The 288,358-nt window shown below is 42.6% G+C and overlaps 2 protein-coding genes across 2 annotated transcripts; both read left to right on the forward strand.

Moving 5' to 3' along the window:
- The first annotated feature begins 44,357 nt into the window (after positions 1-44,357).
- Positions 44,358-185,880, forward strand: LOC135524036 (tumor protein p53-inducible protein 11-like). Its single transcript, XM_064951172.1, has 6 exons — positions 44,358-44,446; positions 97,773-97,912; positions 151,766-151,873; positions 156,118-156,214; positions 178,763-178,864; positions 179,277-185,880. The coding sequence occupies exons 2-6, from the start codon at positions 97,784-97,786 to the stop codon at positions 179,411-179,413; spliced, it is 573 nt and encodes a 190-aa protein (XP_064807244.1). The 5' UTR covers positions 44,358-44,446; positions 97,773-97,783; the 3' UTR covers positions 179,414-185,880.
- A 25,613-nt stretch (positions 185,881-211,493) lies between these two features.
- LOC135524038 (CD82 antigen-like) lies at positions 211,494-262,684 on the forward strand. The gene is made up of 9 exons (XM_064951173.1): positions 211,494-211,648; positions 230,235-230,313; positions 232,347-232,419; positions 245,645-245,769; positions 249,886-249,960; positions 251,769-251,867; positions 256,028-256,201; positions 259,876-259,959; positions 260,301-262,684. The coding sequence occupies exons 2-9, from the start codon at positions 230,251-230,253 to the stop codon at positions 260,376-260,378; spliced, it is 771 nt and encodes a 256-aa protein (XP_064807245.1). The 5' UTR covers positions 211,494-211,648; positions 230,235-230,250; the 3' UTR covers positions 260,379-262,684.
- Positions 262,685-288,358: the final 25,674 nt, after the last annotated feature.

Below are 288,358 nucleotides of genomic sequence, written 5' to 3' on the forward strand. Positions count from 1 at the left end.
ACGACAACAAGACAACAGTCCCTTGCAGCCCTTTTTCCTCCCAGCCCAGAGCACAGACTGGTGACAGTGAGAACCCACGACTTCCTCGTCTTCGGCCTATCGGAACCGGTCATCTGACGTGGGTTCGTCCAGTGAGGAGATGGCACCAGAACCATTCTCATTAGCAACAAAACTGTCTAGTAACATGTCCGCCGTCACCAAAGGTCCGGAACTAACATGTGATAGGTCTATGTCCCCTGGGAAAGACACACCCATTGAGCAGGATACACTCTCTGCTGCAAGATAACCTCTTACAAGAGAACCCTGGAATGAACCTAGAAAATCACCTGAACCGGCAGCAGGTAACGTGTAGCATCAACACACATCGTCATGAAGAGTCACCTTCATTGAACTGGACCCACTGCCTCCGCCTGCAAGAGAACCCAACACACCCACCAAGAAACCTGCTGAAACAGCCCCCCAAATGTTTGTTTTTTTACATTTGGTGACCCAGAGGACCCAAACAGAGGAGGCCACTTCCAGAGATCCCCAAAAGATCCCCTGGTCGAATCAGCTCACCCACTTCTCCTGCCTGTGCTGCCAACAACCAGACATCTGGTCCCAGCCATCAGACCTCCAGGGAAACCCCCTGCCCTGCCACTACAGCCCCAATCATGGCTCTCTCTCTGCTGTGAAGACCTGCTTGGAGTGTGGGGCCTCCAAGTCCTCCAAACACCTTGCCACCACCTGGAGTCACCTGTGTTCCAGAGCTCCACCCTGGTGCCCCCCGTGGAGGATATATAACCCTGGAGGTAAAGTTTCAGTGTTATTTTGTATATTTCTGTTGTTTTGTAAACTTGTACCATGTGTACTGTCTCTGTGGAATTTACAGGCTATGCAAATTCAAGTATGTTTTTTATGAGCTGCACAAAGTCAAACACCTTTGGTTAGCATGGCAATAAAAAAATGCATCTTGATTCTTGTAATAATTTGTAGTGAATAATTTAATGATAAATTGTGCTTGTAATTCAGCTTGTTGCTGACAGTTGTATAAAGATTTTTCAAAAAAAAACAACCCACTATTATCATCATCAGGTGCCTTGAAAACCAGGAGATGAACCAGATCTACTGTCGCCAATGTAGCATATGTGTGTGTACTGTGTGTACCGTGTGTACTGTGATAGAGTTGCACCGAGCATAGCTGCATCAGTATCCGAGAGGGCCAGGAGGGAGCTGAGGGTGAGAGAGGAGGGGACAAAACACACCAAAATTATTGGGACAGTGACATTGTTTTTTTTGTTCTGTTCTCCAGTACATTGGATTTGAAATCATACAATTACTATGAGGGTAATGTGCAGACTGTCAGCTTTAATTTGAGTTTTTTTTTAAATCGTATCGTTTAGAAATTACACAACTTTTGTACTGAGTATAGAAAACATTAAGAGCACCTGCTCTTTCTATGAAATAGACTGACCAGGTGAAAGCTACAGTATGATCGCTTATTGATGTCCCTTGTTAAATCCACTTCAATTCGTATAGATGAAGGAGAGGAGACAGGTTAAATAATCATTTTTAAGCCTTGAGACAATTGAGGCATGGATTGTGTATGTGTGCCATTCAGAGGGTGAACGGGCAAGACAAAAAAATGGAAGTGCCTTTAAACGGGGTATGTTAGTAGATGCCCGTGCATCGTTTTGTCTCAAGAACTGCAATGCTTCTGGATTTTTCATGCTAAACAGTTTCCTGTGTGTGTCAAGTACGGTCTACCACCCAAAGGACATCCAGCCAATTTGACACAACTGTGGGAAGCATTGGAGTCAACATGGGCCAGCATCCCTGTGGAATACTTTCGACAGGATGTGGGGGGGTCCAGCTCAATATTAGGAAAGTGTTCCTAATGAATGTTTGGTATACAGTGTATTTGGAAAGTATTCAGACCCCTTGACTTTTTCCACATTTTGTTACGTTACAGCCTTATTCTAAAATGGATTAAATCTGTTTTTTCCCCTCATCAATCTACAGACAACACCACATAATGACAAAGCAAAAGCAGGTTTTTAGAAATGTTTGCAAATGTAATAAAAATAAACAACTACTAGATTTACATAATTATTCAGACCCTTTACTCAGTACTTTGTTGAAGCACTTTTAGCAGCGATTACAGCCTCAAGTCTTCTTGGGTATGACGCTGCAAGCTTGGCACACATGTATTTGGGGAGTTTCTCCTGTTCTTCTCTGCAGATCCTCTCAAGCTCTGTCTGGTTGGATGGGGAGCGTCGCTGCACAGCTGTTGTCAGGTCTCTCCCGCGATGCTTGATCGGGTTCAAGTCTGGGCTCTGGCTGGGCCACTGACAGAACAGAAAAATGACAAGATTTTGTTATAATACTGTTATTGCATCAAATGGTTGTTTAATGCAACATAATATTTTTTTAGAACACTCATCTGTGTGTATGGGCCTCTGGGAGATTTATCACTGACAGTGGATTTACAATGGATAGGTGATAAGACAACATTCCATGATTAGTGTCTGTGTGCCTGTCTGTCGGTCACAGGGAGAATCAATCTTCAGTTTCTTTAAAGAAAGGATTTAGTATTCTAGGTTGCATTAGTATTTTTGTACAAGAAAGCTGTAAATGAAAAAGAGACAGATATTTGGTGCCATGTAAATCTTGATGTCTGTTGCATGAGAGCAAAATCTGTCTGTATAAAGATCTCATCTGTGATTTGTCATGCACATCCAGGAGGATGGACTTTGCTATAAAATGCTGTGGCTTAATCCTGCTGGTTGGGCTCTCAACAAATCACCTACAGGGGGCTCATTGACAAGCTTCATTACTGCACTAATTAAATAATAAAGGTTACTTGTGTTTTGAAAAATGTAAAAGTCTCTCCTTTTGATTACAATAATACCAAAACACCACTCAAGGACATTCAGAGACTTGTCCCAAAGTCACTCCTGCATTGCCTTGGCTGTGTGCTTAGGATCGTTGTCCTGTTGGAAGGTGAACCTTCGCCGCAGTCTGAGCATTCTGGAGCAGGTTTTCATCAAAGAGCTCTCTGTACTTTGCTTCGTTCATCTTTCCCTCGATCCTGACTAGTCTCCCAGTAACTGCTGCTGAAAAACATCCCCACAATATGATTCTGCCACCACCATGCTTCCCTGTAGAGACGGTCCCAGGTTTCCTCCAGATGTGACACTTGGCATTCAGGTCAAAGAGTTCAAGTTCAAAAGTCTTTTTGAATTCACAAGCTCCGGTATTTGAGAAATATATGAACCAATATTTCCATGGCACCAGCCATACTCCCAAGTACTTGTATGAGGTAACTACCTCAAGATCTAAACCCTCAGAGGTTGTAATCTCACCTGTGGGGAGAGGGGCATTCTTCTTACCAAACCACATGACCTTTGTTTTGGAGGTGTTCAGAACAAGGTTAAGGGCAGAGAAAGCTTGTTGGACACTAAGAAAGTTTTGTTGTAGAGCATTTAACACATAATCCGGGGAGGGGCCAGCTGAGTATAAGACTATCATCTGCATACAAATGGATGAGAGAGCTTCCTAATGCCTGAGCTATGATGTAAATTGAGAAGAGTGTGGGGCAAAGAATAAAGCCTTGGGGTACACCCTTGGTGACAGGCCGTGGCTGAGACAGCAGGTGTTCTGACATTATACACTGCACTCTTTGAGATTGGCCTGGTTTGCAAACTACCCCTCAGAGACACCAATACTCCTTAGCCGGCACACAATAATGGAATGGTCTACCGTATCAAACGCTTCAGCCAAGTCAATAAACATAGCAGCACAACATTGCTTAGAATCAAGGGCAATGGTGACATCATTGAGGACCTTTAAGGTTGCAGTGACACATCCATAATCTGAGCGGAAACCAGATTGCATACCAGAGAGAATACTATAGACATCAAGAAAGACAGTCAGTTGATTATTGACAAGTTTTTCTAACACTTTTGTTAAACAGGGGGAAAAGAAATAGGCCTATAACAGTTAGGATAAGCTTGATCTCCGTTGCTGCCTTCCAAGCACTGGAAACCTCCCCAGAGAGAAGAGACAGGTTAGAAGGTCAGAGATAGGCATGGTGATTATAGGGGCAACAACCTTATTAATGAAGAAAGGGTCTAAACCATCTGACCCAGATGTTTTTTAGGGGTCAAGTTTAAGGATCTCTTTTTGCACCTCAGACTCAGTGACCACCTGCAGGGACAAACTTTGTAGCGGGCACGGGAAAAAGAGGGAGGAGCATTAGAAGGGGTGGTAGATGAAATGTTGGACGGGCAAGGAGGCATGGCTAGGTCAAATAGGAATCCTGACTTAATGAAGTGCTGATTAAAAAGCTCAACCTTGTGCATCTTGTAACAACCACATCATAAACTTTAAGGGACCATTTAACCGTTTTCCAGAACTTCTTGAGGTTGGACCCACAGAGAGAGAAATTAAAGTAACTGTGGCCTTCAAGATAGCCTGAGTGCAGCCTGAGTATGTGTGTGCCGAGCCTGTCGCCAAATACAATTCTTGAGGTGGAGTAACTCTGCAAAATCACGGTCGAACCAGGGGCTGAACCTGTTTTTAATTTTAATTTTCTTTATGGGGGCGTATTTGTTAACAATATCACTGAAGATTAGAGTTCGACCGATTAATCGGAATGGCCGATTAATTAGGGCCGATTTCAAGTTCTCATAACATTCGGAAATCACTATTTTTGGACACCGATTTGGCCAATTATTTTTTTTAATATTTTTTTACACCTCTATTTAATCCTTATAGGCAAGTCAGTTAAGAACACATTCTTATTTTCAATGACGGCCTAGGTACGGTGGGTTAACTGCCTCGTTCAGGGGCAGAATGACAGATTTTTACCTTGTCAGCTCGGGGGATTCAATTTTGCAACCTTACAGTGAACTAGTCCAACGCTCTAACCACCTGATTACATTGCACCTCACGAGGAGACTGCCTGTTATGCGGATGCAGTAAGCCAAGGTAAGTTGCTAGCTAGCATTAAACGTATCTTAGAAAAAACAATCAATCAATCAATCATAATCACTAGTTAACTACACATGGTTGATGATATTACTAGTTTATCTAGCGTGTCCTGCATTGCCTATAATCAATGCGGTGTGTATCGTTGCTCCAATGTGTACATAACCATAAACATCAATGCCTTTCTTAACTTCTCCGATATAGGGGGCGCTCTTTTAATTTTTGGATAAAAAAACGTTCCCGTTTTAAACAAGATATTTTGTCACGAAAATATGCTCGACTATGCATATAATTGACAGCTTTGGAAAGAAAACACTCTGACGTTTCCAAAACTGCAAAGATATTATCTGTGAGTGCCTCAGAACTTATGCTACAGGCGAAACCAAGATGAAATTTCAAACAGAAAATGGCCCAGATTCTGAAGGCGCTGTGTTCCAATGTCTCCTTATATGGCTGTGAATGCGCCAGGAATGAGCCTACACTTTCTGTCGTTTCCCCAAGGTGTCTGCAGCATTGTGACGTATTTGTAGGCATATCATTGGAAGATTGACCATAAGAGACGACATTTACCAGGTGCCCGCTTGGTGTCCTCCGTCAAAATTATTGCGTAATCTCCAGCTGCATGCATGTTTCCATTTTCTTCAGAGGAGAAACACAACTGCTACGAATGATTTATCATCGAATAGATATGTTAAAAACACCTTGAGGATTGATTCTAAACAACGTTTGCCATATTTCTGTCGATATTATGGAGTTAATTTGGAAAAAAGTTTGCCGTTGTAATGACTGAATTTTCGTTTTTTTTTCTTAGCCAAACGTGATGAACAAAGCGGAGCGATTTCTCCGACACAAATAATATTTTTGGAAAAACTGAACATTTGCTATCTGAGTCTCCTCATTGAAAACATCCGAAGATCTTCAAAGGTAAATTATTTTGAATGCTTTTCTTGTTTTTGTGAAAATGCTGCCTGCTGAATGCTAGGCTAATGCTATGCTAGCTATCAATACCTCTTACACAAATGCTTGTGTAGCGATGGTTGAAAAGCATATTTAGAAAATCTGAGATGACAGTGTTGTTAACAAAAGGCTAAGCTTGTGAGTGAATATATTTCTTTCATTTCATTTGCAATTTTCATGAATAGTTAACGTTGCGTTATGCTAATGAGCTTGAGGCTATGATTACGCTCCCGGATACGGGATTGCTCGACGCTAGAGGTTAAAATCAATACACAGAAGTATATATTTTTAAACCTGCATATTTAGCTAAAAGAAATCCAGGTTAGCAGGCAATATTAACCAGGTGAAATTGTGTCACTTCTCTTGCGTTCATTGCATGCAGAGTCAGTGTATCTGCAACAGTTCGGGATGCCTAATTTGCCACAATTTTACGTAATTATGACATAACATTAAATGTTGTGCAATGTAACAGGAATATTTAGACTTATGGATGCCACCCGTTAGATAAAATACGTAATGGTTCCGTATTTCACTGAAAGATTAAACGTCTTGTTTTCAGCTTACCTTTTCCACGTTTTCCCCAAGGTGTCTGCAGCATTGTGGCGTATTTGTAGGCATATCATTGGAAGATTGACCATAAGAGACTACATTTACCAGGTGGTCGCTTGGTGTCCTCCGTCGCAATTATTGCGTAATCTCCAGCTGCAGTATTTTTCCGTTTTCTTCTGATGAGAAGCCAGCTGCCACCACTGATAGATTATCGAATAGATATGTGAAAAACACCTTGAGGATTGATTCTAAACAACGTTTGCCATGTTTCTGTCAATATTATGTAGCTAATTTGGAAAAAAGTTCAGCGTTGTAAGTGACTGCATTTTCGTTTTTTTTTCTTAGCCAAACGTGATGAATAAAACAGAGCTATTTCTCTTACACAAATAATCTTTTTGGGGAAAATGAACATTTGCTAACTAACTGAGAGCCTCGTCATTGAAAACATCCGAAGTTCTTCAAAGGTAAATGATTTTATTTGAATGCTTTTCTTGTTTTTGTGAAAATGTTGCCTGCTGAATGCTAGGCTTAATGCTATGCTAGGCTATCAATACTCTTACACAAATACGTGTGTAGCTTTGGTTAAAGCATATTTTGAAAATCTGAGATGACAGTGGTGTTAACAAAAGGCTAAGCTTGTGTTTCAATATATTTATTTCATTTGCAATTTTCATGAATAGGAAACGTTGCGTTATGGTAATGAGCTTTTGAGGCTATGATTATGCTCCCGGACACGGGATTGCTCGACGCTAGAGGTTAAGCAGTTCTATCTTGGCAGAAAATGTTGTAGTTGGGGATGGAAATCTCAGGATTTTTGGTGGCCTTCCTAAGCCAGGATTCAGACACGGCAAGGACATCAGGGTTGGCGGAGTGTGCTAAAGCAGTCGGTTAAACCAACTTCGGGAGGAGGCTTCTGATGTTATCATGCATGAAACCAAGGCATTTATGGTTACAGAAGTCAACAAAAGATAGCGCTTGGGGACACACAGGGCCTGGGTTAATCTCTACATCATCCGAGGAACAGAGAAGGAGTAGGATGATGGTACGGCTAAAGGCTATCAATACTAGTCGTCTAGTGTGTTGGGGGCAGAGAATAAAAGGAGCAGATTTCTGGGCGTGGTAGAATAGATTCAGGGCATAATGTACAGACAGGGGTATTGTAGGGTGCGGGTACAGTGGAGGTAAACCTAGGCATTGGGTGACGATAAGTGAGGTTGCATTTCTGGAGGCACTAGTTATGCTAGGTGAGGTCACCGCATGTGTGGGAGGTGGGACAAAAGAGGTATCTGAGGCACGTTGAGTGGGGCTAGGGGATCCGCAGTAAAATAAAACAATAGTATTCAAAGCATATTGACATGAGAGAGAGACATAAAGCAAGGCATAAAGCAATCACAGGTATTGTGCTAGCGAAGACAACAACGGCTAAGACAACAACAGCTAATCAGCTAAGACAACAACAGGTAAAATTGCGATGAATGGGTAGAGAGGGTCAGTTAACTACACACAGGGCCTGAGTTTGAGGCTGAGGCCGACAGATAAACAAAATAAACCAAAATGTAGTACCGTGATTAATGAACAGTCCAGCAGACATCAGCTATGTTGCCACGCTAGTAAGCGGAGGACACGGTGTTCCTAAAGTTAGCATGCCGGGGCTAGCAGAAGCGTCTTCACCAACGTCTGACAAAGGCCGGCTGAGGGCACATCGGACGGGATTACGTCGGCAGACCAGTCGTGATGGATCGGCGGGGCTTCATATCGACAAAGGATCCAGGCCAATTGACAAAAGAGGTATTGTAGCTGAAGTAATTTAGTTTGCTAGCCGGGAGATGCGCCTGGCTCGAGGCTAACTGGTGCTAGCTTCGGGACAAGGGCGTTAGCCACTATAGCCACTCGGTAGCAGCTAGCTAGCTGCAATGATCCGATGCAAAGGTCCAGAGCTTACGGCAGGAATCCGGTGAGGTAGTGGCTTCTAGTCGTGTTAGTGAAGAGTCCGGGAGTCTGTGTTGCCGAGTGATCATAGCGTCCACTGAGCAGGTTGGGAGATGGGCCTGTCTCAAGGCTAGCCTCGGGGCTGGGCCACTCTGGAATAATGGTCCAGAGCTTACGGGAGGAATCTGATGAAGTAGTGGAGAAAAGCAGTCCAATAAGCTCAGGGCTGAAGGAGACTAGTTCAGAGGAGACTAGTTTAAAAAGGCCATGGTTGAATTGCTGAAAATAAACCACTAGTAAAGGACACCAATAAGAAGAGACTTGCTTGGGCCAATAAAAACGAGCAATGGACATTAGACCGGTGGAAATCTGTCCTTTGGTCTGATGAGTGCAAATTTTAGATTTTTGTTTCCAACTGCTGTGTATTTGTGAGACACAGAGTCGCTAAAAGGATGATCTCCACATTTGTGATTCCCACGATGAAGCAATGGAAGTGGATGTGTAATGGTGTGGGGATGCCTTGCTGGTTACACTGTCAGTGATTTATTTAGAATTGAAGACACACTTAACCAGCATGGCTACCACATCATTCTGCATTGATATGCCATCCCATCTGGTTTAAGATTATTGGGACTATCCTTGGTTTTTCAACAGGACAATGACCCAACACACCTCCAGGCTGTGTAAGGGCTATTTGACCAAGCATGAGAGTGATGGAGTGCTGTATCAGATGACCTGGCCTCGACAATCACCAGACCTTGAGTTGGTTTGGGATGAGTTGGACCTAAGAGTGAAGGAAAAACAGCCAACAAGAGCTCAGCATACGTGGGAACTCCTTTCAAGACTGTTGGGAAAGCACTCCAGGTGAAGGTGAGAGAACGCCAAGATTGTGCAAAGTTTTAATCAAGGCAAAGGATGGCTACTTTGAAGAATCTAAAATCTAAAATATATTTTGATTTGTTTAATACTGTTTTGGTTACTATGCATCATGCCATGTGTTATTTTATCATTTTGATGTCTTCACTAATACTCTACAATGCAAAATAAAGTGAAAAATTAAGAAAGCCCCTTGAATGATTAGGTGTGTCGAATCTTTTGACGGGTACTGTATATACAGTGCCTTCAGAAAGTATTGACTTGACTTATTCCACATTTTGTTGTGTTACAGCCTGAATTCAAAATGGAGTAAATCCCCCAAAAGTCTCGGCTTTCTACACACAATACCCCATAATGACAATGAGAGAAAAAAAATTAAACGTTTTTGCACATTTATTGAAAATGAAATACACAAATTTACATAAGTATTCACATTCCTGATTCCTTACGTTAGAATCACCTTTGGCAGCGATTACAGCTGTTGTGTCTTTAAGCCCGAGTGGATAACCCATGACATTCCGTGCCAAGATTGACAGATTCTGTAATCACCACCAAAAAACTCTTCCCAACATCCTGCCATGACTTGGAATGATCTGCTAAAGGTCAGGAGATAATTATCAGACCTTTTCATCAGAGGCCTTTTGGTGAAACTGCTATGTTCCAACAAAGGAATCCTTCTCGCCCCTTTCTCTCAGCAACAAAGAGGAAATGGCCTAGAGAGAAAAATGACATTTTAAACACAATGTCTTCACAATATAAAAAAAGTTGGAATAGTCTTTGTCTTTTATTGGACTTTGTCTTTTATTTTTCTGTATTACCAGTGTATTACATGTTTTACTGTAATATGAAACAGCACAAATATGACCATGATAAAACCTGTATATGTATTTCACTCTAGAGATTCTTTTCTTATTCAAAACACAATTTGATCATGCTGTGAGCACTTATGAGAAAATCTCCTGAAAATCTACAGATAGTGGCATGACCTATGATAAACACAAAGGAGTGACTGGGTCATCTTCACTTCTCTGCTGAGCCCTCCCCCACTACGGGGAGGAAGATTCTGACTAAAAGGCGCTGCTGTAACGATTGTCGTTGGGAGAAGGAGAAGAGGACCAAAGTGCAGCGTGGTACGTATTCATAATACATTTAATAAAGCTGAATATTCGAACAAAAACAACAAGCCGACAAACGAACAGTCCTGCAAGGTGCAACAAAAACACTAAACAGAAAATAACTACCAACACCCATAGTGGGAAAACAGGCTGCCTAAGTATGGTTCTCAATCAGAGACAACGATTGCCAGCTGCCTCTGATTGGGAACCATACCAGGCCAAACACATAGAATTAGAAAACATAGAACACAAAACATAGTTGGGGTGGGCATTCTCACTCCTGACCAAACTAAAATAGAGACATAAAAAAAGAACTAAGGCAGCTCCTGGCTGACGGGCGGCTCTGGCAGCTCCTGACTGACGGGCGACTCTGGCAGCTCCTGACTGACGGGCGACTCTGGCAGCTCCTGACTGACGGGCGACTCTGGCAGCTCCTGACTGACGGGCGACTCTGGCAGCTCCTGACTGACGGGCGACTCTGGCAGCTCCTGACTGACGGGCGACTCTGGCAGCTCCTGACTGACGGGCGACTCTGGCAGCTCCTGACTGACGGGCGACTCTGGCAGCTCCTGACTGACGGGCGACTCTGGCAGCTCCTGACTGACGGGCGACTCTGGCAGCTCCTGACTGGAGGGAGACTCTGGAAGCGCCGGACAGGCAGGAGAACCTGGAGGGAGGAGACGGAGAGATAGCCTGGTCCTCAGGGGAGGCATAAGATAGACCGGGCCGTGTAGGCGCACTGGAAGTCTCGAACTAAGAGCCTGGCTGGATGGTGATTTTACCCCGGCACGTGCGGGGCACAGGCACAGGACGCACTGGGCTGTGCAGACACACGGGAGACACAGTGCACAGAGCCGACGCAGGATATCCTGGCCCGAGGAGACGCACTGGCTGTCTGGAGAGCAGGGCTGGCACCATCCGCCCTGGCTGGATCCTCACCCGAGCCCGGCAGATGCGGGGAGCTGGGATGTAGCGCACCGGGCTAAGAACGCGTACTGGGGACACCGTGCGCTCCACCGCATAACACGGTGCCTGACCAGTATGACGCCTGCCACGGTAAGCACGGGGAGTTGGCTCAGGTCTCCTACCTGACTCTGCCACACTCCCCGTGTTCCCCCCCCATTTTTGGGATGCCTCTTGGGCTTCCTTGCCAGCTGTGTTCCCTCATATCGCCGGGTCCCTTTTCCCGCTGCCTCCGCTCTCTTGGCTGCCTCCACCTGTTCCCATGGGAGGCGATCCCTTCCAGCCAGGATCTCCCATGTGTAGGATCCCTTGCCATCTAGAATGTCCTCCCATGTCCAGTCCTCTTTTCCATGCTGTTTGGTCCTTTGGTGGTGGTTAGTTCTGTAACGATTGTCATTGGGAGAAGGAGAAGAGGACCAAAGTGCAGCATGGTACGTATTCAATAATACTTTTAATAAAGCTGAATGCTCGAACAAAAAAAAAACATTATGCAAGGTGCAACAAAAACACTAAACAGAAAATAACTACCCACACCCATAGTGGGAAAACAGGCTGCCTAAGTATGGTTATCAATCAGAGACAACGATTGCCAGCTGTCTCTGATTGGGAACCATACCAGGCCAAACACATAGAAATAGAAAACATAGAACACAAAACATAGAATGCCCACCCCATCTCACGCCCTGACCAAACTAAAATAGAGAAAGCAGTAGTTATATTGGATGAGTCACGACTAGAATACAGAATATACATATAAAGTTGGTAAGACAGTTTTGTAAACATTATTAGTGACCAGTATTCAATGAGTCGATGTAGATTATTATGTATCATTGCTTTAAAAAATATATATGTTTGTAACAAAGATTATGTTGTCTATATCCGTAAGTCCACCAATGTGATTTTAGAATAACTGTGTACTTAAACATTCCACGTTTCTCAACATTCCAAACCCTGGTCACATATTTTTTCCTCAAATAAGGTTTTACCGGGTCGTTTCACATTTTTGTGACTATAATGTTTGTATTTTTTCTTCACACATACACACACAAGATAACTAACTTCGATGGTGTTATTTTTGATACTGTACACTCCGAACAATAAAATATATTGTTGTATAATGTGCACTGAAAACATTTATGACCATCTGAATGGTTGTCAGAAAAGTCTTAAGTAATTAAAGGCTGACATTTTACAGCCAGTGAACACAAGAAATTAACGAGGGAATGGGTAGGTCAAGTTTTTCCGTCCTTGTTTTAACTCTAAAGCAATTCTGATTAGTGGACACATCCCCTTTTGCGTAAGCAACACCATGCCTGATCCCTCAGGCTGGTTTGTTTTGGTGCAGGGGCATATTTATTCAGAGTTTTGTACCCTATTGAATATTTATGCTCCTAACTTTAATGACCATATGTTTATTCAGAATGTCTTCCTTCAGGTTGCTCAAGCACCAACAGAATGGCTACTGGCTGGAGGAGATTGAAATGTTTGTTTAGATACAGTTCTTGACAGGCCCTCTGATAAACCCTCCCCTCTTACCAAAGCCGGCAAGCTCACCATGTCATTCATGAAAGATCTCAATTTACTAGACATCTGGAGACAGATCCATCCACAGTATAGGGACTACTCTTTTTATTCACACTCACACAACAAACACACACACATAGATAACGTTTTGCTATCAACCCAACTGTTTTGGATACTGAGTGTTAGATACTGATTATCTCCCCAGATTGCTGAGTGACCATTCTCCTCTGTTATTATTCCTACCAAGGTAAATGGAGCATATAGATGAAGGCTAAATTATACACTCCTGAAGCAACCTGAATTTTGTGCATTCATCAAAGTGCAGATCAATATTTTTACTTTGACAAACAAACCCTCTGCTCCTGACAGTTTCATTCTTTGAGACACATTGAAAGCCTATCTGAGGGGACAGATCCTTTCCTATACTTAAGGGTTGAAAAGAAAACACGGTGCTGAACTGAATATACTGAACTCTGAAATCTCTGAGCTAGAGAAAACCTACCAAACAGGCCAGACTAAAGATCTATACAGGCTTATGGTACATAAAAATCTGAAATATAATACTCTGAACACGTATCAAGCTGAGAGGGCCATCACTAAATCAAAACAGCCTTACTATGATCTTGGAGAGAAAGCACACAAAGTATTGGCATGGCAACTGAAAGCAGAAGATATTAATTGTCCTCGTATTTATATAGAAACTCTTACTAACTAGATATTTGATCCTACTGAAATTAAAGATGCTTTTAAGAAGTACTACGGGGTCCACTATACTTCCGAATCAAGCGATGATCCGTCAGAGATTGACTCTTTTCTCTCAATCTCCTATGCCTGTCAGAGGAAGACAGAGAGAGCCTGAGTGAGCAGTGCTCAGTCATGGGGATTTCTCAGTTGGAGGCCATTAAATCTTTACCTTCTAATAAATATCCTGGGAAGGATGGCTTCCCTCCAGAGTTCTTTAAAGAATTAAAGGAGCTGTTGGTCCCCTACCTTATGGAGCTACTTAAAAAATCCGGGGAGGACAACTACTTTCCAGAATCTTTCTCTCAAGTGGCGATTACAGTAATCCACAAGAAAGGGAAAAAACCTGCTAAAGTGTGCCACCTATAGGCCAATCTCTCTCCTTAACACTCCTTAACACAGATTGTAAACTGGTCACCAAGATGCTATCTAAGAGACTGGAGTCATGCCTCCCCCTGTTGGTCAACCCATATCAGACTGGCTTCATAATTTAATTGATTGTCCACTATCATAATCTCAGAAGGTTCTTTGATATATTTCACCATGCTAACAAAAACAAAATACCTAGTGTCGCAGTCTCCCTCGACGCCAAAAAGGCCTTTGATAGGGTTGAATGACCATATCTCTTTCACATTTCAGAAATGTTTGGTTTAGGCACCGTGCTTGTAAATTTTATAAAATCACCAAACAAATCGCGACCAATGGGATAAGTATGTGTAGTTGCACACTGAACACTAGATGGCAGTGTAAATCAATACATTAACCAATGGGAAACAGTCAGTTTGGAACACAACATATAGTAATTGTGTCTATCAAGCTTTGATCTATAGTCTTTTGGCATGTTTTATTATATATCCATCTTATGTTCAGTAACATGACTTAGAATTGATATACTTCTGTATTCTTCTAAAAACAATTGTATGGCTAAAGGGCAAGCTGGTTATCTAAGTGGGTGGCTCTGTGGTAGACAGATTTATCAGAGAGCAGTACGTGGTGCCATGTGTTCCCTCAGGGTGACCAGGACAAGAAGGGCCATGCCTCCACCTCAACAGCTGTTCAGAGGACAAAGGCAGAACTAGGGCTTTGTATTAAATAATGTTTATATTGACATATTGCAAATGAATAAAAGTAGTTCCCCATGAAAAAGAACCAGGGCTCTGGGGAGATTCAGACTCATTACCCCCATCTTTTTTTGTAAACAAATGTTTTTCTCAGGTCATCATGGCCTGAGAATTTTACAATATTTGAAACGAAAAAATAACATTTTCCTCATTTAAGACAGCAGAATATTGAAACCAAGCAAGTGTACCGGCCTGCCATGGCAACAATTTCACACTCACAGTCATGCATTTTAGAGTTGCTGGACAGCGAGCTATCTGTGTCTAAGTGGATCTCTCTCTCTCCAGATGCTGTTGTCTAGTCTGCCATGTCATTTGAAGTCCAGCTGCCAGTCAGACCCAAGGAGAGAGGGGATAATTAAACCTCTATCCCTCTGTCCGTCTACTAATCACTCAGCCCCTCTACCAGCTCCACAGACAGGCTCCATCTCCAGCCCCAGCTATAGGTCACTCAGAACCAGCCTTCAGCTAAACAGCCAGGTCCAGCCATTGGATCCTGCTGCTAGCTCTGCAGATCCGGATGGAATGGGGGTGCTCTCTCTCCCTCTCCCAAATGTTCCCCTCCCTCCCTCCCTTCACTTCCTTCACTTCCTTCCTTCACTTCCTTCCTTCACTTCCTTTTGAAATGTTTTGGCAAAGTTTACAGGTAACTTTTGAGATATTTTGTAGTCACGTTGAGCAAGTTTGATCCGGTGTTTTTCTGAATCAAACAAGCCAAATAAATTGACATTTTGGATATATATTGACGGAATTAATCGAACGAAAGGACTATTTGTGATGTTTATGGGACATATTGGAGTGCCAACAAAAGAAGCACGTTAAAGGTAAGGCTTGAATTATATTTTTATTTCTGCGTTGTGTCGCACCTGCAGGGTTGAAATATGGTTTCTCTCTTTGTTTATGGAGGTGCTATCCTCAGATAATAGCATCGTTTGCTTTCGACGAAAAGCCTTTTTTGAAATCTGACATGTTGGCTGGATTCACAACAAGTGTAGCTTTAATTTGCTATCTTGCATGTGTGATTTAATGAAAGTTAGATTTTTACAGTAATTTATTTGAATTTGGCGCTCTGCATTTTCCCCGGCTTTTGGCAATATCCCAGAGAGGTTTTTCAACTAATTCCCTATTATGTGAGTGTTAACACTAGTGATTCATTTGTCCCAGAGTCTAATACACTTTCAAAAGCACTAAACTAAATCATTTGAAAGGCTTCTCTGTCCTATAGTACACTTCTTTCTCTTTCTTCATTTTTTCTTATTTACAATTTCACAATGAATTCCCTTATCAAATCAAATGCTATTGGATGCGTACACACATATATATATATACATTCTACTCAGCAAACTGGATGTAGTCTATCGCAGTGCCATCCGTTTTGTCACCAAAGCCCCATATACCACCCACCACTGTGACCTGTATGTTCTCGTCGGCTGGCCCTCGCTACATATTCGCTGCCAGACCAACTGGCTCCAGGTCATCTATAAGTCTTTCTTAGGTAAAGCTTCGCCTTATATCAGCTCACTGGTCACCATAACAACACCCACCCATAGCACGCGCTACAGCAGGTAAATCTCACTGCTCATCCCCAAAGCCAACACCGACTTTGTCCGCCTTTCCTTCCAGTTCTCTGCTGCCAATGACTGGAACGAATTGCAAAAATCGCTGAAGTTGGAGACTTATATCTCCCTCACTAACTTCAAGTGTCAGCTATCTGAGCAGCTTACCGATCGCTGCAGCTGTACAATAGCCCATCCAACTACCTACCTCACCCCCATATTGTTTTAATTGACTTTTTTGCACACCAGTGTTTCTACTTGCACATCATCATCTGCACATCTATCACTCCAGTGTTAATTTGCTCAATTGTAATTACTTCGCTACTATGGCCTATCCCCAAAATTGAAAGCTCCTATCCCGGAGGAGTGATGCACAATGCATCAGACAATCCAATGAATACTCTAACCATCAGTGTCAGTGTTGCACAGAGTTAGTAATAATTTGCACAAATGCACTATTGATATTATCCCATTCAGCTCTTACAATTTACAGTTATTGATGTTTCTTACATATACACACACATCTGTGCATCTTTCTCCCATGAGAGGTTGTGTGTGTATATGCGCGCTCATGCGCGCCCATGGCATTCTGCCCTTGAGCAAGGCAGGTAACACCCAACAACAACAACTGCTCCCTGGTCACCGATGACGTGGTTGTTGATTGAGGCAGCCCCCCGCACCCCTCTGATTCAGAGGGTTTGGGTTAAAGACATTTTAGCTGAATGCCTCGTTGTCCTTGTGTGTGTGTGTGTGTGTGTGTGTGTGTGTGTGTGTGTGTGTGTGTGTGTGTGATCTCTGCTCATTAAAGACAGTGTGGCCATTAGCTGCCTGGTGTCTTCAGCTGGGGGCAGGACCCTGTTTACAGTCCAGTGTTCCGTGTTGTCAGGGAGGATGTGGCATCATAGCAGCCTACTAAGCGTGCCAAGGTCCTGCTGTTCTACCTCTGTACACTAACTACAGCACTGTGTAATATGTCGAATCCTGCTCTTTTTCTTTGACAGATATCTCTGTCCCGAAGAATTTCGAGGGTCATATCTACCCAAGTAATGCTGTTCACTATACTGCTCTTTCCTCCTACCCGTCTCCCTGTCTCTGTTAGAGTGATTCATTACTGTCCTCTGGCAGAGCATAGGTTGATGGCTGCTCTATCTTTCCCTCTCCACCACACCCCTGTCATTTGTATTTGTATTTATTATGGATCCCCATTAGCTGCTGCCAAGGCAGCAGCTACTCTTCCTGGGGTCCAGCAAATTTAAGGCAGTTTATAAAATGTTGAATACATTACAATACATTCACAGGCTGTGTGCCCTCAGGCCCCTACTCCACCACTACCACAAAAATACAGTACAAAATCCATGTGTATGTATAGTGCGTATGTTATTGTGTGTGTGTGTGTGTGTGTGTGTGTGTGTGTGTGTGTGTGTGTGTGTGTGTGTGTGTGTGTGTGTGTGTGTGTGTGTGTGTGTGTGTGTGTGTGTGTGTGTGTGTGTGTGTGTGTGTATGCATGCGTCTGTGCCTATGTTTATGTTGCTTCACAGTCCCAGCTGTTCCATAAGGTGTTCTTTATATCTAATTTTACTGCTTACATGAGTTACTTGATGTGGAATAGAGTTCCATGTAGTCATGGCTCTATGTAGTACTGTGCTCCTTCCATAGTCTGTTCTGGACTTGAGGACTGTGAAGAGATCTCTTGTGGCATGTCTTGTGGGGTATGCATGGGTCTCCAAGCTGTGTTCAAACAGACAGCTTCGTGCATTCAACATGTCAATACCTCTCATATATACAAGCTGTGATGAAGTCAGTATCTCCCCAACTTAGCAAAGAGAGATTGACATGCATATCATTAATATTAGGTCTCTGTGTACATCCAAGGGCCAGCCGTGCTGCCCTGTTCTGAACCAATTGCAATTTTCCTAAGTCCTTTTTTGTGGCACCTGACCACATGACTGAACAGTAGTCCAGGTGTGACAAAACTAGGGCCAGTAGGACCTGCCTTGTTGACAGTGCTGTCAAGAAGGTAGAGCAGTGCCTTATCATGGACATAATTCTCCCCATCTTAACTATTGTATCAATGTGTTTTGACCATGACCGTTTACAATCCAGAGTATCTCCAAGCAGTTTAGTCACCAACACTTGCTCAATTTCCACATTATTTATCACAAGATATAGTTTAGTAAATTATTTGTCCCAAATACCATGCTTTTAGTTTTAGAAATATTTAGGACTAACAAATTCTTTGCCACCCACTCCTCAAAGCCAGTGGCAATTCATTAGCAAAGATTGACAAAAGTAATGCGCCTAGACAGCTACCATGGGGAATTCCTGATTCTACCTGGATTATGTTGGAGAGGCGTCCATTAACTTCTTACGGGCAGGTGGGACGGTAGCGTCCCACCTGGCCAACATCCGGTGAAATTGCAGAGCCCGAAATTCAAACTACAGAATTATAAATATTTAACTTTCATAAAATCATAATATATAATACATCAAATTAAAGCGTAACTTCTTGTTAATCCAGCCGCTGTGTCAGATTTCAAAAAGGCTTTATGGCGAAAGCACACCATGCGATTATCTGAGGACAGCGCCCCGCATACAAAAGCATGAAAAACACATTTCAACCAGGCAGGTGAGCCACGAAAGTCAGAAATAGCGGCATGCCTTACCTTTGATGATATTCTTCTGTTGGCACTCCAAAAGGTCCCAGTTACATGACAAATGGTATTTTTGTTCGATAAAGTCCTTCTTTATGTACATAAAAACTCAGTTTAGCTGGCGCGCTTCAGTCAATAATCCACCCAGTGTCCCGCCATCAAAATGCATACAAAATTCATCCCAAACGTTACTAATAAACTTTTACAAACATGTCAAACAACATTTATAATCAAACCTTAGGTACCCTAATACGTAAATAAACTATACAATTTAAGACGGAGTATCATTATTGCCTTTACCGGAGAAAAATACCAAAGAACGCGTTCTCTTCCGTGCACTTGGAAACACTATAGCCAAAATGGGAGCCACCTAGAAAAACTACATTTTCTGGCTAATTTTCCAAAAAACAAGCCTGAAACTCTTTCTAAAGACTGACATCTAGTGGAAGCCCTAGGAACTGCAATCTGGGAGGATTTTGCCTTATAATAAAAGTGACAGCCTTTGAAAACAGTCGTAGGCTGATTTTTTTTTGGGGGGGTGGTTTGTCCTCGAGGTTTGGCCTGCCATATACCACAAACCAGTACAAACACCACAAACCAGCCTTTCACAATAAATGTTAATTATCCATTCATACTCAGGCCCAAAGTGTGCTGATCTTTTCACTGATTACATTGAACTACTCTGTGATGTTAACCATCAGGTTAACACACCCTCTTTGTTCTGTTAGACAGGTAACTCTTTATCCACAATATAGCAAGGGATGTAAAGCCACAATGCATATACGTATGTCAAAAGCTGCACTAAAGTCTAACAAAACAGCCCCTACAATCTTTTTATCATCAATTTCTCTCAGCCAATCATCAGACATTTGTGTAAGTGCTGTGCTTTTTGAATGTACTTCTCTATAAGCATGCTGACATTTTTGTTGGCTTTACTATTCTTAGGTAGCGGAATGACTTATGCTACCCTCCAGGCCTGGGAGCACACACATTCTAGTAGGCTCAAATTGAAAAACCGGAAAATGGGAGTAGCAATATCGTCAGCTATTATCCTCAGTAATTTTCCATCAAAGTTGTCAGACCCCGGTGGCTTGTCATTGCTAATAGACAACAATCATTTTTTCAACATTGCTTAGTTAGGATGAAAATAATAATTATTGACCGCACCAAGACATACTGTACATCTCGATGACATTTAGGGTGTGCATGTGTGTGTGCGTCCCAAACTACCTTATGTTGGTATGACAACGGCAGCTGACGAGTAGAGCTCAGGTGAGCATCTGGTGTCTGACTGACCCGGTCACTGGTGACATATTAATAAACATATTAATAAAACTGGTCACTTGTGGAACAGTGTCAAAAGAAATCTCTCAGAAGAAGATGAGGATGTGATCATGCTAAAGCTGGGTAACGTGCCTATTAATTTCTACACTCGTTCTCCCCTCACACACACAGAGGGGTATTACAATACTTGTGAGGACTTTTTGAGGAACAACAATTGATTCACATTCAAAATCCTATTTTCCCTAACCCTAAAATAATTACATTTTAGGCATTTAGCAGATGCTCTTATCCAGAGCGACTTACAGTATTGAGCCCATAAATGTTTCATACTGGTCCCCCTTGTGAATCCAAATCACAACCATGGCATTGCAAGAGCTATGCTCTAACAACTAGCTGACATTTGTATTAAATACAAAAATGCATAATAAAAGGTCAAATCCATTTAAAATATTCCATGCACCAAAACTGCTGAATACAGCACTGAAATAAAATATGTTCCTGAATAGGGGAGTGTGTATTTACTTTTTGCCATGTGTGCTCCTGGGAATAGGGGAGTGTGTATTTACGTTTTGCCCTGCGTGCTCTTGTACTTTTGTACTTTTTAGGATGATATTAACATTCTGAATTCATGTGGTTACTAGCTAACTCGGGTATTGTATGTGTGAACGATGACTAGCTCCTCGACTGATCCCAGTCATTTGTATTGTGCGTCTATTATGTAGAAAAATGCAACATTTGGCAGAACATATGTGCTCTACAAATGTTTTCTTAAAAAACAACCTGATCTCCAAAGTCCACGTCTATCGCCTAAATCACACACAACACAGAGTTACAGCGGTGCAGTGCACATGAGGACTGGCAAAATCGCCATGACGACTTCTGGTATAGCACTGAAAGCACACACACAACTCCCTATTCCTTATTTCTCCCTTATTCCCCATGCTGCTGAATCAATCTGCTGTGTGTACATTGACACAGGGCAAGCCCTATTGACTTTCATGACAGAATATCTCATCCATCCCTTTTTCCTGTATGAAAGCAAGGTCTTCATATTGTGTAATTGAAAAGACGTTGTCTGAGTTGAATGGAGGTGATGACTTAATGACTTTGAATCCAAACATTTCACACTAATGCTGCATTGCCTTGTGACAGGTGGCGTCACCATTTCCTGTATGAAATTTCATCTTGGTTTCGCCTGTAGCATTAGTTCTGTGGCACTCACAGACAATATCTTTGCAGTTTTGGAAACGTCAGAGTGTTTTCTTTCCAAAGCTGTCAATTATATGCATAGTCGAGCATCTTTTCGCCCCCCTATATCGAAGAAGTTAAGACTACACAAGGGATAAGTAACAAGCAACACACTGTTTATCAGTGCAGTGTCCAACATCCTTAGCAAGCTAGCTAGAATTTCATCCCTGTGTTTATCAGTGAAGCTAGCTTGCAGCAGGCAAGCTACAACAAGCTTAACCCATAGACCCTTTATCAAGTGTATTCGGAAAGTATTCAGACCCCTTCCCTGTTTCCACATTATGTTACAGCCTTATTCTAAAATTGAGGACATTTTTTTCATCCATCTACACACAATACCCCATAATGACAAAGCGAAAGCAGGATTTTTGAAATGTTGGCAAATATATACACATATATATATATATATATAAAATATTCAGACCCTTTGCTATGAGACTCAATTGAGCTCAGGTGCATCCTGTTTCCATAGATCATCCTTGAAATGTTTCTACAACTTAATTGGAGTCCACCTGTGGTAAATTCAATTGATTGGACATGATTTGATAAAGCACACACCTGTCTTAACCTCTAGCGTCGAGCAATCCCGTATCCGGGAGCGTAATCATAGCCTCAAGCTCATTAGCATAACGCAACGTTAACTATTCATGAAAATCGCAAATTAAATTAAATGAATATATTGGCTCACAAGCTTAGCCTTTCGTTAACAACACTGTCATCTCAGATTTTCAAAATATGCTTTTCAACCATCGCTACACAAGCATTTGTGTAAGAGTATTGATAGCTAGCATAGCATTAAGCCTAGCATTTAGCAGGCAACATTTTCACAAAAACAAGAAAAGCATTTAAATAAAATAATTTACCTTTGAAGAATTTCGGATGTTTTCAATGAGGAGACTCTCAGTTATCAAATGTTCAGTTTTTCCAAAAAGATTATTTGTGTAGGAGAAATCGCTCCATTTTGTTCATCACGTTTGGCTAAGAAAAAAAACGAAAATTCAGTCATTACAACGCCAAACTTTTTTCCAAATGAACTCCATAATATTGACAGAAACATGGCAAACGTTGTTTAGAATCAATCCTCAAGGTGTTTTTCACATATCTATTCGATGATAAATCATTCGTGGCAGTTGCCTTTCTCCTCTGAACCAAATGGAAAAGTGCACGCAGCTGGAGATTGCGCAATAATTTCGACAGAAGACACCAAGCGGACACCTGGTAAATGTAGTTTTGTTAAAGGTACTGCATGGGTGTAAACACTTTTTTTTAGCAAGAGATGGCACTTGTATAGCCTAAGAAAGTAGCAGAATTGTGCAGAAAGTAGTTTTGAATGCATTTTACTGAAGGGAAACAATAAGTCTTGAACTTTCTTTGCAACATAGTGATATATTCTTATATACAGTACAATGAGGAATTCAAATAGAAAATATTAGTCTTCTCCCATCTTTTTTAAACCATTGCCACCACACACACAAGGTCTATAAACTACAACAATAAATAAGAATAAAACAAGATAATAGATACAAAACAAAAATGTGAAGAACATAAATGAATCAACTTTAATTAGCACATGTAGGACAGTATGCAAGTGTTTGCAGATGTATTTCTCACAGATGTATTTCTCACATGTGAAATATGTGAGAAATACCGGCCGCACTCTTACCCACTCTCCAGGTTCATCTGGTCACTTGCTCAGCCTTTCTAAGTTCAGCCAACAAGTTTGAGTTTCTTGACATGGGTTATCAACTGATGGAGAGACTGAAGAAGATTGTCAAACTTCCACACAGACTGAGACCAGCTCAGAGTAGCAAGGTAAGCAATTTCTTCTTAGCTAGCTACATAGCCGTCTTTGTATCAACGACAATTCCATATTATCGTATTTCGTCGTCCTAACGTATCTGCCCAGCAGCTAGCTAAGCAGCTAGCTAACATCCACTGTCCACTAGCACTGTAGAAACTATTACACTCAACTGAACGACTCGATTAGCGTAGTGTCAGCTAGCTACATAGTTGTCTTCGCTGTCTTCGTATCCAAGATAATTGTGCAGTTTAGAGTGTGTAGACTTAGAGTGATTATCTTAATTTACCGAGGTTAGCTAGCCAGCTATTTGTCGTCCTTAACGTAGGAAATGCTGCTAGCTAGCTAGCCAACAGCTAGCCAACCTCTACCGAATTGAACTCCAACTACCCGGTCAACATTCCGCGCGCTCCACAGGTAGTATCACATTTTTCATTTCACTTCATTACAGTACAACGGTTTGATTTGTTTGATCGTAGCTAGCCAGCTACATAGCCGTCTTTGTATCTAAGACAATTGTGTAGTCTAGAGCGATTTTCTAGGTTAGCTGGCCAGCTATTGTCGGTCTTTCAACGTAGCTAGCCAGCTAGCCCCCGAATAGCAGCACTGTAGTAACTATTACAGTACAACGGTTTGTTTTGTTTGATCGTAGCTAGCTAGCTACATAGCCGTCTTTGTATCTAAGTCAATTGTTTAGCCTAGAGCGATTTTCTAGGTTAGCTACATCGCAGCCACTACCAGCTAGCCTACTCCAGCAGTACTGTATCATTTCAATCATTTTAGTCTATAAGATTCTTGCTACGTAAGCTTAACTTTCTGAACATTCGAGACGTGTAGTCCACTTGTCATTCCAATCTCCTTTGCATTAGCGTAGCCTCTTCTGTACCCTGTCAACTATGTGTCTATCTATCCCTGTTCTCTCCTCTCTGCACAGACCATACAAACGCTCCACACCGCGTGGCCGCGGCCACCCTAATCTGGTGGTCCCAGCGCGCACGACCCACGTGGAGTTCCTGGTCTCCGGTAGCCTCTGGAACTGCCGATCTGCGGCCAACAAGGCAGAGTTCATCTCAGCCTATGCCTCCCTCCAGTCCCTCGACTTCCTGGCACTGACGGAAACATGGATCACCACAGATAACACTGCTACTCCTACTGCTCTCTCTTCGTCCGCCCACGTGTTCTCGCACACCCCGAGAGCTTCTGGTCAGCGGGGTGGTGGCACCGGGATCCTCATCTCTCCCAAGTGGTCATTCTCTCTCTCCCCTTACCCATCTATCTATCGCCTCCTTTGAATTCCATGCTGTCACAGTTACCAGCCCTTTCAAGCTTAACATCCTTATCATTTATCGCCCTCCAGGTTCCTCGGAGAGTTCATCAATGAGCTTGATGCCTTGATAAGCTCCTTTCCTGAGGACGGCTCACCTCTCACAGTCCTGGGCGACTTTAACCTCCCCACGTCTACCTTTGACTCATTCCTCTCTGCCTCCTTCTTTCCACTCCTCTCCTCTTTGACCTCACCCTCTCACCTTCCCCCTACTCACAAGGCAGGCAATACGCTCGACCTCATCTTTACTAGATGCTGTTCTTCCACTAACCTCATTGCAACTCCCCTCCAAGTCTCCGACCACTACCTTGTATCCTTTTCCCTCTCGCTCTCATCCAACACTTCCCACACTGCCCCTACTCGGATGGTATCGCGCCGTCCCAACCTTCGCTCTCTCTCCCCCGCTACTCTCTCCTCTTCCATCCTATCATCTCTTCCCTCTGCTCATACCTTCTCCAACCTTCTCCTGAGTCTGCCTCCTCAACCCTCCTCTCTTCCCTTTCTGCATCCTTTGACTCTCTATGTCCCCCTCCTCCAGGCCGGCTCGGTCCTCCCCTCCCGCTCCGTGGCTCGATGACTCATTGCGAGCTCACAGAACAGAGCTCCGGGCAGCCGAGCGGAAATGGAGGAAAACTCGCCTCCCTGCGGACCTGGCATCCTTTCACTCCCTCCTCTCTACATTTTCCTCCTCTGTCTCTGCTGCTAAAGCCACTTTCTACCACTCTAAATTCCAAGCATCTGCCTCTAACCCTAGGAAGCTCTTTGCCACCTTCTCCTCCCTCCTGAATCCTCCTCCCCCTCCCCCCCTCCTCCCTCTCTGCAGATGACTTCGTCAACCATTTTGAAAAGAAGGTCGACGACATCCGATCCTCGTTTGCTAAGTCAAACGACACCGCTGGTTCTGCTCACACTGCCCTACCCTGTGCTCTGACCTCTTTCTCCCCTCTCTCTCCAGATGAAATCTCGCTTCTTGTGACGGCCGGCCGCCCAACAACCTGCCCGCTTGACCCTATCCCCTCCTCTCTTCTCCAGACCATTTCCGGGGACCTTCTCCCTTACCTCACCTCGCTCATCAACTCATCCCTGACCGCTGGCTACGTCCCTTCCGTCTTCAAGAGAGCGAGAGTTGCACCCTTCTGAAAAAACCTACACTCGATCCCTCCGATGTCAACAACTACAGACCAGTATCCCTTCTTTCTTTTCTCTCCAAAACTCTTGAACGTGCCGTCCTTGGCCAGCTCTCCCACTATCTCTCTCAGAATGACCTTCTTGATCCAAATCAGTCAGGTTTCAAGACTAGTCATTCAACTGAGACTGCTCTTCTCTGTATCACGGAGGCGCTCCGCACTGCTAAAGCTAACTCTCTCCTCTCTCTCATCCTTCTAGACCTATCGGCTGCCTTCGATACTGTGAACCATCAGATCCTCCTCTCCACCCTCTCCGAGTTGGGCATCTCCGGCGCGGCCCACGCTGGATTGCGTCCTACCTGACAGGTCGCTCCTACCAGGTGGCGTGGCGAGAATCTGTCTCCTCGCCACGCGCTCTCACCACTGGTGTCCCCCAGGGCTCTGTTCTAGGCCCTCTCCTATTCTCGCTATACACCAAGTCACTTGGCTCTGTCATAACCTCACATGGTCTCTCCTATCATTGCTATGCAGACGACACACAATTAATCTTCTCCTTTCCCCTTCTGATGACCAGGTGGCGATCGCATCTCTGCATGTCTGGCAGACATATCAGTGTGGATGACGGATCACCACCTCAAGCTGAACCTCGGCAAGACGGAGCTGCTCTTCCTCCCGGGGAAGGACTGCCCGCTCCATGATCTCGCCATCACGGTTGACAACTCCATTGTGTCCTCCTCCCAGAGCGCTAAGAACCTTGGCGTGATCCTGGACAACACCCTGTCGTTCTCAACCAACATCATGGCGGTGGCCCGTTCCTGTAGGTTCATGCTCTACAACATCCGCAGAGTACGACCCTGCCTCACACAGGAAGCGGCGCAGGTCCTAATCCAGGCACTTGTCATCTCCCGTCTGGATTACTGCAACTCGCTGTTGGCTGGGCTCCCTGCCTGTGCCATTAAACCCCTACAACTCATCCAGAACGCCGCAGCCCGTCTGGTGTTCAACCTTCCCAAGTTCTCTCACGTCACCCCGCTCCTCCGCTCTCTCCACTGGCTTCCAGTTGAAGCTCGCATCCGCTACAAGACCATGGTGCTTGCCTACGGAGCTGTGAGGGGAACGGCACCGCAGTACCTCCAGGCTCTGATCAGGCCCTACACCCAAGCAAGGGCACTGCGTTCATCCACCTCTGGCCTGCTCGCCTCCCTACCATTGAGGAAGTACAGTTCCCGCTCAGCCCAGTCAAAACTGTTCGCTGCTCTGGCCCCCCAATGGTGGAACAAACTCCTCACGACGCCAGGACAGCGGAGTCAATCACCACCTTCCGGAGACACCTGAAACCCCACCTCTTCAAGGAATACCTAGGATAAGATAAGTAATCCTTCTCACCACCCCCCCTTAATGATTTAGATGCACTATTGTAAAGTGGCTGTTCCACTGGATGTCAGAAGGTGAATTCACTAATTTGTAAGTCGCTCTGGATAAGAGCGTCTGCTAAATGACTTAAATGTAAATGTAAATGTAAATGTGAGAAATATACTAAACTCCTTTACTAAATGTAAAATTGTGCGACTAATACCTTCTATAAATGAAGCTTGATATCTTGATTTATTTAGACTTTTCTTGGGGTAACCTAGTAGTGACTTTTGTTGCTATGTGACATAATAAAATTCATGGTAAGAAGTTGCTGCCAAGGGCGCCAAGTAGGCATGCACACTCGACGAAGGGGCGCAGTGGATCCCTCGGACTCGACAACTAGCATTTGAGATTGACTCGTGAACAAGCATATCGAGTGCTCAAAGTGTTTGGTTTGAGATTCCTCAGGATAGAGGATGATACAGCTGGCTAATTACTATGGTAACACTTACTATGAAAAACCTTTTTATAATGCATTGTAACCATATAACACCTCATGAGCTATGCATTAGGCATTATAAACACATGTAAATTGACTTAGGTTTTCATAGGTACCGCTCCCAAATTGTCATTAATTCTGCCTTGTGTCTGGATTATCAACAAGAGACTTTTAACGCTCCTGAGTCTAAGCCTTCTACTAAGATAACATATGGGATGTTTTAAGATGCTCATACCATGGATTATTTAGTTATTTGACAATTGTAGGACCCCTGTAGATATACAAAAAATATATTTAAAATATATTTGATAAAATATTGAATTTTGCCTTACTTATTATCCCATAGAAAGGCATTGAATAATACATTCATACATGGCAAAACAGATCAAAAGGAACTTTGTTTTGAAGTGTATGTCCTATATCTTAGAGATAAGAAATCTTAGAATAAAAGGGAAAGTAATGGACCCATATTTAACCCCTTTAATATTGTCACATTATACCCCCTATTAAATTCCATTTATTTTTAACTCCCGGTAACGGGTTACATTCAGACGAGTCCCATGAAGCTTGTGGCCGGCATAGAGCAAAACAGACAATGTGGTTGTGTTTGTAAGAGTTTCAGCTTTCAGTATAGTTTCTAGCTGTTTAAATCGTTTTTAGCCCGTTCAGAGGTACAGACATTTTCGTGAGAAAGAAGGAAAACATTTTTTGGCAAACGGAAGGGGCAGACTTGGGACGAGTCCCATGAAGCTTGTGGTCCATAGACCAAAATAAAGCATATTTTGAAAATGAGGTTCAAATAGTTTGTAGCTCAAACTGTTCAGACAATTTTGTGAAAAGTAACTTTCAATATCCTCTCAAGTCTGACAAACACGGGCACTGACAAGAGGGATGGCAGTGCAGGAGCAGTTAATAACAACACCAGACCAGATGTAGAGAGGAGAATGAAGAAGAAAATCGAGAAGTAGAGAGGGCTGCCAAAGATCTGTTTTATAGCCACACCAGACCAGATACAAAGAGTAGTGGGAAGAAGAGAGAGGGAAGCCAAGGACCAGTGTTATAGCAATGCTTGACCTTTGTCTCTGCTCACTTTAGAGCAACTGGCTGATCTGCTGAAAGACAGCCAGCGGGCAGCAGCCCTCTGGTGTTCAAGTGTCTGAGTCTGTCTGGTGCTGGGTTTGCTGACAGTAGCTGTTCCTCAGGAGAGAGGAGCTTCTATTGTCGCAGGAGAGAGTGAGTGCTTTAACATGTATGTGAACAGCGGATCCTACTGTACCGAGACGAGAGCCTCGGTAGAAGAAGCAGCCAGCTGCCCTTCAGGTAACCAACACAATCTCTCGGAGTCTGTCTTACTGCCTGGTCCTGGGTTTCCTGACATCAGCTGTTCGTAAAGAGACAGAACGACAGCTCTCACTACCATACTGTGGTGAACTCTAAACATTAACAACACTATCACCAGGTCCATTATTTGTTTATATCTGATAACAGCCTCTGTGACATCAATGACAGTCAGTGCAGATGAAGGATTTTTAAGCATTTGAAATATAGCTCAGAACTAGAGTGGGGGAGATGTGCCTTTAATGGCTGACTTACTAACTCAATGAGAACATGGCAGAAAGGGTGGAACTCCTCTCCAAGTCCAATCCATTTCCACTTGCTGCTCTGTTCACCCCTTCTCTTCTTCCCCTCTTTCCAGAAATCACTTCTCTCCTCCCTTGCTTCTTTTCACTGGTGCATTATCCATGACCAATCAGCTAGCATTGCTAGCCCTGCTCACTGATGCCTGGAAGTAAGTGAGTGCCTCCGTTTGTCTTTCTCTGCTTCTCTCGCTCCCTGTCAGAGAGACAGAGAGACTCCCTCTCAATCTCAAATTCAGATTCAGATAAGCTCTATCAGCATGAATGACAAGTCCACTGTTGCTAATGCTAAGTAAAATAATGACATCAACAATCACATTTTTTTAAATAATAGAATAATACATTAAATATAATACTGATAATAGTTTGTTTGTTTGTTGAAAAAGCAAAGTGATTGTCTAAAAAGCATTTTGCTTTGATAATTGAACAAAAATAAGATATACTCTATATCGGTGCTATGAGATTATGCAGTGCATACGTTCAGAAAGCAGCAGGTAGCTTAGTGGTTAGAGCATTGGACCAGTAACCAAAGGTTTCTAGATCGAATCTACGAGCTGACAAGGTAAAAATCTGTCGTTCTGCCCCTGAACAAGGCAGTTAACCCACTGTTCCTAGGCTGTCATTGTAAATAAGAATTTGTTCTTAACTGACTTGTCTAGTTAAATAAAGGTTCAATAAAAAACTATATGTCTACATCATTTAATGGAAACCATGAGATACAATGAGATCATCTATGGAACGTAGGTGTGCATGCAGGTGTTTGTGTGTCTCTCTCTCTATTTCAGATTAAGTCTCTATCTCTATCACATATCCCTCTTCCAACTCTCTCCCTCATATATATATATATATATATCCTTTCTATTTCTGTCCCTGATGTGTTCCTTTATATAGTCTTTCTGTTAGGACATCTCTTTCCTTTGCCCATGGGACAACAGACCAACTCCAGTTAAAATCTATTCAGAAAATCCTCCTACAGCAATCTTTCTATCCCCCCTTTCTCTATTCCCTCCCTCCCTCTCATTATCTTCTCCCCACACTTACACGTTCTTTCTCTCTCTCTATCTTTATCTTTCTCCCATTCGCTCTGTGTTGACACTATATATTCAAAAGTATGTGAATACCCCTTCAAATTTGTGGATTTGGCAATTTCAGCCACACCCGTTGCCGACAGGTGTATAAAATCGTCATAGGATGCCACCTTTCCAACAAGTCAGGAAGTGAAATTTCTGCCTTGCTAGAGCTGCACCGGTCAACTGCGAGTGCTGTTGTGAAGTGGAAATGTTTAGGAGCAACAATGGCTCCGCCGCGAACTGGTAGGCCACACAAGCTAACAGAACAGGTCCACCGAGTGCTGAATTGCGTAGAGTGTATAAATCAACACTCAATACAGAGTTCTAAACTGTCTCTGGAAACAACGTCAGCACAAGAAATGTTCGTCGGGATCTTCATGAAATAGGTTTCCATGGCCGAGCAGCCGCACACAAGCCTAAGATCACGATGCGCAATGCCATCTGGCAGTCTGGGTTTGGCAGATGCCAGGAGAACACTACCTGCCCCAGTACATAGGGCCGACTTTAAAGTTTGGAGGAGGAGGAATAATGGTCTGGGGCTCTTTGTCATGGTTCAGGCTAGGCCCCTTAGTTCCACTGAAGGGAAATCTTAACACTACAGTATACGATTACATTCTAGACGATTATGTGCTTCCAACCTTTTATTTACTTATTTGATTTAACTTTTAACTGGGCAAGTCAGTTAAGAACAAATTATTATTTACAATGAGCACCTCTCCCTGGCTTGCTGTTACGCCCTGACCATAGTAAGTTGTTTATTCTCTATGTTGGTTGGGGCATGATAGTGACAAGGTTGGGTCATCTAGGTTTTTTGTATGTCTATGTTGGCCTGATACGGTTCCCAATCAGAGACAGCTGTTTATCATTGTCTCTGATTGGGGATCATATTTAGGTAGCCATTTCCTCATTTATGTTTGTGGGATCTTGTCTACATTGAGTTGCCTGAGTGCACACCTGTAGCGTCATGTTTCGGGTATACTTTATTGTTTTGTTTAGGTGAGTTTCAGTTTATTAAAAATATGTGCAACTCTATTCACGCTGTGCTTTGGTCGACTCATTTCAACGAGCGTGACACCTACCCCCACAACAACAATATCTGGTGTATTTGGCACATAGGAAAAAACACATCATCAAACCAGCTTCCCCTTACACAAGAATGTTTATGCATGTGTGATGTTGGTGACAACCCTTGTTTCAACTCGCTGGCTATCAGGTCAACAAGGCGGTCATGTCAAGCAATGTACAAATCATTGTATGAACAGCAACCATTCACAACATGGGCAACGGACTCCATTACCTTTGCCTCTTGTAGAATACAAAATGGGTCATGGTTTGCAGGGTTCCAGAGCCAGATTATACAGTATTTTGTTGGTAGAACTTGCCTTAATAGTAAATAGTAATAGTAAAGGTGAGCATGTCCTCACCAACCATTTTGGTACGTGGAATGGGAAACAGAGTGATCAGCACATTCCAGAGCAATAATGAATCTGTCACTGTGCCCATGTACTTTAATATGCTGAAATGGAATATTTGGCTCCAAAAGCCTGATTGGTTGCTGTGGGTAGATTAATGGGCCTGGGTGACAGCTCTGTGCGGGTTGAGATGAAACACAAAGGCTTCATCTCAAATGTTATTGTATTCCATATTTAGTGCACAATAAATGGAATAGGGTGCCATTTCGAATGCATACATATAAATGAAGAGGTAGGTGCACAGGCACCGAACACCCTATCGCTCTGATGCAATACAGTTTAGATAGCAAGCTGCCTTTATCAGGGTTCTTCTGAAAATAAAGTACACTCTCTTCCCACATAACAAACACCCACACAATCCCTAACCCACATTTCTTGTGTATCACTAAAACCAAATAACAAGTTAAATACTATGGGAGATGCTCATGCAGCTGGCAGTGTGTTCTGTAAATCTCTTTGTATGCAAACATACTAACTACACAGACATGAAGACTCACAGCATGAAACACACAGACAGTCACTCATTTGAAAATGTAATTTCTAATGAAATAATAGGCTACTGTTGAGTATAACATTTTGAACATTGAGATATTAAATAAATGATAGAGAAGAAGCATAGAATAAAATGAGAAAGTTAAGTGTTCTCTGTAGAAAGCCAGAAGGCTTTGGAATGTGTTTGATGGAGGAGAGGAGAGTGACGTGTTGATATAGGGAAGGCAGATGGATATCTGTGGACAAGGTGAAGGAGGGGTTGAGGTCAGCAAATGAGGGGCGAGGTCAGTTCCCCTTAAGGGAGTAATCAGGGTTTATTATCTGATTACCTTCTTCCTGTTGGGCATAAACTGTAAGGATTTGGAGAGAGGGAGTGTCTTAAGTGGGATATAAATATCTGGATGGGACAAATGTTGAGTTGTCTGATTACAGCTGGACAGAACCTTTGGGAAGAATTAAACTTGGTTAAAGCTTCGAGTGTCCGTGGGTTATTTACTCTGAAAAATAAGAACCTAACAGATGGTGAGCTAGCCAGGAGTTCACCACGATTTGTAGTCAAACCAAAGAGTCAAGATCAGTGGAGCAGAGCTGGCAACGAAGAAGGTAGGCTAGATCCTATATCTGTTTCCACTCATTTTGACACCTTGGGGAGATGAGAATCGTTGGCTGAACTAATTATGGGATACGGACCTGGAGAGCCTAAGATTAATTCTATAGGCCCATTGTGTTAACGACCAGTCGTAAATATATGGTGAAGGGTAGGTTCTATAAGGATAGGTCCCAGTGGAGGTTTTCCTCTGCGAGATCCAGTTAAAAATATAAGAGCAAGGCTAACATAAGTGAAGGGTAGGTTCCATAAGGATAGGTCCCAGTGGAGGTTTTTTTCTGCAAGATCCAGATAAAAATAGAAGAGCCAGGCTAACATAAGTGAAGGGCAGGTTCCTTTTAAGGATAGTTCCCAAGTGAAGGTTTTTCTCTGCGAGAACTGTAAAAAGTCCCCTTTGCAGTGAGTTTTAAGACGAGAGTTCTAGAAGATTGTGAGTTTAAAAAAAATATATATATATAGGATATTCGAACACTGTTTGATTTACGTGTAGTAGCAGTATCAATATGGAGAGAGGTTGGTTTATGTCCTATGAGGAGAGGGCGCAGTGAGAGATGATGTGGGTTATAAATAATACTGATATTTGAGGAAGTATTGGAAAAGGACATAAAGTTCTGTCCGTATTCTCCAGCAATAAATTTGCAGACGCTAAGGTATTCTTTCTAATAAAAAGTATTAAGTGCCGTGACCAATTAATTATTATCCGGGGAAGTGTGTAGTGCTATCTTAGAAAATAGTTAATAGAAGGTAGACAGGAATGAAGAAATCTAAGACACCCTGAACACCGTCGGGAGTGTTTAGGGAAAAACAACTAGTGATATGGCGACAAACGGACACATTTCTCCCTGTAATGTAGAGATAGCGGAATTTAACAAAGCCATGGAGGAGCTAAAGAAAGCGCATGAGCATTCTACCGATTCGGCTGGAATATGGGAATTTTTTTGCAAATAAGACAAAAATGGACACCATTTTCCTGCTGACGGTTAATTCAAATGAAATCAAGAATTCAGGGAGGCAACAAAGACATGAAACCAGAATCAAAAGCTCAATATATCAGCGTTTTGATGTCAGCATTCTCTCAACAGAAAATGCATAAGGATAAACCCAGAAAGTGTTACACCAGAACATTACTACAGAAGAACTCGGAACGGGAGTGTATTGATAAAATGTGCACTTCTGCTTTTGATGACGGTATTGCATGGCTGCAAACTTTCTACTTTTAAACTCGGACAAAACAGAGATGCTTGTTCTAGGTCCCAAGAAACAAACATATCTTCTGTTGAATCTGACAATTAATCTTAATGGTTGTACAGTCGTCTCAAATAAAACTGTGAAGGACCTCGGCGTTACTCTGGACCCTGATCTCTCTTTTGAAGAACATATCAAGACTGTTTCAAGGACAGCTTTTTTCCAACTATGTAACATTGCAAAAATCAGAAACTTTGTCCAAAAATGATGCAGAAAAATGTATCCATGCTTTTGTCACTTCTCGGTTAGACTACTGCAATGCTCTACTTTCCGGCTTCCCGGAGAAAGCACTAAATAAATCCTGACTAGAACCCAATTACTCCAGTGCTAGCCTCCCTACACTGGCTTCCTGTTAAGGCAAGGGCAGATTTCAAGGTTTTACTGCTAACCTACAAAGCATTATGTGGGCTTGCTCCTATCTATCTCTCTGATTTGGTCCTGCCGTACATACCTACACATACGCTACGGTCACAAGACGCAGGCCTCCTAATTGTCCCTAGAATTTCTAAGCAAACAGCTGGAGGCAGGGCTTTTCCTATAGAGCTCCATTTTTATGGAATGGTCTGCCTACCCATGTGAGAGACGCAAACGCTGTCTCAACCTTTAAGTCTTTACTGAAGACTCATCTCTTCAGTGGGTCATATGATTGAGTGTAGTCTGGCCCAGGAGTGTGAAGGTGAACGGAAAGGCTCTGGAGCAATGAACCGCCGTTGCTGTCTCTGCCTGGCCGGTTCCCCTCCTTCCACTGGGATTCTCTGCCTCTAACCCTATTACAGGGGCTGAGTCACTGGCTTACTAGGGCTCTTTCATACCGTCCCTTGGAGGGGTGCGTCACTTGAGTGGGTTGAGTCACTGATGTGATCTTCCTGTCTGGGTTGGCGCCCCCCCCTTGGGTTGTGCCATGGCGGAGATCTTTGTGGGCTATACTCGGCTTTCTCTCAGGATGGTAAATTGGTGGTTGAAGATATCCCTCTAGTGGTGTGGGGGCTGTGCTTTGGCAAAGTGGAGGGGGTTATATCCTTCCTGTTTGGCCCTGTCCGGGGGTGTCATCGGATGGGGCCACAGTGTCTCCTGACCCCTCCTGTCTCAGCCTCCAGTATTTATGCTGCAGTAGTTGATGTGTCGGGGGGCTAGGGTCAGTTTGTTATGTCTGGAGTACTTCTCCTGTCCTATCCGGTGTCCTGTGTGAATTTAACTTCTTCAATATAGGGGGCGTTCTTTTAATTTTTGGATAAAAAAACGATCCCATTTTAAACAAGATATTTTGTCATGTAAAGATGCTCGACTATGCATATAATTGACAGCTTTGGAAAGAAAACACTCTGACATTTCCAAAACCGCAAAGATATTATCTGTGAGTGCCTCAGAACTTATGCTACAGGCGAAACCAAGATGAAATTTCAAACAGGAAATGGCCCAGATTCTGAAGGCGCTGTGTTCCATATATGGCTGTGAATGCGTCAGGAATGAGCCTACACTTTATGTTGTTTCCCCAAGGTGTCTGCAGCATTGTGACGTATTTGTAGGCATATCATTGGAAGATTGACCATAAGAGACTACATTTACCAGGTGCCCGCTTGGTGTCCTCCATCAAAATTATTGCGTAATCTCCAGCTGCGTGCATGTTTCCATTTTCTTCAGAGGAGAAACACAACTGCCACGAATGATTTATCATCGAATAGATATGTGAAAAACACCTTGAGGATTGATTCTAAACAACGTTTGCCATGTTTCTGTCGATATCATGGAGTTAATTTGGAAAAAAGTTTGGCGTTGTAATGACTGAATTTTCGGGGGGTTTTCTTAGCCAAATGTGATGAACAAAACAGAGCGATTTCTCCTACACAAATAATCTTTTTGGAAAAACTGAACATTTGCTATCTAACTGAGAGACTCCTCATTGAAAACATCCGAAGTTCTTCAAAGGTAAATGATTTTATTTGAATGCTTTTCTTGTTTTTGTGACAATGTTGCCTGCTGAATGCTAGGCTAATGCTATGCTAGCTATCAATACCGCTTACACAAATGCTTGTGTGGCGATGGTTGAAAAGCATATTTTGAAAATCTGAGATGACAGTGTTGTTAACAAAAGGCTAAGCTTGTGAGTGAATATATTTCTTTAATTTCATTTGCGATTTTCATGAATAGTTAACGTTGCATTATGCTAATGAGCTTGAGGCTATGATTACGCTCCCGGATACGGGATTGCTCGACGCTTGAGGTTAAGTATGCTCTCTCTAATTCTCTCTTTCTTTCTCTCTCTCAGAGGACCTGAGCCCTAGGACCATGCCTCAGGACTACCTGACATGATGACTCCTTGCTGTCCCCAGTCCACCTGGCCGTGCTGCTGTTCCAGTCTCAACTGTTCTGCCTGTGATTATTATTATTTGATCATGCTGGTCATTTCTGAACATTTGAACATCTTGGCCATGTTCTGTTATAATCTCCACCCGGCACAGCCAGAAGAGGACTGGCCACCCCACATAGCCTGGTTCCTCTCTAGGTTTCTTCCTAGGTTTTGGCCTTTCTAGGGAGTTTTTCCTAGCCACCGTGCTTCTACACCTGCATTGCTTTCTGTTTGGGGTTTTAGGCTGTGTTTCTGTACAGCACTTTGAGATATCAGCTGATGTACGAAGGGCTATATATTATTAATTTGATTTGATCTTGATTTGGTTGAACCTTGTGATCAAAACGATCATTGCGGGAGTAGTAGATTTAATTCGAGAAAATGTTGAGAGTGGAATGTGACTCCGCTCGCCTTGCAGATGTGAAGGGTTAGTAGAGCCATAGAGGAAATCACTAACTATAGTTTCAATGGCCAGGATAAAACTAAGAAACGTAGCGGAAAAAACATCAAAACGTAAGGAGATACTCCCCCATCTAAAACAGGGAGCCATCAGGCATTGGAAGAATGAGTGTGAGGTGATACTGGAACCTAGTGCATTAGCAGGAAATGCAGCTATAGAAGAGTTTGCATCTTTTTCAAAGGAGATAATCGTTTTGAGGTTAGCAAGAATGGAACTTTCACCTAGCGGTGTATAGTTTCTGGTCAATCGATAAGTGGTTAGAGATGACAGTTTCTATGTGATAAAAGATGACGTTAGATGACGTTTTACCTAACTTTTAGTAGAGTACCAATGCGATTTACAAATAGTCCCACGTGGTATAATTTTGCATTGAAACAATCTTTAAAAGGGTGTCATTTGTAGGTTCTGTGTTGGTACAATAAGTAGAGGATTTGTTATTAGCGTCCGGACAACAGGCCCTCTGATTTGACACACTGAACTCTATCTGAGAAGTAGTTGGTGAACCAGGCGAGGCAGTCATTTGAGAAACCAAGGCTGTTGAGTCTGCCGATAAGAATGCGGTGATTGACAGAGTCGGAAGCCTTGGCCAGGTCGATGAATAAGGCTGCACAGTATTGTCTTCTATCTATGGCGGTTATGATATCTTTTAGGTTTTTGAGTGTGGCTGATGTGCACCCATGACCAGCTTGGAAGCCAGATTGCATCGTAGAGAAGGTACAGTGGGATTTGAAATGGATGGTGAAGTGTTTAATAACTTGGCTTTCGAAGAACTAGGTCTGTAACAGTTGGGGTCTAGAGTGTCTCCCCATTTGAAGAGGGGGATGACCGCTGCAGCTTTCCCATCTTTGGGGATCTCAGATGATACGAAAGAGAGTTTGAACAGGCTAGTAATTGCGGTGGACAATTTTAGAAAGACAGGGTCCAGATTGTCTTGCCCAGCTGATTTGTAGGGGCCAAGATTTTGCAGCCCTTTCAGAACATCAGCTATATGGATTTGGGTGAAGGAGAAATGGGGGAGGCTTGGGCAAGTTGCTGTGGGGGGTGCAGAGCTGTTGACCAGGGTAGAGGTAGCCAGGTGGAAAGCATGGCCAGCCATAGAAAAATGCTTTCTTGATTATCGTAGATCTATTGGTGGTGACAGTGTTTCCTAACCTCAGTGCAGTGGGCAGTTGGGAGGAGGTGCTCTTATTCTCCATGGACTTTACAGTGACCCAGAACCTTTTGGAGTTTGTGCCTTTGCTTTCCTAACTGCCTGTGTATACTGGTTCCTAACTTCCCTTAAAAGTTGCATATCGTGTGGGCTATTCGATGCTAATTTAGTACACCACAGGATGTTTTTGTGCTGGTCAAGGGCAGTCCGGGCTGGAGTGAACCAAGGGCTATATCTTTTCTTAGTTCTAAATTTTTTTGAATGCATTATGCTTATTTAAGATGGTTAGGAAAGCACTTTTAAAGAATAACCAGCCATCCTCTACTGACGGAATGAGGTCAATATCCTTCCAGGATACCCGAGCCAGGTCGATTAGAAAGGCCTGCTCGCTGAAGTGTTTTAGGGAGCGTTTGACAGTGATGAGGGGCGGTCGTTTGACTGCGGACCCATTACAGACACAGGCAATGAGGCAGTGATATTTGAGATCCTGGTTGAAGACAGCAGAGGTGTATTTGGACAGGATAATATCTATGAGGGTGCCCGTGTTTACGGATTTAGGGTTGTACCTGGTGGGTTCCATGATAAGGGCTGAGGGGGGTCTATAATAAGTGGCAACAGTGAGAGACTTGTTTCTGGAGAGGCAGATTTTTAAAAGTAGAAGTTCAAACTTTTTGGGCATAGATCTGGACAGCATGACAGAACTCTGCAGGCTGTCTCTGCTGTAGATTGCAACTCCACCCCCTTTGGCAGTTCTATCTTTACGGAAAATGTTGTAATTGGGGATGGAAATTTCATCATTTTTGGTGGCCTTCCTAAGCCAGGATTCAGACACAGCTAGGACATCATTTTTGGCGGAGTGTGCTAAAGCAATGAAAAAAACAAACTTAGGGAAGAGGCTTCTGATATTATCATGCATGAAACCAAGGCGTTTCCAGTAACAGAAGTCAACAAATGATAGCTCCTGGGGAATAGGAGTGGAACTGGGGGATGCAGGGCCTGCTTTAACCACCACCAGAGGAGGAGTAGGATGAGGGTAAAGGCTATAAGAACTGGTTGTCTAGTGCGTTTGGGACAAAGAATAAAAGGAGCAGATTTCTGGGCGTGGTAGAATAGATTCAAGGCATAATATACAGACAAGGGTATGGTAGGATGTGAGTACAGTGGAGATAAACTTATGCGTTGAGTGACGATGAGAGAGGATTCGTCTCTGGAGGCATCAGTTAACCTAGGTGAGGTCTCCGTATGTGTGTGGGGTGGAGCGAAAGAGCTATCTAAGACATTTTGAGCGGGACTGAGGGCTCTACAGTGAAATAAAACAATAAAAACTAGCCAAGACAGCAGTAGACAAGGCATATCGACATTAGAGAGAGGCATAAAGCAATCACGTGTTGATCAGGAGAGCTAAGACAACAACGGGTAAATGGGGATGAATGGGCAGAGCGTGTCAGTTAGGTACATACAGGACCTGAGTTCGAGGCTGGGGCCGACATGTAAACAAAATCAGGTACCGTGTTATTGAAACATCAGCTGTGTAGTCGAGGGATCATAGGGTCAAAAGAGCAGCAATAGGTGAGTCAGGGTGCTGTTCGATAGTCACTACTATGCTAGGCGAGCAGGGGACACAGTGTTCAGAAATGCCAGTGGGCCGGGGATTGTAGATGGTTCTTCGGTGATATCCCAACAGAATAGCCTGTTGAGACCACATCGAGCGATCACATCGGCAGTCCAGTCGTGATGGATCGGCGGGGCTCCATGTCGACAATAAAGGGTCCGGGCCAAAAGGAGGTATTGAAGCACTATAATTAGCTGGTATATGGGCCTAGCTCGAGACTAGCTCAAGGCTAGCTGGTGCTTGCTTCGGGACAGAGGCGTTAGCTAACAGTAGCCACTTGTTTGCAGCTAACTAGCTGCAATGATCCGGTGTAATGATCCAGAGCGGCAGGAATCCGGTGATATGGTAGAGAGAAGCAGTCTGATATGCTCTGGGTTGATATCGCGCTGTGCAGATTGGCAGGTGTTGTCTGAGCTTAGGCTGGCTGATGCCGGGGGGAAAAAAGGTGAGAACCGTTAGCCATGGCTAACAAAGATTAGCAGCTAGTTAGCTGGCTAGCTCCTGATGGAAGTACCAGTTATAAGGAATAAAAATAGCAGATCCGTACCACATTGGGTGAGGCGTGTTGCAGGAAAGTATATTCAGTTTGTATATAGAAAGTAACGTGACGATATATACGAAAAAAAGCCTGTCTATTTACATGGGATAAGACAAAGACAGATATACATGTGCATCTATCTTTCCGATGCACGGAAAACCCAGCCAGCTGTATTTGATCGATGTCGTCGTTCACCCACACCTCCGGGAAACATAAGATTTTACAGTTTTTAATGTCCCGTTTGTAAAATGATTTCACGTCGGCTAATATGACTGATGGTAGAGGCGTGTCACCCACTCGCCGTCGGATCCTTACAAGGCACTCCGACCTACATCCCCGATATCTCCGACTCATCTTCATGCGAATGACAGGGTTTTGGGCATTGTACGGTGTCTGAAATAAATCCTTGCGTCCTACTTGTTAGAAAAAAATCTTCATCCAGTACAAGGTGAGTAATCGCTGTCCTGATATGCAGAAGCTCTTTTTTTGTCATAACAGATGCTGGGAGAAACAGTATGTACAAAATAAGTTACAAATAACACACACAGTAGCACAATTGGTTTGGAGTCCTTAAAACGGCAGCCATCTCCTCCAGCGCCATTGAAACCAGGTCTTGTCTCGGTGTCGGATACATTTGTACTCTGTCATGACTCAGTCTCTGACAGTGAGGACTCGCCAGCGGGTAAAGAACTCTGAATTATCATTTTACATTCAGTCAGCACATTAAACCGCTTTGCCCGGCCAAACATATACTTCTCTCAAGAAACAATGTGTTAACAGCCTTATCTATTATAGACATGTTTGCGCAGTTGCGAACCTATAGGCCTTCCAGATTCTGAAAGGACAGCAACTGTAATACCAGAGCACTCATGTAGGAGAGTGAACATTTTGTAGAACACAAAGGGCCAGTGGTGTAGTAGAGGGTATACACAGTGATAAGCCATACACCCATTTTTTTCCACCGTTGGGCATTGAGTATACTCACTACTTAATCTCTACAGATGAGGATCAAAGTAGTGGAGGTATACGATTATCAATTATGTAGTACAATAGTAACCTAGCACATAGTAACCTACACAATCGCAAAGCACGTGAAATATATTCACATGCGCACTGCACACACAGCCTAGTTTAAGCAGAATATAATTTGCAGGCAGCAAGAGTGCAGCTCTCAACTGGTTTTGTCATGGAGCAGCTCAGAGAAGAATGACATTGGTAGCCGGTATGGTAGGAAAGACGTTTAAACGTATGGTATCTACCAGTAAATGCTAATTAAGGCAACAATCGATATGTAAACCAGGTATTGAAAAAGTACAGTCCGAAGTGTTGGTTAGTAGGCTATTTGATGCACAATTGTCATCATGATCTGGTTGCATTAGGGCCGAAGACATGGATGGGCCTGGGTGGAGAGAGGCCCACCCACTGGGGAGCCAGGCCCTGACAGGCCCACCCAATCAGATTGATGTGATTTAAGCATTGTTGTGGATTTAGACCATCACATTTTTTATTTATTTTTTTATATTTAAAAAAAAGTGTTTTCAGATTTTCACTCTCACAATCAATCTATAGGAAATATGATTTTTCACAAAGAGTTTCCTTTCCTTCGCTAGGCTGGGAACATTTGGGCAAAATTTGAGTATATTCACTTCTCCAGGCATCACTACACCACTGCATAGGGCCGATGGAAAGACAGCAGTCACATACAGAATGATGTTATAGGATAAGCAGTCCATAAACTTGGACATAATATGCCAGTAGTTCCCAATCGTAAGAATACAAAAACATAACCATTAAGTATTCCCCAATCGAAATGTACAACTATTACTTTCCATTGCAAAAAAGTATTTAATGTTTAGCACACAAAGTAACCAGTGACCTAAAGTTTAAAGTGTAACTGACAGTGTTTTAGCTACTTTGCAGATATGAGACAAACGGCTAATAGGCTAGCGTATCTATTTATGTAGCAACCTAAAAATACAGAGTCAAATGTTAGCTGGATAGATGGCTACTGTAGCTACTTGGAGGATGGCATGCCATTGGTGGAGTGGGTGAGGGATCGTTTTGCACTGGCTATACACAGATAAAGATGCAGGTGTCATTTGGTTATCTAGCAAGAACTTTAACGACTGTCATCCAGTTACCATATCTCTTGCATTCGCAAATTCACTCAATCTACTCCGATTTCCGAGTGCTCTCATCTGAGTGTGCCAGAGCGTTTACAAAACACACAACACATGTTGAATATGACCGGTGTCAGTAAACATAGACAAAAAAGTCATAGTTGTAAGAACGCTCTGTAAACATGTAAACAGCCTAACCAGCTCTGCTACGACGAGTAAAATGGTCAGAGGTGTTCTCCCATTTGTGTCTGGAAGTAGCTAGCTAATAAGCTAGCCAACCTTAACCGTTTAGCTTCGGTGATTGATTGGGACAGGCAGGCAAGCTGCAGAAGGATGAGGAGGCTACAATTCCCCATCATTTATCAGTGCAATTTTGACGGCCAACTAGCTGAAAAAGTTGAGAGGGTTTATCTGCTAGATTTTTGCTCATCTTGCTCTAGCTAGCATTAGTTTTTGATCTTGTTGTTTAAGTGCGGCAGGTAGCCTAGTGGTTAGAGCGACCAAGGTAAAGACCGTTTCAGGTTGGATTTTCAACAGATATTTGTGCTTTTAAACCTCAATAGCTTTCAAAACACTTGAATTAGTAAGGGACTTTTTTTGTTACTTTTTTTACATTCAAATTTCAATAGCTCCTTGGTTGTTCATGTGACCTACTGACCTCAAACAAGGTTCAGAGTGTACACTCAGTAGGCCTACACATTGCACACCTTTTGTTTGTCCATTTTCAGCTCACACATTTTTACATTGAATTTTTCAAACTTTCTAATTTCAATAGCTCCTTGGTCGTGTGACCTACTGGACTCAAACAAGGATCAGAATGTACACTGACGACCCTTCTGTATACACACCCTTTTGTTGGTCAATTTTCATCTCACACGATTGTACACACAGTTTTCAAACTTTCAATAGCTCCTTGGTCATAAGACCTACTGACCTCAAACAAGGTTCAGAATGTACACTCAGTGGACCTACACATATAGAGTTTTCACATGCCATACTATGCCTAATTCCCAAACATTCTAAGAATTTATGAAAACGTGAAAATTACCATATCATGTCAGAAAATGTAAAAAAATAAAATTGCCATATTATTCCTGGGGGGTGTTTATGAACAGATTTTAACATGTCATGTTGCTAAGATACTGTCTGTTCCACTTGAAATGCAACAATCTTTCACACACAAGTTATTTTCAAAGAGATGGCTAACAATAGCAATGTGATTGGTTGATTCCAGGCCAAACTTCTGCCCAAATACAGTTGAATGTCAAATGCCTTTATCTAGCTTCTGGATATTTTGAACTCTTATTATGGTGGTGATTTGACAACTTTACAATCATGGTCTTGAATTGGACTCACATTTTTCTGGTCTTGACTCTGTCTCGGACACCCTCTGGCCTTGGTCTTGACTTGGACTCCATTTGCTCCGGTCTTGGTCTTGAATCGGTCTGGCTTTAGGTGTTCTCGAACACAACACTGGCTACACACATGTCAAATTGATTCCCTAATAAATAACAGAGCAATATGTTTGTATGGCGATTTATGATTTCCCCCTCCCCCCCTCAAAATACCAGAGGGCCAATGATTAAAAACTCTAATCGACAAAGAGTACTTTAAATTTTACCGTGATATCAGTGCTCTGTTGAAGCGTACTTTGCATTACGTTAGAGCATAGATCAGTCTGACCTGTGAGAAGAAAGCCACAATAAGGATTAGCCACAATAGTGGAATTTTTGTTTTGCCTGTAAAATAAAAGGACCCATTGACTGTGACAAAAATGGATATAAACAAAGGAATCTGTTTACAATTAATATACTGTAAGTATGCCCCCAATGCAATTCTAAAGTCTGATAGTATTTTGTTAAATGTATATAACAACTTTCCGATTCCAGATATGGAAGGATTCCATTATTTGTATAAGTTTGAATGACTTTCAATGCGGTACCTTTATTTTGAAGGCAAACCGAAAATACTTATTGTGGCTAGCTTCACACGTCTCATTCTCCACTCCATTGCAAACCCGAGCAGTACTGTCGCGATTTGAATATCGTGCTGCTTTTCAAATTCAAGTGAAAGGACAGCTACTCTTCGGATTGTGGTCGCTTTTACACTGCCTGTAAGTAGCCAAACACATGAATTGTATTTTTTTATATATATATTTTATTATACTCAATATTTCTTTGCGTTTTGTTTTTTCGGTTTTGAAGAGAAGTAATTTTGTGCGTTGGCATGTGGCTTATTTTGTATTTATTATTATGCTGGAACTTCTGTGGACAAATAGCCAATACATTAATAAATTGAGAAAAGTTAATCATGCCTAGCGTGTGGTAGAACTATTTGAATTTAGCCAATGTTTGATACTCATAGAATTTAAAGATCCAGGCATATATAAGTTCAACAGCGCCGCGCTCCACAACAAAAACAGCGCGTGCCCATTTGACGCTTCTATGTAATGTTTATTCCTTGATGCAGCGTTTTCACATCTGGGCGGATGAGTCAACTGTAGCCTAGGCTAATTTTATTGCGTATACTGTGAAACTTTGCCCAAACAAACTGCTTTAGGTCTAAAGGATAATCGCAACATTGCGAATGGTTCTGTTCATCCTTCATATCTCCTTCAATTTGTTGTCTGGGGCGCTTGCAGCCCACCCAGTTCTACTATACGGGTAGCCTAAAACTATTTCATGGATGGACAAGACATATTAATTATACTTTTGATTAATCCAGTTGATTAGAGTGGTAATTGTTTTTTATTTCTGTTATTTTCTGTGCATCTCCGATGCTGTGTGCCCCATGGTGTTGTGTTGAATGTGTTGCTGTTTTACATGCTAAAGCACATTTCTCTACTAGATATTTTCTCTCAATGAATGTCTGTCATTCCTCTTCATGCTTCAATATGAACTGTGAGTGTGTGAACTGCAGATGACCAACCATATGTAGAAGGATGAACCACCTTTTTCACAGATAAGATGCATTGAATGCCTTTTTAAATATCAAAAATAAACATGAATCGGTGTAATCCACTATAGGGACAAACTATCATATCTGTTCAATTAAAATAATCACTTTGAAATGTTTTAAAAGAGCTGGATCCACTCAAATGCACTTAACTTTTGACAGATTTGAGAATACAGGGATTAATGGCCCTTTCAGGTAGAGAGAGAGGGGGGGGGGACTGAATGAGAAAAGGATAGAATTATCCTTTTGGCCATGTAGTGTATGTGGACTCCCCATCAAATTAGTGGATTTGACTATTTCAGCCACACCCGTTGCTGACAGGTGTAGAAAATTGAGCACACAGCCATACACTCTCCATAGACAAACATTGGCAGTAGAATGGCCCTTACTGAAGAGCTCTGACTTTCAATGTGGCACTGTAATAGGATGCCACCTTTCCAACAAGTCAGTTTGTCAAATTTCTGCCCTACTAAAGCTGCCCTGGTCAACGGTAAGTGCTGTTATTGGAAATGTGACTGACCGACCCAAATCGATCTTATGTAGCAAAATTCTTGAAAATGTCCGCTGACTGAATGCAGAGATTATGCTGTGGATCAAACAGTAGACTCCTGAAATATAACACCGTCCTTGACCTTTCTTCACCTATGACAACCATTCAAACACTAAAAAAAAATTGTTCTCCATCTAAAAAAAAAAAAAAAAAAAGGTGCACACAAGGGGCTGGTTTCCCGTAGTCAGCCAAACTAAATAGCACTTTCAATTTTATTTTACTCCAGGCCTGATGTGTTTAGTGATTGGTCGATGTATCAGCCAATCACGTCCCAGCTGCTAGGCTTCATTGGTTTCTCAAATTATCAGTATGGATAATTGTACAGTTTGATGAAAAGACAGTCTTTTCCCCGCCTTATTGCCTGAACTTGTGATCGACTGCATGTTGCTTTTTTATAATTAAGGCATAATGTTCTTAGCCTTGGAACGGCATTAACAAAGAAATGTTTCGAGACCTTTCCTAATTTGCCATGCGTAGCTTTGAGTTGCTTGCTTAGGTTTTTTTCTTAAGGCATAATTCCATAGCTGCAGTGTGGCATACAGGGATGGAGGGGGTATTTCTTTCTTTTTCATTCTTCCTTTCTCGGCTCCCATAGACATAAAGATGCATCTTGAGAAAACTATGTAGAAAAGCTTTGGCTGACCCCAATTAGCAAACTGATTGGTCGATGGTTGACCAATAATTAAAACATTTTTTTTTTTTTGCAGTAGCATATACAGTCTAATTCGGAAGTTTACATGTGCCTTCGCCAAATACATTTAAATTCAGTTTTTCACAATTCCAAAATTCCCTGTTTTAGGTCCGTTAGGATCACCACTTTATTTTAAGAATGTGAAATGTCAGAATAATAGTAGAGATTTATTTAAGCTTTTATTTCTTTCATCACATTCCCAGTGAGTCAGAAGTTCACAATACACTCAATTAGTATTTGGTAGCATTGTCTTTAAATTATTTAAATTGGGTCAAATGTTTCGGTTGGCTTCCACAAGCTTCCCACAATACGTTGGGTGAATTTTGGCCCATTCCTCCTGACTGATCTGGTGTAACAGAGTCAGGTTTGTAGGCCTCCTTGCTTGCACACGCCTTTTCAATTCTGCCCACAAAGGATGTGCAAGTAGAAATACTGGTGCGCAATAGAGCAGAAAAACAAAACAAATATGGTGGATGAGGTAGGTAGTTGGATGTGCTATATACAGATGGGCTGTTCACAGCTGCAGAGATCGTCCTTTGCTGTTGTTGTGGGATTGATTTGTACTTTTCACACAAGTATGTTTATTTCTAGGAGACAGAACGCGTCTCCTTCCTGAGCAGTATGACTGCTGTGTGGTCCCATGGTGTTTATACTTGCGTACTATTGTTTGTACAGATGAACGTGGTACCTTCAGGCATTTGGAAATTGCTCCCAAGAATGAACCAGACTTGTGGAGGTCTAAAATTGTTTAGCTGATATCTTTTGATTTTCACATTATGTCAAGCAAAGAGGCACTGAGTTTGAAGGTAGGCCTTGAAATGCATCCACAGGTACACCTCCAATTGACTCAAATTATGTCAATTAGCCTTTCAGAAGCTTCTAAAGCCATGACAACATTTTCTGGAATTGTCCAAGCTGTTTAAAGGCACAGTCAACTTAGTGTATTTTATCTTTTGACCCACTGAAATTGTGATACCAGTGAATAAGTGAAATAATCTGTAAACAATTGTTGTAAAAATTACTTGTCATTAGATGCCCTAACCGACTTTCCAAAACTATAGTTGGTTAACATAAAATGTGTCAAGTGGTTGAAACACTGAGGTTGGAGTCATTAAAACTAGTTTATGTAAACTTCTGACTTCAACTGTACCATTACATACGGTAAAGTAAAAACCCAAACAGGTCTGTGCATCAACACCGGTATATTTAATCATTAAAGCCGAGGGCGTGTTGTATATGGCAAATATACCATGGCTTAGGGCTGTTCTTAACTACGACGCAACGCGAAGTGCCTGGATACAGCCCTTAGCCATGGTATATTGGCCTTATACCACAAACCCCCGAGGTGCCTTATTGCTATTATAAACTGGTTACCAACGTAATTAGTAAAAAAATAAATGTTTAGTCATCCCCTGGTGTATGGTCTGATATACAATGCCTGTCAGCAAATCGGCATTCAGGGCTCCAGCCACCCAGGTCATGAAGTTAAATAAGCTATACGGCCCACCCCTAATATCATAGTGTAACATTTACCCCCAAGGAGATGAGGACATTATTGTTCCTCCAATAAAGATATCCTTAGGTGTGTTTTTATTTTACCTTTATTTAACCAGGCAAGTCAGTTAAGAACAAATTATATTTTCAATGACTGCCTAGGAACAGTGAGTTAACTGCCTGTTCAGGGGGAGAACGACAGATTTGTACCTTGTCAGCTCGGGGATTTGAACTTGCAACCTTCCGGTTACTAGCCCAACGCTCTAACCACTAGGCTACCCTGCCGTGTCAACGTTTGACTGGTACAGTGTGTGATATATATATCTGATATATATCAACAAAAAAAGAAACGTCCCTTTTTCAGCACCGTCGTTCAACGATAATTTGTAAAAATCCAAATAACTTCACAGATCTTCATTGTAAAGGGTTTAAACTCTGTTTCCCATGCTTGTTCAATGAACCTTAAACAATTAACAATTAAACAATATGCACCTGTCAAAGGGACATTAAAACTCTAATAGCTTACAGACTAGGCAATTATGAAAACATAGGACACTAAAGAGGCTTTATTACTGACTCTGAAAAACACCAAGAGAAAGATGCCAGGGGTCACTGCTCATCTGCGTGAATGTGCCTTAGGCATGCTGCAAGGAGGCATGAGGACTGCAGATGTTGCCAGGGCAATAAATTGCAATGTCTGTACTGTGAGACGCCTTAGCTCGACAGGACGGACAGCTGATTGTCCTCGCAGTGGCAGACCACGTGTAACAACACATGCACAGGATCGGTACACCTGAAAATCATACCTGCGGGACAGGTACAGAATGGCAACAACAACTGCCCGAGTTACACCAGGAATGCAAAATTCCTCCATCAGTGCTCAGACTGTCCGCGATAGTCCAGCCTCTCTCATCCTGAGTGCTTGTAGGCCTGTAGTCAGGCAGGTCCTCACCAGACATTACTGGCAACAATGTCGCCTATGGGCACAAACCCACCGTCGCCAGACCAGACAGGACTGACATAGTGCTCTTCACTGGCGAGTCACGGTTTTGTCTCACCAGGGGTGATTGTCGGATTCGTGTTTTATCGTAGAGGGAATGAGCATTACACCGAGGCCTGTATTCTAGAGCGGGGGTGATTTGGGGGTGGAGGGTCTGTCATGGTCTGAGGCGGTGTATCACAGCATCATTGGACTGAGCTTGTTGTCATTGCCTGCAATCTCAATGCTGTGCGTTGCAGGGAAGAGATCCTCCTCCCTCATGTGGTTCCCTCACGTGGTACCCTTCCTGCAGGCTCATCCTGACATGACCCTCCAGCATAACAATGCCACCAGCCATACTGCTCGTTCTGTGCATGATTTCCTGCAAGACAGGAATGTCAGTGTTATGCCATGGCCAGCGAAGAGCGTTTGAGCACGTCTGGGACCTGTTGGCTCGGAGGGTGAGGGCTAGTGCCATTCCCCACCCCCTTTACAGAAATGTCCGTGAACTTGCAGGTGCCTTTGTGGAAACATCTCACAAAAAGAACTGGCAAATCCGGTGCAGTCCATGAGGAGGAGATGCACAGCAGTACATCCTCTTGGGGATAGTGATACGCTAGCGTCTCAAGTGGCCAATTGCAGAGCACCAAATTCAAATAAAATGCTTTAAAACTCAAACTTTCATTAAATCACACATGCATGATACTCAATTAAAGCCACACGTTGTGAATCCAGTCAACATGTCAGATTTTAAAAATGCTTTTCAGCGAAAGCATGAGAAGCTATTATCTGATAGTATCCACCCACCTGAACCAGTTGTAAACAAAAGAACTAGCGTAGCAGGCGCTACACAAAACGCTGAAATAAAATATAAAACATGCATTACCTTTGACGAGCTTCTTTGTTGGCACTCCAGTATGTCCCATAAACATCACAATTGGTCCTTTCATCCATGTATACCCAAAATGTCCATTTATAAAGCAGGTTTGATCCGGAAAAAAACAGCTTGCAAAAAAACGTCACTACAAAACATTTCAAAAGTTGCCTATAAAAACTTTGCCAAAATATTTCAAACTACTTTTGCAATACAACTTTAGGTATATTTAAACGTTAATAATTGATCAAATTGTAGACATCTGTATTCAATAGAGCAAGTAAACAAAACATGCACCATTTCTCCTCTTGCATAACTCTCAACATTGTAACGTTGTTCCAGGATGTGCTTCTCTTCGTTGCACCAATGATTAACTTCAACCCAATTCCAAAGACTGGTGACATCCTGTGGAAGTCGTAGGAACTGTAAAATGGTCGCTATCAAATATCCCTTGGCAAAGACAACTGAGGGAACGTCAGAGGCAAAAAAAATAAAAAATAATTCTGAACAGTTTTTCCTCAGGGTTTTGCCTGTTACATAAGTTCTGTTATAGTCACAGACATGATTGAATCAGTTTTAGAAACTTCAGAGTGTTTTCTATCCACATATGCATATAATATATTCCTGGCATGAGTAGCAGGAAGTTGAAATTGTGCATGCTATTTATCCAAAAGTGGAAATGCTGCCCCCTAACCCGAAGTTTTAAGAAGCAGAGCGGGCTTGGCGGGTCATGTTTCACAGGACACGAGACCGTCGCCTCTCCCGAGCCCGTTGCACCAATGAGACAATATCATAGTTGGATCGGGGAGGAAAAAGGGGGTAAAGAAAATCTGGCTTATCTTAATTTATTCCCACAATTGTCAAAAATATGCACAGTAATATAAGCACTTGTTACCTATAAGGATTGTCACCTATAACAGTGGCAGTAGAAAAAAAAACAAATCTACATTTTTGTCAACAGAACTGGAATGCATACACTCACCCCACACAATCAAAAGCGAAAATATTCAATAGTTATTCCATCCCCGAGCCCAACTTGAGAGAATACTGAATCCGTTTACAGTTTGGTTGTTTAGGGAGGCATGCCAAATTTAGCAGGAATGGGAAGATTTGTTTAACCAATATCTAGTCCTAGCTGATGGAGCTTGGATTTCCCCCAAAACACATAAGCTGGTCTCCCGCTGTAACCTATCTTGCCAAGCACCTCTGTGCAGTCAGACCTATTGATTATTCTGTGCTGCCTACGGCCACAATAATATCATCCCCATTGTTGCCCATGCCTTAAATGCTAAATGTAACCCATTAGATAGATTGTTATGAGCTCGAAGGACAACCACTTTAAGCACAAGTGTCTAATTAGTAATTACTGGGTTGGTTGAGGTGGCTGGATCGTGCTTTCAGAGACAGAAGCACTCAGGATAAGAGGGACACAATGAATGCCATTAAGGCCATGGTTACCTCATTCATACAAGAAGGTAGTGCATAAAACGCATCCTATTGTGACACATTGTTAACCTTGTCTACCAAGCTGAAACAGAGACGAGGACAGCAATTCTTAGGATATATAACTTATCATAGGTGCCACTTAGGGGAGTAAGCACATTGAATCACATTCCAATTGTAGCATGATTGACTCCTTGGTAGGCATTGTTATCAAAGACATCATTGGTCCTCAACACAAGCCATCATTAGGCCATGGTTATGGCTGAATGACAGGGGGAGGGGATTGCTGTGTGTGGTGGTAAATGGCATGTAAGAAGGAGAGAGAGATGACTCAAGGGAGTAAACTAGAAAAAGACGTTACACTCAGCGGAGTGGCGAATCACATTTAATAAACCAAATATTGAAATACAGTTGAAGTCGGAAGTTTACATCCACATTAGCCAAATACATTTAAACTCAGTTTCACAATTGCTGACATTTAATCCTATTAAAAATTCCCTGTTTTATGTAACTTAGGATAACCACTTTATTTTAAAGAATGTGAAATGTCAGAATAATAGTAAGTTACACTCCATTTCAGCTTTTATTTATTTCTTCACATTCCCAGTGGCTCAGAAGGTTACATACATTCAATTACTATTTGGTAGCATTGCCTTTACATTTTTTTTACTTGGGTCAAACATTGTGGGTAACCTTCCACAAGCTTCCCATAATAAGTTGGATGAATTTTGGCCCATTCCTCCTGACAGAGCTGGTGTAACTAAGTCAGGTTTGTAGGCCTTACTTTTTTAGCCTACAAGTTTTTTATAGGATGGAGGTCAGGGCTTTGTGATGGCCACTCCAATACCTTGACTTTGTGGTCCTTAAGCCATTTTGCCACAACTTTGGAAGTCTGCTTGGGGTCATTGTTCATTTGGAAGACCCATTTGCGACCAAGCTTTAACTGATGTCTTGAGATGTTGCTTCAATATCTCCACATAACTTTCCTCCCTCATGACGCCATCTATTTTGTGAAGTGCACCAGTCAATCCCGCAGCAAAGCACCCCCACAACATGATGCTGCCACCCTCGCACATTACGGCTGTTGTTCTTCGGCTTGCAAGCCTCCCCCTTTTTCCTCCAAACATACTGAAGGTCATTATGGCCAACAGTTATATTTTTGTTTCATCAGACCAGAGGACATTTTTTCAAAAAGTACGATCTTTGTACCCATGTGCAGTTGCAAACCGTAGTCTGGCTTTTTTTAATGGTGGTTTTGGCGCAGTGGCTTCTTCCTTGCTGAGTGGCCTTTCAGGTTATGTTGATATAGGACTCAATTTACTGTGGATATAGACACTTTTGTGCCCATTTCCTCCTGGATCTTCACAAGGTCCTTTGCTGTTGTTCTGGGAATGACTTGCACTTTTTGCACCAAAGTACGTTCATCTCTAGTAGAAAAAAAAGGCATCTCTTTCCTGAGCGGTATGATGGCTCCATGGTGTTTATACTTGCATACTATTGTTTGCACAGATGAACGTAGTACCGTCAGGCATTTGTAAATTGCTCCCAGGGATGAACCAGACTTGGAGGTCTTGGCTGATTTTATTTTGCATGATGTCAAGCAAAGAGGCACTGAGTCTGAAGGTAGGACTTGAAATACATCCACAGATACACCTCCAATTGACTCAAACGATGTCAATTGGCTTTAGAAACTTCTGATAGGCTGAGTTATAAGTTAAATAATCTGTAAACAAATGTTGGAAAAATTAAGTAGATGTCCTATCCTACTTGCCAAAACTATAGTTTGTTCACAAGAAATTTGTGGAGTGGTTGAAAAACCAGTGTTAATGACTCCAACCTAAGTGTATATAAACTTCCGACTTCAACACTATACATCTATCTCAGCAAAAAAAAAGACGCCCTCTAACAGTCAACTGCATTAAATTTTCAGCAAAATTAATATGTAAATATTTGTATGAACATATTTACTGAGACATGAACTGAACAAGTTCCAGACATGTGACTAACAGAAATTGAATAAGTTGCTCCCTGAAGAAAGGGGTGGTCAAAATAAGTTAGTATCTGGTGTGGCCACCAGCTGCTTTAAATCTGTTTAAATGTGGTTGGCTAAGGTGTATATAAACTTCCGACTTCAACTATATTTGTGGAAAAACCTCCCTGATTAATTCTTTAGTCATATTCCAGTTTCCCAATTTACTCATGGCCAAGTTTACAGTGAACGCTGAGGCTGTACCCTTAGTTTTAGACGGTAGCCACAAGGCTATTGTGGCTATTTGGTCTGTAACACCATGGGCCAAATAAGTCACTGTAAATTGTGTTGAATGATGCAGGAAATTTGAAAATGTAGGCTACCCGTCTGCCTACTGGATTATTTGTATATTCAAGCCCTTTTAAGACCTAATATTTTTACCGGACTGGCTTTTCAAAGACAACTTGAAATATAGCCTACATGGTTTGTCCTCCTGTAGGATTCAGTAACTCCCCATTGCTGGCCTATACTTAGCCCAGTTATAGATAACAACTACCGAAGAATGTCAACAAATGTGTACAGGCGCGGATCTGAAAAGTGCAATTACTTGTGGGTAATTGAAAGACCACTTGTGGGCTACCCCTGACAATAGAATTCTACTCCATTGCGCTCTAGGCTCTACCTACAACAAAATCAATCTTGCAAAGTTAGATTTGTTTTGTCATTGAAAAGGAGCTAATACAATGTTGATTCAATCACAGAAAAAACATTGATCTAAATGCAAACTGGCTCATCAAGCTGCTCACTCAAAAAAACGAATGACTGTAACCAGTGCCTGCAACCTGGTTCAGGTTGTCAGTCAACCTTCCAGGGTAGTTACAAACAGCACAGGAATGTAATCATTAACATGTATTGATCATATCTTTACTAATGCTGCAGAAATGTACTTTTAAAGAAGTATCCAAATCCACAGGATGTATTGATCACAATAATAGTAGCCATATCTAGGAAAACCAAAGGCTGGGCCTAATATAGTGTATGAGATTATACAAGACGTTTGGTAGTGATTCATATGTTGACGTAAATAGTATTTGCTGGTCTGTGGTATGTAATGAGGAGCAACCAGATGCTGCACTTAATTGCTTATTTGAGTTACTAATAAGCACGCGCATATTAAGAAAATTACTTAAACTCTTAAATCCCCTTGGATTGATGAGGAATTTAAAAATGAATGAGGCAAAAGGTATGGCAAATAAGTCTGGCAGCCCAACTGATTGTCAAACCTACTGAAAATGGAATTTAAAAATAAAAACAATTAATAACAAAAATATATATAAATTAAAAAAAAACTAATACTATGAAACAAAAATAAATTATATAAAGAATGATGGTAAAAAGCTTTGGAGCATCTTAAATGAAGTTTAGGGGAAAAAAGGCTAACTGCTCCATCGGTCATTGAATCAGATGGCTCATTCATCACAAAACCCACTGATATTGCCAACTACTTTAATTACTTTTTCATTGGCAAGATAACCAAACTTTGGTATGACATGCCAGCAACAAACGCTGACACAACACATCCAAATACACTACAGGTCAAGCGTTTCATACTCATTCATTGTAGTCTTGATGTCTTCAATTATTCTATGAAATAACACATGGAATCATGTCGTAATCAAAAAGTGTTAAACAAATCAAAATATATTTGAGATTCTTCAAACCCTTTGCCTTGACAGCTTTGCACACCATTGGCATTCTCTCAACCAGCTTCACCTGGAATGCTTTTACAACATTCTTAAAGGAGTTCCCATGTATTCTGAGCACTTGTTGGCTGCTTTTCCTTCACTCTGCAGTCTGACTCATCCCTAATCATCTCAATTTGGTTGAGGTCTGGGGATTGTGGAAGCCAGGTCATATGATGCAACACTCCTTCTTTGTAAAATAGCCATTACGCAGCCTGGGAATTTCCAATTCTAATAATATTACTAAACAAATCATAGCATGCCGGCAAGATGACGTTCACTAGCTGGTGAACAGGACACTTTAACTTGCAATGAAAACAACTTTCTGACAAAATTAGAAACGTATAATATCTGAAAATGTAACTAGACTATTACCTGTATACATGGATGCAACCTTCACAGCAAAGGTAACCACCAAGGTAACTGAGCTAAATGACTATTGCCCCATAGCATTCACCCGCATCATCGTGAAATGCTTTGAGAGACTAGTAAAGGATCATATCACCTCCACCCTACCTGACACTCTAGACCCACTCCAATTTGCTTATCGCCCCAATAGGACAACAGATGACGCAATCGCAATCAACTGTTCCGCCCACAACCGTAAAGCTCTCCAGAGGGTAGTGAGGTCTGCACACCGCATCACCGGGGGCAAACTATCTGCCCTCATGACACCTACACCACCCGATGTCACAGGAAGGCCAAAAAGATCATCAAGGACAATACCCACCCGAGCCACTGCCTGTTAACCCCCGCTATCATCCAGAAGGCGAGGTCAGTACAGGTGCATCAAAGCTGGGACCGAGAGACTGAAAAACAGCTTCTATCTCAAGGCCATCAGACTGTTAAACAGCAACCACTAACATTGAGTGGCTGCTGCCAACATACAGACGACTCCACTCCAGCCACTTTAATAATAGAAAAATTGATGTATCACTAGCCACTTTAAACAATGACACTTCATATAATGTTTACATACCCTACATTACTTATCTCATATGTATATACTGTACTCTTTTACAGGCGGCAGGGTAGCCTAGTGGTTAGATTAGGAACCGAAAGGTTTCAAGTTTATATCCCCGAGCTGACAAGGTACAAATCTGTCATTCTGCCCCTGAACAGGCAGTTAACCCACTGTTCCTAGAACATCATTGAAAATAAGAATTTGTTCTTAACTGACTTGCCTAGTTAAATGAAGGTATAATAAAATACCATCTACTGCATCTTGTCATCTTGCTGTAATGTATCACTAGCCACTTAAACAATGCCACTTTTATGTTTACATACCCTACATTACTCATCTCATATGTATACATTGTACTCTATACCATCCACTGCATCTTGCCTATGCCGTTCTATACCATCACTCAGTCATATAATTTTTATGTACATATCTTATTCATTCCTATGTATGTGTATATGTGTATATATGTGTGTGTGTGTGAAATTGTTAGGTTTGATTACTCGTTGGATATTACTGCAGTGTCGGAACTAGAAGAACAAGCATTTCGCTACACTCGCATTAACATCTGCTAATCATATGTGACATGTGATTTAATGGGAAGGTTCCTTATTTTTTCTTGGGCTAAAACAACTAGGTTCTAAATAAATCATGTGTATTTACAGACAGAATAAAAGTTTGAGGCACATGAAAGTTCACATATTCCAGAAGGCATTTCTGCAAAAAAAATAATGTTTTCATAAAATAAAGACGTTCAAGTCCCCCTGTGAAGTTCAACAGTGAATCCCTGCTGTATCTGTCACATTCCAACAAACTTCAGTGTTTCCTTTCAAATGTTGTCAAGAATATTCATATCCTTGCTTCAGGTCCTGAGCTACAGGCAGTTAGATTCGGATATGTCTTTTTAGGCAGAAATTGAAAAAAATAAGGTAATGGTAAAGAAAGCTGGTAGCTCTCACAAAATGAATAAACGCTAATCCAGTTATACTTTTAACAGATCCAAATGGGGTAATTTGAAATAATGTGATGCATTTAAAATTAATATAAATCAGAAGTAAACAACAGTTAGACATATTCTATAGCCTTCTTAGACTCAACAACCCTGAAGCAATTATCAGCACAATTATCTTTTTTATTAAAAATTGATTTTCCCAAATTGTTTCGGTTACTTTTAAAACATTTGTGCATATAAAAGCACCAGGAATGGATGGCTTTTCCATATAATTTATTCAACATTGAGACACATGAGTGCCCCTATTCACACAAATGAGAACACACATGTCATTCAATGCAGTACTTCCCAATGCCATGTATCAAACCATTATATTAAAACAAGGAAAATAATATCCCCTACTTATTATAGACCCATAAGTTGACTAAATTGTGACAAAATAACAAGAAGGCTTATAAGTAATAGGATGGCAAGTATTACCGGACTTGATACACACAAATCAAATGGGATTTATTAAAAATAGAAATGTACAAACAAATACAAGAACATGTTTCAGTTTAATACAATATGCAAACAGACAATATTGATCCATTTAAAAAAAATGTGTGTGTATATATATATAACCAGGTGGGCCAGTTGAGAACAAGTTCTCATTTACAACTGCGACCTGGCCAAGATAAAGTAAAGCGACAACAGTTACACACTAACAAATGTTCAGTCAACACAATAGGAAAGAAAAATCTATGTACAGTGTGAAATATAGGGAGGTAGGCAATAAATAGGCCACAGAGGCGAAATAATTACAATTTAGCATTAATACTGGAGTGCAAGTAAGTAGATGTGCAAGTAGAGATACTGGGGTGCAAGTGGGTAAGTAGTAATATGGGGATGAGGCAGTTGGGTGTGCTATTTACAGATTGGCTGTGTACAGTGATCGGTAAGCTGCTCTGACAGCTGATGCTTAAATTTAGAGAGGGAGATGTAAGACTCCAGCTTCAGAGATTTTTAAAAATGTTCAATTCGTTCCAGTCATTGGTAGCAGAGAACTGGAAGGAAAGGCGGCCAAAGGAAGTGTTGGCTTTGGGGATGACCAGTGCAATTTACTTGCTGGAGCGCGTGTTATGTGTGGGTGTTGCTATGGTTACCAGTGAGCTGAGAAGGCGGTGGTTTACCTAGCAAAGACTTCTAGATGACCTGGAGCCAGTGGATTTGGCAACAGATATATAGTGAGGGCCAGCTAACGAGAGCAAACAGGTCAGTGGTTGGTAGTATATGGGGCTTTGGTGACAAAACGGATGGCACTGTGATAGATTACATCCAGTTTGCTGAGTAGAGTGTTGGGGGCTATTTTGTAAATTACATTGCCAAAGTTAAGGATTGGTAGGATAGTCAGTTTTACTAGGGTATGTTTGGCAGCGTGAGTGAAGGAGGCTTTGTTGTGAAATAGGACGCCGATTCTAGATTTAATTTTGGATATACAGTGGGGCAAAAAAGTATTTAGTCAGCCACCAATTCTACATCTAAGCGGGTGAATTCAAGTCGAACCACCTAGCCTCCATCTCCCATCGAATCGTGGTATCTAAAGGGTTTCATTCCTATGCTGTGAGCTCTGAGCTACAGAGCGGTCTGTCCTCAGAAGAGCCCTTCCAGAGAAAGGAATGAGGTAAGACTCCTAAGCCACAAAGGACACAGACACTGGGAGGACGAGCAACGAGGTGTGCAGGAGAAGTGAGTCATCGAACAATGGAACGGTCCACGCAGAGAATTTGTTGTGGGTAACACACGCCATAGTGTTACCCACTCTAGCCTATAATGTGTTTTGTCTACGTGTATCTTTTTATCATCTTTTTAGTAAATAACTATTCAATTAAGATTGGTGTGGTACGAATTCATTAGTGGGATCCGGGTCCGTGCAGATGCAAGGGCTATACGACGATCAGATTATGAGACTGATAATTAGCCAACTGGTTAATTAGTGGCTGTTGTAAAATCGATATTCTGATATTCTTTGCGTTAATTTGGGAAATAGAAACTCAATAAAAACTAGTTTTCCCATGGTGCCCCAGGTTAATAATAGCTTGATTCAGTTAATCACTTAATTAAAACGTGTAATCATTCGATGAGCAACAGTCGCCACATTAACTAATACTACGTCACGACAGGTGTGAGCTGAAAAACAAAATTCTGGATGGATTGACCTCGGGTTTTCGCCTGCCATATCGGTTTTGTTATAGTGACAGACATTACTTTAATAGTTTCTGTATCTTTTAGTGATTTCTATCCAATACTACCAATCATATGCATATCCTAGCTTCTGGGCCTGAGTAACAGGCAGTTTACTTTGGGCACCACATTCATCCAAACTTCCGAATACTGCCCCATATCCCTAAGAAAAAAATACAAAAACTTTTAAAAATGCCAGTGCAAACAGGAGCGGGGAGATGGGATATCCCTGTCTTGTAACCTTTCTAAAGCAATTTCCTCAGATAATGTATTTGCACATATTTTTGCTTTAGGACATTTATTAATATTTTTTATCAAATTTATTATTTCAGCTGAAAAGTTTGGAATAGAAGCGGAAATTGGTCGAAGGCCTTTTCTGCATCAACCGCCATTAGGGTTCAATTGTCGGGCCGACTCTTTTTTTCTCTGTATATATCAATGTCATCGCTCTTGCTGCTGGTGATTCTCTGATCCACCTCTACACAGACGACACCATTCTGTATACATCTGGCCCTTCTTTGGGCAGTGTGCTCCAAACCTCCAAACGAGCTTCAACGCCATACAACACTCCTTCCGTGGCCTCCAACTGCTTTTAAATGCTATTAAAACTAAGTGCATGCTCTTCAACCAATTGCTGCCTGCACCCGCTGCCTGACTAGCATCACTACTCTGGATGGTTCTGACTGAGATTATGTGGACAACTACAAATATCTAAGAATCTGGTTAGACTGTAAACTCTCCTTCCAGACTCACATTAAGCTTCTCCAATCCAAAATGAATTCCCATATAAAATGTTATTGGTTGCGTACATACAGTGGGGCAAAAAAGTGTTTAGTCAGCCACCAATTGTGCAAGTTCTCCCACTTAAAGATGAGGCCTGTAATTTTCATCATAGGTACACTTCAACCAGAAAATCACATGGTAGAATTTTTAATGAATTTATTTGCAAATTATGGTGGAAAATAAGTATTTTTGTCAATAACAAAAGTTTCTCAATACTTTGTTATATACCCTTTGTTGGCAATGAGAGGTCAAACGTTTTCTGTAAGTCTTCAAGGTTTTCACACACTGTTGCTGGTATTTTGGCCCATTCCTCCATGCAGATCTCCTCTAGAGCAGTGATGTTTTGGGGCTGTTGCTGGGCAACACGGACTTTCAACTCCCTCCAAAGATTGTCTATGGGGTTGAGATCTGGAGACTGGCTAGGCCACTCCAGGACCTTGAAATGCTTCTTACGAAGCCACTCCTTTGTTGCCCTGGCGGTGTGTTTGGAATCATTGTCATGCTGAAAGACCCAGCCATGTTTCATCTTCAATGCCCTTGCTGATGGAAGGAGGTTTTCACTCAATCTCATGATACATGGCCCATTCTTTCCTTTACACGGATCAGTCGCCAAAGCATGATATTTCCACCCCCATGCTTCACAGTAGGTATGGTGTTCTTTGGATGCAACTCATCATTCATTGTTCTCCAAACACAACGAGTTGAGTTTTTACCAAAAAGTCATATGGTCAGATGAAACCAGAATATAACATTCTCCCAATCTTCTGCTGGATCTTCCAAATGCTCTCTAGCAAACTTCAGACGGGCCTGGACATGTACTGGCTTAAGCAGGGGGACACTTATGGCACTGAAGGATTTGAGTCCCTGGCGGCGTAATGTGTTACTGATGGTAGGCGTTATTACTTTGGTCCCAGCTCTCTGCAGGTCATTCACTAGGTCCCCCCGTGTGGTTCTGGGATTTTTGCTCACCGTTCTTGTGATCATTTTGACCCACGGGGTGAGATCTTGCGTGGAGCCCCAGATCGAGGGAGATTATCAGTGGACTTGTATGTCTTCCATTTCCTAATAATTTCTCCCATAGTTGATTTCCTCAAAACAAGCTGCCTACCTATTGCAGATTCAGTCTTCCTAGCCTGGGGCAGGTCTACAATTTTGTTTCTGGTGTCCTTTGACAGCTCTTTGGTGGTGTTGTCTTATCGATCCCAGTAGCAGGATCTGAGCCGTATGAGGTTTAACAACGCAAGTCAGTTAATTAAGAACAAAGTATTTTTTACAATGACGGCCTACCTTTGCCAATCCCTAACCCAAACAACATTGGGCCAATTGTGCCCCACCCTATGGGACTCCCAATCACTGCCAGTTGTGATGCAGGCTGGAATTGAACTAGTCTGTAGCACTGAAATGCAGGGCCTTAGACCACTGCCCCACTCGAACACAATTAAACCACTTGCAGACAAGATTTGATAGGATCCAAACATGAAGTCCAGGATCCAGTTGCAGAGGGAGGTGTTCAGTCCCAAGGACCTGAGTTTAGTGATGAGCTTGGAGGGGACTATGGTGTGGAATGCTCAGCTGTAGTCAATGAACAGCACTCTCCCATAGGTGTTCCTCTTGTCCAGGTGGGAGAGAGCATTTTGGAGTACAGTAGAAATTGCGTGATCTGTTGAAGCGGTATTGGAGTGGGTCCTTGGTGTCTGGGATGATGGTGTTGATGTGAGCCATGACCAGCCTTTCAAAGCATGTTATGGCTACAGATGTGAGGGCAATGGCACATTAGTCATTTAGACAGGTTATGTTGGTGTTCTTGGGCACAGGGACTATGCTGATCTGCTTGGAACAGACTGAGTCAGGGAGAGGTTGAAAATGTCAGTGAAGACACTTGCCAGCAGTGAGTGCATGGTCTGAGTACACTTCCTGTGAACTTGTTATGGCTGCAATCCCGATCGATATGACAACTACCAGTGAAAATAGAGGGCGCCAAATTCAAACCACAAATCTCATAATTACAATTCCTAAAACATACATGCGTTTTATATCATTTTAAATCTATTTTCGTTGTTAATCCCACCAAAGTGTCCGATTTCAAAAAGGCTTTTCAGCGAAAGCACTACAAATGATTATGTTAGGTCTCCACCAAACCACAATAAGCACAGCCATTTTCCAGCGAGATATAGCATTCACAAAAAGCATAAATAAAGAAAATGAATCACTAACTTTGAATTATCTTCATCAGATGACACTCATAGGACTTCATGTTACACAATACATGCATGTTTTGTTTGATAAAGTTCATATTTATATAAAAAAAATCTGAGTTTACATTGGTGCGTTAGATTCACTAGTTCCAAAAACATCAAGTGATTTTGCATAGCCACATCTTTTCAACAGAAATACTCATCATAAATGTAGGTGATGATAATACAAGTTATGCACATGGAGTTATAGATATACCTCTCCTTAATGCAACCGCTGTGTCAGATTTCACTTTTTTTTTAACGGAAAAAGCAACCCATGCAAATCTGAGACGGAGCTCAGAACATTAGCCAAATTAGCCTCCATGTTGGAGTCAACAGAAACCAGAAAATACATGATACATGTTTCCTTACCTTTGAAATTCATCAGAATGCAGTCCTAGAAATCGCAGGTCCAAAATAAATGCTTGATTTTTTCGAAAATGTCCGTTATTTATGTCCAATTAGCTACTTTGGTTAGCGCGTTTCGTAAACAATTCCAAAGTCACAAAGTTCGTCCACTATAACGTGACAAATGTCCAAAAGTTCCGTAACAGTCAGTAGAAACATGTCAAACGATGTACTAAATCAATCTTGAGAATGTTGTTTACATATATCTTTAATAACGTTCCAACCGGAGAATTAGAATTACTTCAGATGAGCGGTGGAACGCAAATCCTTCCCCTGTGAACGTGCCTGGTGAAAGCATGGTCCACTCATGGCTGTGGTGACTATTTCCTGTGTCAATCGACCCCCCCCCCCCTCCCCCCTTTCACATTAGTCATCAGACAAAATTGACTGCTGACATCTAGTGGAATGCGTAGGAAGTGAAAATTCATCCATATCTCGCTGTAACCAATGAGACCTTGGTTGAAAATCTGCCACCTCCAGAAAAAAAACAGGAAGTGGAATTTCTCAGGTTTTTGCCTGCAATATGAGTTCTGTTATACTCAGACATAATTCAAACAATTTTAGAAACTTCAGAGTTTTATATCCAATACTAATAATAATATGCAAATATTAGCAACTATGACTGAGGAGCAGGCCGTTTGATATGGGCACTTTTCATCCAAGCTACTCAATACTGCCCCTGCAGCCATAATAAGTTAATCAGCCCCACGGCCTTGTGGTTTAAAGGTCTTACTCACATTGGCTACAGAGAGCTAGATCACGCAGTCATATTTTTTTCAAAACAACGGGTTAGATTTTAGGCACTCATTCTGAATGGTTAAGGTTTTGGATAGGATTGACCATAATTTGGATAGGATTACGCCCATCCACCACCTCTCATCCCCAATTCCCAAGCAAAACCAAGCCTACTTGATGGTAATAGCTCAATGTAGCCTCTAGTGGCCTTGAAAGCAGCAGCTCTAGCCTTTAACTCAGTGTGGAAGTTACCTGTAATCCATGGCTTCTGGTTGTGATATGTACGTACAATCACTGTGGGGACGATGTCGTTGATGCACTTATTATTGAAGCCGGTAACTGATGTGTTAAACTCCTCAATGACATCAGATTAATCCCAGAACATATAAATCCCAGTCCTGTAGTTTAGCATCTGCTTTATGGGACCACTAACGTTTGAGCTTTTCACTTAGTTTCTGATAAAAAATAAAAAGTTTTGCTTTGAGTACTGTGTGTGTGTTCTAAATGATTTCAATTGGTCTTTCTCCATTCGGATTGTTTTATACTGTTCAATTCAACTTTAACTTCAAATAATTTCCTGCATTTGAGAATATTTCCACACTGCCAAGATATGGGAAAAAATACTAGGCCTTATTTTTAACCAACTGTTGCAATTGCGATTTAGATCAAAACCCAGAGTCCCTGCTCATCTGCGTGAATGTGCCTTACATGCTGACCTGACCGGACACGTTGCATGTGCGAGCGTGGCAAAATAAATTGAGAAATCCATGTTATTCAATTATTGCGCCCACACTGCTCACGCGCCAATGAGCATCTGTGTTGCCAAGGGCTAAAATAGAAGTTATTTCTGACGCAGATCGCGCTGCAAGTCCTGCCCCTCATCTCCTCATTGGTTTATAGAAGCAGGTACCCACGTGCCATTTCCTCATTGGTTATACCGACATGGGTGATTGAAAGACAATGTTTTGCCAGTCATCATGGTAATACTATGAAAGTGTAGATGCCAATCACCATATAAGTTCAAAGATGAAAAAGCCTTTGCACTAATGAATTTTCAGTGAAAGATAACTATCGCTGCACATCTCTCATCACACTATTGAAGCAAAAAAAACACTGTCTTTTCAATATAAAACATGACCCTTGTCAATACACAGCTGGACTCACCTGCTCCCACTTTCTCTTGTTATGCAATTTACAAACAAACATGTGACTGGCTCAACTGTGCTGGGGAACTAAGTAAGCTTAATGTAAAATAATAGGTGAAATAAGAACAAGTTGACTGCAGCTATTTACTTAAATATAGCTATAAATACTTAAACATGTTTGTATTTGTAGCCATTTAAATGTTATTGAAGGTATTGAAAAACCTATTTCCAAATACCCCAGTATAGGGCCCAAGCCTAATGATGGGCAATGTTGACTCCAATACTTCCCATAGTTGTGTCAAGTTTGCTGGATGTTCTTTGGGTGGTGGACCATTCGTGATACACAAGTTGAGCATGAAAAACCCAGCAGCATTGCAATTCTTGACACAAATGTATGCCTGACATGTACTACCATACCCTGTTGAAAGGCACTTCAATATTTTGTCTCGCCCATTCACCATCTAAATGGCACACATACATGCACAATCCATGTCTCATGTCTCTAGGCTTAAAAATCATTCTTTAACCTGTCTCCTGCCTTTCATTTGACATCAATATGGGATCATAGCTGTCATCTGGATTCACCTGGTCAGTCTTTCATGGACAGCGCAGGTGTTCTTAATGTTTTGTTTACTCAGTTTATGTCCCTAAATTAAAGAGAACTAAAAATAGACTAATTTGACACCCAATTTGAAATGCTCCTATGTTGGTGCTCATTTTACATGGAAATGATCATATACTATAGTGTTGCACGGTATACCGAAACTCCGGTATTTTTTTTAGAACATTTTTTTTTTGTTCTTTCTGTACTTCTTTCAAGTGTGTCACGTTGTCTACTGACAGAGGATCAGCGTAGACCATGTCCCCTTACAGCGCGAGTGCACCATGCCTGCGCCACTTACTCATTGCTAGCTCAAGTCGAGGGGTGTCACAAACTCAATCGGCGCAAGGGCCATATAGAAAAAAATACATTGATTTCACAGGCCTGACATAGCTTTTTACGTGCATACAACTGCGACCCAAACTGGCCATTTTGTATGTATTTTTATAATGTCCACTCGTACATAGAATGCTGTATATATAATTTTAACATATTAAAACAAAAGTCAATAATATTTGTACAGGCTTTGCTGCTATGCTTGTAGAATCAGATGTGCATACAGTGCCGGTTCTGGATGTTCTGCTGCCCTAAGTAAGACACATATGCCTAACAGCAGCCCAATTAATAGGCCTGTGCTACAAATTAAACACAATTTAACACATCAGGTTAGTAGGCTATATAATCAGTTCAATCTGATTTACATTAATAAAATCACCAATGCCCTGGAACAGCAACAGATGTGCTTCCCTAAAAGCTGCCTGGGTTTAAATCAACATCTCTTTTCAGAAAGAGAAAGCTCAAATAGGCACAGAATAGCAAAGTCAAAAAAAAAAAAAATCTCCTCCAATATTATAGGCTGCACTTTGGCTTCAGATTGTCATAGAGGAATCAAAATATCCCCATATGCATCAGAGGAATCAAAATATCCCCATATGCATCGGAGTCACATCTTTCGCGGGCATTTTAGAGCTTGTTTCTACCACAAGGCGTCAGAGTTAAGCATTGATATAGAATGCTTGATTTAATCTGGATACCTTTTGTTTATTTCAAAATCAAATGTTATTTTTCACGTACACATGGTGAGCAGATGCTAATTCTTGTGCTTCAAGTTCCAACAGTGCAGTAATATCTAACAAGTAATCTAAAAATTCCCCCAACAACTACCTAATACACATCTGAATGGATGAATGAGAATATGTACATCTAAGTATATGGATGAGCGATAAACGAGCGGCATAGGCAAGGTGCAATAATGGTACAAAATATTTACATGTGATATGAGTAATGTAAGATATGCAAACATTATTAAAGTGGCATTATTTAGAGTACATTGTATAAAGTGACTAGTGATCCATGTATTAAAATGGCCAGTGATTGAGTCTGTGTAGGCAGCAGCCTCTGAGTTATTGATTGCTGTTTAGCAGTCTGATGGCCTTGAAATATAAGCTGTTTTTCAGTCTCTCGGTCCCTGCTTTGATGCACCTGTACTGACCTCGCCTTCTGGATGATAGTGGGGTGAACAGGCAGTGGCTCAGGTGGTTGATGTCCTTGGGGGAGGCAGGGAGAGGGGGATGGGGCTTGCTATACCCAAAGAGGTCAACGTCATGACACCTGGTTTGCTAACTTTCTAAATGTTTGGGTTTGTTTCTAGCTTGTTAGCTAGCTAATGTTAACCTTTTTTTCACACATGAGTTCCAAATATCTCTAATGGTCACCCCAGTGTGTTTTTTTTTATTTTTATGCACGTGATCTCAGAATGCACTCACTGTCAGCTAATTATCTATAGGCCATGTTTCAACTTGTCAATTTCAAATTCTTTCAAACAAGTTTCATTTTCTAACAACAGTTTGAATTGAGTTGTGTTCCACCACCTCATTAATTCACATAGAAGTAGCCCATTTCAGCCTTACAGACAATTTATGTTTGAGGCTATACTGAGCAGGACAAACTTTCCTCTTCGAGTACAGCCCAAGCACTTCACCAATGTTTCCACAAATCAAGTATGCAGACATTTGTGGAGTCTTGCATGAATTTGCACATTTTCTGGCTGGTGCTCGCATTGCCCTGTTGCTTTCCTTACAAATAATTAACTATTGGACGTGTGCGTTCCTATCAAAGTAAGTGGCTTTTTTTCTGTATCGTGTTGTCGTTTCTACTGTAGCATACATAATAATTTATTTAGTTTTTTTATTCACGTTTTCAAGTTCTGATGACAAATAATGCAATCCAATTATTGCATAGATTGTAATGGACACCTATGATGTGTGTAAAATAAATACTTGGAAGGTTGTACTGATAATAATGAGCTAATGCTAAGCTATTTACCAGATGTGTGTGGCACCATGTTTGTTGACATTATATAATGCATTCTGGTTGTCACGTAAAAGTCTGTCAGACCAAAGATGTTGTTATGAGGTGAAGGGTCAACTTCTGGAAGTGAAACGAAGAGACGTGAATGATTGTAGACGACATATAAATAGTAATTGCTGTTTTCTAATTCATATTATGGTTTCTTACAGCCGAGAGTTATCTAAATATGACCGCTTTTGCTACGTCAATATTTCCTCAGTTAGTGCTAGGACTAATATAGCCTAGATTTTCCGGTTTGGATGATTGTGTATGCTGTCGCTACTTCTGTGAATGTCTGAACATTGCATCCAAAAATGAACTGGTCACATTCTGGACATAACTTTGTAAGGACTGTGTATGTGCAAAATGTTTCTGTGAAGAAAAAAAATGTGTCTAGCTTAAATGCTGACTGTTGCGTCAATCGAAACTGGACGTTGTAGGTGTTCTAATTCGGGTTTAATCACACTGTAGAATGGTTTTTGAATGTAGAGCATGGCGTTGCAGGGACCACATATGTAAAAGTAGTGGCCCCAGCCAATGATGGACAGCGTCACTAAATGTTTGTTGGTACGTGTGAAAAGGTTAAATTAGCTGGTTAGCCAGGTCAAATAATGACCATATCATATAGTTGACGTCTTCACTTTAGCTCATTTGACTTCATTATTACAGGAAAATAAACTCACAAGATCATTATTTACAAGTTAATGGCGAGCCAATTACAGAAAACAGTTTACGGTTGTGAGTGTGACGAAATAAATGCAGGGCATTCTACTGGAGAATTTATGAGCTTGGAAAAACTCTCATTGGCCTAACGTTATCCTAATTTGACTTTGGTGCAGGTCATGTTCTTCACAGTTCTGTCTCCGGTAAACACATACTATATCAAATAAAATCAATGTTTATTTGTCACATGTACAGGACACAGAAGGTGTAGTGAAACCGTTACTTGCCTAGTGGAGTCTTCTTTGTTTAGAGTTGTAGCTATCTAGCTAAGCAATGAACCATAATCCCAACTCATAACATTACTTATATGCAGGTAGCTAACCTACCATGTTCAATGTTAGCTAGCTAGCTAACATTAGGATATAACAAGCAATGCAAATGGCTCTCAGATACAAATAATATTACTACACAGATCATACAAATAATGTTAGCTGGCTGGCTGGCTCGCTAGCTAACGTTAGCTAGCTAACAATGCGCTTTAACTTCAAATGAAAACGACCTTCTGACAAAATTTCTAACTTATACATCTTATACATGGATGGACGCTTCTCCCTCTCTGTCACAGATGCCATGGTTGCCCTTAGTTTGAGACCAGTGTTTTATACAACAGGATTCAGTGTGTTCTCTTTCCAACTCTCTCTGCATGTTTGCTAGCAAATGCCAGAATTTTCTCCATCTCTTCTTAGCTATCATACTCCAATTCCACAGGGCATAACACTGATTTCAAAACTCAGTCCTCCAGAAAGTGGAGAGCAACACGTTTGCAGTTCTACTACGTGATATCTTTAAAAAAAAGCACCGTTAGAAATGCTACATGGCAGACCAATCCGAAATCATCACCCGGCATGTCCAGCCCTTCCATTATTGCAGCCATTCATGGCTAGCGGGAAGGTTCCTGACTTTTTCGATGGCTAAACCAACTAGGCTTGTATTTGAACAATTGTATTTACAAATACAGACATCATTCTGGGCCCTCGCGTTTCCTGCGCCAGTGAGTTCCAGAGACAGCTGTAGGCTATTATAAGGGATAATAAGTAATCAGGTAGGCCTTTTTATTGACATTTCCACCAGATCTGAGCATTACATTTTTTTCCCTTCAATGCTGAGTGGTTATTGAAAGGGAGAGAGTTGCAAAGATTTTTCAAATGGGCTACGTTGAGGAACTATAGTCATTCTCAATGGATATAAAAATACTTTTTACTTGCTCTGGGGCAAAGAAAAAAATACTTTGAATTGATGGTGAGTTAAGACTCGGCAATAGTATCAGATACTGTTGCTGAGTAACGTTTCCTTACTCACGTTTGACAGGAAAGCTCCAAATAAGACAATGAATACATTGACAACTCGTAAATGGACTGAAATAAACCCAAATATTTCTCGCAAATGTAGCCTTGGTTTTGTGCTAAAAAAAACGTGTCCACTCCTACAATGACAATGGTAAGACTTGTAGTAGTAGTAGTAGTAGTAATAATAATAATAATAATAATAATAATATACTGATCGCGTTAACATAAATTACCGTATCCAAACAAAAATTGTACATGACAAATGATGGTAATTAATGGTAAATGTACTACTGGTGTGCCATCCCCATGGCCTCCGAAATTGATTAGTCCACTGAGACTGGCTTGACTCAGACAGAATATTAAGTTGACTGACTCAGAATATGTGGCACTTCTCGTCTAAAAGATGTTGGTCGAATCGACCAGTCGACTAAATGGAGTCAGCCCTAGTAATGACCCTATGGATTTTCATGTGATGTTCCCACCATTGATTTGCTTTCTACCAGTGCCTATATTATTTGTTCTCTGTACTTAGTGGAGAATGGTTGAGAAACCAATCAGAGAGACTGAATTGGAACGATGTGTGTGTGTTGTTTTTTTGTTGGTGTGTGTGTGTGTGATGCCTTCTGTAGACTAGATTCTGCCCGGTGACGGCCAATGACTTGAACAACTAATGACCGCCTCGGGCAACATGAAAACAACAACAATGACACGCTGATGAGATGAATTCTAGGAATGAGGTGCCATAATAGCTGCAAAGGAGTCTAACAAACTGCCTTGCAAGGAAGCCATTTAAATTGCTTGACTGAAAGTTGTTTGAAAGAAAGCAGTAAAGTTGGTGTTGCCGGAAGAAAGATAGCCGAGTGAAACCGGAAACCTGGGTCATGTTCATCAGGTCACACAACGGAAACGTTGTGAAACATTTGGTCCTTGTTCCATCATTTGGTGCCTAATAAACACTATCCTTGCATTTCCTTGCATTATTTTTTACTATTTTCTATATTGTAGAACAATAGTGAAGACATCACAACTATGAAATAACACATATTGAATCATGTAAGTAACCAAAAAAGTGTCAAATCAAATCTTCATATAGCCACCTGTTACCTTGCTGACAGCTTTGCACATTCTTGGCATTCTCTCAACCAGCTTCATGAGGTAGTCACCTGGAATGCATTTCAATTAACCGGTTTGCCTTGTTAATTTGTGGAATTCATTTCCTTATTGCATCTGAGCCCACCAATTGTGTTGTGACAAGGTAGGGAGGTATACAGAAGATGGCCCTATTTGGTAAAAGACCAAGTCCATATCAGTTCAAATAAGCAAAGAAATTACAGTCCATCATTACTTTAAGACATGAAGGTCAGTCAATACGGATTTTTTTAAAGTGCAGTCGCAAATGCCATCAAGCGCTATGATGAAACTGGCTCTCATGAGGACTGCCACAGGAAAGGAAGAACCAGAATTGCCTCTGCTACGTAGGATAAGTTCATCAGCCTCAGAAATTGCAGCCAAGATAAATGCTTCAGAGTTCAAGTAACAGACATCTCCATGTCAACTGTTCAGAGGCGACTGTGAATAAGGCCTTCACGGTCAAATTGCTGCAAAGGAACCACTAATGAAGGACACCAAAGAGACGTTGGGCTTGGACCAAGAAACACGATTAGACTGAAATGTGTCCTTTGGTCTGGAGTCCAAATTGGAGATTTTTGGTTCCAACTGCTGTGTCTTTGTCAGATGCGGTGTGGGTGAGCGGATGATCTCCACATGTGTGTTACCCATTGTAAAGCATGGAGGAGGTGGTGTTATGGTGGGGGGGTACTTTGCTGGTGACTTATTTAGAATTCAAGGTACTTAATCTACATAGCTACCACAACATTCTGCAGCGATACGCCATTCCATCTGGTTTGGGATTAGTCCCACTATTATTTGTTTTTCGACAACATAGACCAAACACGCCTCCCGGCTGTGTAAGGGCAATTTTACCGAGAAGGAGAGTGATGGAGTGCTGCATCAGATGACCTGGCCTCCGTAATCCCCCGACCTCAAACAAATTGAGATGGGATGAGTCGAACCACAGAGTGATCATGAGCACAGATTATTTTATTTTTTAATATTTGTATTTATTTAACCAATGAAGTCGCACTGAAATGGGCATTTTTTTTCTCATTTTGTCTGTTATAGTTGAAGTGTACCTATGATGAAAATTACAGACCTCATCTTTTTAAGTGGGAGAACTTGCACAATTGGTGGCTGACTAAATACTTTTTTGCCCCACCGTATATGTATATAAAAATTCTGAAAACAATAGCAAAATGCAATAAGACTGAAAGATATAATACTAAATAATGTAATATGATTTAGAAATATTTACCGTGCCTTCAGAAAGTTTTCACACCCCTTGACCACATTTTGATGTTACTGCCTGGATTTAAAATTGATGAAATTGAGATTGTGGCACTGACCTACACACAATACCACATAATGTTAAAGAATATATATTTTTTTCAAATTAATTCGAAATTTAAAGCTGAAATGCCTTGAATCAATAAGTATTCAACCCCTTTTGTTATGGCAATCCTAAATACGTTCAGGAAGGAACATTTGCTTAACAAGTCACAAATTTCATGTACTCTGTGTGCAATAATAGTGTTATAAGATGAATGACTACCTCATATCTGTACACCACACATAAAATTATGTGGGGGGTGGGGGAAGCTGACATTGGATATCCCTTTGCGCATGGTGACATTATTAATTACACTTTGGATGGTGTATTAATACATTAGATACAAAGATGCAGGCATCCTTCCTAACTCAGTTGCTGGAGAGGAAGGAAAACGCTCAGGTATTTCACAATGAGGCCAATGGTGACTTTAAAAAGGTTACAGAGTTTAATAGCTGTGATTGGAGAACAATGAGGATTTATCAATATTGTGTACTCCACAATACTAACCTAAATGGCCGAGTGAAATTAAGGAAGCCTGTATTGAATACAAATATTATGAAACATGCATTCTGTTTGCAATAAGGCAATAACATATAGCTGCAAAGAATGTGGTAAAGAAATTAACTTTTTGTCCTGAATACAAAGCATTCTGTTTGGGGCAAATCCAATACAACACATACTGTGTACCACTCTCCATATTTTAAAGCATGGTGGTGGCTGCATAATGTTATGGTTATGCTTGTAATCATTAAGGACTGGGTCATTTTTCAGGATAAAAAAGAAACTAAATGTAGCTAAGCACAGGCAAAATCCTAGAGGAAAACCTGGTTGTCTGCTTTCCACCAGACACTGGGAGATTAATTCACCTTTTTACACAAGTTGCTTATCCAGAAGAGAATGTTCCTGTTTTGACTTGAAAATATATGTCAAGACCTGTATATGGTTGTCTAACAATGATCAACAACCAATTTTGACAGAGCTTGAAGAATCATGGGCAAATGTTGCACAATCCAGGTATGGAAAGTGCTTAGACTTACCCAGAAAGACTTATCTGTAATTGCTGCCAAAGGTTATTCTAATGTGTAGTGACTCATGGGTGTGAATACTAATGTGAATTAGATATTTATGTATTTAATTTTCAATAAATTATTCAATATTTCTAAAAATATGTTTTCACTTTGTCATTGTGTATAATGTGGTGGCATATTTCTGCTTTACCATACTACACACCAGTCAGAGTTATACTTAAACTACACCTTTAATAAGATTTGCAATAGCATTTGACTTTCAACAATTCACGATCTATAATGAACCATTGAGAGTGACTGCAGAAAAATATATTTTATAACCAAGATACACCCCTCAACTTACATGACGAACCACAGATATTAGGATCTCTTCACAAAGGGACTTGAGAAAGGAGTATCTCTTAGCCAGATAGCATTCACTATAAATTATCGCTCAATTTGCTCTCTAAAATGAGGTTCTAAACTCGTTCCTGGTACTTCATAGTACAAAAATTATAACTCAATTGTCAACTCTAGATACTCCCATCTCAAGTAAACCTCTTGACCCCACTCCTGGACAAGCTCACTGAGGGGAGTGAGCCTCTAGGTCATACACTGTCCCAGGATAAGTGTAAGATGAGAGAGGACATGCAATGTTTTCAGGCACTGCCATCCCCCCTCCCCCTGGTGCACAGACATTGTGGAGACAAGTAATTGGTTCCCCATTAATCATGCCATCCCTTCTCATGGTTTAAGAATAGGTAAAGACACATTCACATATGAAGACAATGTTCCATTCTGTTCTCTTCCCTTTCTGATATGCTGCATAGCACCAGGGACATGTGAAAGATGAGCCCGACCTCTCCCCTCTCTGGGCCCCAAGTGACTGAGCCCTAGCTGAGGGAAAAGTGCAACTGCCAACACTATAGTCCAAAAAGATACATTCTAATGACAAGTATCTCACATAAGCATATTATGCAAATAAAACATCTTAACCTGTTGAAACTCCCCATCCGGGATCGTGACTAAAGCCTCAGGCTCATTAGCATAACGCAACGTTAACGATTTCTGAAAATCGCAAATAAAATGAAAATAATGCGCCTGCTCTCAAGCTTAGCCTTTTCTTAACAACACTGTCATCTCAGATTTTCAAAATATGCTTTTGAACCATAGCAATTGACTAATTTGTGTAAGAGTATGCTAAGCTAGCTTAGCATTTTGAGTAGCATTTAGCACGCAACATTTTCACAAAAACCAGATAACCAAATAAATAAAATCATTTACCTTTGAAGAGCTTCGGATGTTTTCAATGAGGAGACTCTCAGTTACATACCAAATGCGCAGTTTTTCCTGAAAGCGTCTGTGTGTAGGAGAAATCGCTCCGTTTTGTACATCACATTTGGCTACCGAAACGAACCAAAAATTCAGTCACCTACAACGTCAAACTTTTTCCGAATTAACTCCATAATATGGACCGAAACATGGCAAACGTTGTTTGGAATCAATCCTCAAGGTGTTTTTTCACATATCTCTTCATTGATATATCGTTCGTGGAAGCCTGCGTTCTTCTCTAAATTCCATGGAAAAATACTTGCAGCTGACTTTTGCGCACCAATTTCGGCGCAGGACACCGGGTGGACACCTGGTAAATGTGGTCTCTTATGGTCAATCTTCCAATGATATGCCTACAAATACGTCACAATGCTGCAGACACCTTGGGGAAACGACAGAAAGGGCAGACTTACTCCTCTCGCATTCACAGCCATATAAGGAGACAATGGAAAACAGAGCCTCATAAATCCTGCTCATTTCCTGGATGCCGTCTCATCTTGGTTTTGCCTGAAGCTCACGTTCTAGGGCACGCACAGAAAATATCTTTGCAGTTCTGGAAACGTCAGTGTTTTCTTTCCAAAGCTACCAATTATATGCATAGTCGAGCATCTTTTTGTGACAAAATATCTTGTTTAAAACGGGAACGTTTTTCATCCAAAAATGAAATTGCTCACCTAGAGTTTCAACAGGTTAATTATGTTACCCAACTAATTCTGATTAATCTGCCAGAATAGACAGGTGTGAAAAATATATTTAATCTATTTTGAATGCAGGCTATATCACAAGAAAATATGGAATAAGCGAGGCATATGAATATTTTCTGAAGGCACTGTATGTGACCGACCGGCTCGGAAGCCTCTACAATGTCTGGTTCAATGAAAAGTTTTTTTTTTTTACCTAAATCAGTGATTTCCTTATCACCTGATTCATTTTCACAGTCCGAGAGAGTCCGCATGGCACAATCGTCCTCCAGTAAGTAGTAACATCACAACTTTTTCTCACTGATATTTGTCGATACAATTGCACCTGTTTAAATTCAGGACAGCACTTTTGCAGTTCTTCATGATACAGTATCTTTAAAAAAACACATACTGAGCAGCTCATGTTATAGACCGAAGCATGCTACATGGCAAACTCATCTCTCAGCATGCCCAGACATTATCGCAGCCAATCATGGCTATTGGGAAGATTCCTTTCTTTTTCCGTTGTTACACCAACTAGGCTTGTGATTTAAATTGTATTTGTATTGTTAGGTAAAAAGTGACAGACAACTCTAAAAGCTCAAACCAAGTTTATTCACTTAAAGGGTCAGACATCTGATCAGACCAAGACATATTCACCTATGGCAAGTCTCCTCCTTACACCTCTGTATCTAGACAGAACTTTAGGAATATATGTTCTTCTTCACTTCATCTGACCTGACCTCTGCCCAAATTCCTCACTCCTCCCCAACTCATGGCTGTCATGTTGGCTTGAACCAGACTGTGGCCCTAATCCTTCCCATAGGATCCCTGATGTCTAACAATATCATATTCTAACAGAATGTAAATGTTCTACATTTCCCCCTCTCCCTCAGTGACATAAGGATATTTCAGTCAGAACCCATCAGTCCCCCATTTTGAACATGACATCCATACTGTTCAATGTTATATCAACTTGGAAATGATTTATCAATTAACAAATAATGATAATAAAACATGAACAAAAAAAGAAAACATGATTTAACATTCACAGTTGATTATTATGTTTACAAATCCAAGAATTATGGCCTCTGTTCTATAATCACACTTTGCACACTCTTATTTCCATTTCTCGCTGGACAGAAGAATTACATTTCAGCTGGAGCTTTTGGCTTCTTCCATTTCAGCTTCTGGTTTGTAAAGAGTACAAGACTTGAAAAGCAAAAATAAATACAAAACATAACAGTATTAATGTGCTTAAACTATGCATAATTATATGCAAACACAACCAAAGTTTGATAACATAACAATTCCCACTCTCTCTTTGCCAGACTCTATGCCTTCAGGATACTTTTGTACTGGGTTCCACAGAAATGAAGGACCTAAACCTACTCATGCTTTCAGCCAGTCTTCCCCGTTCAGACCACAGGCGCCAAGAGGTGTTCCCAGGCCAGGTCATTTTCATTTTACTCCCCATCTCCTTCCTCCATAGCCACCCGATATGCGGTGGCCTTAATCAACTTGACCTCATCTTGAGGTAACTCAGCATTGTATATACCTTTCAGCATCAATGCATTAGTCTGCTTCCAGGGAGTGGCCCTATAAAGTCTATCTGTAATGATGTAAATCATCCATCCGGCAGGGGTTGCTGTCGGGCAGGGGTAGGCATTGTAGGTGCAATATTGTGTTGAGCACATCACACAACCCAGTCCCAAAATGTTCCTAACACCCCTTGTCCCCATCATGTCGCCTTGAACTGAGAGTACATGTTCACAGCCGATTTGATGATGGCCTGTGAAAACATTTCAGAAAGAGTAACAATGTATCACTACTTGGTGCCACAGTCCTCCCAGTGGTAGTATTATACCACATCCCCTCAGTGTCAACTTGGCACCCATGTTCTAACCACTCCCACATTTCTTTTGTTGTTAGTTTGCTGCTGTAAATCTCAGACTTAGAATCCCAGCCTTGGTATTCACAATATTTACATGTGGTTCCTTAAAACCTCTTAGAGATCGGGCTACTTTTTTCAACATTCTGTTAAAAATCGCGCAACATTTCAACGTCCTGCTACTCATGCCAGGAATATAGTATATGCATATGATTAGTATGTGTGCATAGAAAACACTCTGAAGTTTCTAGAACTGGTTCAATGGTGTCTGTGACTATAACAGAACGAGTTCCGTGGTCAAAATCGCCAGAAAACCTGGTCACTAAATCGACGAAGAAAAAATCAATCCGCCAGCCCATTTATTGTCTATTGGAAGGAAAAATAGTTAAGGCTGAGAATACAGTTAATGTCGCCAGTGTTGTGATTTCGATTCAACGTTGGTCATCTGAGTAATAGCCACATCCGGTTGTCAAGTCCACAGCTGTAAACAATGGAACCGGAAAAGTTAGTTATGTTTCCCAAACTCGTGCTTATTGAATACAGATCGCTCCGTCATCATTTTGATAATTTATTACAGTTTAGTAATACCTAAAGTTGGATTGCAGAAGTAGTTTGAAGTGTTTTGTCAAAGTTTATAGGCAACTTTTTTAATTTTAAAAAATAACGTTGCGTTTAAAAAAAATTGTTTTTACTGGATCTGACGGTGTTCATAAATTGACATTTTGGGTACACAAGGACCGATTTAATAAAAAAAAGACCCAATTGTGATGTTTATGGGACATGTAGGAGTGCCAAAAAAGAATCTCGTCAAAGGTAATGAATGTTTTTTTATATTTTATTTCTGCGTTTTGTGTAGCGCCAGCTACGCTAATTCCTTTGTTTTACGTCCCCTTCTGGTATTTCGGCGTGTTGCCTGCTATCAGATAATAGCTACTCATGCTTTCGCCGAAAAGCATTTCACAAATCTGACTCGTTGGCTTGATTCACAATGAGTGTAGCTTGAATTGACTACCTTGCATGTGAATTTTAATGAATGTTTGAGTTTTAAACGAGTGCTACTAGCATTTGGCGTAGCGCATTTGCATTTATTGTTGGCAGGGGGTGCGGTTGCGTCCCGGGTGGGCCAGAGAGGTTAACACCTTCTTTGACGAAGGCTGCCACCTTCGCCGTTTCGTCTGCTCGGTGAATCCCTATGTCTATTTTATCTGTACAACTAGTATGAGCTTCACATTTCACCACTGCTAATTTACAGGGTAGCTGACACACTTCTAAAAATGCATCTACCTCCTATTTATTATTGGTGTTCCTGTCACTGTTAACATGCCCTACTGGGACCATAATGTACTGAAATCATGCACTGCCCCAAATGCATATCGAGGATCAGGGTATATTGTTACATTCTCCGCTTCATAAAACCTACAGGCTTTGGCTTATGCATATAACTCCGCTCCCGAGGCTGACAGAGGCTAGCAGTGGGTCAGCCTTCACCACACACCTGTCATCACAGTGTACCTGTTGCAGGAATTTAATTCCTCTGTTTTAATACCCAATTAAAATTAAACACTGTCAATTCATAAGAATTTGTAAGACCCTTATTTTATAGAAATGGACAGAGCCCGGTCTTAAAGTCAAATAGCAGCCTTTATTCATGAGAGTACTGAACACGATACAGTTTACCACAGGTTGTAAACTGAAAGTGACGTCATTAGTTCCAGTACCAACCCGTCTCTTCTCCCACCCTGGTACAAAGGCCGTATCTCAAGCCTTCCCACATCGTCTCCCTACCAATTTAATATAATTTATGAGCCAAGGTCTTCTTGAGTAGATAAGCATTCTAGCCAGTCTGAAGATATCATTCATTCATTTCTACCAAGGAACAGACCGTCATTGTTCTAATTCTTGATTATATTTACACACATTATATTCAGTACTAGGATTAAGAAAATAAATTCATACATATGCAGTAACATAGTATTCTGATTAGTACATCCTGATTGAAATGTATACATAATTAGTCATTATAGATAAAAATTCCCTTAACAGTACCCCATTACTCTCTTCCCTTTTTCTGGTCATGTAACAAGAGCCAACTGTATACAATACTTGTCCTAATTCCAATGCTGTCTCTTCCAAACCCGGCCTAGGCTTTGGCATAATTTGATCTGGGTAACTTATGTGATTCACCCTCCCCAGGCAACGATATAAATGACTCAGGATTCAAAGCACCAACCTTATGGAATTGTTGACTTTCCACATTTTAACATGAACTCCCATTTTGTCCATCTTGCACTAGTAACATGTTGTACTTTCGTGCTGTTAACAATGTTTGCTACTGCGCGTGGAACATACAAATCCACTTTTTCCCCTGTTGTAATCAATACCGTGTCATGCAACACCATTTCTGTCGCTTGTACCACTCTCACGCATGGTGGCATTCCTCTCGCAACCGAGTCTAACCATTTACTCCAGTACATTACTGGGCTCTCTCTTCCCCCATGATTTTGTGTAACCACCATGCTACAATGTCCTTCATGTTCATGAAAAACATTTTATAAGGTAATTTTAGGTTTGGAAACCAATGCTGACAAAGACTCAGACTCCAGCCAACCGAGTCATAGACTGTTCTCTCTGATACTGCATGGCAAGCAGTACCAGAGCGCCAAGTCTAGGTCCAAGAGGCTTCTAAACAGCTTCTACCCCCGGGCCATAAGAATCCTGAACATCTAATCAAATGGCTACCCAGACTATTTGCAGTGCCCCCCCCCAACCTTCGCTGCTGTTACTCTCTGTTATTATACAGTATATGCATAGGCACTTTAATAACTCTACCTATATGTACATATTACCTTAGTTAACTTGACACCGGTGCCCCGCACATTGACTCTTCACCGGTACCCCCGGTATATAGCCCCGCTATTGTTCTTTACTGCTGCTCTTTTATTATTATTATTTTTATTTTGGGGGTATTTTCTTAAGAGGGGGGTATAATGGTGGCCCACCAGATGTGAACTGTGTCACTTTATAGCATTTGGCAAATGGCGGAGGAGTGGCAATTGAATATACTCCTCCACACGTATTCTGATACTGTTGAAACATAACTCTGAGTTTAACCTCACTAGGGTATGTGGGACAATAGCATCCCACCTCGTCAACAGCCAGTGACACTGCAGCGCGTCAAATTCAAAACAACAGAAATCCCATAATTAAAATTTCTCAAACATACAAGTATTTTGCACCATTTTAAATATGCATTTGTTGTAAATCCAGCCAGTGTCCGATTCCAAAAACGCTTTACGACGAAAGCACACCAAACATTTGTTAGGTCAGAGCCAAGTCACAGAAAAACACAGCCATTTTTCCAGCCAAATACAGTGGGGCAAAAAAGTATTTAGTCAGCCACCAATTGTGAAAGTTCTCCTACTTAAAAAGATGAGAGGCCTGTAATTTCCATCATAGGTACACTTCAACTATGACAGACAAAATGAGAAAAAAGTCCAGAAAATCACATTGTAGGATTTTTTATGAATTTATTTGCAAATTATGGTGGAAAATAAGTATTTGGGCACCTACAAACAAGCAAGATTTCTGGCTCTCACAGACCTGTAACTTCTTCTTTAAGAGGCTCCTCTGTCCTCCACTCGTTACCTGTATTAATGGCACCTGTTTGAACTTGTTATCAGTATAAAAGACTCCTGTCCACAACCTCAAACAGTCACACTCCAAACTCCGCTATTGCCAAGACCAAAGAGCTGTCAAAGGACACCAGAAACAAAATTGTAGACCTGCACCAGGCTGGGAAGACTGAATCTGCATAGGTAAGCAGCTTGGTTTGAATAAATCAACTGTGGGAACAATAATTAGGAAATGGAAGACCACTGATAATCTCCCTCGATCTGGGGCGCCACGCAAGATTTCACCCCGTGGGGTCAGAATGATCACAAGAACGGTGAGCAAAAATCCCAGAACCGCACGGGGGACCTAGTGAATGACCTGCAGAGAGCTGGGACCAAAGTAACAAAGCCTACCATCAGCAAGGGCATTGAAGATGAAACGTGGTTGGATCTTTCAGCATGACAATGATCCCAAACACACTGCCCGGGCAACGAAGGAGTAGCTTCGTAAGAAGCATTTCAAGGTCCTGGAGTGGCCTAGCCAGTCTCCAGATTTCAACCCCATAGAAAATCTTTGGAGGGAGTTGAAAGTCGTGTTGCCCAGCAACAGCCCCAAAACATCACTGCTCTAGAGGAGATCAGCATGGAGGAATGGGCCAAAATACCAGCAACTGTGTGAAAACCTTGTGAAGACTTACAGAAAACGTTTGACCTCTGTCATTGCCAACAAAAGGGTATATAACAAAGGATTGAGAAACTTTTGTTATTGACCAAATACTTATTTTCCACCATAATTTGCAAATAAATAAATAAAAAAATCCTACAATGATATTTTCTGGATTTTTTTCTCCTCGTTTTGTCTCATAGTTGAAGTGTTCCTATGATGAAAATTACAGGCCTCATCTTTTTAAGTGGGAGAACTTGCACAATTGGTGGCTGACTAAATACTTTTTTGCCCCACTGTAGAGGAGTCACAAAAAAATTTAATTAATCACTAACCTTTATTCTTCATCAGATGACACTCCCTGGACATGTTACACAATACATGTATGTTTTGTTTGGTAAAGTTCATATTTATATCCAAAAATCTCAGTTTACCATTGGCGCGTTATGTTCAGTAGTTCCAAAACATCCAATGATTTTGCAGTTACAATTTACAGAAATACTCATAATAAACATTGCTAAAAGATACAGCTGTTATGCATGGAATTTTAGATCCACTTCTCCTTAATGCGGGGCGGCAGTGTAGCCTAGTGGTTAGAGCATTGGACTAGTAACCGCAAGGTTGAAAGTTCAAAAAAAAAAAGGCTTTGTTACTTTGGTCCCAGCTCTCTGCAGGTCATTCACTAGGTCCCCCGTGCGGTTCTGGGATTTTTGCTCACCGTTCTTGTGACAAGGTACAAAATCTGTCGTTCTGCCCCTGAACAGGCAGTTAACCCACTGTTCCCAGGCCGTCATTGAAAATAAGAATTTGTTCTTAACTGACTTGCCTGGTTAAATAAAGGTAAAAAAAATGCAACTGCTCTGTCAGATTTGTAAAAACTTTACGGAAAAAGCACACCATGCAATAATCTGAGTACAGTGCTCAGAGACCAACACAACCCAAACAGATATCCGCCATGTTGTGTCAACAGAAGTCAGAAATAGCATTGTAAATATTAACTTACCTTAGAGAGGAACTCTGCCTAGAAGTCCAGCATCCCGGAGTCGCCTATTCACTGTTGACGTTGAGACCGGTGTTTCGCAGGTACGGTTTAATGAATTTGCCAGTTGAGTACTTGTGAGGCATCTGTTTCTCAAACGAGACACTCTAATGTACTTGTCCTCTTAATCAGTTGTGCACCGGGGCCTCCCACTCATCTTTCTATTCTGGTTAGAGACAGTTTGTGCTGTTCTGTGAATTTCTCGCATGGAAGAGCCTTCATGCTAATTAATTACTTTAAAAAATCATACAATTTTTCTGGTTTTTGCTTTAGATTCCGTCTCTCACAGTGGAAGTGTACCTATGATAAAAATTACAGACCTCTACATGCTTTGTAAGTGGGAAACACTGCCGATATTGCAGGTCATCAAATACTTGTTCTCCCCACTGTATGTAGATATTCCATAAAAGTTTGCCATTTCAGCTATAATAGTCATTTACAACATTAACAATGTCTTCACTGTATTTTTGATGAATTTGATATTTTAATGGCCAAAAAAATGCTTTTCTTCCAAAAACAAGGAAATTTATAAGTAACCCCAAACGTTTGTATGTTTACACACACACACTATAAACAGTGTATTCAGACCCTTTCACTTTTTCCACCTTTTTGTTACATTACAGCCTTATTTGAACGTTTAACATTTTCCTCATCCACACCATAATGACAAAGCGGGTTTCAGACATTTTTTCAAATGTATAAAAAGTAAATAACAAGTACTTTATTTACATAAGCATTCAGTCTCTTTGCTATGAAACCTGAAATTGAGCTCCGGTACATGCTGTTGCCATTGATCATCCTTGAGATGTTTCTACCACTTGATTGGAGTCCACCTGTGTTAAATTCAATTGATTAGCCATGCTTTGGAAAGGCACACACCTGTCTATATAAGGTCCCACAGTCGAAAGTGCATGTCAGAGCAAAAACCAAGCCATGAGGTCGGAGGAGAACCATCCAGAAGGACAACCATCTCTGCAGCACTCCGCCAATCAGGCCTTTATGGTAGAGTGGATGAAGCCACTCCTCAGTAAAAGGCACCTAAAGGACTTTGACCATGAGCAACAAGATTCTCTGGTCTTTTGAAACCAAGATTGAACTCTTGAAATCCACTGTATATTTATTAAGGAAAGCGAATCGATATAAATCCCAAAATCAGCTGAAACTGTCAATAGTAAAACAAAGCTTAAATACAGTTTAAGTGAACCCTGAATTCAGAAAATGAATGGCGAAATCACTTCCGGACATGGTAGACAACTCTTCCTCACCACTCTTGGGATTGAGCCCTGGTTTTGGCTTTATGTAGACTGAAACTGAGCCTTGCTGCTCTGTGGGTTTTGAACAGTGGTTCAGTCATGTTATAATGTAGGTTTAGTTAACAGGAGGTGTCTTCTGTCTGCTCATTGTGGCACCCTATTCCCAGAGCCTGGTCAAAAGTAGTGCACTATATAAGGAATAGGATGCCATTTTGGATGTACTGAACTGTCTGCTCTGGGTTTAGTAACTGTGTGTCTCCTGCAGTGAGATGATTCACACACAGTGTGGGCAGAGAGGGAAAGTGTCAGCTCTGTTTTCCTCATCCTGTTCCTGCTGCTCCTGTATAATAACTCCCACTGAGCCATAGACCGATCTGACCACATAGACATCACGCTGAACCCCCCCCCCCCCCATACCAGTACAAACCATTCCCCACCCCAGTACCTGGACAGTAGTCAGTCAGTGTGCTAGTCATTCACCACTTACTGCCATGTGACTGAAGTTTTGTGAAGAGAGAGTGTGCAGGTTGCTATGGTACAAAGTGTATGTGTGTGGTACACACACACAGTGAGCCACTACAAAACAGTGACTGCTTGAAGGAACATTTTGCCTCCCTGTAAATATAATATTCACTGTGTACAAAACATTAAGGACACCTGCTCTTTCTGTGACAAACTGACCAAGTGACAGCTATGATCCCTTATTGATGTCACCTGTTAAATCCACTTCAATCGGTGTAGAAGGGGAGGAGACAAGTTAAAGAAGGATTAGACTAAAGTGCCTTTGACCAGGGTAGGGTAGTAGGTGCCATGCACACCGGTTTGTGTCAAGAACTACAATGCTGCAGGGTTTTTCACGCTTAACAGTTTCCTGTGTGTCAAGAATGGTCCACCACCCAAAGGACATTCAGCCAACTTGACAACTGTGCCCCACAAAAAAATTGAGGGGAAAGGGGCGAAGTCACTTCCGGACACAGTAGACGACTCTTCCTCTACAGTGTTCCTGTCTCAGTGTTGTGTGTAGAGCATGGTTGCCAGGGCTCGTACCTGTGAGCTGCAATGTGCTGTAGCCTGGTCAGACTGAGGGAATCCTCTGCCTTCCCCTTTGTCCTTTGTTGATAAGGAGCTGTCATAGCACTGAGCATTGTGTGTCGGTTTTCTACTGTTTTCACTGCCCTTCTGCCCCCGCCAGCCTCTACCGTTGTTTCCATTACGTCAGTGGAGACTAAGTGTCAGACATAAAAGGACTGTTGAGGGGAATGGTGGAGCTTCAACACTAAACTGTCTGTAAAGAGGTAGCCTGTTCTGTTTGTGCTGTATAGCCAACTCCTATGACAAGACAGCACAGACTGGCCGACAGATATAAAAGGGCTGTTGATGGTGGTGAGAGGAGCCGGGGAGCTTGAGGAAACCCTGATAGAGGCAGCTTGCAGTCAAAATGTTGCTGTCCAAATAAATTAATGTATTGCATTAGTGCGGCTTGTCGGCGACTTTATTTTTATTCATGTTTTATTCTGCTGGCTGATTTTAGATTTGTTTTGGTCACTTTTGAATGCTGGCGGTGCTTTCACTCTGGTGGTAGCATGAGACTGAGTCTACAACCCACACAAGTGGCTCAGGTAGTGCAGCTCATCCAGGATGGCACATCAATGTGAGCTGTGGCAAGAAGGTTTGCTGTGTCTGTCAGCGTAGTGTCCAGAGCGTGGAGGCGCTATCAGGAGACGTGGAGGAGGCCGTAGCAGGGCAACAACCCAGCAGCAGGACCGCTACCTCTGCCTTTGTGCAAGGAGGAGCAGGAGGAGCACTGCCAGAGCCCTGCAAAATGACCTTCAGCAGGCCACAAATGTGCATGCGTCTGCTCAAACGGTCAGAAACGGACTCCATGAGGTCCCGACGTCCACAGGTGGGGGTTGTGCTTACAGCCCAACACCGTGCAGGACGTTTGGCATTTGCCAGAGAACACCAAGATTGGCAAATTCGCCATTGGCTCCCTGTGCTCTTCACAGATGAAAACAGGTTCACACTGAGCACGCGACAGTCTGGAGACGCCGTGGAGAACGTTCTGCTGCCTGCAACATCCTCCAGCATGACCGGTTTGGCGGTGGGTCGGTGTGGGGTGGCGTTTCTTTGGGGGGCCGCACAGCCCTCCATGTGCTCGCCAGAGGTAGCCTGACTGCCATTAGGTACCGAGATGAGATCCTCAGACCCCTTGTGAGACCATATGCTGGTGCGGTTGGCCCTGGGTTCCTCCTAACGCAAGACAATGCTAGACCTTATGTGGCTGGAGTGTCAGCAGTTCTTGCAAGAGGAAGGCCTGAATCCAATTGAGCACATCTGGGACGTCATGTCTCGCTCCATCCATCAACGCCACGTTGCACCACAGACTGTCCAGGAGTTGGCGGATGCTTTAGTCCAGGTTTGGGAGGAGATGCCTCAGGAGACCATCTGCCACCTCATCAGGAGCATGCCCAGGCATTGTTGGGAGATCATACAGGCACGTGGAGGCCACACACTACTGAGCCTCATTTTGACTTGTTTTAACGACATTAGATCAACGTTGGATCAGCCTGTAGTGTGGTTTTCCACTTTAATTTTGAGTGTGACTCCAAATCCAGACCTCCATGGGTTGATAATTTTGATTTCCATTTATACATTTTTGTGTGATTTTGTTGTCAGCACATTCAACTATGTACAGAAAAAAACATTTAATAAGAATATTTCATTCATTCAGATCTAGGATGTTATTTTAGTGTTCTCTTTATTTTTTTGAGCAGTGTATAATGATAATTAGTGTATTATTTTCAATCATGTTCTGATTTTAATCTCTTCAGTTTTTGTTGGAAAGGGTTAAAACTGAAGAGAGAGAATCTGGATTTTTCTTTGCCTCTCTCTGGGGAGATACATCTAGCTAGCTAAGTCAGACATTGGCTAGTCCATCAGAAGGTAAATCAAGGCATCTGCCATTCAACATTTTGACTTCATGGATGGGGCCGTTTTTTACAAAAACTCATGGAATCTTCTGCCTTCTTGAAGGTGAACAGGTCACTGCACAATAGCAGGCAGCAGTTTTCCCCCAGGTCTAGCTAGCTAGCTTTTGTTGTCGGCTAGTTTGCTGTGGATGCAGCAGGTGTTATCAAAGAGGCTGTTGTTAATTTGAAAGAGTAATGTCTCATACTGGAGTGCTGGTAGTTTGCCCCTAATGATGCACTGCCCTCTGGAGAGCCTCGCGGTTGAGTGTCGTCTAGTGTCGTCTAGTGTCACTAGTGTCGTCTACAAACTGATGATTGACTTGGATGATGATTGACTTGGAGGCGTGCATGACCACGCAGTCATGGGTGAACAGGGAGTACAGGAGAGGGCTCAGAACGCACCCTTCTGGTGCCCCAGTGTTGAGGATCTGCTGAGTGGAGATGTTGTTTCCTACCTTCACCACCTGGGGGCGGCCCGTCAAAGTCCAGGACCCAGTTGCACAGGGCGGGGTTGAGACTCAGGGTCTCGAGATTAATGATGAGTTTGGAAGGTATTGTTGGATTCGACATTTTGAACATTGAGATATTAAAGACATGGTAGATCACTCATAGTATATTAACGAGTGAAAGACTGGGTCTCTGTAGAAAGACAGCTGTGGAATGTGTTGGGTGATGAGGAGAGCAACGTGTTGATACAGGGGAGAGAGATGGACATCTGTTGATTAGATGGAGGGGTTGAGGTCAGTAGGTGAGGACAGATTCTCATCTGGGAGTAATAAAGGTTTGCTGTATCCTGTTACCCTCTTTATTCTCTTCCTGTCAAACCATAAGATGTAACCATTGGAGAGGAGGAGGAGGGTCTTAAGTGGGATATATATATCTGAATGGGACAAATGTTGGGATGTCTGAATTAAAGCTGTACAGAACCTTTGGGAAGAATTCAACTTGGTTAAAGCTTCTCTAGTGTCCGTGAGTTATTTACTCTGAAAAATAAGAACCTAACAGTACTATGGTGGTAAATGCTGAGCTGTAATCAATAAACAGCATTCTTACATAGGTATTCCTCTTGTCCAGATGGTATTGTGCAGTGTGATGGCGATTGCATTGTCAGTGGACCTATTGGGGAGGTAAGCAAATTGTGGGTCTAGGGTATCAGGTCAGGTGGACGTTATATGATCCTTGACTAGTTTCTCAAAACACTTCATGATGACAGAAGTGAGTGCAATGGGGTGATAGTCATTTAGTTCAGTTACCTTAGCCTCCTTGGGAACAGAAACGATGGTGGCCATCTTGAAGCATGTGGGGACAACAGACTGGGATAGGGATTGGTTGAATATGTCCGTAAACACACCAGCCAGCTGGTGTCCAATCGTTCTTTCCAGCTGTATTTAATAACACTTGGGATTTTCTCGGCTAACAATGTAAGAAATAATACATAATAAACAAATTACTGCATAGTTTAAGAATCTGAAGCGAGGCGACCATCTCTGTCGTGCCATCCGTGTGCGTGCTTGCTGATGTTAGTATCTTTGAAAATAACTTTTGCGTCTGAAACATTGTTGCGTTTAAAGTGGAACTGACAGCATTTGAGCATCATTAAATCTGATTCAAATCTGTTCATATATACCCCCAGGAAGAATGACACTGTTTCAAACCTTTTCTGACAAGCGACCACTTAGATATGGTCACTTTCTCGTTTTCATGAATCCCTAGAATATTTGGGAATTAGGCATTTCTGAAAATTCTATAGAATTATAGTGGGAAAGCGGCCATGCATTTGGACAATTAATAGACACTGCAGCAAATAAAACCAAATAAAAACATCTGTCTTGTTCAGGACTGGCCTCTACACAGACGCGCTATAGCCAATCATAGTTTCAGTAGGCCTTTATACGAACAAGCCTTTTGCCACATGGGCATGCCATCATTCACTGTGAACTGGATTTGTGTTTACCTGCAGTTGCAACAGCATGACTTTAGATCATTAGAACACATTTGCCAAAAGCCACCAAAATACACCTGAATGGATTTCTAAAAATATGTAAATACCACGGGAGTCCTCTCACATTAGAGAACGTTGCATTCCTATTGATCAAACAACCATGAAAAGGTAGGCTTTCCCTCCCTAAGTTATGCACCTCAACAACTGTTTACCAGAGCAAGATGAGCAAAAATCTAATGAAGGAACATTAGATTAAGACTCAACTTTTTTCAGCTAGTTGGCCATCAACACTGATAAACGATGCGGAATTGTAGCCTCCTCATCCTTCTGCAGCTTGCCTGCCAATGCATGCTTGTCCCAACAAAGCACCCAAGCTAACTGGTTAAAGTTGGCTTACTAATTACTTCCAGGCACAAATGAGAGAACACTTCACTCTGACCATTTTACTCGCCGTTGCAGAGCAGGTTAGGCTTTTTACATGTTATCGAGAGCATTCCTGACTAAATATAGCTTTTTTTGGTCTACGTTTATTGACACCGGTCATTCAGCGGGCGTTGTGCGTTCATAAATTCACTCTGGCACACTCACTCTGGGTAGATAGCCAGCCCGATAGCAAATAAATTGAACTACCAAGAAATGTATTGGTGAATTATATTAATTATGCATTGATCTGCATCCATCTATTCTGCCAACAATGACTTAGTTGTAGTCATGGAATGTTGAGTCAAATTTAACATATTTTGAAAGTTGGTTATGTAGCATAATCTGGGAATTGTATATTTTTGACTGATATTATGATGGTCTGTTTGTTTTATATCTGCAATGAAGTTAAAATGCTGTCAGTTCCACTTTAAACTAGGTCACTGGTTACTTTGTGTGCTTAACGTAAAATATTTAGATTGGGAAATGCTTAATGGCTGTGTTTATGTATTCTTAAGATTTGGAACCTACTGTCTTATGTCTGAGTTTATAGACTGCTTATCCTTTAACACCCTTTAACATTTTGCCAAGCAGTTCCCAAATGGCCCACCCAGAGAAGGAAAGACACCCTGTGTTTTTTCGTTGTTTTTTTTCACAAGTTTTCCTATAGATGTTCCTTTTTCACTCTCAACAATGCTTAAAACACTTCAATCTGATTGGGTGGGCCTGTCAGGGCACCTCAGTGGGTAGGCCTTAGTCCACCCAGGCCAATCCATGTCTACGCCCCTAATGCAAACTGCACATGATGACCTATTTCACATCACAAATGGCCTACTAACCAACACTTTAAAGTTTTTCAACACCTGGTTTGCATACCCATTGTTGCCTTAGTTAGCATTTACAGGTAGATATCATGAATTGAAATGTCTCCTACGCTTCCGGGTACCAATATCATTTTCAGTGAGCTGCTCCATACCAAAAACAATTTGTATTTGTATTTATTATGGATCCCCCATTAGCTGCTGCTTTGGCAGCTACTCTTCCTGGGGTCCAGCATAATTAAGGCAGCTTATACAATTTAAAAAACATTAAAACACATTCACAGATTTCACAGCACATTGTGTGCCCTCACCACTACCACAAATCCATGTGTATGTATAGTGCGTATGTTATCGTGTTTGTGTGTGTGTGTATGCATGTGTCCGTGCCAATGTTTGTTGCTTCACAGTCCCCGCTGTTCCATAAGGTGTTTTTTAAATCTAATTTTACTGCTTGCATCATGTAGTCATGGCTCTAAATAGTACTGTGTGCTTCCTATAGTCTGTTCTGAACATGGACTGTGAAGAGGCCTCCTGTGGCATGTCTTGTGGGGTATGCATGGGTATCCGAGCTGCATGCCAGTAGTTTAGACAGACAGCTCGGTGCATTCAACATGTCAATACCTCTCATAAATAAAAGTAGTGATGAAGTCAATCTCTTCCACTTTCAGCCAGGATTAATTGACATGCATATTATTAATATTAGCTCTCTGTCCATCCAAGGTCCAGCCGTGCTGCCCTGTTCTGAGCCAATAGTCAAGTTGCGACAAAACTAGGGCCTGTAGGACCTGGCTTATTGATAGTGTTGTTAAGAAGGCAGAGCGTCACTTTATTATAGGCAGACTTCTCCCCATCTTAGCTACTACTGCATCATGACAAAGTATCCAAGATGGCGTAGCAGTCAGACGTCTTTGTCCTGTCGTGTCCCTTGTATATATCGTTTTACATCTTTTTCGTCGCATATCCTTTAAAATATTTTGCTAAACCTCAACATCCTAAATACTCTCCTGCAACCTGCCTCACCCAATGTGGTGTGGATCTGCTTTTTTTCCCCTAAAGTATTTATATTTACTTCGGATCTGGAATCCCTCAACTGAAGCTAGCCAGCTAACTACCAGCTATCAGTCAGCAAACCATTGCCAGCGGTCATCAGCTAACCTTCAGCTGGGAAAGCTCTCATCAGTTCGAACATCCTGCCTCTAACCAGAGCATAATGGACCTGTTATTTTTATTTGCGGATTCCTACCGCAAACTGAACATTTTCATCTGGATCTTCACAACTAGCTCACTGCAATCCCGGATGACTACTTATGGCTAGTGTTTCCATCCCAGAGCAAGTACAAATTAGCTTGAAGCTAGCCCGGCCAGGGCTCCTGTGCTACCACCGAAGTATACTCCTGGGCTACAATATCCGGACCCTTTCTACAGCCAATACGGGGCATGGAACCCCGCATATCCCCTACGACTGGAATACCGACATAATCTGCCTGAGGACTCCCAACAGGCCCCTCAGGCGCGACGCTACCTAGAGCTACTTGGAACCCTACTAATACCATGACTGGTCTATCGATGTCACCGCACGAAGAGGCAAAAACAGACTTACCCCATTGCGACGTCCCCCAAAGGCTAACTTTCTAGCCCCTGATATCTGCTTGCTTGCTAACCCGGTCGGCTAACTGCTTGCTTGCCTGCCCGGTCTGCTAACTGCTAGCCCCTGCTAACTGCTTGCTTGCTAACCCGGCCTGCTAACTGCTAGCTTGCTCCGGTCTACTAGCTGCTAGCTTGTTAGCATCGGCCTGCTAACTGTCTGAATCGCTGTGTCCCCAGCCAGCCCAACCACTCACTGGACCCATATGTTCACTTGGCTACGCTCTCTCTAATATCAATATGCCTTGTCCATTACTGTCCTGGTTAGTGATTACTGTCTTATTTCACTGTAGAGCCTCTAGCGCTGCTCAATATGCCTTAACCAACATTTTAGTTTTAGTTTTTTATGCATAATACAAAAATCACCTTAAATCACCTTACATTGCTACATTAAACATGTCTAGCAAACCAAACACACTTTTCATTAACAATGCTCAAACATTGTTTCAGAGCCCTGCAAAATGACCTCCAGCAGGCCACAAATGTGCATGTGTCTGCTCAAACGGTCAGAAATAGACTCCATGAGGGTGGTATGAGGCCCCGACGTCCACAGGTGGGGGTTGTGCTTCCAGCCCAACACCGTGCAGGACGTTTGGCATTTGACAAAGAACACCAAGATTGGCAAATTCGCCACTGGCTCCCTGTGCTCTTCACAGATGAAAGCAGGTTCACACTGAGTACACGTGACAGAGTCTGGAGACGCCGTGGAGAACGTTCTGCTGCCTGCAACATCCTCCAGCATGACCGGTTTGGTGGTGGGTCAGTTATGGTGTGGGGTGGCATTTCTTTGGGGGGGGCCGCACAGCCCTCCATGTGCTCGCTAGAGGTAGCCTGACTGCCATTAGGTACCGAGATGAGATCCTCAGACCCCTTGTGAGACCATATGCTGGTGCGGTTGGCCCTGGGTTCCTCATAACGCAAGACAATGCTCGACCTCATGTGGCTGGAGTGTGTCAGCAGTTCCTGCAAGAGGAAGGCATTGATGCTATGGACTGGTCCGCCCGTTCTCCAGACCTGAATCCAATTGAGCACATCTGGGACATCATGTGCTAAATGACTTAAATGTAAATGTAAATGTCTCGCCCCATCCATCAACGCCACGTTGCACCACAGACTGTCCAGGAGTTGGCGGATGCTGTTGTCCAGGTGAACTCCGTACGGGAGTTCCAGCAGAACACTCAATGTTCTTGATGTCTGTTTAACTCCTTGACGCTACACATCCCTTTAGTGGGATCATTTTCGTCAGCAACCGCTGAATAGCATAGCACAACAGTCAAATAATATTACAAAAAATATTAATATTTATGAAATCACAAGTGCAATATTGCAAAACACAGTTTAACCTTTTGTTAATCCACCTGTCGTCTCAGATTATGAAATTATGCTTTACAGCGAAAGCAATCCAAGCGTTTAAGTTTATCGATAACATAACATTATGTACACTAAGCATTAAGTAGCTAGGTCACGAAAATCAGAAAAGCAATCAAATTAATCGTTTACCTTTGATCTTCAGATCTTTTCACTCACGAGACTCCCAGTTACACAACAAATGTTCATTTTGTTCCATAAAGATTATTTTTATACCCAAAATACCTCAGTTTATTTGTCGCGTTATGTTCAGAAATCTACAGGAAAGAGCGGTCACGACAACGCAGAATAATATCCATTATGTCCACAGAAACATGTCAAATGTTTTTTATAATCCATCCTCAGGTTGTTTTTAAAAATATATAGTCGATAATATATCAAACGGGTGTGTAGGTTTTTCAAAAAACACTGGGAGAAACAATGGCCGCTTTACTCTGTAGCGTAAAATTCACTGAGAGCCCCCACCTATTCACTTACGCAATGTGATCTTTCACGCTCAATTTTCAAAATAAAAGCCTGAAACTATGTCTAAAGACTGAAACCTTTTAGGGAAGCCATAGAAAAAGGAATCTGGTTGATATCCCTTTAAAAATGGAGGATAGGCATGCATAGGAACAGAGGTTTCAAAATAAGAGGCACTTCCTGATTGGATTTTCCTCAGGTTTTCACCTGCAATATCAGTTCTGTTATACTCACAGACAATATTTTTACAGTTTTGGAAACTTTAGTGTTTTCTATCCTAATCTGACAATTATATGCATATTCTAGTTTCTGTTGCTGAGAAATAGGCAGTTTCAAATGGGTATGTTTTTTAGCCAAAAATGAAAATACTGCCCTCTACACGCAGAAGGGTTAACAGTCTGATGGCCTTGAGATAGAAGCTATTTTTCAGTCTCTCGGTCCCAGTTTTGATGCACCTGTACTGACCTCGCCTTCTGGATTATAGCGTGGTGAACAGGCAGTGACTTGATGATCTGAGCAGGAATCAGAGTTATGGTCAGATTTTCCAAATCTCTCAAGGTAGATCATGTGGTCTACAGCTTATCATGAGATACTCTACCTTAGGTGAGCAAAACCTTGAGACTTCCTTAGATATCATGCATCAGCTGTCACATAAATGCATAGGCCACCGCCCCGTGTCTTACCAGAGGCTGCTGTCCCTCTTGCACTCTTTCGTTTCTCTCCCTGTAATAAACCCCAGCTGGGCAAATTTGGCTTATGAATGAATCAAAAGGTTTTTTTTGCTTACACTTACGGATATTTGTGTGTGTCTAACTGTATTGATACACTTTCAATTGGACAAATGAAGCCCCTCTGTATCACTCACAATGCTTTGCTTTATATGTTCTTCAATAACAAATGGATCCTCTTCATGTGCCAAGCCAAGAGTTAGTTTTTTTTTGCAGTTTCCTGTCGGGAAATCATTACTTTAAGAGGAAGAGAACATTCATTTCCCTCTCTTGTTGTTCATTTTCTTTGTCTGTCTGAAACGATTTGTTCTTATAGACAAATGGCAGCAGGGAGTCCCAGATTGCTTGTCTGGAGGGTGACAACGTTGTCTCTGTCACAACGTTGGTTTGGAGGGTCACACTTGTCTCTGTCATCCCAAAGCGTTGGTCTGGAGGGTGAGTCTGATCCCCCTTCATTACTCTGTTCTGATAATAGCCTGGTTCCATTCGGGCCTCAGTTGGACCTCTAGCTCTATTCATTAGCCCTGATCAATAGGATCCCTACAGCATGTCCTGTTCCTCTTATCAATGGTCCTTATGGATAGACGACTGACAAGGAGGCAGGCAGACAAACAGCCAGCCAGCCATCCATAGTCCTTATTCTCTGCATCAAGGGGTCCTCATAATGGACAGATATCCAGACAGGTAGGCAGAAGTGCCGAGCCTTTGTTGCTGCCGGCACAATGTGGATGAGTGAGTGAGGTGTGATATGATACAGATTATAAAAGGTGATTTATGGATCACCAATTGATTTATTTAGTTCGCCAATGTGTTGAACAAGAGTCATGTTCATGTAAGAATGATGTGAATCTCACCTTTTACCTATATTTCACGCTAATCCACATTAGGACTCTCTCTGAACTAGGAATGGGCATGAGTAATCGAATGGACGTCAACTTTCTTTAACCAGAGATAAAAATGTCTTGAAGACCAGGTTCATTTGCTTGGACTCATGTTCCATTTGTACATGTGCATTTGAAGGGCACAACAAAAAAGAATCCAAGCCAACCATCACAGTTCTCCCTAAATTCCCTTTCCTGTCCATGTCTCACTCACTCAATTGCGTTCCAACCGCTCCCTCTGCACATGCGTGCTGAGTTTGCACACAAGCTCCCGTTAGGCCTACAGAAATAAATTCCTATAAAAATGTATCGAACTGACGGGATACACAAGCTACATAGTTTTATCGCAAATTCAAAATGGAATGGTTGACTGAAGTAGGAAAATGTGTTCCAACAATGAGCTGCAGTTTTGGAATAAATGCGTCCTGTCTATTTTTCGCTTAGGGTACCTTGTGAACTGCTTTTGCCATTTAGAATTGGTTAGACAAGGCAAAAAATCCCCAAAAACAAAGACAGTGAAATTATGCAAATACTTTAGTTTGATAAAGACAAGGTTATTTTCATCAGAATCATTCAGCCTAGGCCTACTCACCAAATGTGTTGTGGCAGTAATTCATCCCCATATAGTATTCAATGTGGAGTTGTTAATCCCATCACTTCTGATGTTGACAGTGGAACCTACTTGATCTAGACAGAGACACTTCTGCCTCCAGAGAGAATGACAGACGGCTCCACTTCAAGGTGTGTGTGTGTGTTCAAATACTTCCTGACGAGTCGCCACCAGCTAAGGTAGGCAACAGCACATGCTGATCCTCAACACTGTGGCCCCTCACTGCGGCCCCTCAGGGGTGCGTGCTTAGTTCCCTCCTGTACTCTCTGTTCACCCACGATTGCGTGGCCAAGCACGACTCCAACACCATCATTACATTTGCTGACGACGCAACAGTAGTGGAGCGGTCGAGTTTCAAGTTCCTTGGTATCCACATCCCCAACAAACTATCATGGTCCAAACACACCAAGACAGTCGTGAAGAGGGCATAACAACACCCCTCAGGAGACTGAAAAGATTTGGCATGGGTCCCCAGATCCTCAATGTTCTACAGCTGCACCATCGAGAGCATCCTGACCGGTTGCATCGCCGCCTGGTAGCGTCAAGTCTAATTCCAAAGGCTCCTCAACAGCTTCCACCCCCAAGCCATAAGACTGCTGAACAATTAATCAAATGCCACCCCCCCCTGTTTTTACACTGCTGCTACTCTTCATTTATTATCTATGCATAGTCCCTTTACCCCTACCTACATGTACAAATACTTTACCCTACCTATGTACCTCAACTAACCTGTACCCCTGCACATTAACTCGGTACCGGTACCCTTGTATATTTTTTATTTTTTTATTTCGCCTTTATTTAACCAGGTAGGCTAGTTGAGAACAAGTTCTCATTTGCAACTGCGACCTGGCCAAGATGAAGCATAGCAGTGTGAACAGACAACACAGAGTTACACATGGAGTAAACAATTAACAAGTCAATAACACAGTAGAAAAAAAGGGGAGTCTATATACATTGTGTGCAAAAGGCATGAGGAGGTAGGCGAATAATTACAATTTTGCAGATTAACACTGGAGTGATAAATGATCAGATGGTCATGTACAGGTAGAGATATTGGTGTGCAAAAGAGCAGAAAAGTAAATAAATAAAAACAGTATGGGGATGAGGTAGGTGAAAATGGGTGGGCTATTTACCAATAGACTATGTACAGCTGCAGCGATCGGTTAGCTGCTCAGATAGCAGATGTTTGAAGTTGGTGAGGGAGATAAGTCTCTAACTTCAGGGATTTTTGCAATTCGTTCCAGTCACAGGCAGCAGAGTACGGGAACGAAAGGCGCCCAAATGAGGTGTTGACTTTAGGGATGATCAGTGAGAGACACCTGCTGGAGCGCGTGCTACGGATGGGTGTTGCAATCGTGACCAGTGAACTGAGATAAGGCGGAGCTTTACCTAGCATGGACTTGTAGATGACCTGGAGCCAGTGGGTCTGGCGACGAATATGTAGCGAGGGCCAGCCGACTAGAGCATACAAGTCGCAGTGGTGGGTGGTATAAGGTGCTTTAGTGACAAAACGGATGGCACTGTGATAAACTGCATCCAGTTTGCTGAGTAGAGTGTTGGAAGCAATTTTGTAGATGACATCGCCGAAGTCGAGGATCGGTAGGATAGTCAGTTTTACTAGGGTAAGTTTGGCGGCGTGAGTGAAGGAGGCTTTGTTGCGGAATAGAAAACCGACTCTTGATTTGATTTTTGATTGGAGATGTTTGATATGAGTCTGGAAGGAGAGTTTACAGTTTAGCCAGACACCTAGGTGCTTATAGATGACCACGTATTCAAGGTTGGAACCATCCAGCCTCGTTATTGTTATTCTGTGTTGATTTTATGACATTTTTTTGCTTTAGTGTATTTAGTAAATATTTTCTTAGCTCTATTTCTTGAACTGCAATGTTTGTTAAGGGCTTGTACTGTATGTAATTTCACATTAAGGTCTGCACCTGTTGTATACAGTGCATGTGACGAATAACATTTTGATTTAATTGAGCTTGCCTGTTGCAAAGGAATCAATATAATAGTCACAAAAAGTCCAAACCCCATCCATCTGGCACTCCAGGCAGGGTAAGGCAAATGCACAACCTATTTGAAAGACTTCAAAGACTATTTGTCATCGATACAGTGTTGAGTACTACCTGTATCTGCAGTATAGAGATACTGCATTGTATGGGCTCTACTGTAGGTTACCCTATGGTTGCTTGTCCTCATCTGTCCTATCTTACATAATGCTGGTGTTGCATAAGATACTTTACTCTCCCCCTAGTATTATTGGTACAGTATGGTTGTATTTTTGTCTGTGATATCTAAAGGCAGGGGAATGACATTACAAGGTTTTCTGAACACTCTCACTCTCTCTTCGTCTCTCTCTATCCCTCTTTCCTCTCTCTGCCCTCATCTCTCTCTTCCGCTTCTCTCTCTGCTTCATCTGTGGACCCCTTCACACTCTCTCCCCAAAATTTCTCACTCTTGCCCCTCTTTCTTGTTGATCTTTTTCATGATTGTTCTGAATCGAAGGACCATGCAAGCTCTGTATTATCCCCTTAAGTGCTAAAATGTGTGTTAACTCTCTCCCAACCTACCCAGGTTAGTGTACCATGGCTTCTAAGCCCCATCCTCCTTTGATGAAGAAACACAGTCAGTCAGACCTGGTGAGCCGGCTGAAGACCAGGAAGATACTTGGGGTTGGAGGAGAGGATGACGATGGAGAGGTGCATAGGTCAAAGGTCAGTTTAATTGTACAGTCTAATAATACAGTGTGCACAAGCTCCTTCTCCATCACGGGTGGATCAATCGTTGACATTGTGCAAGCATTGACTAGAGGGAGATTCTACCATGATTTAATTCCTAAAAAGTAGTGTGGACAGAATAGAGATCTCTTAACCAGTTGGATTTAGGGGGCGCTATTTTAATTTTTGGATGAAAAACGTTCCCGTTTTAAAAAAGATATTTTGTCACGAAAAGATGCTCGACTATGCATATAATTGTCAGCTTTGGAAAGAAGACACTCTGATATTTCCAAAACTGCAAAGATATTGTCTGTGCCACAGAACTGATGTTACAGGCGAAACCCAGATAAAAATCCAACCAGGAAGTGCCGCATTTTTTGAAACCGCCTCATGCCAATGACTCCTTATATGGCTGTGAATGAGCTACGAATGAGCTTACGTTTTCCACATATTCCCCAAGGTGTCTACAGCATTGTGACGTCTTTTTAGGCATTTCCCTTGAAGAATGGCTGTAAGGGACCATATATGGCAAGTGGTCACATGGTGTCTCCCGCAGAAAACCTTGCGTAAAATACTGAGGTAACCATTTTTCCAATCGCTTCTTATGAGAAACCAACTGCCTCGACGGATATATTATCGAATATATTTGTTAAAAACACCTTGAGGATGGATCCTAAACAACATTTGCCGTGTTTCTGTCGATATTATGTAGCTAATTTTGAAAAAAGTTTGGCGTTATAGTTGTAGCATTTTTCGGTCGATTTCTCAGCCAAGCATGGTGAAGAAACGGGAGCTTTTTCGCCTACAAAAAGAATATTTTGGGAAAAAAGGAACATTTGCTATCTAACTGGGTATCTCCTGAGTGAAAGCATCTGAAGTTCTTCAAAGGTAAATTATTTAGTTTGGTTGCTTTTCTTATTTTTGTGAAAATGTTGCCTGCTGCCAGCAGAGCGTAGCATAGCATTATGCCATGATAAACTTACACAAATGCTTGTCTAGCGTTGGCTGTAACGCATATTTTGAAAATCTGAGATGACAGTGTTGTTAACAAAAGGCTAAGCTTGTGTTTGAATATATTTATTTAATTTCATTTGCGATTTTCATGAATAGGAAAAGTTTCTAGGGGTATTTATGTCCGTTGCGTTATGCTAATGCATTTGAGGCTATAATTACGCTCCCGGATACGGGTTTGCTCGTCGCAACTAGTTAATTGCATCAGTTGATGTATTACTCATGCAACATGACAGCACATTCAAACTGACACACATTGCTGTAAAAGTAACAATTATTCATGACGCATTTGTTAAAGGTCCCGAATAGTCAAAATCATGTTTTTCATCAAATTGGATGATATTTTGATCTAAGCAGTTCAAAGTAGGGTGACCCAAGTATGAACATTGACTGAAGCTGGTACATTGATAAAGTTTGATCATAAAGTTACTGGTCCCCTCTGCCCGTGAACACTTGGATTCAGGAGGCAGGCATTACCAAAGATTTACTTCTGACTTTATGCAACGTAATTAAAGTGTCTTTACTAATTTAACTATATACCACTTGCTTGTCGACCTTTACATTCCAAAATCATAGGCATTAATATGGAGTTGGTCCCCCCTTTGCTGCTATAACAGCCACCAATCTTCTGGCAAGTCTTTCCACTAGATGTTGGAACATTGCTGCGGGGACTTGCTTCCATTCAGCCACAAGAGCATTAATGAGGTTGGACACTGATGTTGGCCGATTAGGCATGGCTCGCAGTTGGCGTTCCAATTCATCCCAAAGTTATTCAATGGGGTTGGGGTCAGGGCTCTGTCAAATTTTCCACAGAGATCTCAACAAACCATTTCTGTATGGACCTTGTTATTGCATCGGAGCATTGTCATGCTCTAACAGGAAAGGCCTTTCCCCAAACTGTTGCCACAAAGTTGGAAGCACAGAATCATCTAGAATGTCATTGTATGCTGTAGTGTTAAGATTTCCCTTCACTGGAACTAAAGGACCTCGACCGAACCATGAAAAACAGCTCCATACCATTATTCCGCCTCCACCAAACTTTACAGTTGGCACTATGCATTCGGGCAGGTTGCATTCTGCTGGCATCCGCCAAACTCAGATTCTTCCTTTCGGCTGCCAGAATGTGAAGCATGATTCATCACTCCAGAGAATGAGTGGCCACTGCTCCAAAGTCCAATGGTGGCAAGCTTTACACCACTCTGCCATGCGCAATTCCAAGAGTTGGCTGATCTTAGGCTTGTGTGCGGCAGCTCATCCAAGGAAACCCATTTCATGAAGCTCCTGACAAACAGTTATTGTGCTGACTTTGCTTCCAGAGGCAGTTTGGAACTCGGTAGCGAGTTTTGCAACTGAGGACAGACTTTTTACGCGCCTAGGCACTCAGCACTCCCGTTCTGTGAGCTTGTGTGGCCTTCCACTTCGCAGCTGAGCCACTGTTGCTCCTAAGTGTATCCACTTCACGATAACAGCACTTACATTTGACCAGGGAAGCTCTAGCAGGGCAGAACTTTGACTTACTGACTTGTTGGAAAGGTGGCATCCTATGACGTTGCCAAGTTGAAAGTCATGGAGCTCTTCAGTAAGGCCATTCTACTGCCAATGTTTGTCTATGGAGATTGTGTGTGAATGTATATTAGTGTAGCTAGCTCAAGGAGAACATACAACCAAAGATAGTGGTAGACTTTCATCTGTGTGACTGTTGTGACTGGATGCCATAGTGTAAATTGAACGCTACACTGTTTTCCGTAGAATGAAAATATCCGACAGCAGTGGCTGCTTTTCATTTCGGGTGGACAGGCTGAACCGGAAATTACGATCATGTCACATTTGCAATGCACATTTTTAGCGTAGTTTCTCGATCAGTTGGGGAGAACATTCGATGGGTCTTACCAGGAAGCTAATCCTGAAGACGGATGCTGTACCATCGTTGACAGTGGATCTTGCAAGTGCTGACCATAACGTAAGTATCAGAGTTGGATACTGCATTTGAGAGATCGGGGTGCTAACGTTAGATAATCTGGCGGTTGCTGCTTGGACGCTATAGTTTCTGTGACACACCTGATAGCCACTTTTTTTTGTTCCATCCCTAAACCCCCTACATTGAGTCGGAGAACTGGCAACACACAGCTGGCATGAAGGAATATTGTCCACAAAAGGAGTTGTTTTTTGTAATTTACCCCTGAAAATCATGTTGCCATTCCATTGTGTAGGTTGCTGTTTTACAGTTGATGTAGCTTGTCATTGGGGCTAATCATGATGATTATGAGGGGGGTTATTATTTGGTCTTTCTCCAGCAGTAATGATAGTAGATGTTGAATTTCCGAAAATGTCTCTGTCTGCACAGCTTCCCAGGCTACCACCGCAGCAAGAATGCTGTGAGACAAAATCAGCTTTCCCGAAGGCAAAGAAGGGGGAATATGCTGTGAAGACAGACCTAAGATGCTGTAAATCATAGTTAGTTATTCATTTAAAATCTGCATCAATTGAGCATTTCAGGCACACAAACATTTCCAAATACGAACATTGAAAAGTTTCACAAAGTGCCCCACCAAATATTGCATATTTCAAATTGAGTACTTCACAAACACAAGAAAACACATTGTAGAATTAGTAGATCACTAAATCAATGAATTGATAGCGTCATAACAATAAACACTGAACAAAAATATAAATGCAACATGCAACAATTTCAAAGATTTTACTGAGTTACAGTTCATATAAGATAATCAGTACATTGAAATAAATAAATTAGGCCCGGTCTATGGATTTCATGACTGGAAAAACATATCCATCTGTTTGTAAGAGACATCTTAAAAAAAAGTATTCAGTATCTGGTGTGACCACCAATTCACATTTCCTTTGCATAGAGTTGATCAGGCTGTTGATTGTGGAATGTTGTCCCACTTCTCTTCAATGGCTATGTGAAGTTGCTGGATATTGGGGAGAACTGGAACACGCTGTCATACATGTTGATCCAGAACATCCCAAACACGCTCAATGGGTGACATGTCTGGGGAGTATGCAGGCCATGGAAGAACTAGGACATTTTCAATTAAGGCATTGTGTACAGATCTTTGCGATATGGGACCGTGCATTATTATACTGATACATGAGGCGATGGCAGCGGATAAATGGCACGACAATAGACAATAATGGATCTCGTCAAGGTATCTCTGTGGGAAAATGCAATTGTGTTCATTGTCTGTAGCTTATACCTGCCCATACCATAACCCCACCATCACCATGGGGCAGTCTGTTCACAACGTTGACATCAGCCAACCGTTTGCCCACATGACGCCATACAGCCGGCACAGTTGAAACCAGAATTTAGACGGTTTCACTTCTCCTGCGTGCCAGTGGTCATCATAGGTGAGCATTTGCCCACTGAAGTCAGTTACGACACCGAACAAGTCAAGACCATGGTGAGGACAACAAGCAATCAGATGAGCTCCCTGAAACAGTTTGACAATTTGTGCAGAAATTATTTGGTCGTGTAAACCCACATTTCATTGGATGGCTGGTCTCAGACGATCCCTCAGGTGAAGAAGCCGGTGTAGAGTTTCTGGGCTGGCGTGGTTACATGTGGTCTGCGGTTGTGAGGCTGGTTGGATATACTCCCAAATTCTCTAAAACAATGGGAGGTGGCTTATGGTAGAGAAATTAATATTAAATTATCTGGCAACCACTCTGGAGGACATTCCAGCAGGCAGCATGCCAATTGCACACTCCTTCAACTTGAGACATTGTGTTGTGTGAAAAACAAATTTTAGAGTGGCCTTTTATTGTTCCCAGCACAAGGTGCACCTGTGTAATGACCATGCTGTTTAATCCGCTTGTTGATATGCTATACCTGTCAGGTGGATGGATTGTCTTGGCACAGGATAAATGCTTACTAACAGGGATGTAAACAAATTGGTGCACAACATTTTAGAGAAATAAGCTTGCAACATTTCTGGGACATCTTATTTCAGGTCATGAAACATGGGACCAGCATTTTATATGTTGAGATTATATATATTTTTTCAGTGTAAAGTTAATTAAATTCACAACCCATTTAACAAACATTTTCCTTTTCTTACCCCTTTTTTTCTCCTCAATTGGTAGTATTTCGTCTCATCGCTGCAACTCCCGTACGGACTCGGGAGAAGCGAAGGTCAAGAGCCATGCGTCCTCCAAAACCCAACCTAGCCGCACTGCTTCTTGACACAATGCACATCCAACCCGGAAGCCAGCCGAACCAATATGTCGGAGGAAACACCGTAAACCTGGTCACTGCACCCGGCCCGCCACAGGAGTCGCTAGTGCGCGATGAGACCAGGATATCCCTGCCGGCCAAACCCTCCCTAACCCGGACGACGCTGGGCCAATTGTGCGCTGCCCCATGGGCTTCCAGGTCGCGGCCGGCTACGACAGAGCCTGGGCTCGAACCCAGAATCTCTGGTGGCGCAGTTTGCACTGCGATGCAGTGCCTTAGACCACTGCACCCACCTGGGGGTAAAACATTTCCCCTTTCAATAACATTACAGGCTACTTAGACAGGATTCTGGATCTCCTCTTCAATGAGGTCACCCTTTATCCAGTACTATGAGGGAAAGCTGTGCTTGCTCTCCATCCCAGGACTCCTGTCTGCCCAGTGTGAGAGCCTAACAAGGAGGCCATAGCTGTATTTGTTTCCCGCTTCAATCTTGGGGGTGACTGAAGCCAACTGGGTGACTGAGGCCTGCATGATTAAAGCTGGGTACATGGGTCTCCCTCCTTTCCCGCTCCCCTCCCCATCAATCTCTGTAGTTGTTTGCATTTCTTAAAGCCAATCTATTTAACTTTTACATTGATATTTTGTTACTTTGTATTGTTTTTTTCAAGCATTCGGACGGGAGATGAGTGTTAAATGTATGAATCAATGGGTCCTGTGCACGGCTTATGGCTCTAATTATTGTTTATTTTATGTTTACCATGATTTCTCACGAGCATTCATGTTGATCGATATTTTGGCTATGCTGACCTATTCTAAAAGATCAAATAAGTGCCTGATCAATACATACCATTATGAACATAGTCATTTATAATGCTAATGCAGAGGCACTAATAAATTGTCCAGTACACTTATTGTATGCTGTTTCCATGTACATTCCCTTATGTTTAGGGTGACTCGGGTTTTACTCATTATTGTGAAGAAGTGTATCAGTGAACTGTATTCTGTAATTAGTTACAAAACAATTGTGTATTGCTGCTGTTTGTCTGAAATCCAACAGTCCATAATCAACTCTGTTGACCATGAGTGCAATTTTCAGAGAAAATGGGTTGAGTCATTTTATTTAGGCTTGGCTTAGTTTATTTTGGACATGCTGTCCACCTTGTCATCAATGACATGTGGCCATTGTTTACCTTGTTACCTGGCAATGACCACAAGGGTGTTTCAAAGAGCTCTCACTCAAGGCGAGTTATGAATATAAGCTTCCCTCCCACTCAGCCTGTTCTTTCAGGCTTCCTGAAAGTTAGAGATGAGAGAAGGTACAATTTCTTAAATCCTGATAATTTTAATAGTGTAAAAAGATTGGATGATGTTTTGGTCATTCAAAGGTTATTTTTACATGGAAATAGGATGACTGTGCAGGACCTTTTTAAAATGAACTAATAGTTCCATGCAGGGGTTGGAACTGGTTCAGGAAACAGAACAGGAAACTAGGCCAACCAGGCAGGATATAACCCCACCCACTTTGCCAAAACACAGCCCACACCACTAAAGGGATATCAACAGACCACCAAATTACTACCCTGAGACGAGGCTGAGTATAGCCCATGAAGATCTCCTCCACCGCACGAGCCTGACGGGGCGCAAAACCAGACGGGAAAATCACATCAGTGACTCACCCCTCCTCGGGAAGGCATGGAAGAGCATTAGTAAGCCATAATATGGTCATAGGCAGAGATTCCCAGTGGAGAGAGGGGAGCCGGCCAGGCAGAGACCGCACGGGCCAGACTACACTCAATCATAGGACCTACTGAAGAGATGAGTCTTCAGTAAAGACTTAAAGAAGCCACTGTAGCGATGTAAAATTAGTAGTTTCTTTTCTGCATCATTTTTGGACAAGCTTCTGATTTTTGCAATGTTATGAAGAAGGAAAAAAGCTGTCCTTGAAATATTCTTGATACGTTTGTCAAAAGAGAGATCAAGGTCCAGAGTAACACCGAGGTTCTTTACAGTTTTACTTGAGACTGTACAACCATCAAGATGAATTGTCAGATCAAACATCTCTTTTTTTCTTGGTACTTAGAACTACCATCTCTGTTTTTGTCTGAGTGTTTTGTCTCTGTTTTTAAAAGTAAACATTTGCCGCCATCCACTGTGTCTGAAACGCAGGCTTGCAGGTTAGGCAATTTTGGGGCTTTGCCGTGTTTCATCTAAATGTACAGCTGTGTGTCATCTGCATAGCAACGAAGTTGACATTGTGTTTCCGAATGACATCACCAAAAGGTAGAATATATAATGAAAACAATATTGGTCCTAAAATGGAGCCTTGAGGAACACCGAAACATACAATTGATTTGTCAGAGTACAAACCCTCCAGAGACAACCCGATATCTTTCTGACACATAAGATCTAAAATAGGCAAGAACTTGTCCGTGTAGGCCAATTAGGGTTTTCGATCTCGCCAAAAAGAATGTGGTAATCGATGATGTCAATAGCACCACTAAGGTCTAGGAGCACGAGGACAGAGACTTTTGTCTGATGCATTAAAAAGGTAATTTACCACCTTCATGAGTGCATTCTCGGTACTATGATGGGGTCTAAAACCAGACTAAATCATTTCATATACATCATTTGTATTCCGGAATGCAGTGAGTTGCTACGCAACAGCTTTTTCCCCAAAAAATTGAGAGGAATTTTTTATTTTTATTTTTTGGGGTTTGGCTTTTTCAGTAGAGGCTTTATTACTGCCACTTTTAGTGCATTTGGTACACATCCGGAGGATAGAGATACGTTTATTATGTTCAACATAGGAGGGCCAAGCACAGGAAGTAGATCATTCAGTAGTTTAGTTGGAATAGGGTCCAGTATGCAGTTGAAAGGTTTAGAGGCCATGACTGTTTTCATGAGTGTGTCATGGCATACAGGATTCAACAACTTGTCTCCATTGATCCTAGGTCCTGGAAGTTATGTGCAGACTCAGGACAACAGCTTTGGAGAAATGCACAGATTCAAAGAGAAGTCTGTAATTTGCTTTCTAATGATCATAATATTTATAAAGTGTATGAATTTATCACTGCTGAAGTGAAAGCCATCCTCTTGGGGAATGCTGCTTTTTATTCAGCTTTGCGACAGTATCACATTTTTGGGGGATTCTTCTAATTCTCCTCAATTAGGTTAGAAAAATATGTTGATCGAGCAGCAGTGAGGGCTCTTCGATGTTGCATGGTACCGTCTGCAAGGTAATCGGAAAACTTCCAGTTTGGTGGATCGCCATTTCCGTCCCAATTTCTTGGAAGCTTGCTTCAGGGCTCAGGTACTTTCTGTATACCCTGGAGCAATTTTTTTGTGACGGTGTTTTGGTTTTTAGGGGTGTGACAGAATTTAGTGTATTACGCAAGGTTAAATTTAGTTCCTCGATTTTTGTACTCCGACGTCCTTGGGTCGGTGGAGGGAGTCTTGAAGAGCATCGAATCTTTGTTATCTAAAAATGTATAGCACAGCTTTTGATAATCCTTGGTTGGGGTCGGAGCAGATTAATTGTTGCGATTGCAAATGTAAAATGGTGTTCCGATTTAGTCCTGGATTATGAGGAAAAACAGATCCACAATATTTATTCTACGGGACAAAACGATCTAGGGTATGACTGTGGCAATGCGTAGGTCCGGGGACGTGTTTGACAAAACTCACTTTGTCGATGATGGCTCTGAAAGCCTTTTTGGAGTGAGTCTGTGGACTTTTCCATGTGAAATATTAAAGTAATCAAAAATTTGAATTATCTGCTATGACTAGAAGGTCCGATAGGAATTTAGGGAACTCAGTGAGCAAGACTGTATACTGCTCAGGATGTCTGTAAACAGTAGCTATACAAAGTGATTGAGTAGGCTGCATCAAGATCCTGACTAGAAGCTCAAAAGTTTTTTTTTTTTTACTATTGTAATTTGCTGTTGTAAATGTTAGCAGCACCTCTAGTCACTATTTTAAACAGGAGGAGAGGCATCGTTTACCACAGTAAATGAATCCGGCTTGAGCAATGTTTCAGTCAGGCCACTCACATCAAGGTTATGAACCGTGGCTCACGGTTTGTTTGTTTGTTCATCACTTGTTGAGGCATCTGTTCTTGCAGTGACAGTCATTTGTCCTCGTGTTTTTTGTTGTTTTAAAGTTGCAATCTACCTCAACCAAGTTTTTAGTGGTATTAAATTGGACAGATAATGAGGCAAAGCTGTTAGTTTTAATCAGTATTTGTGTAAAACACACCAAACAAGCTGTCGACCTAACCTTCAATGGATACAGCGAGCCACAACTGCAGATATCATACACAAGCGATGTCCTGCTCAATCTCTGACCCTTTGCTGCAAGTCTACACTGCAATGGAATATCACCATCAATACAATGAACAATGAACATGTTCCCAAGGAAAGGCTTCTAAACCAAGGAAACGTGGCAATAGAAGATGAATTCAGAATTCGGATTAAAAAACAGCCCTTCAGAACACCTCATCTATTATACATGGTGATGTACAAAGTATAAGGAATAAGACTGATGAGCTATGTGCTTGTTCCCAATACCTCGGAGTACCAACAATCCTGCTTGATCTGTCTGAGACCTGGCATACGGAACAATAAATCAAGTCCGACTACTGTTTACATAGCCCCCTCCGCTGACACCAAAATAGCTGCCGACTTAATTTATGACCTTGTATCCAAGGCTGAGACAGTCACCTGAAGCAGTAAAGCTGATCATGGGAGAAATTAACATGTGCAATCTCTGAACATTTAGAGAGAAGGATAAAAAGGTGGAGATTTTCATGACTGTTTTGAGTCCACTGACTGGGCGACACTGACGGACAGCGCGGATGACCTGGAAGAGGCAGCGGATATCGTCTCTGAGTCACTGTTTCTGTGAGGATCTCATTATTCCCAAAAAGAAATTCAACATCTTCCCCAATATTAAACCATGGGGAACTCGTGAATTAAGAGCTTCTCAAACAGAAAAATATTGTTTTTAAATCATGTGGCAGTAAAGAGGGAAAGAAAAATATTCAGAGGCGACTTTAAAGCAAAATCATGAAGTGCAAGGCAGCATACAAAGACACATTAGAAAACCCCTAAGGACAGTAGTAAAGCCTGGCAAGGGCTACAAACCATCACAGGCTACAAACCAGAGACATTGTATGACTGTCTAATGACCTTGCTTTTGCAAGTGATTTGAACAGTTTCTATTCTAGGTTTGAAGTGTGATTTTACATCGCAGCAGAAAGTGGCCTTGGACAGTATATAGACAGCATACCAGCTGTTGATATACAGATCTCTGTGAATGACTTCAAGCAAAACATTCAACATGTCAACCCACGAAAATCATATGGTCCAGATGGCGTCAGCAGCAAGGCACTTCAGGCATGCTCAGACTAGCTCACATTACCGTTCCAGAAGCTGTTCCAGCTGTCACTGAACAGTGGGATGATTCCAGACTTATGGAAGAAGTTGCTAATTGTCGCAATCCCTAAAAACAGGCCAAAAGAAATTATTTATGCCCTGTAGCCATGACATCTATAACTAATGCAGTGTTTTGAAAAAATAATTCAAAATCAACTTCTCTCTGGTCTCTCATCCCAATTAGACTCAAACCAATTTTCCTGCTGTGCCTGGGTGGTGGGTGATGCGTTACTTGTGCATAAACTGGTCAACTTGTGTGTTAACTCTACTGATCAAGTGGATTAATAGTTTATTTATGAACCGTACTCAACAAGTGAAGTTTAACTCTGCCATCTCCACATCTAGAATGGTGAATACGGGAGCCACAAAAAAAAAATGGCGTTCGGCATGGTGGCAGCACTTTTACTTTGTTTGTTTTGAATGTTACTGGAAATAATTGCATCTGCTATTTACATGACAGAATAGAAACTTCCCAGTCATGCAAACACTTTTGATGGCATCCAGCACTTTGGATTTGGAAGGAATGTTATATACCAAACTTTCATAGCACCTTGGCACAAACCAAAACTGGGGAGGGGTGCTCCATGGCGACAGAGGCCACCAGAGGCAGGGAAGTGGGAAGATGGCAGCGCAGGGGGAGGCGAGTTACAAGTGGATTGGGAATTCAATGAGGCCTTTGGGAAGAAAGGCTTACATTTTGTGCACCTAAACGTCCGAAGCCTACTACCGAAGATCGATGAGATACGCCTGTTTGTTTGCAAATTAGAGGTGGGTGTCTTATGTTTTACTGAGACATGGTTGGATTCATCTGTTTGTGACTCAGAAATTGAGTTAGGTAATTACTCTGTCAGGAAGGATTGTAATCGGAACAGTGGGGGAATGTGTGCGTTTGTAAGATCAGACATTGCTTTTAAAGTCAGATCGGATTTAAACGCTGATCTGGAGATTGTCTGGCTGGATATCTGCCTTCTCATGGATGGATGAAGCTAAGAGGGGTTACTTTGCTGAGAAAATAATTGAAAACAAAAATGACCTTAAAAAGCTTTGAAAATCATTTAAGGAAATAGGCTGTAGTAGTACTACCGAAAACAAACTAAACAGTATTGGACTGAACATCAAAGGGGAGATGGTATATGAAAAAGCAGAGGTTGCCAGTGAATTCAACTCTTTTTTTTCTTTTTTTTTTCTTTTTACTTCTGTTGCCAGCAAGCTGCTCAGCAAGCTGCCCATCAGTTCTGGATTGTATGAAAGCAAACAAGTCAAGAAGTATTATGTAGAGTTAGGAGTTCCTCCAAACTATTTTTCTTTTGCAAAGGTAGCAACAGCCAAAATAGTCAGTATGCTGGCAAAGCTTAAATGCTCCAAAGCCACAGGCCTGGATAATATTCCTCCAAGGTTTCTTATAGATTCTGCTGAGCAAATTGGCCCTGTATTATGCTTATTGTTAATCTCTCTTGAACAAGGCACCTTTCCCAGGGACATGGAACAAGCTAAAGTTATATCTCTGCATAAGAAGGGGATAAAGTCTGACCCTGGGAGTTATAGGCCTGTATCTATCGTAGGCTTGTATCTATCGCCTGTGTAACATCAAAGATCCTGGAGAGAATTGTACATGAGCAAATGTATGAATATTACATTTTACATTTAAGTCATTTAGCAGACGCTCTTATCCAGAGCGACTTACAAATTGGTGAATTCACCTTCTGACAAACAGGGTCTAATGTATGATTTTCAGTCGGGTTTTAGAAAAACATACTCCACTGATTCATGTCTACTTTACTTGACTGACTTCATCAGGAAAAAGATTGAGGGAAATCTGTGTGGAATGGTACTGCTTGACCTACCGAAGGCCTTTGATACAGTTAACCACTATCTCCTAATTTCCAAACTGGAGGCACTGGGGATAAGCAGTATCCCTCTAGGCTGGGTAAAGTCCTATTTATCAGGAAGGGAGCAAGTAGTAGAGGTTAATGGGTCACTGTCTCAGTCAAAACCAATGAGTTGTGGCGTTCTGCAGAGGAGCGTGCTTGGGCCTCTGCTGTTTTTATTGTATATTATGTGGCAAACCTCTTCAAGGTTAGGAGCATTTGTCACAAACTAAGTGGTAAACTGTCACCAAATCACCCAAGAATGAGAGTTCTTTCGAACAGGACAGTACCTGTGTGTTTGTTTCTTCGTCCTGGTCCACCCAGGCCGTAGGCGAGGTCAAGGATAGCAGGGTTCGGTACACGAATCGAGTTCTCGGTAGGCCGTTTATTAGTTCTGCTCTCACATATCTGCCATTTACCACTCGACCCCCTTCTTTGCCACACATCTCTCCCCCTAGATTCGACCCCCTAGGTCGTGCTACCGCAGCAAAATATGCGTGCATGCGTGATAACCCATCCACGTTTCCCATTTCCTTCCCTGCTCTGTGTTTCAAGTCAAAATGAAACGGTTGGAGACTGAAAAACCACCGCATCACCCGAGCGTTCTTCTCTTTAGCCCTATGCATCCAAGTGAGTGGGGCATGGTCACTGATGATTATATGAAAGATGCTTATTCTTGCCATCTTTTTCTTTATGTGGATGACTCTACACTTCTGGTGTCTCACAAAAATAAAACTATATTGAAGAGCATACTTCGCACAGAGCTTACTAACATTAGCAAATGGCTTGGAGATAAGCTATCTCTGCACTTAGGGAAAACTGAAACAATTATTTTAGGATCCAGACCTAAATTGTGTAGGTTGTCTGAAATCAGAGTGGAGGTACGGGGTGTGGTGCTGACTACTAAAACCTCTGTTAGCTACTTGGGATGTATCCTTGATGGAAGCTTGGGGAGATGGGGGCATGGCCAATAAGTTGCAAGGGAAGGTTAATGCCAGGACTAAGTTTTTGGGTCTTGTGTTCGATCTTGTATAGCCATCTTGTCTCAAGAGGATCACAATGGAAATAAGTCCCAGACTGTGTTATCCTCTGATTTTATTAATGTGCATGTATGGCTTTTAAGTTGTGTGCTTGTTTTTTTAAATGGTCGAGTTGATAAACTAAACTAAAAAGTTGCATACTTTCACCGATACTGTACACAAACAATTGTCAAGCCTCTGATGCAAATTCTTTAAATATGCAAATGACACTGCAGATAACGTTCTTGAAAAAAACCGTAAGAAAACAAAATTGATTTCAGAAGGAACATATTTTACCTTCACTTTAAATGTGTAGCTATAGCACTTTGAATTAAATCTATTGTGTAGTTTGTTATGTACTGTATATTTAAACATAACCAAATTAATTTCCCCCTGGTGGGTAAATAAAGTTGATCTGAATCTGAAGTTCACTACCGATCAAAAGTGTAAGAATACCTACTCATTGCACACGCTTGGCATTCTCTCAACCAGCTTCATGAGGTAGTCACCTGGAATGCATTTAAATTAACAGGTGTGCCTTTAAAAGTGAATTTGTGAAATGTCTTTCCTTAATGTGTTTGAGCCGGGGGGGGGGGGGGGACCAGGAAAAGCGGCTGAGCTGGACCCAAGGAAAGAAACTATAAAACATCCAAAACCACCCCTAAGCTAAACTAGCCTATTTCAACAACAGCTACCTAACCAAAAATACAGTCAAATCAAATTTTATTTGTCACATACACATGGTTAGCAGATGTTAATGCGAGTGTAGCGAAATTCTTGTGCTTCTAGTTCCGACAATGCAGTAATAACCAACAAGTAATCTAACTAACAATTCCTAATCTACTGTCTTATACACAGTGTAAGGGGATAAAGAATATATACTTAAGGATATATGAATGAGTGATGGTACAGAGCAGCATAGGCAAGATACAGTAGATGGTATCGAGTACAGTATATACATGTGAGATGAGTATGTAAACAAAGTGGCATAGTTAAAGTGGCTAGTGATACTTGTATTACATAAGGATGCAGTCGATGATATAGAGTACAGTATATAGGTATGCATATGAGATGAATAATGTAGGGTAAGTAACATTATATAAGGTAGCATTGTTTAAAGTGGCTAGTGATGTATTTACAACATTTCCCATCAATTCCCATTATTAAAGTGGCTGAAGTTGAGTCAGTGTCAGTGTGTAGGCAGCAGCCACTCAATGTTAGTGGTGGCTGTTTAACAGTCTGATGGCCTTGAGATAGAAGCTGTTTTTCAGTCTCTCGGTCCCAGCTTTGATGCACCTGTACTGACCTCGCCTTCTGGATGATAGCGGGGTGAACAGGCAGTGGCTCGGGTGGTAGATGTCCTTGATGATCTTTATGGCCTTCCTGTAACATCGGGTGGTGTAGGTGTCCTGGAGGGCAGGTAGATTGCCCCCGATGATGCGTTGTGCAGAACTCACTACCCTCTGGAGAGCCTTGCGGTTGAGGGCGGAGCAGTTGCCGTACCAGGCGGTGATACAGCCCGCCAGGATGCTCTCGATTGTGCCTCTGTAGAAGTTTGTGAGTGCTTTTGGTGACAAGCCGAATTTCTTCAGCCTCCTGAGGTTGAAGAGGTGCTGCTGCGCCTTCTTCACGATGCTGTCTGTGTGAGTGGACCAATTCAGTTTGTCTGTGATGTGTATGCCGAGGAACTTAAAACTTGCTACTCTCTCCACTACTGTTCCATCGATGTGGATAGGGGGGTGTTCCCTCTGCTGTTTCCTGAAGTCCACAATCATCTCCTTAGTTTTGTTGACGTTGAGTGTGAGGTTATTTTCCTGACACCACACTCCGAGGGCCCTCACCTCCTCCCTGTAGGCCGTCTCGTCGTTGTTGGTAATCAAGCCTACCACTGTTGTGTCGTCCGCAAACTTGATGATTGAGTTGGAGGCGTGCGTGGCCACGCAGTCGTGGGTGAGCAGGGAGTACAGGAGAGGGCTCAGAACGCACCCTTGTGGGGCCCCAGTGTTGAGGATCAGCGGGGAGGAGATGTTGTTACCTACACTCACCACCTGGGGGCGGCCCGTCAGGAAGTCCAGTACCCAGTTGCACAGGGTGGGGTCGAGACCCAGGGTCTCGAGCTTGATGACGAGCTTGGAGGGTACTATGGTGTTGAATGCCGAGCTGTAGTCGATGAACAGCATTCTCACATAGGTATTCCTCTTGTCCAGATGGGTTAGGGCAGTGTGCAGTGTGGTTGAGATTGCATCGTCTGTGGACCTATTTGAGCGGTAAGCAAATTGGAGTGGGTCTAGGGAGTCAGGTAGGGTGGAGGTGATATGGTCCTTGACTAGTCTCTCAAAGCACTTCATGATGACGGAGGTGAGTGCTACGGGGCGGTAGTCGTTTAGCTCAGTTACCTTAGCTTTCTTGGGAACAGGAACGATGGTGGCCCTCTTGAAGCATGTGGGAACAGCAGACTGGTATAGGGATTGATTGAATATGTCCGTAAACACACCAGCCAGCTGGTCTGCGCATGCTCTGAGGGCGCGGCTGGGGATGCCGTCTGGGCCTGCAGCCTTGCGAGGGTTAACTCATTTAAATGTTTTACTCACCTCGGCTGCAGTGAAGGAGAGACCGCATTTTTCCGTTGCAGGCAGTGTCAGTGGCACTGTATTGTCCTCAAAGCGGTCAAAAAAGTTATTTAGTCTGCCTGGGAGCAAGACATCCTGGTCCGTGACTGGGCTGGATTTCTTCCTGTAGTCCGTGATTGACTGAGCTGTCCGGCGCCGACAGAGATGGCCGCCTCGCTTCGCGTTCCTAGGAAACTATGCAGTTTTTTGTTTTTTTACGTGTTATTTCTTACATTAGTACCTCAGGTCATCTTAGGTTTCATTACATACAGCCGAGACGAACTACTGTATATAAGATCAGCGTCAACTCACCATCAGTACGACCAAGAATATGTTGTTTTTCGTGACGCGGATCCTGTGTTCTGCCTTACAAACAGGACAACGGAATGGATCGCATGCAGCGACCCCAAAAAACGACTCCGAAAAAGAGGGAAACGTAGCGGTCTTCTGGTCAGACTACGGAGACGGGCACATCGTGCCCCACTTCCTAGCATTCTTCTTGCCAATGTCCAATCTCTTGACAACAAGGTTGATGAAATCCGAGCAAGGGTAGCATTCCAGAGGGACATCAGAGACTGTAACGTTCTGTGCTTCACGGAAACATGGCTCACTGGAGAGACGCTATCCGATGCGGTTCAGCCAACGGGTTTCTCCACGCATCGCGCCGACAGAAACAAACACCTTTCTGGTAAGAAGAGGGGTGGGGGTGTATGCCTTATGGCTAACGAGGCATGGTGCGATGAAAGAAACATACAGGAACTCAAATCCTTCTGTTCACCTGATTTAGAATTCCTCACAATCAAATGTAGACCGCATTACCTACCAAGAGAATTCTCTTCGATTATAATCACAGCCGTATATATCCCCCCCAAGCAGACACATCGATGGCTCTGAACGAACTTTATTTAACTCTTTGCAAACTGGAAACCATTTATCCGGAGGCTGCATTCATCGTTGTTGGGGATTTTAACAAGGCTAATCTGAAAACAAGACTCCCTAAATTTTATCAGCATATCGATTGCAGGAGTAGTAGGAGAGCGTGAACCAGAGAGATCTACAAACATATGGCATTTACAGAGAGATTGAGCTCCAGAGCAAACAACTGACAGGGTTTTTAAACCAAGGGAAATTAACTGTGATTGGGTAGGAAACAGGAGGAGGTGTGTCTTCTGATTGATTGGTGACTGACTGGGGACTGATTGGGGAGTGACTATTTCCACCTCTGAGGGGAGAAGGAGAGAAAAGAATATCACACACACAGGATACTCACACAGGATACCTGTATCCGTAACATCCATATTATGGCAAGAACAGCTCAAATAAGCAAAGAGAAACGACAATCCATAATTACTTTAAGACATGAAGGTCAGTCAATACGTAATATTTCAAGAACTTAAGTTTATTCAAGTGCAGTCACAAAAAGCATCAAGAACTATGATACTGGGTCTCATGAGGACCACCACAGAAAAGGAAGACCCAGAGTTACCTCTGCTGCAGAGGATACGTTCATTAGCGTATTAGCGTATGCTAGCTTTGCATACTCTTACACAAATTAGTCAATTTCTATGGTTCAAAAGCATATTTTGAAAATCTGAGATGACAGTGTTGTTAAGAAAAGGCTAAGCTTGAGAGCAAACGCATTATTTTAATTTTATTTGCGATTTTCAGAAATCGTTAACGTTGCGTTATGCTAATGAGCCTGAGGCTTTAGTCACGATCCCGGATCCGGGATGGGGAGTTTCAAGAAGTTAACGTTGCGTTATGGTAATGAGCTTGAGGCTATAATTACGCTCCCGGATACGGGATTGCTCGTCGCAAGAGGTTTTAAGATGTCAGCTGCTGATTTTCAGATTTCCACCACATAAACACAGCCATTTTCACTGGACTATATGTTGCTGCCAAATCTTGATTTCCCTGGGGGTTAGCCTTGTAATTGCCCTCTATATATTTAAATGTTTCAGGTACACTCCGATAGGTGTCTGCTTCACATACAGTACCTTCTATTGACATTATATTCTCAAATCAAATTTTATTGGTCACATACACATGGTTAGCAAAGGTTAATGAGAGTGTCGTGAAATGCTTGTGCTTCTATGCAGTAATATCTAAAAAGTATTCAAAAATTCACAACTACCTAATACACACAAATATAAAGGGATGAAGAGAATATGTACATATACAGTTGGAAGTTTACATACACCTAGGTTGGAGTCATTAAAACTCATTTTTCACCCACTCCACAAATTTCACAAATGTAGTTTTGGCAAGTTGGTTAGGACATCTTTGTGCATGACAAAGCACTTCATGATGACAGAAATGAGTGCAATGGGGTGATAGTCATTTAGTTCAGTTACCTTCACTTTCTTGGGAACAGGAACAATGGTGGTCATCTTGAAGCATGTGGGGACAACAGACTGTGGGAGGGTTTGATTGATATGTCCGTAAACACACCAGCCAGCTGGTCTGCGCATGCTCTGTGGATATGGCTAGGGTTGCCATCTGGGCCGGTAGCCTTGCAAGGGTTAACACATTTAAATGTTCTCCTCACTTTGGCCACGTTGGCTTTGGTAGCAGGCTGTGTCAGTGACACTGTATTGTCCCCAAAGCGAGCAAAGAAGTTGTTTAATTTGTCTGGGAGCAAGACGTCGATGTCCGCGACGGGGCTGGTTTTGTCTGTTTTTCAGCATAAAGTGCTCTTTAGCCACTTAGTGTGTGTGTGGTCTCACCTGGTGTCCACACTATCAGTCTCTCCTTCACTTCATACCTCTCCCCCTTCTCCCTAAATCCTATAGGTTATATCTGCTGTTTTGTAGAACCCCTCATGCATCTGAACTGGCTGACACAGATGGCATAGCATGATCATAGGTGAGAGGACACTTGGTCGGGTCACCAGGAAGTGTTATTAAATATATGCTTTACATTGAAATACAGATAGAGATGTAGTAGTTCCAGAGTTAATGATCCAAAGTTAGTTTTGAATTTCACCTGATGATTATGATGACTGACCGTGTTAGAATAGAAAAAACAAGGCTTAATCATAATCTCTCTATCCATCTGTCTTTCGTCTGCAGGTATGTTTTGATGTGAGAGAGGAAGCCTGTCCCATCATCGCCACCTCACACGCTCTTAAGATTTGGGCCCGAAGGTTAGGAGACACCGTGATTGTGATGAACTGAGAGAATATTAGGGTAGCACTGTAATTCATTAATCGGATGCTGGTCTTACCCCTTTCCCTTTGTCTTCCACACCTCTCTCCCCACCTCGTCTTTCTTCCTTGTTTAATAATGCACACCATATGTTCATTGAAGTACAGTGAAGTACAGTGTCCTCAGATTAATGCAGATGAAGGAGTTAGATATGCATTGTTTTTTTTCTGTATATATGAATTACAAATCATGTTTCTAGTCTATTGCATAGTTACAATGTGTAATCATTGATGTCCCAGGAGCAGGAGTAGTAAACACTGTTGAAGTGTATAATTGTAATACATACATGCAGACACAGCATCATTCAAATAATGGAGTTTGATATGCCTGAAAAGAATGTCTCAGATTCATACCTGAACCGCACCTTTATTTGCCAAGGGAGAGTTCATGATCAGTGAATATATTCAATGTACAGGCTACAATGTGGGGATCTCACGTGTGGTAATAACTGCAGTACATGTATATAGGACTTCCATGGCACAGTAAAGTTATTATATTCTACTCTATCCATAGGCTTCATTAATTCCATTCAGACTTGAAGTTGATACAACAACTATGATAGCTGATTTGCTGGTTTTCTCAGGAGTCCCTAAATCATTAAACACAAATTACAAATGCATTGTCCTGTCATAACACTAGCTAGCTAGCTGGCTAATGTTAGCTAGTCAGGTAACTTGCTAAATAACGATTTCTGTAAATTAACTTTATGACAAAAAAATATACACAAACGTTTCTCTACACTAGCTAACATATTCCTCTCAATTGTACATTTTTTGCTTGACTCGTTATGATGTTATAACTACTTACATTTTGTTCCACTGTAATGTTTTGTCAGCCATGTTTGTTGAAGAAAGCCACCAGGAACGGGTGACTCGCGTCAAATTCGTAATTGGAACCACTCGATATGATTGGTCATATAAAAACCTTGGGACTCAAATGCATAATGAGTTTTCTAACTCCCCCTTGTGGTGGTCTGAAGCCGTGACGCTGGGTACCTCTAAGTCCCACGGTGCAAGCTCGCAACTTTTAAAGGAGGAACCACTGTAGGTATAATTCTACGAACCTAATTCATACGAACCTAAGAACACCTACTCCTTCCATGACATGGACTGACCAGGTGAAAGCTATGATCTCTTATTGATGTCACTTGTTAAATCCACTTCAATCAGTGTAAAAGGGGATTTTTAAGCCTTGAGAGAATTAAGAAATGGATTGTGTTTGTGAATGGACAAGACAAAAGATTTAAGTCCCTTTGAAAGGGGTATGGTAGGAGGTGCCAGGCGCAAAGTTTTTTGTCAGAACTGCAACGCTGCTGGATTTCACGTTCAACAGTTTCCTGTGTGTATCAAGAATGGTCCACCACCCAAAGGACATCCAGACAGCTTTTGACATCTTGTAGAGTCCATGCCTGACGAATTGAGGCCGTTCTGAGGGCAAAAGGGGGTGGGGGTGTATACCTAGTGTATAATGCATGGCATTGTAAGCCTCCTCTTCAACTCTCTCGCTCTCTGCCACCTCAACATTTCTGTGGCATCTTGCGCCATAGGCTACACTTGTCTGTCCATCATGCATGTAAAACAAACTAGCTTGCCTGCTCTATCTGCACTGAATGGTGACGTAATTTAATGAGCTAAATTTAAAAAAACATTTTTCATAAGTTAAAAAAGGAACAGAAAGTAACTATATAAATAGGTAATTTTTGGGGGATTCAAACCAGTTCAGAACTTTAGTTTGCTGGTCGGAAACAGTGGAACGAAACAAAAAGTGGTTCTGTTCAGAATGAAACGGTTGGAAAATAATTTCTGTTCCACGCCTTGAGTCAGTATTGGTTTCTTAATTTACATGCTTATTGCGGCGCAATGCACTGAATGATTGCATTTTCTTCATGTTGGCGTGGTATTGGGTCCATTTCTCTAGATTTGTTCAATTGCGTTTATATCCCCCATCACATCTGGATCACTTAGTCATACCATGGTAGATATTGTATCGGATGCTGAGACTCTCCGCTGCATAATTCCTCTGAGATCTTCTCTCTCCTTGCTCACTGCTCATTCTGCACTTCCCTAATGTTCCCTCACCTACAATGGATGCACGCATGCATTCTCACATGTGAGCTTACACACACATGCACCAATGAAGACAGGCACTGATGTAAATGCATACATAGATCCTCACATAAAGAGACATGCACACATTTGTTGTACTCATAACTACAGGATTATCTTTGTATTTCATCAAATGGCATTACACACAGACCACAGTCTGATCAGAGCTGAAATATTAATCAGAAAGCAGGAGACCGTCATATATGGGGAAGGTTGGCTTGTGATGAAACGTCAGTCTGCATCCCCGTCTTTCTCTTCCTCCAGTGTATTCTCCCTCCCTTCATCTCATCCCTTTCTCCTTACTGTTAGTGTTTTTTCTGGGAGGCAGCTCCAATATCTCTCTGCCTCCCAAATCCTTTTCTCCCTTATCTCTTCATCCTCAGTGTTATAGTTTTAGCAAGGAGGGAGCTGAACACAATCTGACACTTTGATCTGTATTTGTTTAGTCTCTGGCCGCTTCCGAAATCTCTTGCCTAATACTTAAACTGCATACCGTGTATTCATCGTACTACATACTATTTAGAATGTACTGGTTAGTAAAAAGGTATGTAGTAAGCAACAAATCAGCATACTACTCATCCATACTAAGGAGTCATCGTCGATGCGTAATATTATTTGTACCCCACCATTGGTTCAATTATCAGCTGTTGTCAAACACAGGTGGGTGTGAAAAGACGATTCTCTTCCACAATCGTGTGCAGCAAATTCGACTAGATGAAAAGCCTAAATTTGTATGAAATCCTGACTTTTAAAGCATACACAATTTGTTTTATTTAACTCTCAGGAGGAAGGGATGAGTTGAGGGAAGGGAGGGTGAGAGAGAGATGGGAGCTGCCTCTGCTAAAACATTTACATTACATTTACATTTACATTTAAGTCATTTGGCAGACGCTCTTATCCAGAGCGACTTACAAATTGGTGAATTCACCTTATGACATCCAGTGGAACAGCCACTTTACAATAGTGCATCTAAATCATTTAAGGGGGGGGTGAGAAGGATTACTTTATCCTATCCTAGGTATTCCTTAAAGAGGTGGGGTTTCAGGTGTCTCCGGAAGGTGGTGATTGACTCCGCTGTCCTGGCGTCGTGAGGGAGTTTGTTCCACCATTGGGGGGCCAGAGCAGCGAACAGTTTTGACTGGGCTGAGCGGGAACTGTACTTCCTCAGTGGTAGGGAGGCGAGCAGGCCAGGGGTGGATGAACGCAGTGCCCTTGTTTGGGTGTAGGGCCTGATCAGAGCCTGGAGGTACTGCGGTGCCGTTCCCCTCACAGCTCCGTAGGCAAGCACCATGGTCTTGTAGCGGATGCGAGCTTCAACTGGAAGCCAGTGGAGAGAGCGGAGGAGCGGGGTGACGTGAGAGAACTTGGGAAGGTTGAACACCAGACGGGCTGCGGCGTTCTGGATGAGTTGTAGGGGTTTAATGGCACAGGCAGGGAGCCCAGCCAACAGCGAGTTGCAGTAATCCAGACGGGAGATGACAAGTGCCTGGATTAGGACCTGCGCCGCTTCCTGTGTGAGGCAGGGTCGTACTCTGCGGATGTTGTAGAGCATGAACCTACAGGAACGGGCCACCGCCTTGATGTTAGTTGAGAACGACAGGGTGTTGTCCAGGATCACGCCAAGGTTCTTAGCGCTCTGGGAGGAGGACACAATGGAGTTGTCAACCGTGATGGCGAGATCATGGAACGGGCAGTCCTTCCCCGGGAGGAAGAGCAGCTCCGTCTTGCCGAGGTTCAGCTTGAGGTGGTGATCCATCATCCACACTGATATGTCTGCCAGACATGCAGAGATGCGATTCGCCACCTGGTCATCAGAAGGGGGAAAGGAGAAGATTAATTGTGTGTCGTCTGCATAGCAATGATAGGAGAGACCATGTGAGGTTATGACAGAGCCAAGTGACTTGGTGTATAGCGAGAATAGGAGAGTGCCTAGAACAGAGCCCTGGGGGACACCAGTGGTGAGAGCGCGTGGCGAGGAGACAGATTCTCGCCACGCCACCTGGTAGGAGCGACCTGTCAGGTAGGACGCAATCCAAGCGTGGGCCGCGCCGGAGATGCCCAACTCGGAGAGGGTGGAGAGAAGGATCTGATGGTTCACAGTATCGAAGGCAGCCGATAGGTCTAGAAGGATGAGAGCAGAGGAGAGAGAGTTAGCTTTAGCAGTGCGGAGCGCCTCCGTGATACAGAGAAGAGCAGTCTCAGTTGAATGACTAGTCTTGAAACCTGACTGATTTGGATCAAGAAGGTCATTCTGAGAGAGATAGCGGGAGAGCTGGCCAAGGACGGCACGTTCAAGAGTTTTGGAGAGAAAAGAAAGAAGGGATATTGGTCTGTAGTTGTTGACATCGGAGGGATCGAGTGTAGGTTTTTTCAGAAGGGGTGCAACTCTCGCTCTCTTGAAGACGGAAGGGACGTAGCCAGCGGTCAGGGATGAGTTGATGAGCGAGGTGAGGTAAGGGAGAAGGTCTCCGGAAATGGTCTGGAGAAGAGAGGAGGGGATAGGGTCAAGCGGGCAGGTTGTTGGGCGGCCGGCCGTCACAAGAAGCGAGATTTCATCTGGAGAGAGAGGGGAGAAAGAGGTCAGAGCACAGGGTAGGGCAGTGTGAGCAGAACCAGCGGTGTCGTTTGACTTAGCAAACGAGGATCAGATGTCGTCGACCTTCTTTTCAAAATGGTTGACGAAGTCATCTGCAGAGAGGGAGGAGGGGGGGGAGGAGGATTCAGGAGGGAGGAGAAGGTGGCAAAGAGCTTCCTAGGGTTAGAGGCAGATGCTTGGAATTTAGAGTGGTAGAAAGTGGCTTTAGCAGCAGAGACAGAGGAGGAAAATGTAGAGAGGAGGGAGTGAAAGGATGCCAGGTCCGCAGGGAGGCGAGTTTTCCTCCATTTCCGCTCGGCTGCCCGGAGCCCTGTTCTGTGAGCTCGCAATGAGTCGTCGAGCCATGGAGCGGGAGGGGAGGACCGAGCCGGCCTGGAGGATAGGGGACATAGAGAGTCAAAGGATGCAGAAAGGGAAGAGAGGAGGGTTGAGGAGGCAGAATCAGGAGATAGGTTGGAGAAGGTATGAGCAGAAGGAAGAGATGATAGGATGGAAGAGGAGAGAGTAGCGGGGGAGAGAGAGCGAAGGTTGGGACGGCGCGATACCATCCGAGTAGGGGCAGTGTGGGAAGTGTTGGATGAGAGCGAGAGGGAAAAGGATACAAGGTAGTGGTCGGAGACTTGGAGGGGAGTTGCAATGAGGTTAGTGGAAGAACAGCATCTAGTAAAGATGAGGTCGGGCGTATTGCCTGCCTTGTGAGTAGGGGGGGAAGGTGAGAGGGTGAGGTCAAAAGAGGAGAGGAGTGGAAAGAAGGAGGCAGAGAGGAATGAGTCAAAGGTAGACGTGGGGAGGTTAAAGTCGCCCAGGACTGTGAGAGGTGAGCCGTCCTCAGGAAAGGAGCTTATCAAGGCATCAAGCTCATTGATGAACTCTCCGAGGGAACCTGGAGGGCGATAAATGATAAGGATGTTAAGCTTGAAAGGGCTGGTAACTGTGACAGCATGGAATTCAAAGGAGGCGATAGACAGATGGGTAAGGGGAGAAGGAGAGAATGACCACTTGGGAGAGATGAGGATCCCGGTGCCACCACCCCGCTGACCAGAAGCTCTCGGGGTGTGCGAGAACACGTGGGCGGACGAAGAGAGAGCAGTAGGAGTAGCAGTGTTATCTGTGGTGATCCATGTTTCCGTCAGTGCCAAGAAGTCGAGGGACTGGAGGGAGGCATAGGCTGAGATGAACTCTGCCTTGTTGGCCGCAGATCGGCAGTTCCAGAGGCTACCGGAGACCTGGAACTCCACGTGGGTCGTGCGCGCTGGGACCACCAGATTAGGGTGGCCGCGGCCACGCGGTGTGGAGCGTTTGTATGGTCTGTGCAGAGAGGAGAGAACAGGGATAGATAGACACATAGTTGACAGGCTACAGAAGAGGCTACGCTAATGCAAAGGAGATTGGAATGACAAGTGGACTACACGTCTCGAATGTTCAGAAAGTTAAGCTTACGTAGCAAGAATCTTATTGACTAAAATGATTGAAATGATACAGTACTGCTGGAGTAGGCTAGCTGGCAGTGGCTGCGTTGTTGACTTTGTAGGCTAGCTGGCAGTGGCTGCGTTATTGACACTACACTAATCAAGTCGTTCCGTCGAGTGTAATAGTTTCTACAGTGCTGCTATTCGGGGGCTAGCTGGCTAGCTAGCAGTGTTGATTACGTTACGTTAAAAGAACGACAATAGCTGGCTAGCTAACCTAGAAAATTGCTCTAGACTACACAATTGTCTTAGATACAAAGACGGCTATGTAGCTAGCTAGCTACGATCAAACAAATCAAACCGTTGTACTGTAATGAAGGGAAATGAAAATGTGATACTACCTGTGGAGCGAAGCGGAATGTTGACCGGGTTGTTGAAGTTCTATTCGGTAGACGTTGGCTAGCTGTTGGCTAGCTAGCTAGCAGTATCTCCTACGTTAAGGACGACAAATAGCTGGCTAGCTAACCTCGGTAAATTAAGATAATCACTCTAAGTCTACACACTCTAAACTACACAATTATCTTGGATACGAAGACAGCAAAGACAACTATGTAGCTAGCTAACACTACACTAATCGAGTCGTTCAGTTGAGTGTAATAGTTTCTACAGTGCTGGTAGACGGTGGACGTTAGCTAGCTGCTGGGCAGATAGCAGTGTAGACTACGTTAGGACGACGAAATACGATAATTACGCAATTATCTTTGATACAAAGACGGCTATGGGAGCATATACACATGACGGATTGTCAGGGGTCCAGAACATAATTACAAGTATTTTGTAGATTGCAAATTGACCGCAAGAATCCAAAATATTTGACTAAACATAATAAATTCTATACATTTCTGTACATTTCACTTACGATCACATACATCTCTCTACTATGCGTGGCAATACTTTGGAACATATTTCCTGAATTAACCTCTTGAAACTCCCCATCCCGGATCCGGGATTGTGACTAAGCCTCAGGCTCATTAGCATAACGCAACGTTAACGATTTCTGAAAATCGCAAATAAAATTAAAATAATGCGTTTGCTCTCAAGCTTAGCATTTTCTTAACAACACTGTCATCTCAGATTTTCAAAATATGCTTTTGAACCATAGAAATTGACTAATTTGTGTAAGAGTATGCAAAGCTAGCATAGCATTTTGTGTAGCATGTAGCACGCAACATTTTCACAAAAGCCAGATAACCAAATAAATAAAATCATTTACCTTTGAAGAGCTTCTGATGTTTTCAATGAGGAGACTCCCAGCCACATACCAAATGCGCAGTGTTTCCTGAAAGCGTCTGTGTGTAGGAGAAATCGTTCCGTTTTCTACATTGCGCCTGGCTACCGAAACGAACTGAAAATGCAGTCACCTACAACGTGAAACTTTTTCCGGATTAACTACATAATATCGACCGAAACATGGCAAACGTTGTTTGGAATCAATCCTCAAGGTGTTTTTTCACATATCTCTTCATTGACATGCAGTTCATGGAAGCTTGCTTCTCTCTCTGTGCCCCATGGAAAAATACTGGCAGGTGACTTTTGCGCACCAATTTCGGCGCAGGACACCGGGCGGACACGTGGTAAATGTGGTCTCTTATGGTCAATCTTCCAACGATCTGCCTACAAATACGTCACAATGCTGCAGACACCTTGGGGAAACGACAGAAAGGGCAGACTCATTCCTCTTGCGTTCACAGCCATATAAGGAGATCATGAAAGACAGAGCCTCAAAAATCCTTGTCATTTCCTGGATGCCAAGTCATCTTGGTTTTGCCTGAAGCTCACGTTAAAGGGCACGCACAGAGAAGATATTTGTATTTCTGGACACGTCAGAGTGTTTTCTTTCGAACAGTAGCAATTATATGCATAGTCGAGCATCTTTTTGTGACAAAATATCTTGTTTAAAACGGGAACGTTTTTCTTCCAAAAATGAAATAGCGCCACCATAAGTGTAAGAGGTTAAAATCCATTGGGAGCTTATTTGCTTGTGTTCCAACAATTTATTATTATTATTTTGCTCAAAAAACTGCAGGGCAAATAAAATCACCTGCTGTCAGTGTGGAACCTTGCCCAATGAGATAATGGAGAAACGCATACATTCATAATCACTCACTCTTTCCCCAATGACATACTGTAGATTAATGCAGATATTCTTAACTCATTGTTTAGTCTCTGACACCGGGACTTGGTTAGAGAGACAGATTGTGGAGATACAGTACCAATCAAAAGTTTGGACACACCTACACATTCCAGGTTTTTCTACATTGTAGAATAATAGTGAAGACATCAAAACGATAAAATTACACATATGGGATCATGTGATTATTCAAAGTAGCCACCCTTTGCCTTAATGACAGCATTGCACACTCTTGGCGTTCTCTCCACCAGCTTCATGAGGTAGTCACCTGGAATGCATTTCAATTAACAGGTGTGTCTTGTGGAAAGTATTTCCTCAATGCGTTTGAGCCAATCAGTTGTGTTGTGACAAGGTAGGGGTGGAATACAGAAGACAGCCGTATTTGGTACAACGGGGAGTCCCAAAATTCTTGAATGCTCCTGCATAAATTATGCAATATGCCAGGGAGATGCAGTACAATTGGAAAGTATTCAGAACCCTTGCCTTTTTCCACATTTTGTTACGTTTTACAGCCTTATTCTAAAATTGTATGCAATATGCTAGGGAGATGCAGTGCAATTGGAAAGTATTCAGACCCCTTGCCTTTTTCAACATTTTGTTTCATTATACAGCCTTATTCTAAAATTGATTCAATTGTTTTTCCCCTCATCAATCTACACACAATACTCCATAATGACAAAGCAAAAACTGTTTTTTAGAAATGTTTAGCAAATTTGTTCTAAATAAAAAAAATGATTTTACATTTACATAAGTATTCAGACCCTTTACTCAGCACCTTTAGCGGGGATTACAGCCTCAAGTCTTCTTGGGTATGATGCTACAAGCTTGGCACCTGTATTTGTGGAGTTTCTCCCATTCCTCTTTGCAGATCCTCTGAAGCTCTGTCAGGTTGGATGGGAAGCATAGCTGTGCAGCAATTTTCAGGTCTCTCCAGAGATTTTCGATCGGTTTCTAGTCCGGGCTCTGGTTGGGCCGCTCAAGGACATTCAGAGACTTGTCCTGAAGCCACTCCTACGTCGTCTTGGCTTGTGCTTAGGGTCGTTGACCTGTTGGAAGGTGAACCTTCGCCCCAGTCTGAGGTCCTGAGCACTCTGAAGCAGGTTTTCATCAATAATCTCTTTTGTACTTTGCTCCGTTCATCTTTGCCTCAATTCCTACTATTCTCCCAGTCCCTGCCACTGAAAAACACCCCCACACCATAGGGATGGTGCCAGGTTTCCTCCAGACGGGATGCTTGTCATTCAGACCAAAGAGTTCAAACTTGGTTTCATCAGAACAAAGAATCATGTTTCTCATGGTCTGAGAGTCTTTAGATGCCTTTTGGCAAACTCCAAGCGGGCTGAGGTGTGCCTTCCGTCTGACCACTCTACCACAAAGGCCTGATTGGTAGAGTGCTGCAGAGATGGTTGACCCATCTTCACGGAGAAACTCTGGAGCTCTGTCAGAGTGACCATTTTGATTCTTGGTCACCTCCCTGATTAAGGCCCTTTCCCCCCATTTGCGCAGTTTGGCCAGGCTGGCCAGGCAGCCAGCTCTTGGAAGAGTCTTGATGGTTCCAAACTTCTTCCAGTTAAGACTGATGGAGGCCACTGTGTTCTTGGGGATCTTCAAGGCTGCAAAAAATGTTTTGTTCCCTTCCCCAGATCTGTGTCTTGAGACAATCCTGTCTCGGAGCTCTACAGACAATTCCTTCGACCTCATGGCTTGGTTTTTACTCTGACTTGCACTGTCAACTGTGAGACCTTATATAGACAGGTGTGTGCCTTTCTAAATCATGTCCAATCAATTTAATTTACCACAGGTGGACCCCAAACAAGTTGTAGAAACATCAAGGATGATCAATGGATTCACCTGAGCTCATTATTGGGTATTGTGTGTAGATTGCTGAGGAACATTTTGTATTTAATCCTTTTAGAATAAGGGTGGCAAGAAGAAAGCCATTTCTTAAAGATATCCATAAAAAGTGTTATTTAAAGTTTGCCACAAGCCACCTGGGAGACACACCAAACGTGGAAGAAGGTGCTCTGGTCAGATGAAACCAAAATTGAACTTTTTGGCAACAATGCAAAACGTTATGTTTGGCGTAAAAGCAACACAGCCCATCACCCTGACCACACCATCCCCACTGTCAAACATGGTGGTGGCAGCATCATGGTTTGGGCCTGCTTTTCTTCAGCAGGGACAGGGAAGATGGTTAAAATTGATGGGAAGATGGATGGTGCCAAATACAGGACCATTCTGGAAGAAAACCTGATGGAGTCTGCAAAAGATCTGAGACTGGGACGGAGATTTGTCTTCCAACAAGACAATGATCCAAAACATAAAGCAAAATCTACAATGGAATGGTTCAAAAATAAACATATCCAGGTGTTAGAATGGCCAAGTCAAAGTCCAGACCTGAATCCAATCGAGAATCTGTGGAAAGAACTGAAAACTGCTTTTCACAAATGCTCTCCAACCAACCTCACTGAGCTCGAGCTGTTTTGCAAGGAGGAATGGGAAAGAATTTCAGTCTCTCGATGTGCAAAACTGATAGAGACATACCCCAAGCGACTTACAGCTGTAATCACAGAAAAAGGTGGCGCTACAAAGTATTAACTTACGGGGGCTGAATAATTTTGCACGCCCAATTTTTCAGTTTTTGATTTGTTAAAAAAGTTTGAAATATCCAATAAATGTCGTTCCGCTTCATGATTGTGTCCCACTTGTTGTTGATTCTTCACAAAAAAATACAGTTTTATATCTTTATGTTTGAAGCCTGAAATGTGGCAAAAGGTAGCAAAGTTCAAGGGGGCCGAATACTTTCGCAAGGCATTGTATACTGTAGCTAAGAAAGTAATAGTAAGTGTATTTTCTGTAGTAAGCTGTTAGTAGCCTATGTACCTCACCCTAATAATTTGGTAATTTTCTCCCTTATAACTTAGCCTACTGTTCTAAGTAGTTTGAACGGCCCAGTACGTCACTGGGGCCAAGCTTCCTGCCATCCAGGACCTCTATACCAGGCTGTGTCAGAGGAAGGCCCTAAAAATTGTCAGACTATAGCCACCCTAGTAAAAGACTGTTCTCTCTGCTACTGCATGGCAAGCGGTACCGGAGCATCAATCTAGGTCCAAGAGGCTTCTAAACAGCTTCTAGCCACAAGACTCCTGAACATCTCAAGTGGCTACCCTGACTATTTGCATTGCCCCTCCCCCTCTTTGCATCGCTACTACTCTCTGTTGTTGTCAAATATGCATTGTCATGTCAATAACTCTACCTACATGTACATACTACCTCAACTAACCGGCGCCCCCGCACATTGACTCTACCAGTACCCCCCCCCCCCCCTCTATATAGTCTCGCTATTTTTGTTTTACTGCTGCTCTTTAATTACTTGTTACTTTTATCTCTTATTCTTGTCTGTATTTTTTTGAAACGGCATTGTTGGTTGGCGGCTCTTAAATAAGCATTTCACTGTAAGGTCTACACATGTTATATTCGGTGCATGTGACTAATAAAATTTGATTTGACTTGGTGGTGCACATGTCGCCTATAGCCTCTTTTTAGAGAAATGTCATCATTATTGTAACAGCTTTCATTGTCTGCTTATGTCCCCTTTATTTATCCTACAGTTCTGACTTGGTGTACAGGGAGAATACTGTAAGAACAGCCCATGTTCTGAATTCTGTCGCTGTACATTTCAAAAGTGCGGAATAAATTGTCTACGTCTGTTGACTACGTCTGTCTTAACCCACCCATTAATGTCTTAATCAAAATTACGGTTTGCCTCTTATCCGCTTATCATTCCCGTATGCCGTAGTTTGTACATCTCAATTGTAAGTAGAAACTATTTGTTTAACCCCTCTAGGGTATGTGGGATGCTAGCGTCCCACCTGGCCAACATCCAGTGAGATTGCAGAGCGCCAAATTCAAATACAATATTCATTATAAAAATTCAGAAAAGATACAACCATTTTACATTGGTTTAAAGATGAACTTCTTGTGAATCCAACCACGGTGTCAGATTTCAAAAATGCTTTACTGCGAAAGCATACCTTACAATTATTTGACAACAGCGCCCAGCAGACAAATCATTATAAACAGTAACCAGCCAAGTAGAGGAGTTACACAAGTCAGAAATAGAGAGAAAATTAATGACTTACCTTTGATGATCTTCATATGTTTGCACTCAGAACACATTCATTTATTCAATAAATGTTCCTTTTGTTCGATAAAGTCTCTATTTTTGTATCCGAAAACCTCAGTTTTGTTCGCTTATTCTTCAGTAATCCACAGGCTCAAACAGTCACTAAAGGCAGACAAAAAAAATCTAAACTGTATCCGTAAAGTTCATAGAAACATGTCAAACTATGTTTATATTCAATCCTCAGGTTGTTTTTAGCCTAAATAATCGACAATATTTAAACTGGACAATAACGTAGTCAATATAAAAGGTAAACAAGAAAGGCACTCTCTCTGGTTGCGCGCATGAAAAAGCTCTGTGACACGGCAGGGTCAACTCATTCAGACTGCTCTTACTCCCTAATTTTTCAGAATACAAGCCTGAAACAATTTCTAAAGACACTTGACATCTAGTGGAAGGCATAGGAACTGCAATTGGAGTCCTAAGTCAATGGCTACTGTAATGGCATTGATTTAGAAAACTACAACAACAAAAAATCCTACTTCCTGAATGTATTTTTCTCAGGTTTTCACCTGCCAAATCAGTTCTGTTATACTCACAGACATTATTTTAACAGTTTTGGAATCTTTAGTGTTTTCCATCAATCTACCAAATCTACTATATGCATATCCTATCTTCTGGGCCTGAGTAGAAGTTTAATTTGGGTATGCTTTTCATCCAAAATTCCAAATGCTGCCCCCTACCCTAGAGAAGTTAAGCTAGTCAGCCATGTTTTTTGAAAAGGCAGTAAATGAGGCTGAATGAACGGTTTCGCTGATAGCCAAGTGTAGTGGTGGTAAGGATTCACTACATGGTGCTGAAAAGAAGGCCCTAACAGTTTGTGGGCACTGTTTGCTGTCATGCATAATAACATGTTAAACAATTTTGCCCCACCAAGATTTACATGCTAAAATTACCACTGACTGTAACTCATCACCCTCAAGAACCTCCGCCAATACCACTGACCCAGAAAAGCCAAGGCACTTCTGCATTTTTCGACAGAGTAGCTCTCGGTCTTCGGAAAGCAGTAGTGATGCAGTCTCTCACCCGTCCTTTAACCTCTGTTGGCCTAGTCTTACTTACTAGTCTGTGCGTTTGACTATGCATGCTTCTGGTGACCAAGCAGCACACAGGGCACTGCTTCATTCCAGTCTATTCAATACAAGTCATTAAGCATGCCTTTGGTGACTAAGCACTGTGCGGTCACTGCCTCCTACTTCCAGTCTTTTTAATAGTCATACACAGCATGATAGTCTCTTACACTGTGTTGGGCAGGCTACTGCTACAGTATGTTTTGTTCTCTTTGTTTGGCATCTTTACCTCTGTCTTTGGCATCATTAAAGTGAAGACTTATTTTATCAAATCAATTCTCTGTAGTTATTATTACATTATTAAACTAATCATGTACATGCAATTAACTAGGAAGTCAGGGCACCAAGGAACATCTTCAGATTACAAAGTTGTAATTTTCCTAATATAACTCTTCAGATATTTTAATATCTGGTCAATTAGTCTTCTAATTAATTGTTCTTTACCTCACTTTTGTCTCATTCCAAACATCGTAAATTGTTGGTTATCTGCACGAACCCAGCCTTTACTATGAATCATCCATACACCAATTGTCTTAATTTATTTACTAAGTAATCACAGAAATGCATAAACACACAGTAGATATGGTTACAAGGAAATGATAGGGGAAGTTCCCTAGTGGGCTAAGCCGGTATGATGCTAAATGCTAATTTTTCGCACATGAACGCGCACTCATTCGGGAAGAATTGCAATCAATATAAATATTTACGCCCAGTGTGTCGTCATGATCTCTGTTGGAATCGTCTGTCCTTCTGTTGGAGAGTCAGTTCACCATCGCCTCTCTGCCTCCCTGAGTATCAAAAGTATTCCGTGGTTAGAATGGATACTTCAGATTACCATTCAGAAATGTTCTCATAGAAACAATGTATCAACACTTGTCATACGTGTCTCTTAAGTGTCCACGGGCCATTCCCACCTTCTCATAAGTGGACATTTTGTATCAAATGATCATTTTTTGGGGATTTAGGAGTTTGCCATGTGAAATCCTTTGTTCTCTCTGTGTCTCTTTCTGCATGACCAGGGTGAGAGCGTCTCCTCCAGGAATTTACAAACTGAGATAACAGAACCTGGGTGTAGGATAGAGAAAGGGGGAAGCCACTAGTTATACCCAAAAAGGGCCACATCATGACACCTCTAATGTCCCCATTTGAAAGATCGAAATGTATTTTCAGGACTATCAGCTACTATATAAGAATGTGAGTTATAAGAATGAAGAATGAGTTCCTGAAAGCGATTTTCTGCTTGTCTGCCAGCGTTACTGTTCCATGTCCCCTAAGGAGAAAATAAAATGCTATTGCAATTACAAGTAATTGCTTTATTGAATGGCAAACACATTAAATGGTGGTGTTTTTGTTTCAGTTGAATTGTCCTCTTGCCATATGTACCTCGGCAGTTGGTCCAACTCAGACAAAGAGACTCCTGGGATATTTTAATCAGGTTGCAAAAAGAGCGCAGAGTGGGAGTCGAAGGTTTGTGTGGAGGGAAGTGTTGTCTCAGGACACACACAAACACATACTTTGTCCCTGTAAACAATGTTTAATCATCCTGTTGTCGTTCTGTTCTCCTGCCCTTCCATGGTTGGAAAAAACATTGATGCTTTCCCTCGGTGAGGTACAGCAGTCTTTCCTGTGCTGTGTGCTACGTGCCAAGCAGGGGCATAAGGTAGGTAGACTTGTGCTAACAAGAAACATTGGGTGAGGGTGGTTGGACGTGTGCCAACCAGGATTTTGTACCCCGGCCATTAGACATGTAGTCTACTATAGCATACTCCCCCAAAAATATATATTTTTAAGTTATGTTTTATTGTCACATGCACTGGATATGTTGTTTTAAAGGTTCAATCTTAGTAGTACGGTGCCCCTGGAGAAAATTAGGGTTATTAAGTGCCTTGCTCAACTGTATGTTTACAGATTTTTTACCTTGTCGGCTCGGGTATTCGAACCAGCGACTTTGTGGTTACTGCTAGGTTACCTGCCACCTTGTATGCAGGAAATAAGAGGTCATTTTGTGAGCCATTGGAGCCAATGCTAACTACCGTTAGTGCAATGGCTGGAAGTCTACAAGAACATCCCATAGACTTTCAGTCATTGTGCTAACGCTATTTAGCTATTGCTTAAAAACACTAGAAAGCAACTTCCTGCAAGCTGTACACAGAGAAATAAAAATTATATCCACATCTGACTCTGGGGAAGTAGATAAAGGGCCTCATTGACAAAATCTCAAACTCTTATGTATTTATCATGCCTGTTATCAAGTCATACTGTTAAAATAACAACACAGGCATGTGTCATGTATGCTTAGGCTCCTACCAAGTTAGGGATACTGTTTTGGAGCCTAGTTCCTGTCTTTAAAGTTCTACCTGCTCAGTCAGGTTAAGACCAGTGAATTCCAGATACCCCAAAGCTGCCACAGACCGAGCCAACCAGACAGAGGAAAAGCTTCAGTTTCGCTAGACAGTGAAATATTGTGTGCTGGGCTGGCACAACAGATGGAGCTTAGAGACTCCATGCTGTACACAAGCTCATTTAGTCTTTTCCGTCTTTCCACTGCAATTTAGACTCCTTATTTTTCCACTTCCTTCCTCTATTACATTGTGATTTGGACATCCTTAACATCCCAAATTGGATGGCTATAAAGCCAATTCAGCCTTTCTCTTTTTCATTAGATTGTTCAGTGTCTGTGTATGTGCCCAAGGTTGTGCACCCACTGGGGTTCTAATGGTGGGGAGTCTGGGTACCTAATGCTCTGGGTACCTAATTCTCTGCTTGAAGCCATCTCCAGGCTCTAGAAACCATGGGCAGCCATGTGAGATGTTAATCTCATTATTTTATGCAAACAGTTAAAGGTCGGTATGTGTACTGTGACCTTCTCTCATGACGTCCTCCTGCCTTGAGCCAGTTATAACAAACAGTAGGTGGAACATCCCCATTATTTTTCCTTGGCATTGCATACTTCTCTCTCCTTGCAGTCTTCTTTTAACGCATTGGAGGAGAAGGCGCGGGGGGAGGAACCTGAGATCTTCTTCTCCAATTTGATTTTGAGAAGGATGCGAAGATAGAGTATGAATCTAATCAAGGATAAACAATTGCGGTTCATCCATGGACACAAGGGTAAGTGCATGTGAATAAAGGGTCTTGGGAGAAATTAGGCTCAATATGCCCAAAGAGAAACAGGATATAGAGAGGTGTGAGGTGATGTTGCCCATTTGAACTTGAAGTGTTTGTTTGAGGTTGTCTGTACGGTGAGGAAACTGCCCGGAACAGACGAGGGTTCAATGGAAATGCCCTTCTAGCCTTGTTTTAGGTTCTCTGTATGGTGAGACAAGGGTTCACTGGAAATGCCCTTTCCTTCTAGCCTGGTACTAGGTTGTACAGTTGAAGTCGGAAGTTTACATACACTTAGGATGGAGTCATTAAAACTTGTTTTTCAACCATTCCACACATTTCATGTTAAGAAACTATAGTTTTGGCAAGTCGGTTAGGACATCTACTTTGCATGACACAAGTAATTTTTCCAACAATTGTTTACAGACAGTGAATTGTCAGTGAAATAATCTATCACAATTCCAGTGGGTCAGACGTTTACATACACTAAGTTGACTGTGCCTTTTAAACAGCTTGTGAAATTCCAGAAAATTATGTCATGGCTTTAGAAGCTTCTGATAGGCTAATTGACATAATTTGAATCAATTGGAGATGTACCTGTTGATGTATTTCAAGCCCTACCTTCGAATTCAGTGCATCTGTGCTTGACATGGGAAAATCAAAAGAAAGCCAAGACCTCAGAAAAAAATGTTGTAGACCTCCAATTGTAGACCTCTGGTTCATCATTGGGAGCAATTTCCAAACGCCTGACGGTACCATGATCATCTGTACAGTCGTGGCCAAAGGTTTTGAGAATGACACAAATATTAATTTTCACAAAGTCTGCTGCCTCAGTTTATATGATGCAATTTGCATACACTCCAGAAGGTTATGAAGAGTGATCAAATGAATTGCAATGAATTGTAAAGTCCCTCTTTGCCATGCAAATGAACTGATACCCCCAAAAACATTTCCACTGCATTTCAGTCCTGCCACAAAAGGACCAGCTGACATCATGTCAGTGATTCTCTCGTTAACACCGGTGTGAGTGTTGACGAGGACAAGGCTGGAGATCACCCTGTCATGCTGATTGAGTTCAAATAACAGACTGTAAGCTTCAAAAGGAGGGTGGTGCTTGGAATCATGATTACCTGCAAGGAAAATGTGCCATCATCATTGCTTTGCACAAAAAGGGCTTCACAGACAAGTATATTGCTGCCAGTAAGATTGCACCTAAATCAACCATTTATTGGATCATCAAGAACTTCAAGCAGAGCGGTTCAATTGTTGTGAAGAAGCCTTCAGGGCGCCCAAGAAAGTCCAAGCGCCAGGACCGTCTCCTAAAGTTGATTCAGCTGCGGGATCGGGGCAACACCAGTACAGAGCTTGCTCAGGAATGGCAGCAGGCAGGTGTGAGTGCATCTGCACGCACAGTGAGGTGAAGACTTTAGGAGGATGGCCTGGTGTCAAGAAGGGCAGCAAAGAAGCCACTTCTCTCCAGGAAAAACATCAGGGACAGACTGATATTCTGCATAAGTACAGGGATTGGACTGCTGAGGACTGGGGTAAAGTCATTTTCTCTGATGAATCCCCTTTCCGATTGTTTGGGGCATCCGGAAAAAAGCTTGTCCGGAGAAGACAAGGTGAGCGCTACCAACACTCCTGTGTCGTGCCAACAGTAAAGCATCCTGAGACCATTCATGTGTGGAGTTGCTTCTCAGCCAAGGGAGTGGGCTCGCTCAGAATTTTGCCTAAGAATAAAGAATGGTACCAACACATCCTCCTAGAGAAACTTCTCCCAGCCATCCAGGAACAGTTTGGTGACGAACAATGCCTTTTACAGCATTATGGAGCACCTTGCAATAAGGCAAAAGTGATAACTAAGTTGCTCGGGGAACAAAACATCGATATTTTGGGTCCATGGCCAGGAAACTCCCCAGACCTTAACCCCATTGAGAACTTGTGGTCAATCCTCAAGAGGCGGGTGGACAAACAAAATCCCGCAAATTCTGACAAAATCCAAGCATTTATTATGCAAGAATGGGCTACCATCAGTCAGGATGTGGCCCAGAAGTTAATTGACAGCATGCCAAGGCGGATTGCAGAGGTCTTGAAAGAGAGCGGTCAACACTGCAAATATTGACTCTTTGCATCAACTTCCTGTAATTGTCGATAAAAGCCTTTGACACTTATGAAATGCTTGTAATCATACTTCAGTATTCCATAGTAATATCTGACAAAAATATCTAAAGACACTGAAGCAGCAAACCTTATGAAAATGTGTTTGCAATTTGTGCAAATCAATCCCAGAACAACAGCAAAGGACCTTGTGAAGATGCTGGAGAAAACGGGTACAAAAGTATCTAAATCCACAGTAAAATGAGTCCTATATAGACATAACCTGAAAGGCCGCTCAGCAAGAAAGAAGCCACTGCTCCGAAACCACCATAAAAAAGCCAGACTACTGTTTGCAACTGCACATGGGGATAAAGATTGTACTTTTTGGAGCCTCGCCCACATTCCAACGGCTGATGAACAGAGTGCTTTGACCCCACCAGCAGTACGCAGCGGCATATCTGGATGATATCAACATCCACAGCCAAGGTTGGGAAGAGCACGGGCGGTGCTGGACGCACTCAGATAAGCCGGGTATTTGATCGGACGGGGGAAAAGTCAAGCCCCAGGAGAGGAAGGTACACACGGTGCGTGACTGGCCCGTTCCATGCACCAAGACACAGGTCAAGTACTTCCTGTGACTGGCAGGATACTATAGCCAGTTTATGCCTAACTTTGCGGCTATAGCATCCCCCCTCACCTCTGGAACACAGTGAAATGGAGGGACGAGACAGAAGCGGCGTTCAACAGTCTGAAGGAAGCGCTGTGCTTCCATCCGAATCTTGCAACTCCCGATTTTCCAGGTGCCAATGGTGGTCTAGACAGACGCATGTGATACGGGATTAGGGGCCGTTCTGTCCCATGTACATAAGGGGGAGGAGCACCCCATCATGTACATCAGCCGAAAGCTGATGCCTCGGGAAAATAAATACTCTATCATTGAGAAAGAGTGTCTAGCGGTGAAGTGGGCACTAGACACTCTCAAGCATTACCTGCTTGGCACCCACTTCACCCTGGTCACGGACCATGCTCCCCTGGTCTGGATAGCCAGGGGAAAGGACACGATCGGGTCACCAGGTGGTTCTTGTCCATTCAACGCTTTTCTTTCTCTGTTGTGCACAGGTCAGGGGCGAAGCATGGAAACGCGGATGCCCTATCGAGAAGGGAGACCTACGTTGCACTGATGACAGTCCCCTCCCTGACAGAGCTACGGGGGGGAGGCATACAGCAGGTCAGCCACCAGGGGGAGACTCGTCGAGGCCTGGTAGCAGATGGCGTGTACATCACGAGGCGATGGCTCCATCTGCTGAACGTGCCAGGTCTCGAGAGGCTCCCCAGCCATGACTAATTGGGGTTAATTGGGAGCTGTTGAGTAATCAAGGGCGGATTGCTCACCAGCTATGCAAGGCCCATAAAGCTGCCAGAAGGGCAGCACACAAGGGGGACTGGGGGAAGTAAGGCGATTTCTGTGTAGTTGGAGACGGTGCTCAAGTGGAAAGGAGGGAGTTTGTGTGCCAAACAGGATACAGCAAGACCCGGAGCCCAGAAAAAGGTATCCCGGAGAGGGTCTCATGGGGGAGACCTATCCTTTTCTTTTTTGAACTACTATTTAAATAAACACCCTTGAAACTGAGCTAATCCTTCTCTGTCTGATCTGGGTAAACGTCTTGACCATACCCCCTGGTCTGTCACAGTGGATATATTGAAGCAACATCTCAAGACATCGGTCAGGAAGTTGAAGCTTGGTCACAAATGGGTCTTCCAAATGAACAATGACCCCAGCAGGCAGGGTAGCCTAGTGGTTAGAGTGTTGGACTAGTAACCGAAAGGTTGCAAGTTCAAACCCCCGAGCTGACAAGTTACAAATCTGTCGTTCTGCCCCTGAACAGGTAGTTAACCCACTGTTCCTAGGCCGTCATTGAAAATAAGAATTTGTTCTTAATTGACTTGCCTAGGAAGTTGAAGCTTGGCACTGGCACTCAAGCTACCTTTTCTCAAGTAGGCATTAAAAGCAATAAGTCAAGTGAGGACAATGTGTGAATAATCTTTGTCTTGGTCTCTCTAATGCTTTCTGTGTCTTTCTCTAGCGCCTCTTCTGTTTGTGACCATGGATATATTTAAACATACATTTGAGAGACTGGGTTTCATTTCTTTCCTTTTGAGGTGGATCAGATTAGGTTATGACATGGTGACTGGGCCAGGACACATCCAATGCTAATGTAAGGATAATGTAAACATAAAAAGTTGCAAGTCTGATGTTGAAGAAAGGATTAAAAGCATTGTTGTGAAGCATTGTGAAGTGTATAGGAATAAAACCTAGGAGAAAAGAATGGAACATGAAAGACTTTAACAAATCCACAAATTGTCTACAAACACACACAGAAATTGTGTTTCTCTTTATTTTCTGTTTGGCACCCTATTCCCTATGTAGTGCATCGATTTTAACCAGACCCTGGTCAAAAGTAATAAACTGTAAAGGTAAAAGGGTGCCATTTGTGATATAGCCCAATATCAAAGTCCTTCATTGAGTTGACTCCTTGATAATTCGGTCACTACATTTAAATTATTTTTGGCCTTGGAAAGCAGCTAAACTAACCTGCCATGCAGAACTCCCAGCGCAGTCATTATAGCTACAGTACAGTGCATGTGCGTGTGTGTATTTGTGTGCGCTCGTGTGTGTGACTCCCCCGGCTGCAGGGGACTGATATGACCTTGGGGTGAGCCATGAAGAATTCACTGACATTGCTACAATGACATCTATTCAGGTAGCTCAGGCAAGTGATTCAATAATAGTGTGGGAGTTAAAGGTATGGGTCGTGTCCCAAATGGCACCCTATTCCCTATCAATTACATTACATTTAACCAGGGTCCATAGTGCCCCAGAGGCTGGAATTTGGTACTTCAGCCTGGCTGGGAGCAATCTGGGATTCACCCAGTTAATTGCTTTATGAATTATCATGTTATATACACTCAGAATATTATAAAGACTAGACTAATAAACAGACTATTATAATACCAATGTCTTTTCCACAGTAAAGTCACAAATAATGCTATGTTTATGTTTTTAAGAGATAATGTGAATTTAATTAGACACTCACAAACATAGCATTTTAGATACTAACACATTTTTGCAGGGATGATACTAATATATAATATGCCATTCAGCATGACTTACATATTAGTGGTCCCATGAATCAAACCCACTACCCTGGCATTACAAGCACCATGCTCTACCACCTGAGCAACAAAGAACCACACTGTATGATAATGTATAATATCATGATGATTTATATGGCATGCGTCTTCAGTTTTGAGGTACTGTAAGGTATGTGTGATATGGCATTAGTTCTGTAAATGTTAGATATTAACTGTACTCACATGATGTTATTGTATTGCACCATCTGTGTTGACACGCTGGGTTCTAGAATGCTGCACAGACTTGAGTTCATTTGTGGTTTATTTACAGTGACACATTGAATAAGCAATCATCTGATGTATTGCACCATAGTGTGTATACTGTAGCTCACTCTAATTGGTGGTAGATGAGGTGAGTTTCTCCCTTACTATGTAAAGTGCTTTGGATACCTCAGCTGGTAGAAATGCGCTATATAAAACCAATCCATTATTATTCCTAGGGGTTCATAGCTTAGACCATGAAACTTCACTGCTCTGAAACAGAAGTTGGTTGGATATAGACATTATCAGTGACTGAAAAGAGGGTGTTTTCAATGCTAAAATGTGAGCTACACTAACTTCACGTCCATAAACCTTCAGGCTTTCCATCTATGGCAGAGAAGGAAAAATGCTTTCCATCAACATTCCATTTTCAGAAATAGACTGAGAAATTGCTCATCGTCCGTCACCACCCAGACAGATTGTTCCCTTGATGTTACTAAGAATATGGGCTTGCTACCAACACAACAATCGCCTTACTGCAGGAACAAGATAGGAAGATTGCAGCAGGTTCTAGGTCCGAGTGGCGATGGTCAGAATTCCCATGATTGCAACCATGTTCAGGAAATTTGTTGGACTCTCTCCAATGAACAAGATGAAACTTGTGATCATGAGGTTACCTAGTGTCATAGTGTCATGGGTTGGCTGGCTTTTCCAGGTACTGGTGTGTCCTTTAGGGAAAAGTTGGTCCAAAACGATGAGGGTGCCGATGCACCGGCACAGGATGACGCCACATGGCTGTGCACCGCAAACCATGTACCTCAAAAGAAGGAAAGACAGGCTGCTCTCAAAGACCATTGATGGTCTTTGTTTTCCTGGTCTATGGTCTGCTCTCTGCTCTTCATCAACTCTGATATCGGGATCATCTTCCTCTGAATCCTTATCTGATGTCATCTCCCAGGTGGGATCTTCATCACCTGCATCTTCATCTGCTCCACAACACTCAGCCAACTCTTCTCTGCCCGGAAGTTTCGTCTTAGGGGTATCGATCTGGAGTTTTACCTGGATTCCCCTAGAATATGTAGATCTTCTCCCAGGGGCCTGGCAGGATTGTATTACTACTGGTAATTTTGTATCCCTTGGGTTCTGTGTTTTTGCTCAACCACATTATCATCCAAAGCAACATCCACTGTGTCATCCACAGCATTGTTTTGCCCAGATGCATTTGGTAAGTCTGGAATAGTAATTCACAGAAATATGTAGTAGGATTCGTATGCACACAAGAACTGATTAGAGTACACATTTTGTCTGACGATAGGCACCATTCCAGGTTTGCATTACATTTTTGATTTGATTTATGAACTCAGCAAAAAAAGAAACGTCCCTTTTTCAGGGTCCTGTCTTTCAAAGATAATTAGTCAAAATCCAAATAACTTTACAGATCTTCATTGTAAAGGGTTTAAACACTGTTTTCCATGCTTTTTCAATGAATCATAAACCATTAATGAACATGCACCTGTGGAACGGTCGTTAGGACACTAACAGCTTACAGACGGTAGGCAACTAAGGTCACAGTTATGAAAACTTAGTAGAAAGGCCTCTTTAGTGTCCTAACTCTGGAAAAACACCAAAGGAAAGATGCTCAGGGGCCCTGCTCATCTGCGTGAATGTGCCTTAGGCATGCTGCAAGGAGGCATGAGGTCTGCAGATGTGGCAAGGACAATAAATTGCAATGTCCGTACTGTGAGACGCCTAAGCCATCGCTACAGGGAGACAGGACGGACAGCTGATCTACCTCACAGTGGCAGACCACGTGTAACAAGACCTGCACAGGATAGGTACATCCAAACAACACACCTGTGAGACAGGTACAGGATAGCAGCAACAACAACTGCCCAAGTTATACTAGGAATGCACAATCCCTCCATCAGTGCTCAGACTGTCCGCAATATGCTGAGAGAGGCTGGACGGAGCGCTTGTAGGCCTGTTGTAAGGCAGGTCCTCACCAGACATCACTGGCAACAACGTTGCCTATGGGCACAAACCCACCGTCGCTGGACCAGACAGGACTGACAAAAAGTGCTCTTCACCGATGAGTCGTGGTTTTGTCTCACCAGGGGTGATGGTCATATTTGCGTTTATCATCAAAGTAATGAGCGTTACAGCGAGGCCTGTATTCTGGAGCGGGATCGATTTGGAGGCGGAGGGTCCGTCATGGTCTGGGGCGGTGTGTCACAGCATCATCGAACTGAGCTTGTTGTCATTGCAGGGAATCTCAATGCTGTGCCTTACAGGGAAGACATCCTCCTCCCTCATGTGGTACCCTTCCTGCAGGCTCATCCTGACATAACCCTCCAGCATGACAATGCCACCAGCCAAACTGCTCGTTCTGTGCGTGATTTCCTCCAAGACAGGAATGTCAGTGTTCTGCCATGGCCAGCGAAGCGTTGTGGGACGCCTAGCGTTGTGAAGATATTCCAGGTTCTTGTGATCCGTCCACACTATGAATGGAAGTTCTGCCCCCTCTAACCAGTGTCTCCACTCCTCCAAGGCCAACGTCAATGCGAGTAGTTCTCGATTCCCCACATAATTCCTCTGTGGCGTTAAGGCATTGGGAGAAGGCGGCGCAGGGATGCAGCTTAAGGTCCAGGGCAGAACGTTGGGAGAGCATGGCCCCCACTCTGACATCCGAAGCGTCTACCTCCATCACGAACTGACGGGATGGGTTCAGATGGATCAATATGGGAGCTGTAGTGAAGTGGTGGTTAAGGTCCAGGAACGACCGGTCAGTAGCTGGGGACCACGTGAACAGGACCTTGGGAAATGTGAGTGCTGATGGGGGAAGCCAGGGTGCTGTAACTCTGGATAAAACAGCGATAGAAATAGGCAAATCCCAATAAATGTTGCATTCTGGAAGTGGTTTGGGGCCAACCACCACTCTCACCTTTCCCAGATCCATCTGCACATTCCAAGCAGCGATCATGTATCCAAGGAAAGAGATGGTGGAGTGATGGAACTCACAATTTTCGAAGTGGCTCTAAAGCGGGTAGCGTTTCTTAATGTGTCTAGGACCAGAGTTGCGTTCCTTTAGCAGAACCCCTCGCCAACAGCCAATGAAATTGCAGGGCGCAAAATTCAATCAACAGAAATCTCATTATTCAGATTTCTCAAACATACAAGTATTAGACACCATTTTAAAGATATAATTCTCGTTAATCCAACCACAGTGTCCGATTTCAAAAAGGCTTTTCGGCGAAAGCAGAACTTATCATTATGTTAGGTCAGCAACTTGTCACAGAAAGCATACAGTGATTTTCCAACACAAGAGAGGAGTCACAAAAAGCAGAAATAGAGAGAAAATGAATCACTAACTTTTGATATTCTTCATCAGATGACACTCCCGGGACAACATGTTACACAATACACGTATGTTTTGTTCAATCAAGTTCATATTTATATCCAAAAACCTCAGTTTACATTTGGCTTTGCCTCCAAAACATCCCGTGAATCTGCACAGAGCCACATCAATTTACAGAAATAGTCATAATAAACATTGATAAAATATACAAGTGTTATTCACAGAATTAAAGATATTAACTTCTTAAGGTATAAGGGGGCAGCATTTTCACTTTTGAATAAATAGCGTGCCCAATTTCAACTTCCTGCTACTCATGCCAAGAACATAAGATATGCATATTAGTAGTAGATTTGGATAGGAAACTCTCTGAAGTGTCTAAAACTGTTTGAATCATGTCTGTGAGTATAACAGAACTTATGTAGCAGGCAAAACCCCGAGGACTAACCATTCAGAATTTTGTTTTTTTTAGGACTCTGCCTGTTCAGTGAGTTCTCATTGGGAAACAATATTTCTTTAGGCACTTGTTTGCAGTTCCTACCGCTTCCACTGGATGTCACCAGACTTTGAAATTTGGTTGAGGTTATTCCTTTGTGCAATGAAGAAGTACGGCCATCTAGGAACTGGGTAACACTGTTGAGAGTTGCGTAAGACTTGAAAAGTAGGGTTGGTTTGTTGTCTTCCTGTATTGAACACAGATAGACCCGTATTCAATTTGATCGATTATTAACATTTAAAAATACCTAAAGTTGTATTAAAGGTAGTTTGAAATGTTTTGGCAAAGTTTACAGGTAACTTTTGAAATATTTTGTAGTGACGTTGCACAAGTTGGAAGCTGTTTTTTTCTAGATCTAACATGCCAAATAAATGGACATTTTGGATATATATGGATGGAATTAATTGAACAAAAGGACCAATTGTGATGTTTATGGAGTGCCAACAAAAGAAGCTCGTCAAAGGTAAGGCATGATTTATATTTTATTTTTGTGTTTTGTGTAGCGCCTGCAGGGTTGAAATATGCTATTCTCTTTGTTTACTGTTGTGCTATCATCAGATAATAGCTTCTTATGCTTTCACCGAAAAGCCTTTTTAAAATCTGACATGTTGGCTGGATTCACAACGAGTGAAGCTTTAATTTAGTATCTTACATGTGTGATTTAATGAAAGATAGATTTTTATATCATTTTATTTGAATTTGCCGTGCTGCATTTTCCCTGGCTTTTGGCCAAGTGGGATGCTTGCGTCCCCTATCCAAGAGGGATTAATGCAACCGCTGTGTCAGATTTAAAAAAAACTTTACGAAAAAAGCACACCATGCAATAATCTGAGTACGGCCCTCGGAGACCAACACAACCCAAACAGATATCCGCCATGTTGGAGTCAACAGAAGTCAGAAATAGCATTATAAATATTCACTTACCTTTGATCTTCATCATAATGCACTCCCAGGAACCCCAATTCCACAATAAATTTTGTTCGATAAAGTTCATAATTTATGTCCAAACACCTTTTTGTTAGCGCGTTTAGCCCAGTATTCCAAATTCATGACGCGCGATCACTAGGAGCAGACGAAAAAGTCAAAAAGTTCCGTTACAGTCCGTAGAAACATGTCAAATAATGTTTAGAATCAATCTTTAGGATGTTTTTAACATAAATCTTCAATAATGTTCCAACCGGAATATTCCTTAAGGTCTTCAGAAATGCAATGGAATGCAAGCTAACTATCACGTGAACGCACATGGTCAGCTCGTAGCACTCTGGGAGAGACCTTACTCAGTCTCCCCTATCATTCGCCCCACTTCACAGTAGAAGCATCAAACAAGGTTCTAAAGACTGTTGACATCTAGTGGAAGCCCTAGGAAGTGCAATATGACCCCATAGACACTGTGTATTCAATAGGCCAAGAGTTGAAAAACTACAAACCACTTCCTGGTTAAATTTTTCTCAGGTTTTTCTGTTATACTCACAGACATCATTCAAACAGTTTTAGAAACTTCAGAGTGTTTTCTATCCGAATCTGGACCTGAGTAGCAGGCAGTTTACTCTGGGCACGCTTTCATCCAAATTTGAAAAAGCTGCCCTCTAGCCCAAACAGGTTTTAACCATAATGTTATTGAGGCTCTGGAAGTCAATGCGCGGTGGAGGCAGAAGGACCGATATCCCCTGCAGCAAGGGAGTACTCAATGTATGTCTCCATAGCCTTGGTCTCCGGGACCCAACAGTGAATACAGCTGTCCCCGGGGTGGTGTTGTATCCGGGAGAAAGTCGATGCGAAGGAAGCCTCCCAGAGATCCTGGTACTCCGTGAGAACGGCGGGGAGGGTTCGAAGCTTCTTCCGAGCCCACTTGAAGATGTTCTGGGGCAGGCTGCGCCGACTTCAGACAACGGGCAAGGCAGAACGGGCTCCAGCCCACGATAGTACCAGCAGTCCAGTTGATAAGGGGATGTTGCTAACATTCACGATAGCAAATCTCAAATTACAAAAAAAAGCCGTTTTCGTCTTTTGAGCTTCTAGTCATGAAATCTATGCGCCTACTCAATCACTTTTTATAGCTACTGTTTACAGGCCTCTTGGGCCATATACAGCGTTCCTCACTGAGTTCCCTGAATTCCTATCGGACCTTGTTGTCATAGAAGATAATATTCAAATTTTTGGTGACTTTAATATTCACATGGAAAAGTCCCCAGACCCATTCCAAAAGGCTTTCGGAGCCATCATCGACTCAGTGGGTTTTGTCCAACATGTCTCCGGACCTGCGCACTGCCACAGTCATACTCTGGACCTAGTTTTGTCCCATGGAATAAATGTTGTGGATCTTAATGTTTTTTCTCATAATCCTGGACTATCGGAACACCATTTTATTACATTTGCAATCGCAACAAATAATCTGCTCAGACCCCAAACAAGGAGCATCAAAAGTCGTACTATAAATTCTCAGACAACCCAAAGATTCCTTGATGCCCTTCCAGACTCGCTCTGCCTACCCAAGGACGTCAGAGGACAAAAAGCTGTTAACCATCTAACTGAGGAACTCAATTTAACCTTGCGCAATAACCTAGATGAAGTTGCAGCCCTAAAAACATTAGTTTCTTATGACAATCTCCCTGGTATACAAAAAAATACCCGAGCTCTGAAGCAGGCTTCCAGAAAATTGGACGGAAATGGCACCACACCAACCTGGAAGTCTTCCGACGCGCTTGAAAAGACAGCACCGTGCAGTATCGAAGAGCCCTCATTGCTGCTCATCATCCTATTTTTCCAACTTAATTGAGGAAAATAAGAACAATCCGAAATGTACTTTTGATACTGTCGCAAAGCTATCTAAAAGCAGTATTCCCCAAGAGAGGATGGCTTTCACTTCAGCAGTAATACATTCATGAACTTCTTTGAGGAAAAGATCATGATCATTAGAAAGCAAATTACGGACTCTTCTTTAAATCTGTGTATTCCTCCAAAGCTCAGATGTCCTGAGTCATCACAACTCTGCCAGGACCTAGGATCAAGGGAAACACTCACGTGTTTTAGTATTATATCTCTTGACGCAATGATGAAAATAATCATGGCCTCTAAACCTTCAAGCTGCATACTGGACCCTATTCCAACTTAATTACTGAAAGAGCTGCTTCCTGTGCTTGGCCCTCCTATGTTGAACATAATAAACATCTCTCTATCCACCGGATGTGTACCAAACTCACTAAAAGTGGCAGTAATAAAGCCTTTTTTGAAAAAGCCAAACATTGACGCAGAAAATATAAAAAATGATCGCCCTATATCGAATCTCCCATTCCTCTCAATTTTTTTAAAATACTGTTGCACAGCAACTCACTGCCTTCCTGAAGACAAACAATGTAAACAAAGATCTTCTGTTGAATCTGACAATTAATCTTGATGGTTGTACAGTCGTCTCAAATAAAACTGTGAAGGACCTCTGCGTTACTCTGGACCCTGATCTCTCTTTTGACGAACATATCAAGACTGTTTATAGGACTGCTTTTTCCATGTACATAACATTGCAAAAATCAGAAATGTTCTGTCCAAAAATGAAGAAAAATGTATCCATGCTTTTTGTTACTTCTAGGTTCGACTACTGCAATGCTCTACTTTCCGGCTACCTGGATAAGGCACTGAATAAACTTCAGTTAGTGCTAAATACGGCTGCTAGGATCCTGACTAGAACCCCAAAATGTGATCATATTACTCCAGTGCTAGCCTCCCTACACTGGCTTCCTGTTAAGGTAAGGGCTGATTTCAAGGTTTTACTGCTAACCTACAAAGCATTACATGGGCTTGCTCCTACCTATCTTTACAATTTGATCCTGCCATACATACAAGACGCAGGCTTCCTAATTGACCCTAGAATTTCTAAGCAAACAGCTGGAGACAGGGCCTTCTCCTATAGAGCTCAATTTTTATGGAATGGTCTGCCTACCCATGTGAGAGACACAGACTCGGTCTCAACCTTTTAAGTCTTTATTGAAGACCCATCTCTTCAGTAGGTCCTATGATTGAGTGTAGTCTGGCCCAGGAGTGTGAAGGTGAACGGAAAGGCACTGGAGCAACGAACCTCCCTTGCTGTCTCTGCCTGGCCGGTTCCCCTCTTTCCACTGGGATTCTCTGTCTCTAACCCTATTACAGAGGCTGAATCACTGGCTTACTGGTGCTCTTTCTTGCCATCCCTAGGAGGGAGGCGTCACTTGAGTGAGTTGAGTCACTGACGTGACCTTCCTGACGGTTGGCACCCCCTTTGGGTTGTGCCGTGGCTGAGATCTTTGTGGGCTATACTCGGCCTTGTCTCGGGATGGTAAGTTCGTGGTTGAAGATATCCCTCTAGTGGCGTGGGGGCTGTGCTTTGGCAAAGTGGGTGGGGTTGTATCCTGCCTGTTTGGCCCTGTCTGGGGGTATCATCGGATGGGGCTACAGTGTCTCCTGGCCCTTCCTGTCTCAGCCTCCAGTATTTATGCTGCAGTAGTAGTCAGTCTGTTATATCTGGAGTATTTCTCCTGTCTTATCTGGTGTCCTGTGTGAATTTAAGTATGCGCTCTCTAATTCTCTCTTTCTTTCTCTCTCTCGGAGGAGGACCTGAGCCCTAGGACCATGCCTCAGGACTACCTAGCAATTAACACGAGTGATAGATGTGCAGATGAGGATGTGCAAGTAGAAATACTGGTGTGCAAAAGAGCAGAAAAAAACAAACAAATATGGGGATGAGGTAGGTAGTTGGTTGGGTGGGCTATTTACAGATGGGCTGTGTAAGCTGCTCTGACAGCCGATGCTTGAAGTTAGTGAGGGAGGCCATGTTCTGTTATAATCTCCACAAGGGACAGCCAGAAGAGGACTGGCCACCCCTCATAGCCTGGTACCTCTCTAGGTTTCTTCCTAGGTTTTGGCCTTTCTAGGGAGTTTTTCCTAGCCACCGTGCTTCTACACCTGCATTGCTTGCTTTTTGGGGTTTTAGGCTGGGTTTCTGTACAGCACTTTGATATATCAGCTGATGTAAGAAGGGCTATATAAATACATTTGATTTGATTGTGGAGCTGGAGCCAAGAAAACCCCAATACCACGGGAACCTGAGGAGACTTGATGAGCATAAACTGTATAACTGTATTGACTCACTGTGGTTCCCGGACACACGCAGGTGGATAGGGCTAGTATTGTGGGTAAGCCTGCCTATAGAGTGCCCATCCAGTGCTTTAACATCCAGGTTAGTGGAGACGGGCTGAGTGGGGATGCCTAGCTAAGACACCAGGGTGTCGTCCATGAAACTCTCGTCGACCTAGAGTCAATGAGAACCCAGAGAGATTTAGACTGGTCGCCCCACAGCAGGATGGCATGAAGAGGGTGCAAGTAAGGGGAGAAGAAAAACTCTCCGTGTGGCCCACCAGATTCCTTGTACCTACTGATGAGCCTGGTCAATTTAAAGGACAGGTAGACACATAATGACCAGCAGTTCCACAATACAGACAACTCTTGATTTTAAGTCTGAGTAATCTTTCGGCTGGAGACAGGCTAGCTCTGCCGAGTTGCATCGGCTTCGATAAAGGCGAGTCGGTAGACTTCGGGGGAACTCTAGTAAGTTCGGATCCTCTCGGGGACATCCGGAGTTCCTCGGATGCAAGCAATTGGGACCGCAATCAGATCTACTCTCCCCCTAGTTCCCGTAGCCACCTATCGATCTAGATGGTCAAGGCGATGCGCAAATCAAGATCTGTAGGCAGCTCCCGGGCTTCGAGCTCGTCCTTAACCTCCTCCAATAATCCATGAAGGAATGTGTCGAACAGGGAAAGCCGGATTCCTGGCACTCTCAGCAGCCAATGAGCGGAAATCAACCGCATAGTCCACGAAGCTGGAGTAACTTCCGGGCAGCCTCTCTCCCGGACAACAGAAAATCGAAAACCTTTTTCACCTCAGCCACAAATTCTTCAAGGCTGAGAAACACGGCAGATTGTTGCTCCTACCCTGCAGTAGCCCAGGCGAGAGTCCTCCTGGTCTGGAATCCATCCACAAGACCTTGGAGTAACTCCTCGTGTTTCCTTATGGTGGCTCCTTGGGAGGAGATGGCATTGCGGACCTGGTTGGAGTGTGCTGGGTCAGTCATGGCCAGTTCGTACTATCAGACCTCAGAATAAGACCCAGATGCAGGCAGTTGGAGGTAACACAATTTTATTACAAAACAGGGGGCAGGCATGCAACAAGTCAAGGGCAGGCAGAGGTCAGTAATCCAGAGCAGAGTCCGAAAGGTAAAGAACGTCAGGGCAGGCAGAATGGTCAAAACCGGGAAAACTAGAAAACAGGGACTAGAGAGAAAAACATCAGTACAGGAAAAACACTGGTAGGCTTGATGAGACAAGACGAACTGGCAACTGACAAACAGAAAACACAGGTATAAAGCACAGGGGATAATGGGGGAAATGGGCGACCCCTGAAGGGGGGTGGAGACAAGAACAAGACAAAGTATTCATACCCCTTGACTTATTCCACATTTATTTTTTTCAAAATGAATTAAATCTAATTTCTCTCCAGTCTACACACAATACCCCATAATAACAAAGTGAAAACATGTTTTAGAAATTGCTTGACAACCAATTTCAGGTCTTGCCATAGTTTTTCAAGCAGATTTAAGTCAAAACTGTAACTCGGCCACTTAGCACCATTCATTGTCTACATGGTTAGCAACTCTAGTGTGGATTTGACCTTGTGTTTTAGGTTATTGTCCTGCTGAAAGGTGAATTAATCTCCAAATGTCTGGAGGAAAGCAGACTGAACCACGTTTTCCTCTAGGATTTTGCCTTTGCTTAGCTCCGTTCTGTTTCTTTTTAATCCTGAAAAACTTCACAGTCCTTAATTATTACAAGCATGATGCAGTCACCATTCTGCTTGTAAATATGGAGAGTGTTACTCAGTAATGTCTGGTATTAGATTTTCCCAAACATAACACTTTGTATTCAGGACAAAATTAAAAATGTTTGTAGTAGTACTTCAGTGCAGAGGTCGCCAACAGGTCAAAATTACAATCAATTTTCACGTGTTCCACTGCGAAATGTCATGAACAAATCTCGCAAGTATCACAAGCACCCAGCTACCATCATGCTTCACTGTAGGGATGGTGCCAGATTTCCTCCAGACGTGATGCTTGGCATTCAGGTCAAAGAGTTCAAACTTGGTTTCATCAGACCAGAGAATCTTGTTTCTCATGGTCTGAGAGTCTTTAGGTGCCTTTTGGCAAACTCCGAGTGGGCTGTCATGTGCATTTTACTGACGAGTGGCTTCCGTCTGGCCACTCTACCATAATGGCCTGATTTCTGGAGTGCTGCAGAGATGGTTGTCCTGCTGGAAACTTCTCCCATCTCCACAGAGGAACTCTGGATCTCTGTCAGAGTGACCATCGTTTCTTGTTCACCTTCCTGACCAAGGCCCTTCTCCCCCAATTTCTCAGTTTGGCCTGGCGGCCAGCTCTTGGAAGAGTCTTGTTGGATCAAAACTTATTCCATTTAAGAATGATGGAGGTCAATATGTTCTTGGGGACCTTCAATTCTGCAGACATTTTTTGTACCCTTCCCCAAATCTGTGCCTCGACACAATGTGCCTCAACACGAGCCTGTCTCGGAGCTCTATGGACAATTCCTTCAACCTCATGGCTTGGTTTTTGCTCTGACATGCACTTTCAACTGTGGGACCTTATATAGACAGGTGTGTGCCTTTCCCAATCATGTCCAAACAATTGAATTTACCCCAGGTGGACTCCAATCAATTTGTAGAAACATCTCATGGATGATCAATGGAAACAGGATGCACCTGACCTCAATTGCATGTCTCATAGCAAAGGGTCTGAATATTTATGTAAATGAGGTATTTCTGTTTTATTTTAAATCAATTTGCTAAAATGTCAGATCTGTTTTTGCTTTATCATTATGGGGTATTGTGTGTAGATTGCTGAGGATTTTTATTTATTTAATCCATTTTAGAATAAGGCTGTAATGTAAAAAATTGTGGAACAAGTGCTATTCTTTCTCTTATAGGGTCCCAGGGGAGAGGAGAAGAATATGCCTTTTAAGAAAGCTAGAATAACATTTATTGCACTTAAGAAGCTCTCATGCCTTGTTGCAAACAGGATGCATGTTTTGGAATATTTTTATTCTGTATTCTGTATTCTTCCTTCTCTGTGGAGAAACTACAATGTTGATCCATCCTCAGTTTTCTACTATCACAGCAAACTCTAACTGTTTTAAAGTCACCATTTCCTCATGGTAAAATCCCTGAGGGGTTTCCTGACTCTCCAGCAATAGACATTAGACATAGACATTAACTAGCTCTAATTAGAACATGTCTTAATGATGTTCTTTCTTTCATCCTCTCTCTCTGTCTCTCTCCCTGTGTGTCTCTCTTTCTCTCTCACACACACACACACACACACACACACACACACACACACACACACACACACACACACACACACACACACACACACACACACACACACACACACACACACACACACACACACACACACACAGCTCAGTCAGATGTTGGGGAACGACATCAAGTATCAGGTACGAGAGCCTGTTGGACTGAGGGTCTGGATCCTCATCTCTGCAGTAGCCTTCACAGTCATGGCCTTGATGGTGAGTTGATAGAGTCTGAATGACACACAGTCACAACACACACATCCTGTTAACTGCCAAAATAAAGGAAATGGCAACATTCTGTCTTAATAGGGTCTGTGTCTGTATCTGTATTGGAGGGATGCAACACCATTCTCCACCATTCTCCACAATAATTTCCATCATTTGGTGTTTTGTTGATGGTGGTGAAAATAAGGCTGTGTGGCGGTCATGAAATGTTGTCAGCCGGTAACCAGCCGGTAACTGTCATGCAAATAATTGCCGGTCTCATGGTTATTAACGGTTGATTACACATAGCATACAAGCCACTGATGCTGACCTTTGGAACATCAACATTTAAAAATCCATTTAATATAGCCACCAGGGGTAGGCAACCCTATTCCTGGAGTGCCACAGATTGACACTGCAAGATTTTGTTCCAACGAGGCACCACACCTGACCAACTGAGCTAATTGATCAATTCAGATATTACCTGGTTAAATCAAAAACATGAACTGGCTGTGGCACTCTCGGACCAGGGTTGCCTACACCATCAAAATAAATCTAAAGAAAAATTATAATATGATAATATTGCCTATTTCAGAACAACAGAATAGCATATGAAATACTTCCTGTGGCATTATTTTATATTATTTAAAAGTAACAAGAATAGAATTGAACATAGCTGAATAAAATGGAAAGGATATTTTCCCCAAACAATTTCTGAGCTCGTGTGCACTATTCTGTGTTGAGCAGTTAATTAACAAAGTGATCATTTGAAACCGGTCCTCCTATATGTTTATTTTAGAGTTATGTATGCTGCTTTAGTTGTGATAAAAAAAACACTTATGTTGAATGTTTTGATTTATAATACATTCTAAGGCTGCATGATGTGACTAATGATGATTTGAAAAAAGTAGTTTGAAAAGCATGTACTCCGCTCTTGTTTTTGAGCACTTCCTCAGTCTCTTATTCATACCTTTAACTAGGCTGTGTAGGCTATGGGCTCTCCATCCCTGTTCCAGGGGTCCTAGGCATATAGGCTACACTTAGATTTATTTGTCCACTTTAGTTGTGATACAAACATTATCAAAACATACAGTATAGGCCTATGGGCTAGGCTACATCTTTACATATAGTTTGGACACTCCTACTCATTCAAGGGTTTTTCTTTATTTGTACTATTTTCATTGTAGAATACTACTGAAGACATCAACACTATGAAATAACACACATGGAATCATGTAGTAACCAAAAAAGTGTTAAACAGCTCAAAATATATTTTACATTTGAGATTCTTCAAAGTAGCCGCCATTTGCCTTGATGACAGCTTTGCACACTCTTGGCATTCTCTCAACCAGCTTCATGAGGAATGCTTTTCCAACAGTCTTGAAGGAGTTCCCACAGCTGATGCACCACTCCATCACTCTCCTTCGTAGTAAAATAGCCCTTACAGAGCTGGGAGTTGCGTTTTGCGTCATTGTCCTGTTGAAAAACAAATTATAGTCCCACTAAGTGCAAACCAGATGGGATGGCGATTCGCTGCAGAATGCTGTGGTAGCCTGCTGCTAAATTGTGCCTTGAATTCTAAATAAATCAGACACAAGCAAAGCACCCCCACACCATAACACATCCTCCTCCATGCTTCACAGTGGGAACCACACATGCGGAGATCATCTGTTCAAATACTCTGAATCTCACAAAGACACAGCGATTGGAACCAAACATCTCAAACTTGGACTCATCTGACCAAAGGACAGATTTCATGTTTCTTGGCCCAAGCAAGTATCTTCTTATTATTGGTGTCCTTTAGTAGTGGTTTCTTTGCAGCAATTTGACCATGAAGGCCTGATTCACACAGTCTCCTCTGAACAGTTGATGTTGATATGTCTCTTGAACTCTGTAGCCCGAATAAATTATTCACAATCTGAGGTGCAGTTAACTCTAATGAACTTATCCTTTGTAGCAGAGATAACTTTGGGTCTTCCTTTCCTGTGGTGGTCCTCATGAGAGCCAGTTTCATTATAGCACTCGATGGTTTTTGCGACTGCACTTGAAGAAACTTTCAAAGTTCTTGAAATTTTCCGGATTGACTGACCTTCATGTCTTAAAGTAATGGACTGTCGTTTCTCTTTGATTATTTGAGCTGTTCTTGACATAATATGGACTTGGTCTTTTACCAAATAGGTATCTTCTGTATACCACCCCAACCTTGTCACAACACAACTGATTGGCTCAAACGCATTAAGATTGAAATAAATTCCACATTAACTTTAACAAGGCACACCTGTGTAATTGAAATGCATACCAGGTGACTAATTCATGAAGCTGGTTGAGAGAATGGCAAAGCTGTCATCAAGGCAAAGGGTGGCTACTTTGAAGAATCTCAAATATAAAATATATTTTGATATGTTTTAACACTTTTTTGGTTACTACATGATTTCAAACGTGTTATTTCTTCATTTTTATGTCTTCACTATTATCTGCTGTTAATCTACAATGTAGAAATTAGTCAAATAAAGAAAAACCCTTGAATGAGTAGGTGTGTCCAAACTTTGACTGGTACTGTATGTGAAACTAGTTGATTTAAAATGGGCCATTATCATGCACCTGTCGGAACAGGGGCTGGGAAGAAAAGATGTCATCCATAATGCACTTGAATAATTAATGGAGGACGCTTTTCCCGCAATTAATTTTTATGCCAGCCAGGTAGACTACCTCGTTTGTAAAGCAAAGAAATGTCCTTAATATTAGGACATTTGAGAAGTAAATATAGTACGCCTAGCCTAAGCTGATGGGATCCTTGTCTTTTTAAGAGGTCATTAAAACTCTGTTTTCTCACCCAATTCCATATCATAGCCTATAAAAATGTCGCGCCACATGGGCTCATAGGAACACTTATTTCATTCCTTGCATCAACCAGGCAGGGTAGCCTAGTGGTTAGAGCTGACAAGGTACAAATCTGTCGTTCTTCCCCTGAACAGGCAGTTAACCCACTGTTCCTAGGCCGTCATTGTAAATAAGAATTTGTTCTTAACTGACTTGCCTAAAATAAAAATAAAAAACCAGCTATGAGGAGCTGGCTCTCGCTGCTCAAAAGATGATCCTATTCTGCGTAAACTCTGAATGCCAGGGCTCTCATGAAGGGTTTGATTTGATTTTTGATCGCATTTGCATTGATTAGAAGGACAATAGAGCGCTGAGTAGCACTTTTGGTAGGCTACAAATGACCATCAGCGACATCAAAGCGTAGTTTTGGAGAAGCCTAGTTATTGTGACACAATTGTCATGTGGAATTTGACTGCGGTCATGACTCGTGACTGCCGGTGTGGCGATAATACGGTCACCGTAAACAGCCTTAGGAGGAAAGCACTGTCTCAGGCACCCCTCCAGAATCTCACATAAGTGTTCAATTGGGTTGAGATCTGATGAATGAGACACACACACACACTCCCTTTAAACCCACTATGCTCCTTTGAGACCCATTTTTCAAAGTCATTGAGATTTCTTCTTCCAGCCATGGTAGAAAATAATGGGCAGCAGGGTATCATTATACATGACCCTAAGCATGATGGGATGTTAATTGCTTAATTACCTTGAGAACCACACCTGTGTGGAAGCATCTGCTTTCAAAATACTTTCTACCCCTCATTTACTCAATTATTTCCTTTATTGTGACATTTACCTGGAGTAAACATGATCCAGACCTCTGTAACCACTCCTCACCTGAAGTGTTTCATTCTCTGGCTTGACAGTAGGGTTATCTTTCACAGTTTAGAACTTTCACGAGTGGTTTAGAACTGTACCAAAATATTTCACTAGGAGTTAAGGAAGCAGTGTGTCCACTCTTTCAGTCTCCCCTCTCTTTAGTGAACAGAGTCCCATACAGTTAGTCTTCACTACACTAGCTCGATGGGACATCTGGGAGGAACAGCTCAGCCTTTGTCTGCCCCTAAATTTACTGTGTAGCTGAATGGCCTTAGACCCTGTTACTATGTCTGTGAATGGTTTTACTGTGGGGGTACAGGAAGCCACATTGTTTAATGGTAAATTAAGTTATTCTCTGTCTAATGTTCTATTTAAGGAGCAACTGCCTGGTGATTTTGTTACAAACAGACCTAGCTTTCTTGGAGCAGTAGTTACAACCGCTGCCCGTGGTTGATCGAGAAATGCTCTGGGACCTCAAACTATCCCCCGAAGTATTGTTACAATGGTGCATGTTGTGATTAAGATGATGAGTGTGCTGTGTTGTGCTCCCTCTGCAGGCCCTGGTGTTGCCCAAGCAGCTGTATGACATAGTGTTTGAAGAGGAGATCAACAACACCAGTGTCTCCATCAGACTCTATGGGGGAGCACTGCTCAGTGAGTGCACACACATTCTGGATGTACAGTTGAAGTTGGAAGTTTACGTACACCTTAGCCAAATACATTCAAACTCAGTTTTCACAATTCCTGACATTCAATCCTAGTAAGACTTCCCTGTCTTAGGTCAGTTAGGATCACCACTTTATTTTAAGAATGTGAAATGTCAGAATAATAGTAGAGAGAATAATTTATTTCAGCTTTTATTTCTCTCATCACATTCCCAGTCGGTCAAAAGTTTACATACACTCAATTAGTATTTGGTAGCATTGCCTTTAAATTGTTTACGTTGGGTCAAACGTTTCGGGTAGCCTTCTACAAGCTTCCCACAATAAGTTGGGTGAATTTTGGCTCATTCGTCCTGACAGAGCTGGTGTAACTGAATCTGGTTTGTAGGCCTCTTTGCTCGCACATGCTTTTTCAGTTCTGCCCACACATGTTATATAGGATTGAGGTCAGGGCTTTGTGATGGCCACTCCAATACCTTGACTTTGTTGTCCTTAAGCCATTTTGACACAATTTTGGAAGTATGATTGGGGTCATTGTTCATTTGGAAGATGCAATTGCGACCAAGCTTTAACTTCCTGACTGATGTCTTGAGATGTTTCTTCAATATATCCACATAACTTTCCCTCCTCATGGTGCCATCTATTTTGTGAAGTTCACCAGTCCCTCCTGCAGCAAAGCACCCCCACAACATGATGCTGCCACCCCCATGCTTCACGGTTGGGATGGTGTTCTTCGGCTTGCAAGCCCCCCCCCCCTTTTTCCTCCAAACATTACGATGGTCATTATGGCCAAACAGTTATATTTTTGTTTCATCAGACCAGAGGACATTTCTCCAAAAGGTATGATCTTTGTCCCCATGTGCAGTTGCAAACCGTAGTCTAGCTTTTTTATGGCGGTTTTGGAGCAGTGGCTTCTTCCTTGCTGAGCGGACTTTCAGGTTATGACGATATAGATACTTTTGTACATGTTTCTTCCAGCATCTTCACAAGGTCCTTTGCTGTTGTTCTGGGATTGATTTGCACTTTTCGTACCAAAGTACGTTAATTTCTAGGAGACAGAACGCATGTTCTTCATGAGCAGTAGGACGCCTGTGTGGTCCTATGGTGTTTATACTTGCGTACTATTGTTGGTACAGATGAAAGATGGTACCTTCAGGCATTTGGAAATTGCTCCCAAGGATGAACCAGACTTGTGGACATGTACAATTTCTTTTCTGAGGTCTTGGCTGATTTAATTTGATTTTCCCATGATTTCAAGCAAAGAGGCACTGAGTTTGAAGGTTGTCAGTTCGCCTATGATGTCAATAAGCCTATCAGAATCTTCTAAAGCCATGACATAATTTTCTGGTATTTTAAAGGCACAGTCCACTTAATGTATGTAAACTTCTGATCCACTGAAATGAATGTGAATGATAATTGAAATCATCTGTCTGTAAACAATTGTTTAAAAAATGACTTGTCATGCACAAAGTAGATGTTCTAACCTACTTGCCAAAACTATAGTTTGTTAACACAAAATTTGTGGTTGAAAAATGGGCTTTAATGACTCCAACCTAAGTGTATGTAAACTTCAGACTTCAACTGTAGTTTGGACACACCTACTCATTCAAGGGTTTTTCTTTATTTTTACTATTTTCTATATTGTAGATGAGTAGCGAAGACATCAGAGCTATGAAATAACACATATGGATTCATGTAGTAACCAAAAAAGTCTTGAACAAATCTAAATATATTTTATAGTTGAGATTCTTCAAAGTAGCCACCCTTTGCCTTGATGACAGCTTTGCACACTTTTGGCATTCTCTCAACCAGCTTCATGAGGTCGTCACTTGGAATGCATTTAAATTAAACCTTGTTAAAGTGCCTTGTTAAAAGTTAATTTGTGTAATTTCTTGTCATTCTTAATGAGTTTGAGCCAATCAGTTGTGTTGTGACAAGGTAGGGGTGGTATACCTATTTGGTAAAAGGCAACGTTCATATTATGGCAAGAACAGCTCAAAAAAGCTAAGACAAACTAAAGTCCATCATTACTTTAAGACATGAAGGTCAGTCAATCCGGAAATACTTTTAAATTACTTTCCCTTTAAGAGGCATTAGAAGAAGACAAAGTATGTTACCAATTGAACTATTGCAGGATAAATCAATGTTAAAGTTTACATAGCTGGGCATATATGGATGTTAAATTTTACTTTATGGATTGGTTATGAGGCTTCTTCTAACCCATCACGTTCTACTACATATAATAAGATTAAATTATATATTTACATTAAAAACCAAAGTGTGTTATTCCAGTCATTCCAATAAATGTTACACTCCTTAATCTTCAAGAATAGGACTTGGAAATATGGTAGTATAGATTAGAAAAATTGTTTTACCTGAGCATGACCCCAAAACTAAGGGCTTATGAGCCAGCCCTTATTATTTTGTTCTCATGGAGGACTGATTGGGCTCATTGATTTGAGTTAACTTCACTACACTCTTTTCACCTCCGGATGAAAAGCGTGCCCAAAGTAAACTGCCTGCTACTCATGCCCAGAAGCTAGGATATGCATATATTTGGATAGAAAACACTCTAAAGTTTCCAAAACTGTTAAACTAATGTCTGTGAGAATAACATAACTTATTTGGCAGGCGAAAACCTGAGAAAAATCCATCCAGGAAGTGGGATTTCTTTTATGTTTGTAGTGTTCTATTGAGTGCCATTACAGTATCCATTGACTTAGGACTCAAATTGCACTTCCTATGGCTTCCACTAGATGTCAACAATCTTTAGAAATTGTTTCAGGTTTGTATTCTGAAAAATGAGAGAGTAAGACCACTCTGAATGAGTGGACACTACAGTGTCCCAAGGCTTTTTCATGCGCATGACCGAGAGCGCGCCTTTCTTGTTTAACTTTTATATTGACAACGTTATTGTCCGGTTGAAATATTATCGATTCTTTAGACTAAAGACAACCTGAGGATTGATTATAAACATCGTTTGACCTGTTTCTACGTGACTGCGTTTGAGCCTGTGGATTACAGAACAAAACAGAAGTTTTTGGATATAAAGAGGGACTTTATCGAACAGATGACAGTGTTGTTAAGAAAAGGCTAAGCTTGAGAGTAGGCGCATTATTTTCATTTTATTTGCGATTTTCAGAAATCGTTAACGTTGCGTTATGGTAATGAGCCTGAGGCTGTATTCACGATCCCGGATCCGGGATGGGTAGTATCAAGAGGTTTTAACTAGAGTCTAGTCTATACTCTAGACCACACACAGAGAGGCGTGCAAAGCTCTCCCTCGCCATCCATTTGGAAAATCTGATCATACCTCTATCCTGATGATTCCTGCTTACAAGCAAAAACTAAAGCAGGAAGCACCAGTGGCTCGGTCAATAAAAAAGATGAAACACAGATGCTAAGCATCAGGACTGTTTTGCTAGCACAGACTGGAATATGTTCTGGAATTCTTCCGATGGCATTGAGGAGAACACCGCATCAATCACTGGCTTCATCAATAAGTGCATCGATGACATCGTCCCCACAGTCACCATACGTACATAACCCAACCAGAAGCCATGGAGCTTCTGCTTTCAAGGAGCAAGACTCTACCCCGGAAGCTTAGAATAATTCCCACTATGCCCTCCGACGAACCACCAAACAGGCAAAGCATCAATACAGAACCAAGGTTGAATCGTACTACACCGGCTCCGACGCTTGTCGGATATGACAGGGCTTGCAAACACTTACAGATTACAAAGGGAGGCACAGCCGCGAGCTGCCCAGTGACACAAGCCTACCAGATGAGCTAAATTCTATGCTCGCTTTGGGGCTAGTAACATTGAAACATGCATGAGAGCATTAGCTGTTCCGGATGACTGTGTGATCACGCTCTCCGTAACGGATGTGAGTAAGACCTTTAGAAAGGGCAACATTCACAAGGCCGCAGGGCCAGATGGATTACCAGGATGTGTACTCCGAGCTTGAGTTTGTAATAGCAACAAGTTTCAAGCAGACCACCATAGTCCCTGAACCAAGAACACTAAGGTAACCTGCCTAAATGACTACCTACCTGTTGCACACACGTCTGTAGCCTTGAAATGCTTTGAAAGGCTGGTCATGGCTCACTTCCACACCATTATCCTAGAAACCCTAGACCCACTCCAATTTGCATACCACCCCACCAGATCCACAGATAATGCAATCTGTATTGCACTCCACACTGCCCTTTCCCAGCTGGATGAAATGAACACCTATGTGAGAATGCTATTCATTGACTACAGCCAAAGGAGGCAAAGGAGATGATCGTGGACTACAGGAAAAAGAGGACCGAGCACGACCCCATTCTCATCGACAGGGCAGCACTAGAGCAGGTTGAGAGCTTCAAGTTCCTTGGTGTCCTCATCAACAACAAACTAACATGGTCCAATCACACCACTTTCTATTGCACTCAACAATTCCCTTTCCCACCTGGACAAAAGGAACACCTATGTGAAAATCCTATTCATTGACAACAGCTCTGCGTTCAACACCATAGTGCCCTCAAAGTTCATCACTAAACTAAGGACCCTGGGACTAAACACCTCCCTTTGCAACTGGATCCTGGACTTGCTGACGGGCCGCCCCCTGGTGGTAAGGGTAGGTAACAACACATCCGCCACGCTGATCCTCAACATGGGGGCCCAGCCGGGGTGCGTGCTCAGTCCACTCCTGTACTCCCTGTTCACTCATGACAGCATGGTCAGGCAAGACTCCACCATCATCAAATTTACGGATGACACAACAGTGGCATTCCTGATCACCGACAACGATGAGACAGCCTATAGGGAGGAGGTCAGAGACCTGGCTGTGTGTTGCCAGAACAACAACATCTCCCTCATCGTGATTAATACAAAGGAGATTATTGTGGACTACAGGAGAAGTAGAACCGAGCACCCCCCCATTCTCATCAAAGGGGCTGTAGTGGAGCAGGGTGAGAACGTCAAGTTCCTTGGTGTCCACATCATTAAACAAACTATTATGGTCCAAACACACTAAGACAGTTGTGAAGATTCCAGGACAAAGCCTATTCCACCTCAGGATACTGAAAAGGTTTGGCATGTGTCAGCAGATCCTCAAAGTTCTACAGCTGCATCATCGAGATCATCCTGACTGGTTGCGTTATTGCCTGGTATGGCAACTGCTCAGCCTCCGAACGCAAGGCACTACAGAGGGTAGTGCGTACGGCCCAGTACATCACTGGGGGCAAGCTTCCTGCCATCCAGGACCTCTATATCAGGCGGTGTCATAGGAAGGCCCTAAAAATTGTCAGACTCCAGCCACCCTAGTCATAGACTGTTCTCTCTGCTACAGCATGGCAAGCAGTACCGGAGAGCCCTAGATCCAAAAGGCTTCTTAACAGCTTCTAACCCCAAGCCATAAGACTGCTGAACACCTAATCAAAAAGCTTCCCAGATTATTTGCAGTGCCCCACCCTCTTTTACATTGCTGCTACTCTCTGTTTACCTATTCATAGTCACTTTAAATCTACCTACATGTACATATTGCACTTATTTTTCTCAACTGCATTGTTGGTTAAGGGCTTGTAAGTAAACATGTATTTGGCGCATTTGACAAATATAAATTGTTTTTGAACAGAAAAACAGTCAAAGATCTTTTTCACAATCATCCTTTCTGAATTTCTAAGTAATCATCAAAGTAATCATCTAGTTTTTCAAAAGTATAGGTAATCTGATTCCAATATTTTTGCTGGTAACATAAGGAATTACAATTACTGTTTGTTTGTTATCCTTTACATGTAACAGAATACATGTAATCCGTTACTCCCCAATCCTGTTTTTGGACATGATTTGGGAAGGCACACACCTGTCTATATAAGGTCCCACAGTTGATGGCGCATGCTAGAGCAAAAACCAAGCCATGAGGTAGAAGGAATTGTCTGTAGAGCTCAGAGATTTTGTCAAGACACAGATAATTTTGTCAAGACACAGATATGGGGAAGGGTACCAAAAGATGTATGCAGCATTAAAGGTCCCCAAGAACACAGAGGCCTCAATCATTCTTAAATGGATGTGGTTTGGAACCACCAAGACTCTTCCTAGAGCTGGCCACCCGACCAAACTGAGCAATCGGGGGAGAAGGGTCTTGGTCAGGAAGATGACCAAGAACCCGATGGTCACTCTGAAAGAGCTCCAGAGTTCCTCTGTGGAGATGGAAGAAATTTCCAGAAGGACAACCATCTCTGCAGCACTCTACCAATCAGGCCTTTATGGTAGAGTGGCCAGACGGAAGCCACTTCTCAGTAAAAGGCACATGACAGGCCGCTTGGAGTTTGCCAAAAGGCACCTTAAGACTCTCAGACCACGAGAAACAATATTCTCTGGTCTGATGAAACCAAGATGGAACTCTTTGGCATGAATGCCAAGCGTCACGTCTGGAGAAAACATGGCACCAGCCGTACGGTGAAGCATGGGGTGGCAGCATCATGATGTGGGGATTTTTTTCAGCGGCAGGCACTGGGAGACTAGTCAGGATCGAGGGAAAGATGAACGGAGCAACGTACAGAGAGATCCTTGATGAAAACCTGCTCCAGAGTACTCAGGACCTCAGACTGGGGCGAAGGTTCACCTTCCTACAGGACAATGACCCTGAGCACACAGCCAAGACAATGCACAAGTGGCTTCGGGACAAGTCTCTGAATGTCCTTGAGTGGCCCAGCCAGAACCAAGGCTTCAACCCGATCAAACATCTCTGGGGAGACCTGAAATAGCTGTGAAGCAACGCTTCCCATCGGACCTGACAGAGTGTGAGAGGATATGCAGAGAAGAATGGGAGAAACTCCTCAAATGCTCAAGAAGACTCAAGGCTGTAATCGCTGCTAAATTTGCTTCAACAAAGTACTGAGTAAAGGGTCTGAATACAATACATACAGTTTAAGTTGGAGGTTTACATACACTTAGGTTGGAGTCATGAAATCTCATTTTTCAACCACTCCACAAACTTCTTGTTAACCTCTTGAAACTCTAGGGGCGCTATATCATTTTTGGATAAAAAGACGTGCCCGTTTTAAGCGCAATATTTTGTCACAAAAAGATGCTCGACTATGCATATAATTGGTAGCTTTGGAAAGAAAAAACTCTGACGTATCCAGAACTGCAAAGATATTCTCTGTGCGTGCCCTAGAACGTGAGCTACAGGCAAAACCAAGATGAGACGGCATCCAGGAAATGAGCAGGATTTGAGGCTCCGTTTTCCATTGTCTCCTTATATGGCTGTGAATGCGAGAGGAATGAGTCTGCCCTTTCTGTCGTTTCCCCAAGGTGTCTGCAGCATTATGACGTATTTGTAGGCATATCATTGGAAGATTGACCATAAGAGACCACATTTACCAGGTGTCCGCCCGGTGTCCTGCGCCGATATTGGTGCGCAAAACTCAGCTGCAAGTATTTTTCCATGGAATTCAGAGAAGAAAGCATGCTTCCACGAACGATATATCAATGAAGAGATATGTGAAAAAACACCTTGAGGATTGATTCCAAACAACGTTTGCCATGTTTCGGTCGATATTATGGAGTTAATTCGGAAAAAGTTTGACGTTGTTGGTGACTGAATTTTCGGTTCGTTTCGGTAGCCAAATGTGATGTACAAAACGGAGCGATTTCTCCTACACAAAGATGCTTTCAGGAAAAACTGGACATTTGCTATGTAACTGAGAGTCTCCTCATTGAAAACATCCGAAGCTCTTCAAAGGTAAATGATTTTATTTATTTGGTTATCTGGTTTTTGTGAAAATGTTGCGTGCTAAATGCTACTCAAAATGCTAAGCTAGCTTAGCATACTCTTACACAAATTAGTGAATTGCTATGGTTCAAAAGCATATTTTGAAAATCTGAGATGACAGTGTTGTTAAGAAAAGGCTAAGCTTGAGAGTAGGCGCATTATTTTCATTTTATTTGTGATTTTCAGAAATCGTTAACGTTGCGTTATGCTAATGAGCCTGAGGCTTTATTCACGATCCGGGATGGGGAGTTTCAAGAGGTTAAAACCTGTTAGGGCTATGGGAAATACTGCCCCCTTTTGGATGAATGGTGTGCCCAAAGTAAACTAAAAAAAAAAACTGTCAAAAATTGCTAATATATGCATATAATAATTATTATTGAATAGAAAACACTCTAAAGCTTCTAAAACCGTTCGAATTATGTCTGTATGTAAAGCAGAACTCACAGGGCAGCCATTCTTCCAAACTCTCTCTCCCTCCTTAGAAAATTCCCCCAACTTTGACGTCATCGCCCCCACCCTTCCCAACCAGCTATGGCTCTGGGAACAGTTTCTATCGCTTCAGCGCGCTCCCGTCTTACAGTGAAACGTGCAATGAGAAAATGGCACGAGTTTTGACTGCTTGGTGGGCCAAACACTTGGGTGTCACGCGTTTACAGGAGCGCGCTCTGGAAAAACGGACATTTTTTTCCAAGCTGGTTGATGTGAGTTCGTTATGTTTGATTTAATCGCCAATTGTTTTGTACGTTAAAAACATCCTAAAGCTTGATTCTGCATTTAGTTTGACCAGTTTAGTCGACATATAATATGTAAATTTGAAGTTTTGATCCGCAATTTTCGTGACCAGAAGTCATTTTTGGGGTAATTCACCTGAAGATGTTAGCTTTTGCTAATACAAAGACACACCAACTGCAACCAAACGTTATATTAGGTAAGTATAACTCCTTCCACGGCATTCTTGTCGAAGACCATCAAAGGTAAGGGAATATTTATGTTATAAAATTGTATTTTTGTCGAATCCAACATAGTAGAGAAATAATGCTAATGGCTGAGCGCCGTCTCAGATTATTGAATAGTGAACGAATTCTGTAACGTTAAAAATAAATAACACAGCGTTTGCATTAAGAAGAAGTGTATCTTTCTACATATATGTAGAACATGTATATTTAGTCAAAGTTTATGATGTTTATTGCTGTTATCTGGCGTTAGCTGCTGGAGATATTTATAATTTCTCCAGTCATTTCTGCTGCATTTTTTGAACATGGCTCAATGTAAATGGAGATTTATGGATATAAATTGCATATTATTGAAAAAAACATAAATGTACCATGTAACATGTGCTATTACTGTCATCTGATGAAGATTTTCAAAAGGTTAGTGAATTATTTTTCTTTTAATCCTGCGTTTGTGATTGTGCTAATTTGCATAGCCATGTGGCTACATATTGTATGTTTCCCTAGTGGTGGTTTAACATAAATATGTGCTATGTTTTCGCTGTAAAACATTTTAAAATTCTGACATGCTGGGTAGATGAACAAGGTGTTTATCTTTCATTTAAGCTATTGGACTTGTTAATGTGTGAAGGTTAAATATTTTTAAGAATATTTTTGCTTTCCATGCGTCACCGTGGGGGGCTGGAGGGGGGGGGGTGTTCCTAGTTGGGAACCCGTATCCCCTTCTGGTTTTAACAAACTATAGGCTAATGGACATAATTTGAGTCAACTGGATGTGTACCTATGGATGTATTTCAAGGCCTACCTTCAAACTCAGTGCCTCTCTTGACATCATGGGGAAATCAAAAGAAATCAGCCAAAAATTGTAGACCTCCACAAGTCTGGTTAATCCTTGGGAGCAATTTCCAAACGCCTGAAGGTACCACGTTTATCTGTACAAACAATAGTACACAAGTATAATCACCATGGAACCACACAGCCGTCATACCACTCAGAAAGGAGACGCGTTCTGTCTGCTAGAGATGAACATACTTTGGTGCGGAAGTACAAATCAATCCCAGAACGACAGCAAAGTACCATGTGAAGATGTTGAAGGAAACAGGTACAAAAGTATCTATATCCACAGTAAAATGAGTCCTATATTGACAAAATCTGAATCAGCAAGGAAGAAGCCACTGCTCCAAAACCGCCATAAAAAAGCCAGACTACGGTTTGCAACTGCACATGGGGACAAAGATCGTACTTTCTGGAGAAATGTCCTCAGCTCTGATGAAAATTATATAGAATTGTTTGGCTATAATGACCATTTTTATGTTTGGAGTAAAAAGGGGGAAGTTGGCAAGCCGAAGAACACCTTCACAACCATGTAGGGGTGCTTTGCTGCAGGAGGGACTGATGCACTTTACAGAATAGATGGCAGCATGAGGGATGAAACGTATGTGGATATATTGAAGCAACTTCTCAGGAAGTTAAAGCTTGGTCACAAATGGGTCTTCCAAATGGACAATGACCCCAAATGACCCCAAATACTTACAAAGTTGTGGCAAAATGGCTTAAGGACAACAAAGTCAAGGTATTGGAGTGTCCATCACAAAGCCCTAACCTCAATCCTATAGAAAATGTGTGGGTAGAACTGAAAAAGCGTGTGTGAGCAAGGATGCCTACAAACCAGCTCTGTCAGGAGGAATGGGCCAAAATTCACCCAACTTATTGTGGGAAGCTTGTGGATGGCTACCCGAAACATTTGACCCAGGTTAAACAATTTAAAGGTAATGCTACCAAATACTAATGGAGTGTATGTACACTTCTGACCCACTGGGACTGTGTTGAAAGAAATAAAAACTGAAAGAAATAATTTTCTCTACTATTATTCTGACATTTCACATTCTTAAAATTAAATGGTGATCCTAACTGACCTAAGACAGGGAATTTGTGCTGTGATTAAATGTCAGGAATTGTGAAAAACTGAGTTTAAATGTATTTGGCTAAGGTGTATGTAAACTTCCGACTTCAACTGTATACACTACCATTCAAAGTTTGTGGTCACTTAGAAATGTCCTTGTTTTTGAAAGAAAAGCAATTTTTTTGTCCATTAAAATAACATCAAATTAATCAGAAAATCAGTGTAGACATTGTTAATGTTGTAAATGACTATTGTACCTGGAAATGGTTGAGTTTTTATGGAATATCTATACATAGGAGTGCAGAGGCCCGTTATTAGCCTGTAATCGAACCCACAAATGCTGATGCTCCAGATACTTAAACAAGATACTAAAACAAGGCAAATATATACCAATTTTATGTTAGTTTAATGAACAAAAAAAGTGTTTTTCTTTCAAAAACAGGGACATTTCTAAGTGACCGCAAACATTTGAAAGGTAGTATATATACAGTACCAGTCAAAAATGTGGACACATCTCCTCATTTCAGGGTTTTTCTTTATTTTTACTATTTTCTACATACATTTACATTTAAGTCATTTAGCAGACGCTCTTATCCAGAGCGACTTACAAATTGGTGAATTCACCTTCTGACATCAGTGGAACAGCCACTTTACAATAGTGCATCTAAATCATTTAAGGGGGGGTGAGAAGGATTGCTTTATCCTATCCTAGGTATTCCTTGAAGAGGTGGGGTTTCAGGTGTCTCCGGAAGGTGGTGATTGACTCCGCTGTCCTGGCGTCGTGAGGGAGTTTGTTCCACCATTGGGGGGCCAGAGCAGCGAACAGTTTTGACTGGGCTGAGCGGGAACTGTACTTCCTCAGTGGTAGGGAGGCGAGCAGGCCAGAGGTGGATGAACGCAGTGCCCTTGTTTGGGTGTAGGGCCTGATCAGAGCCTGGAGGTACTGCGGTGCCGTTCCCCTCACAGCTCCGTAGGCAAGCACCATGGTCTTGTAGCGGATGCGAGCTTCAACTGGAAGCCAGTGGAGAGAGCGGAGGAGCGGGGTGACGTGAGAGAACTTGGGAAGGTTGAACACCAGACGGGCTGCGGCGTTCTGGATGAGTTGTAGGGGTTTAATGGCACAGGCAGGGAGCCCAGCCAACAGCGAGTTGCAGTAATCCAGACGGGAGATGACAAGTGCCTGGATTAGGACCTGCGCCGCTTCCTGTGTGATGCAGGGGCGTACTCTGCGGATGTTGTAGAGCATGAACCTACAGGAACGGGCCACCGCCTTGATGTTAGTTGAGAACGACAGGGTGTTGTCCAGGATCACGCCAAGGTTCTTAGCGCTCTGGGAGGAGGAAACAATGGAGTTGTCAACCGTGATGGCGAGATCATGGAACGGGCAGTCCTTCCCCGGGAGGAAGAGCAGCTCCGTCTTGCCGAGGTTCAGCTTGAGGTGGTGATCCGTCATCCACACTGATATGTCTGCCAGACATGCAAAGATGCGATTCGCCACCTGGTCATCAGAAGGGGGAAAGGAGAAGATTAATTGTGTGTCGTCTGCATAGCAATGATAGGAGAGACCATGTGAGGTTATGACAGAGCCAAGTGACTTGGTGTATAGCGAGAATAGGAGAGGGCCTAGAACAGAGCCCTGGGGGACACCAGTGGTGAGAGCGCGTGGCGAGGAGACAGATTCTCGCCACGCCACCTGGTAGGAGCGACCTGTCAGGTAGGACGCAATCCAAGCGTGGGCCGCACCGGAGATGCCCAACTCGGAGAGGGTGGAGAGGAGGATCTGATGGTTCACAGTGTCGAAGGCAGCCGATAGGTCTAGAAGGATGAGAGCAGAGGAGAGAGAGTTAGCTTTAGCAGTGCCTCCGTGATACAGAGAAGAGCAGTCTCAGTTGAATGACTAGTCTTGAAACCTGACTGATTTGGATCAAGAAGGTCATTCTGAGAGAGATAGCGGGAGAGCTGGCCAAGGACGGCACGTTCAAGAGTTTTGGAGAGAAAAGAAAGAAGGGATACTGGTCTGTAGTTGTTGACATCGGAGGGATCGAGTGTAGGTTTTTTCAGAAGGGGTGCAACTCTCGCTCTCTTGAAGACGGAAGGGACGTAGCCAGCGGTCAGGGATGAGTTGATGAGCGAGGTGAGGTAAGGGAGAAGGTCTCCGGAAATGGTCTGGAGAAGAGAGGAGGGGATAGGGTCAAGCGGGCAGGTTGTTGGGCGGCCGGCCGTCACAAGAAGCGAGATTTCATCTGGAGAGAGAGGGGAGAAAGAGGTCAGAGCACAGGGTAGGGCAGTGTGAGCAGAACCAGCGGTGTCGTTTGACTTAGCAAACGAGGATCGGATGTCGTCGACCTTCTTTTCAAAATGGTTGACGAAGTCATCTGCAGAGAGGGAGGAGGGGGGGGAGGGGGAGGAGGATTCAGGAGGGAGGAGAAGGTGGCAAAGAGCTTCCTAGGGTTAGAGGCAGATGCTTGGAATTTAGAGTGGAAGAAAGTGGCTTTAGCAGCAGAGACAGAGGAGGAAAATGTAGAGAGGAGGGAGTGAAAGGATGCCAGGTCCGCAGGGAGGCGAGTTTTCCTCCATTTCCGCTCGGCTGCCCGGAGCACTGTTCTGTGAGCTCGCAATGAGTCGTCGAGCCACGGAGCGGGAGGGAGGACCGAGCCGGCCTGGAGGATAGGGGACATAGAGAGTCAAAGGATGCAGAAAGGGAAGAGAGGAGGGTTGAGGAGGCAGAATCAGGAGATAGGTTGGAGAAGGTATGAGCAGAGGGAAGAGATGATAGGATGGAAGAGGAGAGAGTAGCGGGGGAAAGAGAGCGAAGGTTGGGACGGCGCGATACCATCCGAGTAGGGGCAGTGTGGGAAGTGTTGGATGAGAGCGAGAGGGAAAAGGATACAAGGTAGTGGTCGGAGACTTGGAGGGGAGTTGCAATGAGGTTAGTGGAAGAACAGCATCTAGTAAAGATGAGGTCGAGCGTATTGCCTGCCTTGTGAGTAGGGGGAAGGTGAGAGGGTGAGGTCAAAAGAGGAGAGGAGTGGAAAGAAGGAGGCAGAGAGGAATGAGTCAAAGGTAGACGTGGGGAGGTTAAAGTCGCCCAGGACTGTGAGAGGTGAGCCGTCCTCAGGAAAGGAGCTTATCAAGGCATCAAGCTCATTGATGAACTCTCCGAGGGAACCTGGAGGGCGATAAATGATAAGGATGTTAAGCTTGAAAGGGCTGGTAACTGTGACAGCATGGAATTCAAAGGAGGCGATAGACAGATGGGTAAGGGGAGAAAGAGAGAATGACCACTTGGGAGAGATGAGGATCCCGGTGCCACCACCCCGCTGACCAGAAGCTCTCGGGGTGTGCAAGAACACGTGGGCGGACGAAGAGAGAGCAGTAGGAGTAGCAGTGTTGTCTGTGGTGATCCATGTTTCCGTCAGTGCCAAGAAGTCGAGGGACTGGAGGGAGGCATAGGCTGAGATGAACTCTGCCTTGTTGGCCGCAGATCGGCAGTTCCAGAGGCTACCGGAGACCTGGAACTCCACGTGGGTCGTGTGCGCTGGGACCACCAGATTATGGTGGCCGCGGCAACGCGGTGTGGAGCGTTTGTATGGTCTGTGCAGAGAGGAGAGAACAGGGATAGATAGACACATAGTTGACAGGCTACAGAAGAGGCTACGCTAATGCAAAGGAGATTGGAATGACAAGTAGACTACACTTATCGAATGTTCAGAACGTTAAGCTTACGTAGCAAGAATCTCTACATTGTAGAATAATAGTTGAGACAAAACTGTGAAATAAGACATTTGAAATCATGTAGTACCAAAAAAAGTGTTAAATCAATCAGATTCTTCAAAGTAACCACCTTTTGCCTTGATGACAGCTTTGCACACTGTCAAGCCCAAAACACACTTTGGTGATGAATAATCACTTCCTTATGTTATAAAATACATTTTACTAAGCCAAATATGATTATTCATGTTCTGATTCGTTCAGTGGTGTCTTTATCTAACATTTCATTAACAGTCAAATATGTACCTACAGTGCCCTCCACTAATATTGAGTAAATATGAGCAAAACAGGCTGTAAAAAAAATAAGTATTTATTGTTTATACTCTTGGTTTTTCTGTAACGATTGTCCTCTTCCTCTTCTGATGAGGAGTAAGAGATGTCGGACCAATGTGCAGCGTGGTAAGTCCATTTTAATATATAAAACTGAACACTGCAAAAATACAAAATAACAACGTGAATGAACAAATGAAAATTGAGTCCCGAACAGTCCCGAATGGTACAAACACAGACACAGAAAACAATTACCCACAACTCAAAAGTGAAACCAGGCTACCTAAGTATGGTTCTCAATCAGGGACAACGATTGACAGCTGCCTCTGATTGAGAACCATACCAGGCCAAACACATATCCCAAAACATAGAAAAAGGAACATAGACAACCCACCCAACTCACGCCCTGACCATACTAAAACAAAGACATAACAAAAGAACTAAGGTCAGAACGTGACACTTTCATTCAAAATATTTACAAAAATCTCAAGAAAAAAATCATTCTTAACATAAAACAAATATTTTTCTCATTCAATACTCACTGATTCCAAGATGGCGTAGCAGTCTTTGTATTTGTCCTATCGTGTACCTTGTTTTTATCTTTTAATATTTTTTTCTTCGCATATCTTTTGAAAATATTTTCCTAAACCTCAACTTCTAAATACTCTCCCGCAACCCACCTCACCCAATGTGGCATGGATCTATTTTTTTCTGAAGTATTTATATTTACTTCGGATCTGGAACCTGGAATCCCTCAACTGAAGCTAGCAAGGTAACTAGCTACCAGCTATCAGTCAGCAAACCACTGCTAGCGGTCATCAGCTAACCTTTAGCTCGGAAAGCTCTCGCCAGTTCGTACAATGAGACTCAAACCAGATCATAACGGACCTATTTTTCTCTCCATATCCCCGGATTCCTCCCCGGATTCAAACTCTGAACCTTTTCATCTGGATTTTAGCTAACCGCAATCCCGGGTGACTACTCCTGGCTAGCGTTTCCATCCCAGAGCAAGCACCAGTTAGCCTGAAGCTAGCCTGGCTAGGGCTCCTGGGCTACCACCGAAGCCCACTCCTGGGCTACAATATCCGGACCCCTTCTACTGCCGGTACGGCGCACGGAACCCCACCGGCACGGAACCCCGCCGATTCTCTATAGTACCGACATAATCTGCCGAGGATTCCAACAGGCCCGTCAGGCACGATGTCCGCTGAAGGCCCATTCTGCTAGCCGCGGCCTGCTAGCTATCTAGAACAACATGGAACCCTACTAATTCACGACCTGTCTATCAACATCATCGCACGAGGAGGTATAAACAGACTTTCTTCCATCGCGACATCCCCCAACGGCCCTTCTGCTAACTTGCTAACTTGCTACCCCCGGTCTGCTAACTGCTAGCTTGCTAGCCCCGGTCTGCTAACTGTCTGAATCGCCGTGTCCAATCAGTATTCTTGAAGCAGTCGTGGAACATTGAGTCTGCCTCTGTCCAGCGCCTAACTAGTGTCTGTGTTGGTGGCTCCCTTTTGAGTTGCTGCTTGAAGGTGGGGAGTAAGAACAGATAGACGTGGGGGAGGCGGATGGCTTTATACGCATCACAGATGTTGGTATATACACTGAACAAAAAATATTCATGACACATGCAAAAATTTCAATGATTTTAATATAAGGAAAGCAAATCAATAAATTCACTAGACCCTAATCTATTGATTTCACATGACTTAGAAGACAGATATGCTTCAGTTGGTCAGAGATACCTTAATATAAAAGGTAGGGACGTGGATCAGAAAACCAGCCAGTAGCTGGTGTGACCACCATTTGCCTCATGCAGCGTGACACATCTCCTTTGCATAGAGTTGATCTGGCTATTGATTGTGGCCTGTGGAATGTTGTCCCGTCACTTCCTGTTGAACGCGGAACGAGGTCGGTTTGTTGTTTTAAAAATATTGAAAAGTTTCTTAGTAGCTACTGTAGCTACTTTTTTGAGTGTGGATCCCGCGATGCGGTTGGCATCAGTTGCTGGGACTGCTACTACCTGTCCAGGGGTCCTGCCGACCAAGACCGGGTCTGAGGAGCTGTTTGGTGTAGCAGCTTGCCTATCTGCTAGCTAGCTGCCTATCAAGCTAGCAGAGTTTTCTTGATGGCTTGAAAGCAGCCCGCGATGCGGTTAGCCCTTGTGGCTAGGACCGTGGATTGTTCCGAGGAATACCCGGAAGCTGTGTGCCAGAAGAGGAAAGAACTTAACCCAGCCAGGAAAGCTGCCAGAATGCATGGGGACATGCTTATCACTATGAAAGGCTCATTGTCCACCCTCCCTTTGAAAAGCCTGGTTGGGATGAGCGAGCCAAGCCTATGGGTTCGTAGCTTCAACCCCACAGCACACACACACACACTTACACACACCAATTAATTAATGCTAAATGTATACTCTTTCCTTTTGCTTTATTTGCTCTTTTCCATATGTGACCCGTTTCAGGAAACTAACGCATCTCGCGGGTCACTACTTCAAACGAGAGCCATTTGAATGTAATGGTTTTTTGGCAGAAATGCCTTTTGGAAAAAGTGAACTTTCATGTGTCTTAATAACAAACTTGTATGACATCTGTAAATACGAAAACAATTGTTAAATTACTAGCCTAGTTGGTTCAGCCACAGAAAAAGCAGCAACCTTCCTGCTATCCATGATAGGCTGAGATAATGAGTGGGCTGGAAATGCCGAGAGATGAGTTCGGATTGGTCTGCCATATAGCATGCTTCTGTATATTTGAGCTGGTAAGTTTGTGTAGGTAATCCTGTCTAACGCAGCTTTAAAAAATATATATTTCTTAGTAGAATGGCATAAGTGTTGCTCTCCATTCACAGCTTTGAAATCATTGGAATTAGAGTATGACAGCTAAGGAGATGGAGAAAGCACCTGTCTCTGGAGATTACATCTTCAAACTAAGGGCAACCATGGCATCTATGACAGGGAGAAGCATCCAACTATGATGCATACGGGTAAGATAGTCTAGCTAGCTACATTTTCAGATGTTACACATTTCTAATTTTGACATTGTCTTTTCATTTAGTGTACTGTTAGCTAGCTAGCTAACGTTAGCTGGCTGGCTCGCTAGCTAACATTACATGTATGATCTTATTATTCGTATTTCAGAGCCATTTGCTTGGCTAGTTATAGCCTAATGTTCTCAAACCAGGAGTTATTGATGAAATGAAGAGAGGTTCCTGCTAGGTGCAGTGTCTGTAACTGTGTAAGTGTCCATTTTAATAGAATGTCACTGTGACAACTGTTAGCCAGTTAGCTCCACCAAACAGCTTAAGAGGATGTGAACAATGTTGAATGGGTGTAGACAAAGAAGAGCTCTCCAGTAGGTACCAAAATATTCAAAGGCCATTTTCTCAAAACTGAGGTTACAAGATCATCAACTTTCAAAGCAGAATTACTTTCCCATTGTTCCTCAAATACAGTGTATGATATACCATTTTGTAGCCCCGTGTCTCTGCTTTCATCTAATGTAAAAAAACAGTTTCAAATTTTGCTACATGAGACCAAATCAAGCTGTTTGGTCACATATTATGTCTGATGTCTATCTGATGTCTATCTCTGATAAGCTACCCAGGAAAGGGATGAAAATAGCCCATATTAATATAAGTAGCCCAAGGTTCATGAAATCAATAACTTGCTAACATCAGATAATGTTCATATATTAGCCTGAGACTCACTTAGATAATTGATTTGATGATAGAGTGGTCGCAATGATATTACATCTATAGAAAAGACAGGAATGCTTATGGGGGAGGTGTTGCTGTATATATTCAGAGCCATATCCCTGTAATGCATAGAGAATATCTTATGTCAAGTGTTACTGAAGTGGTGTGGTTGCAGGTTCACTTGGCACATCTAAAACCTTTTCTTTTGCTATAGGCCGCCAAGTGCTATTGACTGGTTTTCATCAAGCTGTCCCCTCAAGAGGAAGCTTTTCACTGTAACCAGTGACTGTAATCTGGTTCAGGTTATTGATCAATATACCAGGGTGTTTATAAATATTACAGGAACAAGATCATCCACATTTATTGATCACATTTTTAATTATACTATAGAACTTTGCTCTAAAGTTGTATCCGTACCCATTGGATGCAGTGATCACAATATAATGGCTATATCCAGGAACGCCAAAGCTCTGAAAGCTGGGCCTCAAATAGTGTATAAGAGATCATCAACAGATTTGTCATCTTATGTGGATGATGTTAAAAATATGTATTGGTCTGATGTGGTTAATAAAGAGCATCCAGATGCTGCACTTGATGAATTTATGAAATTGCTTCTTCCAATTACTGATAAACATGCGCCTGTTAAGAAACTGACTGTTAGAATTGTTAAGGCTCCATTGATTGATGAGGAATTGAAAAGACAGGGCAAAATTAGTGGCTAATATTTCTACCTGCACATCTGACTTACTGCAAATTCTGAAATTGTGACTAAACTCAACAAAGAGAAGAAGAAACGGTATTATGAAGGCAAGGTTTATGATATAAAGTATGATGGCATGAAATTATGGGCAGAAAGAGGAATTCAACTCCATCTTTCATTGAATCATTTGATGTTTCCAATTATTTCAATGATTATTTAGTTGGCAAAGTAGGCAAACGTAGGCAGGAAATGCCAACAGCAAACAGTGAGCCATCGTAATCATGCATAAAAAATAAATAATGGAGGAAAGTAAAGCAAAAGAAGTTTGAATTCATCCAGAACACCGCAGCCCGTCTGGTGTTCAACCTTCCCAAGTTCTCTCACGTCACCCCGCTCCTCCGCTCTCTCCACTGGCTTCCAGTTGAAGCTCGCATCCGCTACAAGACCATGGTGCTTGCCTACGGAGCTGTGAGGGGAACGGCACCGCAGTACCTCCAGGCTCTGATCAGGCCCTACACCCAAACAAGGGCACTGCGTTCATCCACCTCTGGCCTGCTCGCCTCCCTACCACTGAGGAAGTACAGTTCCCGCTCAGCCCAGTCAAAACTGTTCGCTGCTCTGGCCCCCCAATGGTGGAACAAACTCCCTCACGACGCCAGGACAGCGGAGTCAATCACCACCTTCCGGAGACACCTGAAACCCCACCTCTTCAAGGAATACCTAGGATAGGATAAAGTAATCCTTCTCACCCCCCCTTAAATGATTTAGATGCACTATTGTAAAGTGGCTGTTCCACTGGATGTCATAAGGTGAATTCACCAATTTGTAAGTCGCTCTGGATAAGAGCGTCTGCCAAATGACTTAAATGTAAATGTAAAATGTAATGAATTTTGTAAAGTTAGTGTGGGAGAGGTGGAATAATTATTGTTATCGATAAATAATGACAAACCTCCTGGCATTGACAACACAGATGTCATATCTTTAATCTGAGCCTAGAGGAATGTCTTTGTCCTCAGGCCTGGAGGGAAGCCAAAGTCATTCCACTACCCACGAGTGGCAAAGCGTCCTTTACTGGTTCTAACAGCAGACGTATATGCTTACTGCCAGCTCTTAGCAAACGGATGGAAAAAAATGTTTTACCAAATACAATGATATTTCTTTGTAAACAAATGAACAACAGACTTTCAGCAAGCTTATAGAGAAGGGAACTCAACATTTATTGCACTGACACAAATTTCTGAAGATTGGTTGAAGGAAATTGATAATAAGAAGATTGTGGGAGCTATACTGTTAGATTTTTTCAGCCTAGCTTGGAATCCCTCTTTCCTTCTTTCTTTGTTGCCTTTGGTTATCTTGGTCAGCAGAAACAGGTAAGCCCACTGTGCGGGGTACAAAGGAGTGAATGTAGTATTCCAGACCTGGGTAGCTGAGAGATTCTTCTGTATACACAGACATGCAATATCCATAGACAAACATTGGCAGTAGAATGGCCTTACTGATGACCTTAGTGATTTTCAAAGAGCCACCGTCATAGGATGCCACCTTTCCAACAAGTCAGTTCGTCAAATTTCTGGAGCTGCCTCAGTCAACTCTGAGTTCTGTTATTGTGAAGTGGAAACATCTAGGAGCAACAACAGCTCAGCCTCAAAGTTGTGGGTCAAACCAAGCTCACAGAACGGGACCACTGAGTACTGAAGTTTGTAAGTCGTCTGTCCTCGGTTGCAACACTTACTACCTCTGGAAGAAACCGCAGCACAAGAACTGTTAGTCGGGAGCTCTCGGCCTACCAGATCTGGAATACTAGAGAATTCTGTGCCTCCAAATTTGTGGCAACAGTTTGGGGAAGGCCCTTTGCTGTTTCAGCATGACAATGTCCCTGTGTGCAAGTTGAGGTCCATACAGTAATGGTTTGTTGAAATTGGTGTGGAAGAACTTCACTTGCCTGAATAGAGCCCTGACCTCAACCCCATTGAACACCTTTGGGATGAATTGGAACGCCGACTGTCAGCCAGGCCTAATCGCCCAACATCAGTGCCCGACCTCACTAATGCTCTTGTGGCTGAATGGAAGCAAGTCCCCGCAGCAATCTTCCAACATCTATTGGAAAGCCTTCCCAGAATGGTGGAGGTTGTTATAGCAGCGGGGACGGCAACTCCATATTCATTCCCGTGATTTGTTAATGCCCGTGATGTAGTGTGTGTAGCTTCCGATTCATGATCCAGAAGAGTTTGTCATTCATAGGAAGTTATTAATATTATTTCACAAACATTCTGAGTAAACAAAGTCATTAATGCAAAAAATAGCCATAAAAAAAGCAAAGTCGAGCAGGAACCGCCAAGATGCTCGCCAACCTCAGAACCGCCATGTTGGAGATAAGGTCAGTATAAACAGTGCATAAACTCCTCGTCCCACTGCGGCGTCCATTATTTCCAAGGTAATGTATCCAAGGTAACGGAGGCATTTATCCGGCTTATACCACATAAAACAATATGAAAGTACACATTTACTTGTAGAAATCAACATTTTTATTTATAAAAGCTAATTCATATACTTTTTCATCTTTTGGTTGCTAGAGATGCAACCCAGTCTATGGCTAACACAGTCACTACCTCTACAGTCAGAATAACAGCAAAGTAGCGGTTTTCTATTTTACACACCACAGAAGAGAGAGAGGGAAAGAGTGAGAGGAGGGGTGGAGAGAGAGATGGAACAGATGGATCCTGGCATGCAGGAAGGATATACATACATACTGCTAGCTCCATCACTCCACGGTCACACCATCCTCATCCCTCCATTCCTCCCACAGTCACCCCTTAGCTCAGCACCCCACCTTCTCCCACTTTCCCCCTTCCCATGTGGATGTGTGGGTGGATGAAAGGACTGGGATACACTGCTAGCTTCCTCATCACAACCACCCTTTTCCTCGCCATCGCTCATCTAAATGTCCACCTCCACTCACCTCCCTCCCTCGTCCTAGCATGTGGGGTGTGTGGGCAGACGAGAGTAATTAGAGATGGAAAATCAACCTGAAAATATGTCCAAGACTTTGATAAAAGCCCACATCCTTATTTGTCTGTACTTGCATGCTTGAATCTGAGCCAGTAGGCCTAATAATTACATTGGCATAAGTTTTACTGCGATTCAGGAAGACCTCATTATCTACATTTTGGGTGATCTTAAAAAAAAAACAATTGAGCCCCAAAATTAGATATTTAGTATACTGTAGATAGCTTGCCAAGGGTTTTTGGAGTGTGCAATTTCCTGATTCACTGAACACTGCAGCTTATACAGCTGTATTTAGATTAGGAATGCCTACATACCATTGGCCCCTCTCCCATGGTCTCTCTAACCCCTGACCTCTGACTTGTGATTCATGGCATTTCCTCCCTCAGGTCTATCCCTCATCTTGTGGAATGGGGTGTACAAATTAAATCATCATTCAATGTGTTAACTCTAACCCTGAGCTCTAACTGACCCCTTCAGGTCTGTCCCTCATCATTTGGAATGGTGTCTATGCACAAGAGAAGATCATCATCCAGTGGACTCTGCTCAGTGAAGCATGCTACTTTGCCATCCAGTTTTTAGGTGAGTGCTTAAGATTATAAAACCTTTCCTATTTCTACCAATTCATATATTTCACTGATGGAGGCTCCTCAGACCTTCTGGCCGAATACTCTTTCCAATGCTGATAAAAAATAGTTTGATAGGTTTTCATGCATTGTTTTCATCGATCAAGACTTTTTGTTGATATCAAGGACCTTGCTCCTGCTGTGCAATGCACTATCTTCAGACTGTGTATGAGTTAACACTGTCCTCTAGAGGTCGAGACACAGTAGCACAGTTTGGAGTCTCATTGAGCTGCCCATGTTGAAGAGTCACTCTTCAGTTTCATTAAATGTGAAAGTGGTATTTCCTGCTGACTGAGTGTCATACATTATCAATCAATCAATATGTGTTCTATTCTTAGTGAACTGTTGTCTCAATTCTGTAATTTCAGTTACGTCAGTCACTCTAGTGGAGATAGGCTCGTTGCCCAACGCTGCAATCTTCCTCCTCCTCAGCCGAGTAATCTTCCTCCTTGTCACTCTGCTCTACTACTACTACCTGGGCAGAGGACGACCCAAGAAGATCTGATGGCGAGGGGAACTTTGCTTCCAGATGTGGGCTCTGAGGGAGGTGGGGTGTATTGAGGGAGGCAGGTAGCCTAGTGGTTAGAGCGTTGGGCCAGTAAATGTTGCTAGATCGAATCCCCGAGCTGACAAGGTAAAAATCTGTCTTCTGCCCCTGAACAAGGCAGTTAACCCACTGTTTCTAGGCCATCATTATAAATAAGAAATTGTTCTTAACTGACTTGCCTTTAAAATTAAGGTTACATTTTTAAAAAATGTAATGGGTTGAAAGTGTAGAAATGTAATGCAGTGGTGGAAAAAGTACTACATTTACATACTTGAGTAAAAGTAAAGACACAATAGAAAATGACTCAAATGAAAGTCACACAGTAAAATACTACTTGAGTAAGTCTAAAAGTAGCTGGTTTTAAATGTACTTAAGTACAGTGGTGGAACAAGTACTCAATTGAGTAAAAGTAAATTCTATATATCAAATGACTTATAATAAGCAAACCAGATGGCACAATGTTCTTCTTTTTTTGTGTAATTTACGAACGGACGGGCAGACTCCAACACTCAGGTCGTGTCTACACTTGACACTAACATGCGACTTCTGCTATCAGAATAAGAAGATCGCATTGAAAAGACTGGTCTGATTATGTTCGTTCTGGCTAAATGCGTTGCGTGCGGATTTCTCCTCAGTCTGGACACAATCAGGCTTCTGAAGGCGCATATAGTGGGTGACGTGATCAGCACTCCTCACACAAGTCTGCAGAAAACGTGTGTTTTGGGACCGAGGCACCGTTTCATTATAACGTTGGAGGAAATACGTTCCTAGCGGGTGAAGATAGTGTTTGCTGGCCTCATAAATGCTAGCCAGCTAGCTAATATTTAGAAAAACTGTTTTTGCTTGGCTAGAGTTATGCTAACCTGTTTGCAATCCCTTTAGAGTAGATTGCTGGCTAGTTACAGAGGTTAGCTACCGTAGTCAGCTATTGCCATCAGTTGTGGTGTTATTGTCGTATTTGGCCTATTCCACCGTTTGTAGAATGCATACTGGCATGTGCATATAGTGCGGGGAAAGGGAATCCGGAGACACTGTGGACACAGTCGACACATATACTTTGCATTCGGAAAGTATTCAGACCCCTTGACTTTTTCCACATTTTGTTACGTTACAGCCTTATTCTAAAATTGATTAAAAAAACAATCCTAATCAATCTACATACAAAACCCCAAACACATTTTAGAAATGTTTGCATATGTATCAAAAAAAAATGTCATATTACATTTAGATAAGTGGCTGGCTTAGGAAGACTGAAATTTTAATTCCAAACTACAACATTTTCAGACAAGAGAGAACTGCCAAAGGGGGCGGTGTTGCAATCTACTGCAAAGATAGCCTGCAGAGTTCTGTCCTACTATCCAGGTCTGTACCCAAACAATTTGAACATCTATTTCTTCTATTCTTGGAACGACTCTCTTCTCTGTATACATCAATGAGGTCGCTCTTGCTGCTGGTGAGTCTCTGATCTGTATACTTCTGGCCCTTCTTTGGACACTGTGTTAACAACCCTCCAGGCAAGGTTCAATGCCAAACAACTCTCCTTCCGTGGCCTCCAATTGCTCTTAAATACAAGTAAAACTAAATGCATGCTCTTCAACCGATCACTACCTGCACCTACCCGCCTGTCCAACATCACTACTCTGGACTTAGAATACGTGGACAACTACAAATACTTTGGTGTCTGGTTAGACTGTAAACTCTCCTTCTAGACCCATATCAAACATCTCCAATCCAAAGTTAAATCTAGAATTGGCTTCCTATTTTGCAACAAAGCATCCTTCACTCATGCTGCCAAACATACCCTTGTAAAACTGACCATCCTACCAATCCTCGACTTTGGCGATGTCATTTACAAAATAGCCTCCAATACACTACTCAACAAATTGGATGCAGTCTATCACAGTGCAATCCGTTTTGTCACCAAAGCCCCATATACTACCCACCATTGCGACCTGTACGCTCTCGTTGGCTGGCCCTCGCTTCATACTCGTCGCCAAACCCACTGGCTTCATGTCATCTACAAGACCCTGCTAGGTAAAGTCCCCCCTTATCTCAGCTCGCTGGTCACCATAGCATCTCCCACCTGTAGCACACGCTCCAGCAGGTATATCTCTCTAGTCACCCCCAAAACCAAGTCTTTCTTTGGCCGCCTCTCCTTCCAGTTCTCTGCTGCCAATGACTGGAACGAACTACAAAAATCTCTGAAACTGGAAACACTTATCTCCCTCACTAGCTTTAAGCACCAACTGTCAGAGCAGCTCACAGATTACTGCACCTGTACATAGCCCACCTATAATTTAGCCCAAACAACTACCTCTTTCCCTACTGTATTTTATTTATTTATTTAGTTTGCTCCTTTGCTCCCCATTATTTTTATTTCTACTTTGCACATTCTTCCATTGCAAATCTACCATTCCAGTGTTTTACTTGCTATATTGTATTTACTTTGCCACCATGGCCTTTTTTTGCTTTTACCTCCCTTATCTCACTTCATTTGCTCACATCGTATATAGACTTGTTTATACTGTATTATTGACTGTATGTTTGTTTTACTCCATGTGTAACTCTGTCATTGTATGTGTCGAACTGCTTTGCTTTATCTTGGCCAGGTCGCAATTGTAAATAAGAACTTGTTCTCAACTTGCCTACCTGGTTAAATAAAGGTGAAATAAAAAATAAAATTTAAATTTAAAAAAGTATTCAGACCCTTCCTCAGTACTTTGTTGAAGCACCTTTTGCAGCAATTATATAGTCTTCTTGGGTATGACGCTACAAGCTTGGCAAACCTGTATTTGGGTAGTGTCTCCCATTCTTCTCTGCAGATCCTCTCAAGCTCTGTCAGGTTGGATGGGGAGCGTCGCTGCACAGCTATTTTCAGGTCTTTCCAGAGATATTTAATCAGGTTCTAGTCTGGGCTCTGGCTGAGCCACTCAAGGACATTCAGAGACTTGTCCCGAAGCCACTCCTGGGTTGTCTTGGCTATGTGCTTCGGGTTGTTGTCCTGTTTGGTGAACCTTCGACCCCAGTCTGAGGACCTGAGCACTCTGGAGCAGGTTTTCATCAAGGATCTCTCTATACTTTGCTCCGTTCATCTTTCTCTTGATCCTGACTTGTCTCCCAGTCCCTGCCGCTGAAAAACATCGCCACAGCATGATTCTGCCACCATGCTTCACCGTTGGGATGGTGCAAGGTTTCATCCAGATGTGACACTTGGTATTCAGGCCAAGGAGTTCAGTCTTGATTTCATCAGACCAGATAATCTTGTTTCTCGTGTTCTGAGAGAGTCTTTAGGTGCCTTTTGGCAAACTCCAAACAGGCTGTCATGTGCCTTTTAATGGGTAGTGGCTTCCATCTAGCCACTACCATAAACGCCTGATTGGTGGAGGGCTGCAGAGATGGTTGTCCTTCCGGAAGGTTCTCCCATCTCCACAGAGGAACTCTAGACCTCTGTCAGAGTGACCATCACCTCCCTGACCAAGGCCCTTCTCCCCCGATTGCTCAGTTTGGCTGGGCGGCCAGCTCTAGGGAGTCTTGATGGTTACAAACTTATTCCATTTAAGAATGATGGAAGCCACTGTGTTCTTGGGGACCTTTAACGCTGCAGAACTTTTTTAGTACCCTTCCCCAGATCTGTGCCTCACCACAATCCTGTCTCGGAGCTCTACGGACAATTCCTTCTACTTAATGGCTTGGTTTTTGCTCTGGCATGCACTGTCAACTATGTGACCTCATATAGATGGGTGTGTGCCTTTCCAAGTCCTGTCCAATCAATATAATTTACCACAGGTGGACTCCAATCAAGTTGTAGAAACATCTTAAGGATGATCAATGGAAACAGGATGTACCTGAGCTCAATTTAGAGGCTCATAGCAAAGTGTCTGAATACTTATAAGAATTTTGTAAAAACTTGTTCTTGCTTTGTCATTATGGGTTATTGTGTGTAGATTGATGAGGGGAAAAAATGTAATCCCTTTTATAATAAGACTAACGTAACAAAATGTGGAAAAGGTGGAGGGGTCTGAATACTTTCCGAATACAATTCCATGATCAGAATCATAAAGCTGCATGAAGTTGTCAAGTCTAGACACGGCCTCAGACATCATTTACAAACACAGTGTTTAGTGAGTCCGTCAGCAGATCAGAGGCAGTATGGATGACAAAGTGTTATATTGATAGGTGTGTGAATTGGAACACATTGCTGTCCTGCCTGAGCTTTTGAAATCTGGGTAAAATGTACATTTTTTTTCAGGAATGTAGTGGAGTAGAAGTTGTAAAAATATAAATAGATACCCTCAAAAATTACTTAAGTAGTACTGTAAAGTATTTTTACACCACTGGTAATCTGTACGGCTGACATGCTTTACGTAAGTCATGACAGACACTAATGCCTGGTCTACACAATATATTTATATCTGAAAGTACTGTGATGTTATGTCCTCCTGAACAGGGATGTGGGAGGGGCTTGGTGCGTGTATGGGTTATTATATGCATCCAGCCCCTTGCTATACTAGACCCCAGATTTGGTTATTACCACAGCAGTCAACACATGGTGGTGTCATAATCTGTTCTGTATATGGAAATGAGAAAGGGACTGATTGTGAAAATGTACAAAGAGATTAAGTCATGCTCCTCCAAATACTGTACACTACTTGTGTGTGGAACAAGATTCAGATTAAAAAATGTTGTCGTTGTGAAGAAGGGGGCAGAAATTTGCAGTAAGGTTGTTCTGGTACTGTACCTCCCAGCCTACCAGTCACTGTACCTCCCAGCCTACCAGTCACCAGTGGGTGTGTCACAAATAATACCCTATTTCCTATATAGTGTACTACTTTTCACAAGAGAGCTATAGGCCCTCATCAAAAGTAATGCACTATAGGAAATAGGGTGCCACTTGTAATAGGCCCGAGATGTACAGAGTAAATTGAAACACTAGGCTGTGTTTTTATGTCCAGTAATTTTGCTTTGTTTTTAAATTGCAGTATTGAGTGTGCTCTGATCTGTGGGTAGAGTTACATTTTGAACATGCTGTGACTTCAAGGACCAAGAGTTTTTTTTTACTTGTGTTTTTTTGTTTTTCTCAATTTTGAGGTTTTTTTCACGTTTTTTACTGTGCATGAAGTGAATTCTGTATACATTTTCTCTCTCGCTCTTATCACTTTCTATCAGTCCTCCAAATTAAACACAGAATGTCACGACACTCTGTTTTAAGGGTGTGGAGTGTAATAGCATTATAGCCATAGAAATACAGGCACTAGAATGGACATTCAAGTCAGTTATTCTATTTCAATGATCAGTCCTGCTGCCTTGTATCTAAGCTTAGAGTTGATATAAAATGCTGACTCCCAAAAGGTGAGGCAAATTCCAGCTGACAGACTGGTGACATAAAGTGTGGATCAGTGTCTGTATTATTGTCTGTTCTCAATGCTTCCTGGATCAGAACATTGAGGGAGGTCAGAGGTCAGCTTTTCATTCTGTCCAATGGGCATAGAGGTCACATATGATAGAGAGAACTCATCTACTAACATGTTATTGAGAGTGAGCTTACAATATGGGGCACCTAGGGAATCAAACACTTTTTTTCTGGGATAAAAACCTTTTTAATTCAATTATCTGTCAAGATTTTTGACCAAAACGAATCCACTAATGACAAGATGTTTATAGGCCTACTGTACACAAAAATACATAGTGCCGCTCCATAGCAGCTTGGACAGTGTACATTCTCACAGCCATTGGTTACTGATGATCATATCTCCTGTTGGTAACAATACAACTTCATTGGTCCAACTGTTACCGAACCAAACCATGCACATTTTGTATGGAATGTCCATACCATCATGGTTAAAGGCAGAGTAATAATAAAGGCAGAGCTTGATCTTGAACGGTACACTTAAAAAAAAAACTGTGCGCTTAATGTGACCAGCAGAGTATGTCTGTGTTATGTCAGGAACTTCTGTATCTGTAATGTAGCACACTTTAATAGATAGCTATATTAGCTATCTATTAAAGCTAGCTAATATCTGTCTTTAGTCTTGCCTTAAAACCGTTAAAAGAACAATCACAACCTACACACAATTCACTTGGTACTTGTAAATAAAGTAGCCACATACTGTATTGCTGCCATGTGGTGTAGTTCCTTTGAACAGAAAAGGGAACGTATAGATTCTATAGATCATTAGTTGAATGTTTTCCAAAGGTGAATTAAAGGCCCACTCTCTGATTTTAAGGAGTGATCGTGGAATGGTTTTTAACTAAGCAGTGACTGGAGTCTAAGCCCTATTTAATTGTTTTTCATTTAAGTGATATGTGTCTTGTTTTGATGATAAGTTAGTTGACAATTGCATGCAATATAGTCCCTTGTGTACAGGAATGTAGCATGTGTCTTTTGTAGCACACTATACTGTAATAAAGGCTAGTAAGTAAGTACACAGAGGTGTGATCAAGCATGGTGAAAAAATGGATGTGTTAACCATGAACAGAATGAAAGTATTATAGTTTTGACAAGAGGCAAAAATTATATTTATATGTTTGTGCATGAGGGAGTTTCCTCACAACATAAACACATTGGTTGTGTCTGAAAACATTACTGGCTTGCTACATCTTTCCTCAATTCCTTTCAAAGTTCATTTTGACAAGGATGTCTGAGATAGGGGCCTTGGATACTCTCCTCCAATGAGCTTTGAGAGGAAGCAAGGATGTTTTAGACACAGCCCATGTTGTCAACCGAACACCACTTGACTCTCTTCTCCTACAGCTCAGATCTGCATGGCTGTACGTCCTAACTAGGTCTTTACATGCTCAGATTGTCTGTCTCGTTGTACTGTACAGTAAATGGAGTTGGATAGAGAACACAGATGTCTAACAGTGAGAGAGGCTCACAATGCCCATAATGATGTTAGCTAATTACCATGTTGAGTCCTGTCTGAGAAGGGTCTAGTCCTGGTGCTAGTGCAGTGGCTTTCAACCGGTGTGCTGCGGCACACTCTTGTGCCTTGAGGAGCTCTCAGGTGTGTGGCCTAACATTTGTGTGTGTGTGTGTATATTTATATATATATTTATATATATATATATTTATATTTCAAAACAATGTGACTGCGTTTTTATATTTGTCATTTGTTGTTGGGGGGACACAGGTACATTATCCATTTCAATCTATAAGTTTATAAAACATGTACTCGTAGGCTGCCACTCAAAAGAAAAGCAACAGTAAGAAATATAAAGTTTAAGTAATAACAAATTCAGTATGAACAGGAAAAAAAACTCCCATCCCATTGGGAGGCTGTCAGCCCCCCAGTCGCCCCACCTGGTGACCAGGGAAAACCCTTCCCATACCACCCCATCACTTTAAATATATTGTCTGTATGCACTGTATGTGTTGGGCTTTATCTGAGATTATTCTTTACAGAGTCAAGTATATTTTTCCACAGCCTCAATTGTTTCTTGACTAGCACCACTCATTCTCTGTTGATAATTCATTCTAATGTAACTGTATCCACTGGTGAATTCATCACATCTAAATATGATGAGTTTGCGGCATATTTCAGTGATAAGATATCAAACAATAGGCTGGGTATCAGTCAAAGCAAGACCTGATGAGAAGTTTTATATGGGCCCTAGCCTTTCCCTCGCAAAGGCACTATGTACTATAGTTATTTTCCCTGGTCGACACAGACATGCTCAGGAACATGATATCACAACTTCAGCCTTCTATCTACCTTCACGATCCTATCCCCACCACCGTCTTCAAAGCAGTTTTTAATTGCATACAGTATATACTATACAAACGTATGTGGACACACCTTCAAATTAGTGGATTTGACTGTTTGAGCCACACCAGTTGCTGACAGGTGTGTAAAATCGAGCACACAGCCATGCAATCGCCATTCTACTACATTGGCAGTAGAATGGCCTTACTGAAGATCTCAGTGACTTTCAACGTGGCACTGTCATAAGTTGCCACCTTTCCAACAAGTCAGTTTGTCAATTGTCTGCCCTGCTAGAGCTGCCCTGGTCAACTGTAAGTGCTGTGGTGGGTGGTGGGATCCAATGCAGATAGCCCGGTTAGCTAATGTGCGGGAGCACTGGTTGGTCGGCCCTACTGAGGTAGTATGTACATGAATGTATAGTTAAAGTGAATATGATAAACAGAGAGTAGCAGCAGCGTAAAAGAGGGGTTGGGGGGGGGGCACACAATGCATATAGTCCGGGTAGCCATTTGATTACCTGTTCAGGAGTCTTATGGCTTGGGGGTAAAAACTGTTGAGAAGCCTTTTTCTCCTAGACTTAGCACTCCGGTACCGCTTGCCATGCGGTAGTAGAGGGAACAGTCTATGACTGGGGTCTCTGACAATTTTTAGGGTTTTCCTCTGACACCGCCTGGTGTAGAGGTCCTGGATGGCAGGCAGATTAGCTTCAGTGATGTACTGGGCCGTAAGCACTGCCCTCTGTAGTAGAGGTCGACCGATTCATCAGAATGGCCAATTTCAAAAAAATTTTTTTTTTTTTTTTTTTTTACACCTTTATTTAACTAGGCAAGTCAGTTAAAGAACACATTCTTATTTTCAATGATGGCCTAGGGGCGGTGGGTTAACTGCATTGTTCAGGGGCATGATGACAGATTTTTACCCTGTCAGCTCTGGGATTAGTTTTTGCAACCTTCCGGTTACTAGTCCAACGCTCTAACCACCTGCCTTACATTGCACTCCATGAGGAGCCTGCATGGCATGCTGACTACCTGTTACGCGAGGGCAGCAAGAAGCCAAGGTAAGTTGCTAGCTAGCATTAAAGTTATAAAAAAACAATCAATCTTCACATAATCACTAGTTAACTACACATGGTTGATGATATTAGTAGTTTATCTAGCGTGTCCTGCGTTTCATATAATCGATGCGGTGCCTGTTAATTTCTCATCGAATCACAGCCTACTTCGCCAAATGGGAGATGATTTAGCACTGTCGTTGCACCAAACCTAACCATAAATATCAATGCCTTTCTTTAAAATATATACACAAGTATATATTTTTAAACCTGCATATTTAGTTAATATTGCCTGCTAACATGAATTTCTTATAATTAGGGAAATTGTGTCACTTCTCTTGTGTTCCATGCAAGCAGTCAGGGTATATGTAGCAGTTTGGGCCACCTGGCTCGTTGCAAACTGTGTGAAGTCCATTTATTCCTAACAAAGACCATAATTCATTTGCCAGAATTGTACATAATTATGACATAACACTGAAGGTTGTACAATGTAACAGCACTATTTAGACTTAGGGATGCCACCCGTTAGATAAAATATGGAACAATTCTGTATTTTACTGAAAGAATAAACGTTTTGTTTTCTAAATGATAGATTCCGCATTTGACCATATTAATGACCAAAGGCTCATATTTCTGTGTGTTATTATGTTATAATTAAGTCTATGATTTGATATTTGATAGAGCAGTCTCACTGAGCGATGGTAGGCAGCAGCAGGCTTGTATGCATTCATTCAAATAGCACTTTCGTGCATTTTGCCAGTAGCTCTTCACAATGCTTCAAGCATTGAGCTGTTTATGACTTCAAGCCTAACTCCAGAGATTAGGCTGGTGTAACCGATGTGAAATGGCTAGCTAGTTAGCGGGGTGCGCGCTAATAGTGTTTCAATCGGTGATGTCACTCACTCGGAGACTTGGAGTAGTTGTTCCCCTTGCTCTGAAAGGGCCGCAGCTTTTGTGGAGCGATGGGTAACAATGCTTTGAGGGTGGCTGTTGTCGATGTATCCCAGGTAGGGGTGAGGAGAGGGACGGAAGCTATACTGTTACACTGGCAATACTAAAGTGCCTATAAGAACATCCAATAATCAAAGGTATATGAAATGCAAATGGTTTAGAGAGAAATAGTCCTCCTAATAACTACAACCTAAAACTTCTTACCTGAGAATATTGAAGACTCATGTTAAAAGGAACCACCAGCTTTCATATGTTCTCATGTTCTGAGCAATGAACTTAAATGTTAGCTTTTTTACATGACACATATTGCACTTCTAATTTCTTCTCCAACACTTTGTTTTTCCATTATTTAAACCAAATTAAACATGTTTCATTATTTATTTGAGGCTAAATTGATTTTATTGATGTATTATATTAAGTTAAAATAAGTGTTCATTCAGTATTATTGTAATTGTCATTATTACAAATTAAAAATAAATCAGCCGATTAATCGGTATCGGCTTTTTTGGTCCTCCAATAATCGGTATCGGCATTGAAAAATCATTATCGGTCGACCTCTACTCTGTAGTGCCTTGAGGTCAGAGGCCGAGCAATTGCCGTACCAGGCAGTGATGCAACCAGATGGTCAAGGGGTCTGAATACTTTCAGAATACTTTCAGAATGCACTATATAGGCCTAATAGTAAATAACAATAATACACCACTAATAGTTACCTTCAAGGTAATATGACCTGCAGCTCATCAGCTGTCAGCAGCTTCCTCCTCTTTAAATTCTTAAGGATATGCCCCTTTGTCTTCCATTTTCACCTGAAATGACATACCCAAATCTAACTGCCTGTAGCTCAGACCTTGAAGCAAGGATATGCATATTCTTGGTACCATTTGAAAGGAAACACTTTGGCATTTGTGGAAATGTGAAAGGAATGTAGGAGAATATAACACAATAGATCTGGTAAAAGATAATACACAAAAAAAACGTTATTTTTTTGTACCATCATCTTTGAAATGCAAGAGAAAGGCCATAATGTATTATTCCAACCAAGTTGCAACTTTGCCACTAGATGGCAGCAGTGTATGTCCAGAGTTTTAGACTGATCCATTGAACCATTGCATGTCTGATACGTTTTGTAACAAGACTTCCCAAATGTCCCTAATTTGTTTATTAATAACTTTGCATGTTCAAAATTGTGCACTCTCCTCAAACAATAGCATGGTGCTATTTCACTGTAATATCTACTGGAAATTGGACAGTGCAGTTAGATTAACAAGAAATTAAGCTTTCTGCCAATATCAGATATGTCTATGTCCCGGGACATTTTCGTGTTACTTACTACCTCATGCTAATCACATTAGCCTACATTAGCTCAACCGTCCCGTGGAAGGGACACCAATGCCGATCAAACACACACGTTTGACTCAAATCATTGGTACTTTGTGTCAACTCGGGAAACTGTGTGTGTGTGTTTTTCTAACCTCAATACAGATGTGTTTGTCGTGGTATCTCCTGTAGAACATGGACCTCGTGTTGAACTCTAGGTTTCCATCCTTCTTGAACCCACCTGTTCTCAGGGTGTCGTCCTCACATCGCAGCATACAAACCTGTTGCTACACAACACAGATACATACAATACAATTAGTCTAGATTTCAATGGAAAGATGGTTTGTACTGAATAACATCAGATGTGATTAGATGATGCAGGTACAACCACTTAAGTCCATGGTAGGTAGGATAGATTTCTTGACAACTTGAAAGACATTAAACAAAGTTACATTTCAAATAAAATCTAACTTTTTTGCCACATGCGCCGAATACGACAAGTGTAGACTTTATCGTGAAATGCTTACTTACAAGCATTTACATTTCAAATAGAATCTAACTTTTTTTGCCACATGCGCCGAATACAACAAGTGTAGACTTTACCGTGAAATGCTTACTTACAAGCCTTTAACCAACAGTGCATTTCAAGAAGAAGAAAATATTTACCATATAGGCTAAAAAAAGTAATAATAAAAAGTAACACAATAAGAATAACGAGGCTATATACAGGGGGTACTGGTACCGAGTCTGTTGCAGAGGTACAGTCTAGTTGATGGTTTAGCTGTAGAACCTTTTGAGGATCTGGGGACCCATGCCAAATCTTTTCAGTCCCCTGAGGGGAAAAGGGGTTTGTCGTCCCCTCTTCATGACTGTCTTGGTATTTTTATTTTTTATTTATTTTACCTTTATTTAACTAGGCAAGTCAGTTAAGAACAAATTATTATTTTCAATGACGGCCTAGGAACAGTGGGTTAACTGCCTGTTCAGGGGCAGAACAACAGATTTGTACCTTGTCAGCTCGGGGATATGAACTTGCAAACTTTCGGTTACTAGTCCAACGCTCTAACCACTCAGCTACCCTGCCGCCCGTATGTTTGGACTATGATAGTTCGTTGATGATGTGGACACCAAGGAGCTTAACTCTCGACCCGCTCCTCTACAGCCCCGTCGATGTTAATGGGGGCCTGTTCGGCCTGCCTTTTCCTGTAGTCCTTGATCAGCTCCCTTGTCATGCTCACATTGAGGGAGAGGTTGTTACTGCCAGGTCTCTGACCCACTCCCCATAGTCTGTCACATCATTTTCGGTGATCTTTTGTGTCGTCAGCAAACTTAATGATGGTGTTGGAGTCTTGTTTGGCCACGCAGGCATGGGTGAATATGGAATACAGGAGGGGACTAAGTACACACCCCTGAGGGGCCCCAGTGTTAAGGATCAGCGTTGCAGACGTGTCGTTGCCTACTCTTACCTCCTGGGTGTTGCCTTTCAGGAAGTCCAGGATCCAGTTGCAGAGGGATGTGTTTATTCCCAGAGTCCTTAGCTTAATGATGAGCTTCGTGGGCACTAATTGTGTTGAACACTGAGCTCTAGTCAATGAACAGCATTCTCACATAGGTGTTCCTTTTGTCCAGGTGAGAAAGGGCAGTGTGGAGTGCGATTGATTTTGCGTCATCTGTGGATCTGTTGGGGCGGTATGCAAATTGGAGTGGGTCTAGGGTGTCAGGGATGATGCTTTTGATGTGAGCCATGACCAACCTTTCAAAGCACTTCAAGACATGAGTTCCACGGGGTGGCAATTATTTAGGCAGGTTACCTTCGTGTCCTTGGGCACTGGTGGTCTGCTTGAAACATGTAGGTATTCCAGACTCGGTCAGGGAGAGGTTCAAAATGTAATTGAAGACACTTGTCAGTTGGTCCGCGCCTGCTTTGAGTACACATCCTGATTATCTGTCTGGCCCAGCGGCTTTTGTGAGTGTTGACCTGTTTAAAGGTTTTGTTCACATTGGCTACCGAGAGCGTTATCACACAGTCATCCAGAACAGCTGGTGCTCTCGTGCATGCTTCAGTGTTGCTTGCCTCAAAGCAAGCATAAAAGGCATTTAGCTCCACTGGTAGGCTCGCTTCACTGGGCAGCTTGCGTCAGGGTTTCCCTTTATAGTCTGTAATAGTTTAAGCCCTGCCACTTCCGAAGAGCATCAGAGACGGTGTAGTAGGATTCAATCTTAATCCTGTATTGATGCTTTGCTTGTTTGATGTTTCGTCTGAAGGCATAGCAGGATTTCTTATTAGCGTCCAGATTTGTTTCCCACTCCTTGAAAGCGGCAGCTCTAGCCTTTAGCTCGATGCGGATGTTGCCTGTAATCGATGGCTTAACTCTGGTTGAGTTAATGCCATTAATGAAGTCGATGACTGTGGTGGTGTACTCCTCAATGCCATTGGATGAATCCCGGAACGTATTCCAGTCTGTGCTAGCAAAACTGTCCTGTAGTGTAGAATCTGCTTCATCTGACCACTTCCGTATTGAGCGAGTCACCGGTAATTCTTGCTTTAGTTTTTGCTTGTAAGCAGGGATCAGGAGGATAGAATTATGGTCAGATTTGCCAAATGGAGGGCGGGGAGAGCTTTCTATGCATCTGTGTGTGGAGTAAAGGTCGCTGTTATGGTTTCTGTAACCAACTGCAATTGTCAACTGCAAAGACGTCATTTGAAAGTCAATGACCCTTGTGAAAAAAATGTACATCTTCTCATTTTTGTATTTCACCCCTACAGCCAGCATCCTTAGTCCTCTTACATTTTCGTCATTTAGCAGACACTCTTATTCCATCCTTCTTGCACCCACCTGTTCTTAGGGTGTCATCCTCACAACAGATCAGAGCATGCAAACCTGGTGCTACACAAAATAGATACAGACAATACAATTGGTCTTGATTTCAATGGAAAGATGGAAATCAAGGTTTGTACAGAATAAATCAGATGTGATCAAATCAAAGGGTATTGGTCACATGCACAAGATACAGGATGTAGGCTAAACAGTGCAGTGAAATGCTTACACATGGGCTCTTCTCAACAGTGCTGTAAACATCCACCATTACCTAAGGTGGCAATATATGTTACGGATAATGTAATAACAATGTCCCAGTGATGTGTATATCTGTCTGTTTAGGCTGAGTCCAGAGGACAGTGGTCACTAGAATGGGCTGGGGAAGACACTCTAATTTATGATGCAGAGACATCTAAGTTTGTGTGTATAAACTTGTGTGTGACCTGGCAAAAGCTAAAGGGTTTCCCTTTGAAGTCTGATAGTCCTGTCCAGCTGGTCTGGAATCAGCTCAGGTATCTGCCACTATAAAGATATAACCTTATAAGAATGTGTCATGACATCATGTGTTGCCAAGCACAAATTACAGTATTGTGATAATCAGATTCCATAAGAGACTAAGTTATTCACCAGATGCAGTCTTTCTCTCCCTCTCATACTAGCTAGCTAGTTACTCCTCTCTCTCTCACACTCACACACAAACAGATTTATTCAACGTAACAAGCTTAGGAAACATAATTCAGTGGGTTAACATTAGCCCTTTTGCTTGCTAGAAAAGTGAACTGGCCCGTCTGGTCAGCATCTAAAACAGCTAGCTCACTCCTTGCACAATTGGTGGCTGACTAAATATGTTTTTGCCCCACTTTACCTCCCTTATCTCACCTCATTTGCTCAGATTTTATATAGACTTGTTTATACTGTATTGTTCTCAACTTGCCTACCTGGTTAAATAAAGGTGAAATAAATAAATAAACTGTAGCTACAGTAGCTATAATGGGGTCGAATTTAACGTAATCTATCTAGCTCACTAGTTAGTTTAACGAGCTTATGTTAGCATATAGCTAGATTTCTACAGTTTGCTCATTAGCTAGCTATCTAGCAATACCAACAAATTACAAAGCTGAACCAACCAAACAAAAACATTATTGCAGCCTGCGTCTACATTGGACCGCATACCGTCCACTAGACTACACTAGCTAGTCATACCACATAACATAAGCTTCCACTCAACATTCCATAGCAGTCTGAGCTGTTGCTACATGTTGTACCCCCTACCGTCTCCCTCCCTCCTCTTCTCCACAACAGCTTTCCAAAGAAGTTTGAACTGAAATGTTCTCTTACAATCGTTGCATGAGCAGTTTGAGTCTTCCAATAATCACTCTGTTGCGGCATTACCTTATCTGTTGTTAGTTGAATATTACATTTTACAATCGAGGTATAGCGATGTTTATAAACTGGGTAGTTTGAGCCCTGAATGCTGATTGGCTGAAAGCCGTGGTATATCAGACCATATACAATGAGTATGACAAAACATGTATTTGTATTACTCTAATTACATTGGTAACCAGTTTAAAATAGCAATAACATGCTACCACACCGCTCGAATCGTGTGTGCGAGTGTTGCAAATTAAATGAACACTTGCATGTTCTTCAATCATTGCACCCACACTGCTTGTGAGCGCCAACGAGCTTCTGCATTGCCAGGCGCTAAAATAGAAGTTGCTTCTATTTGTGGCGCAGAACGTGCTATAAGTCCTGCTTCTGTCATCTCCTCATTGGCTTTTAGAAGCATTTGCCCACGTGCCATCTCCTCATTGGTTATATCCATGTGGGTGACTGAAAGATGAACGGAGGTCGTTAGTGGTAATACACCTTATGAAAGTTGGTTGCCAATCGCCATTTAAAGTCCAAAGAAGAAAAAGTTTGTGTTATATGGCCAATATAGCACGGCTAAGCACTCTGCTTTGTGTCATGGAAAGGAATAGCCCTTAGCCGTGGTAAATCGGCCATATACCACCAGACCTCTTGTGGCATGTCTTGTTGTGTATGCATGGGTGTCCAGCTCGGGGCATTCAACATGTCAATACCTCATAAGTACAAGTAGTGATGAAGTCAATCTCTCTTCCACTTTGAGCCAAGAGAGATTGACATGCATATTATTAATATTATCTCTCTGTGTACATCCAAGGGCAGGCCGTGTTGCCCTGTTCTGAGCAAATTGCAATTTTCCTAAGTCCCTTTTTGTGGCACCTGACCACTCGACTGAACAGTAGTCAAGGTTCGACAAAACTAGGGCCTGCAGGACCTGCCTTGTTGATAGTGCTGTTAAGAAGGTAGAGTAACGCTTTCTCCCTATCTTAGCTACTGTTGTATCAATACGTTTTGACCATGACAGTTTACAATCCAGGGATACACCAAGCACTTTAGTCACCTCAATTTCCACATGATTTATTACAAGATTTAGTTGAGGTTTAGGGTTTAGTGAATGATTTGTCCCAAATACAATGCTTTTCGTTTTAGAAATGTTTAGGACTAACTTATTAATTGCCATCCACTTTGATACTAACTGCAGCTCTTTTTTAAGTGTTTCAGTCATTTCAGTCACTGTAGTAGCTGACATGTGTAGTGTTGAGTCATCTGTATACATAGACACACTGGCTTTACTCAAAGCCAGATGTATATCATTAGTAAATATTTTAAAAAGTAATGTGCCTAGACAGCTGCCATGGGGAATTCCTGATTTTACCTGGATTATGTTGGAGAGGCTTCCATTTAAGAAGACCCTCTGTGTTCTCTGTCTTCTGTTAGACAGGTAACTCTTTATCCAGATTATAGCCGGGGATGTAAAGCCATATCACATACGTTTTTCCAGCAGCAGACTATGAATGATAATGTCAAAAGCCGCACTGAAGTCTATCAAAACAGCCCCACAATTTTTTTTTATCATCAATTTCTCTCAGCAAATCATCAGTCATTTGTGTAAGTGCTGTGCTTGTTGAATGTCCTTCTCTATAAGCATGCTGAAAAGTTTGTTGTCAATTTGTTTACTGTAAAATAACATCTGGTCGAACACAATTTTCTCCAAAAGTTTACTAAGGGTTGGTAACATGCTGATTGGTTGGCTATTTGAGCCAGTAAAGGGGCGCTTTAATATTCTTAGGTAGCGGAATGACTTTTGCCTCCCCCCAGGCCTGGGGGCACACACTTTCTAGTAGGCTTAAATTGAAAATATGGCAAATAGGAATGGCAATATCGTCCACTATTTTCTATCCAAGTTGTCAGACTTGGCTTGTCATTGTTGATAGGCAACAATCATTTTTTTCCCGCCTTCCACACTCACTTTATGGAATTCAAAATTACAATGCTTGTTTTTCATAATTTGGTCACATATACTTGGATGTGTAGTGTCAGCATTTGTTGCTGGCATGTCATGCCTACATTTGCTAATCTTGCCAATGAAAAAATTACTAAAGTAGTTTACAATATCAGTTGGTTTAGTGATGAATGAGCCATTTAATTTAATGAATGATGGAGCTGAGTTTGCTTTTTTTCCTAAAATGTCATTTTAAGGTGCTCCAAAACTTTTTACAATCATTCTTTGTCATTTATATTTCTTTCATAGTGTAGTTTGTCTTTCTTTTTAATTCAGTTTAGTCACATGAGTTCTCAATTTGCAGTACGTTCGCCAATTGTTGCGTAGCCAGACCTATTTGCCATTCCTTTTCTCTCATCCCTCTCAACCATACAATTTTTTTCAATTCCTTATTAATCCACTGGGATTTAACAGTTTTTACACTCGTACATAACTGTCTTATTTGTGTGTATGATTTGTGCTTGCTTGGGTGCAGGCAATTGAGGGTGTGTTCATAAGGGAGTGAGACTTGTTTTTTTATGGGGTTTTCTCACAATTTAGTGTAATGGAGTGTGGTTGTACTATTTATAACAGTGTTCCTGTTGTTTTTAATCTTTGGTTGAATGTGGACCAGCTGTTGACAGAGAGCCCTTCACCGACGAAAACTGGCTGAGTGAAGAAGGGCAGTGACGAGAGGCCATCACACAGATGAAACACATGTATGATGAAGCAACCGTAAAAGAAAAGATGAAGCTGACCTTTGCCTACTGCCAAAATATTGTCCATGACCCACAGAACTCCTCTGACATACTCAGTGTTTCCGTGGTTCCTGGCCATACTAGGTATGGTATGTTTGAAATGGACTCTGTCAAATCCATAGTATGCATGTGTGAGAACGCTTGAATGACATGTATTGATGTATTGTTTTTTTTTACAAAGCATGACCATGTCGCAGTGTGGACATTGCCAGACGCTGCACTTGATGAATTTATGAAATTGCTTCTTCCAATTATTGAGCAACATGCACCTGTTATGAAACTGAATGTTAGAACTGTTAAGTCTCCATGGATTAATGAGGAATTTAAAAACTGTATGGCTGAAAGAGATGGGGCAAAAGGTGTGACTAATAAATCTGGCTGTACATCTGACTGGCTGAAATGCTGAAAATTTAGAAATGTTGTGACTAAACTCAGTACTTTAAATTAAAATATAGTCAAAGACAAATTCAACTGCATCTTTCATCTAATCAGATTCATCACAAAACCATTTGATGTTGCCAATTATTATTATTTAATGATTATTTCATTGAAGCAATTATTATTATTTAATGATTACTTCATTGGCAAAGTGGGCAAACTTAGACAGGAAATGCCAAAAACCAACAGTGAGCAATCGTATTAATGCATAAAAAAAAACAAATAATGAAAGAAAATCATTGCAAGTTTAAATTTTAATTAGTGTGGGAGAGGTGGAAAAATTGTTATCGATCAATCTGAGCCGAAAGGAATGTCTTTGTCCTCAGGCCTGGAGGGAAGGCAAAGTCATTCCCCTATCCAAGAGTGGTAAAGCGGCCATTACGGATTCTAACAGCAGACCTATATGCTTGCTGCCAATTCTCAAACTGTTGGAACAAATTGTGTTTGACCAAATTCAATGTTATTTCTCTGTAAACAAATTAACAACAGACTTTCAGCATGCTTATAGAGAAGGGCACTCAACATATACAGCACTGACCCAAATCACTGATGATTGGTTGAAAGAAATTGATAATATGAAGATTATGGGAGCTGTACTGTTAGATTTCAGTGCAGCCTTTGATATTATTGACCATAACCTGTTGTTGAAAAAACATGTGTTATGGCTTTTCAACCTCTTCCATATGTGACTCAACACCTGGATTCAGTCTTATGTGGCAACGTTTGAATTTCTGTTTTTTACATTGGATAAAAGCAGAGACTCAGAGCTACAACATGGTATATCATACACTGCATTTTAGGAAACAATGGGAAAGTAATTCTGCTTTGAAAGTTGATCAACTTGTAAACTCACTTTTGAGAAAACAGTCTTTCAATGTTTTGGTACTACTATTGGAAAGCCCTTCTTTGTCTACACCCATCTCTTTAACCTTTCTAGCGGAAGCGTTCTGCACTTTGTCCAGACGAAAACTCAAAAAGTTCCATTACAGGTCGTAGAAACAAGTCAAACGATGTATGGACTCAATCTTTAGAACGTTTTTAACATAAAACATCAATAATGTTCCAACAGGAGAGTTCCTATGTCTGAAGAAAAACACTGGAACGAGAGCTAACTCTGTCGGGAGCACGCGTCACGAGCCTGAGACACTCTGCCAGACCACTGACTCAAACAGGTCTCATGAGACCATCCTTTATAGCAGAAGCCTGAAACAAGTTTCTGAAGACGGTTGACTTCTAGTAGAAGCCATAGGAAGTGCAACTTGACTCCATAGACACTGTGTATTCGGTAGGCCAAGCTTTGAAAAACTACAAACCTCAGATTTCCCACTTCCTGGTTAGATTATTCTCAGGTTTTCGCCTGCCATATGAGTTCTGTTATACTCACAGACATCATTCAAACAGTTTTAGAAACTTCATAGAACACACTATCGAATACTAATAATATTATGCATATATTAGCATCTGGGACAGAGTAGGAGGCAGCTCACCCTGGGCATGCTATTCATCCAAAAGTGAAAATGCTGCCCCCTATCCCAAAAAGGTTTTAAGGGTTGATCTGTGTGTTTTGTACTAAATTGCCAGCTACTTCCAGACATCTAAGAGAGAGAGAGAACAGCTCACTGAACATGACTTGCCATAGCAGAGCTAATTAGGCTGTTACAGTATGTTATCCAGAACGTTGGTGACTATAACAGTGCTGCTGGCAACAATTGAATTACGCTTTGTTGTCGACGTTTATTGACACTGGACATTCAACGGGTGTTGGGCATTCACAAATTAATCAGTTATTTTGTGCTCTGGCACACTAAGACGAGCATCTTTTGTTCAGACGTAGCTAGATAACCAATGAATCCCAACGCATTACGTAACGTTAGTTAGTTGGCGAGCCAGCTAGCTAACAGTACACTAACTTCAAATGAAAATACTTTGTCAAAATTAGAGCTAAACAATGGACCATAATCACAACTCATGACGTTACTACCCTGCATAAATCAACCAGGTTCTATGAAAGTGATGAGCATACACATAACGTTAATTAGCAAAACAGCCAGCTAACGTTAGCTAGCTAACAGTACACTTTCACTTGCATAGGTTTATGTAGTTTTACTACACAATATATATATTTTTAAATGAGATTACCTATACATACTGACCAGCTCCAATATAGAGGCGCATGCTATATGGCAGACCAATCCCAACTAATCTCTCGGCATGTCCAGTCCACTCATTATCTCAGCCAATCATGGCTAGCAGGAAGGTTTCCGGCTTTTTCTGTGGCTAAACCAACTAGGCTCGTAATTTAACAATTGTGTTTGTATTTACAGATGGCATACAAGTTTGATATTAGGCACATGAAAGTTTACATGTGCGAGAAGGCATTTCTGCTAAAAAAAAAATGCATTTGATAAAAAAAGAAAAAATTTTACTTTCAAATGGCTCTCCTGTGAAGTTGTGACTTGCGACATACACCTAGTTTCCTGAATTGGGTCACATATTGTGGATTCAGAGCTATCTAGCTAATAGAACTGTAAGGGTTTTCTTTAATGGAAGCTTCTCTAATGTCAAACATGTCAAACATGTCAAACATGTAAAGTGTGGTGTACCGCAGGGCAGATCTCTAGGCCCTCAACTCTTTTCTATTTTACCAATGAACTGTCATTGGCATTAAACCAAGCATGTGGGTCCGTGTATGCTGATGATTCAACCATATATGCATCAGCAACCACAGCTAATGAAGTCACTGAAACCCTTAACAAAGAGTTGCAGTCTTTTGGAATGGGTGGACAGTAATAAACTGGCCCTGAACATCTCTATACCTCGACCTCAGCTGAATCTGGTAATGAATGGTGTGGCTGTTGAACAAGTTGAGGAGACTAAATTACTTGGCGTTACCTTAGATTGTAAACTGTCATGGTCGAAACATATAGATTCAATGGTTGTAAAGATTGGAAGAGGTCTGTCCGTAATAAAGAGATGCTCTGCTTTTTTGACACCACACTCCAAAAAGAAAGTCCTGCAGCCTTTAGTTTTGTCTTACTTCATTATTGTCCAGTCGAGTGCTGCAAGGAATGAACTAGTTAAGCTGCAGCTGGCCCAGAACAGAGCGTCACGTCTTGCTCTTCATTGTAATCAGAGGGCTGATATAAATACTATGCATGCCAGTCTCTCTTGGTTAAGAGTTGAGGAGAGACGGACTGCATCACTTCTTCTTTTTATAAAAAAAAATGAACATGTTGAATATCCCAAATTGTTTTGCATAATCAACTTACACACAGCTCTGACACACACACTTACCCCAACAGACATTCCATCAAGTGTATTTTCACAGTCCCCAAATCCAGAGCAAATTCAAGAATGCGTACAATATTATATAGAGCCATCATTGCATGAAACTCTGTTCCATCTCATATTGCTCATGTGAACAGCAAACCTGTTTTAAAAAAACAGATAAAGCAACACCTCACGGCACAACGCCTCTCTCCTATTTGACCTAGATAGTTTGTGTGCTTAATATGTAGGCTAAGTGAGCCTTTTGTTAAAAAATAATAATAATCTGTCCTTGAGCTGTTCTATTAATATTCTGTATTATGTCATGTTCCATGTTTGTGTGGACCTCAGGAAGAGTAGCTTCTGCTTTGGCAACAGCTAATGGGTATCCTAATAAAATATAAAATTCCCAAATTACACTTAAATGGCAACAGAACCATGTATTAGAAATCTGGTAGCTGTGATTTTATTGTTGTCTTTGTGTCTTGTCTGTAGATTGAGCAAGATTTAGCACTGATGTTTGGTGATGCAATTTCCTCAAAATTCCTGGGGAAATGGCCTACTATCTTCAAATAGAAGGTCATCCTGCAGGGTCATAGACTCACACCAACAACCAAGCTGATATACAACGAGTTCACAGCTGAGGTGGAAAATGGTACAGTCATATCACTTTATACTGTAATATGATGTTCTACGATGAGCATGTGGGAGGCAGACATGTTTTGAAAGTTTTCTGTCAGAATTCAAATGTGTGTTTCTAGGCTGGGAGAGTGACAAGTAGTCCATTCTCCTCCTCGTCCATCTTCTGACCCCCCCCCCCGCTCAATGCCACAACAAGCTGGGAAAAATTAACATCTTGTGAAACAGCTGAACATCTTGTGAAGTTCCTATGGGTCAGACTACAATTCAACACAAATGTGTTATTGTTCCCCTCCTTCCCCCTCTTGCCCTTCACCCCTCAAATGTATAAACACTTACCCCAACAAAGAACACTATCATCAGCTCTATTGCTTAATACCTCTTACTAGTTACACTATAATTTTAGCAGTATAAAACTGTAATGCACATCAGAATCACTACTATCTGGTTTGTGAGACTTATATTAGATGTTTTGAGAATTAATAGTAGATGTCCTAATGATATATTATTGTCTTATTGGCAGCAACCAGCAGCATCATGATGGCATCGATGGAAATCAACAGCCCTATCTGCTTGCCGTGGGGACCCAGAGACCGAGCATTTATGCCTACTTCATCATGATTGACAAACATGCAGCACCTTGTAAAGCATCTGGCTCACTGGGCTGTTTTGACGAGCTTTCAAAGCTCACTTTGTTTTTGGTACCTCATACAGTCAGGGTCTGGCAAACAGGTACACTTTTCTACAAACAACAATCTACGACATTGACACAACTAAGGCGAATATAAGGGTAGCAGAGCTGAGGGCCAGAATGTTGCATTTAACATATCTGTTTGAGACACAGAAATGTTTTGTATTGCTTGCAAATGCCACCAGGCAAATGCCAATAGCCTTGTAAAACATATGAAGTTAATCCAATTTCTTTGTCTAGATAAATCTCTGCATTTGAAGTGTGGTCAGGTTGGTTGTTCACATGTATTTGGCACTTTTTCTGGATGTAGAAAGCAGGAGCGTACCGAAGCATTTTCTGATAATGATGGTGAAGGCTCCTCTACAGCTGCTAACAGTTTTGCAGCAAACGATGTTGGTGATATGCCAGCACCAAGCTCACATTGTGATTCAGCTCTGTATTATAAGAGTGTGGTGGATAATGGTGCCACAACAATAGCTCAACTCAAAGCAGCAGGGGTTGGTGAAACGACAGTGAACACTTTAGTCAGTTCCATGGGAAAGATAGTTGATGATATCCACAGTCAAGCTAAAGAGTCAGTGAATACGTTTCTGACTTTACAGGAAACTGGCAACAACGAAATTGGGTGTAAAATTTAATCAGTGTTTTGGGCAAATAGAAAATCCTTTCAATGTATTGAATTCTGAAACCAAAAGGTTTAAATATTTCTGAAGAGAAGTGGGGAACTGTAGATCCAGTTGAATATGTTCTAGGTACAAGATATGACACGCAATGCAATAGATCCACTGGAACATATGACCAGGTTATTGTTAAAGATAAATTAATGTACAAAAGAATGCACATACCCATCCAGACGTGAAGTCTGTTTGTGCACATTTTTATAAATAAACATTTGCAGCCTGTGGATGGTTCCAAAGAAAGTCTACTTTATGACTTTCGTGGTGGATTCTTTTAAAGAATCATGCTCTATTCTCAAAAGGGAAATATGCAATACAAATTCAACTCTTCTGTGAAGACTTTGAAGCAGCTAATCCTCTTAGATTGAGGTGTGGCATACATAAATTGGGTGCCCTTCACTTTGAGAAATGTCTCTCCAAAGTTGAATTCCTCTCTGCTCAATATTCACCTGGTTTCTCTATTTCATACTCAATATATAAAAACCTTTGGGTTTCACTCACTACTTGACCCAATTGTACGAGATGTAAACATTTTGGAAAGTGATGGAATGAAGGTTCCCTTGTATGAACATCAAATTCATTGAACTATTGTCCAAGTAAACAGGTGACAATCTTGGTATTCATGGTTTATTTAATTTTGTGGAATATTTTAGTGCAAGACATAGCTGCCGTTTCTTTCTTGCTGAGAAAGATGACTTGCAGACAGAGTTTAGTGAAGACAATTCCAAGATAGTATTTGCAAACTAAAAGAGATACATGTGACATGTGCATTCAGAGCTTTCACTATGTGTAACGGCGTTCTTCGTTTGTTGAATGAGAGTCGGACCGAAATGCAGCGTGTTGGTTACTCATGTTTTTTAATGAAGAAAAAACGGAACTATACATGAAATAACTAATAAATACAAAACAACAAAACGGAACGTGAAACCTAATTACAGCCTATCTGGTGAAACTACACAGAGACAGGAACAATCCCCACACGAAATACACAGTGAAACCCAGGCTACCTAAATACGGTTCCCTATCAGAGACAACAAGAATCACCTGACTCTGATTGAGAACCGCCTCAGGCAGCCAAACCTAAACTAAACACACCCCTAATCAACCACAATCCCAATGCCTACAAAAACCCCAATACGACAACACAATAACATAAACCCATGTCACACCCTGGCCTGACCAACTAATTAACTAAAACACAAAATACTAAGACCAAGGCGTGACAGAACCCCCCCCGCCCCTAAGGTGCGGACTCCCGGACGCACCTCAAAACCATAGGGAAGGTCCGGGTGGGCGTCTGTCCATGGTGGCGGTTCCGGCTCGGGACGTGGACCCCACTCCATAAATGTCATAGTTCCTCCCCTTCGCGTCCTGGGATAATCCACCCTCGCCGCCGACCATGGCCTAATAGTCCTCACCCAGAACCCCACTGAACTGAGGGGCAGCTCGGGACTGAGGGGCAGCTCGGGACTGAAGCAGCTCGGGACTGAAGCAGCTCGGGACTGAGGGGAAGCTCGGGACTGAGGGGCAGCTCGGGACTGAGGGGCAGCTCGGGACTGAGGGGCAGCCCAGCACTGAGAGGAAGCCCAGCCAGGCAGTTGAATCCGGCAGATCCTGGCTGGCTGGCAGTTCTGGCAGATCCTGGCTGACTGGCGGATCTGGAAGTCTGGTTGACTAGCTGATCTGGAAGAGTTTGGTTGACTAGCAGATCTGGAAGATCCTGGCTGACTGGCGGATCTGGAAGAGTCTGGCTGACTGGCAGATCTGGAAGAGTCTGGCTGACTGGCAGATCTGGAAGAGTCTGGCTGACTTGCAGATCTGGAAGAGTCTGGCTGACTTGCAGATCTGGAAGAGTCTGGCTGACTGGCGGATCCTGGCAGACTGACGGCTCTGACTGCTCCATGCTGACTGGCGGCTCTGGCTGCTCCATGCAGATTGACAGCTCTGGCGGCTTCTTGCAGACTGACAGCTCTGGCTGCTCCATGCAGACTAACAGCTCTGGCTGCTCCATGCAGACTGGCAGCTCCTTGCAGACTGGCAGCTCCTTGCAGACTGGCAGCTCCATGCAGACTGGCAGCTCCTTGTAGACTGGCAGCTCCTTGCAGACTGGCAGCTCCTTGCAGACTGGCAGCTCCTTGCAGACTGGCAGCTCCATGCAGACTGGCAACTTCTTGCAGACTGACAGCTCTGGCTGCTCCATGCAGACTAACAGCTCTGGCAGCTCCTTGCAGACTGGCAGCTCCTTGCAGACTGGCAGCTCCACGCAGACTGGCAACTTCTTGCAGACTGACAGCTCTGGCTGCTCCATGCAGACTAACAGCTCTGGCAGCTCCTTGCAGACTGGCAGCTCCTTGCAGACTGGCAGCTCCTTGCAGACTGGCAGCTCCTTGCAGACTGGCAGCTCCTTGCAGACTGGCAACTCCATGCAGACTGGCAGCTCCTTGCAGACTGGCAGCTCCTTGCAGACTGGCAGCTCCTTGCAGACTGGCAGCTCTAGCTGCTCCATGCAGACTGGCAGCTCTAGCTGCTCCATGCAAACTGGCAGCTCTGGCTGCTCCATGCAGACTGGCAGCTCTAGCTGCTCCATGCAGACGGGCAGCTCAAGCTGCTCCGAACAGGCAGGAGGCTCCGGCAGCGCTGTAGAGGAGGAAGGCTCTAGAAGCGCTGAGCAGGCGGGAGACTCCGACAGCACAGGAGAGGCGAGGCACACTGTAGGCCTGATGCGTGGTGCTGGCACTGGTGGTATTGGGCCGAAGACACGCACAGGAAGCCTGGTGCGGGGAGATGCTACCGGATGGCTGGGGTGTGGAGGTGGTACTGGATAGATCGGACCGTGCAGGCGCACTGGAGCTCTTGAGCACCGAGCCTGCCCAACCTTACCCGGTTGAATACTCTCGGTCGCCCTGCCAGTGCGGCGAGGTGGAATAGCCCGCACTGGGCTATGTAGGCGAACCGGAGACACCGAGCGCAAGGCTGGTGCCATGTAAGCCGGCCCAAGGAGACGCACTGGGGACCAGATGCGTAGAGCCGGCTTCATGGCAATTGGCTCGACGTTCAATCTAGCCCGGCCGATACGCGGAGCTGTAATATACCGCACCGGGCTATGCACCCGCACTGGGGACACCGTGCGCACCACTGCATAACACAGTGCCTGCCCGGTCTCTCTAGCCCCCCGGTAAGCACAGGGAGTTTGCGCAGGTCTCCTACCTGGCGTAGCCATACTCCCTGAAAGCCCCCCCCAAGAAATTTTTGGGGCTGATTCCCGGGCTTCCATCCACGTCGCCGTGCTGCCTCCTCATACCAGTGCCTCTCCGCTTTATCCGCCTCTAGTTCCTCCTTGGGGCGGCGATATTCACCAGGCTGAGCCCAGGGTCCTTTTCCGTCCAGTTCTTCCTCCCATGTCCAATTCTCCAAGTGATGCAGCCTCTCTCACTGAAGCTGCTTCTGTTGCCTCTTTTGTGGCTCCTGCCTGTTAACACACTGCTCGGTCCGTGTGTGGTGGGTGATTCTGTAACGCGTTCTTCGTTTGTTGAATGAGAGTCGGACCGAAATGCAGCGTGTTGGTTACTCATGTTTTTTAATGAAGAAAAAACGGAACTATACATGAAATAACTAATAAATACAAAACAACAAAACGGAACGTGAAACCTAATTACAGCCTATCTGGTGACACAGAGACAGGAACAATCCCCACACGAAATACACAGTGAAACCCAGGCTACCTAAATACGGTTCCCTATCAGAGACAACAAGAATCACCTGACTCTGATTGAGAACCGCCTCAGGCAGCCAAACCTAAACTAAACATACCACTAATCAACCACAATCCCAATGCCTACAAAAACCCCAATACGACAACACAATAACATAAACCCATGTCACACCCTGGCCTGACCAACTAATTAACTTAAACACAAAATACTAAGACCAAGGCGTGACACTATGGTTATATGGAAAGAAACACGTTACTTCAGGGTTCCAATGATTTGGGCTTAAATGCCATTCAGTCTTGTTTTCTACTGCGCAATCTATTTGAAGCACTTGATTGCAGAAACCCACAGATGTTTAACATTTGTTTCCTGGAAAAAGGTAGTTACCAAAGCAGCGTTTTATGATGCATTATCCGTGATGTATTCAGAAAATCAGGCTGATTCTCCATAGCTGGTGTATGTGCTGCGAAGCAAAACACAATCAAAAAATATATAAATACAATGAAAAGCTTTAAAAACATAACTAAAACATTGACTGAGAAACACCAAAGTGGCATGACATACAACTGCCAGATATTTGACCTAGGTAGATTGGATATTTGTCCAGGGAAAATGGTGTCCTTAAATTTAATGGAAGGAGCTCATTAGGTGGCAAATGCACTCTGTGTGCCATCTTCCACTAAGGTTTTGAGTGTTAAATGGGCCAAACATCAAGGGAATGTCTAACGTTCAAATTTGGTTGTTTGTATTGAAGTTCATTGTGAGATGCCAATATTTCACGCAATCCAGTCTATTCTTGTAAAAGATAACCAGCAGTATGTTGTCCTCTGCTTTAAACACACTGTTTCTTTGTGAACATTTTAATGTGTTTGAAGTTGTACAGAGAAGAAAGGGACCCCATGTTGTTGACTTTAAAGATCTTTTGTATCACAGATCGTTTGACATACAGATGTCCTGTGGTGGTGATGATTCAAGTTAGTTTGTGGTCCAGTACTGCTTCATGTGATTTTATTTCCACGCTTGTACACAGTATCAGAACCATTAAGACATTTCCCCACGGAGGCACGGGCTTTCAATTGATACTGTCCCTATTGCTTTATTTTATTTCAATGATTGTACACCATGCAAGAACTGTTTGGGCTGTTTTTGGCATCCTGATGTAATAAACAAATGCTGTTATGCAATAGTTTGTGTTGACTGATTTATGGTAGTAATTACATTTTTCTGCGTTTACCCTGATCAAGGTCAATTTATTTAGTAGTATGAGTCAGAGTAAATGTGTGATGACACTGGTAGGAGTAAACATTATACTCAACAATTAACTCTAGAACACTGAACAACACTGCAGAGTAAAAAACGTGAAATGCAATGACGTAGGAGTTAAATTTCTACACCAAGTTGAGCAAATACAACTCTGAAAAAATAATTTGCCAGAGTACATTTTACTCTTTGGACTGAGACTAAATGTTATCTTTGGCAGAGATACATTTTCTTTAAATAGAGTTCAATTTACTCTGTAATTTTTACTCTATACTTGTCTTGAGCCTCTTCGTGGTATACGCACACCTAACCACATGCAAAAAGGTTTTTCTATTATTGGGGCTTCTATTATTGACTGCAGGTCGGTGGTGGGGTCATCTTTCTTACGCAGGCAAGACGATGAGCCACCACACACACACCCTACATTACCTGTGGTGAAGGCTTGACATAAAAACAACTCTCACTGTATAGAGTACTGAGATGTGGTTCTGGATTCTCCTCTGATTTTCTTGAAATCTAAAACATTATAAACTATATAAGCATCCCCACCAGGATAATAATAGGCTCACCAAATCTGCTTTCATTCAAAAGATGTGAAGCTTCAAAGTTGATATGTTGAATTTCTACACAGCTGGATCGCCTATTTTTACTGAAACAATCAATTACTGTAAGTATTTAGCCTAATGACATACAGTAACAGCAGCATAATAACATAGTAATGCCTGAGGCTCCCTAGTTTTTCACCACTTCTATGAAGCCAAACTGAGGCTTACCTAACTTAACACTGAAGGGACGAGCAGGAGAGAGAATAAGATAAGTTATACCCCTTAGAAACCAAGACGAAAACCTGCCAACTTTAGCATGCTGGCAACTTTTTTCCGTCTTTTCTATGTATCTGTCTGAAAGGTGTTGCTGGTATCAAAGCCCAAACTTTTATTGCCCCCAACCGACCTAGTCATAATTGAGGTAAAATTCTGCCTACGGCTTAGTATAATATAAATGTAGCCATAAAGCTGATGCGGCATTGGCACAAATTACATTTTAAATATTCTATTGTTGTCAGACATCACACTTGTTCTTGTCAATCACAAAGCTTCACAGAAATGCTTTTAATGCATTTATTCTCTCCATTTATATGTTTGTAGTTCTGTCCTTGAGATGTTCTAGTATATTGTCACAGAAATGCTTTGGCATTTAGCCTGGGGGAATGCACACTGCAATTTCATATATATATATATGAAAAAATATTTGACAGGTAACTATTTAAATGCTCTTATATTTAGCTAGTAAATGATCACTTGATCTGCATGTTTTCAACTTAGCCTACTAGCTTATCTGTCTTCAGCCAAAATAGCCCATGTGGACTGGGGAATTTGAAAAGAGAGCATGTGCACGATGGGGTTATCACATCTAACATGGATCAGAAAATGCTTTCTCAAATCCAGGTTAGATTTTTTGTTTAACATGATCGGAAAGAGCAGATTTAGAGTTTTTATAAAAATGAGGACATGGTGTCACACCCTGGTCGAAGTTTATTGTGTTTGTCTTTATTTATATGGTCAGGCCAGGGTGTGACATGGGTTTATTGTGGTGTGTTTTGTCTTGGGGTTTTGTTAGGTATTGGGTGTGTGGTTTAGTGGGGGTATCTAGCATAGTCTATGGCTGTCTGGAGTGGTTCTCAATCAGAGGCAGGTGTTTATCGTTGTCTCTGATTGGGAACCATATTTAGGCAGCCATATTCTTTGAGTATTGTGTGGGTGATTGTTCCTGTCTCTGTGTTTGTTGTCACCAGATAGGCTGTATAGGTTTTCACGGTCCGTTTGTTGTTTTTGTAGTGTTAGTTATTTCATGTTGAGTTCCTTTTCATTAAAGAACATGAATAACCACCACGCTGCATTTTGGTCCGCTTCTCCTTCGACAGACTAGAAACGTTACACATGGGCTGATTCAAAATACTACTTTTAAATTAGCCTAGGCTATATGACAGCGATTCCATATATTACATAGCATTCAAGTTGTGTGGGAAAAATATGATTTATATTTTATATTCCATTATATCTAAAATATGCATGTTGACTGTGATCAAGGCAGGGGAATGTAAGTGTCTTGTCTGTTTAATGAACAAGAGAAGAACTATTGATTTAATTTGCATAGCTCAGCATTGTAGCCTAAAGGTTGCACAGACCAGTGACATAGTTAAACTCATAATATATTATTTTATTTTGAAAATACATGTTATTAGTATTTTGTTAGTCATGACCTGACTAAATTAATTAGTAATAAAGATAATGGAAACACTTACCGAGTGATGCAAATGCTTCCACACAGGTGTGGTTCCTGTGTCAATTAAGCAATTAACATACCATCATGCTTAGGCTCATATATAAACATGCTGGGCAGGCCATTATTTTGGCTACCATGGCTATGCCCTCATAGGATGACAATGCCCCCATCATCAGGGCACGAGTGGTCACTGAATTGTTTGAAGAGCATGAAAACCAATGCAAATCATGTATACCATGGCCGTCTCAGTCACCAGATCTCAACCCAATTAAACTCTTATGGGAGATTCTGGAGCGGCGCCTGAGACAGCGTTTTCCACCACCATCAACAAAACACCAAATAATGGAAATTCTCATGGAAAAAGGGTGTGGCATCCCTCCAAAAGAGTTTCGGACACTTGTAGAATCTATGCCAAGGTACATTGAATCTGTTCTGGCTCATGGTGGCCCAACGCCCTATAAAGATACTTTATGTTGGTGTTTCCTTTATTTGGGCAGTTACAGTACCTGTAGATTTCTTTGTGATGGTGTATATTCAATGAATTTATTAGACGCCTACCCACATTAATACACCCCTACCACCCTCAATGTGCCAGCATGCTTACGGGATATGGTCAGGTTAACTCTTTTATAGGGTGGTATCAGTGGTCAGGGTGGGAGTCAGACAGGAGGGTGGATGCACGGCTCCATCGGCAGTTTGGCACTCCTCTATCTATGACTGTTGGCAGCTCTGTGAACTATGTATTCAACACGTGTGACACTCTCTCTCTGTGGTTACTTTGTAAACAGGAAGCTGAAGAGTAATAACCACATGTTGAGGAAGGAATCAACAAACTGATTCATGTTAGTGTAACTATATTCAATGTAAAGTGTGAGCTCATTATTGATTTGCTTTTAATGACTCATGCATGAGCGAAGTTGGCTACTTTCTTAATTTTGTGTAGTTAAGTTGAAGGCCTTTAAAAATGATATTATCGTGTTCTTGAAGAGAACAGTAAGGCATATATGAAATTTAACATTTAAAGTATAATGTTCATGAATTGCAATAATTATTGCAGAGAAAAACATGTTGCAGTGGCCTATCATTTAACAAACTGTACAGTATGACTTTTTTACAGACATGAAAGAGGAATTAAGCCATGTCTACCGCACGGTGGGGATCTACCACGCCTTCACAGCCAATCGCTTGGCCCGTCACTGACACACATCACGTTCTCTCACACGCACAACGGGACAGACAAGAAGACGGCCAACTGTTCTCTCTACATTTTACACCAAAAAGTAAGTATTTGTTTATTTGTGGGGTTATTAGATATTAGTTAATATTAGACAAAGTCACGAGGTATTTTGATAACTCTAATGATAGTCAGCACGCTATATAGCTAACTTAGTATGGCTAGCTCGTTTACATTTCTGAATAGAGCTAAAGTTATCTGGTTTATAACTGAGCCATGCGTTAGGTAGCTGTAGCTAGCTATTAGTAATTTACTGTGAATAACATTTGATAGGGAAATGTGCTAGGCAAAGTGAAACTTCCCATCACATCCTGAAGTTATAGACAGCTGTCAAGCCTTGGGTAGATAGAGAAACGATGAGTGAGCGCTATGCGCCCTGGTTGAATTTGGTGATAAGAAAGTTGTAGGAACATTTTCCCTCTGGCTGTATGTATAACGTTAGCTACAATACAATAACGTTTGGTCAATTTGTGAAGTTCACACTTCTTGCATTGAATAGCTGACACAATCTATAAATTGTGTTTTTTTCCTTTGCTTTGGCCTTGGTCTTGAGAGATGGACCCATGAATGTTGTAGCTCCTGGCTTGGTGCAATACAACTGGCTTGGTGTAAACGGATTCTGTGTCCATGTGCCTCCATTTTTCCTGTGAGCTGACAGTTGTTGTTAAACGGAGAACGTTGGGGACCCATAACAAGGTACTAAAATATTTAACCCCAGAGGGAGGGCTATACCATGCCAGGGTAATGGACTCACAGATGTGAATATTATGGATGTGACAAATAGAAAAACATGTATTAACGTTTTAACGCCTTTAATCGGTTTTCCGTTAAAACGTTGAGAAAATTCATAAAATTCCACTTGCACTATGCATAACCTGGTCCTATTTCGTATGACCGCTAGGGGGCAATTAAGTTCTATCAACACTTAGAAAAAAGGTTTCCAAAAGGGTTCTTCTGCTGTCCCCATAGGAGAACCCTTTTGGTTCCAGGTAGAACCTTTTCTTTTCTAAGAGTACCACAGTCATAGGCTGAATTTATTCTGAAACCAAACAATTGGCCATTAAGCCCTTTATAAAGTGGCCACTTGCTGTTGTGTTCAATAGTGATGACTTGAGTCTGCAAGTGTTTTGGCCAAAATGAGCATTGAGACATTGCACACTCCACTTCCCAACTGACACTTCCATTTGTGTCAGTTGGAAGACAATCCATTTGTGAGCATTGTGTTCAGCTACCTGTCTTGTGCATGACTCCCTCACTATGAAACACGAGCACTGGGGCAAAACGAAGCATCAGCTGATTTAGCTTGTTGTAGCCTGCCTGCTGCTAGCTTGCTTCAATGACAAACACATGGATTGAATTTTAGCTAGCTAGCTAAGGATGTTGGGCACTGCACACATACATGTGTCACTTATTTACAATAGTTTGACAACTTGCTGATGAAGTTGTGGACACGTTCCCAGCAGTCAGTCAGGACTTCAGCTTGTTTCCAAAGCACCAAGTGCTTCATTGTAACGTTGAGTCAGCTAAAAGCACAACGTAGCAGCAGACTCAACAGGGGCAGAGCAGGCTGTTCGCTGCTGTCGCTTTGCCTTTCTGTATAATTTTTCCAGCTTAACGACGATGATGTGCGGTGTGCTATAATAATAATTTGAAAGATGCATATCGCCTAACGTTACAGCACTGTTGCATTACATGTTGACCAGACCGCACGTGCGTCCGTCCATGTTGATTTTTTCCTCCCATACCATACGCAATCAGGTGGTTGAAATATCAAAACCAACTCTGAACCAACTACATTCATTTTGGGACAGGTCGATAAGCAAACATTTATGGCAATTTAGCTAGCTAGCTTGCTGTTGCTAGCAAAATTTCCCTCGATCCTGACTAGTCTCCCAGTCCATGCCGCTAGGGAGCCAATCAGCTAATGTTAGCTAATTGGCTAACAGTACACTAGCTTGAAATGGAACCACTTTCTGTCAAAATTAGATAAGTGTAATATCTGAAAAGTAGCTAGCTTGACTATTTATCCTGCATGATGGACGCATCTTCTTGTCATAGATGCCATGCCACGGTTGCCCTTGGATTGAAGACGTAATCCGGAGACAGGTGTTTTCTCCTTCTCTTTAGCTATCATACTCTAATTCCACTGATTTCAAAACTCGATCCTCCAGGAAATGGAGAGCAACACATATGCAGCTCCATTACTTGATATATATTTTTTTAAAGGTTCGTTCAAACAGGATTACCAACACAGACTGACCAGCTCAAATATACAGAAGCCAACTATATGGCAGACCAATCCTCTCTCGGCATGTCCAGCCCACTCATTATCTCAGCCAATCATGGCTATTGGGAAGGTTGCCAACTTTTTCTGTAACTTAACCAACAAGGCTCTTAATTTAACAATTTTATTCATATTTACAGATGGCATACAAGTTTGTTATTAAGGCACATGAAAGTTCACATGTTCCAGAAGGCATTTCTGCTAAAAAACGCATTTTGATACAAATAAACGTTCAAATGGCTCTCCTGTGAAGTCGTGACTTGCAACATACGCCTGGTTTCCTGAATTGGGTCACACGTCTATCACTTTGTGGAGCCGTTAGAAATGCTAATGATAGCCTAACCATTTTCAGGTAGATGGGAAGGCAATTAAAAGGTAACACAGTAGCTTATGCCTACCTGGCAAAATCATGATTATTTGCATTAATCCAGTGGCCATTTGTTTTGAAAACTCCATCACATGTGCGCTACAGAAACACCTCCAGCCAAACACAACTTTCTGGCTTGGGCGCACCTGAATTAAAGGGTAAGCATATTTGTGGACTTAGAACATCCCATTTTGTTGTTTTTCTATAAAAAAACTGAGATATTTTGGTATCGTTCTGATATCGAGTATTGTTCTTTCAAATTCTGCCCTCTAGAGGATTTAGCAGAAAAGATCACATGGCACTTTAAAATCAGCAATAAATACATATTGCACTTCCCATTGCTGTGACCGAGTCCAAATCAATGTAAAAACTGGTGTTCAACTCAGGGTTTCCGTTAGCTGGTAGCCTGATTTTGGCCCCCCAAAAAATAGAAAAACTGATAATTAAAATTGCCACCTGAAAAAATACCATTACGAAATAATGCTTTTTAGCCTATTCATTTACTTAAATACCAGTCGATTGAAATACATTTGACCGGTAATGCTTATCGGTCTATAGCAGGGGTGTCAAAGTCAAATGGACGGAGGGCCAAATAAAAAATTTAGCTACAAGCCGAGGGCCGGACTGTTCGAATGTTCATTGAAAAATTTTTAAATGACGCATATAGTCTAGTGAACCTAATTGAACCTACTGAAAACCTAACAAATATATTCCAATATGATCAGATAAATAAAGCAATATTTTCTTATGGCTCTGTCAGTAATCTTTAATTTTCAACAGACACAAAAGACAAATTTCCTTTATATAAAAATCCCCATAACATGAACATTAAATGAAAGAAACCGGTATTCAAGGCACCATCAGTAGCCTATATTTTCTATTTTAGCAAAAGTGGGCTAAATTTACTTCAAAGAAAAAAACAATAATAGCAATTTTCTATCATCCACTCAACTGAAATATTTTTAAAATATAATTGGATTGAAATACAATAAAATAAAGTGCAAAAATCTATTAATCAAAAACAACACTTTGTTTAAGGAGAAGTAACATGCAGTGAAAACAAATATTAAACTTTAACTTTTAAACTTGAACTGAGTAAAAACTCTAAATATGTGATTGCACAGTAATGTTCACTTGTTTGAGGTTGAGGGTGATACTTGGTGGTGTCCCATCTTTTCCACAAGTTCATCAATGTTCGGGGTAAGGCTCTGAGCTGAGGAAATCCTCAGAATTGAGTGGAGGTGTTCAGCAGTAAGTCGACTTCTGTGTGATGTTTTGTTCAGGTTCATCAAAGAAAAAGTTGTTCACACAGGTATGTGCTGCCAAACATAGACAACGTTTGAGCAGCCTGGATGCGCAGCTGGGGCATTGTGTCGGGGAGGAAACGGGCGAACTCCGCAGCACCCACTGCCGCATATTTTGCCCTCAGTGCATCATTGCATTGGAGGTCAATCAACTCCATTTGGAGGTTTGGTGGTGAGCTTTCCACGTCAACAGCAAATGGGTTACCGAGCAGTTCCAACCTGCTTTTTGTGCTTCAAAGTCAGCAAATCGGCGTCGAAAGTCAGCGGCAAGCATACCTATTTTATCAGCCAACTGTGCGCCGGGAACGCACTGGTAGAGAGCTTCTCTTTCATGGTCTGGCAGCTGGGAAAGTGGCTCAAATTTTCTTTCCGCATCTGCGTCTCCCACAGAGTCAGTTTGGTTTTAAATGCCTTCACTGTACTGTACATATCAGAGATGACATGATCCCGACCCTGCAGCTGCAAGTTCATTGCATTCAGATGACTCGTAATGTCACACAGAAAAGCCATTTCACACAGAAACATTTCGTCTCGGAGTTGTGTTGTGTCTTTCCCTTTGCTGTCCAAGAACAGACAAATCTCCTCACGAAGCTCGAAACATCTTTGAAGCACCTTTCCCTGGCTTAGCCATCGCACCTCTGTGTGATAAGGCAAATCACCATGCTCCGTTTCTAACTCCGTCAGAAATGCCTTGAACTGGCGGTGATTCAAACCTTTGGCTCTGATAAAGTTAACTGTGCGCGTGATGATGCTCATTACATGCTCCATTTTCAAGGCTTTACCGCACAACGCTTCCTGGTGTATGATACAATGATAAGCTGTCAGCTCACCTGTCGCGTTTTCCTCTTGCATCTTTTCCCGTATCTTCGCCACCAGTCCGCTCCTGTGTCCACACATCGCAGGTGCTCCGTCGGTTGTCAAACCCACGAGTTTTTCCCAAGGCAGCTCCATCTCATTTACACATCTTGACACCTCTTCATACAAATCATGCCCCGTAGTTGTGCCATGCATAGGACGTAAAGCCAAAACTCCTCTGTCACGCTTAGGCTGGAGTCCACTCCGCGGATGAAAATTGACAACTGGGCAATGTCAGAAATGTCGGTGCTCTCATCCACAGCCAAGGAATATGCAATGAAATCTTTTCCCTTTTTCACAAGCTGCTCTTTTAGATTGATGGACAACTGGTCTACTCTCTCGGCAATGGTGTTTCTGCTCAGACTCACATTTAAAAAGAGTTGCTTTTTTTCTGGGCAAACTTCGTCACAAACTTTAATCATGCAGTTTTTGATGAAATCCCCCTCCGTAAATGGCCGGGCTGATTTAGCGATCTCTTCTGCCAAAATAAAACTGGCCTTGACAGCAGCCTGGCCTTGTGATTTGGCTTTTTTGAACAGAGCCTGTCGAGATTTGAGGCCTCGTTTTAATTCCTCTGCCTTTTGTAGCCTTTGTTCCATGTCCATATTCTTGTTTTTGTCCGCGTGTTTCGTTTCATAATGTCGTCTCAGATTATACTCTTTCAGTACCGCCACACTTTCTCCACACAGAAGACACACAGGTTTTCCAGCTACCTCCGTGAACATATACTCCGACTCCCACCTTGTTTGAAACCCCGGTTCTCAGTGTCCACCTTCCGTTTTGCCATTTTTGATGGGTATCTGAAAGTTAATTTTACTGTGATGCTGACGACTGCTGTGCCAATAAATATTGAAATGAAGCAGCCTACTGCTCGGTGCGTCACCGTTGCATTGTGGGAAATGTAGTATTGGTGCGTGTAAAAGATCTGCGGGCTGCCGGCTTGCTGCGGTCTGCGGGCCGGTTCTAATAATAAATCAAGATCATCCCAGGGGCCGTAAAAAAACCTTCTCGCGGGCCGGATGTGGCCCGCGGGCCTTGACTCTGACATATGTGGTCTATAGGGTAATTAGCATAATTTTGTGAGGTTAAATTGGCGTGTGTGTGTACAGTATATTCGTTATGTATCTTATTTATCACCTGCGTACAGCATACAGATACAGAGCCTTTGAGCGGAAAATATGTCAGCATATCAAACACCAAATGCACAGACAATGGAAGGCATGCGTCATCAGCACGTCACACACCACTTTGCAAGGAGCTGGAGGTAGTATGAAAACATATACTTAATCGTTTGAAACCTGAACGTTTTGCTACCTTGCTTTAAAGTAGCCTAGCCAAAATCCGACCATATCCATGGAGGAAATTATTTTATATAAACTTTCTTTTATTTCTTTCACAATCCTAGTCATATTAGCAACCCACGCTAATTTTTGCATATAGATTTCCCTTTCTACATTTCTAACGGATATTTTCATCTCTGTCACCCTGTTCATAGACTTCAGTGCAGGACAGGGGTTGAGGTGTTCATAGACTTCAGTGCAGGACAGGGGTTGAAGTGTTCATAGACTTCAGTGCAGGACAGGGGTTGAGGTGTTCATAGACTTCAGTGCAGGACAGGGGTTGAGGTGTTCATAGGCATCAGTGCAGGACAGGGGTTGAGGTGTTCATAGACTACAGTGCAGGACAGGGGTTGAAGTGTTCATAGACATCAGTGCAGGACAGGGGTTGAGGTGTTCATAGACTTCAGTGCAGGACAGGGGTTGAGGTGTTCATAGGCATCAGTGCAGGACAGGGGTTGAGGTATTCATAGACTTCAGTGCAGGACAGGGGTTGAGGTGTTCATAGACTTTAGTGCAGGACAGGGGTTGAAGTGTTCATAGACTTCAGTGCAGGACAGGGGTTGAGGTGTTCATAGGCTTCAGTGCAGGACAGGGGTTGAGGTGTTCATAGGCATCAGTGCAGGACAGGGGTTGAGGTGTTCATATACTTCAGTGCAGGACAAGGGTTGAGGTATTCATAGACTTCAGTGCAGGACAGGGGTTGAGGTGTTCATAGGCATCAGTGTAGGATAGGGGTTGAGGTATTCATAGACTTCAGTGCAGGACAGGGGTTGAGGTGTTCATAGACTTCAGTGCAGGACAGGGGTTGAGGTGTTCATAGGCTTCAGTGCAGGACAGGGTTTGAGGTGTTCATAGACTTCAGTACAGGACAGGGGTTGATGTGTTCAGAGGCTTCAGTGCAGGACAGGCTCATCATGGATGGAGGGTGTAGGAGAAGAGCTCAACTCTTCCACTGAGGGCAGGAAAGGATTTCACTGGGAAGACAAAAAACTAACACTGTAAATACAAAAAGCACATACATTCCATTACAGCAGCGCCACCATAGGTTTGGTCAAAAAGTTTCTCCATGAAGTTAAACTCAGACATCTCAGAATTCACAAGTCTAACACTGACTGGCACACTTGACACATTTATGTAGCCTGTTAAATGTTCCTGGATAAAGCCCTGATCATCCACATACCTAAATGATAACTGCGAGCAGACTGGTTGCACCATTGGTCTCAGAGTGGTGGGGCAATTCTTCCTGGGGCCTGGAGTTTTTTCATTTTTCCTGCCCTATAAGGTATGACGGTGATCAATCAGTTGTACATGTTTTGTACGGGCCATTATAGGACCATTTCTAATCAGGTCACATGGTTTTAAAAACCTCCTGGAAAAAACTCCTAGTCCTGGGGGGGAAACCCTGTCAAACTGCAGCTACCTTATATTTGTCCATATGAATTATATTTAGACTAGACCAGCAGGGTGTTTCCTCTACCCAGACACAGAGACAACAACTGTTAGACAATATAACTCATATGGCTTGCTTTTTGCATGTTTGCATAGTGCAGGCATATGCAACTGCAGGCCTAATTAAAAATGAACTCAGTCTGTCATCACTATTATGTTGATTGATTAATTCCAGTTAATAATTTTGGATTGAAAAGGTTGAGGCAGTCTAGCCAGCCCAGGTTTGAATATAAACAAAATGTTATCACATTTTCTTCTCACAAACAAATGGACTATAAATACATAATGTAACCAATTAGTTTACCCTGACCAGATGAACAGGGTGCATAGGCTGTATGCAGCTGCTCTTATTAGTAGCATACAGTTGATCAGACTGAAAAGTCTCTGTTTCAACGAATACAGCATGTCAGATCTCAAATCTTTAGGTGTGCCTAGGCTGCTGCAACATTTATGGAAAGAGTTTTTGCTTGTGTTTGTCTGAAGTGATGATGGGTTATTACCTTTGCTAAATAAATACCGGAGGAAAGTGGAAAGCCTACTTGAGCGGGTGTGAAAAAATGCGCTACGTCAACCCCTCTTTTTAATCTCACTTTTAATGGATGACGCGATGGAAGTTATCAAATCTTTTTGAATTGATTTTGACATCCCAGAGAAGACAGTATAAACTTCCATATACTCAGCAAGTAAATCATAGTGACATGCAATTACTTCTGCAAGTTCCTTATTTTAGTTGTACTCTTTTTGAAAACTATTTTTGGCACTATTGTGCCTAATCCTTATTGTGGCTAGCTTCACAACACATAACTCGGTCCGGTCGAGCCTTACTAGCCAGATGAAGCTAGCTGGCTGCTTATAACGTTAGCTTTGGGCAACAGGGTTAAGTAGCTGGCTAGCTATTTATTTTCATAAACTGAAGTTCAATTTCAATAGGCGAACAACAAGTCGCAACCTAGCTAATACTTACTCACAAGGATTCCTAAATCAAATCAAATTTATTTATATAGCCCTTCGTACATCAGCTGATATCGCAAAGTGCTGTACAGAAACCCAGCCTAAAACCCCAAACAGCAAGCAATGCAGGTGTTGAAGCACGTTGGCTAGGAAAAACTCCCTAGAAAGGTCGAAACCTAGAGAGGAACTAGACTATGAGGGGTGGCCAGTCCTCTTCTGGCTGTGCCGGGTGGAGATTATAACAGAACATGGCCAAGATGTTCATAAATGACCAGCATGGTCAGATAATAGGTCTGGGACAGGTAGCACATCCGGTGAACAGGTCAGGGTTCCATAGCTGCTGGCAGAACAGTTGAAACTGGAGCAGCAGCACGACCAGGTGGACTGGGGACAGCAAGGAGTCATCATGCCAGGTAGTCCTGAGGCATGGTCCTATGGCTCAGGTCCTCCGAGAGAGAGAAAGAAAGAGAGAGAGTGAATTAGAAAGAGCATACTTAAATTCACACAGGACACCGGATAAGACAGGAGAAGTAGTCCAGATATAACAAACTGACCCTAGCCCCCCGGCACGTAAACTACTGCAGCATAAATACTGGAGGCTGAGACAGGAGAGGTCAGGAGACACTGTGGCTCCATCCGATGATACCCCCGGACAGGGCCAAACAGGAAGGATATAACCCCACCACTTTGCCAAGCACAGCCCCCACACCACTAGAGGGATATCTTCAACCACCAACTTACCATCCTGAGACAAGGCCGAGTATAGCCCACAAAGATCTAACAATAATGAAAATGTCTGCAGATACGACTGGTCATTGTTTTCAGGCTGGTTATATTGGTGCTAGCTAGGTACAAAGCTAAAGCTAGCTACCCCAGAAGTTGCGGTCGGACATATAAGGCTTTCTAGCCAACTGTATTGTAAACACATCATTTGTGGCAGGTGCTTGCTTGCAGACTTTTTTGTACAGCTTTGAAAATTCTACTGATAGTAGTGGTGGAGCTTGGCTTGCATGTGCAAATTCAGCACACACAACATTCTATTTACGTGGAGTCATTACGTTCTGTACCTACATTATATAGGTATGCATGTTAGCTTAGACATCGGTTTTTAACATTGGCGTATAACTAGACATCGGGGCTATACCGATGTTGGCATTTTTAGCTAATATCGTCCGATTCCTATATGTTCACCGATGTATTGTGCATCCCTATTTTGTACACCTAGTGTATGTAAAAACAAAAAAGTGCTGTTTTCAGATCTCTCCACAAGTTTTCAGATCTGGACTCATTGCTGGCCACTTTTGGGTCATTGACCTTATATGGAGACCGAGCTTTCGGGAAACTGTCTGACATTGCGCTCCAAAATGCCTTGGTATCAGTGGAGGCTGCAGAGGGGAGGACGGCTCATAATAGTGGATGGAACTGAGCAAATGGAATGGGATCAAACACATGGAAACCATGTGTTTGATGTTGTTGATACCTTTCCACTTATTTCGCTCCAGCCATTATCACGTGCCCGTCAAGGTGCCACCAACCTCCTGTGCTTGGTATTCTCCTGAGTTCATGATGTCATGGACATGTTCAAGGCACCCATTGCCAGAGGCAGCAAGCAACCCCAAAACATCTCTGAACCTCCTACATATTTGACTGCAGGGAAGGTGTTCTTTTCTTTTAGGGCTTTATTTTGTTTTCTTTAGAAATAGAGATGGTGTGCTTTTCCAAAAATATGCAAATTGCAGTCAGCCTTTCTTCTGTCTCTCTCTCTCTGTAATGGGGTCCTCCTGGGTCTCCTACCATATAACCCCTTTTCAAAAAACTTACATGCCCTCCTAAAACTGGTTAGAACTCCAGTTCAGTTTATGATATTACGATTCTAACAAGGACTGTGTGTTATACCTTCTTACCAAGATGGCATAGCAGTTCAGACGTCATTTGTCCTCGTCTTGTCGTGTCCCGTATATATATATATATATACATATATATATATATATATTTACAACTTTTTTCATACATTTTTTTTATTTAAATTTTCCATAAACTCATCCTCAAAACACTCTCCTACAACCCGCCTCACCAATTTATATTTTAAAAAGTATAAAAAAGTATTATTTACCTCAAGTCTGAAATCATCCAAGAAGCTAGCCAGAAACTAGCCAGAAGCTAGCCAGGAGCTAGCCAGAAGCTACCCAGAAGCTAATCCAGAAGCTAATCACAAGCTGGGTCAGGAGCTGGCCGGAAACTGGCCAGGAGCTAGCCAGGAGCTAGCCAGAAGCTAATCCAGAAGCTAATCGGAAGCTAGTTGGAGTTTTCGTCGATTCCGGAGCAAGCATCAGTTGTTCCGGAGCTAGCCAGCTGAGGAGTTCCATCAATCGCTCCTGGGCTGCGGTCACCTGTACGGACCCGTTTTGCTGCCTGCGCGGAGCCCCGTCGGGCCTTCACGGCTGAACTGCCAACGTTGTCTACCCGAGGGAGTTATCCGTCTGGTTCCTCCGTCGCGATGTTGCCTGGGCGCCCATCTGCGGCCTGCTAGCCATTAGCTGTCTTATCGGCTGCTATCTGAATAAATAATCGGACAATTTATTTATTTATTTTTTATTGTTATTGTTATTTTTTTATTCTTCTGGGCCTCTAGCTATATCTATTGTTTTTATTTTTGTTGTTGTTGTGTGATTTGGATTGGTCCCCTCTACCACACGGAACCCCACTAATATACTGACGGAGCGCAAGAGGTGGCTAATAACAGACGTCCATCCTATGCTAGCTTGCTATCGATGGCCTGGCTGGCTGTCTGGATCGCCGTGACCCCCAACCAACCTCTCCACTCTGGACCCTTTTGAACACTCGACTAAGCATGCCTCTCCTTAATGTCAATATGCCTTGTCCATTGCTGTTCTGGTTAGTGTTTATTGGCTTATTTCACTGTAGAGCCTCTAGTCCTGCTCACCATACCTTATCCAACCTATTAGTTCCACCACCCACACATGCAATGACATCTCCTGGTTTCAATGATGTTTCTAGAGACAATATCTCTTTCTTCATCACTCAATACCTAGGTTTACCTCCACTGTATTCACATCCTACCATACCTTTGTCTGTACATTATACCTTGATGTTATTTTATCTCCCCCAGAAACCTTCTTTTACTCTCTGTTCCAGACGTTCTAGACGACCAATTCTTATTGCTTTCAGCCGCACCCTTATTCTACTCCTCCTCTGTTCCTCTGGCGATTTAGAGGTGAATCCAGGCCCTACAGTGCCTTGCTCCACTCTTATTCCCCAGGCGCTCTCTTTTGATGACTTCTGTAACTGTAATAGCCTTGGTTTCATGCATGTTAACATTAGAAGCCTCCTCCCTAAGTTTGTTCTATTCACTGCTTTAGCACACTCTGCCAAACCGGATGTTCTAGCAGTGGCTGAATCCTGGCTTAGGAAGACTACCAAAAATTCTGAAATTTTAATTCCAAACTACAACCTTTTCAGACAAGATAGAACTGCCAAAGGGGGCGGTGTTGCAATCTACTGCAAAGATAGCCTGCAGAGTTCTGTCCTACTATCCAGGTCTGTACCCAAACAATTTGAACTTCTACTTTTAAAAATCCACCTCTCTAAAAACAAGTCTCTCACCGTTGCAGTCTGCTATAGACCTCCCTCTGCCCCCAGTTGTGCTCTGGACACCATATGTGAACTGATTGCCCCCATCTATCTTCAGAGCTCGTGCTGCTAGGCGACCTAAACTGGAACATGCTTAACACCCCAGCCATCCTACAATCTAAACTTGATGCCCTCAATCTCACACAAATTATCAATGAACCTACCAGGTACCTCCCCAAAGCCTTAAACACGGGCACCCTCATAGATATCATCCTAACCAACTTGCCCTCTAAATACACCTCTGCTGTCTTCAACCAGGATCTCAGCGATCACTGCCTCATTGCCTGCATCCGTAATGGGTCAGCGGTCCTAACCATCTTAAATAAACATGCCCCATTCAAGAAATTTAGAACCAGGAACAGATATGGCCCTTGGTTCTCCCCAGACCTGACTGCCCTTACCAACACAAAAACATCCTATGGTTTCTAGCTTCCCTGAACAGCCCCCGTGATATGCAGCTGTTCAGGGAAGCTAGAAACCATTATACACAGGCAGTTACAAAAGCCAAGGCTAGCTTTTTCAAGCAGAAATTTGCTTCCTGCAACACTAACTCAAAAAAGTTCTGGGACACTGTAAAGTCCATGGAGAATAAGAACACCTCCTCCCAGCTGCCCTCTGCACTGAAGATAGGAAACACTGTCACCACTGATAAATCCACCATAATTGAGAATTTCAATAAGCATTTTTCTACGGCTGGCCATGCTTTCCACCTGGCTACTCCTACCCCGGTCAACAGCACTGCACCCCCCACAGCAACTCGCCCAAGCCTTCCCCACTTCTCCTTCTCCCAAATCCGTTCGGCTGATGTTCTGAAAGAGCTGCAAAATCTGGACCCCTACAAATCAGCCGGGCTAGACAATCTGGACCCTTTCTTTCTAAAATTATCTGCCGAAATTGTTGCCACCCCTATTACTAGCCTGTTCAACCTCTCTTTCGTGTCGTCTGAGATCCCCAAATATTGGAAAGCAGCTGCGGTCATCCCCCTCTTCAAAGGGGGGGACACTCTTGACCCAAACTGCTACAGACCTATATCTATCCTACCATGCCTTTCTAAGGTCTTCGAAAGCCAAGTCAACAAACAGATTACCGACCATTTCGAATCTCACCATACCTTCTCTGCTATGCAATCTGGTTTCAGAGCTGGTCATGGGTGCACCTCAGCCACACTCAAGGTCCTAAACGATATCTTAACCGCCATCGTTAAGAAACATTACTGTGCAGCCGTGTTCATTGATCTGGCCAAGGCTTTCGACTCTGTCAATCACCACATCCTCATCGGCAGACTCGACAGCCTTGGTTTCTCAAATGATTGCCTCGCCTGGTTCACCAACTACTTCTCTGATAGAGTTCAGTGTGTCAAATCGGAGGGTCTGCTGTCCGGACCTCTGGCAGTCTCTATGGGGGTGCCACAGGGTTCAATTCTTGGACCGACTCTCTTTTCTGTATACATCAATGAGATCGCTCTTGCTGCTGGTGAGTCTCTGATCCACCTCTACGCAGACGACACCATTCTGTATACTTCTGGCCCTTCTTTGGACACTGTGTTAACAACCCTCCAGGCAAGCTTCAATGCCATACAACTCTCCTTCCGTGGCCTCCAATTGCTCTTAAATACAAGTAAAACTAAATCTATGCTCTTCAACCGATCGCTACATTTACATTACATTTAAGTCATTTAGCAGACGCTCTTATGTTGGACCCGCTCCTACCCGCCTGTCCAACATCACTACTCTGGACGGCTCTGATTTAGAATACGTGGACAACTACAAATACTTAGGTGTCTGGTTAGACTGTAAACTCTCCTTCCAGACCCATATCAAATATCTCCAATCCAAAGTTAAATCTAGAATTGGCTTCCTATTTCGCAACAAAGCATCCTTCACTCATGCTGCCAAACATACCCTTGTAAAACTGACCATCCTACCAATCCTCGACTTTGGCGATGTCATTTACAAAATAGCCTCAAATACCCTACTCAACAAATTGGATGCAGTCTATCACAGTGCAATCCGTTTTGTCACCAAAGCCCCATATACTACCCACCATTGCGACCTGTACACTCTCGTTGGCTGGCCCTCGCTTCATACTCGTCGCCAAACCCACTGGCTTCATGTCATCTACAAGACCCTGCTAGGTAAAGTCCCCCCTTATCTCAGCTCGCTGGTCACCATAGCATCTCCCACCTGTAGCACACGCTCCAGCAGGTATATCTCTCTAGTCACCCCCAAAACCAATTCTTTCTTTGGCCGCCTCTCCTTCCAGTTCTCTGCTGCCAATGACTGGAACGAACTACAAAAAGCACTGAAACTGGAAACACTTATCTCCCTCACTAGCTTTAAGCACCAACTGTCAGAGCAGCTCACAGATTACTGCACCTGTACATAGCCCACCTATATTTTAGCCCAAACAACTACCTCTTTCCCTACTGTATTTAATTTATTTATTTTGCTCCTTTGCAACCCATTATTTTTATTTCTACTTTGCACATTCTTCCATTGCAAATCTACCATTCCAGTGTTTTACTTGCTATATTGTATTTACTTTGCCACCATGGCCTTTTTTTGCCTTTACCTCCCTTATCTCACCTCATTTGCTCACATCGTATATAGACTTGTTTATACTATATTATTGACTGTATGTTTGTTTTGCTCCATGTGTAACTCTGTGTCGTTGTATGTGTCGAGCTGCTTTGCTTTATCTTGGCCAGGTCGCAATTGTAAATGAGAACTTGTTCTCAACTTGCCTACCTGGTTAAATAAAGGTGAAATAAATAAATAAATATCGACATATTTAGAAAAAGTCAAGGACAGAGGGGGCCATGACTTTAAAAATGGCAGAGTAATAAGATCATTTGATTAATGAACAGTCCAAATGGCTGCTTTAGTGGTTCTAGTGTTAAGGATGATGTGCTTTGTGTAGTAGACTATAGTATCTGCTGCTACTGTACCTAGGCCTACTTGTTTTTAGGTGCTCGACTAGGATATTTGGTTCTGATCAATCCTGTCCTTACACATTAATAATGTGAGGGCAGATGCTGGAGATGAGAAGCAAGTACAGGGAGTGAACATTTAATTAACAATGGCCATGGAACAGGACAGGACTGCGTCTAGAAATGAAAACATAATGACAATAATGCTGACACGGGGAACCAAGGGAGGAATAGACAGAGATAGATGGGGCAATCAACAAGGTGAAGGAGTCCAGGTGAGTCCAATGAGCACTGATGCGCGTAATGATGGTGACAGGTGTGCATAATGAATTGCAGCCTGACACCCTCGAGCGCCAGAGAGGGAGAGCGGGAGCAGGCATGACAAATAATTAGGCCTATGTAATGTGTGTGTGTGTGTGTGTGTGTACTGTATCTGGTCTCAGTGTGAGACTCAAACGGACACTACATCCTGCTCATATTAAGAGCTACGACACAGTAGTGCCTTGCAGCGATTGCTCTGCCATGTGAACAGAGGGAAGGGATCGTGCAGGCAAACAGGCAGGGTGGACTGAGAGGAGCAAAGCATATGTGCGTGTGTGTTAAAACCCATGAGAAGCCTTGATGATCCAATGTAAACTTGGCCTTATTCACGGTATGCCGACAGATGTATATAAACGCTGAAAGTGCCATGCAGAGGTGCAAGATCAGGAACAGGCCGCATATCTGGTATTGGTCAGCGCTTAAAGCTGGGCACTGTGCCCAGTTTGACTAGGCTACTGATATTCCATGGGGTTACTCGGCATGCAAAATCACTTAGATCAATGACTATCAACACAGTTACATGCTTAGTTTGACATTGGAGAGGACGCATCCACCCGCCTCTCATTATAAATCTGCAAGTGTTCTATTATTACGCTATTTGTTTGTGTATCTTACTGTCTACAAACAGATAGTTTGTATTTTCTTAGCAAGTTATGGCTAAAATAAATAGTGTTAGCTGGCTAGCTAAATGTACTCAGAGCCAGCGCAAACATAACTAGGCTCATAACAGTGCTGATGTAGGCTTAGATCAGCATTTTGTTTGCGCAACTACATCTTCTAAATCAGAGAGGAGTAGGCTAGCATTAATATGTTAGCTAGCTAGCTACATGGAGTAAGAGAAAACTAAAATATAGCAGCCTCCAACTGCTCTTAAACGCTAGTAAAACCAAATGCATGCTTTTCAACCGTTCGCTGCCCGCATCCACCCGCCCGACTAGCATCACTACTCTGGACGCTTCTGACCTAGGACATGTGGACAACTACAAATACCTAGGTGTCTGGCTAGACTGTAAACTCTCCTTCCAGACTCATATTAACTTCTTACGGCTGAGATCCTGTGAAAGTGCAGGGCGCCAAATTCAAACAGAAATCTCATAATTAAAATTCCTCAAACATACAAGTATTTCACACACATATCCAAAAATCTCAGTTTAGATTGGCCCGTTACGTTCAGTAATGTTTTGCTTCCAAAACATCCTTTGATTTTGAAGAGAGCCATGTCAATTTACAGAAATACTCATAATAAACATTGATAAAAGAATCAAGTGTTATGCATGGAACTTTAGATAAACTTCTCCTTAATGCAACCGCTGTGTCAGATTTCAAAAAAGCTTTACTGAAAAAGCACACCGTGCCATAATCTGAGTACTACACTCAGAGACCAAAACAAGCAATGAAGATATCCGCCATGTTGTGGAGTCAACAGAAGTCAGAAATAGTATTATAAATATTCACTTACCTTTGATGATCTTCATCAGAATGCACTCCCAGGAATGCCAGTTCCACAATAAATGTTTGTTTTGTTCGATAAAGTCCATAATTTATGTCCAAATACCTCCTTGTTGTTCGCGCGTTTAGTTCAAAAATCCAAATTCACAACACGCAGGCCAGACAAAAAGTAAAAAAGATTCCTCTACAGTTCGTAGAAACATGTCAAACAATGTATAGAATCAATCATTAGGATGTTTTTATCATAAATCTTCAATAATGTTTCAACCGGAGAATTCCTTTGTCTTTAGAAATGCAATGGAACGCAGCTACCTCTCATGGATGCGCGCCTGACCGAGCTCATGGCCTTATGGTAGACCCCTTACTCAATCAGCTCTTATTCTCTCCCCCTTCACAGTAGAAGCCTGAAACAAGGTTCTAAAGACTGTTGGCATTTAGTGGAAGCCATAGGAAGTGCAATATGACCCCAAAGACACTGTATATTGTATAGGCAAAGACTTGAAACCTACAACCCTCAGATTTCACACTTCCAGGTAGGATTTTTTCTCAGTTTTTGCCTGCCATATGATTTCTGTTATACTCACAGACATCATTCAAACAGTTTTAGAAACTTCAGCGTGTTTTCTATCCAAATCTACTAATAATATGCATATCTTAGCTTCTGGGCCTGAGTAGCAGGCAGTTTACTCTGGGCATCTTATTCATCCAAGCTACTCAATACTGCCCCTCATCCATAAGAAGTTAAACATCTCCAATCCAAAATCAAATCTAGAATCGGCTTTATATTTTGCAACAAAGCATCCTTCACTCACACCGCCAAACTTACACTAGTAAAACTGACTATCCTACCGATCCTCGACTTAGGCTATGTCATCTACAAAATAGCTTCCAATACTCTACTCAGCAAACTGGATGCAGTCTATCACAGTGCCATCCATTTTGTTACCAAAGCCCCTTATACCACCCACCACTGCGACCTGTATGCTCTAGTCGGCTGGCCCTCGCTACATATTCGTCGCCAGACCCACTGGCTCCAGGTCATCTAGAAGTATATGCTAGGTAAAGCTCTGCCTTGTCTCAGCTCACTGGTCACGATAACAACACCCACCCGTAGCACGCACTCCAGCAGGTATATCTCACTGGTTGTCCCCAAAGCCAACACCTCCTTTGGCCGCCTTTCCTTCCAGTTCTCTGCTGCCAGTGACTGGAATGAATTGCAAAAATCGCTGAACCTGGAGACTTATATTTCTCTCACCAACTTTAAACATCAGCTATCTGAGCAGCTAACCGATCACTGCAACTGTACATAGTCCATCTGTAAATAGCCCACCCAATCTACCTACCTCATCCCCATATTTTTTAAATGTACTTTTCTGCTCTTTTGCACACCAGTATCACTACTTATACATCATCATCTGCCCATCTATCACTCCAGTGTTAATCTACTAAATTGTAATTACTTTGCTACTATGGCCTATTTATTGCCTTACCTCCTCACGCCATTTGCACACACTGTATATAGACTTTTTTTCTATTGTGTTATTGCCTGTACGCTGGTTTATTACATGTTTAACTCTGTGTTGTTGTTTGTGTCACACTGCTTTGCTTTATCTTGGCCAGGTCGCAGTTGTAAATGAGAACTTGTTCTCAACTAGCTTACCTGGTTAAATAAAGGTTAAATAAAACAAATAAAAAGTAGCCTTCATCTAACCTAACTGTTTCTTTCTCTCAGTTGCAGAGTCGTAACCATGGGGAAGGGATGCATCACGGCAACTAAGTACTTCCTGTTCCTCTTCAACCTCCTCTTCTTTGTAAGTGACATCACCACCTTCAATGGATATCTATGTCAACCCCAGCCACTGTAGCCTTCATTTGCATCAAATCCATCTGACTTAAGAGAATATTACTCTGTGTATAATGACTAGTAGTTATTAAAGATCATTCATAGAAAATGTGTGTGTCCAGTGCCCACTGACCAGTTTCTGTTTGCTGTTCTTTCCATGTTGTTCCTGTTTTCATTATCATTTGAATATGGTAGGCTGTTTATTGAAATATCCCAGAGATTAGCAGAGTATGTGTTACTTTCCAAAGTGATGAGTGTTGTAGTACTGTACTGTAGCAACACAGTCAGAACTGGTGTTTTTTATCTTCTAACCTTTATTTAGAAAGGTAGGAAATACCATTGAGGTCAAAAGACTTCACCTGGCAGAGACTTCACTCTTCAAACGCAACCTACAAGTGTGTTTGATCAAAACACAGACAGTCCATCCTGAAACTGACACAACAGCTCCTATATTAAACCTTCACTGATGATGTCCAACCTGACTCTTTACCTCCTTTCCAATTTACTCACTGTGTGTCTGTGTGTAGTAAATGTGACCCAGGCTTTTGATGTGAACACTCACCGCCCTTAATGGAAAGCATCTGTGGACAGAGGCTAGTAGTGGACTACATAGTACTAGTTTATATGGACCTAATGAGTTGAAACAGACCCTCTAGTCTAAATGAAGAGTTCTCAATTAGGTTTCCATTTCCAAGCCAAGGGAAAGTGGTGAATTAGGAACCTCTCATCTTTTGGGTTGACCCCCCCCACTACCAGACATGGTCCCTATAAACTCCACACTGCACTTTAGGCTACATTTTTATATTTGAGTTATTTAGCAGACACTAATATCCAGAGAGACTTACAGGAGCAATTAGGGTGAAGTGCCTTGTTCAAGGGCACATTGACACATTTTTCATGTTGTCAGCTCAGAGATTCAAACCAGCGACCTTTCGGTTACTGGCCCAACGCACTAACCGCTAGGCTACACTTTATAGACTCATTACCAAATAATTGGCAGATAATATGGCTGTCTAACACATCCGTTCGTTGCTGGAGGTGAGTGTCAGAAAAGGACGTGGTATGTACCGGAAATGAAAATTAAACAAGAAACTCTGATCAGGTTCAGACCTTTTGGTTCTGGTCTAGACCTGGCTCCTCTATTTGCTAGTTCCCTTTCAGAACTTTTCATTCTGGCCCTTTATGCGTTAGGTTAGTCTGAATGGGAGGTCCCCGACGCATCTGTTACAGTAGAGAAGGTGTGGTGTAGACCAGTGGTTCCTAACCTTTTTTGAACCGTGGCACACCTTGATGGGATATAAAAATTCTGCGGCACCTAGCATTTTTTGATGAATTAATTTCATGGTAATGACCTCCATCTCATCTAATTCATACTGCAAAATCATACACGTTCTCTTAAGATAGGTTTTATTTAAACTATATTTCCTTACTCATGATGATTAATTTGTGTGTACCCCATTAAGAGAGTCCCACGAAACCATACTAGAAGTAATTTTCTTTTGCTCCGGTAAAATAGGTCTTTAGTTTTGAACGGTTTGAGCTAGAGAGAAATGGTTTTCTGCATTGTAAAGGTGCAACCATGGACACAAAGCCATACTCTGTTTGTTTCTATGTCAGAGCCTGTGGTACAGCTTTGCCTAGCCACTTGCTAATAGTTCTCCCAGGCAAAGTAAAATGATACAAATGATACCAATGTAACAGGCTGAGTGCACCAGACTTGAAAACCAATGTAACAACAGGCTGAGTGCACCAGACTTGAAAAAGAAGAGAGAAAGAGAGGGAGCAGACATACTATAATTTCTTATTTTAGAGACACACCGCTTTTCCAGTTGTCTCTATTTGTTATCTCACTGATCTGGTTTGCAATGAGCCCAAACATTTTCAGTAAGAATCTACCTGCCTCTATTGTATTGTACTGGTCCAGGACAATTGTTGCTATCTGGCTCTATGGACCATGAAAATGAGTGCCACCTTGTAACTCAATTCCTTTTCCCTCTGTAGATCTTTGGAGCATTGATCATGGGCTTTGGACTGTGGGTTCTCCTGGATAACCAGAGCTTCATCGCAGTTCTGCGTAAGTAAGAACACAGGCACACACACGCCCTTTGTGATCTTGCCTGATAGTTGTTGATACTGTCTATCTTTGCTCAAGTGTTCTATGCACAGGGGAAGCCAAAAGTAGAGATTGAAAATTGTGCTTGTCAGATCCCAAAGTGTTACTACTGTTACTACCTCAATCCATGTCCAATCCTAAACCCTTAGCCCGGTCTGTGCAGTTAAAGTGGCTCTCATCTTACTTGTCTCATTCCCACAAACACCAACCCAAGGGAAGAGGGCCATAAGTTAAGAGCAGATGTAAGCACTAAAACAAAAATGTGACCCACAACTGATAGATAGCGTATGGTACTCTCAACCACTAGAAACAGCTATCTGGTTTGGCAGGCATGCATGCACACACACATGCATGCGCAAATGCAAACACATACAGGCGGAAGTGACCGATCACTAGCGATAGGTTGGTGATTAACATCTTAAGTAGTTTCAAACTGTGTTAGAGGATGACAGCTTACTTCAACCCTACTAACTTCACACACAGCATGTCACCTTATTTCCTATATTGTCTCCATATGTGACCGACCACCTTAATTTGGTGTTATGTAGCAACATTTGAAACTGTGTTTTTTGCATTGGATAAAAGCAGAGACACAGGGCTACAAAATGGTTTATCTTACGCTGTATTTGAGGAACAATGGGAAAGTAATTCTGCTTTGAACGTTGATAAACGTGTAACCTCACTTTTGAGAAAATGGCCCTTGAATAATTTGGTACCTACTGGAGAGCTCTTCTTTGTCTACACCCATTATTCACACCCTCTTAAGGCAGCCCCACCCATTTCTTTAAGGATTCACATGTGAGGTCATGTGCTACAGAGTGAGTAGTGTAGTAAAGATTAAGACTAAGAGATAAAAGTAGTAGCCTACAATAAGGAAAAATTCCAGTTAAACAGATAAAAATATTTTATAAATATTAGATGACACTTGTCTAAATTGATGGCTCATGTAAAAGAAATGCTATAATCCCACAACCACATCTTGTTAAGTGGATGGGTCTCTACAGAAGGAGTAAACGGTGAAGCGAAATGGTTACTTGCATAGTAGCAATATCAAAAAGAGATAGTGTCAATATAAAGAAAAAAATAACAAGTGTCAATGCCAGTAGAAAAAAAATACAAATAATATACATTATGTTCAAGAACAATATCAGTGATGTATTAGGTAGTTATATGCATACAATCAAGGGAAAAGTGGTTGAGCAGCAGGATAATTTTTTTTAATTGCAACGTATGGCATGTGTGTTAGGAGAGAGTCATGTGAATAGAGGCACTGCAGATAGTGTTGATGACTGGGAACTCGCATGAACAAGGGAATCTATATTCGGAGAGCCTGTTTCTGTGCTGCCATTGACTTTGGTGCAGGGCATGTGATGTCCATAGCCTTTTTGTCGCAAAACTCCCTGATCTTGTCAAAAATATATGTTTGTCTAGCTGTGTCCAGTCAAGGTGGTGCTTGTACAGGCTGACCATCAATGGGAGGAAGGATGTCAGCATTGCGCAGCAGCTAAAACCTGGTCACGACTGAGTCCGAATGCTCCTTGGAGACAACAATACCAGGCTCCAGAGCATCGAAGCTGTAAAACAGGAAATAACAAAAAACATTGAGCGGGCATTACAACCTTGCGTAACATCAATTAATCTCCCAAGTTTAGATAAGAAGAATAACCTCATACAATGCAGTGAAAATAATATTCACCTGAAGTGCTGGTACTGCTTGATCTGTGGCAGCGGCCTGCACTACGGACTCAGGTGTTGTTGCAAGCCATAGCTTTCCACCAGGAAGTGAATGTCCAGACTATGGTGGAGTTTGTGCATGGTCCGCCAGGTACAATACCAGAGCACAAACCTTTTCTTGTTTTGACCACTGCAGACTGACTGCTCACTGTAAACAATTGCTTGCTTGAGCCAGCTCTCTTTTTGATGGGAGGCATTAGATCATTCTCCTTGTATAACTGGTGGAGGAGAGTCAGGCGTGTTCTACTGATGCTGAAAGTCAAATTCCAGATACAAATATTTTAACATTATAATACAATAGATAGCCGTAATCACCATCAGACACACCTGTCTAACTTGATGGGTCATGTAATCAATCCGATTTTGTTTAGACATGCTAGCTAAACAATGAACCATAATCCTACTCCATAGAGTACTAGCAATACAAATCGATTGTCATAGCTAGCTAAAGTTAACCAAATAAAGTTCAATGCTAGCGAGTTCCTGTCTAGCTAACATTAGGCTACAACTAGCAATGCAAATGGATTTCTAAGAGAATATTATTCCACAGATCATACACATAATGTTAGCTAGCGAGCCAGCCACCTAGCGTCAGCTAGCTAGCTAACAGTAAACTTTAACTTGCAATAAAAACAATTTTCTGACAAAATTAGATACAGTTGAGGTCGGAAGTTTACAGACACCTTAGCCAAATACAGTTAAACTCAGTTTTTCACAATTCCTGACATTTAATCCTAGTAATAATTCCCTGTCTTAGGTCAGTTAGAATCACCACTTTTTTAAAGAATGTGAAATGTCAGAATAATAGTAGAGAGAATGATTTATTTCAGTTTTTATTTCTTTAATCACATTCCCGGTGGTTCAGTAGTTTACATACACATACACAATACATATTAGTATTTGGTAGCACTGCTTTGAAATTGTTTAACTTGAGTCAGACGTTTCGGGTAGCCTCCCACAAGCTTGCCACAATAAGTTGAATTGTGAATTGGTGAATTATTTCCTTCTGACAGAGATGGTGTAACTGAGTCAGGTTTATAGGCCTCCTTGCTCGCACACGCTTTTTCAGTTCTGCCCACACCTTTTCTATAGGATTGAGGTCAGGGCTTTGTGATAGCCACTCCAATACCTTAACTTTGTTGTCCTTAAGCCATTTTGCCACAACTTTGGAACTATGCTTGGGGTCCATTTGTCCATTTGCTTGGGGTCCATTGTCCATTTGGAAGACCCATTTTCGACCAAGCTTTAACTTCCTGACTGATGTCTTGAGATGTTGCTTCAATATATCCACATATGTTCTTCCCCATGATGCCATCTATTTTGTGATGTGCACCAGTCCCTCCTGCAGCCAAGCACCCCCACAACATGATGCTGCCACCCCCTTGCTTTTACGGTTAGGGTAGTGTTCTTCGGCTTGCAAGCCCCCTTTTTTCTCCTAACATAACGATGGTCATTATGGCCAAACAGTCCAATTTGTTTGTCATCAGACCAGAGGACATTTCTCCAAAAAGTACGATCTTCGTCCCAATGTGCAGTTGCAAACTGTAGTCTGGCTTTTTTTATGGCTGATTTGGAGCAGTGGCTTCTTCCTTGCTAAGTGGCCTTTCAGGTTATGTCGATATAGGAATGGTTTTAATGTGGATATAGATACTTTTGTACCTGTTTCCTACAGCATCTTCACAAGGTCCTTTTGCTGTTATTCTGGGATTGATTTGCACTTTTCGCACCAAAGCACATTCCTCTCTAGGAGACAGACAGCGTCTTCTTCCTGAGCGGTATGACGGCTGCGTGTTCCCATGGTGTTTATACTTGCGTACTATTGTTTGTACAGATGAACATGGTACCTTCAGGCATTTGGAAATTGCTCCCAAGGATGAACCAGACATGTGGAGGTCTTACAATTGTTTTTTTCTGAGGTCTAGCCTGATTTCTTTTGATTTTCCCATGATGTCAAGCAAAGAGGCACCGAGATTGAAGGTTGGCCTTGAAGTACATCCACAGGTACACCTGCAATTGACTCAAATGTTGTCAATTAGCCTATCAGAAGCTTCTAAAGCCATGACAGTTTCTGGAATTTTCCAAGTTTTTTAAAAGCACAGTCAACTTAGTGTATGTAAACTTCTGACCCACTGGAATTGTGATACAGTGAATTATAAGTGAAATAATCTGTCTGTAAACAATTGTTGAAAAAATTACTTTGTCATGTACAAAATTGATGTCCTATCCGACTTCCGAAAACTATAGTTTGTTAAGTTCTCTAGGATAGGGGGCAGCATTTTGGAATTTTGGATGAAAAGCATGCCCAAATTCAACTACTTTGCTACTCATCCCCAGAAGATGTCCGGATGAAAAGCTTGTCCAAAGTAAACGGCCTGCTACTCTGATTCAGAAGCCAGGATATGCATATTATTAGTAGATTTGGATAGAAAACACAAGTTTCTAAAACTGTTTGAATCATGTCTGTGAGTATAACAGAACTTATGTAGCAGGCGAAACCCTAAGGACAAACCATTCAGATTTTATTTTTTTGAGGTCACCCTCTTTTCAATTGATTTTCATTGGGAATCCAGATTTCCAAGGGACTTGGTTGTGATGAAGAAGTATGGCCATCTTGAACGAGGGTCACTTCATGTGTACTGTTTGATAGATATTTACTTTAAAAATTACCTAAAGTTGTATTCTAAAAATAGTTTGAAATGTTTTGGCAAAGTTTACAGGTAACTTTTGAGATATTTTGTAGTCACATTGCGCAAGTTGGAACCCGTGTTTCTCTGGATCAAACGCACCAAATAAATTGACATTTTGGATATATATGGACGTAATGAATCGTACAAAAGGACCATTTGTGATGTTTATGGGACATATTGGAGTGCCAACAGAAGAAGCTTGTCAATGGTAAGGCATGATTTATATTTTTATTTCTGCGTTTTGTGTCGAGCCTGCATGGTTGAAATGTTTTCTCTCTTTTGTTTATGGAGGTGCTATCCTCAGATAATAGCATCGTTTGCTTTCGCCGAAAAGCCTTTTTGAAATCTGACATGTTGGCTGGATTCACAACACGTGTAGCTTTAATTTGGTATCTTACATGTGTGATTTTATGAAAGTTAGATTTTTATAGGAATTTATTTGAATTTGGCGCTCTGCATTTTCTCTGGCTTTTGGCCAAGTGGGACGCTATCGTCCCACATATCCCAGAGAGGTTTTAACAAGAAATTTGTGAGGTGGTTGAAAAACATGTTTTAATGACTCCAACCTATGTGTATGTAAACTTCTGACTTCAACTGTATGAATAATATCTGAATCTGTAGCTAGACTCTTACCCGTATGTATACATGGATACCCGTATACACAGCAGACTGCAAAACCCCTTTCATTAAATAACACGTCCTGTGTCATTTCTGTTTTGTTTGTACAGCTTGCTTGGCCCGTTGTTGTCAAGTCACTGGTTCACATTGTCTGATTTCATTTTCAGAGTCAGAGAGAGTGAGCATGGTATGATTGTCCTCCTGAAAGTAATCCATCACAACTTTTTCCCACTGACCTTTGTCGATAGTGCCTGATAAATTCAGGGCAGCAATGTTAGAGAGAAGTAGCAACACATTTGTAGTACTCCATGGCTAACGTTATATCTTTATAAAAAACTGCAGTAGAAAGGTTTATCGACTCATAACGAGCAGCTCATTTTATAGACAGAAGATGCTACACGGCAGACCAATCCGAAACTCATCTCTCGGCATGTCCAGCCCATTCATTATCTCAGCCAATCGTGGCTAGCGGGAAGGTTCCTGACTTTTTCTGTGGCTAAATGGCACAGATGGCATTCACGTTTGTTATTAAGGCACATGAATGTTCAAATGTTCAAGAAGGCATTTCTGCCCGAAAACCCATTTTGATTAAAAAAAAAACATTAAAGTTGAAGCCTCTCCTGTGAAGTCGTGACTTGCGACATACGCATAGTTTCCTGAAACAAGTCATATATGCAGGTACAAACACTTTGTGCGCAGAAGCAGACACGTGGACACATATGGTTAGATCTGTTTCAATACCTTACATGCCGTGTTAAGAGGTAGCAGATATCCCCACCATCTTTTCTGCTTTAGTTTTATTGGTTTCTTATAGACACTGCAAGTCAGTAGCAAGCCCAGTCTCACTCTGTAGCCTAAGGAGTGAGCAGGCCATCAAGGGAAACATGGATGGAAAACCACCTTTGGAGCTACAGAAGAGCATAAAGTTGATCCTCTCCCTTCAATGATTCTTCTTTTGATTTTTATCTGGAAGTCATACATGTCCAACTTTCTATTTGAACTGCTCTTGGAAATGTACTTTTCTTGGCGTGTAGGATTTTTTTCCTGCATAACTTTGAACTTAATTCTAGTTGATTCCAACTCCGTCAACGAGTTGCATTGCTGGAGCGACCAGTGAGATCTCTCGCAGAAGGTTAGGTGGAGTAGTAGATAGTCTATATTTAGTCTGGAGAGAGTATTAACTGGCCAGAACTGGAAGTGTTTCCCGGACCTCTCTTCCCTGTGACACGCATACACACACACACACACACACACACATAGAAACTTAACATGTTTCCCGGACCTCTCAGGCCTGGCCTGGGTCTTACCTCCTCTCATCATTTTCCACTGGGTCTCCTTTAAAAACATATGACTAATCTCATGGGACTTCATGGCTAAATAAAGGCTAAATTAAATATATCACTAAGGGATGGAGATTCTGGAATCGGCATTTCCCTCTTGATGTTTTCCAAGGACACTGAATATTGATTGATGCCTGCTGCTTAGCCTAGGCGATCATCCCTCTCTGCTGATCCAGGATCTGCCATAAAATCTTATTCATTATAATCTAGAAGGCGTACCCAATCCTAAATCAGCACTACTAATACTCTGACACTCATTGTGAATATGGGATACTGAACCACCATCTGTTCTGGCCAAGGTCGGGTGTCTGGGACATAACACAAAGCACAGCCCTGGCCCCAGTCTCTTTATCATGCATTGTTTTTATTATCCAGCTGTTCTACAGATAGCTGAGATCCTGTATCCTCCCCCTATTCCCTCGGACCATACCCTTACCTTTTTCCCCCAGGACCCCCTTTTTCACATTTAAAAAAATGCCCCCAACCGAGGATATACAGTGGGGAGAACAAGTATTTTTAATACACTGCCATTTTTGCAGGTTTTCCTACTTACAAAGCATGCAGAGGTCTGTATTTTTTTTATCATAGGTACACTTCAACTGTGAAAGACGGAATCTAAAACAAAAATCCAGAAAATCATATTGTATGATTTTTAAGTAATTAATTTGCGTATTTGATACATCAGTAAAGCAGAACTTAATATTTGGTACAGAAACCTTTGTTTGTAATTACAGAGATCATACGCTTCCTGTAGTTCTTGACCAGGTTTGCACACACTGCAGCATGGATTTTGGTCCACTCCTCCATACAGACCTTCTCCAGACCTTCTTCTCTTCTTCAGGTTTCGGGGCTGTCGCTGGGCAATACGGACTTTCAGCTCCCTCCAAAGATTTTCTATTGGGTTCAGGTCTGGAGACTGGCTAGGCCACTCCAGGACCTTGAGATGCTTCTTACGGAGCCACTCCTTAGTTGCCCTGGCTGTGTGTTTTGGGTCGTTGTCATGCTGGAAGACCCAGCCACGACCCATCTTCAATGCTCTTACTGAGGGAAGGAGGTTGTTGGCCAAGATCTCGCGATACATGGCTCCATCCATCCTCCCCTCAATACGGTGCAGTCGTCCTGTCCCCTTTGCAGAAAAGCATCCCCAAAGAATGATGTTTCCACCTCCATGCTTCACGGTTGGGATGGTGTTCTTGGGGTTGTACTCATCCTTCTTCTTCCTCCAAACACGGAGAGTGTAGTTTAGACCAAAAAGCTCTATTTTTGTCTCATCAGACCACATTACCTTCTCCCATTCCTCCTCTGGATCATCCAGATGGTCATTGGCAAACTTCAGACGGGCCTGGACATGTGCTGGCTTGAGTAGGGGGACCTTGTGTGCGCTGCAGGATTTGAATCCATGATGGCGTAGTGTGTTACTGATGGTTTTCTTTGAGACTGTGGTCCCAGCTCTCTTCAGGTCATTGGCCAGGTCCTTCCGTGTAGTTCTGGGCTGAACCTCACCTTCCTCATGATTCCCCACGAGATTAGATCTTGCATGGAGCCCCAGACCAAGGGTGATTGACCGTCATCTTGAACTTCTTCCATTTTCTAATAATTGCGCCAACAGTTGTTGCCTTCTCACCAAGCTGCTTGCCTATTGTCCTGTAGCCCATCCCAACCATGTGCAGGTCTACAATTTTATCCCTGATGTCCTTACACAGCTTTCTGGTCTTGGCCATTGTGGAGAGGTTGGAGTCTGTTTGATTGAGTGTGTGGACAGGTGTCTTTTATACAAATTACAAGAGTTCAAACAGGTGCAGTTAATACAGGTAATAAGTGGAGAACAGGAGGGCTTCTGAAAGAAAAACTAACAGGTCTGTGAGAGACGGAATTCTTACTGGTTGGTAGGTAACCAAATACTTATGTCATGCAATAAAATGCAAATTAATTACTTAAAAATCATACAATGTTATTTTCTGGATTTTTGTTTTAGATTCTGTCTCTCACAGTTGAAGTGTACCTATGATAAAAATTACAGATCTCTACATGCTTTGTAAGTAGGAAAACCTGCAGAATTGGCAGTGTATCAAATACTTGTTCTCCCCACTGTATATAGACTTGTTTTAAGCTTATTACCTGCAATTCTACGTAGTTTAACAAGACTCAAGAAAATAATAATAAAGTGTATAATAATTAAGGAAAATAAAATCTAGACCCAATTTCCCCAAATATTATTCCACTACCAAATGTTTTATTATGATAATCTATATGAACCCTCAATTTAATTTTACATATTGTTTTTTACAGAAAGTGAATTGATCAATTGATAGCGACAGTCACACATTGTATAAGATTACTTCCCAAGTCAATTTGTAATGAGTCCTCGACTTTAAAAGGTTGTAGCTCAGCTCCTGGATGTCATATAGAGAATCCATGTGCATCAGAGTCGTGTCTTCCTCTGGCATTTTACCGCTTGATTCTAGCCTAAAGCATCATGGATTTATGCGTCATTTTATATCTACCCCTGAAATCAAGAAGGTTGGGAACCCTTAGGATATCCCCTCTTCCTTCTCGAGGGGCTCACTATACTCATTCTCCTTTTTCTCCCCCTTCCTCCTCCATGGGGACCGACTCTCTGAGTCTAGCTGTTCCACCATGGGAGTAGCTACTGGACTACTGTTCTCTCTATCAGTGCCACTCTGTTAGTAGTTCAGCATAGTGAAGCGCGTGACACACAGTTCATCATTGGAGTGCTGGTGAAAACACAGCTTGACATATATTTAAACAAAAGACCTTGGCCTTGGTGAGGGAGATCTGCGATCTTGTGCTCAGTGTGAAAGTATGATCTGCAAGGCTATACTTCAGTTAAGATGAGAGAAAGATTATAGCTCATAGAAAGATTTTTTCAACGTGCACAAACACACTTTATGAGGTAAAAATATGTATTATATCCATTGTACAGGTTGGATTTGGGTTCAATCTCAAACTGCTGCATTTATCAGTTTAGCTCAGGGAATGTTTTTTCAGTTCACATGTATCCTACTCTGAATCTTGTTGAGGTAAAAACGTGATATATTATATCTGTCTTACATATTGAATTTGAGTTCAATGTGGAATCACTGTGTTTAAAATGAGAATATGTATTCCATTTGATGCGTTCATTCGGTATTTGAATACAGACTAAATATGTTGCCCTAGCTGGAAATGTTTATACATTGAACCCTGCTATGCCAAATAATCCCCCTAAGTCTGAGTCTAAGCCTACTTGGAAATGTGCCATAGTATAAGACAGAGTAGAGCAGAGAACACATCCTGACTACAGGGAAAAGTTGTGTTTTAGCTACGCTACCACTAGAGAATACAGATGTGTTACACGGAGCGACACAGGGGAACCCAAGAGCAGACTCAGATGAGGGAACTGGGATGAATGAACCAAAATATTTATTGTTACACAGAGAGATATGGTGTGCAGATCCGGGGAAGCTCAGATGAGTTGCAGAAAAAACAGATGTGGAGACTGAGGTTGGAGTTAGCTGAGTAGAACAGGGTAAGCAGATCCTGAGGGGAATCCAAGGTAGTTGGGTGGTGAATGTGGAACAGGAGCCAGGAGCCAGAGACAGATCGGTAAATGCAATGAGAGGATAAATGGTGTCAGGCAGGGTAACAGGCACAGCAGAGTAACAGGATCTTGAATAATCATAAATGGCTAGAATCGTGAACTGACTGAGCAGAGATTATGACCTGGCAGAGTGGAAGTGGCAGGACTGAGTCTTACAGTATAGTATACTGGTGCTCAGTACAACTGCTCCTCTCTCTCCTCTATATCCACAAAGAATCTGTGTTTTGTAGTGAGAGGCTCCTGTCAGCGTATGCCAAGTGCTGTAAGACAGGTGGAGCTTAGATCTGTGTTTTCTGTGTGTGAGCTCTTTTAACTAGCATATTTCAGTATGGCTATGTAGTGCAGTATGTGTGTAACACATACACATGCACTTTGGAGAGGGCTTTACTGGATATAGATCAGTGTGTGTGTTACATCCCCATAAATTATAGTCCTGAGCCACATACAGTCTGTCTATATGGGGTGTCCTGCTCTATACTTAGTAGTAGACCCACCCTGTGAATCCCAGGCCTTTTCATTATCCCATAACCACTGCCACTGACGTATGCATGCATGTAGGTTATGAGTGTGTGTATAAAGTATAAATGTATGTGTTTTTGCCTGTCTGAAGTGGGATAGTGTCACGTTCTGACCTTAGTTCTTTTGTTTTAGGTTGGTCAGGGTGTGAGTTGGGGCAGGTTGTCTGTGTTCGTTTTTCTATATTGTGTTTTTCGTTTGACCTGGTATGGTTCTCAATCAGAGGCAGGTGTCGTTAGTTGTCTCTGATTGAGAATCATTCTTAGGTAGCCTTTTCCCACCTGTGTTTCATGGGTGATTGTTTTTTGTCTTTGTGTATGTCACCAGACAGGGCTGTTTCGTCTTTCGCACCCACCGCCAAAGGACCAAGCAGCGTGGTATCGGGCAGCAGCAGAAATCTCGGGACTCATGGACATGAGAGGAGATTCCCGGACGGCAAGTGACCCTGGGCACAGGCTGGGGAATATCGCCGCCCCAAAGCAGAGCTGGAGGCAGCGAAAGCTGAGCAGCGGTGGTATGAGGAGGCAGCACGGCAGCGCGGCTGAGACGAGAGGCAGTCCCAAAAATGTCTTGGGGGTGGCACACGGGGAGTGTTGCTAAGTCAGGTAGGAGACCTGAGCCAACTCCCCGTGCTTACCGCTGAGAGAGGTGGACCGGGCAGGCACCGTGTTATGCCGTGAGGCACACGGTGTCCCCGGTGCGCAGGCATAGCCCGGTGCGTTACATCGCAGCGCCTCGTACCGGCCGGGCTAGAGTGGGCATCGAGCCAGGTGCCATGAAGCCGGCTCAGCGCATCTGGTCTCCTCGGGCCGGGGTACATGGCCCTACGCATGGTGTCCCCGGTTCGCCAGCACAGCCCAGTGCGGTCTATTCCACCTCGACGCACTGGCCTGGCTACTGGGAGTATCCATCTTGGTAGGGTTGTGCAGGCTCGGTGCTCGAGACCTCCTGTGCGACTCCACGGTCCGGTCTATCCGGTGCCTCCTCCACGGACTCCCGCCTGTCCAGCGCTGCCGGAGTCTCCCGCCTGTCCAGTGCTGCCGAAGTCTCCCGCCTGCCCTGAGCTGCCGGAGTCTCCCGCCTGCCCTGAGCTGCCGGAGTCTCCCGCCTGCCCTGAGCTGCCGGAGTCTCCCGCCTGCCCTGAGCTGCCGGAGTCTCCCGCCTGCCCTGAGCTGCCGGAGTCTCCCGCCTGCCCTGAGCTGCCGGAGTCTCCCGCCTGCCCTGAGCTGCCGGGTTCGCCCGCCTGCCCTGAGCTGCCCGGAGTCGCCCGCCTGCCCTGAGCTGCCGGAGTCGCCCGCCTGCCCTGAGCTGCCGGAGTCGCCCGCCTGCCCTGAGCTGCCGGAGTCGCCCGCCTGCCCTGAGCTGCCGGAGTCGCCCTTCACTCCGGAGCTGCCGGAGTCGCCCTTCACTCCGGAGCTGCCGGAGTCGCCCTTCACTCCGGAGCTGCCGGAGTCGCCCTTCACTCCGGAGCTGCCGGAGTCGCCCTTCACTCCGGAGCTGCCGGAGTCGCCCTTCACTCCGGAGCTGCCGGAGTCGCCCTTCACTCCGGAGCTGCCGGAGTCGCCCTTCACTCCGGAGCTGCCGGAGTCGCCCTTCACTCCGGAGCTGCCGGAGTCGCCCTTCTTTCCGGTGCTGCCGGAATCTCCTGTCCGGTGCTGCCGGAATCTCCTGTCCATTCGGGACCCGAGTTCGGCGGCGAGGGTCACTGCTCGAAAAGCACCACGGAGGCGGGTTAAGAGGCGGAGAAAGACTATGGTGGAGTTGGGTCCACGTCCCGCGCCAGAGCCGCCCAGCGGACAGACACCCACCCAGACCCTCCCCTATAGGTTCAGGTTTTGCGGCCGGAGTCCGCACCTTTGGGGGGGTTACTGTCACGTTCTGACCTTTAGTTCTTTTGTTATGTATTTGTTTTAGGTTGGTCAGGGTGTGAGTTGGGGTGGGTTGTCTGTGTTCGTTTTTCTATATTGTGTTTTGCGTTTGGCCTGGTATGGTTCTCAATCAGAGGCAGGTGTCGTTAGTTGTGTCTGATTGAGAATCATACTTAGGTAGCCTTTTCCCACCTGTGTTTCGTGGGTGATTGTTTTTTGTCTTTGTGTATGTCACCAGACAGGACTGTTTCGTTTCGTGTCATTCTCTTTGTTTTAGTGTTCTGTGTTTAATAAATTCATCATTAACACGTACCACGCTGCGCATTGGTGCTCCGATCCTTGCTACTCCTCCTCAGAAGTTGAGGAAGACGAACGTTACTGATAGCCTATATATGTCTGTCTGTACACAGTACATACACACAGTGATGTACTGTACTACGCTGACAGCTATACTGTAGAATAGATATATGATTATACAGGCATTGTTTATCCTTCATGGACATGTAGGGTCAATTGCAACGAAGATGCAGAACTTAACGTTCATTTAAACTCTTGTAGTACAGAGAATTGCTAGAATGTTTAGAATGCCTCATTTGAGCCCTGGTCTGTGGCAGACCGCATTGCTTTGCTTGACGATGGTACTACTGAATGCACAGGTTAGATGGTACTTCACCTTCCACATGTGCATAACTTTTTAGTTGAGCATACCTTTTAGTCCAGGAGTAGGCCTGATTTTAGCTAGTCGGTCAAATGGATTCTGGTTTAGTGTATGGTCCTGTTGTGGGCTGAGAGTTGACCTTTTCCACAATGTCTTCCCTACAGAGGAATCCTCTACTACCCTGAAGGTAGTGTCCTACATTTTCATCAGTGTGGGGTCTCTCTCCATGGCCATGGGCTTCCTGGGCTGTATAGGAGCCATCTATGAGATACGCTGCCTGCTGGGCCTGGTGAGTAAACACACACACCGAGTAATATGAACTGGAAATATGATGTGAACCCTTTGGAATTACCAGGATTTCTGTATAAATTGGTCATCAAATTTGATCTTCATCTAAGTCACAACAATAGACAAACAGTCTGCTTAAACTAATAACACACAAACAATTATACTTTTTCATGTCTTTATTGAACACACCGTATTAACATTCACAGTGCAGGGTGAGAAAAGTATGTGAACCATTGGATTTAATAACTGGTTGACCCTACTTTGGCAGCTATAACCTCAACCAAACGTTTTCTGTAGTTGCGGATCAGACCTGCTCAACGGTCAGGAGGAATTTTGGACCATTCCTCTTTACAAAACTGTCTCAAAACTGCAATATTCTTGGGATGTCTGGTGTGAACCGTTCTCTTGAGGTCATGCCACAGAGTCTCAATCGGGTTGAGGCCAGGACTGTTGCATCACCCAACTTCTGTCGAGCTTCAATTGGCGGACAGATAGCCTTACATTCTCCTGCAAATGTCAACTTTTATGACCAATTTATGCAGAAATCCAGATAATTCCAAAGGATTCGCGTACTCTTTCTTTCCACTGTACACACAACACCACTACTAACACGCTAATGCTAAACCTAAAGTTTCACATTTCAAATTACTCATTGACTCTTGGGTCTTCAAATCTTATTTGGCGGCCCTGATTTGTTGTGGAAGTGTGTATAGACTAGATGTTGACCGATTATGATTTTTCAACGCCGATACGATTAATCGGCCGGTTGATAGATAGATATACAGTGCCTTGCGAAAGTATTTGGCCCCCTTGAACTTTGCGACCTTTTGCCACATTTCAGGCTTCAAACATAAAGATATAAAACTGTATTTTTTTGTGAACTATCAACAACAAGTGGGACACAATCATGAAGTGGAACGACACTTATTGGATATTTCAAACTTTTTTAACAAATCAAAAACTGAAAAATTGGGCGTGCAAAATTATTCAGCCCCTTTACCTTCAGTGCAGCAAACTCTCTCCAGAAGTTCAGTGAGGATCTCTGAATGATCCAATGTTGACCTAATTTTTTTTACCTTTATTTAACTAGGCAAGTCAGTTAAGAACAAATTCTTATTTTCAATGACGGCCTAGGAACAGTGGGTTAACTGCCTGTTCAGGGGCAGAACGACAGATTTGTACCTTGTCAGCTCGGGGGTTTGAACTTGCAACCTTCCGGTTACTAGTCCAACGCTCTAACCACTAGGCTACCCTGCCGCCTAAATGACTAATGATGATAAATACAATCCACCTGTGTGTAATCAAGTCTCCGTATAAATGCACCTGCACTGTGATAGTCTCAGAGGTCCGTTAAAAGTGCAGAAAGCATCATGAAGAACAAGGAACACACCAGGCAGGTCCGAGATACTGTTGTGAAAAAGTTTAAAGCCGGATTTGGATACAAAAAGATTTCCCATGCTTTAAACATCCCAAGGAGCACTGTGCAAGCGATAATATTGAAATGGAAGGAGTATCAGACCACTGCAAATCTACCAAGACCTGGCCGTCCCTCTAAACTTTCAGCTCATACAAGGAGAAGACTGATCAGAGATGCAGCCAAGAGGCCCATGATCACTCTGGATGAACTGCAGAGATCTACAGCTGAGGTGGGAGACTCTGTCCATAGGACAACAATCAGTCATATATTGCACAAATCTGGCCTTTATGGAAGAGTGGCAAGAAGAAAGCCATTTCTTAAAGATATCCATAAAAAGTGTCGTTTAAAGTTTGCCACAAGCCACCTGGGAGACTTTTTGTCAACAATGCAAAACGTTATGTTTGGCGTAAAAGCAACACAGCTCATAACCCTGAACACACCATCCCCACTGTCAAACATGGTGGTGGCAGCATCATGGTTTGGGCCTGCTTTTCTTCAGCAGGGACAGGGAAGATGGTTAAAATTGATGGGAAGATGGATGGAGCCAAATACAGGACCATTCTGGAAGACAACCTGATGGAGTCTGCAAAAGACCTGAGACTGGGACGGAGATTTGTCTTCCAACAAGACAATGATCCAAAACATAAAGCAAAATCTACAATGGAATGGTTCAAAAATAAACATATCCAGGTGTTAGAATGGCCAAGTCAAAGTCCAGACCTGAATCCAATCGAGAATCTGTGGAAAGAACTGAAAACTGCTGTTCACAAATGCTCTCCATCCAACTCACTGAGCTCGAGCTCTTTTGCAAGGAGGAATGGGAAAAAATGTCAGTCTCTCGATGTGCAAAACTGATAGAGACATACCCCAAGCGACTTACAGCTGTAATCGCAGCAAAAGGTGGCGCTACAAAGTATTAGCTTAAGGGGGCTGAATAATTTTGCACGCCCAATTTTTCAGTTTTTGATTTGTTAAAAAAGTTTGAAATATCCAATAAATGTCGTTCCACTTCATGATTGTGTCCCACTTGTTGTTGATTTTTCACAAAAAAATACAGTTTTATATCTTTATGTTTGAAGCCTGAAATGTGGCAAAAGGTCGCAAAGTTCAAGGGGGCCGAATACTTTCGCAAGGCACTGTATATATTTGTAATAATGACAATTACAACAATACTGAATGAACACTTTTATTTTAAGTTAATTTAATACATAAATAAAAATCTATTTTGTCTCAAATATATAATGAAACATGTTCAATTTGGTAAAAATAATGCAAAAACACATTGTTGAAGAAGAAAGTAGCTAACTTAAGTTCCTTGCTCAGAACATGAGAACAAAGCTGGTGGTTCCTTTTAACATGAGTCTTCAATATTCCCAGTTAAGAAGTTTTATGTTGTAGTTATTATAGGAATTATAGGACTATTTCTCTCTATACCATTTGTATTCTAAATACCTTTGACTATTGGATATTCTTATAGGCACTGTAGTATTGCCAGCCTAATCTCAGGAGTTGATAGGCTTGAAGTCATAAACAGCGCGGTGCTTCAAGCATTGCGAAGAGCTGCTGGCAAACGCAGGAAAGTGCTGTATGAATGAATGTTTACGAGCCTGCTGCTGCCTACCACCGCTCAGTCAGACTGCTCTATCAAATATCAAATCATAGACTTAATTATAATGTAAAAAACACACAGAAATACGAGGCACTATTATGGTCAAATCCGGAAACTATCATTTAAAAAACAAAACGTTTATTCTTTCAGTGAAATACGGAACCGTTCCTTATTTTATCGAACCGGTGGCATCCATAAGTCTAAATATTGCTGTTACATTGCACAACCTTCAATGTTATGTCATAATTATGTAAAATGTTAAGAAAGGCATTGAAGTTTATGGTTAGGTACATTGGTGCAACGACTGTGCTTTTTTCGCGAATGCGCTTTGTTAAATCATCACTCGTTTGGCAAAGTAGGGTGAGATTCGATGATAAATGAACAGGCACCACATTGATTATATGCAACGCAGGACAAGCTAGTTAAACTAGTAATATCATCAACCATGTGTAGTTAACTAGTGATTATGTTAAGATTGATTGTTTTTTCTAAGATACGTTTAATGCTAGCTACCAAATTACCTTGGCTCCTTGCTGCACTCACGTAACAAGTGGTCAGCCTGCCACGCAGTCTCCCCATGGACTGCAATGTAATCGGCCATAATCGGCATTCAAAACCAATTGCTATGAAAACTTGAAATCGGCCTTAATTAATCGGCCGTGCCGATTAATCGCTTGACCTCTAGTATAGACACAAAGAGTCCTGTTTGGTCTATGGAGGATTGTTAGTTAAATACCATCCTAGGTCAGCAGTATGTGTGGATTTACTGTGATGAGAGGGTTAAAGGAGGGTGAGGAGGGGATACAGGGAGATAAACCTGGGAGGTTCAGGGGTGTCGTGAGGGCAGCCATGCTCTACTTCTACGAAAACATTTCAAATGACTTACATTATTTCAGTGTCCATTCAACTTCTGAGATTCCATTTCAGATTGACTAAACTGACTAACATTTCAAGTCAATGACATTGATTAACATTCTCTGTAAACTTGGTTTGGCCTGTGTCATACAAACTAGACCATTGTTGTTTTGAACTGTTATAATGAACCTGTCAAACTCACTTTCCCGTGATGCTCTCTGTCTGTCTCTCCCCAGTACTTCACCTGCCTCCTGCTCATCCTCATTGCCCAGGTAACCGCTGGGGTGCTCATCTACTTTCAGAGAGACAGGGTGAGTTATACCTTCCTCCCTATGTCCTTCCCTGTTCTTTCTACCCCACCCTTTCTCCATCTTCATCTCCCTCTGCTTCACTCTTCTACCACCTCTCTCTTCATCCCTCTCCCACCCCCTTCATCCTTCTCCTTCCTTGCCCCCTTTCCCAATCCCTGCCCCTCTCCCACCCCATCTCCCGAGTCCTGCTCTCCCCCCTTCTCCTTCCCTCTCTTGGCCTCACAGCTGGGACATATCTTGCATTTCCACTCCCCCCTACACAGCTGTACCTTCCCTGACTCCTGGGAAGGCCTTCTCAGAATCCCCCCTCTGACCCCTGACTGTGATGGAATGCACAGTTAGTATTGGTGTAACAGGAACAGGATGTGCCAGGAGTGAAGCATTGTTCTGCGATGAGTCAAAGGTTGAGTTCCGATTCTCGTCGTGGCGGTTGCCAACTCTGAGCGGCTGGTGAAATGACAGCACGGGGATGGAGACATGTCATCACGGTGTATAATGGGTAGGAGAGGGGCACTAGCAGCACCACAAGGGTTGGTCAACTGTAAATCTACTGTAACGCTAACATTAAAACAGCACAGATACAAATTTGATTTTCAGCTATGAGTTTTTACCAGAGTCAAACTGCTCAAGCTCAAGAGGGAAGCTTTTATTTAATTGTTTAACACAAAATCGAGGGAGAATAATGATATTCAAGATTTCATAACTTGGTTGGACCTGTGATTCTTGTTTTATAGAAGAAAGAAGAGTAGGCTAATGGGTGAAATTGGATGTGTGTGCGCGTGTGTGTGTGTGCGTGAACAAACGGGAGTGTTTTGTTTGAGCCGATCTGACCGGTTTGAGTTCTGTTAGCTCAGCCGTTCCCATGATCCACTTGAATCTCATGACTCACGATAGGTGGGGGTTGCTATGGCTGTGTGTGTGTGAATGCTTGCTCTCTGTGTTTAGGGTTTACCACAGGCCAGGGCAGGGTGGCACACTTTCCCAGAACAGGGTTGGGCTCCCTCACCACTCCTCCCCTATTAAGGCATGTAGGCTAGGCACAACTCCCCTGCCTCCCTACCATGTGGCCCTATAATACACACTGAGTGTACAAAACATTAGGAACACCTTCCTAATATTGAGTTGCACCCCCTTTTGCCCTCAGAACAGCCTAAAGTAGTCGGGGCATGGACTCTACAAGGTGTCGAAAGCGTTCCACATGGATGCTGGCCCATGTTGACTCCAATGCTTCCCACAGTTGTGTCAAGTTGGCTGGATGTCCTTTGGATGATGGACCATTCTGGATACACACGGGAAACTGTTGAGCGTGAAAAACCCAGCCTGGCACCGAATACCATTCCTCGTTCAAAGGCACTTCAATCATTTGTCTTGCCAATTCACTCTCAATGGCACACAAACACAATCCATGTCTAAAATGTCTCAAGGCTGAAAAATACTTCTTTAACCTGTCCCTTCCCTGTCATCTACACTGATTGAAGTGGAGTAAACAAGTGACATCAATAAGGGATCATAGCTTTCACCTGGATTCACCTGGTCAGTCTATTCCATGAAAAGAGCAGGTGTTCCTAATGTTTTGTACACTTAGTGTATAGCTTGTTGTCATTATTTGTATATAGAAAGGCAATTGAAACATGACATTGTGCTGTTGGTGTGCATTATTACCCATGCTCTGTGCTATATTCAGGTTTCATAATATTAGTGCATCATGCCTAGATAATATTAGTACCTTTTTTAGTACCTTTTCTTGTCCTAACTTTGAAAGTTAAATTAGCTCATGCATGTATTATTTCCTTTGTCTCCCTATGCAGCTGAAGCATGAGATGTCCAACATCATCAAGGGGATGTTGGTCAACTACACTGGTCAGAACAGGAGCACAGAACACACCTGGGACTATGTACAGAGGACGGTGAGTAGCCTTAGTTTCCACTTTGTCAACGTTGATATTTACACTGAACAAAAATTGAAACGCAACATGTAAAGTGCCGGTCCCATGTTTCATGAGCTGAATAAAAGATCCCAGAAATGTTCCATCCGCTAGCGGAACCCCTCGCCAACAGCCAATGAAATTGCAGGGCGCCAAATTCAAAAACAGAAATCAAATTTCTCAAACATACAAGTATTAGGCACCATTTTAAAGATACAATTCTCATTAATCCAGCCACAGTCTCTGATTTCAAAAAGGCTTCACAGAGAAAGCTCCATAAACGATTGTTAGGTCACCACCAAGTCACAGAAAATCAAAGCCATTTTTCCAGCCAAAGAGAGTTGTCACAAAAAGCAGAAATATAGATAAAATGAATCACTAACCTTTAACTTGTTGTAACTCCCATCTGACGCTAATTAGCATAACGCAACGGACATAAATATTACTAGAAAATATTCCTATTCATGAAAATCACAAGTGAAATATATTGAAACACAGCTTAGCCTTTTGTTAATCACCCTGCCATCTCAGATTTTCAAAATATGCTTAACAGCCAAAGCAAGACAAGCATTTGTGTAAGTTTATCGATAGCCTAACATAGCATTATGTCCAGCTAGCAGCAGGTAACTTGGTCACGAAAATCAATCAAATTAAATTGTTTACCTTTGATGAGCTTCGGATGTTTTCACTCACGAGACTCCCAGTTAGATAGCAAATGTTCCTTTTTTCCAAAAATACTTTTTGCAGGCGAAATAGCTCCGTTTGTTCTTCACGTTTGGCTGAGAAATCGGAAATTGTGGTCACGACAACGCCGGAAAATATTCCAAATTAGCTCCATAATAGACAGAAACATGGCAAACGTTGTTTATAATCAATCCTCAAGGTGTTTTTCAAATATCTATTCGATAATATATCCACCGGGACAATTGGTTTTTCAGTAGGAGCGAGAGGAAAAATGGCTACCTCTGTATTTTACGCTAGAATCACTCTGAGAGCCATCAGGTGACCACTTGAGCAATGTAGCCGCTTACGGGTATTCTTCAACATAAAGGCGTGAAACTACGTCACAATGCTGTAGACACCTTGGGGAATACATAGAAAAAAGAATCTGGTTGATAGCCCATTCACTGCTCAATAGGGACGCATCGGAACGCAGAGCATTCAAAACATGAGTCACATCCGGATTGGATTTTTCTCAGGCTTTCGCCTGCAATATCAGTTCTGTTATACTCACAGACAATATTCTTACAGTTTTGGAAACTTTAGAGTGTTTTCTATCCTAAGCTGTCAATTATATGCATATTCTAGCATCTTGTCCTGACAAAATATCACGTTTACTTTGGGAATGTTATTTTTCCAAAAATGAAAATCCTGCCCCCTAGTCACAACAGGTTAATGATCTTCATCAGATGACACTCATAGGATTATGTTTTGTACGATAAAGTGAATATTTATATCCAAAAATCTCAGTTTACATTGGCGTGTTATGTTCAGTAGAGAGAGAGCCACATCAATTTACAGAAATAATAAACATTGATAATAGATAGAACTATTATACATGGAACTTTAGATAAACTTCTCCTTAATGCAACCGCTGTGTCAGATTTCAAAAAAACTTTACGAAAAATGCATAATCTTGAGTATGGCGCTCAGACGACAAATCAAGCAAAACAGATACCCGCCATGTTGTGGAGTAAGCAAAAGTCAGAAATAGCATTATAAATATTCACTTACCTTTGATGATCTTCATCAGAATGCACTCCAAGGAATCCCAGTTCCACAATAAATGTTTGATTTGTTCGATAAAGTTCATAATTTATGTCCAAACACCTCCTTTTGTTCGCGCTTTTAGTAAAGAAATCGACACTCACGAGGCGCGGGCAATTCTAGCGGAAATGTCGGACCAAAAGTCCAAAAAGTTATATTGCTGGTCGTAGAAACATATCAAATGATGTGTAGAATCAATCTTTAGGATGTTTTTATCATAAATGTTAAAAAATGTCCCAACCAGAGAATTCCATCGTTTGTTGAAAAGTAATGGAACGAGAGGTAAATTTCTCATGACCGTGTGTCACGACCCCGTGGTTCTATGCCTTACCTCTGACTCTTTCCCCTCTCATTCAGCCCCCCTTCATAGTAGAAGCATCAAACAACGTTCTAAAGACTGTTGACATCTAGTGGAAGCCTTGGGAAGTGCAAGATGACCAATATCCCACTGTATCTTCAATAATAGCTGAGTTGAAAAACTACAAGCCTCAGATTTCCCACTTCCTGTTTGGATTTTTTCTCAGGTTTTTGCCTGCCATATGAGTTCTGTTATACTCACAGACATCATTCATACCGTTTTAGAAACTTCAGAGTGTTTCTATCCAATACTACTAATAATATGCATATATTAGCATCTGGGACTGAGTAGGAGGCAGTTTACTCTGGACACTCTTTTCATCCAAAAGTGAAAATGCTGCCCCCTAGCCCAAACAGGTTAAACAGCATGATCATTAACCTCTCTAGGGGGTGTGGGACGGTAGCGTCCCACCTGGCCAACATCCAGTGAAATTGCAGAGCGCCAAATTCAAATTAAATTACTATAAATATTTAACTTTCATGAAAGTGTAATACATCCAAATAAAGCTTATCTTGTTGTTAATCCAGCCGCCGTGTCAGATTTCAAAAAGGCTTTTCAACAAAAGCACACCTTGCGATTATCTGAGGACAGCGCTCAGCACACAAAACATTACATACAGTTGCCAGCCAAGTAGATGAGTCACGAAAGTCAGAAATAGCAATGAAATTAATCACTTACCTTTGATGATCTTCGTATGGTTGCACTCACAAGACTCCCAGTTACACAATACATGTTTGTTTTGTTCGATAAAGTCCCTCTTTATATCCAAAAACAGCTCTGGGGACATCCCACTCTCCACTGACTCAAAGTTGTCATTCTCCCTCATTTTTCAGAATAAAAGCCTGAAACAATGTCTAAAGACTGTTCACAACTAGTGGAAGCCATAGGGAATGGAATCTGGGTCCTATCCCTTTAAATGGTGGATAAGGCTTTCATTGGAAAACCAGCCATTTCAAAATAATGGCACTTCCTGGATCGATTTTCCTCAGGATTTCGCCTGCTATTTCAGTTCTGTTATACTCACAGGCATTATTTTAACAGTTTTAGAAACTTTGGAGTGCTTTCTATCCAAATCTACTAATTATATGCATATCCTAGCTTCTGGGCCTGAGTAGCAGGCAGTTTACTTTGGGCACGCTTTTTCATCCGGAGGTGAAAATAGTACCCCCTACCCTAGTGAGGTTAAACATGTGCAGTTTTGTCAAACAACACAATGCCACGGATGTCTCAAGTTTTTAGGGAACAAGCATTTGGCATGCTGACTGCAGGAATGTCCACCAGAGCACTTGCCAGAGAATTGAATGTTAATTTCTCTACCATAAGCTGCATTCAATGTCGTTTTAGAGAATTTCGATCACAATCGCAGACCACGTGTAACCACGCCAACCCAGGACGTCCACATCCAGCTTCTTAACCTGCTGGATCTTCAGAGGGTGTGCGGAGGAGTATTTCTGTCTGAAATACACCCCTTTTGTGATGAAAAACTCATTATGATTGTATGGACCTGTCTCCCAGGCCCACCAATTGCTGCACCCCTGCCCAGTCATGTGAAATCCATAGATTAGTGCCTAATGAATTTATTTAAATTGACTGATTTCCTTATATGAACTGTAAGTCAGCAACATCTTTGAAATTGTTTCATTTGCGTTTATATTTTTGTTCAGTATATTTCAGTTGTCAACTGAATGTGATACTGTGCTTTCAAAAGCACAAGTACTCTCACGGCGCTACTTATTCAAAAGGTTTCCACTTTAACATCCCCCTCCCCTGTTCATTCTTGCATATCTGGCTCTCCTGCCAAGCCTATCACCCCAAAATGTTCATGCGAGCATCAGGCAAGGTGTGTTGGGCTTCTTTTGCTGTTTGAACACTGTCTGTTTCAGCAAAGAATTTAACTGGTACATATGAATCATGCTTTCTCTCCCTATTTCTCTTTCTTTTGTTCTTTCTTTCTGCCAATCCCCCCATCCTCTTCCCACCTCCCTGTCCTGCCTCCACCCCCCCTCCCGCCTTCCAGATGAAGTGCTGTGGTTGGACTGGCCCAGGCAACTGGTCAGAGAATGTATGGATCAGGAACAGTTCTGTCTCCATGTACCCTTGCTCCTGTCGGAACGAAACCCTGCCCGGGACAGACGTCAAGGAGACAGGGCTCTGTGAACACTTGTCCAACATCCTCCCGGTCTACGAAACGGTATGTTGAAGGGGGGAGAGAGTGGGGACAGATATCAAGGAGTAGGCTGTGTGAACACATGTCTACTGACCTGCCTGTCATCAAAAATGGTATGTTGGAGAGAGGGGGAAGGGGGGAAAGCTAAAGAGAGAGGATGGGATAGGGGGGACTGACATTAAACCATGCTCTACCAATCTGCCAGTCTACGAAACGGTATGGAGGGAGGGAGGGGGACAGATGTCAAGGAGACTGGGCTCTGTGAACACCTGTCTGCTGACCTGCCTGTTTATGAAGTAGTATAGAGGGAGGGAGAGGGACAGATGTCAAGGAGACTGGGCTCTGTGAACACCTGTCTGCTGACCTGCCTATATATATGAGCCACACCCTGGCTCTTGTTCATTTAGGCAAACCATAGCTAAACTTCTCTGTTTATATTTAATTTGAACAGAAAATGTATTTTTAGCAAAGGTCTGTGTCATCTCATTACAAAGTTGTATTCCTATATGAATCTAATCAGACTCCACCTGACCATCCGACAGCAACCTAGTCATGTCCCAGATGGTAATTCAGTAAGGCAGGACTACAGTAGTACTTAATCACCCTGTTGACAGCAGCAATCCCTGTTGTTTGTGTTGAGTAAAGGCCTCTATTCACACAGCAGAGACACACACACAGCAGAGGGCTGATGAATGTTTCCTATGTTTTCCCGTAAGGCTGCTGGACTGTTATTATAGAGGGATCCTTTTTATGTTCTCTCTTTCCAGCCAGCCTCTGGTTGTTATTCTACCGCTTTACAGGCCCCGCCAAAGACAACACAACACACACACCGGTATGCATGCTGCACTGAGCCTCGTCCAAAGACAACGGTGGTGTTTGGAGAGCTCTCTGTGTCCTGACCCGTTTGGATGATCCCTTTATTCTTACCTCTTTCTGCACACCTCTCTCTCCCTGTATCTATTGCTCTCCCCCTCTCTATTTCTCTCAATCTCTTTCTCTCTTCAGGAGAAATCTGAAGAGACTCCGGGATGCTGGCCTTCCAGGCAGAGTTGCAAAGAAAAAGCCATATCTCAGACTGGCCAATGAAAAATAAAAGATTAAGATGGGCAAAAGAACACAGACACTGGACAGGGGAACTCTGCCTAGAAGGCCAGCATCCCGGAGTCGCCTCTTCACTGTTGACGTTGAGACTGGTGATTTGTGGGTACTATTTAATGAAGCTGCGAGTTGAGGACTTGTGAGGCGTCTGTTTCTCAAACTAGGCACTCTAATGTACTTGTCCTCTTGCTCAGTTGTGCACCGGGGCCTCCCACTCGTCTTTCTATTCTAGTTAGATACAGTTTGCGCTGTTCTGTGAAGGGAGTAGTACACAGCGATGTAAAGGTCTTCAGTGTCTTTGCAATTTCTCACATGTAATAGCCTTCATTCTCATAACAAGAATAGACTGACTAATTTCAGAAGAAAGGTCTTTGCTTCTGGCCATTTCGAGCCTGTAATCGAACCCACGAATCCACAAATGCTAATGCTCCAGATACTCAACTAGTCTGAAGAAGGTCAGTTTTATTGCTTCTTTAAACAGGACAACATTTTTCAGCTGTGCTAACATAATTGCAAAAGGGTTTTCTAATGATCAATTAGCCTTTTTAAAATGATAAGCTTGGATTAGCTAACACAACGTGCCATTGGAACACAGGAGTGATGGTTGCTAATAATGGGCCTCTGTACGCCTATGTAGATATTCCATAAAAAATCTGCCGTTTCCAGCTACAATAGTCATTTACAACATTAACAATGTCTACACTGTATTTCCGATCAATTTGATGTTATTTTAATGGACAAAAAAACATGGACATTTCTAAGTGACCCCAAACTTTTGAACGGTAGAGTATGTACAGTTGAAGTCGGAAGTTTACATACACTTTAGCCAAATACATTTAAACTCAGCTTCACAATTTCTGACATTTAATCCTAGTAAAAATTCCCTGTCTTAGGTCAGTTAGGATCACCACTTTATTTTAAGAATGTGAAATGTCAAAATAATAGTAGAGAAAATTATTTATTTCAGCTTTTATTTCTTTTATCACATTCCCAGTGGGTCAGAAGTGTACATACACTCAATTAGTATTTGGTAGCATTGCCTTTAAATTGTTTAACTTGGGTCAAACATTTTGGGTAGCCTTCCACAAGCTTGGGTGAATAGGTTCTGTGAATTTTGGCCCATTCCTCCTGACAGAGCTGGTGTAACTGAATCAGGTTTGTAGGCCTCCTTGCTCGCACACACTTTTTCAGTTCTGCCCACACATTTTCTATAGGATTGAGGCCAGGGCTTTATGTTGGCCACTCCAATGCCTTGCCTTTGTTGTCCTTAAGCCATTTTGCCACAACTTTGGAAGTCTGCTTGGGGTCATTGTCCATTTGGATGATCCATTTGCAACCAAGCTTTAACTTCCTGATGTTGCTTCAATATATCCACATAATTTTCCTACCCATGATTCCATCTATTTTGTGATGTCCACCAGTCCCTCCTGCAGCAATGCACCCCAAAACATGATGCTGCCACCCCGTGCTTTACGGTTGGGATGGTGTTCTTCGGCTATCAAGATTCCCCCTTTTTCCTCCAAAAATAACGATGGTCATTTTTGCCAAACAGTTCTATTTCAATTTCATCAGACCAGAGAACATTTCTCCAAAAATTGCAATCTTTGTCCCCATGTGCAGATGCAAACCTTAGTCTGGCTTTTTTTATGGCGGTTTTGTAGTAGTGGCTTCTTCCTTGCTGAGCGGCCTTTCAGGTTATGTCGATATAGGGCCTTGTTTTAATGTGGACATAGATACTTTTCTACCTGTTTCCTCCAGCATCTTCACAAGGTCCTTTGCTGTTGTTCTGAGATTGATTTGCACTTTTCGCACCAAAGTACGTTCATCTCTAGGGGACAGACCGAGTCTCCTTCCTGAGCGGTATGACAGCTGCGTGGTCCCATGGTGTTTATACTTGCGTACTATTCTTTGTACAAATGAACGTGGTACCTTCAGGCGTTTGGAAATTGCTCCCAAGAATGAACCAGACTTGTGAAGGTCTGATTTCTTTTGATTTTCCCATGATGTCAAGAAAAGAGGCACGGAGTTAAAAGGTAGGCCTTGAAATACATCCACAGGTACACCTCTAATTGACTCAAATGATGTTAATTAGCCTTTCAGAAGCTTCTAAAGCCAGGATATCATTTTCTGGAATTGTCCAAGCTGTTTAAAGGCACAGTCAACTTTGTGTATTTTATCTTCTGACCCACTGGAATTGTGATACAGTGAATTATATGTGAAATAATCTGTCTGTAAACAACTGTTGGAAAAATTACTTGTCTTGCGCAAAGTAGATGTCCTAACCGACTTGCCAAAACTATAGTTTGTTAGCAAGAAATTTGTGGAGTTGTTGAAAAACGAGTTCTAATGACTCAAATCTAAGTGCATGTAAACTTCCGACTTCAACTGTATGTATAATATCTGAATCTGTAGCTAGACTCTTACCTATATACATGGATGAATGCTTCACAGCAGACTGCAACCCCTTTCATTTTGGGGGGGGGGGGGGCAAAACATGTGGGGCTCAAAGCTGCACTGAATGACGGGTCGCCACTGTGTACAGTATGTACATTTTCTAAAATTAAAATCTGTCTCTTTCTCTCCCCCTCCTCTTTCTACAGGGCTGCATGCATAGTGTGGAGGGCTGGCTTCTGGAGAACTGTGGAGTTATTCTTGGAATCTGTGTTGGAGTGGCAGTCATTGAGGTATCGCACACACAGGCCCTCACACCCACATTACATACATGCCCACACACAGTCCCTCATCATGTGAGGCATCATGTGACGTATGAATGTGTATGCATCCTGCACCTTCAAGATTAATAATAGGAGGTCTACTGTGCCCCACCCTGTTTCTGCGCCTGGTGTGGTTGTCTTTGCGTATGCTAGTTTTGGTTTTAATGCTTGTGTGTGTGCTTACCGTGTGCGTGCGTGTCTGTCTATCTGTGTGTGCATGCATTGGTGATTTTGGGCACACGTGTGTGTGTGTTTGTGCGTGTGTGCGTGCATGCTTTTAGCATAACTAACCCAGTTGTTTCGTCCTCCAGCTTCTGGGAATGATCCTGTCTATGTGCCTGTGTAAGAGTGTTGTCCAGGAGGACTACACCAAAGTACCCAAGTACTGACTATGAAGACCTGAAGACAGGAAAAGCTATACACCACACAGCATAGAAACACAGACATGCAGACACACACTCTGACAGTGAAACACAGACATGCAGACACACACTCTGACAGTGAAACTCAGACACGCAGACACACACTGACAGTGAAACACAGACACACACTCTGACATTGAAACACAGACACGGTGTCTGGACACATACTCTCAATCAAGCACAACATATGGACCTGTATCTTTTTGGACACACACATTTTGCCTTATCTTTCATCAAATGACTTGGTTTTAGAAGACACTCATCTTTAGGTATTAATTAATTCTACAGTGGGATATAACGTATTTGATGGAGTGAGTGTGAACAAACACCCATATGAATCCAGGATGTTCCTCATCTGTTATTTTCTGTCTCTTCCTGAAGCGCTTTTCGGGGTTGTTACGTAATTAGTTAGTAAGCTAGCTTTGTTTGTGAGAGCACTTTAGTGACTTTTTGTGAGCTGTTGATCAGAGAGAGGACCTGGACCTGTGCTGATCTATGATCAGGTATCCCCTTTCCATTATTGTCTATTCATTATTATCTAAAAGGCAACTGATAGTAGATCAGCACTCCTACTTTCTGAAGATGGGCTTTGGGGAGGGGCTTGAGATGCAACACTATGGAACACTGTGGAGGGGGTACTGCAGGAGGGGTATCCCACAGCTGCTATTTGTGGTGCTGGGGTGGGTTTTACTTTTTACTCCACTCTTTCATCAGTCTCTCCACGGAGGCCTTAGTATCTTCTGCCTTCATCTGCCCTCCCTTTTTCTTACGGGTGTGTCTGGTCTGACTGGTTTCCGGAAAACGAGTAGCTACCAAGATGAATTAATAGATTTCATGAAGTATATTATACACTGAGTGTACAAAACCTTAGGAACACCTTCCTAATATTGAGTTTCACACCTTTTTTGCCCTCAGAACAAGTCTCAATTCATCGGGGCATGGACTCTACAAGGTGTCGAAAGCGTTCCACAAGGATGCTGGCCCATGTTGACTCCAATGCTTTCCATAGTTGTGTCAAGTTGGCTGCATGTCCTTTGGGTGGTGGACCATTCTGGATACACACAGGAAACATGAAAAACCCAGCAGTGGTGCAGTTTTTGACACACTTAAATCGGTGCCCCTGACACCTACTACCATAGCTGTTCAAAGGCAAATATTTTGTCTTGCCCATTCACCCTCTGAATGGCACACATACACAATCCATGTCTCAATTGTCTCAAGGCTTAAAAAATATTCTTTAACCTGTCTCCTCCTCCCCTTCATCTACACTGATTCAAGTGGATTTAGAGCAGGTGTTCCTAATGTTTTGTACACTCAGTGTGTATTATATATTATGCTTGTGTTTTACTTTCTTTTATTATTTTATTTGTAATTTTTTTATGGGATTTTTAAAAACATATGACTTTACTAAGGGGCAAATTAGTGATGGTTTGAGTCACTGAGCATGGTCAGTATTTTATATTGGAAAGAAAGCGATCGCCTCAGCCCGCCTGCTGTTTTCAGAATGCTATTCTTTGTTTCCACTTTTATTGTGTGCACCCCAAATTGCAACCTATTCCCTATATAGTGCACTCTACTTTTGACCAAAGCCCCTATGTATTCCCTTTGAGCCCTGGTCAAAAGTGGTATACTTTATAGGAAAAAGGGCACCAATTGGCATGCAGACATTGTCTCTTATTAACTACAGAGTCTGGCTGGCTGATGTAGTAGCTTCATTGCTATTATCGGCACTATCTTCTGTGGAATAGGCAGAGAAATTGGGTCCTGAAATTATGTAGCTACTGTAGTCAGACTGTTGGTGAAACTGTTGGTCCCCTTAGGTCTCTGGTCTTCAGCCCAAGAATTCCACCACCATGACTGTCATCCCTTTAAGAGGTTGCTACATTTCTCATTTCAGAATTACTTGTATAACTACACATTCAAAAACAGATGTATTATTATTTTATTAAGTTGGCCATTTTCGACACGAAGAAGAGAGTTTTTAATAATAAGCCGAGGCATTATTCGAAAATCAGTGGAGGTATGAAATATAAAATCCCTGTGAAGTCCTCTTTGTACTGCCAAATTGAGACTTTTATAATTGAACTTATATTGTGTTTTGAAAGTTTCTATTTGACTCACTAGAAACATTCTAAAGTCATGTATGTATTTGTTGTATGTTAGGGGTGTTGTAGGGGTGTTCCTGGAGTTAGAAGCCATGTTGAAAAGGAAAACAATTTGGGAATTTTTTATTCAGTGTCAAGGATTGTTAATAAACTGAATCCATCAAACCATTAGCAGTATTATATTTTTTTAAGAAACTATAAAAGAAAGGATTTATACTGTATTTTTGAGTTGTATTATTTTATTTTATTTTGATATAGGAGGAAGACTTACAATCTGCAGATTTACAGTGCCTCCGTAAAGTATTCAGACCCCTTGACAATTACCACATTTTGTTATGTTACAGCCTTATTCTAAAATGTATTTAAAAATGTAAAATAATTATCATCAATCTACACACAATGCCCTATAATGACAAAGCAAAAACAGGTGTTTAGAAATGTTTGCTAATTCTTTCAAAATAAAAAAGGAAATATCACATTGACATAAGTATTCAGACCCTTTACTCAGCACTTTGATGAAGCACCTTTAGCAGCGATTACAGCCTTGAGTCTTCTTGGGTATGATGCTACAAGCTTGGCACATCTGTTTATGGGAAGTTTCTCCCATTATTCTATGCAGATCCCCTCAAGCTCTGTCAGGTTGGGTGGGGAGCGTCGCTGCACATCTATTTTCAGGTCTCTCCATTGATGTTTGGTTGGGTTCAAGTCCGGGCTATGGCTGGGCCACTCAAGGACATTCAGAGACTTGTCCCGAAGCCATACCTGCGTTGTCTATGCTTTGTGCTTAGTGTCGTTTTCCTGTTGGAAGGTGAAACTTTGCCCCACTTTGAGGGTTTGAGCGCTCTGGAGAAGGTTTTCATCAAGGATCACTGTACTTTGCTCCGTTCATCTTTGCCTCGATCCTGACTAGTCTCCCAGTCCCTGTCTTTGAAAACATCCCCACAGCATGATGCTGCCACCACCATGCTTCACTGTAGGGATGGTGCCAGGTTTCCTCCAGACATGTCGCTTGGCATACGGGCCAAAGAGTTCCATCAGACCAGATAATCTTGTTTCCATTGGTCTGAGATTCTTTAGGTGCCTTTTGGCAAACTCCAAGTGGGCTGCTTTTTACTGAGGAGTGGCTTCCGTCTGGCCACTCTACCATAAAGGCCTGATTGGTGGAGTGCTGCAGAGATGGTTGTCCTTCTGGAAGGTTCTCCCATCTCCACAGAATAACTCTAAAGCTCTTGGTCACCTCCCTGACCAATGCCCTTCTCCCCAATTGCTCAGTTTGGCCGGGCGGCCAGCTCTTGGTGGTTCCAAACCTCCATCGAAGAATGATGGATGCCACTGTGTTCTTGGTGACCTTCAATTCTGCAGAAATATTTTGCTACCCATCCCCAGATCTGTGCCTCGACACAATCCTGTCTCGGAGCTATGAGGACAATACCTTCGACCCCATGGCTTGGTTTTTGCTCTGATCAATGGAAACAGGATGCACCTGAGCTCAATTTTGAATCTCATAGCAAAGGGTCTGATTTATTTGTTATATATTTGCAAACATTTCTCAACCTTTTTTGCTTTGTCAGTGTGGGGTATTGTGTGTAGATTGCTGAGGAATTGTATTTATTTAATCCATTTTAGAATAAGGCTACAACACAACAAAATGTGGAAAAAGTCAAGGGGTCTGAAATGTGGCCAAGGCAGGATCAGACAGCTGCAATTCTGAACACAGCCAGAAGATAGCAGCATAGGCACACAGTTAGTGTCTGTCTGCCACAGCTGAGCAGAGAGTAATGTTGAAAGCCTGGGCCGATATTCATAAAGCGTCTGAGAGTATAAATGCTGATCTAGGATCAGTTTTGTATATTGGATAATAATGGATTAAGATTACATGGACGGAGTAGTCTGATGCTAGATCAGCACTGCTACACTGATCAGAACGCTTTGTGGATACTGGCCCTGGTGGAGTACAGGAAAAAGTCAGAGGGAGGATCCTGGTTTGCTTTGTTTAATTGTTGCCCATGTACAGTATCAGAATAGACCATAGATCATAACTTGCATTAATTTCAAACCTAGCAGAGGGTATGCCTGTAGCCTATTTGTAAGGTGTGCAGATATACAGTTCTCTTTGTTGGAACATATGCAGGTGCCCTCATCTTCAACCTGTGCCCACCCTGTTCACTATGATAACCTGCATATGGTAGGTGTTAACCCATGATGGAACTGACTGAAGTAGGCTATTAGGATCTCATTCATCACTCAACAATGTTTCAAACGACTTCTTACTGATGTAATCTGTGTCAATTACAAAGACCCTGCTCCTTTTTAAAGCAAGAGCCTTGAGGGAGAAAACAGAATGAGAAATGCTGACTGTTTTATTTTGAGTACATCTTTGTTTTGTGTTACTCTTTCATTTGTCTTTTTGATGGAACTCTGGTTAGTCTCATGTCTGGTTTGTGTGTCTGAGGGGTTCTGGATGGATACAGCAGCACTTGGCCATGGCCACGAGCCCACTCTCAGCACAACACTGACACGCACCACACACACATACACTCATAAGAAGGAAGGTCTCCTCTCTGTTTCTATCACTAGAGCCAGGAAGTGGGACACAGGTATTGGCTCTAAACGATCCTTCAGACAGAGCATGAGATAATGGGAAGGTTATAGAGTGGTGAAGGCTAGAAGCCTATGAACAGTGTATAATCTACTCTTTTGAGCATGTAGGAACACTGCTATGGTAGAGGTGTGAATGTAGCAGGTTATATCAGGTTTATAACCAGTGGGTAGATATATTTGATGTAAACAATGGTAGCAATGCTAAAGTTTTAACATGTAGCTAAAATTGAATCTAGCCAATGGCTGCAAGGGTCAGGGTTAGTTGTAAACAAGCCTAAGGAGGTCTGGGTGCAGTGCTGGGAATGCAAATTATGGACCCACAAGCCTGTACCCCAGGACTACCATACCACTGTTACAACTGACTGGTTGATTGAACATGTCTAACATTCACTCACTTCTGGCTGCCGGTCCCATGGCTGTGGGTGATAATCCAACCCGGATGTAGGTATAGGGTTAGTGCTGCTGCCTACTACCCCTCTTCCTCACACACACACACACACACACACACTTCCACTCCCACAACAGGGTCCCTTACTATAGTGGGTATCCTCAGGCTGGACCCCCCTCACGCCACAGTGGTCACCAGTGGTACCCCACCACCTCCACCTGGTGGCCTGAGTATATTGAAAACAAGATCAATGCTATAAGAATGATGGGGGGGACTTTAAGAGTACATTTTCAATGAAATTATGGGCAGAAAGACAAATTCAACTCCATCTTTCATTGAATCAGATGGCTTAATCGTCACAAAAACATTTGATGTTGACAATTATTTTTGGTAAAGTGGGTAAACCTAGGCAGGAAATGCCAACATGAACAGTGACACATCGTAATCATGCAGAGTAGCTATACCAAAAACAGAAAGTATCCAGATAAAGTATTTTTATAATTATAAATTATAGACTCTTACCCAACATACTTGTCTAAATTGATGGGTCATGTGAAGGAAATGCTATAACCACCCCTCACCCACATCTAGCTAAGTGGATGGGTCACTATGGTCTAGACATGTACACATGTTCATGAAATACAATAGAGGGCCTTAATCACCCCCAGACACACCTGGCTAATTTTATAAATCATGTAATAATCCGGCCGAAGTGGAGTCTTTTGTTTAGACAAGTAGCTAGCATAATCCCAACTCATACTGCTACCAATACAAGCATTGTCATAGCTGTAGTATGAATCTGCAGGTAGCTAAAGCTAATAAACTAGGTTCAATGTTAGCTAGCTAACATTAGGCTATAACTAGCAATGCAAATACATTTCTGATTCAAGTAATATTACTACAAGTTTGTAGTAATATTGCCACAAGCGAGCCAGAAAGCTAACATTCTCTAGCTAACTAACAGTACACTTTAACTTGCAATAAAAATGATTTTCTGACTAAATTTTAAAGTATAACTGAAATTGTAGCAAGACTCTTATCCGCATACATGGATGAATGCTTCAAGGCAGACTGGAACCACCTAATAACTCTGTTTCGTTTGTAGCTACAGCTAACTGTTTTGTTTGGCCAGCAGTGTGTTAAGTCACTCTGGTTCACACTTACTGTGGCGTGTGCAGAAAGTAGCCCATCACTTTTTCCAACTTTTTCCAGTTAACTGTCGATAGCACCTGCTAAATTCAGGGCATCAATGTTGTTGAGAAAAGTCGCAATCCCCCCCCCCCCCCAAAAAAAGGAGGACTATCCACACATACTGAACAGCTCACATTACAGACTACATGGTACATGACAGACCAATCCAATCTCATATCCCGGCATGTCCAGCCCATCCATTATCTCAGCCAATCATGGCTAGTGGGAAGGTTCCTACTTTTTTTCCGTGGCTACACAAACTAGGCTTGTAATTTAACAATTGTATTTGTATTTAAGGATGGAATACAGGTTTGTTATTAAGGCACATGAAGATATTTCAGAAGGCATTTGCTAAAAAAAAATGCATTTTGAATTTAAAAAAATGTTTACGTTCAAATCCTTCTCCTGTGAAGTAATAATGTGTGACATACACCTAGTTTTCTGAAACGAGTCGCAAATGACTGGTGATTGGTTGAAAGAAATTGATAATAATAAGATTGTGGGAGATGTACTGTTACTGCAGCTCAGAATCCATGATATGGCACAGAAATCTATCTAATAGAGCACAGTGTCACGTTCTGACCTTTATTCCTTTGTTTTGTCTTTATTTAGTATGGTCAGGGCGTAAGTTGGGGTGGGCAGTCTGTTAGTTTTTCTATATTTTCAGTCTTTGTGTGTCTGCACCAGATAGAACCGTTTCGGTTGTCAATTTGTTGTTTTGTATTTTTTGAAGTGTTCAGTTGTTTATTAAAAAGATAAACACTAACCACGCTGCGCTTTGGTCCTCTCCTTCTTCCACCGACAACAACCCTTACAGAAACACCCACCACAAAAGGACCAAGAAGCGTGGTAACGGGCAGCAACAGTGATCGCAGGACTCATGGACTTGGGAGGAGATTCTGGACAGCAAGGGACCATGGGCACAGAATATCGCTGCCCCAAGGCTGAGCTGGAGGCAGCGAAAGCCGAGAGGTGGTGGTATGAGGAGGCAGCACGTCGGCGTGGCTTGAAGCCCGAGAGGCAGCCCCAAAAATGTATTGGGGTGGGCACACGGGGAGTGTGGCGAAGGCAGGTAGGAGACCTGCGCCAACTTCCCATGCTTTCCGGAGATAGAGAGGGACCGGGCAGGCACCGTGTTATGCCGTGAGGTGCACGGTGTCCCCGGTGCGTGTGCATAGCCCGGTGCGGTACATCCCAGCGCCTCGTATCGGTCGGGCTAGAGTGGGCATCAAGCCAGGTGCCATGAAGCCGGCTCAGCGCATCTGGTCTCCAGTGCGTATTCTCGGGCCGCTGTACATGGCACCAGCCTTACGCATGGTGTCCCCGGTTCGCCAGCACAGCCCAGTGTGGGATATTCCACCTCGCCGCACTGGCGTGGCTAAGGGGAGCATTCAACCAAGTAAGGTTGGGCAGGCTCGGTGCTCAAGAGTTCCAGTGTGCCTGCACGATCCGGTCTATCCAGTGGCAGCCCCCCGCACCAGGCTGTCTCTCTGTCTTCTCCCTACAGATGCTCCTGCCTGTCCAGTGCTTGCAGAGCCTTCCTCCTGCCCAGCGCCGCCAGAGTCTCCCGTCTGTCCTGAGCCGCCAGAGTCTCCCGTCTGTCCTGAGCCGCCGGAGTCTCCCGTCTGTCCTGAGCCGCCGGAGTCTCCCGTCTGTCCTGAGCCGCCAGAGTCTCCCATCTGTCCTGAGCCGCCAGAGCCGCCAGTCTGTCCTGAGCTGCCAGCCATTCAGGAGCCGCCAGCCAGCCAGGTGCCGCCAGAGCTGTCAGTTGAGCCGTCAGTTAGCCAGGAGCTGCCGGAGTCTCCTGCGTGTCCGGCGCTGCCGGAGTCATCCTTCACTCCGGCATGGCCGGAGTCTCCCGCCTGTCCGGCGCTGCCGGAATCTCCCATCCATTCGGGGCCCATGGCTAGGGTCCCCAGTCGGAGGTTGGCGGCGAGGGTCACTGCCCGTAAGAGGCCACGGGGCGGTTGAGGAGGCGGACAAAAACTGTGTTGATGTGGGGTCCACGTCCCGCGCCAGAGCCGCCACCGCGGACAGACGCCCACCCAGACCTTCCCCTATAGGTTCAGGTTTTGCGGCCGGAGTCCGCACCTTTGGGGAGGGGTACTGTCACGTTCTGACCTTTATTCCTTTGTTTTGTCTTTATTTAGTATGGTCAGGGCGTGAGTTTGGGTTGGCAGTCTATTAGTTTTTCTATATTTTCAGTCTTTGTGTGTCTGCACTGTTTCGGTTATCACTTTGTTGTTTTTTATTTTTTGAATTGTTCAGTTGTTTATTAAAAAGATGAACACTAACCACACTGCACTTTGGTCCTCTCCTTCTTTCACCGACGACAACCCTTACACACAGAGGGTTTTCTTTAATGGAGCTTCTCTAATGTTAAACATAAAGTGGAGTGGAGTGTACTGCAAGGCAGCTCTCTTGGCCCTCTACTGTTTTCTATTTTTACCAATGACCTGTAACTGCATTAAACAAAGCATGTCTCCATGTATGCTGATGACTCAACTTTATACGTGTCAGCAACCACAGCTAGTGAAATCACTGTTTTGGAATGGGTGGCCAGTAATAAACCTGAACATCCTGAACATGGTCCTGAACATTTCTAAACCTCAGAACATTGTATTTTGTACAAAATTCCCTAAGTTCTAGATCTCAGCTAAATCTGGTAATGAATGATGTGGCTGTTGAGCAAGTTGAGGAGACAAAATGCTTCTTCAAATCAAATCAAAACAAATTTTATTTGTCACATACACATGGTTAGCAGATGTTAATGCGAGTGTAGCGAAATGCTTGTGCATCTAGTTCCGACAATGCAGTAATAACCAACAAGTAATCTAACTAACAATTCCTAATCTACTGTCTTATACACAGTGTAAGGGGATAAAGAATATGTACATAAGGATGTATGAGTGAGTGATGGTACAGAGCAGCATAGGCAAGATACAGTAGATGGTATCGAGTACAGTATATACATGTGAGATGAGTATGTAAACAAAGTGGCATAGTTAAAGTGGCTAGTGATACATGTATTACATAAGGATGCAGTCGATGATATAGAGTACAGTATATAGGTATGCATATGAGATGAATAATGCAGGGTAAGTAACATTATATAATGTAGCATTGTTTAAAGTGGCTAGTGATATATTTACAACATTTCCCATTGATTTAATCAGGAGCCTAATAAACTGCATGCTTCTTGCATTGCTTCTTGTTTCTATAAGAAACATTGTGTTGGAAATTCCAAATTGTTTGCGTAGTTACAAACGACCAGGGGTCTTTTCACAGTCCCCAGTTCCAGAACAAAATTAAAGAAGCATATAGTATTTTACAAAGCCATGATTGCGTGGAACTCATATAGCATAAGTGGCCTAGTACAATAGCATTACAATAGCAATACCTAGTATGGCCTACTACAATAGCGCCATGCTCAGTCGGTAGAGCATGGCGCTTGCAACGCCAAGCGTTGTGGGTTCGATTCCCGCTGGGGCCACCAATATGTAAAAGTAGTGGCCACAGCCGACTTGTAAGTCGCTTTGGACAAAAGCGTCTGCTAAATGGGATATATTATTATTATAATACATGCACACACATAGGGGGAATGCACACACACACACACACTAGTGATGCACAGGGTGACTCATAACCCGGTTTAGAGCGGGTGGTTTTAGGGTCATGAAATATTGTCTGGATGAAAGGCAGGTGGGTGGTCGGGCGGGTTGAATAAAGAGAAGACAATACATTTTAAAAAAATGTATTATTCTTGTGCAATTTATATCTACAGGATACATTGAGGTTTTTCTTTAATTAAATCTGCCATTAGTGTGTAAACCTAAGCTTTTAGTACCTAACTGTACAAGCACCAAATAACCTACACGCCAATGGCCAAATGCTTTTGGGAACGTGCAGAACAAGTATGAACACTAACCACTTTTCCATCTACAGTTTTGATGCGAGTAAAGTCATACCATATTAGGAAAAAAATCACTACAAGAAGTTTTGTGTACAATTTTATAAATGCAGGAAAATCAGTTCTTCGTTTATCATGGTGGGATCGTTTCGTGTCGGTATAATACCTTATGTGACTAATGGTGTTGGAAACGCCTTTATGTGCAAATATTGATATAATAACCATGATATGGAAGTGAACTTGGAGTCACTCGATGATATGGTGTGTGGTCCTCCCACTACGACTCGGGAAGCATCGATCATCATGTCACCAGAATAAGACCTTCAATATTTTTTTGTAAAGGAGCATCAAGCTCATCACCTTGCACATTCACCACCCTGTGAAGTTCATCATCATTGATTTAATCAGGAGCCTAATAAACTGCATGCTTTCCTGGTCGTAGTTTCCACCAAAAAAAGATTCTACTATGTCCCAATAATGATCAAATTGTCTGTCGGCATTTATAAAATGGTTTCCATCAGCCCGGTCATTACTTTTTTTATGCATAATATAATTCATCCGCATTAAATGGTTGAATGGAAACATGGCTTGTGGTGGGAAAATTAGCAGTTTCTTTATGCAGATTTTATAATATTCGCATGAAAATCTGTTGCCAATTGGATGGAAACCTAGTTAGTGTCAGAGTTTAATTCAACAAGAGAAAAGCTGCGAAATTGAGATTTTAAAATAGAGAAGGGAGGGATAGAAAAGCAATGTTTTGGAAAGATTTAGTGAAGTGTTAAAAGAGGATGATAGCAGTGAATGTTACGTGTGATGATTGCGAGGCGCTATTCAAATTCGACAGTCACAAGATGGGGACTTCAAATAGGCCTATGGCACGTCAAGCGAACTGTAGCCTACTGTTCAGATGAGTAAAATGGAAACTGAAATCTGGACACTGACTGTAGGTCTATACCCTCGCACATAGTTAATATTAAGGCTATCTCTATCACCGTCATAAAAGCTGAAAGTATTTCAACCACATAAAATATGCATCCAAGCCAAACTGAAATCTTATCAGAAACATGTTGGGTCGTTTTTACAGCTTGCTATTTCCTTACAACCAGTCAAACTCATGTAATTTGAAAATGTTGCACAGAGCATCATTCCCGTTTTCTTTTCGTTATTGGAGTCCCGGTCCCTAAACATCTTTGCTCTGCGAAAGAAGCAGAGCTGACAGAGAACTTTACCGATGTCAACTAGAGTGAAGCATTCATCGATTCATGGCATTATTCAGGTGAGTAAGGGTTTATTTAGTCTTCTAGGGCAACATATAATGACAGAAAAGAAGAAGAAACATCTAAATTAGGCAAAATAAACCCTGCAACCTGTCAAAATATTGTTCCACCATCTCTGACTGTAGCATATATTTGCAGTTAGGGTCTGGGGTGGGAATCAGAGTTTCAATTTATCACATATAGTCGGACGGTTGCTGATGGGTTATTAGCAACTGAGGGTGGCACACCACTAACACATATACACACTCAGAAGCACATTAGCCTCAAACACACACACCCACTCATATGCAAACATACACACACACACATATACTCTAGTTGTCCAAGAATCACTCCCTTGCAAGATTTAGATTGCCTTAAGCCTGTAGGTAACAGAGATGTGCTCTGAGTCACTGTCTGAGCTCACATACCAGGGAGAGAAAGAGAGGGAGAGAGAAGATGAGTCTGAGGAGAGAGCAAGAGGGAGGGGAGATAGAGTAACAGAAAAAGAGAGGGAGGGAGAGAGGAACAGAGAGAGGAATCAGTCTCATTCCATTTGCTGTTTAAATTGTTCCTCTGATAGGCAGTGAGGCATCGTGTCTCGGGTCCCAGATTAGTGGCTGCTCCATAAGCCTCATTTCCTGCTCAGCAGCCCACCATCACCTAGCACGAAGCTCCAAATGACTCACAACACCCTCCCCAATCCCCACACAGCTCCTTTCTTTCTCACAGGGCTACAGTCTGTCCAAAGTGACTTACAGTACAGTGAGTGCATACATTTTAGTATGTGTATGTGATCCCTGCAGGAATTGAACACACAACCTTAGCATTTCTAGCTAGTGCCAGTCTCTTATCAACTGAGCTGCTCAGGACCTGAAAGCAAGATAGCAGTCATCCTTCCTTAACATGCAGCCTTCCTGTCTGTCCTTGTGTGTGCATGTGTGTGAGTGTGCGCGAAATGAGTATGGTGCAGCTTCAGCCCTGCCGGAGATCAGGGAACATCAGGAATATGATTCTGTGAAAGCATGCTGTTTCCAGCCTCGCGCTGTAGAGAGGGTGAGAGAGAGAGAAAGAGAGAGAATTGGAGCCAGGTCCAAATGAACACTCCTCCTCTCCTATATATCCTTTACAGAGTGACACGTGCATGATTTACATTTGACTTTATCTGAATAAGTCTGTGGCTTTTGATGGATTGACATAGCAGTTGGGTGGTGTTATTCCTGCTTATCACCAGCACTAAAGAAGTCGATTAATTTGTATGGCTCAGATTACACCCTAGATGTATTAAAACTTCATAAAAATTAATTTAAACTGTAATGTGATGTGATGTGATAGCTCGCAGTTAGGGAGTGTGTGTGTCTATCTCTTCTGTACAACTCCAACCACGTGACACTGATTGATGGAGGTGGGTGTAGAAAGAGTAAAGAGTATCTTGTGAGAGTAGAGTTGATTGCCGCTACAGGCAGAAGTGTTAGGATTCTCATTAACCTATGGTAATGCATCTGTCACACTGATCTGATCGGCTGATCGAGCCTCACAGCACAGTTGTAGGGGATGGCTATCCATGCTCAGCTATCTACGCTTCAGTTGTCTCTCTCTCTCTCTCTCTCTGTGTGTGTGTGTCTGTCTTTCTCTCTGTGTGTGTGTCTTTCTCTCTGTGTGTGTGTCTTTCTCTCTGTGTGGGTCTGTCTTTCTCTGTGTGTGTGTGTGTGTCTTTCTCTCTCTCTCTCTGTCTCTCTCTCTTTCTCTCTGTGTTTGTGTGTGTGTCTCAACTCTGTGTGTGTGTGTGTCTGTCTCTCTCTTTCTGTGTCTGTGTGTGTGTCTGTCTCTCTCGCTCTGTATGTGTGTGTCTTTCTCCCTCTCTGTTGCATACGCACACACACATATCCCCAGTTCTTCTCCAAGCAGTGTGTGTGTGTGTGTGTGTGTGTGTGTCTGCATGTGTGTATGCATGTGCATGCATCCATGTGTGTGTATCCCCTATATTCGCAGGTCACCTCAACACAGCAGCAGCTACAGATTCTAATGTAATCTGTGCTCAGTAACCTAATGAGATCCCAGCATGGTCCCAACACAGTAACCCAATGAGAGAACAGTACGGCTGGATGGTGCCAGACCAACTATAACCTGTAGATAGCAGTCCACATGAACACATGGCCCTGTTTGGACTTAAGTTACACCAGGGCCTCACCAAAGTGGCTTACATGCCTTTACAACACATACAGTAATATCTTAGAACCCAGATCCAAATATTGCATGTACTAGCTAGCTTAAACGTACTAGCTAGCTTAAACGTCAAATTTTGAAGTTGTTCCAAAGGTCAAATTTCGAAGTGTTTAAGGATAGGTTTAGGCATGAACTCTTAACCTAATTTTTTAAGTTTATCTTACGGAGACGCTGTGAGTCGAGAAGCAGGTGCAGGTGAAACATTTAATAAAAAAAAAACATGAAAAAAGACAACGTAACAGTGGTGTTTACCCATGAACACAGGAACAATACTGACTGAGGATGGAACCCAAGGGAGTGACCGATATATGGGAGGTAATCAGGAAGGTAATGTAGTCCAGGTGAGTATCATGATGATCTGCAGGTGTGCGTAATGATGGATGCCATGTGTGAGTAATGATGGTTCCCAGGACCGGTGGTTAGTATACCGGCGACATTGAACGTCGGAGGAGAGGAGTAGGAGTAGACGTGACATTACCCCCACTCTGATGGGCGGCTCCCTCCGTAAGATGACACCAACAGAAGGGTCGACACCGAGGACGAGGAAAAGGCCGGTACAGGTGGTGAAGGTGGAAATCACAGATGATGTTGTGATTCAGAATGTTCTCCACTGGAACCCAACTCCACTCCTCTGGGCCATACCCCTCCCAGTCCACCAGGTACTGGAGTCGATCCTCACAACATCGGGAGTCCAGTAGGGATCTGACGGCATATGCTGGTTTCCCCTCGATGTCCAGGGGGGATGGAGGTGCGTCATGGGGGACAATATCAGCTAGGGGACTAGGAACCACCGGCCTGAGAAGGGAGACATGAAAAGAAGGTGAGATACGGTAGTCACTGGGAAGCTGTAACCTATACGTCACCTCTTGGCCCTCCGGAGAAACTTGAACGGCCCCACAAACCGGGGCTCAGTTTCTTCCAGGGCAGACGGAGTGGGAGGTTCCTGATAGAAAGCCAGACACGATCCCCAGGGTGGAACACATGGGTCAGTCTGCAATAGTGATCTGCCAGCTCCTTTGGACGGTGGATGGCGCACTGGAGTCTCACGTGAGCATTGCTCCACACTTCTTCCTTGCGCCGGAACCACTCATCAACTGCAAGAGCCAGGGCCGGCTGACAACCCAGAACACACTGGAAGGGGGTCAACCCAGTGGAGGAGTGACGTAGCGAGTTGTGGTACTCTGTGCATGGAAGGAATTGCGCCCACTCTCCCTGCCGGTCCTGACAGTGACTCCTCAGGAACCTCCCCAGCTCCTGCTTCATCCTCTCCGCTGACCATGACCCTGAGCTTCTCCATAAAGGCTTTCCATAGCCGCAATGTGAATTGGGGGCCACGGTCAGAGACGATGTCCTCCGGGAGGCCATAATCACAGAAGACCTGCTGGAAGAGTGCTTCAGCGACCTGGAGAGCAGTAGGGAGACCAGAAAGAGGGATGAAACGACAAGATAAAAAAAATCTATCCACAACCACCAAAATGGTGGTGAAACCATCAGAGGATGTAACAAAGGCAATAGATAGATGGGACCAGGAATGCTCAGGCACGGAAGGGGAAGTAGCTTCCCTGCTGGAGCGTTCCGTGGGGATTTGGTTTGGGTACATACAGAACAGGAGTTGATGTAGCGAGTGACATCCCGAGCTAAGGTGGGCCACCAGTGTTTCCCAGAGATGGGTTGGGTAGTGCGAGAAATCCCTGGATGTCCAGCGATGACAGCTGTGTGTTCCCAGGGCAGCAGCAGTTCCCTTATCCCTGTAGGAAATGAAATGCGCTCGGGAGAACAGTTAGTGGGTGCGGTCTTGCTCTCCAGAGCCTGGTGCATGTCCACATCTACGCTTCAGACCACAGGAGCTAAGACTCGGGAGGATGAGATTATAGGAGCATTCTGGACAGGATCCTCTCCCAAATCGTAGAGATGGGACAGGGCATTGGCTTTGGAGTTCTTTGAACCTGGTCGATAGGTCAGTGTGGAGTTAAACCTTGGCCCACCTTGCTTGGCACGGATTCAGCCTCCTTGCTGTCCTTATATACTCTAGGTTCCAATGGTCAGTGAGAATGACGAATGGTTCCTTGGCGCCCTCCAGCCAGCATCTCCACTCCTCTAATGCCAACTTCACCTCCAGGAGCTCACGATCACCGACGTCGTAATTCCTCTCTGCAGGGGATAGTTTCTTAGAGTAAAAAGTGCACAGTACAACTGCCCCCACGCCTACCTCTGAAGCACCCACCTCCACCACAAAGGATATCGTGGGATCTGGATGTTTGAGCAATCTGGTGGAGGTGAAATGTCCCTTGAGCAGACGGAAGGCCTCATCGGCAGCTGGGTTCCACACCAACCAACGGGGGCCTCCCTTCAGGAGAGGAGCGCGAAGTTCCTGATGAAACAGCTGTAGAAGTTGTCAAACCTCAAAAACCATTGTAACCCCTTTATGGTGTTTGGTACTGGCCATGACCTGACCGCATCTACCTTCTTATAGTCCATCTTCACTCACTGCGGGCTGATTTGGTAGCCTAAGAATGAGACAACCCTCTGATGAAATTGGCATGAACAGGAGTGATGTGATCCTCCAGGGTAGCCGAGTAGATCAAGATGTCATCGATATACACAACCGACCTGGCGTCCGAGCATGTCCCAAAACACGCGCCGGGTCTTGGAGAATACTTCGCACAGGTCCTAGTATACCTCCGGGATGTTGGGCTGAAGGACAACCACAGGACTCTCAACCGATGTGGAACCACAGGGGACAGGGAAGCAGATCCTCCGGCATTCGGGTGACCAGTCTGTGATTCTCATCATCGACCATGAGATGGTAGGGTTATGGTGTTGAAGCCAAGGAGGCCAAGGATGATCTAGTGAACTGGTGCTCTGGTAATGAAGATGGGGATGTTCTCCTGATGAATGGACTCCACGGTGAGGGTGAGTGGTTGTGTGATGTGTGTGCTGGTTCCGGATCCTAATGGCCGATTATCGAGGGCCTGAACCAGAAAAGGAGAGGAGAGCGGGTATGAGATGATGTTAAGAAAAATAAGTGTCAACCTTTTTACGGATAGGGAGACGCTAGCGTCTCAACTGGCCAATTGTCTGGGGAAATGCAGAGTGCAAGATTCAAATAAAACGCTATAAAATTTTAACTTTCATTAAATCACACATGTAAAATTCTCAATTAACCTCTTGCGATGAGCAAACCCGTATCCGGGAGTGTAATAATAGCCTCAAATGCATTAGCATAACGCAGCGGACATAAATACCCCTAGAAACTTTTCCTATTCATGAAAATCGCAAATGAGATGAAATAAATATATTCAAACACAAGCTTAGCCTTTTGTTGACAACACTGTCATCTCAGATTTGCAAAATATGCGTTACAGCCAACGCTAGACAAGCATTTGTGTACGTTTATCATGGCATAATACTATGCTAGGATCTGCTTGCAGCAGGCAACATTTTCACGAAAATAAGAAAAGCAACCAAATTAAATCATTTACCTTTGAAGAACTTCAGATGCTTTCCTCAGGAGACTCCCAGTTAGATAGCAAATGTTCCTTTTTTCCAAAAAGATTATTTTTATAGGTGAAAAAGCTCCCGTTTCTTCATCATGCTTGGCTGAGAAATCGAGCGGAAAATGCTGCAACTATAACGCCAAACCTTTTTCAAAATTTGCTCCATAATATCAACAGAAACACGGCAAACGTTGTTTAGGATCCATCCTCAAGGTGTTTTTAACATATATATTTGATAATATATCCATCGAGGCAATTGGTTTCTCATAAGAAGCAATTGGAAAAATGGCTACCTCAGTATTTTACGCAAGATTTTCTGCGGGAGACACCATGTGACCACATGCTATACATGGTCCCTTACAGCCATTCTTCAATGGAAATGCCTAAAAAGACGTCACAATGCTGTAGACACCTTGGGGAAAACGTGGAAAACGTAAGCTCATTCGTAGCTCATTCACAGCCATATAAGGAGTCATTGGCATGAGGCGGTTTCAAAAAATGTGGCACTTCCTGGTTGGATTTTTATCTGGGTTTCGCCTTTAACATCAGTTCTGTGGCACTCACAGACAATATCTTTGCAGTTTTGGAAACGTCAGAGTGTCTTCTTTCCAGAGCTGTCAATTATATCCATAGTCGAGCATCTTTTTGTGACAAAATATCTTGTTTAAAACGGGAACGTTTTTCATCCAAAAAGTATTAATTATTAACCTCTTTTATACTCACAGACATGATTCAAACGGTTTTAGAAACTTGTGTTTCTATCCAAATCTATGAATAATATGCATATCTTATGAGTAGCAGGAAGTTGAAATTGGGCACGCTATTTATCAAAAGTGAAAATGCTGCCCCCTATCCCTAAGAGGTTATTAAGTGAAAAAATAGATGTTAAAATGTCTGTCACAGTCTGTCACAGGAGACTACACCACATACAGTGGCATCTCAACACTGAGGAGAGGGAATCAGTGCTCGGTGTTGATGTGATGATTGGAAGGAGTAATACATCTGAACATAGACTGTCCTGTAAAAATAAAATCCCTAGAAGAGACAAAGACCCTTTGAACCAATATTTGACTGCAGTTGAAACTATTTGTGACTGTCCAACAGGCTCTAATAGAGAAGCTCCAGCCTCATCGCCATCACCAGATGTCTTCCATTTCCCTTTTCTCCAGGGGGACTTTGTGATTTATTTATCCCATCCGCACAGTGCCAGGAACACACCCAGGCTGGGAGCAGACAAGACCATGGGAATTCCATGGGAATGGTGGGGACAGGGACCAGGTGCAGTGCCTATCAGAGAGTCAGTACATCACACAGAATTAAATAGGACACATACTGTAGGTATGTATCTCTATGGTCCATCACTGAGGATATTGAGTGAGCCCACCATATCCTCCTTGTCTTCCAACAGCTTGTCATATCACAGAAGAAGACAGAAGAGAGACAGAATGAGAGACAGGAGGAAAGTAGAATATACTTTAAATGTGCTAAGGGCACAGAGCATGTGGTCTCTTTCTCAATGCTTTCTTTTTGAGGTCTTGTCACAATGGCTTGGGGCTTTAGGTGTGTCAAGGCTGTGCTGTCCTCATAAAGGAAAAGGAGAGAGGACAGTCGGTACACATAAAGAGAAGGACATCCTTGTTTCACAGAGACAGAGCTTCCTGCCATCACCCATGCTTCACTTCCTGTTGTCCCCTATAATGTGACACATCTGACTGACAACCTATTGACCCTCCTTTGTCCTGGATGTTTTAGAGAAATAAACCTGTCTTCCTGTCCTGCCTTGGGCTAATCAAGGTTACTCTCTTCTGTGAAGGCTGTGTTTCTGAGTGCACACATCCTGTCATCTCTTGTTTTGTGACAGGATACAGGCTACATCTTCACAAAGAGACTGCAATTCCAGGTTGTTATTGTCAAAGATAATTTGTTCTCAATAAATTACCTGGTTGAATAAAGCCAATGAATTCTGATGAGTGAAACGGCAAGAACTGTTTCCCAAACTGTTATAACTTGATTTTTTGAACGTACCGCCACATTTGAGTGTCACAGATAATAATATTCATGAGTGGTTTGGTTTCCTTAATCTCGTAAACTGCCATTTGGAAAGCACAGATTTGAGCTTGACTGCGTAACGATTTCAAATGCTCATTTTCAGGCCTAAAATGGTTGAAAACAATTCCCCTCAATTTTCAACCAAGCGTTTATAATAGAGGTATATGAGTATGCAACATGGGTATGGGTGTTTTCTAGTAAGATAAGGACAGGTTATTGTGACTGACAACAGTATGCAACAGTATGTAACAGACGCCATTCATAACAGCAGCTTTCTTCAGGGGACATTTGTTATCAGAACCTTTGCATGTTATGAATGTATGCATTAGTGACTTTTAAGTCAAAAGGGGAAGAAAGCGGAATAGAAAGGGTGTTGTAGCGGTTGGGGAGGAGCAGCCATGAGTTCGTAGAATATTCCTGGAGACTGATTAGAGAAGATGTTAATGATATTCATTGGCACAATCTAATATGAACAGAATGGCCCCTGCTGTGACTGTTTGTTCCATCTGTTCTTCCCCCTTCTCTTCCCTCGATCCCTCTTCATCTGTCTCATGCTTTTGTTCTATCCATGCGCCCTCTATCCCCCCCTTTATGGCTGTCTCTAATCCCTCTTTCTCTCTCTCCCTTGCTTCTCCCTTTCTCAGTGGTGTATCATGTTTACAGCTGCCTAAACCACCAGAGAATCCTTACAGCCACATCCCCGTCCTCTCAGCGGAGACGTTTGCATGTGTGCGTGCGTTCGTCTGTCTTGGTGTGTGTTTGTCCTCTGTGTTCCCGTCCCTGGTTCACAGCGATGTCACCTTTAGTCCCCCACACTACACTGAGCACCCGTCTTTACTTCTCCCAGCAGGGGAGTGAGGAACAGAGGATGCTTTATAAATGGCACCCTTATTCCCTATGGAGTGCACTACATTTAATTGGCCCTGATTTAAAAGTAGTTCACTAAATAGGAAATAGGGTGCCATTTGGGTTGCAGACACAACCTGCAGCACTGTACCCTGGGTATTTTGGAGCAGAGCCATTTGATGGGGAGACAGCTGGGCCACATTAAATGGAATGACAATCGTGTCACCATGTTGGTTCTCTCTAATGCTGCAATGCATTATGGTACACCCAAGTACTGACTGTCGACGGAGCGGAGTAGTGTGCTCTGAGCTACAGGAATTTTACCAAAGGAATGCTTGGTAAAAATACTGAAGGATAAAGTACTTCTGCGAGGCGGTAGATAAGTGTAGCCGATCCTACGCCACCCCAGGTCTAAATAAGAGCATGGGGAGCTCTGCCTAACATACTGTGCATTCAGAAAATATTCAGACTCCTTGACTTTTCCCACATTTTGTAATAGCCTTATTTAAAAATGGATTAAATTGATTTTTTCCCCTCATCAATCTACACATAATACCCCATAATGACAAAGCAACAAAAGTTTTTTAGAAGAAAAAAAAAATTGAGGCCAGATGCATCCTGTTTCCATTGATCATCGTTGAGATGTTTCCACAACTTGATTAGAGTCCGTCCATCTGTGGAAAATTCAATTGATTGGACATGGTTTAGAAAGGCACACACCTGTCTATATAAGGTCCCACAGTAAAGACCAAGCCATGAGGTCGAAGGAATTGTCCGTAGAGCTCCGAGATGGGATTGTGTCGAGGCACAGATCTGGGGAAGGGTACAAACACATTTCTGCAGCATTGGAGGTCCCCACGAACACAGTGTCCGACATCATTCTTAAATGGAAGAAGTTTGGAACCACCATGACTCTTTCTAGAACTGGCCACCTGGGCAAACTGAGCAAACGGGGGAGAAAGGCCCTGGTCAGGGAGGTGACCAATAACCCAATGGTCACTCTGACAGAGCTCCAGAGTTCTTCTGTGGAGATGGGATAACCTTCCAGAAGGACAACCATCTCCAAAGCACTACTCCAATCAGTCCTTTATGGTAGGTTGGCCAGATGGAAGCCACTCTTCTGTAAAAGGCACATGACAGCCCAGTTGCAGTTTGCCAAAAGGCACCTAAAGACTCTCAGACCATGAGAAACAAGATTCTGTGGTCTGATGGAACTAAAATTGAACTCTTCGGCTTGAATGCCATGCGTCACGTCTGGAGGAAACCTGGCACCATCCTTACAGTGAAGCATGGTGGTAGCAGCATCCTGCTGTGGGGATGTTTTTCTGCAGCAGGGACTGGGGAGACTAGTCATGATCGAGGGAAAAATAAACAGAGCAAAGTACAGCCAGATCCTTGATGAAAACCTTCTCCAGAGAGCTCAGGACCCCAGACGGGGGTGAGTGTTAGTGTTCCAACAGGAAAACTACCCTAAGCACACAGCTAAGACAATGCAATATTGGCTTTGGGGAAAGTCTCTGAATGTACTTAACTGGCCCAGCCAGAGTCCAGACTTAAACCCAATCAAACATCTCTGGAGAGACCTGAAAATAGCTGTGCTCCCCATCCAACCTGACAGAGCTTGAGAGGATCTGCATAGAAGAATGGGAGAAACTCCCAAAATAGAGTGCCTTGCAAAAGTATTCATCCCCTTGGCGTTTTTCCTATTTTGTTGCCTTACAACCTGGAATTAAAATTGATTTTTGGGGGGGGTTGTATCATTTGATTTACACAACACACCTACCACTTTGAAGATGCATATTATTAAATATTTTTTATTGTGAAACAAACAAGAAATAAGACAAAAAAAACAGAACTTGAGCATGCATAACTATTCACCCCGCCAAAGTCAATACTTTGTAGAGGCACCTTTTGCAGCAAGTACTGGAGCCGACCCCCACGACGTCGAGAGTCCAAGAGGGACATAACAGCATAGGCAGGGGTCCCCTCGACGTCCATGGGAGTCGGCGCGGTGTCATGAGGGACGGCATCAGCCAGGGGACCTAGCACCACTGGCCTGAGGAAGGAAACATGAAAGAAAGGTGAGGTCCGGTAGTTGGTTGGGAGATTGAGACGATAGGTTTTTTAATTTTAAATTTTTTATTTCACCTTTATTTTATTTACCCAGGTAGGCTAGTTGAGAACAAGTTCTCATTTGCAACTGCAACCTGGCCAAGATAAAGCAAAGCAGTTCGACACATACAACAACACAGAGTTACACATGGAATAAACAAACATACAGTAAATAATACATTAGAAAAAGTATATATATATAGTATGTGCAACTGAGGTAGGATAAGGGAGGTAAGGCAATAAATAGGCCATGGTGGCGAAGTAATATAGCAATTAAACACTGGAAGGTAGATGTGGAGAATATATATATATATGTATATATGAATGTGCAGGTATATCCCAGGTTACCTTGAAGGCCCCACAAAGCTCAGCTTCCAGCAGGGCAGGCAGAGAGGGAGGTTCCTGGTGGAGAGCCAGACAGGATGGAACACCGGAGCCTCACTCCGGTGGTGGTCCACCTGATCCTTCTGACAGCAGAACCACTCATCCACTGCAGGGGCGTCAGTCTGGCTCGGAGTGCATAGAGCCAGGGCCGGCTAATATCCCAGGATGCACTAGAAGGGAAATAGTCCAGTGGAGGAGTGAAGAAGTGAGTTCCGGGTGTAATCCACCCAGGGAAGGAACAGGGTCCCACTCACCTTGCCCGGTCCTGGCAGTGACTCTGCCAGTACCCGGATGTGAGGCTGACCGTGACCCGCCAGCTTATCCATAAAGGCATTCCAGACCCGCAACGTGAAACGGGGGACCACAGTCAGAAAAGATGTCCTCCGGAAGGCCATAGTACCGGAAGACCTGCTGGAATAGGGCGTCAGCGACCTGGGGAGAGCAATAGGTAGACCAGAGAGAGGGATAAAATGACAGGATTTAGAGAATCTGTCAATAATGACCATAGTGGTACAACCATCAGAAAGGGGGTGGTCAGTTATAAAGTCTATGGACAAATGAGACTAGAGCTGCTGAGGCACGGGAAGAGGAAGTAGTTTCCCTGCTGGAGCGTGCTCGGGAGATTTGGATTGAGCACATATGGAGCATGAGTTGAAATTGTAGGTGACGTCCTGCGCCAAGGTGGGGCACCAGTACTTTTCGGAGAGGGATTGGATAAAGCGGGTGATACCTGGGTGTCCTGTGTGCCCAGGTCAACAGCCGATCTCTTACTCCTGTGGGAACGTAGATGCACTCTGGAGGGCAGGTGGCAAGAATGTGTTCCCGCTCCAGAGCCTGGCGGATGTACACATCTACATCCCAACACACGGGGCCAATGATATGGGAGAACCAATTGACGGGCTGGTGTACACTCACAGGACCCTCAACCGAGGTGGAACCACAGGGTACGGGAAAGCAGGTCCTCTGCTATCCTGCTCCCCAAGCGGTATTTGTTGTACTCGACCTTGTGATGGTTGGATTGTGACGTTGGAGCCACGGGAGGCCAAGGATTACCTTGTGTGCAGGTGTGGAGGTGATGAAGAAGGGAGGGCTTTCCTTGTGCATGGGTCCCACAGTGAGGGTGAGTGGTGCGGTGATGTGCATAACTGTGCCGTATTCCAATGGTCGTGTGTCCAGAGCTTGGATAGGAAAAGGAGAGGAGAGCGGGAATGAGGTTAAGTTCAGGAATAGGCAAGGGCCTGGTCGATGAAGTTCCCAGTGGCACCGGAGTCCTCTAGAGCTGTAGAGACAACACTTGCGGGACAGACTGCCAGTGAAATAGAAATCGTGAAGGGTTTGCGGAAAATGATGAAAATGGGATACTCACGCCTAAGCTGGGAGATGGTAGGTCATGGGTCCGCCCCTCTGCTCTAGTGGACCCCAGATTAGAGAGCACCGGACACCACTGAAGCTGGTGCCCCTCCTGTCCGCAATAGGGACAGAGCCCCAGCTGTCTGCTGCGGAGTGGTGTGTGGCCCTACTTCCATGGGTTCAGGCTCTGTCTCAGGACAGCCAAAGCAGGGAGGCGAGGGGCGAGGTGGACACCAGCGCTCCCGCAGAAGGTTATCCAGACGGATGACCATCGAGATGAGAGCGTCCAAGGAAATATTGTCATCCTGACATGCCAACTCTGTCTGGACCTCCTCACGCAGTCCACTGCGGAATAGAGTGCGGAGCACCAGCTCATTCCATCCACTGGAAGCTGGCACAGTCCAAAAGGTGAGGGCGTACTCCGCAGCTGTCTGGGCACTCTGCCAGAGCCGGAAAAGTCGCTCACCTCCCTCTCTGCCCTTTGGAGGATGGTCGAAGACCGCTCTGAACAGAGCTATGACCCTATTCTTCTCTCTCCCAGACGGCCGTAACCCACGGTCAACAGGGAAATGACCGTGGCAACCTTGGACCTCTCGGTGGTGGGGGCTCCCGTCTGATAGGTGAAATAGAGGGAGCACTGGATTAGGAAACCACGCCATTTTGATGGAGTTCCGGAAGGGATAGTCACACATCGCTGACCTGGGCGGACGGCTGGGTAGGCTGGGGGATTGGCTCACTGTGACGACCCGTGGTAGGAGTCTTCTGATAGGGTTATGGAGAACCTCGCTGGTAGTGGAGGCGTTGGAGAATGCGAAGGAGAAGGCGAAAGACCTCCTTCATGGCCATACCCAGTTGCGCTGGTCATTGTGTTGGTGGAGTAGATGACCCTGTTCGTTGACCGTCTGGACGATGGTTTTATCCTCTGCTCCTTCTATATTGTTGAGGTGTTATTCTGTAATGTATACGCTGGGAGTCAGGAAGCAGGTGCAGAAGGTGAGTTGATTAAAGAATAGGCTTCTAAACAAAGGCTATCTCAATCATGATCCCTGGCCTCCCCTGCTCTTGCTGATGTAAACCCTTTTGTGCTGCCTAACCAATGGCTGTGCTGGTTACGGTGGCACTTCAAGAAGCGAGTCAAAGGCTTCTTTGGCTTCTTTTAAAAAAACAATATCTGTGTGTGTGGACTAGGCCTACTGATGTCCTATTCAGTTTGACATTGAGAGCGCAGAGATGAGGAGGTAAAGCTTGCTACTGCTATAATTGATATGAATAAAAACAATATGTTTCATTGCCCATAATGAAGCCATTTATCTCGTACTTGACCTCACCATAAGCCATATTTGAGTAAGTTACACAACTTACAATGAAGCGGTAGCCGCAGAGATGGACAGGCATGGTTGCTGAAACTACGGTAAATTCGAGAAGGCCTAATTAATTTAAACAGTCTTCATTTCAATTTGACTTTGGGCTACTAACAACAAGAGGGCTTTGTGTAGGAGCCTATTTGTAACGGCTCTCGTCGAAAGGAGTGGACCAAAGCACAGCGTGGAAAGCGTTCAGGATTTTTATAATCAAAAAACACTCAAACAAAATAACAAAGTGAAAGTGGACAGTTCTGTCAGGCAAAAGACACTAAACAGAAAACAAGATCCCACAAAACCCAAAGGAACATGACAACTTATATGTGATCCCCAATCAGAGACAACCATAGACAGCTGCATCTGATTGGGAACCACACACATACGGCCAAAAACAAAGAAGTAGAAAACATAGACTTTCCCACCCGAGTCACACCCTGACCTAACCAAACATAGAGAATAATAAGGATCTCTAAGGTCAGGGCGTGACACTATTTCTTTCCTATTCAAGAAATCAAAGGTAAGCCTACCTATTTCACAGACTAAGTTATAGTCTACTATCCATAGATTTTGTCAGCCCATTCCTTTAGTCACCATGCACTCCTAAAAGCAGGGCTCGAAATGAGGGAATATGTGAGGGTATTGTGGCTTTTGTTAAAGAAAATGCATACCCCGTGTTAGCTTAAGATTTTGATTGTAAATAAAACTGATTGTATAAAGTGATGTATTACAATGCTTCAGTTCGCAATGCTTAAGCTGGAAACAAGCTGGGAAATGCTGGGAAAATATGTGACTGGTGCATATGGGATATCTTTGGTTTGTCTCTACGACATTCATATGCTGCCCTACAAGCTTATATAGCCTGGGAGACAAAAATTGACTTTGCTTGGGAAGTAATGTGTGATTCTGTCACTATCAACTTTTCAAAAGGCTATTAAACAACATACTAACTCTAAATTAGTCAGGAGCAATCCAGGAAGCCTAAGAAGAACGGAAATGTATTATTTAAGCTATATTGTTAATATTGAAAGGCTAGAGCCTGCCATTTAAGAAATTAACATTAAGTACCTCGGTCTTGTCTCCATCCAATTATTTTAATCACTAATATAGTCTAATAATTCATCCGTGGAGCTATAATCCTCTGGTGACACAAACATTTAAAGTTGTGTATCGTCTGCGTAGCAGTGAAAATCAATGCTGAACTTTCTGATAACGCTGCCAAGGGGTAACATACTAGAGAGAATAAAGTAGACGGCACAGGTCAAAGTAATTGATTTATGAACCTGTGTCATGATGACATGTACATGTCCAAATATGGGCCTCCGGCCAGGCCATCCTGTTCCTGTGGTCACGTGTTAGAGGGTGTGTGTTATTTTATATATATATTGTATCCTCTGAAGTAGTCATGGAGATTGATGTCTACGGGCCTGGTTGAACTTGAGTGTTTGAACTTTTGAACGTGTATGTCCCCCACCCCTTATGGTTGTTATCTGATGAAGCAGGAATGTCCTGGGGTATTGGCTGTGGCATATAAATTATAAATGTCCAGAACAAGGCCTGCGATTTAAAAAAAAAGGCCTGAATATTAAACATAAAAAATATGTCTACTAGGCCGATTCTTGGGGTGCTCTGCAGCTCATGTCATGAGCACAATGGCAAAAGCCTGGAGGCTGTTTTGCGTGAGGCTCCAGAATGTTTTAAAGGATTTTTGGGTATGAGTGAGGGACATATGTCTTACATATTCCAACCTGAGGAATCTACGGTTAAGATATTCAGACAGCGGGCCCAAACCCATTTATCGGGCAGAACCCGAGAGTTTTTCTCCAGCGCTAAGGATGAGAGAATGGCTTAAAATAAGACTCGCGCTGTGTCAAATTGAACAGGCCCTGAGTGCTTCAAGTCTACCCGGATATGCGTTGGAAGAACAAGTCTGCGGACGAAATGATCTGATGGCCCTAAGAGTCGCTTCAATGGCGTATACCCCAGACTCCAGAGTGACAATTTTAACATGTGAACAATTTGATAGTGCAAATGCGACGAAAACTGTCAGTTCATATGTATTTTCCAAAGCATGCAAGGATGTACATTTTTTTCAAATAATGTTCAGTTTTAAATGGCGCGATTACCATATTTTCCGAACACTGATGAATAAGCTGGACAGTCTTTTCGAAAATCGTGAACAATTACGACGATGGCCGAGCTTATCGTTGAGACATACCCAGGACCCACAAGGCCGAAGGCAGATCTTTCCCTGGAGTGAAAACGTCCTGAGCTTCGATGGAGCGGGCAAACGACTTTGCGATGGTGAATTGGAAACGGATAATGGTCAGGGCTAACCGGACCCTTTATCTGTAAGAAATAGTAAAAAATGTTGAATTATAACGTGTGTTAAATTGTAGGTACTAAATATTCAGAATTAAATCATTGGTTTTGAAAATGTATCTCACCATTTAATGAAAGGGGAAGCGGTCTTTTCTCTCACGCCAGGGTCTGTCGCAGACAAATGTAATATCTGAAAAAACATGTATTATTTTATCGTCTTTCCGACAATGGTATGTTATGAACATTACGGGTTATTAAAGTTTGTAATAATGTACAACTGCAGGCCTCCAAGGTTTTTTACATAAAACACTCGTGATGCATGTTTAAATATTATTCAAATGTGTTAATCAAA

Source organism: Oncorhynchus masou, chromosome 31, assembly GCF_036934945.1.
Source record: "Oncorhynchus masou masou isolate Uvic2021 chromosome 31, UVic_Omas_1.1, whole genome shotgun sequence".
NCBI classification, from domain to species: Eukaryota; Metazoa; Chordata; class Actinopteri; order Salmoniformes; family Salmonidae; genus Oncorhynchus; species Oncorhynchus masou.

What these genes read in the sequence shown, in the direction of transcription:
- LOC135524038 (XM_064951173.1), top strand. Translation starts at nt 230,251, where the DNA reads ATGGGGAAGGGATGCATCACGGCAACTAAGTACTTCCTGTTCCTCTTC. An exon ending in TCTACTTTCAGAGAGACAGG is followed by an intron (nt 249,961 to 251,768) that starts GTGAGTTATACC and finishes CTCCCTATGCAG; the next exon opens with CTGAAGCATGAGATGTCCAA. An exon ending in TCCTCCCGGTCTACGAAACG is followed by an intron (nt 256,202 to 259,875) that starts GTATGTTGAAGG and finishes CTCTTTCTACAG; the next exon opens with GGCTGCATGCATAGTGTGGA.
- LOC135524036 (XM_064951172.1), top strand. Translation starts at nt 97,784, where the DNA reads ATGGCTTCTAAGCCCCATCCTCCTTTGATGAAGAAACACAGTCAGTCA. An exon ending in GAGAGGTGCATAGGTCAAAG is followed by an intron (nt 97,913 to 151,765) that starts GTCAGTTTAATT and finishes ACACACACACAG; the next exon opens with CTCAGTCAGATGTTGGGGAA. An exon ending in CTTTGCCATCCAGTTTTTAG is followed by an intron (nt 178,865 to 179,276) that starts GTGAGTGCTTAA and finishes CTGTAATTTCAG; the next exon opens with TTACGTCAGTCACTCTAGTG.